A 288,358-nucleotide genomic window follows, 5' to 3' on the forward strand; every position below is an offset into this window, starting at 1 on the left:
CTCTTACTTACGGATTCATTCATTGATGGGAGTGGAGTGTATCTTGAGCAGAAAAAGATTTAGGCTGGATGAAATTGAACCTATCTATAATTCCCTTTCGAACTGTTTGATACTTCAAGAAAGTGGCATTTTAGAGGGGTTTCTTGATGCAAGAGCTTCAATTTCGCCAAACGTGTTGCAACTAAACCTCATATATTTCTTTTATTGATATTCCATATCTTGTATAAGCTAATTTTATCACTATTTAGAGCCTCGAATCTCCAAGTATAGAAATATACACCTAGTGTAATCTTGTAGTTGCATTCTATATGTCACAGCCACATCAACAGTCGCTTCAGATTCACATGCCTCTCCCAGTAACGTAAAAGAATTAGAAAGTATCAGTGCCTGTGACTGATGCTTCCGAAGTCTTCATTGTGGAGGGCTCCTCTGGTACTGCTGTTGTGGTCGCTACGCGAAAAGAAAAAAAAATGATCGCATTAGTATACGTAACAGCATGCACTCCAAGTATATTATGTCCCAGCAGGCGTGCCATGTACCGTCTCAATAGTTAAAAGTACACAATACATTTAAAGCGTTGCTGTAGAACTGGCTTCCCTTTCTCTTAGTTTATTCCAGCTTAGCCTTCTTTTCTCTCGTCCCCTCCCCCAGGCTTTTGCGCTTCTTCATCTTCTATCTGAGAGCTCATACGGCTTCAAATAATGAAATTTAATGAAGAACTGAGTGAACTGATGTGAAACCGTCTTCGCGCGTGAATCGCTGTATTTCTGCTATATGTCTATATGTCACTATATGTCTGAAAGTTCATATTTTCTTATTATAGTGTACTTCCGCCAAGCAAATTATATTTTACGTATAACGCAATTATGGGCCGTTTCCAAATTATATATTTGTTTGCTCTTTACCTATCGAATAATTTATTCGTGTCACTACGATATTTCTTTACCAGAAAAAGTTTAAGCTTGATAAGTTTGAACGTACTATAAGTGCCTTTCGAAATGTCTAACAAAGAGACTATGTTTAGTGATTCCTTGATGCCAGAGCTTGCATTTTTTGAAGAGTGCTGCAATAACAGCTGACAAACTTATTTTATTGGTGTTGCATGTTATATATAAGTTGTATTTATCACAATGCGTATCATTAAACCTCAAATAAATGCGAAAGTTATGCTGTACTTCCATGCTATATCTCACAGCTACATCAACAGAAGCTTCAGATTCGCATGCCTCTGAGAGTAAACAAAAAGAAAAATGAAAGTATCCTTGCCTGGTGCGGGCGCTTCTGTATTCCTCATGGTGGAGGGCTCCTGAGGTACTGCTGTCGTAGTCGCTGTGAAAAGAAAAAGATTGCAGTAGTATATGTCACAGTGTGCATGCCAAATACATTATGTCACAGCAAGCGTGTTCAGTAAATTATGCCACAGCAGGCATGCCAAGCTCTGCAAATGGCTGCCACCATAGCCAATGCATTCAAGCACCAAATTTCGTTTTGTGCAAGTCAATAGCTTCGACAGTTTTCAGTATAAATATCGAAAGAAAACCAAGGTCTACAGGAAAATGGAAGCTTCCAGTGATCAACAGGCGTCCAATAATTAATGCAGGCGTCTGGAGTCAACGTTTCGACAAGACGTGCAGTCATCGTCAGAACAACTACGTTCCAGCAGTTGTACCAGTAGCTATTGCAGTTGCCACCCTGACGAAGAGAACTCCATTATTGAGACGTCGGAGCCAGATAAACCTCTAAATTTGTCGACCGCTGTTGAGAAAGTCAGTGTGGTCAGTGAGACATATTCTACCACAAGCCCTTTCAATATACTACATAAATAGAATTTGCAGCTGTTTTAAGATAGAACTATATAACGGCTGTTCTATAATAACTAAAGGCAGAGTTATCTTTCATTATTTCACACATAATCTATCCCAAATTACGAAAAATACTTTCGTACACTCCCTTTACTCAGAACTAGGAAGTGCACTGGTTAATTTTCTGTGTTGCTACATGCTTAAGAGGTGCCATTAGTTCCTTTAAACTCCCAAGTTTGCACATTGAAAAAAAATTGAAACAAAGGTGACTTACGTTTATTTTACTACCAGATTTATTTTGATAATAACGAGGTCCATGCCCCATATAATAAGCTCATAATGGCTTGAAGTTCGTTTAGATCATCGAATAAACTTTTGTTCATTCCTTACAAACAGACCTGTACTGTGGCAGGAAATGACGGCCCTCCTCAATGTATACAAAAATTATTCTTTCACAACTAACCCTGTCCAACAGCTTGGCTGGAATAAACTATATGCTCAATGCAATGACGACTGGTAGCACAACTGCCAAGAACACAAGCCTCGTAGTGCTGGATGCTGAATAGTAGAAATGAGCATGTTTCAAAACAAAATAACTGCAGACAAATGAGGTGCCTGCTCATAACATATGACCGAGATGGAGGTAGTGGGCATGTATGTGGTGTAGAAAAAAAAAAGACATTTATTATTTATTAAAAAAGCCGTGCACGAGAAAAAAGGAGCAATTTGTTCGGTCTCATTACACCAAAAAAGAACACATTAGATTGCATAATAGGTCCTGCAGGACGTGCATCCGCGCGCAGCGGGCGTCTCCCACGCAGGGACAGACGGGAAGTGCCTGGCGGCCGCTGCGCGGACCTGCTGGGCAGGCCCTTGCTGGTCTAGTAGGAGCGGACCCCGTAAGGTATTCTAAAAAACGATCTTTTTTGTTTATTTGTCACTGTGGTGAGTTCTCAACGATGAATTTTTTGCAGATCTAAAATATTCATAGCGCAATCCCTACTAAGCAATCTACTAAGACACCGGTAACAAAAGAGAAAAGTCTGACATAGCAATCCTTGTTAGGGCAGACCACTCACTTGATTGGGAAGCAGTTGTTGTGTCTGGTGCACGTTCGCACTTGCCCGGGCGCATGTCGATGTCATCAATAGCAACGTCACCAGCAAACTTTCCTGCAGTGGCTGTGATCACAACCTGAAGAGAGGTCAAGGAAACTGCGCTGGACTGTCAATCTCAAACAAAATTGACTGCTGCCTCATTCCTTGGAAAGAAACCAGATGACGTAAGTCACATCACCATAAAGGCTGCAAGAAGTCTAGGTGACAGCTACTCAAAGAGATGCAAAAGCACGTAACAATTAGTTATGCTAGCAAAATAATAGTCTACCAGAACCAATCTCACCATGAACTTGGCCTTTTTTGCGCTTAGCATTGAAGCACTTTGCCGACGCACCGTATCGCGATTGCGGAAGGGCGTCATGCCTCAAGCATGTGCGTAGGCGGACTCCTATGAACACGCTGCTCAACCTAGCTGAGCTGCCGTTAAGTCGCGCAAAGGACGTGATCTTTTGAAGCCACATTGTAATTACATATCAGAAATCGGTTTGATTCCGTTCAGTACCTGATAAATTTCAAGTGATTTCTTTCGTCACTGAAGAGGTCTGCGATGCCCACGTGCAGCAGGCAGAGCTTAATTTATTAGTTTAGTTATTTTATTTTATTTTATTTCAATTGCTGCACCCAATTCCTTACGTGATTGAAGAGCGACAGATACCCAAGTTGGTGTAAGCGAGGTTCATTGAATGGCGGCCCACTGTCAGTGTCACATGCCCAGTGACATAATTTACTCCAACGGTTTGTTTCAGAGTTTTTCAGCACTGCAATCCGATGTTCTACCCATTAGATCATGGAACACCGAGTGATCCCAGCTGGCGGTAAAATAGACACATAAAGAGATAGGTAGCCAGACACCGAAAAGTTGTTAGGTAGTACAATAATGCTCAGCCCAATAAAGGCCTGCCTCTTACCATCTTAGAATGTATATCGATGTTAATGTGATTAGCACTGAAACAATGTAGTGACGCAGAGCATTGTCACCACCGAAACGGCTCACGCACGAGGCTTGTACTGCGGCCAGGCTCCTCTCTCGCGATTCCGCTTAGTAAAGGTGTCGTATAAAAGGCCAGATAGGGAGATACAGACCACCAGACATAGAGTAAGCTGAGTGAAGTTTCGAAATAATGCTCATCGCATTGAAAGCAGACGCCATGCTGGGGCCGACGCCACAACATGGACATTGTTTCAAAAACACTGTCTCAATGTTTCAATAACAGCAAATACATAGCTTTAATAAATGTCACCGCCCAAGCACTCCTTACAGATGGTTAACGAGCGACGCTGAAACGTGAGGCTCCGGTGTTCATCACTGGCTAAATCCCGATGGTTAATTAAACGACGGCTTGGTAGGGGACCGGATCCTTGGTACGCCGTTACTACTTGCACTCGGCTGCATGAGCGTGTTCTTGTGCTCTTGCTGCAGTATCGGCACGGCGTAGGCAAGCTCGCACCCGGCTCTGCTCCCGGTGTGGCTGATCGAAAGCTACCTGCTCCTCAGGAGTACGTATGCCACTTGGCCGACTCATTTCGGAGCCGGAGAGAAGCTGATGCGCGCGCGCTCGGCTGCGACGCAGAACAACGACGTCAATACTGGCGCAGCCAATCGCGCGCCTCTCTTTCTCTGTTTTATTTTTTTGTTCGCATGTGGATGGGGTTGCGCCACAGAGGTTTTCGACGTACAGCGGACAAACGGATGGGCGGACTGACGAATCGGTTTGCAATATACAGATTCGCTACAAAAAGGTGACTTCACGCTCCGCTTGCAAGCACCACACGCCACGCTCGAGTGGAAAATCTGGCTGAGATGTTTACAGCAGCGTGTGCTATCTGCGGAATGGTTTTTTTTTTCACCGAGTTCGACGGGCGGTTCAAAGCCTCTTTAAATTTACTTGCCTAGATAACATATTTAGTTGTTACATGTCGCTCTTAAACGTAGAGTCAAAAATATGAAATTGATATTTTAATTAAAATCAAATCTGAAAGTTTTGTGGCATGAGGACTTCTGCTACAGCATCAAACAGGATGCAGAAAGGCATTAGCCAACTTCATGGCTTCAGGTGTTTACAACACCGCTACATTTGTTGCCTTGATGACCGCCTTCAAAGATCGTGTACATGAAGTGTGGGTAAACTGTAGGCCTCCGCAAAAGCTTAAGTACCGCCACAAATATCCGTGGCCATCCCAAACACTCCTGTATCTTTCAATGTTTGGGTTGACATGCTTGGAGGAGTTGTTCTTTACTGATGCATATGAAGGCCAAACATTTTTATAAATGTTACCTATAACGCGAACTGCATTGAATAGTGGCTGCAATTTAAGAACCATCTTGAGCATTGAGCATGCAAACGTTTGCTGGGTTCTATAATTGTGCTTTCTAAGTCAGATGAAAGAGGGAGGGGGGATTAAAGCAAACTGGAGTTATTTGGCGCAGTCAGAGACTCGGACTCCGAACAGGCGGAAAACAAGACAACGAAACAGTTCAACAAGTCAGTTGCCTAAAGGTGTGTTTTACCGCCCTTCTGGATACAAGATAAGGAGCCACAACCCACAAGAGTCTGGTTTGGAATGCGCAAACTTGGCTTGCGCTCTAGGCATGAATAGCGCCACGAATGATTCTTCCAGTATCTAAGCCTTTCGCAAACCTATTTCCCAAGTTTCTGCGTCGGAAGGCGTTAAGTGAAAGGACGCAACAATTATAGTACGCACGAAGCTCACAATTCTGCAGTTTATGTTACCCCATTATTTTCAGTAAGCTGATCTACATTCTCACGATTTGATTGCATTGTTACCCACCGAAAACACACGAGGCAAGTTGTCGCGTTCCACGGAGAGCAAAGTCCACTCTGCGGGGCCCGTGGCATAGACAGTGGTCCGCTGGTCATATGGCGCGCCATATGCATCATTGAAGGTGACGTTCAGTAATGCATTCGCTGCAAGAAAGGAAACCATAAGAATAAAAATTTCCCATTTTACCATCTTTTAATTAATGTGCATTATTAACATAATCGCCATCGCTGCTGTTCATGTCATCTATCAGATGAGGCCCATTTTAAAACAGCTAATGCTCTTTCTGCGCTCGCTTTCTTCTTTCTGACATCGCATTCGTGTTGATGTAGCACTCGCAAATTCCGTAATATCATCAAGCCTTTTGACTGCCACAATGATTGCATTTCTTTTATTATATGCCAGCATATAGTATGTGCTTCTCTGGCGACCATCATTTGGCCGGACCAGCTCAACCTCCTCTTTCGTCTCTTCTTGCATATTGTCACGTAGTAGTGACGGTGAAGAAGGTAGGAAAACTGTGATTGACAAAATTAGCGTATTATTGGGCGAACCTGTACTCTCAAAAGCAGTTTACACTCAAAGGACAACGATAACAGCGAACACAGTCGGCATTCGTCAAAAATTTGATCTGCCGGTGATGCGCGTCGGCTTTTATACATGGGTCATCAAAGGTTACAGAGTAATCGCTGGTGCCCGCGTGTCCTCCAGAAAATTCTACACAATTAGCGTCGCACACGCAGTCAGATTGCGCAAGCTTCGGTGGCAAACAAACAGCAGAGAAACTTCCGACACATTCAGGGGCGTCCAGCGCTAATAACTTTTGCTAGACGGTGAAAACCGATCCCCCAAAAAAGATGAGTACACGTGTCAATACCGAGTATTACATACCAGTTTGTTTGTTTCTTGTCTTACGTGTACTACTCTTTTTACCTCCGTAATACTGCACCACGCAAATAACTAGCAGGCCATTTGAGAACATGACAACAAAAGGGCTTCGGGGTAAATATGAAGCAAAATAATCAAAGCAAGGAAATGCTAGCTAAAACACGAGCTAAATACTCAAGAGCTAACCTATCCTCTACTGACGATAATTGCATAAGAGGATTATCGCACTCACTTCCGTTCTTCATGTGATAGTAGAGCTGGAAGCACACAACAGGTCCTAAGGTAAGGGCCTCACTCTGCAAACTTCCTATCAATATGTCAGACTGGTCTTGAGAGTCTAGGAGTAGGTAGTATCCTGGGAAAGAAATACAGTGTGAAAACAACGCTCAAGGCATATAACTACTGTAATTTTTATAACATAAATAAAAAACAAAAGAAATATTGCGGAATTCATTATGTGATGACGATAATGATTAGCAGAATTTATGATATTCGACTACACATCCCACAATACACAAAATATTCCATTTGTTTAGCGATACACTGAATCTACTTCTCGCCATCAGGAAATAGGTAGCCGAGAGAGTACTTTTGAAGGCTTCGTCGTATTGACCTTCCCTGAAACAGTTTTCGTCATATGCCTTGACAAAGAAGGTTTTTCTAAGAGAATGGTTTCTTCCTAAAGTTGTATGTCAGCCCTTATACTAAAGCAGGGTACGAGTAGCCACTCGTACATTGCGCTCCTCTCAAGCCACGGCGTTTCCCCTTACCTTTTAGACCTGGCGGCTATCGCAATGTACCGTCTCCTTGGCCGTAATAACATGAGGCAATTGTTGGACACTTTCAATTGATTTGAACAGGGGATGTTCCCATGTCTCTTTACTGCGGCTCTTTCTCGTTAGACGGGCTTGCGTTACATCAAGCGAAAAAGAGGCGAACTCAGCCAGGCATTCACTGCACTGCTGTGAGTGTACATGCAATACTAAAACTACAAAGTAGCTGTTAGCTGTAATATGTCGATTTGATAATGGCTCGATATCATGCCAATATGTAATGCGTAATTTACAATTGCGTCTTTAGTATGCTCGTAGGATTTCTATGTACTTGTCAGTGGAAAGCCAAAGCGTTCCACAGCTATGCTAGAGCTGCCGAGAACTTCTGAGTGAGGTGAAATTGGCTATATAAAGAGTTTGCTTTACTCTAGAGTAATTAACGAAACGATTAGAAAAACATAACACATGTTCACAAGGAAATTAAACCCTCATTTTCTGTGCGTAATGCAGAGACCGTACATGTGGTATTCTTTTTTATTTTCATTTATACGCATAACATGAACTACGACAAATCCAGAACCGGTGGTTGCCGCTAAAAGTGTCTTAGGTATACTTTACTGTGGCGCTAAATACATTTCGTGAAAATGGGCAGGAATAAAGAAGACAGTGAAGCACTCTTTTTATGTCCCTTTTCACGAAATGTATTTCGCGGCACAATCAAGTCTATCGGAGAAATCTAAGCACCAACTTGCCCAAGAAGTCCCTTTGGCTAAAAGTGTCCTTCCTTTCAAAAGTTTGGCTGATTGCTATCTTCACCAAGGAGACTGGCATTGAGATTGGCGGGCAGCGATCACGTCTTCTACAGTGCAATTTTAATGCACTTTAGTTCCGGCAAACACACCGGCAGTGCAAGGCGAGTCTAATATAGCTCTGGTACTATTCATGTGGCTGCCGCCAGCAAAGGCATCGCTGCACCTATTTCATGTGAGAACAGCTTCGCGTCCTGTCGGCGGCCGTGGCCAGAGCTGCATCAGACGAATCGCATTGTCCGGTGCAAGTGGGCCACTGGTTTGAAGAAATGCCCCCATTTATTACATTTGTGTATTTATTTTAAGGGTAGGTAAGTTGCAATACATACGTATGCTAATAAAAATAAGCTGATTGAAGCGACATGTTTGTAACACTACCAATGACGTGACGTGTAGCACGGCGGATCGTTCGCCCGGGTTACGTCATTCGCCCACTCTATGCAGAGTGGGCAGAGGAAGCTGCAAACATGGAACGGGGCATCGCCGTGATCCCTAACGATGCATATTTTAGAACCTTCTTAACAAAACACGCACTTTACGCCCAGCGCGTAATTTCCTCTCCTAATGATGAGAAGAATACGGACTAATTGCATTTGAACACAACTGACAAAATCATTGTAGGTTCCCTTTAACTATAGCAGTCGAACATTCAGTGACTGGTTAGAAATATCAGCATTGTTATTTGCCATAGAGTTCTCTCTACACGACATGATGTAAGGCAGCCTCCCCAGGAAGTGTAATTTTTCTGTGTTTGTTGCTCCTCTTCTACATTTCTTACAGCACTCTTGTTATTTAACCATACTCCTCTTTTATTATTGTGTCCTTGTGCGCATTTTCCTTATTCTGCTTTGATGCCTCAATAGTAACCATTTTTACTGGGGAATAGGCTGCGTCACCGCACCTCCATTATATTGCACATGGACCCGATGAAAATTTCAGATATGCACAACAGAAGTGGCTTGAGCGTGAAGTGTTTGAAAACTATGACGGACGAGTTTGAATCCTCGGAGGCACACAAAGAGCTTCGTTTCTTTTTTTGCTCCCTCACTGGCATGCACCCACCTGCTCTTTGACCACACCTACAAGACCTGTAGAAGGCGCAGCTTAGTGTTCAGCCAGCTAATGTTCACCCTGTAATGTTGCCCTCCAATTCTTTTTAAAGTAGGTACAAAACTTTCATTGTTTCTAGAAATGGTTTTGAATATCTGCGCTAAATAAAATATCACCATCCGTCTAGATGTTTGTGCTGAGTAGGAACAGAAACCACTGTGTAAAGCGACAAGGACATGCATTGCCAGCGCTTCGTTGCCGGTAACTACGTTAATACAAGGTCGTCAGAACACTTTGTTGATTACAGCTGTAAACGGATGTCCACTTATGTGAGACTCACTGTATGCCTTCGAAAAAGAATTCGAGAAATGGAAGCTTTTTGAAGTCCTGGATACATGATTTAAACCGCATTCACTGCACTGCAAAGTATACTTCAGAAGCTCACTCAACACACGTTCTGCCTCTTTTAGGAGCGAAACGCAACTGACATTGCTCCGGAGCAGACCACTGTTAATAAGCGAAGGAAAACGGAGCTGCTCGATTCTGTTAATCAAGACTTTATAAAACCAATATATATATATATATATATATATATATATATATATATATATATATATATATATATATATATATATATATATATATATATATATACAACTCAAAGTAGGGAAACGACAAACAACGGAGACGTACAAAAGCCCAGTTCTCAGTAGGGCGTCAGAAAATTTGGTTGTGGGAGTTCATCACATTTTTTTCTATAGTTTAACCTAGGCAGGACATTAGGCAGTATAATAGCAAGAGCTTGGTGGCGCAACCCACTGCCCCGATCCATAGGGGATGCTCATAACATCCATCCATCTATGCCAGTTTCAGCAGGCCGGCGGGGTGCTTCTTTACATTGCGGAGAAAACTGAAATCGCCGTCTGGCATTGTTAAAATATAGATTGATTCATGAGTCACTGAAATTCGCCAAGTGTCTTAGGGGTACCGTAAGATTTTTATGATAGCCAGGAGACATATAGCCATCTTTCTATTTACTTTGCCCACTTCGTTACACATTTTACACATCGTTCAGCGCTATTCTTAACTGATGACCACCTTCTAATGACACGACCATTCGTAACGCAGCCAAAACTCACTGTGTTGCTCGTCTGAGCATCTTAACTGAAAAAAACAGTAATGTATAGATTAGAAACATTACGGATAATATTTCGTCTACAAAATCACCATTATCTGATAGATATGGCCACGTCTACAGCAACGCAGCTTATGCAAGAAAATTGTGCATCACGATGTTTGCTTACACTATTTTCATAAGGTCATCAGTGGGCTTGACTACTAAATGGTTCTTCTCCTCAGCCAGAATGAATTACGATGTGTGAAACCTGTGATACCAAAGCCTTTCGATATCCCCCTAAACGATAGACTTGCAAGGAGAACATCAGCATGCAAAGATAAAGTGTCATGTACTTCAACAACAGAGGACAAAGAGACAACAGTTGCAGAGGTCCAAGAAATGCAACAATTGTCCCAGTTTGTGGCTCTAAACATCTCGCTGGCCGCAACCGTCTGATATATTTTGCGTGCCATCTTAAATAAACCGTCTGTTGCTGGTAAGCGAACTGGTAACGGCGCGAAACAAGATACTTTGTGTAGGATTGTTGTACGTAAATAAAAACAGAGATTAAGGACCGCTGTCTTATTTAATGCTATGAACTTCTACATTCTTATAGGTACAAACAGCTAAAAATTCTATTTGGCTACCTTGTGGTCGACAAATGCGTTTAACTACTCAACCCGCAAACAGGCCCACTTCGTGAGTGAAGCACAGCGTTGCTATCAGTTCAAAAAATTTTTCGTACATGTTGTTCCCAATGGATCAAGAAATCCACCAATTACTGATTATAACAGTCTTCATTGACCCTGCCATGAAGTCGAGCTGTGACTGAGCTTTCATCCTTGAAGCAATTGAGTGAAAGCACCATCATGTCCACATGTATAATGCACAGACTCTTACCATCGCTGGTGTCCTTAGTGTGATCTTTCTCAGGCCCACCGAGAGACAAGATTGTGCGACCCCTGTGACGATACCACTGCGCGTGGCTAAAGCCTTTGTTATTGTGCCAGTTGCACATGTCCTCTTCAAAGGAACAGCTGCCTGGTTTAGGGCATGCCTCGTTTCCAACGCTAATGTCGTCTACTGCCACAGCAGTGCCCGGATTTCCAGAGGTCATTCCTTCGAACACCGTCTGGGGGAAAACGAAAACAAGGCTGCATTTCTTTTTCTCTTCCAAACTGGTGTCGCTTGCAGGCTTCCAGAAGTGTTGCCACCACCAATACGTTATTTAAAATTAATGCATAAGGCACACCTCCCTGAAACATATTTATGCAAGTCTGTCACTCACAAAGGATACTGAAAGCAGACAACAGATAAAGATACATCTCTACAACTCAACTATACTGCCACGCCGTACTTTCTTAACCGGTTAAGTAACATGTTTTGTTCTCGACCCCAATTAATACACGTTCTCAGGCACTGTAACGTCAATAATGTGCTGCCACGTTTCGCTACTGTAATAGACATCCGTGAATTCCACGCTCAGAGGACAAGTGGAACATTTCGCTGAGTGAAGATTTTAGTTAATTTTGTTCCAACCGAAAGTCCCATCGGTGTCAATACATCTCTATCGGCCAAAGTTACCGTTGTATTGATCCCAAAATTCACTTCGTCCGATAATTTCAACATCGTGGTCAACATACATGCGCTTGACACACGAATAGAAACCAGCATGGCTCAAGCGGATGTCTTGACAGTGCCATGGCAAAACAATGATGCGTCGAAGACACATTATCCCTTGAAGAAAACACTGAATTTCGTACTTCCGTCGAAATATATTGAAATGGGAAAGGCAATTCAGATTGGATATTTAGCCAATGTTAACTTGAACCATTATTTCATTGCCATTATGCCAAATTCATATTTGCCCGCGTTCACGGCTTCGCAGTAACAGCAATAGAGATCATAGCGCTGGATGACATGCACAAGAGCGACAGAACAGGACGTTGTGTCGCTCTTGTCTGTGCCTTCCAGCGTGTTGACCCCCATTGCTGTATCTAACCAAGTAACGCATAGAACCATACATCTGAACTTCACAGTAACAGCCTGTGTCAGCCTGTAAGAGTCAGTGTCATTTCCATTATCATGAGAGCCCCGCGATAGCAAACGTCCCCGCCTATGACGGCTACGAGAACAGAACAACTTCAGGCTTTAGATGCAAAAATTTCATTCAGAAGATATGTTATCTTACACCCTCATTTACTGTTATTAAAGTGACATGCTTCGCAGGATCGCCTGGCCAAGTGGTTATTCTAAAAGTGGGTCCTATCTTATTTGCGATTGTATCTGACACGTTCTAGAAATGCAAAATAACAAATGCTGTCAATTGAATGGTGCACGACATGCGGTGGTTCATAAACGGCGACAAAAAGCTGTCTGAGGGTGACAACCAGTGGCCTTTAACTGTAAATAGACTTCCCTACTGTGCATAACACTACATGTTTCATCTTATCCCTGATAGCTCAAAAGGCGTGGTGTTATTTCTTTTTTTATGGGGGTTGGGTGGAAGATTAGTGTGTGCATTTGTTGTTTTCTGCTCTTAACACAGAAATTTAGGGTATGCATTATAATCAGAAAAATATTGCGGAAAGAAGCAACGGCGGAAAGAAGCAACTCAATAATTCAATTAGACTGTTGTAGCTAGACAGGTCAAAATAGCGCATTTGTTAAGACGACAGAGATGTTGACTAGCTAGCACACTGGTAATAGCAGCAGAAAAAAGACCTACACAGTAAAACCTGGCTATAACAAAGTTTAAGGAGGCGCCTCATTTACTAGCGGTTGTGTGCTTTCACTGCCGGCACTGGCCACCAGCTAGGAACAAGGAGCAGAGGGGTATTGTTATTAATGTCGGCGTATATGAACGAAAAAAAGAACAGCTATGCACTGCCGAAGGATAATAAAAGATTGTGTGCCGTCCCTCAAATAGTGACATCACACGCGCAATGCGAAGACGGGGGTCCGCGTCCCATCTGCGGCGAGTTGTTTTCACATCCCCAATCATTTTCTATTATTGAGCATATCCATTAGAAACTAAACATCAATTCGCGTATGCTGTCACTGGTGCCATTGCTTGCTGACTATATATATATATATATATATATATATATATATATATATATATATATATATATATATATATATATATATATTCCGCTAGCTGTGTTCTGACGGTGGCTTAACACACATACTCAGAAGTCAGGCTTCTTCCGTCGTAAGGCAGGCACAGCACTTACGATGGCGTTTCCTTGGGAGACGGTCAAGTTCACAGCAGCAGATTGCCAGCTCTTTGCCGCTGTATAATCCGCCCTGTGGAACCACAGGGACTCTTGCTGTAGCTGGTCAATCACTCGAGTGATATTAAGCGTCTCAGTTGCAGAACCGGCAGCAAGGAACCAGAATCGGAGGCACCGTTGCTGCGTCGCATCGTACCAGTCTTGAGGGCTGACCATGCGGCCACTGGGGGGCATGACCAGGGCAAAAGCACCTGTCGATTTGCATGCGAGGAGGCAGACAAGCGACAATAAGTTGTAAATATGTTATAGTAACTATACTTTTAGCCTCGGCTTTGCTTGCAGTCTGATGTGAGCTGCAATGGCTGACAGCCATGGCATGACCATTTCGAGTAAATACGTTATTCGCGTTTTGTGTACTCTAAAATAAATGGCGTATCATTAAAGCTTCCCAGCTAGAAACGTTAAGTAGAAATGTTTGATGTAATTAGTAGAGTTTCTTTTCATGCCATATAAACGCATGTGCCCATCTTTTTTATGAGTTCTGGTGCTTTCTGCCATACGGCATACAGCAATCCCCTCTCTTTGCATCCTTAAAATAACTAAGGTATAACCATAAGATGGGCACATCCACGAAAATTAGACAGTACATCTTTATAAGTCATTTCTACGCTTGGGAAGAAGTGAATACATGACGGGGTAAGGCAAAATCACAAGAACAACAGCAACTTCACGGAAAATATGCATAAATTTTAAAGACAGAAGAGCATGCGAATGTGCTATTACTGCCTTAGTGTCCGTACGCCACCACTGCTGAACTCAGGTCAATGATTAAAATGTGTTCATGCTTTAGCCCTGATAACATTCGCGGAACACATTTCAAGGAGAATAAACATTCATTCAATAAAGCAGAGCCATGACGGACAGAATCCGTGTACCACAAGTGATAACTAACCTGGCGGTGCCCATGTGGTGTGGTCTGCTGCAGGCAGGATGGCGCGGCTTCCCTTCGTGATCTCCCAGTTGTGAAGCTGCCAGCCACATGAGCCCGACTCAAATGTGCACACTGTTCAGGAAAATGAAGAATACAATGCACGCATGGAAATAATATTGGCAACAAAGGAGTATGCAACACTATAGTGTCCTTTTGACCTGAAATATAACACGACTCTTGAAAAAATTCATTTGAATAGATCAGGCTACTAAAATCATTTGGATGCAACTTTGATCATAATAAAAAACTGGAACACTTACCATTTCCAAGATCACACGGACCATCCTTGAGCGTGAATTGATCAATGGCTATTACGCCAGGTGCGTAAGGTTTCAGCACAGCCTCGAAAACAAGCTATACAAGCATGGGAAAGAAGAAAACAAAAATTACGTTAACTTCATGGTAATCCCCAATCATCTCTAACCGTAACCAGAAATGTATGCTTAATGACACCTTGCGTCCTGTCAGGCAGCTTAGCTTGTCCAAAGGAATTCATGTTGCGGGACAACGCGCAGTCAGTGTATGATTGGAAACCACAGTACACATAGTGTGCTCAAGAGCACACACTATAATCATATTGGCCTCTGCATTGGTTACTGATGGAAGTGCGAGAAGTGTTTTACAATGACACTGAGCAGGCATTTGCAATTAGCGTTTGGCAAGAGAATATTTTACTGAAGACTGTCGTTCGTCAGTCTCATCTATTACATAGATTTCGCCGTGTTTCTGCATCCAGGCTTCCTTGACGTGTTCACACAGAGTAATCTTCCGAGCAGTCAGGGATGCAGCTACCGCTTCTGGCATATAAATAATACTGCCACGTACACAAACATAAATGACGGTGATGCCTGAATAAAAAAGTGAGGAACACTGTACTCATGATGTCAATGTGAGCTCGTTACGTGCCTACGGCAGGATACAAGCAACTGTACATCTCAAAAAATTAATTTTTCAGAAAACACCGGTGGAAAGTATTGCTTTAGCATTGCTGTAAGGGAAATTTCTGGTTCGGCTTACTTCTGATTTGTTAATAACAACAATATGGTAAACAGGAACTAACATCAAATATCTTGAAATACCTCAACGAATTTCAGGATAAACTGCACTATTACAATTATTTCGCACTTTTAATTACCAGTAACATAAGCTCACAAAATTTTTAAGCCCAAATAATTTTCACCTAAACTCCATGAGACCACAAGATCGCAATATCTATCAACCAAGAGTTTAAGCTAACTCCACAAGTGAAAATATGTTGTGACCCTTAGCTTTAACTAAATGAGATATTACTTTACAGTTCATAGGGAAATTTAAAAGGTTAAGCCGCTGTCCATTAATAGGTTATACTAACACACCAAGCATTATATTTAGGATGTCAAACTTTATCGATCATGCTACATTGACCGTAAACACTTCTCGAAATGTTTACTAATGTGATTACCTGTTGCGGCTCATCACAGTGGAACTGCACTTGCCCCTGTTGCCATGCCATGCCTTGTGGCCCGGAACGTGTCCACAAAAGGCTGGTGGAAATGTTGTCAACACGCTGGAGGAGGTTCAGCTCACCACTATTTGGGTGCCACATGTTGTACCTGACAGATATGCACACTCGATTATAAGCAATATCAGAACTATTTGTGTCACTCTTGATCGCATTACGCCAACAAACTAATTCACAAATTTTGACACTTAGCTGGTATATTAACCACGCGAAGGTGCACAGACAAACAAAAAAACGTCCAAAGCCTCAGGCGAAACATGGCAACAAACAGATAAAATTATAAATGAGAATGGTGGGCAATATTGTTGTCACGAGATTTGAAAATTTAACAAATCTTTGTATATTGCTTTTGCAGAAGTGCATTAGAAGTTTAATACAGGAGAAATGCTATGAAGCATTCAATTGTTCTCTAGCAGTTTTTCTGGTTCAGCAACTTGATAGACGCGTCTACTGCTCATTTTTCTCTGACTAGTCCTAATTAGACTTCGAAATTTATTATTGTGTCAGATGTTTTATACTTATTTATTCCTTATTACTACTCCTGAGCTTCAGCCCTTACAAGATAGATGTCATTGTACACGCCTATATATATTTAAAAAAGATTACCTTTGAACCTAAACGTACATGTAAATTCAGCAAAACAAATTGCATATACAAGGCTCAAGTAAATCAAACGGCTCGAGAAAATACTACATTGTTCACAGACAATACTAAGCCCAAATACGTAATGCAAAGCACAGGGCAAGCAATCCACAAGAACATGTAGGCTGTTTTCGTAGTCTCATGTTCATCAAATCAATATTACCAGGTCAGAGAAGACGTTGAGGCCAATGACTGCGATTTTTGCTTGTTTTGGGAAAGAATGAGCACGTGTTTCGAACATTTCAGCTTCCCAAACACAATATGCATACTAGCCCTCTCTCGTTAGTTTTATCGTTAATGTTCAAAGTGTGTCTCTAGACAAAACACAAGAAAGAAACTTGGCCAAAACTGTCGTTTAACACACCTCAACTGTTCTGTCAGAGGTTGAATCTACCCAAGTTGCTACAAATAAATGCGTGACCGGTGGTTGGATGAAATCAAATTCTTTGTCTTACAGTAGAGAAGCGTATACTCTAACTACGCGGCCACTATCGTACGCATTCTTTTCTCATGCCAAAGTCACTTTTTGAAAGACATAGAACGTGCATCAAGTTACCGTTTCACGCACTAGTCCCTCGTGGCAGCGCTTTGGGACGCTGTGTTAGACTGAGCTGTCTTCGTGATCGACTGACAATTTTTGTCAGAGGGATACGTACAAAGCTTGTAAAGTCCGTGTATAATGCTATTGCATTAAAATTTCAACCAGAGATTCTGCTTCCCAGTCGACAAGAGCATGCAAATTATTAGGGCAAAGTATTTTGCTACAAATCCCAAAGCAAATGCCAAGATAAGATCAATGCTGCTGCCTGTCGCTGAATTTTGATTCCTCATTTATCAAGCTCCTATACAATGCTGACGCGGTCCAGTTACAGCTTTACGAATGTCAGGTTTATAGCCAAGCTACAAGATTGCGCCGTTGGTTTTATTACTTCTGACAAAAAAAACCATCATGTCTTTTGTGCAGCCTGACACATAGCACTGACGTGAATTTTCTATGGGCATTTTGTAAGTGTTTTTTCTAAATATTTACAGTGACATGTAGAGCCAGTTGCTTGTGTGCAATGTGTGATGGTACTCACAATTCTGTGACCTTTCTTGGCAGGCATCATTAAGTACGTTTTGTTTTTTCGGCGTCGATAGTTATTTTGCATTTGTCAGAGAATTCTGACACATCATTTTTTTTTTCATTTGTCACAGCGCTGACAACAAAAACAATTGCATTCTAGCAATATGGTTTACAGTGTATTTATGCATGTTGAAATTTATAGGGACCCGCCGCATTGGCCTAGCGCCTATCGTGTTGCGCTGCTAAGTACGAAGTCGCGATATCAAATTTTCGCCACGGCGGCCGAATTTCGAAGGGGACGAAATGCAAGAACGTCCATGTCCTTTGGATTGCGACCACTTTAAGATCCCCTGGAGGTCAAACTTAATTCGGAGTCCCACACTACGGCGTGCCTCTTAATCAAATTGGGGTTTGTAGCGCGCAACACCCCAGAATTCAATTCAAATTTATATGAAGAGATCTGGGTATGTCTTATGCTGTTGGCACATTTCATTGAAAATTTCGGTATATGCTACAAAACACCAAATGCACTTAGGCATAGCATAGTGCAAAAGAATTCCAATAGGTCACCGAATTTCTCTTGTATCAAAATGGCAGCATATTTCAATCACTTAAAGAACGCACGAGCTGATACTAAGCCTGAAACTCGTGACACGATCCAAGCGACATATTAGCACTGCTGCTGTTTGCTTCTATTATACGCCTCCTGTGGACTCAGAGCACGGCAGAGGAACCTACATAGAGTTAACGGGCAATAAAGTATATGTATCGAGGTTCACATGCAAGGTTAGCGCGCGAATGTGCTTAAAAGCACTTCTTGTTGGGCTTGTTGGTAGCTATCCATTATAAAATAAGAAGACGCCAAATAAACAGACACACATGAGAGAAGGAAACGGGACAGGGCGCCCTGTCCCGTTTTCTTCTCTTCTTTGTGTCTGTTCATTTGGCGTCTTCATATTTTATAGCGCGAAGATGCCTTCGAACAAGACTTAGGTATGAATAAATGTATGGTTGTTCTGTAAATTAAGATGCACAAAACCACTTCAAAATAATTTTCATAGTAACAATAGCGAATGTCAACTGCTGCTGCCTATGTGATAAGATGCGACTTGCCTATGGAAGCCCGTATGCAATGCGGCTTTGATATTGTAATTGCAGTTTCTGTGAAGGTCATGAATAATAGCGTTTTAACGAGAAGGGTTAGTCACAACACACACTTTGTTGCAAAATACATTAAGCGTGCACCACAAGATGAGTTGGTCGTTTGAGTGTGGACTTGCCAGAAAGTGAAGCATCGACCAACATCCGGTGTGGGGCTCATCCGCATTGACACAAGGTGGGCCCTCTTCACTGCAGGGAGCGTGTTCCCGGCGTACATGTAAGCGCCTGCATGAAATCGTGCCATTAAGTGTTACCACTGTTAAGAGCACCGACAGCTGGGTGGAATGCTTCAAGCAATTTTTTCAACGTTATTCTCTGTTTATATAATGCATGACATCATTAGTGCCCTTGATTCAGAAACTAATTGGTGATTTACTAATTAAACCAAAAAATTAAGAGCATTCACACTCACTGTGAAAGAGGGGTCTCCATTTATTGAAACAGGCAACATATGCCCACAAACTACTACTGATGTCTTCCTTGCGTCCAGTGATTTACCTTTGTGTTATCAGTTCATTTTTACAATTTTCATACACTCATAAGATTTCCAATTCACTTTGTCCGCTTGGCTACCCGTGTCCAAAGGAAGGCGCCATACCTCGGCTGAGGTGGCCGTTAAAAAAAAGAAAATGGCTTCAGGCACCATGACAAGATATTTTCAAAGCTTGTGTTCGCATCTGTGAACACTGCTTTTTTGGCTTCAAACGCTTTTTATCACAGCCATTCTTCTTATGTGATTTCCTGAAAAAGTGTGAAATGAATTCGAGGAGAGTGTGTTGGGAGGCTAGTTGGTAAGAAATTTTTTTGCGAACTTAAACTGCGCTAGAGACGAGACAACGCGGACGAAGAAGACGGATGAATGCACACTAACAATTGGTTTATTGAAATCACAAAATGCTGAAGATGCTGAGGCCTGGGGAGGGAGTGTTCCATGGTCACGCGGTTATGGTCTGGCTTGCGCATGCGCCTGGTTCGAAGAGGCAGCATTAAGTGTGATTTCAATAAACCAGTAGTTAATCTGTGTATGTCCTGTCTTCTACCTCCGTGTCTCGTCCCTAGCACAGCTTAAGCTCACAAAAAAAGTGTGAAATAAAGTTTTAAGAACAGTTACTCATTTCGTTGCTTACATTTTTTCGGTGGTGAAGTGGTTATTATAGGCAACTTTTATTGAAGTATAATGGTGATGCAATTGTGGGCATTGCCTCACGTAATTCAGTCCTCAGTACTTCAGTTGTGCAGAAATATGTACGACCGCAGCCTCATTACTGCAGGTAGGTTTACAGCACGCTCCTTGGAGAAAAGCAGGAGATACGCAAAATTAAAGGGACACTAAAGTGAGAGACGATTTCTTCTGCATCAGTAAATTACCATTCTACAACACCAAAAACACCACTCTTGCAACGATAAGACGTTTGATAAGCCAGAAAAAGCGCAAGAAGGAAATACGGGTGGCGACGCCTACTTAAGTTCTCGCACCTGGGGGCTGTGACGTCTTGGATTTTGATGGCATCTTCTAGGGCCTACTAATTATATATAGCGGTACAGATTGACTACATTGTGTTGTAAAGGAACCAAATATTAAACATGGCAAGTTTCGGGAACCTTTACTCAGCCAACGCGGCCCAAATGCGAAAACATACTCTGGAATCCCTGACGTCACGCTGACGTACCGGCGCAGGCGTTTCGGCGCGAAATTCAAACACTGATAGTTGGAACTTCACTTTCTCATCTAATAATCAAACTATCTTTTTGAAATGACTGCCTGCAGGGTTCTCAAACAATGCTGCATTAGTCTAAACTGATTTATTGTTTCGCTTTAGTGTCCCTTTAAGCTGCTAATTATCGCATGTCGCTATCTCGTTCCTTGGCGTCAAAGGTCTTGGTTCAATTTACAAGATTTTCGTCACTGCTACCTTCCTTGAGTTCCGCGTCCTTTGCACCCTAGATGGCTTTAAACAGGTCGTCGGTGGTAAGTCACGATTACCTCATCACGTCATCTACTGCGACGTAATCGTCAGCAATTGCCTCTGTTGATGCGTTACAACAAGTAACATATACGAGTTGAGCTATTTTCGGAATAGTGAAATAGCGCTACTTCTGAAATCGGCATGCTCATCAGGCGGCTCGCCAGCGCTGCCTGATGAGCATGCCGATGAGCATGCCGCTCAGCGCTACTGCTGAGGGCTTCGCAATGACGTCTGCGGATGCAGTGGTGCCACCGCTACATGGTAGTTCGTTGTAAAATAAATAAGCTATCAAAAACACCTACATTTCTTCGTCGTAAATACAAATTCGCTGTAAAAGCAAATTTGTTGCAGCGGTCTTCCTTGTAGAGGCTTTCACAAAACATACAAATGATAGGAATTAACCCGGGACATAATAAATATTTCGTTATACAGGTCATTTCGCTGTACAGGTGTTCGACTGCACATAGGCACCTGTTGCACAGTTCGTACCTTTAATACTCATATATAAAAAACCCCAGTAACGTTACCATTTGCAAATAAATACGCCAGGAACAAATCTGCCACGACTATGCAAGTATGCGAATAGCTGGAACGCAGCATGTATGAGGCATGTACAGCGGCTGGGCTCCTCCTTCGCACTTCCCTCTGACACGCTGTGCCTTTCTGCGGTGCCTCCTTGAATTACTCAGTGACTCTAATTGGCGTTGAAAAAGTTCATTGCAAAGTACCATAGCCATGTGGCACATACAGCCATGAATGAACCTCATTTAATCTACGCTACGTTTGAATCGACCCCCATCTTTAGATGTCACTATAAGCGACCCTTACTTCGATGGGATCGATAGATAGCCGTGAAAACACAGTTTTGGCAATACTAAGGATGCTATTCGTGTTAAAACATGTTTTCATTTTAAAGAGCAGAGCTTAAGAGTGAAAACGGAAAAGCTTGCAATAGACTTAAAGGGGAAGGCGAGTGCTTGAGTATTGATGAATACAGGCGCGTTAAATGAATGTAAGCACTCTCTCTCCCCCCAAAGTGTGTACAGCTATAAACAAAACTGGAATGCTTCCTGCACTCAACATTATTCAGACTATGGTTGAAATTAGTAGAGGAGAAACGAACATAGTACGGCGCGATAACTACCGAAACAAATTAACGACCAATTTCAGACATGCGTCTCATCTTCAATAGCTTTGAAACACACCAGTGCCTGAGGCACTCTTTGAAGGCTGCCAGGTATGCGAAGGAAGCGCAGCGCCATCAGCTTGGATAACCCAGTCGATGTCAGACGCCAGGCGCTCTGGGAACCAGCCGCAGTCTTGAGGCCGGGAAAAATTGCAGCTGACCAGCTGATTGGCTTTCGCTGAAAAGCAGTGGTGAAAAAGTCATGTAATCCTGATTCATTTTTAATAGCCACATCGTTTGTCGTTTTCGTCATATGTAAAATGCCATCTCATTGTGCGGTATGCAGGTATAAAATGAAATGTTTTTTCAACGTATACTCTTTTGTGCATGGGCAACAGAACCATCCATCCACAAACTTCTTTTCAATCACCAATAAAGTGCAAAATGTACTCTGTTGGTGTGCATGCAAAATGATTCCAATGCTCATTCAGTGATAATCTCAAGACAACAACTGTGGATGTTATACTTCAGGCTTGTACTCACATCCATTGATATGAGAGTCTGGATGGCAGTTGATGTACTGAGGGCGATCTACACTGACGCCCACTGCCTCTGCGAGGTAGAAAAACTGTAAAAATAATCACACCATCAACTTGAAAACGCTGCCTCGTTGCCTTGTAACCTTATTCGCACATATCCCATTTCTATATTTACAATTTATAGGGAGTTAAGTTTCTTGTGTTTTCTGTGCTAGAAATCACGTTCCGAAATTCTAGAGCCGTAAACTGCTTCGCTGAGCTGAAGTTTACAACGCGCTCATATAAACTCTCCCATCGAGTGTGGTGAAATCTTGCATCTCATGAAGACAGTTACGAAACAGGGGTGCCTGCCAGCTGATTGTGCGGGTCGCGACACCTGTCCAAAGTGTTCTTCAAGGCAGATTTTAGTATTGTAAAGAGTCTGCAAATGTATACTTCCTACCACAAACGTTATTAGTTAAAATTTCTGGTATTTCTGCCTCACAGTATCAAACATATATAAAGAGAATGAATGAGCTTGCCTTTTGCCTTTCGGCAGCACTGCCCATACGAACAAAACTCACCCTAGCTCCCGCTGCCCAGTTCCCTGTCTTTGTAGACACATAGGTCCATTTGTCTTGAGATCTGCTTGCGTACACAGTTGCTAAGATGACGGCGTCACGGGAAGAAGGGTCATCTACCGATGGGGGCAACACTCCAAATATCACGAAGGAAGTTGCTGAAAGATAACAAAGATAACAGCGCAAGCAATTTTTTAGGTTGTTAAATTTCTCAGAAGCTTACTCATAGGGATATTAAACTATGGTTTCTACACTTCTGTCCCTGTCAGCAGCTATCACATGGGAGGTTTCAATCTAGACATTCATTTTATACAGACTGAAAGTGCACAGGATTGATCTCTATACAGTAATGCCGGCGGTTAGAAGAGAAAATATCTTTCTGAAGACGTATGCCACAGGTATTGCTCCAACTGTAGCCGACCGCGTCACCCTTAGTCTGACCTTCTTCCGTAAACCTATGTCTAGAAATGTTCACGAGTGTCGGAGTAGAGATATCGTCTTCATAAGGAGGTGATTACGAAAGAAACCTGCAATGTTACCGTCCTTGATGTCGATCACCTACTAGTGGTCACCATACTTCTAAATGGAGAAAGGCTTAGGCGCTTCAAGATAGGTGGACACATTAGTAGTGGCTTTAGAACCTCGAATCATCACTTGCACAATGGCGCATTTACTACTGTGCAAAAGAACCTTGACAGGTAAAGGACACTACCATCATTTTTGCGGACGGGCGTCACCTAGGCGAGGTGTAGGCCCTGCGATATGCTAGCGCCATGGGCGAAACCATTGCTGGCATGGCCACATCTTTCTCGTTGGTGGATTAGCGTGCGACGAGCGAATAAATATGGCGAATAAATATTTATTGTAACGGGCAATATAGCAACACAGCCTTTGTGGACATATAAATAATTTCGCAAAAATATTCATCCCTGAAATGACACACGTGCTTAAACTGCCGCCAGCTCGAAATATGCCATAAATGTCCCCTCCCCATAGTCGCCTGTAACTAGCTAACTTGCTGATGGTCAATCACTTCTGATTGTGGCGGCACTCTGCCTTGTGCAACCAGCCGTGGTTGCTTAGTGGCCATGGTGTTGCGCTACTGAGCACGAGGTCACGTGATCAAACCTACGGTCAAGGAGGCCGCATATCGATGGGGTCGAAATGTGAAAACATCCGTGTGCTTAAATTTAGGTGCATATCAAAGAACTCTAGGTGGTCCAAATTATTCCGCAGTCCCTCACTACGGCGTGCCTCATAATTATAGTGTTTTGGCACCTGAAATGCCCTAATTTAATTTTTATGCGTTATGCTAAACCATCAAAAATAAAAAAAATCAGGATTCAAGTGGCAGCCTCGTGAAAATCACATGAACGCACCAGCTACAAGAAAACTGAAAGTGAGCAAGAGAACAAAATAAATTCAGCGTAACGGAACTCAATATGACGTGAGAGCAAAAGTAGAGGCACCCTGCGAATGTATGCTAAACTGCCTCCCCCGCCGCCAACTGCTGCGACACCTACCTTAGATAGCGGCGTTAGGTCAGAAGTCTTATTTAATTTTCCTGCAGAGCACGAGCTTTTCCCACTACCTTGTTCTCGCGCAGTGAGCTCCGCCTAGCAGCGCGTACTTATATTAGCCCAGGAGTACGCGGCTGGTATCAGTTGCAGTGATGCTGCTGTCAAGACAGAAGCGCCTTTTCATGGCATCTAACGAGTACTTTGTCTTTGTGAAAAACAACAGGATGCTTCATGTCACGTGCCGGCGAAAAAAAAAAGCAGGACACATCTCACGCGCAGCGTTTTCCGCGACGGAAGTGTCAGGCAAACAGTATTTATCACGCGATCGTGTGGTCGTGTGCTTTTGGTATCCACTGTACAAACACGTAGGTCTACAGAAGTCAGATTCCCTAGACGAAAGCTCGCGTTTCACATTATTGATACAGTGGTCGAATGATTACCGCGTGAGTTTTCCGATGTACCTCAGTGAGACACTAAAGTACTAGTGCTACTCCCCAGAGGAGCGATGTTGGTGAAGAATCACTATTTATGGAAAACAACTTGCCATTAGAAGTACGCACAAACGCGAAATTGCAAAGCCTTGCGAGAGGAATAAAAAGTGCGGCTGCTTGTCACGTGCGATGTACAGTGATTGCAAGCGCCCAAAAAAGGCAGGATTGCTTCGTCAGATCTGTCCAGGCTGCTGATTGGAGGCGAATCGGAGAGGTCCCACGAAAGGAGGCGTTATATCGCTCTCTCATATTGAACAGTTTTAATGATCTATGCAATGGGCTCCAATTTTTGGGGTGTGAGCAGAAAGTTAACGTTATGAAATATGTATGACAAAAAAAATGCCGCAATGATTCTTCGAAACGTTGTTCAACGAATAAAGTTGAACTTAGTCGTTCGATGTCAGGTGTCTTGGTGCGGAACCAAGCTAAATCTCTTTCCGGGATATGAAGGGAGTAGCAAATTGCTTTCCTTAAACTTGGAATATCAACTTGGGTCCTGAAAATCGTACTTAACAATTTTTTACAGAAAAATGCGGTAAGCTACTCGATCACTCTAGTTCGTCCGAAAATCAAGATTCGCATCTTAACGAAGCTGTAATCTTTTATTGCCTTATCTGCCGCCGGCAGTGCTGAAAATTTTGTAAATTTGTTCAAAGTTGAAAACCTGTCTGCTTTCTAGAATATTTTTTGTACCTCTCTACTATGCTCAGCACACCCAATGCAAACAAGGTTTATGCACTTGCAGCAATATTGTCTCTATTGAAAATCACCTACAAATCTATGAGTGGCAGCGTTCTAAGATGGAGGTGTTGAATGTAATATGAAAGCCTTCAGTATAAATATTTATAAGGGTGGTCCATTTGAATCGTGCCAGCATCTGAGATACATCTATAAGTATATTAAAAGTATAGGAATAGAATTCCAAAAAAACTTACAGAGAATTTGCAGTTACATTGAAGAAACTTACATTGAAGTTATTGTTCGCTTTAGCCGAAGCGGTCCACATGAGCAGAACTTAGCCTCTGAACCAGCACACGTTACGTGTTCAACATAGTTTTTGGACCCGCTAAAGCATGCACAGTTATGTTTGATTGGCTTTCCACATTTCCAACATAGAACACTATATAGAAAACCACGCGTTAACAGAAGCTCCATAAGAATCGCAATATGAAATATCTTGCTGCCTGTAATCTATAAAACCTCTTCGTTCACGTGCAAAAAGAAATATGTACTTACTGTTGCCAGTACCAACGTAGAAACTGACGACACAGGAGTGAGCAATTGGGCCCAGCTTTGGCGTGATCATTGAGTTCCTACCGCTTCCAGCAGGCACATCTGTAATTTCATTCGATAAGGTTGTTTCGTGTCCAAAACAATCCCATGTAAAGGCTGACAAAATTTGAACCCGTTCGTGACTGCCCTAGTTAGATGGTAAATTCAATAAGTAAAGTGAATTTCTTTCAATTCACGCCCACGCTTCATTTTGAAAAAGATATGCAGATGCAATGCACATGTTGGAATCCACGGGAAGCGAAGCTTTCGTGCAGTGGTTAATGAAGTGCTACAAGTTGCCCGTTTCCTCCCAGCGTTTAAGGCACAAAGAAAACTGGTGTGCGCATGTGCTTTCGCGAATCTCATATTCTCATGTTCTTATTCATTTCTCCTTATTAATTTTGCGTATACCAGCTGCTTCTTGCCAGATGCCCCGTGGATGGAATTTGCCATAGTATGAAAACTATAACAATCATGAACATGATGTGCTCATCTCAAAAATATATTTGGCGCTGGCGCTATTGTACCGCACGCTTCTTGGGGGCATGTTCCTGTGAATCGATATCATCATCATAATAAACACACGGAAACGCTTCTTGGCCGATCTCCCGTGTCTGTATGTGTTATCGTATGGAAATTATGATAGTTATCAACGCGGGTCGATCATCTCAATGCGCTAGTTGGTGTCGGCACGAGGCACCTTTACGTCCCACGGTGGCCTAATGGTTAGAGCATCAAGCTGCTGCGCTGGGGAGCCGTGGTTTGCGTCCCACCGCCGGACGCGCTTCTTATTATTTTACAGCGAGGCTGTACTATATACCACTACAACCCCCCCCCAATGGATCTGTCGAGTCCCTGGGCAAAAATACAACCAATCACAGTGCGAGGTGCGCGCCGCATGCGCCATAGGGTTGCTTGCAGCAACAACAGGTGGCGCTCGCCTCCGCACATCCGCAGAAGCGCTGTCTCGAGCCATGCGGGGAAAGAAAAAGGAAGAGCCAGAAAGCTTGCCTTCGCACATAGCATTCGCCACAAGCGTTTCCTGGTAAAGATGACGGTTGCATAAGCTGCAGTTGCCTGGAAGTGGCAACTGTAGGGTTGAAATCTACGAAGTGTCGTTGAGAAGAGGCGCTCAGGGCTCGGACTTGCACAACAATTATCCCGCTGCGCTAGCACAGCGGCTATGGCGTTGTGATGCAGAGCTCGAGGGAGACATCTTGGTCATGGAGGCCCACACTTTGATAACGGATAACTTGGGAAGCCATTATGCACCTATATGTGCACGCTAAAGAGCCTCAGGCAGGAACAAATATTCTAGGGTAACCCCCTACGTCGCGCGTTATAATCAGACCTTGCTTTGGCACATAAGAGCCCCAAACGTAATCTTGAACATGGCATTTTATGAAATTCACCAGGTTCTCGAAGTTTCCATTTGCTCTTTTATCTAAAACAGTCAAGTATACATCCGCTTTCTTGGTGGTCGGCATGAGCTTACATTCTATTAAGCTGAGAGAAAGCTGGTTTTCGATTATTCAGGAAAAGAAACGATGGGATAAAATAATGTCTTTCGTGGCTTATATTGGAGTGGCTTGCTTGAGAAGTAGATACTACAGCAACGTTTCCAGCAGAAAAATGGCGCTAGTTTGAGGTTATCCAATAAGTGGACATGACTTGAGCACTCATCTACTTCAAACGCTCCTAGAACATTACTCCCAAGCAACATACACGTTACTTAGTATGCTTTACTTTATTACAATATATGTAAGTAGTTATTTATTTTCTTCAGTTATAATGTTCTGACGAAATAAACCGTACATTCACTTCACTCTTTCACATAATTACCCTAGTTTTTTATTCATAGAAATGAAGTCCTAAATGTGCTTCTACCAAACCGACAAATAAGCGATAGCATGAATAAAAGGATTTTAAATTAGTATAAATTTCACGCGCTCCCTCGTATGCCTTTCTTTTACCACCATTTCTTTAGTATCATTCAATGCTTCCACGCCCCTCTTTTCCTCTTTTTATTCCCTTTCAATTTGCCCAATGTTGTAAGGTTGAAACGAGCAGCTCCTCTTGTTCATGTCGCAGCCTCTTACTCTGCTTGCTTTCTGTGGCTCCACGCCACACAGGTGCACTTGCTTTGCTCCAACAATGCTGCATATCGTGCATGGTGCATCTTTATCAGCTAGGGTGCAAATGGAGAATTCTCGCAAAGTATTCCGGCCAATGGCGCTTGCTACAACACACTTCTGGCAACAAATTAGTGAAGCAAGTTGGCATTAAGTTGCAGAACAACAGAAATTATAGATAAGTCCTTAGTTTTCAATTTATTAATGCGAAGTTTCGCATTTTAGTGAGACATATAATTTGCCATATATGCTAGACCAAGACGAATCTGATGGCATAAATGCTTTCTAATAGGGTAACATAAGCATTTCTTACCAGAATTGAGCAGCGAATATGTAGCATAGGATCCGTGTTCGTTGTCACGACTGTCAGTGACGGGGAAATCATGGTTGTGAATGGCATCTTGTGCTGCTTTCCAGGTCCACCCAAAGCGCGCATTGGGATTTTCGTTCTCTAGGCCGCACAGGTCCCTTGTAAATTCGCATGCACCTGAGTGGTACAGAGGAGTGTTTAATAAGAAATTGTTACTAGAGCAAGGAAAAAAATTGTTATGAAAACAAGTAGTCCAATTTATTAATAACGAACAGACTACCTTTTATCTTTAGATGAGTTTTCGACAGAACTGTAGAATATTTCTGTTGCTAGCACGAGTCCGTCTCATAGTTGCACATGTAGATAATATATAGCACACGTAGGTTATACTTTTCGCTGCAACTGTGTAATAATATCTGTTTCCTAACATACATATTGCTCATACAAACCCAAATGGCTTAATGTTTTGCTTCTTATTGCATCATGCTCGGCCTAAGATATTTGAAGCTCCTGTATCCAAAGTAGGATTATAAATTTAGTCACTTGCAGAACCATCTTCATTATTAACACAACTATGGTGCGTCCACATATTTTTATCTACGTTAGGCTTCACTCCTAAGTTAAGCTGAGAAGCTGCGTCTGGGTCGGACTCATTTTCTTGGTGTATATATGCCAGAACTGTGCATGTTGAGGTATTTAGACAATATTGCTACACGCTTCGGCATTATGGAAATACCCCCCCCCCCCCCAAGGCAAAACCTTTTCGCTAAATATTTATGTGGTGCAGAATCTCTTATGACTGCCATGTTTAACTGCTATTTCAGATGAAGATTTACATGTTTGAACTTATGAGTTTCATTTTATTTTGCTTTTATGAATACTCTCTGACTGGTGATTGTTCCGCCCCTTCTTTCTCACACGTTGGTGCAGCAGCTTAGCTATTTTTTATGTGATGCTCTCCTAAGTGCCGCAAAAGCGTCCAGCCAAATGATAGCAATCGTTTCGTTGCGCTCTACGTGGAAGTACTTCTCTGGAGCAGCGTTTCAACGTATTTTGCCGTCCCAAGCGATGTCGGATTATTGTGCCCCGTACAGTTTGTCGAAGAATGTAGGCGTGTCAGAATAAAGGTGCATTTACGCCGGCGACGGAGATTGGGCACCTGACCTACGGCGACTGGCAACCAAGGAGCAGCTCGCATCAACCGATTTTCACGTCAGCAAGCTCGACCTGCAGGCACTACACTGAAATGTGCCGCTGTTGATGCGGGTCATCTCTTGTCGCATAGCCACCCGGCGTATACAGACGAGCTGCTCTTGCGCCGCTGATTGGTTCAGTAGGTTTGTGAATGCAGAAAGTTGCGCATCGACCAAGTGGCCCAGAACATTCACTTTTTATTTAAAGTGACTAATTGCGACCAACTTCGTTGTGCGACTTCTGTAAGTAAATGTAAAAAATGTAACGCCACTTTGTGCGGCATTTTTAATGGCAATAAGAAATACAGTCAAGTATGGACGGCCTGGCGATTATGTCAATAGCATTTTAAGATATTTTGCTGCCCTAAACAAAGTAAAATAATTGTACCGCCCTCTAGTGAAGCACACATCCTTGGTTTATCGCACTGAAAAGCTTTAGCGTCAGTTTTTGGGGCAATACAATTGTATAGATTAGGGTTACCAAATAGGGAGAATGTGGCGACTCAGTTGGCAATGTTTTGAATATATTTTACTACTACAAGTGAAATAGAATTCTTGTGCTGATCTTCATGCAGGAATCAAATTCCGGTGTTTTCTATAGAGCATGTTTAATGTGGACTACTTATGCAGGCATTAGTAACTGTGATCAAAAAGTTCAAATTATTCTACTGTGTGGGGTTTTATTCAGAAATACGTTGAAGACAATGTCAGATATTTGTCTTCTATCCAAGTGGGGCACAAAACTGAAGTACATTAAGTTAAAAATTTTGGCGTCACGTTGTCGGCATTAATATATGTAACAAAAGAAGTATGTAGACACGTTTCTGTATATCAGCTATGTGTTTCGTGCTCAATCAGCCACATAACAGAAGTGAGTAAAAATGGAGATACAGAATCCGAATAGCAGCCAGTTTAATCCAATGTTGTCTAAGGCCCGTCAGAGAAACGTGCTGGTGAAGCGGGTGAGGAGCTGTGAAAGGCGCTGCGCCTTTTCCAGGAAGCCGCCCTGCGCGTCCGCCTGTGTCACTTACACGATGATACGCCTCTTCTCCTGTGTGCAGAATTACTGTGTTCCGTAATCCACATCTGTATATACAGAACATTTTCAATGTAATTGCAAATTTATTAATCCAAGTTCTTCTACTTCACCGTCAAATAATTTTTTCTCTTCTGCTTGGCGTAGTGCTGTTACATAACCGCTCGTGGGCACTACAGCGCCAGGATTTGGGATTGGAAGTTGTCATAATAGCCAGCGGCTTATCTGTAGAAAACTAAGAAAATCTAACCACTTCGATTAGAAGACTTCTTTGACGTTAGCACCACTCAGACTGAGTGAAGAAAATGCAGGGAAAAAGAAGAAGAAAACAGGGACAGGGGGGCATCAAATTTACAGCAGTTCATATGTTGCTCTCGGGAATTGCTTTTAGACGATGCAATAAATACACAGTCCAACAAACGCCAATTTGTTGCATGATGAAGATAGAGAGGGATTCATCTCACACACACCTCTTTAAATCTTCCTATGCCTTCAGCATCTGTAATATCATGTGTAAGATGATTGGGACTACAACAGACAATATTCCGTTTGTCGAAGCCAGGAGCGCATCCACATTTCTTGCTGTGTAAAGCGAGAGAATCACGAGATAAGACACTGCTGTTACGCTCACACAATCGGCCATTCAGACAGATCGTCAAGCTTTCATTGTGACAAATACACTGCGAAAATTGCATTTGTGCCCTTGTCTTCGACAAACGGCCTGTTGTCGTTCCTTGTCACAATCAACCTAAACGTAGCATTAAAGAAGCCAAAGGCGCAGGAAGTTTTGGAGAGATGTTTGAGAGTTTGCCATCTGTATCTTTAGCATGCAAAAATGTTTGTTTTATAGTCTGCCGTGCGTGTGAAATGCGCTGTGTTTTTTGTGCGTGCTTTGCTCACTACGTTTAAAAGCAAATTACAGGTGTGACGTCATAAATACCTCAAAGTTTAGTGCTCCCTGTCTCCTCTTTCTTCTTGCTTTTCCTTTGTTCATTTGCTCAATCTGTGCAGTTATAAAGTCGATGAAATGTCATGAATTGTGAACGTGCCTAAACCCCAACTCTTTTGATCAGACGGCGAAGCTTTGCTACTCAGCTGTTTCTTTTTTTGTCAGGTGCTTGTTGACAAAAAAGTAGCAAATGATTTAAAGTGAGCGCATAATTACCAGAGCACCCCACTGCAGGCATTGAACAGTTGTTAGACAATAATAACTATCAAGAACATCCAGAGGGTACGCCATCAAACCGAGTGACCTAATGCTGGCCGTGCAATGACGACAGCTAACACTCACCACAATTAGCTTCATCAGCACTGTTGGAGCAGTCATCTTTGAAGTCGCAAACTTTAGTGAGTGAAATGCACTGCTCGCTGTTGCCACACTGGAATTCATTGTCACCGCAAGCAAATGGTGGTGGTGGGGGTGGCATAGGGGACATTGTTGGTGGAGGCGAAGGTTGCATCGGGGACTCTGTCTGTGGTGGTTGTGATGGTGAAACTCCTGGCAATTCTGCAAAGAAAAAATTGGATAAAGTGGGATAACAATGATTCGTCTCAAAAATACCATGAAACACTCTGAGTGAACGCCTGTTTTGTGGGTGAGAAGTTCGCACATATTTTCCTTGAACGGATGTGGATGGCATACCCGCTTCTTTGGCAGTTCCTTAGTAGTTGTAGCAAAGTTTACTCGCAGTATTTTTATATTATATTATATTTTATATTATATTATATTTTTATATAAAATATAACCTCAACTGTAATGAAGTAATTCGCAGTTCATCAGGGAAGGGGTGATGACTATGCTAAGAGGGTCGAGGCGCCAAAGCGCTGCAATTAGCTCACACTATTCTGTCCTGGACTTATTCTAAAAACTTCCTCGCAAGAACAGCACTCATGACCGAGAAGTAGGGTGCCCATCCCGGCTACGACAAATGTGTAGTGCAATTCCTACTGCCGGACACGCACCGGCATGTGTGGCCATGTTGCAAAGCTTATAGAGCGCGCTCACCCTTTCGAAGCTAGGGCACACCACAAGCACTGCCCCTTACAGATGCAAAACGACTACAAGGCGACTTTGACTTACCACGCGACACCTTCAGTTATGCCTTCAGCGAGTACAAAATTCAGAGAAAGACTGCAGTATCCGTACTAATGTAATTTTGTTACTATGGTACATTTTATTTTGACCATTGAGTGGCAGGCCATTTGTATTGTTTCTCTATAGTACAGTGGGGCGCGTACACTTCGTACACTCAGATTAAGAGTACATAGGGTCTGTAAATTTCAGTCCTTCAGCCTAAAATTTCTTGCATTCATATAAGGATGACGTTTGGTACTGCTCCTAGTGTATCCGAAGTATATTGTCATCATCAGCCCATATTTATGTCCACTGCAAGACGAAGGCCTCTCCAAGCGACCTCCAATTACCCCTGCCTTGTGTTAGTTGATGCCAAGCTGTGCCTGCAGATTTTATAATTTCATCGCGACCTCCAATCGACTCTCTCTTGCGTTAGCTGATGCCAAACTCTGCCTGCAGATTTTCTAGTGTCATCAACCCAGTTAATTTTCTGTCCTCCTCGGCGGCGCTTCCCTTCCCTTGGCACCACTTCTGTAACTATAATTGACCCTTGCTCGTCAGCCATGTGCATGAAATGGTCTGCCCCAATCCAATTTTCCTCTCAATGTCAACTAGAATATCGGCTACACCTGTCTACTTTTTGACGCACGCCACTCTCTTCCTGTATCTTGAAGTGACGTCTAATACTTTTCGTCCAATCGCTCGTTGCGCGATCCCCTTAGCTTGGTCTCATTTCTTTAATAACTTCCAAGTTTCTGCCCGATGTGTTAGTATCGACAGAATACAATGATTGTATCCTTTTCCTTCGAGCCCACCAGCAAGCCCCCAGTCGTGATTAAGTTATTCTATGGAACTTGTGTATGGTCCAACAAATTTTTTTTTTGCTGTGTATTTCCTTGTCATGGTCAGAGTTGATGGGGATAACTGACCTTGACAAACGTACTCCTGCACAGACGCTGGGGGCTGGCTACCCATCACAGATTCTTCTCTTGACAGGTTATTAAAAAAGTTCACTAGAAATTTCAGCTGCAGTGCAGAGCCAGCATCTTCGAGGCCTTATAAGAAGTTGCAATGTGCACTTTATTCAGGAAATGGCTTTACGACTTAGTTGACTTACTACAATGTCGACGCGTATTTGTTCAACTGAAAGATTGGTTCAATAGTGTACTGTAGTTCTGCTAAATATTACTCGTGCACTTTATTTTCAATAATAGTTATAAAGAGACAGCCTACAGCTTGGAATGTAGGTAAAGAGAAGCTTTTGCAAAGCAGTTAATGAAACGCTACAAAATTTCCCATGGCATTCCTACGTCTTCGGTGTAAAAGAAACTGGCACGCACGCATGTTCTCTCACAAGCCAGTGCTACGCAATCTCACACACATGACGAATATCTCAAAGAGCAAATTAGCGTTGGCACAATAGAAGTATGCATGTGTTAGTGATTTAATGCTTGGAATATTGGGCTGCTGTGCTCGAGGACTGAGGTTCGATGCCACCATCGAGCCCGTAATTCAATTTTTTTGAAAGTGCGAGCTATTCGGCAAGTCAACAGCAACACCAAGCAGCCCGGGTCCGAAAATTATGAGAAGGTTCGCAAATAAACAGCTTCACTCCATTTTATGCAAAAGTTATGACTGTGTCGACCTCTTCAGGTTCCCAAAGGTAGGCTTCCATAAATGTGCCACGGCGCGGAGTAGAAAGCAATGAGCAGAGAAGGTGTAGGCAAACATGAAAGTACGCCCGATGATCTAATGAATGCACTACAGACTGAACCTGAAAAACTAAATCTTTGGACAATCTGGGCCAATATAACCTTAAAAGTTGGGAAAGGCTTAGTTGAGTTCCCACTACTAAAGCTGGGACGGGCGTTCCCTGCTTCTGACCGCCATAAATCTGATATCAAGGTGACCACGTTTTTTTACCACGTCCTATTTTGCAGAGTCACTCATCACACCTTACCTCCTTGGTAGGGCGTGCAGGTTGACGAGAAGGTGACGTCGTCGATGGCAATGTAACCTCCTGCGTTTCCATGTTTTCTGTATTTACCAATGAAGGCAACCTTGGGAAAAAGAAAGTAGTGCAAGAATGTTTCATCAAACTTCTGGACACGTGAACCCTTGCGAATGAGGTATAGTTTTCATGTTGCAGTCACGATGAACGACCAGACTCCCCAAAATGTGATCTACGACTCAAACTCTTCCTTTGGCATTATTCTGCCAAAAAAAGATGGCAATCCAAATAAAACGATAGCGGCGAGCCGGCGAGCTCACTCGTAAATAATCAAATCTTAATTAACAGGTTTTCTTGCTCTTTGCGCATGTGTCGCAATGAATTCCAGAGTAACCAATAGTGTTCGCGCAAACTCGAAATTTTATAGCAGCATTCGCGTCTTCCGGACAATCTGCTTAGACAATATTGTTTCGCTATACAATCGGCGACAACATTCACAATATTGCGGACGCACTAGGCGCGCCTTGTGTCAAGAAATACCATGATGACCGTGACAGTCAGGTGAAACACAGTCGCCGAAGAAATAAAAAACAAAGATACGTGTTACAACGTGGCAAAAACATTCTTGTGTAATAGGATTGAGCATGCGACGTAAATAGTGCAACAAACATTCTCGAATGCGCTCGAGCAACAGCGGTTACTCTTCTATATAATATAGTACATCTATAACTATCAGACGAACATGACCCATAAGTTCAGATTCGACGACCTACTACTGTTATCGTCGCCGTCTTTCTTAATTAAATTACATTAGGTAAAGCCCTTCAACATAGTTGAAAGGCTTTACATGCCAATAGTCACAATATGATTATGAGGCGCGCCGTAGTGGGGCACTGTGGCTTAATCTTGACAACGTGAAATTATTTACCGTACAAGCAAATCTAAGCACACGAGATTTTTTTTTATTTTGCCGTGATTGAAATGCGTCTTGAACTCGAGCGCTCCTCCTCCTGCATAGCAGAGCCCCGCCGTTGTCAACAAGACACCAGATCCGATTTAAGTACTTTGGATCTCATCAGCCGATTTTGTTTCTCATGGCTGTCAGTTAAAATCTTTAACCACCATCCATAAGAACCGCCATCATTATTTTCCAGCCATCAGGCCGTGCTGATATATTGAAGACATATTTCGGCACAGAAAATAACCGAACGAAATAAGCAAATTTGCGTGGAGGGCAACCGGTGCTTCCAATGTCGGGCTCATCAGAAATACTGCACAGTTATAAATGTGCAGTACCACGTACACAAAGAAAAATCACCTAAGATTAAGCACGCTTCATTTTTAGCAAAATGTGCTTCGCATCATCTACACTTCAGTGCATTCGCGAATTTCATTGCCGCACAATATTTTCATTGAGCGGCTGAGCCTGGTATTTTGTGAAAATACCTTGACATCTCCACACAAACTGGAGCTCTAGGAGAAAACGTATTTACGGCAAAAAGGTAAACAAACAGGACCACTGTCAGAAGCTGTGTAGTGGGTTTATGCTTCTTATTTTTGCGTTCGATATCACTAGTTTGTTTTATTTCTTTTTCTTTACCACGAACTATGTCAGTCGGAAATCGTCTGCCCATCTCACTACCTCAAACACAATACCTCAAAAACTTCTCTATCCACTTAAATCTAGTTATCGCCACTGACGATTGTACCCAATGCATTTTGTTGTCGTTAGAATACTATTATCTGCTTGAATAGAGGCGCCTTTGCACCATTTGTGCGCTCATTGCTGCACTCTAAAAACTAGGAAGGGTATCGCAGGAGTGAAGCTGCCGGTTCACTCTTCAAAGCGTCGTTTTACTCTCGCAAAATGTCGAGGAGAGTGAAATGCATTGTTCACTCTGTCACCAAGGAGAGAGTGAAATGTGCTTTTCACTCTCCCCTTCAAAGCTAGAGAGTGAAAAGACTCTTGCGACAATAGAAAAGAGAGACTCTTGCGGCAATAGAAAACAAAACGTAGCGTAATCTTCTGCTTCAACTGTAGGTGGCTGGGCCCGAACATGGCAATGTATCATTCATGCACGCTGACCAAAGAACACATCGTTTTGCTTCTAAGAGAACAGGCCGCCGCAGTTCAAAGGAACGCGTAGCGAGCGCTCTACTTTTTCACTCGGAGTGGCTCCACCGCGCGCGCGCGCGCTCAAGATCGCGGAACAACACAGCACCGGAGAAAGGTGACCCGTCCAGCGAGCAAAGGCCAGCCGAGGGGGATCGTGTGTTAGCCATCTCGCGTCGCCACGAAAACACGACAGTCGTTCGTCATGCCTTGGATATAACAACAAATCCTCCACGGTAAGTGAATTCTAACTTAGGTGCACATTCTCCGTATATGTCATGCTATCGCCAGGAAGTCGTCGCTGCGCTTAGCCGACGCGATTGACAAAGGACTAGGCGTACGCGCTGTCTCTCGATGTCAATCTAAAAAGCCAGTCGCGATAACTGCATGTGATTTTATCACTTTGCCGTTGTCCATAAGAGCTTTAAAAATCGCAAACGCTGCCAGAACTATGGTATGTTCAATAAGACGCCAGGCGAGAGGACGCTTAAAATGGTTGGTTCACCAGCCCGTGATTCCGAGCCTATGCGGAGCGTGATTAGCGTGCGTTTTGTGTGTTTGAATTTATTCAGTTTGGCAGTCTACTGTGTACGGAACGCTGTTGAACTAAGGAATCACATAACAGAAGGCGTCATTTTGCTGGCAGCATGCTTTTCTTTTTTATGAATAAACCGCGCGCTTGACGGTGTCTCGCGCAGGGGGAATCTGCGACCACTGAAGTTACGTGCAGCACCAGTGCTAGTTAGAAACTTTGCCGCAGGCATTCAGCTGCATGCTGCAAGAGGTCAGTTGGGCGCGTTATCTTGAACTTACTGAAAACGCATGAGGAATCCATGTTTTATGCTGAAAAATTGTAAACCCCATATAAGCGATCTTGCGCGCGGCAGCTACAAGCGACGCGACGGAGATGGCTGTCGCGTTCGCTCGTCGCCTACAAGTCGTACTCCGTGCGAGCGACGATTTTGAGCGACGCCTCCCCGGCGTTGCCAGCATGAGGGCTGCAGTCACGCGTGCTTTAGTAATTTACGTTGATGTATTTTACTATAAAAAGTAGCATAAAATATTTCCGGAGGTCTTGCAGTACGTTCTTATCCTTGCACGTATAAAAATTGAATCATTTGCTCGTTCCGCGCGACAATCGGTAGTATTTGAGCGATGTATGTACATCCAGTTCCGGCTTCGCGCTATTGGCTAGTCGCTCATAGCACTTCTGGGCGACGAGCGACGATTTCTAGATTTCCAGAACCGAGCCATCTGTTCAAGCGACGGCCCGTTTTGTCGCTCGAAGCCGTCGCTCGTCGCCGTCGCGCACTAAATCGCTCTCACAGTGTTTATCCCTAAGACTGAACTGTTTTTGCTCATGTTGAAATGGTGTGATTATAGGTCTGGTTTTGTCTCCTGTTGCGGTTTTCGTGCACGGTGCGAAACTGAAAGGATGCTTATGTCTACGAACTCGGTGAATTGTCAAGCAGCTAGTTACGCATCGGCATCGAATATAACGGCTGCTGTGTGGAATTACAATTGCAGGGGCGCTTTGCATACGCTTATTGTTTTGGACATGCCTGTGCATTTGCTAATATGAGTTGGCGTGTCAGAGTTATGTCGTATGAACAGCTAAATCAGCCTTCCTCTGGGGGTTACAAGCGTAATGTGTGCATTTTGCTATAGCATGGCAGATCAAGATGTGTTTATCGCTTGAATATTTTTAGTAGAGAAATAAAATATCAAAATAAAATGTTGCTTTAATTCCGTGTTACCAGTCTGTCGTACACAGAACAATAGGTTGGTGTAATAAACTAATAACTGCGGTTTAACTGCAACTTTTACATGCCTACAAGAATCTAAAATGCTAGATTTCAAACTGCAGCAGTAGTCGGGTCTGTCAAAAATGAACTCCACTGCGCACCTCATGCATGAAAATAAGTTCATGCCTTTTAGTAAGCTTAGATGCAGGCCGCAGTGAACTTGTTAGTATTGAAATGTGCGTAAGCTTGCCATAACAAGCCTTGTTGCCCTTTTTTATAGGCACATCCATATATCCATTGAGCTGAAGGACAATATTTTCATCCCTACTGAGCATCATGTTTGCAGCTATAATCCTCAAATTATGGCTTCAGCAGTGGCACAACCAGGGATGGTGCGGGGGAGGGGGGGCACACTGGGCACTTGCTTAGGATGTGTCACAAGTGGTGTTTGCGATACACCAGACTCATGACAGACCTATGACGTCTGAAAATGACCAATATTCTATTCATTAGCAGGAGTATTCTAACATTCATGAAAAACAAGGATGAACTGTGGTTTATTTGTTTTTTTGCTTAAATCTAAAAATTGAAGTTAGTTTAGCAGTTGACTGTTGCAGTCATTTGGATGTTTTGCATGCATTTCACTAGGAAGACTAAGAGCTAAGACTTTTTATTGCCATGGCCTTGACTGTCTTGATGTTGTTTTCCTTGTGTTGACTTTTGCATACAATATTTTTCAGGCACCCACTTTATATAACGCAAGAAGGCAGCTGCAAGGACACGAGGATGTGAAAGAGCCAGTGCAGCGCGACTTCATGTAGTGCAGAGGAGCCAATGCCAAAAAATCAAAATACATTGGCATGTTATTTGGACAAGAAAACTAGTATGTGGGTATATTGGGTGTACCATTTGACCAAATGTCAACAAAATCAAGATACAGTATGTTACACGAAGATGAAAATTCTCACGTGCTCCAGGCAGTCATCTTAACATGGTATATTTATGTAATGTCTCTGATTGGAAAGTCAAATCAAGTATGCTCTCTGGAGACAAACACATAGCAGCAAGTGTCATTGAAAAGTTAAAAATGTGTTTTAAGAAAGCTGATTAGTTCTGAGAAGTGACTGCTTTTTGTCTTGCCTCTCAACAAATATATCCAAGTGATAAAAAAATAGTGATACAATGAAATTGCATATTTGCTTAGCGACATGATACATACTTGCAATGAGCACGATGCCTGTGTTTACTATAAAAAGCAACAGCCCATGCTTGGTTAGGTTAGGCCCACTACAACATGCAGGCATGGGTGATTGGTGCTTTTTTTATTTCTGTGTCGTGAGGTTTATTGAGGTGCGTATAGGTGCAGTGGCACGCAGTATGGCTAGTACAAAAAGGGGGGGGGGGCAGATATATGTAGCTCACTGTACACGACACAGGGCAAAGGAAATCCGTGTTCAGCAACTATGTTAAATGCCATGTACGTAAATTTTACAACGCTACTCGTTTGAAGCGCGCACAGGTGCATATTGAAGAAAAGTTTCCAGGGTAAATAATTTAGTTCGTAATTTACACTAATTTTGCTCTAACCACGAGACTAATAATTTGAATATACTGCACGGAAAAACCTAGAGCGAATTAAATTGTGTAGGCTTCGTGTGTATACATATAGTCTTTCCTATGCATTAGGTTTTTTGCGTAATGCATTAACACTTGACAGCCTATCTTATGATGTGTACTCTGTTTACATTACAGTTCTTTATTAGTTTACTCATTTGTTTTGCGACTGATGAAATGCCGGCATATATATATTTTCAACATTTGACATAACCCTGTATGTTTTGCAGGGACAACCCAGGATGTGCATTTCTCAGCACCCAGTCAACTGCCAAAAGTGACTCAAACACAGGCCACCAGTAAGTGGACATCAGTTGCAATTTCACATTATGCAGTTGGCGGCTGCCTTGTACGGAGGCTTTTTTTCTTTAATGAGATGGTGATGTCGTTCTAATGTACATTTTGACCACAAAGGTGCGATCATGTCTCACAGAGGCATATATGGTTGCTATTCTCTGCGAGAAACGTGTTCTCGTGTTTGTGAAGCATTTGTGTTTGGCAGTATTGTCGCCCAATGAGTCGGATATAAACACTAACTCGCCACTGCCGGCAAGTAGTTGCGAGAAACGCATTATGACGCTGTAAAGTTATTTCATTAATTCGAAGGAAAGTTTTGCAGCAGGAAAAAAGGTTGCTATTCCAGGTAAACATGTCTTTTTCTCTCAGGTTATTTAGCCAAACTGTGGATGCATGAAATTCGTGACTTATGAATAGATTTTAATTTATTCTTTAGTAATGCTTCTAAAAGAGACTAGAAATAGCATGTGACTACCTCTGCAATCAGCAGACCATACATTTACAGTCATAAGTGGCAGTTCCATGCAGTCTCGCATTTTATATAACCTTTCCTTTCAGCAACATTGGAACTGGTGGCTGCGTTTTCAGAAGGAGAAGTGTACTTGACACTGTATGTGTATGTGTGAATTCGGTTTTCTTTGTATGTGTCGGCTCACTGACAAACGGTGCAAAAATCTGTTGTACCACGAGCCTGACGACGCCTTCTGCTGGTAGAAATGCGGCACTTCGTATTTTATAGTACTGCATGACATTTAAATCAAAGCTACCACATAAAATGATCAAGAAAACTAACCGCTGTTATAGCTGTTTTCCTCAAAGTACGCTTGTCCTTTATGGGCTGTGTTAATCTGAGCTCTCCACCGATGTTTCAGTAGTATTCACCCTTAGTGAGTGAGAGATTTGGGGCAATTAATCGTGTTAGTGTTTAAGTGGTGTCCTAATTATGTGCATTTGTTCCAACAAAGTTGTCTAGATTACTTTATTGTGTAGTGTAAAGCTTATGAAACCATCAGCAACTACTGAGTTGCTAACACGCATATGGATTTGTCACTATACAGGTGAAACTCGGCTGTACCACTGCAGTGCTGCGGAAATTGCCTTCACCAGCGGCTTTGCAACAGCTGTTTCGCAGCATGTCGGTATGTGTTAATTTATAATTATGTTGGGATGGGCTAGTATTATGGACCACTGCTACTCTGTATTGTGACAGATCCATATGATAAGGGATGTAATGGGCACAGCGAAAGCCTTTGAATTTTTTACTATGGTACATAAACAGGCTCTCCTTTTCGTCACTGGAGCAGGAGAGAAGGGCATGCAGGCACTCCTGAATGTACATATATTTCAAAACATGAGAGAGACATATATGCACACACACACACACACACACACAATTAAACTAAAGGCAGGGACGTTCCATCTTTCATCTTGAATTGAATTGTGCAGCGCAAAAATACAACACAGACCACAGAGAAGCACACATGTTAACAGGTTTGATACACACGTTAGTTCAACAGATTTGATACTTCAAGTGTGCTATTTTACACAAGGGGGAAGGGAAAGGGGAGATAATCTGAAAAAAAAAAGTGGAGTGGAAAAAAAGGAATCGTGCCAAAAAGCATGAGAAGCATCGCGCAGCCAGGATCACCAGCAGGACATCTAAAAAGCACTCTGATAAAATTACATACAGGACAACCTTACGTATAGTTTGTTTCAATCAACTCAGATCACATGCAGCCATTACTGCAATCATGTTGTTTCCTTATGTCATATGGGGGAATGATGTGGGCCCAAAAAACTGTTTAGAGCTGAAGGATTATGTTCCATTCTAGCCTCATTGCCTGCTTTTTTATCATATTGTTATCAGCTGCTTATGTTAGGGACAAAAAGTAAGAGTACGAACTGTTTCCCGATTCGCCATTCCACAGAACATGTCTTTGTGACTATATGTACATGCAGATGATCCATAGTTGAAAAATATTCAGTACAGAAGAATCTCATTACAAGATGCACTTGGTTGTAAGAGACATCTGAAAATGGTTTGGTTGGTTTTCCGATGTTTGCCACGTTAACAATACTGTATACAAGAGACACCTTTGTTACTAAGGATGACTTTTTAAGTATTCACTACTTCGAAGGGACACAACCCAGACACATTCACTTTGTGCACCTTGTGTGCTCCGAAGGGCGTAAAGATCCCGCAATCCTTACACAAGTCAATCGCGCATGTCTCTTTTAGCATGAACCAGAAAAGGAGGGCAACGAGGACAGTGCAGGGCAGAAAGTGTCGGCAGTTGAAGCTGACGAGCGTCAAAGAGCACCTCAAAGGTACTGCGAGCAACAAGGCTTGCAAAGTGAAGCGTTTAAATTCCAGAAGTTGGGAAGGAAGCTAACACAATCTACAGTCACTAAAAAGCTGTGAATGTCTTCTTTAAAGGGCCCCTAAACCACCGAGGTTGAAATTTAGTTGCGGTGTTGCTGTTCTACACAATAAGGCAATGAACAGGTAGCCACGAGAATTTTTCTAAACGGTGCAGTAATAGTGGAGCTACGTGTGTTTGATTATCGAAAAGTAGTCCCCACTCATTTTACTCTTTCATCTGGTACACGCCATATGGACAGTATCGTCTTTTCCTTGCCTAGTACACCTCCAAATGTTACGGGACAGGCCAACACCAACGAGCTCTGTTGCTGCAGCGCTGGCCCATCGTCCTGCGAGGGGTGGCGCTAATACAACGGAACTGTATGGTGACTCGTGTTGAAGAGCCTCATAGGGAGACCCTTCTGTTGGCGTTTCTGTTCTTTGCCCCCACTGGCTGCCCACAATAGCATCGCGCGCAACGCGACGAGGAAGAAGGAGTGTGTGTATTTGCTTGCAGGCCTTGCCGGCAGTCGTACACTTTCGTTCGACCAATCGACAGCACCGGAAACTGGTGGCGTCATCAGAGACAGCCTGGTGACGTCAGGACAAACTGGGGGGTGCAGGATAGGTCCAGAGAGGCGCACGGGGTCATTTTCTTCATATTGTGGTGCTCCGGCAGTGCTACGCACTCTGGCATTTGGCTTCGTCGATCGTGACGGCATTCTGATTTCGATACGCGTGTCTACTTGAAATGTTCAAAAAATGTCGAGAAGTGGTTTAGGGGCCCTTTAAGCCACCCTGAGCATTTATTCCTTCAAATATATCAAAACTTACTTTAGTGATGATGCATAATAAAGTGATCTAGTCTGGCTCCTCAGTGTCTCAAAATTTTTGGTTTCGAGAGACATGTTTCCCGTGCCTCTTGAATATCTTCTGATGAGGCTTTACTGTAATATGCACAAACAATTGTGTAACTCCTCCTGCAAGTATTATTCATTAAGCCCGGTCACTTATGTGCAAAGCTTGTGGTTAAGTCTTGATGTCCGTACTTTTTAGAGCTATGTTTATTAATTCATGCTGTTCTTATTGGTTCTTCGATGCAGGAGACAATGCCTACGAAATTATTGGCTGATCATGAGAGCCCTCAAGGGGCAAACAACATCTCTGTTGCAGAAGTGAGCCCGATACCACTTGGAAGTTACCATGACAGATGACACGGCAGCAATAGATACAGAGACTGCCATGTCTACTGCAGCTGCAACAGTGTACGAGGCAAGCAGCAGCGCGTCAGCATCAGCAGCAGTGTCAGAAGGAACCACACCAGGCCTGGTAGAGCAACATGTGTGCTATCACTGACTTTTTTTGTAGTGGATACAACTCATTTGCTCAACATACAAAAGCTTTTCACCACGACTGTGAGCCAGTGTTATTATGGAGCAAGTACAAGACTAAGTTAGGTGTTATAACACAGTACAAGCATCACTTTAATATATGCAAATGCAAACATATTACAGTTGTTGCCTCCCCAGCCAGCCCACATAGTGACAACAATGTGGAACAAATGGTGGGACACACCTCTCCCCCATTACAAGATAGTAGAGACTGTCAGTGTTGTTGCTAGATTGACTGGTCTTTGTAGGCAACTAGAAGGACAACACAGGTGTCATAAGATTGTTGTTGATGTTGTTGTTGAAGAGGTAAAAAAGAAGTTTGATGGGAGCTGAAGTGCCAACTGATATTGAGCAAATCAAAAGCAACCACCTGAGAAAGCAACACTATCGAAATTTGGGTATCTATGTGCCGCCAACTCTGGTAAGAATGGCATAGGACAGAAGTGTGATGAAAATCACACAGACACTGCTGTTGCATCACTGGCCACAGTGAGCAGCGACTTGTAGGGCAAGAGAGTCAACTGAAACTAACATTATGATAGAGTGTCATGATCCCATGTGACCACTTGTCAAGTTATTTTGCAAGATACAGCTCAACCTCCAGAAACGAGACTGCAACTTTTCTGTAAAAAAGCTTTCACAAAAAATTATTCATAACACTATTAACATAGCAGTATCTTTTTTTTTGTGTCGGTTCGAGGTTCCCGGCTGTCCATTAATGCAAAAATTGAGGAAAAAAAGAACATGTCGTACTTACACCTTTTTAACAAGTACGAGGGGGACAGAACTTTTCTAGTCATGCATCTTCATCATACTATCAAGTTTTTAAATGCCTTTTATAATTATTATTACCAGTTATATCTGAGTGCATTCTATGCATGTAGCAGGTGTAAAATCAGGTCAGTTGGATCAGATGCCTTATCTGCAAGCGAGCCCTATATTCAAGAAATTTGAATTAAAATAGTTACGTTAGAGACGCAGTCTTTCAGCACTTTATTGCCTGTGGTTTAAGCATTGCTCAATACTTTTGTGGGTGGCAATTTCAACCGGCACAGCACTGCGCTTTGCCACAGTCACATTTGTCTTCAAAGCGGTTTTTACCATTTGTGTTGATCTGTTTGTGTATGCATAGAGCAAGTTTTTAATTTATATTTTTCTGCATTCCTGTGCTTGCACTAAGCTTGTATAAGGCAGTTACAAAATGTGCGTCACTATAACGAACTGTTCTGTTGAGCTTACACTTGCAAATAATCGTGTTCAGATGGCCGCACTTCTATGCGGGTGCACCGCTAGCTTTGTGTATGTTCTCATGTTTGTATAAAGCTTATATAAGCTAGTTAGAAAATGTATGTCACTAAGCATTGTGATATTCTTTAAAGAACTGCTTGGTTGGTTTTACACTTGTGAATTAGTATTGAGGCGGTGGTATTCCCATGTATGCCCACTGCTAGCTTTCTGTGTCCTCACGTGTTTGTATTAAGTTTCTACAAGGGTGTTACAGCATGTACGTCACTAAGCGCTGTGATATTTTTTAAAGAACTGCTTTGTTGGTTTTACACCTGTGAGTAATAGCACTCGGGTGGCACTAGTCATGTGTAGGTACACAGGGACCATTTGTATACATTATGCTCATGTAAAGCAGTTACAAAGTGTATGTCGCTAATTACTGTGATATTTGTTGAATTGATGTGATGGTTTTACACATGTGAATAATAGTGGTCAGGACACAGTACTTGCGGTGTATAGTTGAATTTATACACTGCCAAGATATGGGCTGTATACGTACCAAAAGAAATGTATGTCATTATATTGTTGTGATTATTACTGTTTGGATTTTATTAAACTGTAATAAAATTGTTTCTTGTATCTATTGAGGTATGGCAATTTGTCATGCAACGAAACTGAGGACCTGAACTTGTGCATACAAATAAACAGCTAATTTAAGAGTATACTGCTCATATTCTGCTAAACCAGTTTAACAAATCTTGTACTACAATGCTGGAAAAATGACAGAGCTGACTCGGATGTACAGAAAAAGTTCTGCACTGGCTGAAGGACTGCCCCACACTGGAGTTCGTAATGTTGCGTTTATTGGAGTAGAACAGAAAGTGCACTTCTATTAAAAATGCGACAGTCGGTGCAGAAACATAAGGCAGACGAGCGGATGTGGCACATTTTTTTCAGGGCCCTCCATGCCTACTACTGCATTTCTAGTCTTCCTGTGCTCTGCGTATAAGCCCCTGTTCAGCCAAGGTTTTTACTCCATGACAGTTGTTCTACTGGGTTCGTAGCAATATTGAAGAAAAAAATTCAATGGTTTTCAAGGACTTTCGAGGCCCCGACACAGTAACTTCAAGGACCTCGTGCAATGTGTGTAGTAGTTTGGACAGGCAATAACTTGTTCAAGGACACCGTTAACTTTAATGCAAACAAAAGAAAACAAAACAAATCGCATTTCAGTGATTTCAAACATTTGAAAGACTGCTAATTTGCCTTTCACCGCCCACCACTAAACGCACACAAGGAAGCATTTCAAGAAAGCGCTCAAAGTTTTTCTGCAATAGCACAATTAACTACTTGGACCTGCAACATTTGCAGTTTTTGAATACTGTTTGGTTTGACAGTGTATGTGATGTCATCTGTTGCCTCAGCTTTTGTTACCATCAAATAAGCAATAGTCATTTCTAATTTCTTTTTATTGTGTCTGTCGCTCTCAATTTACTCTTCATGGCTTCTCTTCGAATGCCTCAACTGTTGAGCTTCCTGCTTCTGCTCCTCTAAGCACATTTGTCGCCGGTTGCATGTGCTTAAAACTGGTATCTGCAGCTCCTTTGTAATTTCAACTTTAAGGATGTCGCTTTCCTTCTATTACCTCCAGAGACAATTTTCTGTGACATGCGAAAGAGTGTCACAGAAGGGAAAAAAAGCGCTTGGCAAGGTCTGCTAAGTCTAGCCAAGTGTACAAGTTTAAGGACTTTCCAATACTTCTAAAAATTCAAGGGTTTTCAATGCCTTGAAAAATGGCATTTTAGAAATAAAGGATTTTCAAGGATCGCTACAAACCCTGGATTCTAGCACCTAAATAATTTTACAAGCTTATTTTGGCATGGAGTTAGGAAATTCATGCTTTCTAGCTAACGCTGCACTATCTCTGTACAGTGAAGCAACGAGAGCGCAACTATATTGGAGTAAAGAAAAATACTGAAAGCTTTTAATACCACTCTTCTTTTTTTCTATGGAGCTTCGTAATGCCTAGTTAAGTTTACGAATGTGCCTGGTTTTGGCGGGCGTTTCTTCGACATTTTCTGGAAGAAGCAGATGTCTAGCCCCCGTATTCAGAAATGTATCTTAATACAAAGCTCATGCTTGACTTGATATAAACGACGCCTGGTGCGAACGTCCCCCAAGACGCTCACTGCCTTTCTTTTGGTGCGTTCACGACTTGCGTCGTTTAGATCAAGTCAAGCATGGGCTTCAAGTTATGATGCATTTCTGCATATGGGGGTAAGCGTGCACAATTCCGGGCAACGCACTGTGCCATTGACACTGAGAGAAAACGGGGAAAACAGAGTTAACCACTTATGCTCCTAAACTTTCGCGTACCTGTGGTGTGCGTGTATCGTGGAAGAAGAAACAGCGCAAACACAAGGACGAAAAAAAGCATCAACCACACCAGCGCTTCGTGGTGTGGCATGTTTTTGCGTCGTCCTTGTGTTGCGCTGTTTCTTCTAAAATGCTCAACCAACTAGCCGGCAAGTCCATCCTGTGCATATATAAATTGAACACACGCATGAGTGTAGATGGTCTTCGAAGCTTTTAGAACGAGCACTGCCACAGGATACGAGCAGTGCACGCGTAACAAGTGGACACATTAGTCATTTAAACATGCGTGCCAATGAATTTGACGCGGCTATCGGCATAAGCAGTCTCCAAATGCTGGAATGCATGCGCTTCAAAACGCTAACGATCCGCTGCTAATGCAGGGCAACAGCTCACAGCGGACTGAACCAAACTCCAAACTAATGCACTTGAAAAGAACGCCTACACGGCAGCGTGAGGCACGTCGAAATGCCTGGTACTGGCGTCGCAGTTGCTCACCAGTATACGCGCGAATTAAATTCACATACGTGGATTGTTGGCGCAATACTTTGTATCCGCGTATTTTGGAGAACATGGACTGGAGAAGCACTCGATCATGAGCTGAACGGCACATTTGTTATTTTCCTGCGGTGACGACAAGCCGTGAATAGTTCTCACGTTGTCGTCTACGTTGTCTTCCTTCGTTAGTCGTAGCAAGGAATGGAAATGATGCAAACGCACACGTATTCCAGTACACAACAGCACAGCACACTGCAGAGAAACCCCACCCACCGCAGCCGATTCATCAAATACGTTTGGTATATATATAACCTCTAAAGGAACACGACTGGGCGTGGCGGCGCTGTGGTGTAATGGTTATGATGTGTGTTTTGAATTGTACAAATGCGAGTGTACGCGTGTTCGAATTCACATGATGTATAGAGCATTGTGATTCTTGATAAGTTTGTGATTCCCTTGACAATTGTATTCTAATTAGATTGTGTGACTTCTGATTGTGAAATTTGCGAAGATATTTGCAGATTAAGGGTTAATTCGCTTTTTTTTTTCTCCTCAGTGGCGTTCGTGACGCATACGCATAGGCCGCTTCAGAGCAGTCACGCCTCACGGTAGGCAGCAAATAGCCAGGAAAAAATGACTTTAAAATCCTGCATAACTTTGCTCACGCCTATTCTGAAGGCCGCTTGGAATCGGGCCAGTGTCTCTGAGGAGCCGCCTATGGAACAGTATATCAGCGGCCCTAATTTGATCTGATTTCCTGCCTGCATGCGTGACCAGGACTTGGCTAAGAGGGTATTGGGAAGAGTACTAGCACTCTGTTCTGAAGGAGTACAAGCACTCTGTTTGGGGGAGTAGAAGTACTCGGTCTGGCGGTGTACTATCAACACTGCGGGGAGAGTATTAGCACTCTGCGGAAGAGTACTAGCACTCCCTGTGGGAAGAGTATTATCACTCTGCGGAAGAGTACTAGCAATCCCTTGCGGTGGAGTAACAAAACTCTGTCAGGAGGAGTTGACCTACTCTCTCTCAAAGAGGGTCGATCTACTCTCGAAAAGAGAGTGAAATATGGGACAAGGAGCTACTCCCTCAAAGAGAGTGCCCGGCACTCCCTTAGTTTTTAGAGTGTGGCCTCACTAAATTTCACAAAGCGAAAAGAAATTTATCTCTAACCCTTTGAAACATTGCGCTTGCAAACGTGCACGATAAGCTAACCGATAATAATCGAAAGCGTGTGCCAAAACAGTCACATTTAAAATGTGTTGCGCAGCTCTTAGGGCCGTACTAATGTGAGTATGGATTATGCGCCAGGTGTGTTAAAAAAATGGGATGAAAGATGGTTCCGAGGGCTTCCATCTGCTTCCTGTGCAGAGTGTGGGTTGACAGCACTAGTTTCTTTGGAATATATCTTTTAATCAGCAGACAACTAGCACAAGTTATTTCATTTGGTAATCAAAGGTTTGGCTGTGAAATCAGTAACCCGACTCTTCCCCGTGTTCCCTATAGAGTGAAGGGCTAGACGCATTACGCTCCTCAGAATGAATGCCTAGAAATGTTTACCAGTAGCTTACGTTTGAAGCAAATAATCGACAGCAGTGTGGAAAGTCTGTGAAGCAACGTATGGATTAACTGACTACAACCCATCAAAATTACCAGCTTTTTCTTTGTTATTTTTTGACGAGGTAGTGCAACGAGTCTTGCTGTGCCACACTGTTTGAAAGAAGGAAGGATTTTTGTGAGCACAAGGCTAAAAATGTATGACTTCTCATTTAGAAATGTACCACAGAAAGGCTCATTGCTTTGTGTGTTGGACAATGGAGAATTACTTATGGAAGGCCAACATAGCTGTCACACACTATTTCCTAAGCATAGCACGCCACTGCGATGCAGCGTAGCCCCTGGATATTATTTCGTCGCGGTCACGTGCGCTGTCCAAGTCATTTTTCTTTCATATGCGCCGATGATTCCACCTTGAACTCAATAACGCACTCAGTTACTTACACCAATTTCATAAAAAAAATTTTCAATAATACATCAGGTTTCAGTGATTTGGATACACCTGCACCAGAAGCTTTAAGTAAAAATTTCGTTTCCTTACTCTGCCATGCTGTTTTTTATTGCCCCCCCCCTTTTAACGTCATCGCAGCAGGCCCCAAAATGGTATTTAAATTTCTTGTTTTTTTCTCCAATTTAGTCTTATCGCTATTCTTCAGTATTTCATTTTATTTGAACTTTTAATTTGGTACATCGCAATTTATTCACTCTTTTCACATACTATATGCTGAAGTCCAGTAAATATGAAGTTCACAATTTGGGGCGACCACCTCTTTTACACCATGTTCCTGTTCTTCTGCACTATATTCTGTAATGTACATTCTTTATGGCTTTTATTCCGATAGAAAGTTTAGTTTTCTTAAGGTCTCACAATTATCTTGTGTTTAAAACGTCTCCATGAATATTATCGCAATTTCCAAGATTTTCACCGTCCTTTTGACTCCTGCACTTAGCCAACGCATATAATACTTACCCTGCCAGTGATGGGCAGTGTCCCTCGTATTTCTGGCGAGCTTAATTAACGTGTATCAAAATTTATTTATTTTCAACCAGGGCGATTGAAATCCTCACGTTATTTTTAGTCCTCTATGTTTTGTTTGAAAAAAATTCGTGTTGCTTATAGCATCAGCGACAATATAGTAAACGTATGTAAATCTTCTACTGCTGTCTGCGAAGATACAATAGCCAAGCTTATCGTCCCAGGCAGGTTCTTTATGAGTCTGTAGGCTAGACAGTTACGTCATAGCTATCTATGATCCTTGAAACTATAGTCGGATACAACTTAAGTCTGCAGTGAAGCCATGCCCACGCCCTACTAACCGCCAGCCACTGTTCCTCATCAAGACTTCAAATAGTTCGTATTTCAATCTTTCCCTGTTACCTAAATAAGGCGGTAACGAGACAAAGCAGAATTATTAGTGCGCAATTTTATACGTTTTCACTTGTATAATATAGTGGAATGGTGAAAGCCTAATTCTTTATTTAACTGGAATAAAACACTTGCTTGGCTGCAACTGCAACTATTTATTGACAAGTTTCAAATCAGTTGGCAGTGAAGTTTCATGTGTAAAACAGGCTCAGCAGTGATATGAACTATACCGCGAGCTTTTTCAGAGTGAAATGTTCTCACCCCATAGACTTTGTTCATGACTGCTGCACACTTTAATGCTTCCGACCCCGAAAAGAGTCTTCAAGAACAGCAGACGCTTCGGAGGTATCAGGTACGACGCCATTTTAAAAATCTCGCCTGACAATTTTGTTTTCTTCTCTGATTGGCTGGCGGAGTGACAAAACCACGCGCGGTTTATGTGATTTGGTTGTCAACTGCTGCTTTTTTTAAAAAGTTGTATCCTACTATAGGCATTTCACAACGCATAACGACATAAAAGAAACCAATGACTTACCTGGAAGGGCTCCGACTTCATTAACTTCACATGGGCAGGAACAAAATGGTGGAACTGAGACGGCATTACCAACTCCCACATGCTTTTCCAAGGCCCATCTTTAGAGGTACGCACGCTAACGGAAAGCTCAGGCATGCTTTCGCCTTGCGCAGTGTAGAAGAATGTCATCTGTGAAACGCGCAAGAGGGAATTAGAAGCTGTTGATCTTCTTGGATTTTTTGCTATTTTAAGCAATGCGCTTATCGTTGAGTGCTCTTACTATATCTGTTTCGTTCACTCCTACTGCGATTTTCTTGCGTGGTGTCTATTCCTTTTTTCTCGAAATAGTGCCCAGCAAGATTTCTTATCAATATTTGCGTATACATATATTATCTGCTTACCAGTGTTTTCAATAAGACCCTCTTGCCATTTTGAGTAACTGTCTCGCTTGGCATTTTCTTCAATCCATTGTATGTGCTGCTGTCTTCGGTAAGTCAAAGGAAACGCTCCTGTACATTTTAAGAACCGTGCGGACATCCGTGAAGAGGAATCACTTAAGGGCATAAGGCAACTTTGAGCTCTTGAATGTGTTACGTAAACGCATCTATTTAACAGTACAGAAGGAACATACTGCCACAGGAATTTTGCCAACATTTTGCGGCAACGTCGAAGTTGAGTTCTTTTGATGAACGACTAAGCGGCCACTTCGTTTTCTCGGCCGTCTTCGCTAACTTCTTCGCGCATGTTGTGTCCTCTTGGCCTCGTACTACTATAACTTTTGGCGAAGCAAGATAAGCTACGAATCCTGTAAACCAATAGCAGTATGGAAGAAGAAAAATGTCTCCTCCACTGTGCGCCTCTGATTGGCCTCCACGCGACGCGAGTAAATGGAAGTTTCACGGAAAGACCAATTGCGCGTAGTGGCTGGAACCCCTTTCTCCTCTCACAACACGCAGCTGGCTCTCACCGCGTTGGTGCTATTGTCCCTCCTTGGTCCGCCAATTGGAATTTCAAACCCTAGTGACGTAATGAACATGACCCCGCTGGCTTCATAACGTGCAAAGGAGAGACAGTAGAAAGCTGGGAGATTGGTACGGGATCGCATTTTGAATTTCTCGCTTTCAGTACTGCGCAACGGTGTTTTGCTCCCAAAGGCTGACCGCCAGACCCTTTGTTGCAATCAAGGGGAGTTAATTTAAAATGCTTTCAAAGTATAGTTTAAGAGCAGCCGAAAGCTTCTAGTTTAGGCCGACATAAAGAGTATTTCTAGTCGGTGAGGAGAATTTGAACTCAAGTGCAATAATACGAACAACAGTGTTGCAACGTTCTGACATCTTCATGGGCTATAGGCTTTACATATGAAAGCCAGTTCGCCAACCAAGCCCCATGATAGTCATGAAAGTATCATGAAACTGAACAAGATTGTACACGCAGTGTAATGGTGCGCCTATAGACGCTGTGAACCTCTTCGATATGCGTCGTTTCAACCGTTACCTTTAATCACTGAGCAAAAGCGGTTGCTCGGGCTAGTCGCTGAGGCGTCTTCGAAGTTGTAGAGTGCAATGCTGACACCAGGGACGAAAATGAGACACTGACAAGCTTCAATTGCAGCTCCACCTAAAGTTCAGTCCAACCCCAGATAGCACCCTATCTCTGAGGCTTCTGAATAACGAATAAATATATCTGCGCATAAAATATATTTTGATTTAGTGAGTAAATCTGTGAATGAATATAGTAATTCATCTAAACAAACCACAATAGTATTATACAGAATACTGAAACATTTTTTAGTTTTCAATTTCCAAAGCACGTGAAACAATTAGGCAGATCCTAACAATACACTTCAGCCGTTATTTGAACTACGGGTGAGTTCTTACGTATGCGCAAGAGTTTGCTTGTGATCGTCAAAGTAGTATATTCGCCCTTTCAGCATTTCCGCCTCTGGTGTAGCAAAACAACCTTGCCTATTGCTAAGCAAGAACCAAGTGAGATATTTTGAGAACAATAGTGCAATACAGCTGTTGAGAACTGAGTAGAAGGCACTAACGTCCTGCCAGCAGGATCATCATCATCATCTGTGCGCTCAAATAAAGGGCCATGGAGCGGGGTCTTCACTATGGGTCTTCACTATGGGCAAAGTGACTCGTGGTTTTCCACATTCTGGCGCGGTGAAACCAAGGACTTTTCCAGCGATGAATTGACGCAGCTGCAGGCATCGCCTCGAGGTTCGCGAGGCGGTAGCACCTTATGTTAACTTTGGCTCCGTTCTCAGCTTGCCCTTCAAGACGACAGGCCGAGGTTCGCAAGGACGGGATTTCTCTGAAGACCGGCACGCCCTGTCATTCCAGCCATTGGAGCAGAAATGGTATTTTTGCCCATCCACCAGATCCAGTGGGACAACTTAAAATCTAGCAAAGGCAGGCCAAGGAATGTCTACGGTGACACCCATCCTCAGGCCTGCAGCTGGACGTGACTAGGTTATCAAAATGGGACTTGTTGCCTCATAGTAATAAAGACAAAAATTCAAGGATTGAAACTCCAGAACAAAGAGGTCGCGATCAAGAAGTCCTGACCATAGAGGGTATCGGCGCTATGCCTACGGATGCTAGATGGCATTCACTTCAAGATAGCATTGATCACTACAAAGGACTGTACACAGCGCTTGATTTCGATTGTACTCTCGACATCGCAACTGAAGGAACTGCTGCAAAACACACATAAAAAATTACATACGCTCATTCAAAGGTTGATTACAGAAATGCATCAGTTGTTCTTACCATCACCTCCCATTATTGTGCACTCAAGCACATTCAGTCACTTTTGCAATAAAGATAGGAGAATCTTACCAATATAGACCGACGTATTTAGTATAAATGTATAACGACTAACTAGAGGAAGATGTAGAAAAATCTATTAATTCCAAGCTGGTGATTTCTTATGGATTACTTGGTTTGGAAATATGGGTGAATGAAATACCACGCAATCTAGCACCTTTTTCTTGGAGTCCCTGGCAGTGCTTGAATAGTGACGAAACGCCGGCGAACGTTACTGAAGTTAAAGGATCCAGCAATCCAACAGAATTTACGACGGGTCTTTCAGATGAGGCCACGGCAGTGCGTGGAATTACGAAGGCCAGGGTTGAACTACCATAAGGACACGGCGATGAAGCGAGAGCAATTCGAAGGAGTTCGCGAGAAATAACTTAATTGAGCAATTCTTCACCTCCGACTGCATTAAATCCTTAGATGATTTCCACGGTGGTCCTGCGACGGTCATGGAGCAGCTAGAGTAGTCCTGCAAATTTACCGAATACTCCACGTCATGAAGAAAAAAGAATAGGGGGGAATCCAAAACATTCAAAGAAAAAAGTGGGATACCTCTAGAAAAAGAAGCAGACAAGGTTAAACATGTCCCTGCTACCGCTTGCGAAGAAGCGTCAAAGAGTATTCAAGCTTATGCCCGCGAACACAATAGAGACAATACCCCAACGAAGATTCCAGATCATTTGTTTCGGATCATCTAGGCATAAAAGCCATGTTCAAGGCGTCGAGAGCATTTTCACCGAGAAATGAAGCAAACCCTCCCTCACGCGACAAAAAAGCATGCAATCACGCGGGAAAAGAACGCAAGAATTGAATGGACACAAGTAAACACTTATAACACAGAGCAATAACCAACAACCGAAAGAATGCAAGATCGCGCAAGAAATTTCAGAGCTGTGACATTAGACCGAGACTCGATAGGGCAGCAGCAAGCAGCAGCGCCTAAAGGGACCATGGGGGTTTCATTACAAAAATCACCTCACGATAATGCCACAAGCAGTGCAAACATTGCTGGAAGAGAAAGCGCTTTTATCAATATCCGGACAGCTTCAGAATGACAATTTGGCTGTACTAGGACTCTCTCCAATGTTAAGGAGGGCATTGGATTAAGGAGAACTGTTTGGAGCGGTGGCGGATGAGGGGGGCATGGCAAGAGCGTATTGAAGTCGACGACTACTTGGGCGTCTCTGATTCCTCAGACCAGAGTGGTGGGTCAGCAGTGCTTAATGATAAGCGCCTCAAGGACTTATAGACCTGTAGCTGGCATGCTAGACAACACCCTCGCTCAGATACTTCTACAAGACGACCTAAAACAGTAGAGCAACGGGAACGCATCCAGTAACAGGGAAACATATCTGAGTGAACAAGAGAGACGGGCACCGACCGTCATGAAGGTTACACACTGCAACAAACACTCGCTGAATTACCCAGCGCGGCTCACTTCCTGAAGCGCCGAGTACTCGGCGGCAACCAGCTGACAATGCTTAGAAGTGCAGACCTTGGGAAAGTTGGGACTTCAGTGCATATCCCTTGGTTCGAGCGAGACTACGTTAGTAATAGGAGAATGTGTTAGGGGTAATTGGAGATCGCTGGGAGCGGCCTTCGTCGTGCAGTGGACATAAAAGTAGGTTGTTGACGATGATGATGTTAGGAACGTCTGACATACGTATCATCATCTTTAAGGCCAGTGTTCGAATAAAAGGGAAGATGCGGGAACCCATAGCATAGCTAGTATAGTAACTCTATAAACCATGGAGTCCACCTGGGTTCGCTAGAATATTCACTTACCGAGCAGGGCGTTCTGTGATCCAAAGTTGGACCAACAATTGTGGCAGCGTTTGTTCCAAAAAATGTAGGCCGGACTACAATAAATTGTCCTGCAACAGAATACGCATCGCATGAACACAGTAAAATAATAATCTCATTGGTTTACACATACATCAAGTACGCAATAAAACACGTATGTATTTTATTTTTCACTACATGACGCATGCAAGCAGTGGCTAGAAGACACTTCGTTCAAAAGCGTAGCAGTTTGGTCGAGTTGGTATGTCATGACTTTTTCGGGGCTTGTAGCGCAGCTCAGAACGAGCAAAAAGGAAGGTGGAAGGGGTAATGAAAAGGAACGGAGAACAGGGTGAGGGCTAACCTTCTAACTGATGGTTTATTTAGTGACTCAGAAGGCTACTTATACGCTCAGCGAACCATGTGACATGAAAAGACAACAGCACAAAACCAAGCTTCAAACCCAAAAGTAACCATGTCAAAGAACATATTCAGATAGCCTGTGGCGGCAGTCCGAGATAAGCCAATTCATCGCTTGATAATGAAGGTGAGCTTACACATGCATGGCCAAGACCTATGATAGCTTTTGCTTCAATGATATCCCTTGTAAGCTGATTATGATTACAACCTAGAATGGCGCATTCTTTTAAAGAAAGTTTCGCAACCATATGTTTTGCAGTGCTCCGCAAGCAACTTCCCGGCTGTAACGCGATTCTTAGCATTGTAACAATGTTCGCGCAGCCTATCGTTCAGACATCGGCCAGTTTGATCGACGTAACATTTTCGGCACTTGAGTTGGAAAGAATAAACAACACCATCTGTGCAATTAACGAACTTTTTTTATGATCCTTATCACAGCTAGGATGAGCCTCCTTATTAAGATTAGTGAGCTTGCAAATCCTCCCAAGCTTGGTAGGGGCAGAAAACACCACACGAATGTTCGCTTGGCGATCTTTTTTAAGATTATTAAAATTAAATTATGGGGTTTTACGTGCCAAAACCACTTTCTGATTATGAGGCACGCCGTAGTGGAGGACTCCGGAAATTTCGATCACCTGGGATTCTTTAACGTGCCCCTAAATCTAAGTACACGGGTGTTTTCGCATTTCGCCCCCATCGAAATGCGGCCGCCGTAGCCGGGATTCGATCCCGCGACCTCGCGCTCAGCAGCCGAACACCATAGCCACTCAGCAACCACGGCGGGTTTTTTTTAAAGGTTATGTGAGACGCTATGGACATAAGTAATAACGCCTTTGCTACCCCAAGTAGTTGTAGGATTATCTCCGTGCTGGTTGTTTTTTCTAAACTCCTTAGAATATATTCTGCTACTAACACTTGTAAAGAAACGGGATAACCAGCCTGTGAAAGCCGTTTCGCACTGAGAAGCCGAGATAGACTAAACGGTATGGTGGCAGGATCTTTTCAAAGTAATATTTAGGCAAATCTTAGCAATGCCTCTCTTGACCAACTTAGAATGAGCAGAATTATACGGAAGAAGTGGTTTGTTGCCACGAGGTTCATAGTACCAAGACGTGTGAATACCGGAACAAGCTAAGCACAGATCCAAAAACCTGATCGTGTCATTCAGCGGGAGGTTGTGGGTAACGTGAAGGGGGGCCAGTTGTTCTTTGACTATTGGCACCACCATGGCAAACTCAGCCGCAAGGTCAGTCGGATAAAAATGAATACAAAACAAAAAATCGTCCTTACAACTACATATTTTCAAAACAATTTTGTACACCCTAGAAGCACCGATTGGGACACAATATAGTGCACAAGATGTCACCTCATTAACGCAGAAGTAATATTTATTCTTTGATGACACATATTGTTGACTGTATAATATGCTATTTGTAAACATGAAGGCTTACAAAAAAGCTTCCGAATGTAAATTGAGAAACAGTCAACAAACAACAATTAAATCACGACAGGGAGAGTAATAAATTCACTGAAGCAGATATAATCAGCAAAGGTAGTATAATTATGAAAGAGAAACTCAGCACTGATTATGTGCTAAAATATTAGACTTATGACGAGGTGCACTTGAAGTAACACAGCTTCCTTCTAACCATTTGAAAGTTCGAATGCAGAAACCGATCCGAATAGACTCCACAGTTCCAGTGCTGACTTTTCTCACTTGGTTTACGTTGGCGGCACATCCTCAAGATCTTTCGGCATCCCACGTCATTTTTTTCTTATATTCAATAGATCTTGCTGTCCTATGAATTACGCTTACTTAAGATGGTTTTTCTAAGGATTGCATCAGTGTGCTTGAATGGGGAAGAAAAATAACAGGACATAATACGGCATATAATACAGGGCGCCTCGTTGGTCCTGCTCTAGTTCTTCCTTCTGCACTTACAGAGCGCAATAAAAGTCAAACTGCAATTGATTTTAACAAAAACTCTGTGTTAGTAACGTGATGCTCTTAGTGCAGATGGTTTGAGTGCAAGGGCCGACAAAATGTTCGTGGAATAGTTCATTTGATAAATGCACAACAATACTTTCATTCCATTTTCTAGTTTTATAATTGCGGTAGAAGTTTAAATTAGGTGCTTGAAAACAAATGCGTTGAAACAGCACTCTATTTTTTATACTTCAAGAGAGCTTGTGTTCCGATATATTCATAATCATACTTGGCTCTCAGTCGGCTACATTGATCTTCAGAGGTTGGAATTTCCACACAAAGATCAACTCCCATATTGCGTACCTGATTCCACATAGCACATCAGTCTAGAAGCTGGGTGTAGCTTATAACTGCTGCTCTCTTACTTTCGGCTAGCAAAAGCGAGAATGGAGTCCCCATTTCCTCTACAGTCAACTGCGTCACATGCGAGTTCGTCTTTGTGTCGCCGCTCCCCACCTCTTAGCGCCAAGTAAGCGTACTTTATATTGGACGTTAAGCATCTATGATGATGAACACCTCGGAAGGCAAAAAGATTTTGAAGGACTAGACAAAATTATTTGTCTTGGAGTGCGATTAGTTTGTCTTCCAGTATATACATGAACACTTCCCTTACTTACGAAATTACGATAACTCAATAACAAACAATTATTACTTACACATTTAATCAGTCTACTCCATGAGAATTTTTTTTCATAATCCACCTGTGCAAGCAACATAAGCATTTGGCGAGCGTAGCCCTTTTAATAAAATTGCTGGTATTGTAACCTTAAAGGCTATTTTGTCGCGCCTCACCACGGATCAGTACGAAATCACCGAGGGGGTATGCGCCGGTTCGCCTCGCTTCGAAATTAATGTAGATGTTTGTGTTCCCATCTGTGTGTGAATCTGCGCGTGTACACTCTACACGGCGCACATTTTAAACTCTCGTCACTTTGCCAAGTGACCTATTTGCAGCGAACTGTCGCATGTATTACGCCCACCCCTTTATTTTCATATTTCGCTGCCTTATCGTGGGTGTTTTCTTTTTCCTTTACCAGCTTAGCCTAACTTGGTTTTTTCGTCAAGCTCCTAGCCGGAACGCTGGTGTTCAAATTAGGCGGCTATAACTTCAGCCACCTTGCACTAGTAGATACAAATAAAGTTCTACGTATTTGAATACCCGCTGGTCAAAGGTATGAAAACGATCTTCACATCCTTCTTCAAATCTTCAAAATCATATGCTAGTTTTACTCTCAAAAGAATATTCAGCGAGTATAGCACCTAACAGACCACAACTGAAAAAAAATGAAACATGCAGCTAACACTGGACGCATGAACAGCCTTTGTTTTCTTCTGAAACATAAATGCCAGGAAAGCAATCATAACTTGAAAAGTGAAGCTCAGCTGGTCTACGCCGCATCGGATTCCTGCAGGCTTCACACACATAAGTAATATTGCTAATAATGTGACTTCATCCTATTATGTCACCGTTTGTGTCTTAGCGACTAAAGATTGGAAAGCACTGCTCATAGCAGATCTCGGACAACATGGGTATTTCCTTGATACATCCACCTTCTCTCTATTTCGACATCGTCCTTTCGTCATTGTTAGATGGCATGCTGAGGTCTAGTAGAGAAACATGCAATGACTGCGATGTTCAGCGATGCATACGAACCCAAACCGCGTGTGTTCATATTTATTTGTTATTTTAATTATGCGCTTAACACACTTTGCTGTACTCCACCATAAGGATTGTTTATAGTGTTGTTTATATTTTGTGATGAGTTGCCTTGATTCATCAAAACAGACACACTCTCCCCTCAGGACAGGAGATTGAAAAAAAAAAAACGCTACAAGACTGCAGCACGGGAAAACATGAACAGATATGCAATGCAAAAAATTTTAGTAAGCGATAATTATGTCATAATATGTCATAACTTTTTTCACCAGAGCCAACTTAGTTTGCGATGGAGTAAAAAGGAAGGAAACGGTGTAATTTGCTTTAGAAAATGACACGGCGAAATCATACATTTGTTGGAAAATGTAACAGACATGCTGAGGTTCTGGAACATACTACACATGAGGTACAGATACAGAGACAACTTTGGTATTGTTGATTCATACTCCAGTTCATGCTGCTCCGCTTTGCTACATCTTAAAGTACGCCTACATTAGGCACTGCTATTAATGATTTTAATTGTTTCGAGCAGGGCTCAGGACACAAAAGAACGCGATAATGCTTAGCAGTGATGCCTACTTTGTCTTGCAAATTTCAAATGCAATCAAAGAAAAAAAGCTATATAGACGACATACACATCTTTGGGCCCACAACCTCTAGCACTCTGAGGGTCAACGCTTTCCCAACCTCGGGCCAAAATTGCAAAGCTAATAATGTGAAAAATTCGGCATGGTTATTTATAATCTAGTGGGAACAACGTTAAAGACGCGGACGAAACTGCAGGCATATACAACGACACTGCGCAACCTGTCATTTTCTATGTGCCTTCACCTTGCTACTGTCTTAAGCGCACGCCTCGCCCGTAATACAAAGCTTTTCATTCTTAAGGGATGTTTCCGATTTCTCATTCTTTTTCGCTAGTTATATGTCCGACATCGCAATTGGCAAGCAATTGGACTTACGAAGAATTCTAGCGTTAGAACTGTTGTGAATACGGGCCCTGAATGCGTAAAGTGAGAAATCGTGCAGACAGATATAACAAGAATGTATTTTTCAAGACGTCGTCAATAATATCTCACATGAGCATAGCCGTTTAATCGAACAAGGAATCTCGCTTGAGCCAACATTTCGACAAGGGGACTTTCATTGTCTATCCTGGGTCCGAATTCACAAAGCTATTCGTTGATAAGTGTCTTTTGCCATTAGGTGGCCGCCTTCGCTAATGATATGTCAAGTAACAAGGTTGGCTGGAGCATGTCTTACGAACAATTTTATCGTAAGAGATGTCTTGTGAATACGAGCCCTGATTTTCTTTCTTCATCAATTATTTTTTGCCATGTCAAAGAACTTTCTAGATGGAAATTTTTATAAAAGACACTTACTTTTTATGACCAATTTAATATAAACGGATCACCGAGCAACATAAGCCATACTGGCAAGGCAATCTTCTAAAATATGATATAGGCCACCCGATTTCAGTTGACGAAAATCAGTAGACGTATATGAGCTAATAAGGAAACATGCACGAAAGTACCTCAAGTTACGGATGTTGTGCTCGCAAGAGGACCTTCGATCCGCAAAACAAATCCGCAAGAACTTTAGCCATTAGCTTTAACTGTTGTCCTTATTCCAAGAGAGCTCTAGAACACAGAAAGGCAATGCTAGGTCACCACGAAAGTGTTTTTCCAGCAATTCAGTCTATTCTTTACCAAACACACACTCACTGAAACCAAGAAGTGCGCACTGCACAAGTTCTTTGCCTTTCTCGCCATTAAGTATTCGTTCAGCCCGCTCGACTTAGCTCGTGAAAAGTCATCTATTGTAAGTTTCGTACCGTTTGGCGTGCCTGTAGTGTGATCGCGAGTTGGTCCCGTCAAGAGAGATGACGAAGGACGGCTTAATTCCCACGGACTAGCAAGGCTGCCCGGTGGTGCCAGGGGCGTCCAGTCACAGAAGGAAGACTCGAAGTTGCAGCCAAGCCGATAATCCCCTGAAAATGGAAGCCGTTAGTTGGCGTTTCATGGAAGACCACGTAAACGCCAAGAACTTCAACAAACATTGTAAAACCAAAAGGACGACGCATAGCCAAGGTGTCTACATGACATATACATTCGATAGCTTTCACTAGAAGCATATGCAGAAAAGTGTTCATAACAACGTTGCTGAAAAGACTGCTAATTGGCTTGGACAAGATAACCAGTTGAAATTCGTTATTTTCCCTAAAATCGTTTAATAAAGCTCCGCGCTATGCCGTATCTTATATTTTTCTGACAATTCTTGCTTGGTTCATCACATTTTTTCTTAATACCTGGTTGAATCATGAGGTCACCTGTTTACGCTCCAGTCAAAGATTTATGCCCACTCCCGAATGTTGTGGGACAAAATCTAGTAGAGCACATTGAAAGAGATTGTGTGCTCCAGTAACGCAAAGCATTGTCGTAATTGTTTTCTGTCGCCTTCGTGTTGAAACACGTCAGATAAGAAGCACCTAGAAAGGCCCGCATATCTGGGAAGTGAATGCGAACGGCAGCTTAATTGTGTGTTCATCACACGTGCCCTTCAACCACAGTGCTGACAATAAAAACAACACACAACTCTGCTTCTCCCACTGTATGGTGCTATTGGTTGCCAAAGGACGCCTAAACTACGCTTCTACTTCCACTCAAGCGCTCCCTATATCACACAGCACGCGACAACGGTGTATTTAAGTACGCTAGGTGGCGGAAAAGGTGTTCCTTAATATAAAGGTTATACTGCTCCGCTAAAAACATGTTATCAATTCAGTTCGTGCAAATGCACAAACATCGAAATCATAACGCTGATCCCGTGTAAAGGTGAGCAAAGACTAAGATAAGAACACAATCTATAGTGCCTGTCAGCCATGATTTTGGAATCATATAGCTTATACTACTTGCCACACAGAAAATTACTTCTTTGGAGCAATTCCGCATGATTTGGCAAGTGTGTGGACAATGTCTATTTATTCTTCCTTGCAGATGGCTCCTGGTGCGGCCGCTACAGATATTCCTTGGAGCAATGCGAAAGAAAGCCCCTACGCGACTGTTGCGGTATCTATTCGTTTAAGCACCGCTGGCCGCTTACCAGCACACCTTTGTGCTGTTTGTTAGCGAATGAAAACTCAAGAAGTTATCCTGAGCTTACGAGTACACAGAAGACAAGCAGATAACCTGAAGAAAAGTAGAGCAGCTCACCACAGCCTTCCTCGTCACTGTTGTCACCGCAGTCGTCAGCATAGTTGCAGCGATTGTCAAGTCCCACGCAGACACCGTTGGCGCAGCGAAACTGGGAGGTGGTGCACTCAGGTCCCTTGGCTGCATGTGGCATAGCGAGGGTTATACCATGTTTTAGCCGATGCGAAACGTGGAGTTCAGAAGAACGCCCCCAACGTCTAGAAGTTAGTGCCATGTGCCCCAAAACAGTACGTTTCCGCACTTGAGCTATAGCCTGGTAATAATGACGTTTACACATCTCTTTTGCTTTAAACTGCAGCGTTTTTATCATAATGCATTGCTGGTAAATTATATAATCATTCGTTGAATATATATTGGCGTAGAAAATCAGCGTTTTATGTAAAGCGGAAGAAAGCATCCCAACCCAAAAATAATGATGTTGGTGAAAAACCGCTTACGTAGCGGTCAGAAATGCAAATTGTCCTTCCGCCATCAAAAAAGGGGTCAACATTGTAATACTAGAAATAAAAACAATTAAAAATACGCAGACCCCACGTAATCTGCATGTAAGTTACGCAAAGAATTTTGCAAGTGGCTGGCTAAGGCGTCAGCCCTGTGGCATCACGCCTCGACCGGCTGTTTGGCTCTCTCGCTGACTTCGAACAGGCGTTCAATCTGGAGCTTGGACTTGTTGAGACTCAGAAAAAACATGGGCTTGCCCAGCTGCTCGATCATTTCGAGCCCGCAGTCCTTCATCTATGTCCACGAGCACCCCACTAGCACGCCATCCTCGAGCTGCTCATTCAAACCTCTGAGGAACGCAATGCCCGAGTTGACGCACTTCACGATGGAGCTGCGGTCTTCCAGGAGCTCCTTTCTGAGCGTCAGGAGCCGGCTGGCGTGCATGAGGTGGGATAGTTGCTTTCCAATCACTGTTCGTGTGGAGGAAAGCACATACAGGGGTTTCGCAGGTGTTCCGGAAGAACTGTAGATGTTCTGGATCTCCTTAAGCGCGCCACCTGGCTCGGCCCAGGTAGTACCCGAGAATCTTAGGCGAGAGTCGGACGTTGGCGCTCGAATGATGACGATGCCGCGACCATGCCGGCAACGCGAACATGAGCATATACCCAGTGGCTCAAGATGCTAAGCACCACGAGCTCCGCGGTGTAGGAGATTCCTACATAGATTCACTCAAAGTGCTTGAAGTTCGCGAAGAATGATTCTCAAGAATAAGTGCAGGATAGGCTGTGGTATTGATGACTTACAGAAATTCGGTCATTTTCGTTGTTTTCTACTTCGCTGTCACATACATATTGTTATTCTTTACCATAATTGCGCTAAATATTGTTGAGTTTTGAAAGTATACTGGACGTGTTTTATAAACTGCTTACGTATTCCTTCTGGTTAATTTAGGCTTCTTACCTATGCGTTTTAAAACATCGTTCCTCCTACATTTTCGCAGCCTGACACTTTTCAGGACTGCTTAGGCTGATTTCATGACTGCTTATAGCTGATTAAAAAGTCCCTCACAAAGCCCTATCGGCCAATTTGTTTATTCATAAGAATTTGGAAAACGCTATCGGAGGCGTCACTACTTCGAGAACTTTAGAAAGGATTTCGTGGTTGAAGAGGTGGAAGCAAATGAGAAGCCTGTCGACGAGGCAAGCCTCCCTTTCAGCGAAAACTCTCGCAAGCGACATTACTCTCCGTTCTCCCTTACCATAACCAATGACCCACCTTCTACCCTTTATCCGCTTCCTCCCTACCCACTCCCTCATTTTATTTTCTCTACTGCCTTTTCCTGATTCACGGTGCACTTACAGTGACTGTTCTGCAGGTTCGAGGTTTCATGGAAATGCCTGTGCCATTGATGCCCCTCTATGGTCTTTGATCCGCTGTACGTGACAGACGCGTCACGAGGTAGCCCATTCCCGTCATGCTCGTCACTCACGAACGAAATTCCTCCTTCCAGGAAAACGGCACTCCGGCGTTTGTTGGAATTCCAAGCTGATTTTGCAGCGTTCTTAGCTGTAACACTCTGTACACACGATCGTCACTTTTCTCGGCTATTGTCCATTTGCAACGCCCAAATGTAGTAACGGCTGGCCTTTCAATTATTATCCCTATGAAAGCGGTAAAAGCTCAACATATTACAAGACCAAAGGCATTATTTTCCACATGGGTCATTTTTCAATCACTTTTTCTCTTGTGTATTGTTGAAAGTCACATACACCCCGGATGATGCGATTCGCTTGATAAAGCCCAATGTAGTAGACCACGAGGCGGAGACGTTGTGCGTGTCTACAATGAAATGGTCAATGGAACGAAATGGTTTGCTTATGATGCTGCGCGCATCTGGAACGTTCATAAAGGCGGTAAGTGTGCACTGGGACTCGGAGTGGTATCGGAACTTTCTCTCCAACCAACGGGTGCACTTAGTGGCCAGTTCTAAGAACGCCGAACGAGCGCTTTCCTTTTGTGCCGAGCCGCTCCTTAATGGCAGCTAACCTGCGTCGCACTTTTCTTTTTCGCAGAACAAATAATTTGAAAGCACTTCGGGGCGCGAACGACTTCGTAATTTCACCGTACTGCGCCACCGAGGGAAAACAATGTCGACAGGTCACTGGAATAGCATAGCACTACTGCCCACGCAGGCGTCGTTTTAGTGTCGGAGCACGCGGAAATCGCGTCGCCGCCGGTTCATCTCGCAATAGTAAAAAACGCCTCGCATCACGATGCCACCTGTGCTTCCGCCGATGAGAGCGCACAGGTCGGTGGCAATCGATACCACCGACTTCCATCGACTGCGTCGGGCAGTCGATGGCAATGAGTATTGTCGTATTGTGGACATGTCCCGAAAACACGTGTTGTCACTTTGCCCGTGCACACACGTGCTTCGTCATTCACGTCGTGCGGACGCACCCGCCGTGGTTGCTCAGTGGCTATGGTGTTGGGCTGCTGAGCACGAGGTCGCGGGATCGAATCCCGGCCACGGCGGCCGCATTTCGATGGGGGCGAAATGCGAAAACACCCGTGTGCTTAGATTTAGGTGCACGTTAAAGAACCCCAGGTGGTCAAAATTTCCGGAGTCCTCCACTACGGCGTGCCTCATAATCAGAAAGTGGTTTTGGCACGTAAAACCCCAAATATTATTAAATTATTCGTGCGGACGCCCTGGTTTCGGCAACGGCGCGGGCGTCTCCCGCAGCGTCGCGCTTTCGCTTCGTGAAAAACGCATCGGGAGGTTCCAGCTTGAATGTGGACGATGGTTAAAAAAATGATGGAGATAAAAAAGAAAGTGTGTGTCGCGATTACCTCCCTCTATTTTGGTTTTCGTACGGTAACAAATCTTAGCTTGACTTTTTCTATCGCTTTCGATGTGTAAACGTGAGCCTATGTTTACCAAAGGAAAGTTCGCTCTGACTTGTTCCCTGGCATCAATGCAGCACAATGGGAACTACCACAGAGTTGCCTGGCAAAGGGACGTCGATACATCCTGGATTATCCCAATGTTTCCCGGTCTAAGACAGTTTGCTACGAAACAATTCAAGAAGACTTCAATTCACTTCGTCCACCTATTTGTGGTTTCTGTAGACTGTAGTAGATTGAAATCTAAGCAAAAATCATGTTGCAGGTCGACAGCAAGATTGTGGGCCATGGTGAACTACATGGGAAGTATTCTCAATCGTCCACATTTCAACTCACTTGGCAAAGCACATCCACTGTATTCTATGGCACCCACAGCAAACATGGCTTTTCCCTGCGAAAACTGGTTTGCGGAGAAGTGAAACTGCAAGAAAAAGAAAGAAAGGCCGCTTGTCTGCCTAGAAGTAGACTACAACGATAGTCAAAATTTAAGCACAACACTTTGTGCCAGGTGGTAGTGTTGATTTATTTTGCAAGAGTTGTGCGCGCTGAAAGCACCTAATTGTGAAATAATTAAACCCAAGAAAGGACTGCGATCGGATTCAGTAAAACTGCATTGCCTTTCTCTTGAGATCAAGAGGCGCGTCACTTTTAAACGCGTAAATGAGGTACTTGCTTTCATATCTTTTTCAGGTTTCAGCTTCGGTGTCTGATGGTAAATCTACACTGGTATTTAAGCAACTGCCTACTGTATGATCGGGCAGATATACTACTTAAAATAAAACTTGGAGCAGCGCGAAGAAGACGAAGACAGATTGGAATAAAAACGGCAATCGAAACCGCACATAACAGGACGAGTGCTGTACTGCCATAGTTGTTTAATGACGCACGCTGCCAACTGTGTCCCCCAACTGCTCGGTGAAAGTGGGTCTTAAACCTGTCTCCGAATTACGAAAACTATATTTTTTTTTTCGTTCGCTCCTGCCTCATACTTTGACGCAGAGGTGTTGACATGCGCGCACTTGATGACCGCTCATCGTTCCATGAAAATGCAAGTTCCTGAAAAACTCACTACTAAAAGACGTGGCTGCCGAGAAAACAAACCGTGAGCGGGTTTTCCGCGACTTACGCTGATTTCTGTAGCATAGCGCCCAACTTGGACGACTGCTTCGTTCCAGACGCCCTCCTCTGGCATTCGTCCAAACGAACGCAGAGCCCACACAGGCACAGCGTAACCGCCTACCGTCATGTTCAGGTCAACGTAAATACTGTCTCCTGCAGACGGGGTCAAGAAAACAATACATAAACACATAGAAATAGAAAAAAACCTTAGATGAAGTAAAAAGCGATAGTTCACAACATCATATTTCAGCCCCAAGTTTTCTATCAGCATTAAGCAAAATAATCAGCCGCCGCTCTTGAGACATAAAATGGAAACTAAGTTTCGGGCCTTCGTCCTAAAAATACTGATAGACAGTACAATTCACTGCAGTAAAATTTCGCAAAGTTCTTTTTTTTTCTTTCGAGCAGACGAAAAGGAAGCAATATCCAACTCTACCTCTGCCTCCTCGTGCAAGTGACACGCGGCAATAAAGAAGACGTCGTAGCATAGGGTGAAGCTCTAATTAAACAAGGCCAGCTTTACTATAACTACTTCCAACAAAAGTACGCTGCGTAACTTGCCGCTCAAGAAAATGTCCGGATCTGGGGCGCTATAATGTAAAGCTATTCCAAAGTTTCCTATTCCAATTCTTCAATCAGCCCCTCACGATTGGTCAAAAAATTTTAGGGCCAGCCGAACTTCGCCTGTGTGTCACGCGACGTCACGCAAAATCGCGACAGCTCCCCATCTCATATGACGTGTACACACTGGCTATGCAAGATTAGACCAAAATAAGAAAAATAATTTCTTCTGATTCGACGCTTTTTTGCCAATAGCCCTCTGCTATTGGTTAAAAGTTTTCGGTCTGCGCCCACTTAGCCTGTCTGTCACGCGACGTCACAAAACCACAAAAATTCATCGTGTCAGGATGTCGTGTGCGCTCTAAAGGTGCATTATTATGCCGAACTGAATTGTTTTCTCTATAGCCGGAGACGGCCCCGTTCAATGGAAGATGGCTGGCCGACGATCGCTCAGGCACTGGCTACTTGTACCTGCAGGAGAGCGTGGACTTACCTGCGTATAATAAAATTTTTTACGCGGCAGTGTAATGTTGTCGAGCCCTTTCGGCACCTATACGAAATCGCTCTGCCAGCTCTTCTTTGCTGAGGATCTGTTTTAGAGGCATTTCTAACCTTCCGTTGTACACCGCCGCAATTTTTGACCAGCCGCCGCAAGCTAAATAGAGAGAAACGGATCAATCGCAGACACCGGCACCACTTTCTTCATCCGGTTATCTATTTTATGACTAGGTTTCTGACTAGACTATTTTCTGACTATTCACTGACTAGGCTCCATTGAAATCCGCGCCACTTGAGCGGGCTACTCACCCCTTATCAGCGAATTAGATAAGAAAAACCACTCAATGTAGGCAATGTTATTCGTTTTTAAAGGAAATAGAAGTGACCTCCTGTAAACGAGGAGAGAGCGCTTGATTGGGCGGTTCAGACAACGCTGTGGGCCACCACCCGATGCTTGCGTCGGCATTTGCGTATTTTTCACGTCAGGAGATTGGAATAGTTCTACGTTATAGAGGGACCATGGTCCCCTTCTAACGCAAAGCACGATGATAAATACATTAGCATAACATGTTCTTAGGCCAGTTCGTTGATACTTAACTAAAAAAAGAAGAAAGCGTGTTCGTTTAGTTCGTTTTTCGTTACGTAAAAATAGCTTCACAAATTACAAAGACACTTAGCCAAGCCACTTGCATCATACCTGACAGTTGGGCCAGTTCGTGTAATTTCAGTTTATTGAACACAGCGCAAATAGAGATGCGGGCTATAAAGAAAGAAGCACTGTGAGAGACACTTTAGAATGCCATAATGAACGGTGCATTACATGGTGCGATGCGTCTTTTCGGCATCCAGGCATGGGAGCGAACGCGAATAGAGCTATTCTGCACTGGTTCAATCAACGAAAGCTCTGTTTTGTTTAACTAAAACGCTCAATTTCCTGCAGTATGAGGAACGCACCTCTGAGCGCGATTAGTATTTAAGTCTGTGGTTGCAATATACCGGTCATTTGAGCAAATCTGCATATATAGCCTGTTTTATAAGCCCGACTCTTTTTTGCCCGCGATGCAAGACTATTAAGGACAAATCATTTAAACGCTGGGAAGTTTTTACGCGTTTAGGACGCAATGTCTTGTGCTAACCTGCGAATGCATTTTCACACCGTTGATGGGCTTCTTGTATTGTGTAACAGCTTACCACGTCATCTAGTGACGAAGTGTGTGCACTTACCATTTCCGGCGTAGTTGAACCAGAACTTCAAGGTGCACAGTTTGTTCGTGTTTCTGATTTTCGGTGATTGAATAAGGGCACGACTTGATTTCATCGAGCTTGTTCTGTTTGCGTAGAATAGCAAATAATTCCCTGAAATTGGAAAAAAGGGACAAGTTAAAGCTGATTGTGTCTTATAGGTCTTAAGAAACATTGTAACCTATATTACCTGGCAAATAAAAAAAAACAGAGAGAGAAAGAATCGCCCGTAGATGGTACGTAAGAGGATTGTTCTGTAAACGGGCCCTGATTCGCTGACTTTCGAGAGTAGTTAAGAAAATCAATAAATATTGTTTATTACTACCACTTATTTGAAATATCCCTTACAAAAATGACTTTAGACTGTCTATAGAAAGTCTATAGACTTTTTATAGACGACCTTGCCTTTCTATAGATTTGGACATTTGTTGATACAAAGTCTATAGACTGTCTATCGACTAAAGTCGATAAAGTTTCTATTTCTTTTTGTCTATTCGCACTCTATACACAGTCTATAGAAAAAGTAGATATGGTGTTCGTTTCTTTTTTGTCTACTTTCCCACTGCAGACACCTATAGACAAAACTCGATACTGTCTGTATTTATTTTTCTCTATAATTTGTCTATAGATTTTCTATAGACAAAAGTCGATAAGATTTATTTTTCCTTTTGTCTATTTGCAGTCTATAGACAGCCTATAGAAAAAGTTGATGCGGTGTTTGTTTCTTTTTTGTCTACTTCCTCTCTATACACTACATATAGACGAAAGTCTATACAGCCTCTATTTATTTCTCTCTGTTATTTGTCTATACACTTTCTATAGACGAAAGTCGACAAGAATTCTATTTCTATTTGTCTATACGCAGTCTATAGAAAAAAAGTCGATAAGGTGTTTGTTTCTTTTTTGTCTACTTCCCCTCTGTAACTACCTATCGACCAAAGTCGATACAGGCTCTATTAATTTTTCTATGTTATTTATCTATAGACTTTCTATAGACGAAAGTCGACAAGATTTCTATTTCTTTTTGTCTATTCGCAGTCTATAGCCAGTCTATAGAAAAAAAGTCGATAAGGTGTATATTTCTTCTTGTCTTTTCCCTCTCTACATAGTTCTTCAAACACGCACATGCATACATTCACACACACACACACACACACATGCATATATATATATATATATATATATATATATATATATATATATATATATATATATATATATATATATATATATATATATATATTTCTGCGCGACCGGTCGCTCGAGTCACATTGCGTGTAATCGCGGGTTTCTTCGCGCTCGGAAAAACACTTCTATGGAGCACGCGTTGAACAGAAAACTGTATCGGGAGTTTCTAATGTTGCTTTGCACTTTTAACATTGAGAATTCTGATATAAATAAAATAATTGAGAAATTATTTAACACTATTTACGTAATCAGGGGAATGCAAAAAATAATCTGAGTGTCCCCAAGCGATGGCAAACAACATTACCTTGGTTCTCTCCAGCTACGTAGCATTTGCATATGTTAAAACCTGGCTTAAATTAAGTGAAACACCCCGTATACTTCTTTGCAATTCGAATTATTTTCCACGGTTTCCTATACCACCGCCGGTGAAGGCCATAGGGTTGGACGTCACTAAAGGTCATGTTAACTTGCGCGAACTGCCCGTATACCGATTGTGGTAAGACGTAACATGAAGTATAAAACAACCGATACTGTAAAATTCATACTGTAATATAATGAAACATCATAGTGGTACTGATTCATATTGCCATGTAATCTTTAGACACAGGTAAACAAAGTTGACTAGAGGCATAAGTGATGAGAGCAAATGATATAGAAAACTACTATTCAACCGTAAATATAACTCATTGAATAGTTTTCCCTCACATTGTTGCATTTGCTTTACGTGTGCGTCTCTTTGTCCTTGTCTCCCGTGCTGTACTCGTGTGGCCATCTAGTACTGCATGTCAAGTGACTGACGTGTTATTAGTTTGATCTAAATATTATGGACTGGCAGTACTTGGCAAGCTTTAAACCACAATATTTTTTTATTGCACATAAGCTGCGGGCGTCATAGATTGCCAGGAAATTTTCATGAAAACAGCCAGGGAAGGCTTGGAAAAAGATCGGGAAGTCTTAAAATGGCCACATAGGTATGCTGTCTTATATGTCATACAAAGTTTCCACAGAATCTCTCTGTTAAATATATTTTTAAAACGTTTCACCTCATAAAAAGTTGAGGGAAATTGGTTCCATTTATTGAAAAAAAAAAAGAAAGTCACGCATACTGACAAAACATTTCTTACTCAATTTGTTTTTTTTTTTGTTAACTAAAAGTCCTGAACCTCGAAACCCTAGAAAAATTTTCATCTTTGAAAGCACCTTCAATAATTTACTGTGATAGAATTCATTCGAACTATACTATCAGTTCTGTTTCCTAGAAGGTGAAAATCTGTCATGCCATGACACAAAGTGCTCGTGTGGTATTAGGGTGCTCATGTGGTATACCTAAATTGGAAACCTATTAGCATGCCCAAAAGGCATCATTACCTGTAAGAAATCAAGTGACCCCATATCAATAGAATCAATTTATCTGCCTTCTGTTGAATTTATGGCCAACGACCCATTCATTTAAGAGTATGAGACAGACATTTAAATGTGTATTAAGCAAAATAAATAACAATCTTAGGCATGATAGTGTGAATATTGCAGTCACGTCTTCTGAAAATATCCCTCTGCACGGGCATACTTAAATAACAGCCAAAAAATGTAGAGACAGCCCAACTGGGTAACGTTTCAGCAATAAATAGAGACCATTTGGGATAAGTACATTAATGCATCATATATGAACTTGTCATAAAAAGGAACATACGGTTTCTGGCACGAGCAGCAGTTGTGACTGTTTAATTGTTCACCATACCATGCAATAAAACATTGTATAAAGCTACTGATTTGTATTAACAAGCAGCCATTAGTCATAGTTAAACCGCATTAAGTATTGACTTAGATGGTTTGAGCAAATATATTAAGCTGCTTAATGAACATACAAAGAATACACACTTGTTATTTTTGCCTCATATTTCTGCATCTACTTATTTGCAGCATACACTTGCAGCACCTTGGGACTAATGACACAAAGGTCAAGGCCAGCCTGGCGACCATGCTTGCCAAGGAGTAGTGTAAATATTTAATCTGTTTCCATAATAGCACCAGACATGAATTTAAGGAATTCATCTATTATATCGAGCAATAAAAACGGTTAATGCATTGCCGGTGCATTTGTTTTATTTTTTGCACTGCATGATTCAGCACTATATAAGTTCTTTCTGTTTATGCAACATATATGAAAGTACAGCTGGTTCAGGAGCATTATTAATCTACTAACGGTAATGCATAAGTGCAGATGAAAAGGAACATGTGCACATGTATAAATACATTTAATACTTTTTGCTACCGCATGTAAAGAAAAATGTGAACTTGTAGATAGCCGCTATGGAGTTATGGCCTTATACACTCTTTGTAGACTTGTCTATAAAATGTCTGTGTCTATAGAGTGTCTATAGATTAATGAAAATTCATGTTTTTGACAAATGTCTGCAGAATATCATAGAAAAAAGTGTATTGGATTATAAAGTTCAGTTTTTGTAGACTGAAGTCTATAGAATGTCTATAGACTATCTATATACATTTGTCTATAGACATTCCATAGAATTCAGTCTACAAAAGTAGAACTGTATGTATATATATATATATATATATATATATATATATATATATATATATATATATATATATATATACTTTTGTATACTGAAGTGTATAAAATGTCTACAGACAATTGTCATCTATAGACATTCTATAGACTTCAGTCTACAAAAGTAGAACTGTAAGCCTATACACTCGTCCATAGACATTCTGCAGACAACTGTCTTCAAACATGACTTTTAATTAATCCATAGACACTCTATAGACTCAGACTTTTTATATACTAGTCCATAAAAAGTGTATGGCCATAACTCTATAGACTGTCTATAGACTCAGACTTCTTATAAACTAGTCTATAAAAAGTGCATGGCCATAACTCTATAGACAGTCTATAGACTCAGATGTTTTATAGACTAGTCTATAAAAAGTATGGCCATAAGTCTATAGACTGTCTATAGGCAGTGTATAGACAGTCTATAGACTCAGACTTTTTATAGACTAGTCTATAAACAGTGTATGGCCATACGTCTACAGACTAGTCTAAAGAAATGTAGACAGTCTATAGACTTCATAGACAAATGTCTATAGGCTGTCTATGGACTTTCTATAAAAATTTTTGTAAGGGATACCACCTGCGCTCTTTCATGCATCTCTATATGCCAACTAGACTCCACCGAAGAGAGGCGACTCTACTTTATCGCTTATGGCTAGGGGTGGTTTTCACGAAATCTTACTCCTTCCGTATTGGAATGGTCGACAACGCTGTCTGCAATGCCTCTCTTTGCGAGGAGACGCTGGAACACATTCTGTGCGACTGTCCTGAATATAACGTTAAGCGACAGTCCCTGGCATCTGTTCTAGCGTACCTTTACACTAGACCCCTCGACACGATTTTCACATGCCGCCGACAGAAGACATCGGAGGTGAAGGCGACGAAGGGACTACTTCGGTTTTCGAAAGAGACGGGATTGGAGAAGCGGTTGTGACAGTGATATCACGTACCATGCCAGATTGATGGACTCCAACGGACGATGTGTGGGTGCTGTGCTATGTGCTCTCTCTCCCTCTCTCCCTTCCCCATCTTTCATCTCCCCCATCCCTCTCCCACGTGTAGGGTAGCAAACCGGTTAAGCTAAACTGGTTAACCTCCCTGCCTTTCCTTCTCCACTTCTTCCTTCCTTCCTTATGATAGCGTGCATATTCAGGCAGTGTTTATTCGCGCATGACTGATTCGTTCTTTCGAGTCTTGGCTCCTCGTTTCTATAGCTAATTCAGATTGCACTGTGTGATTGTTATTTGGCTCATTGGAGGATTAGTTCACAGCAAGTAATCCCAGTGGAAGACACAATAAGCAGTTCAGGGTTATTGGCTTTTTTAATTCCAAGAGCCAATGCTGGAGGCGCGTTGGCGTCGTCGTGCTGTCGTGGTACTGACGGCGCATGCGCGGTCCACGCATGTAGACTCAGAAAATCGCCAGAGCCGCGCATCATGTTCGACAGAAAAAAAAAGGGGGGGGGGGGAACCAAATGGACGCACCATCCCGCTATGCCCTACCGCATCAGCTGGAGCCGTGCAGGTAAGCGATCAGCATTTTGCTGCTGGCATGAACGCTGCCTGCACACACACTATAGCGTCCCTGCTGAGCAACTTTGCGCATACCAACCGTGTTGCACTTATGCGGCTCTTAACAGGCCGGATAATAATCTCGTGCAGCATGTAGTTGCGAGGCCGGTATAGCGCCACTGCCGGCTTTCACGGTCGAGCCAATGCTACGACAACCGTGGCACTGTATACCTGCTGCACACAAGCAGTTGTGCCGTGTCACGTGTTGCATCGTGCCATGTCCTTCGCACTATCCGCATATTGGTACGGATAATCAACTCAGGACATCCGGCACAGCACTAAGCCTTGCTGTTGCATTGATTGTTTCGGCGAAACTGCGAATTTTTTTTTAAAGAATAGCTCTTCTTAGCTGACTTCAGACGGGATCGGCGTATGTCGGATATGGCTACCTTGTAATCACTTACAGGGAAAAAAAAAGAAATGGCCTTGTCTTCGTTAGCGTTCGACCCATGGCTGATCCTTAATTTCTTAATCGTGCTCCAAAACCACAGTATATGAAGATCTTTCACAATTAGCCCCAAACTAGAATGTGGTCACTGGTCCCGCAACATGACAACCAAAACCTTGTTTTCAGCGCCCAAATATGTAGGACTAACTATCACAAGCTACTTAAAATGGGACAAACATTTGAAGAACGTTTGTGCAACAACGTTTAATAAACTATGCTTTTTGCGCAGGAAACTAAAAGACTCGCCGTCAAGTTTAAACTCCAGGCATGCTGCACTTTGGTTCGACCAGTCCTTGAGTACGCTTCCGCTGTATGGGACCCATACTACGTTAAAGATATCGCACAAGTAGAACGAATTCAACGCCTTGCTGCCCGATTTATTGTATCTGACTATCGGTCTTCTTCATCAGTTACTGACATATTGCAGCGACTGAATCTGGAAGCCCTCCGTGTCCGCCGAAAGATTGCGAGACTAAAATGCTTTATTTGATATATCAGAACAAACTCAGTCTCCCGCTCGAAACCTATCTTTCCCGCGCACAACACAGGTCTTCTAGAATTACTCACTCGAATGTTATCCGCCCGTACTTTGCGAGGATGAAAATGTTTCAGAAGTCATTTTTCCGCTCACAATTGAAGAGTGGAATTGTCTGCCAGCGTCTGTTGTTGACTGTGCAAACTTTGACTGTGAAAACTTTGTCATTGCACTTGATGTAACCCTCCCCTGCTAGGGCAGCATTGCTGCCTGCAGTATTTTGAAATAAATAAATAAATATCGCTGGCTTTGCCGTCCGCCTCTCCTTGAGCTCGCGATTCAAATCGTAGTGACTTACCGTCACGTTCGCCCTTGATTCCAATGGGCGGCGCCCGTGGGACCAGTGCTATGGGGACTAACTGCCACGAAGCCGAGCCTCGGTTGTGCACGCCGTCCAGGTTCCAGCCACACGCATCTTTTCTGAAGTCGCAATGGCCGCATTTCTCCTCGTCCGCCTTGTCCTTGCAGTCGGGCACGAAGTCACACACGCGGTCCACCGGCACTGTCTTCCCGTCGTGGCATTTGAAGTGCGGCAAGTTGACTGCACAACAGACGTTGAGTACGGTATGGCGGCGAAATGAATGCATAAAACGATAAAGGCAGAAGAAAAGGGAACAGACACCACGAAGCACCGACTAAACAACTTGGAGGGCTCATTGCGAAGACAGCAATAATAAATAGCAAGAAATTCCCGATACATTATTGCATGAAGCATACGTCGCGTGATAAAACTTAAGCGGAGTCTTTTATGCCCTCTGAAGAAAACTAAGTCCTTTTTTTTTTCTTGCTGGAGCAAACGATGGGGTGCTCCCACACGCGTGATCGCTTTTGTTTATGGTCTACACCTGGGCGATCAGGCGAGCATATGTGCTTAGAAAGTTCAGAGTTGAGAATGGGCTGATTAGTTGAGTTTAGAACAGATGAATAGTTGAGAATGCGCTCGTGCATTCTCAACTAATCGGTGAATAGTGAGCATAATCGGCCAGGCTTATTTGAATCGCCACCATGATGCCGGCACAGAAAATAAGGGAAGAGAAAGAACTACAGCCAGCATTGAAAGCTTTTTCAAGCACAAAATGTATATGTCCTGGTGACTATTCCGCTTAAAGGCTATAACAAAAGTGGCTGACGCGGATGTGGAACGGAGAAGCATCCAGTGTATATTTTTCTTCGAGTACCTTACATTGTGCGCAACGATCCCTGTTTTTTTTTTCTTTTGATGTAGTGTACAGTGACTTACACTGTCCTACACTTAAACAACAATCTAGCATACATATCATGAGAAGCCAACAAACACTGACACAAAGGGCAACACAGGCGAAATTACTTGTGCTTAATAAATGAAATAAAGAAACTATAACTTCATGGAAATGGAAGCGGAGGAAAAAACAAGTTGCCGCATGTCGGGAACGATCTCACAATCTTCGCATTTCGCATGCCATGCTCTACCAACTGAGCTGCCACGGTGCATTTCCCCATCCACTTTCTTGGGTATTTGTTTCCTAGTAGAACCCTGGGAGTGTTAGCCGGCGCCACCACTCACAAACTTTGGCGGCGGATGTAGAACATTCTTTCTGCCGCAGGCGTCACGAGATCGTGATCACTTTGGGTGAAGGCAACCGGTCAAGTGGATGTGGAAACGGCACCGAGGTAGCTGAGTTGGTAGAGCATCGCGCGCGTAATGCGAAGGTTGTGGGATCGTTCTCAACCTGCGGCAAGTTGTTTTTTCATCCAGTTCCATTTCCTTTAATTAATCGTTTCTTTATTTCATTTATTAAGCACAAGTAGCTTTCCCCATTTTGTCCTTCATGTGAATGTTTGTTGGCTTCTTATGATATGGCTAATAAAAATCGGTCTCATCGGTTAACCCCCCTTTTCTCGTTTAATCTAGTATACAGTAGTCTAAGTGCTTCGAATTTACGGTATCTTCTCGCCTTTGAGCTCATGTGTTACGCATATAAATTTTCTAAGCTATAAACAATTTCTCACAACTACAAAACGTTTACCTTATACCGCATATTTTTTTTTCTTATTTTTTGCGCAACAGAATTTTAAAAGTCGCCTGTGGCGGATACTATAATTCTAGTCCTTGATCTAGATTGCCCAAACAGACTGGCATTACTCGGAGGAGAAGCTGAAATGCAAAGTTGATTAAAAAGATCACTGATTAGAATTTTAATTACTTTACGGCACATATTTACGAATTGCAGCCGATGAGTTCAAAATTTTAGCTTATTCACTTAGAACTAATTTTGAGGATGACACCAGTTTGGAGATATTCATTGCCAGTGTGTGCGAATAATCACACTGGCATTTCAGTTAGTTTTATTGTTCATTGTTTAAGAGGACGGTTTGGTAAAAAAAGTAGGTGGCACAATAGTTTATTACGTGAATTTTACGTACAGTTCTTACGTCAGTTTCGCGTCACATGTTTCGAAACCCGTGCGTTCCTCAGAATTTGTTCCAAGCTGACGTGACTTGCAAACTCACCGGTTACAATTCGTAAATTGCGATATGTACGTGTCGTAAAGTAATTATCAACGTAATTAGCGGATTATGCATATTGAGTTATGGTGCGCGCAATGTCCGCCTCGTGAAATCATCTACTTCAAGTGCAAAAATTACATCATATGTTGGCCGTGATCGATACATCCCGGAAAGTAATTCATAAATAAAAACAACTTCCAAGATGGGCTGGGTGGGAATCGAACAAGGGTCTCCGGAGTGTGAGACGGATACGCTACCACTCAACCATGAGTTCGATGGTTCAAAGCGACACAAAGGCGCCTCTGGGGAATTCAGTGTTGCTTTAGAAACTTGCCGTAGAAAGTTGTGCTGCGGCCTATATCGGTAATTATGAGCATGTAAATTACAGAAGTCGCAGTTAAACGAGTAGCTTACATTTCTTCTGTGCTTGGCGCACACGCAGAGCCATCTTGCGGCAAACACAGAAGACCCCCTCCTCGCAATGTACGGCGCTGCCCCGACAGGTGGTGCGCCACTCGCCCGCTTCTCCCCTTCGTCTCGTTTGAGCGCACTTGGGCAGTGCGGAGACCGGTGCGAGGATGCCGCAATACCCTTGCGTTTAATAAGCGAACGGGGTGCGATAACGCTGTCGCGTTCCACTCTTGAAGGCGAAGCTTAAGCGTCCTCCCATTTTTTTTTTTGCTCACGGCCACTATCCGTATCTTTTTTACACTTTTGTTTCTAATTTGTGGGAATCGGCTGCGGGAACTAAGCGCGCTCAGCAATGGCGTCCAAGATATACGCGCCACCGACGCAGCACATGAACATCACGGACGTCGTGAGCCCGGTCGATGCTCTCGGTTCGATATCCACCGCACGCACTGGCGCTCATAACCACTCTATTATGGCCCGACCTTCTTGCGATTTGTTTAAAAGCGCTCACTAACGAGATAGTATCCACCCGGAATGCACTGGAAATGCGTGAAGTTCTTTTCAATGCTGGAAGTTTAAAACCACAAATTAACGAAATTCGCAAATCGCAATTTAACGTAGTTTTTCGCCGCAAGTAAAACTTGGTTATATAGAGGTTCGACTATAATAAAAAGGCAAACAAATTCATGTGTGTCTTGGCCATATGCGGTAAAATCTATGAGTATACTAATACACGCAGCGCCGTGTTATATAGAACGGTACACAACGGCCAACTGATGCGCAGTTGTGTCTGGCACGATCACGCGCAATCGTGGTTTACTTGCACAAGCTTCACGTGGGCTGGTAAAGTGACACCTCCACTATTTTTTGGTGCATGCAATGCACAGATATTCTGGTTCATGTCGCCTTTGGCATGCACTAGCGAGTTTGTTCTATTTATTTTTTTTTTTTTTGCAAATTTGATCGGCCCATGCCACAAGCCGACAGTGTGGCTGATAAGCAGCTTTAAGGAAGCCGACATCGACATTGCCACCGATTAGCCACATGACGAGTAATGGGGTTCTTACTTTTCCTCTACCGCAAATGTAGGCCCTCTACAAGATGGCCTGGAACGTTTCGCGCTTAAATAAATGGTCAAAATGTGCAAGCATGCAATAATATATGCCACTAGTATCATGACCACAGATTCATGTTTCAGCTTACCACATCTGTTATAGACCACTTGTTTCTTTTCCATGGGATGAAAGTTTATACGCAGGGCGAAGTGCCTCAGACTGGCTTGCCAACGTTACGATAGGTGTGCCGATGTTTAACGGGTTATCAAAGTGGAGTTACGTGGTGTCCCTGTCGGCGGCCTACTTATTGTAACACCGGACACCTGAGGTACTTTACCCCTGTGTAAGCAACTTTTCTCCCAGAGCTTGTTTCTATCGGTTGGCCCACATATTAACATTGAGTTGCTACTTTAATTGTTGTCTGGTTCACTCTGGCGTAAAACACGTAAATATATCTGAAGAATAATGAACAGGACAGGAAAGAGCACTCTTCCTTTATGTATCCGAAAGTTTGAACGCAGGAAGAACTCACCTGTGCCTGGGCACTCGTCTTCACTGACGAGAATGTCATCGATAGCAACGAAACCTTGCTGATTACTTCCGGAAATTGCTTCGATCGGAGCTCCCTATAAGAAAAGATAGAGAGAGAAGAAAAAAGCACACGGTTTGATATAAAAGAGCTAGAACTGTTTTGTTGAATCAGCGAGCCTGTCGTACTGTTTCAGCACGCATGCTGAGGCAAAGGCCAGCCTTGGTGGGCACTTAGCGCTGCCCTTTGCGGCCACTCTGAATTACTCATGACGCCACTGAGAGGTTGAAATCAGAGGAAAAATAGGCTAATGACGATTAATTATCAAACACACAAAAGAGCAGCTGTAGGCTAGAAAACTGATTTGCTATTGGCAATGGGTACAACCCTGGCATATTTATTGCGGCAGCACTTAAATGGTCACTCCAGGGGCAAAAATGCACCTAGAATGATAATGTTGTGCGAGGGAAAGCATGCGAAGTGGATCCGAGAGAGATGGTGCCGGCGCACGCGCTGTTCGTCCTAGTATAGGAGAGGTCGATCGATTGAGCTGGCTAAGCGAACGGCAGTATACGAAACGTGCTCTATCGAGCTTTCGCTTTGGCGCTCCTCATCTAGCCAGCGTTGTGACAGGCAATGCTCACGGTCATCATATGAGATCTGTTCATACTTGTCTATGCGCATGCTTGTGACGTGGCATCGTACTTCCATTGTTAGTGAGCCAATGTTTAATGCAATTTATACAGTCTAAAAACGACAACTCTTACTCCGTATAATTGTTTAATGCTTTACATCAGATATCAGTGTTTTGCTTTCGCGCTAAACAGCGACATTTTTAAGCGCAATGATGCAGTGGCCCCCCTTTTCCCAGTGCGGAAAACACTGCTATTGCGTCTGTTGGTGTATTTCAAGTGGCTTACCAACGAGCTTGCAGAATTTCCGATGGGGTTGAACCTGGTCAACTTCCCTGTATTCTTTTAGCCCTTCTTCAGTTACCTTTCTCTGTCTCTCTCTCTACAGACGCAAACGACCAGCCCGCCCTACACTTTAAAAAAATTGCACCTTTTGGAGCTTATCTTGTCCCACAACAATATTCGTTATTTGTCTTTCCCGCGTTTCCTTTACTTTACGCTGCGAGTCCGGCGCTTCCAGTCATGAACGGCTTGCACGTTATCAGCGTGACACAGCATTCTCGACAGGAAAGTAGCCAGCACTGAATTTTCAAGAAAAGAAACGCAAGCAAGAAGATGATGATCATTGTTGTGGGACAAATAAACACCCGAAAGGATGCAACCGTTTTAAGAGTGTACGTGCTGACTGCGGGTCCTGAAGGAAGTGCTTATACGTCCGGCGACCCAAGTTCAAAATACGTCGGACATACTTTCCTTGCAGTTACCGCTTTTTCAAGCAAAGCTTCTATTCGATCACAAGTTTGGTGACGATACGTTCATGCCGAAACCCGGTTGCCCTCAGAACAGAGCAGCTGCGCGAAAGGGTGGTTTGATGAGTTAACTACGCCGGCACCGGGGCGTGAGCCATTAGCAAGGATTCAAGCTGCATATGCTCGCTCACGCCACGCGCGCAGCCAATCAGAGCCGTTTCGCTTCAGCCGGGGAGGGAAAGGGCAGGAAATGCTTTTGTTTCCGTTCAGTTCAGTATCGAGAAACAGACGGAACAGTCACGCGTTGTGTGTTCCCGCGAGGAACGGGCAACGTTCGACGAGCGGCGGCGAGAACACGCCCGTGAAACGGCTCGCCGTCGGCGCGCCGATCCAGCCGTTAGAGCCGCCCGAGCCCAGGCAATCCGACAGCAACAAGATGAAGATCCAGAGCTGAGGGAGCGGGACGCCGCAGTAATCCGGCACTGTTACGCGTGGGTTACTTAATTGTGACGAAGGTCAGGTGGACGCCGAACAAGCTTCGCTTAACCCCATATTCCGATAGAGGAAGGGCTGATCCTTTTACTGTCAAACAGCTCTCGACTTTAGCCGAGGTCAGGCACTTGCTGCGTTCAGTACGGGACTACAACGAGACTGCCAATGAGATAAATTGTCCCACTGGCGCTTGGTTTGTTAAGGCGAACAGGCACGCCCGTGTATTTATCAAGACGCAGGAACCACGTTGCCGCTGCGTGCCGCAAGAATGCCAGAGACGCCAAGCTCATTCAGTGTTACTGCGCGATACAGGTGCTTAACCAATCGGCGTCAAGACGTAGGCACTCAGAAACAAGAGACTGGGGTCACAGAACAACAGTGGGAAAGCATTCCCAACTTTTTGCGCATACTCAAAAATGTATGTAGCTAGTTAACTCGTATCCAAAAAGGGACGGAGATCCGGGTTTGTTTCAAGCCACAATTACTCCATCTTTATCTGTGAATTCGAACCTGCCATACTTATATTGTCGCGATGTTCAGTTCCCTACCGAATCCTGCGACAGCCTTTGGATGTGGCGTACGAGATTGCTCCCGAAGAGCCCGGCCCATTGTCCGCACAGCCAAGAACGTATGTTGTTCATGTCTCCCGTTTAAAGCCTTACGCGCGTGCCTTTGCCGGGCCATAATCCCTTGCGCCGGGTCGGCGCTCCAACCCCGGCGGCGTAGTGTGCAGACTAGAGACGATGACGAAGAAGTGTTGTTGCTGGGGCGCTTCGGCCGCCAATTTCTAGTTTCAGCTGGTGCATTCAGCATTCGCCTTGCATAAGCAGGTTCGTGCTTGCGTCCGCCTCGCAACAATATTGCCAAGCGCACATTGTTTTCCTTTTGACCCGCGGCCGATAGTTACCGAATCGTCGCCGTTAACAATTTATCGCTCGGTGCTATAGACACGCCTTCAGTATCCGAAAATGTTCGACGGCTTTCGCCAATTCTGCAGCTGAGGAAGTGTGTAAGATGAAATTGTGCGCATGCGCAGTGATTACACGCGTGCTCTGAACAGTATGAAAAGTCACACCTAAATAGGGGACGCAGTTGAGCAGTGAGTTCAGATTACGGCGACCGCCGACTGAGCACGTCGCTGTCCTTGTGATTTCAGGATTGCTCTTTTGTTTTTCCACAAGTTCGCGTCCGATGAAGTTAGTCTCTAAAAATCAAGTTTCAGGAAATGTTTGGTTCCTCATCATTGCTACCAGTGTTATTAGAATCACGGTATCCAACATGAATGCAACTGAACGCCGGAACGAGCTGTTATTTTTGCTCGAACCTGAACTCAACCTAGAACGTTAAGTACATAATCATATTCTAGAACGTTCTCGTAATGTTGGTCACTGCGCAGGTGATAAAGGCTCTTGGGTGGACGGGCATCTGCTGTGCGTGCTCGCTTTGCTCGTGGCTCTCGCGCTGCGTATGCTATCTCGTTGCTCTTTCCCTCGCGCTGCCTTTGTTCCTCTCTCGTACGCGGCGCTCAATCGCGTTGCGTGTGTTTTCTTTCTTCGTGGAAATCGCACTGCGCATGCTCTGTCTCTCTCTCTCTCTCACTTGTTTGTCGTAGCTGTCGCGCAGCGTGTGCCCCTCTCTCGTTGCACACGAAGCGCTCAGTTGCGTTGCACGTGCTCTCTTTGTTCGTGGCGCCCGAACTGCATATGCTCTCTCCGTCTCGTCGCTCGTGGCGCTCACGATGCGCTTCCTGCGCTCTAGAACGCGATAGAGTGTACTAAACAATTGCCGCATTATAGTACACTCTATACTCCGTTCCACAGATAGCAGTCAAGGCTGTGGAAGCTAGGCAAGAAGTACCTTCGCTAGGCGTTCCGCCCATGCTTCGTCGGACGCTTCTACGACTCGCCACCAGGTGGCCGAGCTGAACGGACGTGTGCCTTTTCGTCTCCGACAGTCACTGTTTTCCTTCTGTTACTTTGGGCCCTAGGGCCCAAAAGACGCATCGACCGTGGCCATGGATGACCCAGAGGTAGCTTTGAACGTTCCATTACCCGAGGACATGGAGTTACAGAAGTTTGAAGACGCCCTCACGCCAGAGGATACGCCAACCCTAACGAGCACCTCGACCGACGCCATGGTAGACGCCACCGCTTCGAGGAAGGCGCCGCTGCGTCCAGACGTGAATCCGTTCGCTCCACTTGCTGAACCTGAGCCACCAAGGGGAAGCAAAGGCAAGTGCGATGATTTACTCGTCTCAAACCTACTCATGGTACCCACCGCCAAGCATGGGCAGAAACGCGCACGCGGAACCCTGTCCGCGATAGCTGCAGCAGCTATACCCAAGGCTGCGTTTCGTTATGGCGTCTCTCGCTACAACGGCAACGCAACGCCAGAGTTTAACGCGTATGACTCGGACTCGGCGTCTACTCACGAAGATGACAGGGAACAAGGAGCATGGAAGACCGTCACATATAAACGCCGCAATCCAGGGAAGAAACAAGCGAACGCGCTCGCTCAACGCCATTCATACGCTCACACTGTGATCCTAAAACCTCAAGAGCCATGCAGAATCATGGATGAAAATTTCATCGTTATTGATGAGGCAATCTGGAATCACATTCACAACGCTCCCCCAACACATGAAAGGGAAGCTGACCCAATCGTTCAGATCAGATATTTGGACAGGAGTAATCAAATAGCGGTTGACACCGATGATCGCGACACGCGAGATGCCCTTCTGACTTTAATACAACTTCCAATAAATGGCAAGCCAACTGCATTTCAAGCATACGAGGCCATAAAAAAGGATCAAATGCGGGGCATTATCCGCAACGCAGGAGAAATGACTGCCGAGCAGCTTATGATCAACCTGCACTGCCGGAAGTGCGACATTATCAGCGCTCGTCCCATTGGGGAGAAAGGAACAGCTGTAGTCACTTTTAAAGGGACTAGCCTTCCATACATAATCGGGCTCAAGTCTTTCACAATACGAGTCTACCCATTCAAGTCGCAGGTTTACGCTTGTGAGACGTGCCGCGAACTAGGACACGGAAAACAGCATTGTCCGAACTTTAACAGCCCGCGTTGTGCCACATGTGGTGGAAAGCAGCATAGCAGTGACGAGGTCTCTCCCAAACAGGGGCCGAAATGCTGCGATTGTGGGGGTAAACACCTTGCAACGGCTCTAGACTGCCCCCAGCGCATAAAGATCAACAAACAGCTGCGCGTGAAGTCAAAAAGACCTCAGAAGCAAAGCCAGAACTCCATGGGGTCACAACCGCAAGCTCATGAGCGCCCTCAAAAGACAGTGACCATGAGACACAACTTTTACGCTGGGCCTCCCCGCGCTCCATCAACATCAACTCCTGCGATACCGCTGGAAAATAAACCGCTTTCCGACCACGGCAAACATACCTTTGCTAACGTCGTCAAGATGGCTAACAGCGAAGCGTTAAAACACGCGAAAGCGAGTCACGCCAGAATTACAGGTCAGTCTGTCCCCGCCTCACTCTCAGCAAATGAAGGTGCACGTGTTCACGGACAAGTCCATGAAACTACCTCTCGAGCCCTCACTGTCGGGGCACCAGAGCAGAGCCAGCATAAGCTGCTAGAAACGCAGCCAAAACCACAAATTCAGCCTGTCTACGACGCCATCTTCTCTGCACGCCTGGCACAAATGGTACACAACATCATGTCAAGGGTACAAACGATGATAGAACGAGCTATCGAAACATGCGTTCGCACCGTCATGGAGCGCCTAATGCTCAATGGAACGCTCTCCTTCGGAGGTCTTACCACGGCTGCATCAGTTAATACGGCGCCTTTGCTGCCTGTACAAACAGCTCCGACGCAGATGGCTCACGCACAACATGGCTCAGCTAATCTCTCAAGTTAATGTTCGCGGTCACGGTCGGGATGTGGGGGGAGCCATCCCGACCGTGATTCAGTAGAACTGCCGTTCCCTCAAAAAGAAAAAAAGCAGACATGATTCTACGCTGGGGCCTGTCTGATAACAGTCTCAGACCCGCCGTTCTGGCATTGCAGGAGGTGAACTGCTTCATGCCACGCTTACCATACTACGAGGGCTATGACTTCCCCGAAGGCACCGTCACACCTGTGTGCACAGCTGTGTATGTGGATCGAAAACTCACCCACACAAAGCTCGACACTGAGCCTTGGTGTTCGAATATTGCTAATGTTACCGGATGCCGGATTCAACTCACGCCCGAAAGAATAATCATTGTTTTTTCCGTGTACATACGTCCAGAAAATGCACGAAGGAAGACTAAGCGCGCCTCGGTAGACTTTAGCTACCTACAACATTTTCGGAAAATCTATTCCAAGGATACAATTCTAATCTGTGGAGACTTCAATGCTCAACACGTAGCCTGGAATTATAATAAGTGCAGCCCACGCGGTCGTCGTATCATGGAAGAGTTTGACCATTATGGACTATCGCTCCTTAATCTGCCGCAATCCCATACGAGGCTCGGACAGGACACAAGGCAAGCAGACACGACGCCAGACTTAACATGGTCCTCGAGACCCAGAACCTGCCAATGGAAACTTCTAGAGGACCCTCATGGCAGTGACCATCTTCCAATTGCCATCACAGTGAGAACAAATGGTTCCTGGTGCCGCCCGTCGTCTTACAAACGAGATTGTACGATTACGCACTGGGACAAATATCGGATGCTGCTGGAAGAAAACGGCCCAGTTAACAATCTTGACTCCGTAACGCAAGCTATGACACGTGCCAAGCGCACAACAACTAAGACGCTGCGGGTTTCTCCGGACCAACCTGATCCGGATAGGCACCTCCTGCATCTATGGAACCGCAGGCTCAGACTTCTGTCTTCTTATCGCGCGAAGGGGCACCCCCGGACATTACGAACTAAACTACGCTCTTTACAAGAAGAAATCGAGAAGTATACGGGAGAGCTAGCTTCCCAGCATTGGACGCAGGTGTGCGAGCAACTCAACGGGTCGACTAATTCAAGCAGGGCGTGGGCTATATTGAGATCTCTTCTTGGGCAACCTAAAACCTCGGACGCCGCAGCCCGTGTAGCCTTGAAAGAAGGCGTCACCAATGCCGAACTCGCGGAGAAAGCGGCAGATATATCTTTTCCCCAGTCAAATAGTACCATAAATAGAACCTATGCGAGGGACGATGACCAAGACGGACACGATGATCTAAACCAGCCCTTCACTGCCAGCGAGCTCGAAGACTCCATACGCAGAATGAACACCCGTGGCGCACCAGGGGTTGATGGAATCATGGCAGCGCACATCCAATACCTTACCGAAGGATGCAAAATTACTCTTCTGGCGGAGTTTAACCGTATATGGAAAGAAGGAACTCTCCCAGGAGAATGGCGCCACTCTATCGTCAAGCCTATTCCGAAACCGAGCAAACCACCGAACTGCCTGTGAAACTTATGACCAGTTTCTGTGCAAACTTTTTGAGAGCATGGTGAACGCAAGGTTAATATGGTGGTTGGAGGTAAATTGTCTTCTGCCTCACACTCAGTACGGTTTCCGGCCTGGTCTTTCTACTCAGGATATTATGATCCGCCTAAAAGAGGACGTGCTCGATGTCTCGTCCTCGTGTCCTCGCATAGTTGTTGGGGTGGACATCAAGAAAGCTTTCGATAGCCTTCCCCATGTCTCTATCATGCAGGCGATACAAGAAATGGGCATCAAAGGCAACATGCACAACTTTATTGCTGCGTTTCTGCAAGACAGAACGGGGTTGGAGTCCCACAGGGAGCCGTAATCTCTCCAACATTATTCAACATCGTCTTAGCAGCTCTTCCTGCAAAACTAGAGACAATCACAAGCATTGAGCACGCTATCTACGCAGATGATGTGACGCTGTGGACTACGCGAGGTTCCCTAGGAGAACAAGAGGAGGCCCTGCAGACGGCGTTGAATACCATCGAGAGCTTCACGAGGAAGATAGGGCTTACACTAGCATCGGAGAAGACCGAGTTTGTCGTTATCCATTGTGGGAAAAGGTCAAAGTCAAAGGACGAGGAGAAAGCAAGCGTCCATCTCTTGATCTGACAGACACCCATTCTAAGGAAGCGGGTCATCCTCGTACTCGGAATGTTTTTAGGCGAGCGGTGTATATCTATAACGTGGTACACTCAAACAGTAAAGGTCACCAAGCAGGTCACTGAAGCCCTCCCCGGGGTTTCCAAGCGTACAAGGGGCGTTAAAGAAAAAGAAATGAGACACTTTGTGCAGGCTTTCCTCCATTCTCGCATCCTGTATGGCGCCCCTTTTCACCCCATCACTCGAACGCAGCTACATTCTCTGAAACGCCTCAACAACGAGGCAAGGAGAGTAATGACAGGATTGCCAAAGTACACGCCACTCTTTGCACTCAAGAGCTGCAGCGCTTTGGGTGACATCGCTGATGTTATTTCAATGCACGAGCATACTCGTGTGACACGCCTCAAGTCCACAAACGCAGGAAGGGCCACATTGTTTAAAATTGGGCATGACATCTCTAATTTCCCGGCGCTTCCACGGATATCTCCCCCTTGGGAGCACGTACCAATTGCGGATCCAAAGCCACGGCCGAAGAACATGGGACAAGATCAATCGGCAAGAAGACAGGCCCACGCCAAACGTCATAAGAAATATACGCAACAACTACGTGAGTGGGGCAACGACAACTCTCGCAGGTGCCATATAGTCTATGTGGATGCTTCTATCGGAGGACCATAGGAGGAGCCAATGTTAACTACGGCGTGGAAAAATATGGAAGCAACCGAACGGGGCAGTAAACTCCACCTCACAAGACATGACATTCAGAGCTCTACGGCAGAACTGTATGCCATCCTAGATTTTGCCAAGCATGCTGAACACACTGCCAACAAATTTTCAAGAGATGAAGCACCACTACAAAGTGTTTACGGACTCTCAAGATGCCTTTAGAGCTTGCCAGGACACTCGCACAACCACTGCTGTGGTCCAACAACTCCGCCTCCACGTGCGTCGTCTGCGTGACCAAGGTCATGATCTTCAGTTACACTGGATCCCGGGGCACACGGGTATACCAGAAAATGAACGGGCCCATCGACTAGCGCGCGCCACGCTACTATCCGCGCTGTCGAAACCGCCCGAACAATTACTGTATAACGTACCTGAAGACACGGAAATACACAGTCAGTGGTACGATCCGATGGAAGCAATAGCCGAAGCCAAGCGCCACCGACGCAACTATCTCTTCAATACGTCCAATCCCATGGACATTCCTCCCCTTCCCTCCCAGGCTGTTACTCGTCGGCAGCAGGTTCTGCTCCGGCAGGTACAGACTGGCACCCCCCTTACTTCCTTCCGCGTCCAACGTTTTCGCAGAAAGGAGGACCCTCGTGGCCTGGAATGTTCGCGTGCGGGTACCTGCAGCCGCTGCAACACCAGGGTGGACCTCGAACACTTAATATGGGACTGCCCGCTGTATTCTGGCCCCAAGCAAAGGGCCCTTGCTTCGCTCCCAACGGAATAGCGACCAACCTCCCTACAGACCTGGGCGCTAGCGAGACACTGCAGTGCTGCGACCGCCAACGAGCTCTGGCGGTCACTGTACGAATTCCTGGATGATCCTGAGGCTCCAGCCACTGGGACCAGGCTTCTTCATCTCGAGCGTACCAGCGAAATCATCAGACCCCATGATGCAGATAATTAGGTCTCCAATTATTCCCTTACCTCCTCCCTCCCGCCACTCCCCAAACCAATTCACCGCAGCCCTTTAAGGGCAAAAATGTGAATAAAGACGTGTAAACAACAACAACATGCTTCGTTGCGCGCCAACAGCGTTCGCTCGAGCGAGCATGCACGTCAGGCTCCTCGCGTCAGGTTGGAAATAAAAAAACCCGAAAAGAACAGCAAAAATAAAAATTGTCCAAAAAAACGCATTAGCAGCCGAATACCACCGTGTGTTTGTTTCTTTGGATTAAGGCTTGATTCATTCAATACTGAGCCTATATAAATAAACAGTTTCGCATGATTGCGGTAAAAAAGACATTGAACTATCCAAGTGCGAACGCACCACTTGCAAGAAGCCTCTCTAGCCTCCACAGCGTTGACTGCAATGTATGGAACAGAGTATATACTCGCCGACAACTTTCTGTGGCATTGAAGGGAAAGGTACGGGCGCGTAGCTGCTGCACATGTGTTGCGGGGCCAAGTAGTCGGCCAGCGTTTGACAGTACTCGGAACAGACGCTGAATAGACGCAGCTTCACATTCGATAATTGCGCGTTTGCTCACACTCGGAAGGGAAAGGCTGCAATACAAGTAACCTTTTACATTCAGTGCTGTGTTTTATCTTATTTAACTGTTGCTAAAAATGTGTTTATGTTTTCTCTTCCCCAGCTTAAGCTAAAGTGGATAAAAACACGCGACTCTTTTCAGAAGCGTTCTAACTTGTGCAGCGCTTTGCTTCCGTATACATATAGCTTTCCCTTCATTGCCACAGAAGGTTGTCCGCGACTATAGTACGCAACGCGCTCAATCGTGCTGTGCGTGCTCTTTTGCTCGCAATGCTCGCACTGCGCATGCTCTTTCTCTCGTTGCTCGTGGCGTTCCAGCAGGGTTCGCTCCTCTCTGATATGCAGCATCAGTTGCTCTCCGCGTGTTTTCTTTGTTGTACTCCGTTTCCCACATCAGCGCACATCATGTGCAATGCTGTGGAAGCTATGCAAGAAGTATACGATCACCCAAATTTATCCTTTCGTTCGTTCCGTCTATTCTTTGCTGTGCGCCAGGAGGAGTTTGCTCGCGCGAGCTGCATTTGAGGCTGCCGTGGCGGACTAAAAAAAATTTTGTGGATCTGTTATGGCAAACACCAGAGACCAGGGAGCGGGGAGAAGGCCAGTAAAGTAGTGCCTAACCGCACACAAGACACACGAGCGCCGGCAACGCGTCCCTACGGCGTCCGTCAAAGGCGTCTACTACGGCGATTCGCATGGCCAACGCCGTAGTATAGACGCCGCGATTGTCTCTGTACAAAGCAGCGGACGAGGAGTGCGCAGCCGCCGCAGAAGAACGCCCCTCCGCCCTCGCCTGCCCCCCTGCCTCGCGCGCTGCATGAGAGGGCACGCATCCAGGCCGCGGTCCTAGCCCGCGTGCGCGCCGCTCCTTGTTCCCCGCTAGGCTCCACCCATCCTCGCCGCGTCGCTGTTATGCACGATGCTATTTGACAGTTTGACACGACGAGCTTCCTCTGTAATCCAGCAGGATGTGTTCATGTTTACCGGTGCGCGCGTGACACCGTGCTGGTTAATTTACTTAAAACACGCTGACGGGCTAGTTGGTTTGAATCCATGAGAGAACGTGTAAGTGCGACCGAACACGGACATAGAAAAGAGCAGGCACAAAGACAGCGCTGTCACTGTGTGTCTGTTCCTTTCTACATCCTCGTTGAGTCACGCTTACACATTCCATCATTGTTAAGTTAGTAAGCGAATGTTTACAAGTTTATACGACTGATAAAACTACTAACCTTATTTCGTACAGCTATCTACGAATTTGCTATCGCAATCGCTGCTTGGACTTCCGGGTGGAACTGCGATTTTTTTTTCATTCAGTACTGCGCTTATATAAAGAACATTTTTCAAAAAAAAAATCGCTCAAGACAGACCGAACTATTTCCAAGTGCTAGCGCAGCCACTGAAAAAAGTATCTCCAGCCTCCACAGCGTTGCGCTTGATTTATGTACGAAACGGAGCTCATGCTCCTCTCTCTCTCTCTCTCTCTCTCTTTCTCTCGTTGCTCGTGGCGCTCGCTCTGCTTTTGCTCTTCTCTTGGTACGCGACGTTCAGTGGCGCGGCGCGCACTCTGTTGCGGCACTCGCGCATCGCGTGACCTGGTTGCCTGAAAGCTTCTCTAACAACCGCAGCTCGTCCCTTGAAAGGTGTCATGCCATTACATATTTTTTCTAACAACGCAGCAGGTCTTTCCTTGCCTGTCGGTGAATACCAGCAGAGGCTTCTGACAACGTGTTCTATGCCAAATAATCCCTGTTACAAACATAATGTGGAACATGTATGTGCGCTTCATTTAGCTTTCTTGGACCTCAGCTAGTGTTCGCAATTTGTACCAGTCTTTTTTTTCTATGTCCTTGTTCACTTTGCGCAGTTAATTTGATGATTCTAAATTTTAATTTGATCCTTATTCTCTTTCAGGTAGGCACGGTATCACAATTATGATCATTGCCTACCGAAGTACCATGTTTTTCAACAACTAGCCAGTATGATTAGCCAGTGCCCTAATATTTTGAAACCTGTTGGCTGGCAGCGCAACGACGGCCGCACGTTGGGAACCTCATCGATAGCTGTGTTCAGAAGAACGCAATAAACTCGGGGCAAGTCGATTTGTCGCGCCGAAATGTGGTTGTCGTGCTCGTGTGAACATTAGCCAGTTGAATAAAGCGAGCGTCGAAGCAAGTTCTGCCAACCCACATGCGAGGCGTGGATTGACCAGTCCAACTCGCTTGGAAAGATTCATGTAAACGCGGCCCCATGAGTGCGGGCAGCAAGTTTCTGACTTGACCCGCTTACGTCCAGTTAACGTTAAAAAAGGAGTAAATGATGCCTCAGTGCTCTGGCCTTGAAATAACTAAAGGAAAACTCCACCCGACGAGCCTAACCGCTTGCTCGGTGCTCATTTTATATTTTATTGCTGGCTTCATTATTCGAAATATAAGACTTGGTTTCCGATGAGCTGCTTCTTTGAACGCTCTTTTCGTGAAGCTCTTCATGCAGCCGATCAAACGACACTGTCTCTGGGTGACTTACCTTGGCTTCAAATGAGAGGTGAAACTGTTTCTCCTTCCAGGCATCTTTTCCAGGGGGGACACTTTCGGACTGCAGCAACAATGAGACTCCGTCGGACAGCGAAGGCAGGAAGTACCACAGGGACACGCAAGCAAAGCGGGACGGCTCGCGCAACACCAAAGACGTCCGATTGCCCTTTACGCCGCTGTTCCTGTAGAGGAGGTAGAAGCCTGCCGGTGTCAAAAAGGAAAGAATGAGTCAGTGGGTGAAAAGCGATGCTGCTACTAAGCTCTATGTGAACGGATGAAAAGCGATCTGTGGGCGAGGCGCATGAAACCGGATGGATTGCAACCAGTGGTCGTATTTCTGTAAAAATTCTTTTCATTCTTTCTGCCTTCTTTTGTTATATCTTTGCGTTTGCTCAATCACTTTGACAGCAAGGAATGTGCCAGAAGCTGCGTTTGGTTTATCCCTCCGTCCATTCATTTTATGACGTTGACGATGGTCTCTACCGCCATGCAAGTTATTTTGCCGTCTTCATGGTACCTCGTCGTCCCCAGGGCTCACTATTACCGTAGCGTGAAAAAAAGAAATTTCGTCTTGAACCAGACACTGCGGTGCTTAGAACTCGTGTCACTGCAGCAAAGCGGCTGCCACATGGTGAAGGCATCGCTCCTGTCCCAGCGCCAGCTACGCACGGGCTCGAGTGGCCTGCGGCTAGCGTGGGTGTTCGCCAGTGCTCTTGGCACCTGCCCGACCCAGCCAGAATTAATCTGACTACTTTCGTTTTGACCTTGCACCTCTTGTCTACGCTGAGCTCCGCCCAAGTCCCCGCACGCCCATAGAAGCGGAGCGCACTAACAAATGCGCTATGGCGCCACAACATCGCCGAACAATTGCCAGAAGTTTCGAGCTCCACGTGCACGTCAGTGAGATGAGTAGCGCCGGCTATCGTATTTCGGCGGCCAGAAGAAGCGTTACGCGAGTGAACGAGGATGACAATCTGTGCGTTGCGTCGAACTTGTTCAGGACAACATGGCGGTGTGTTGGCATGCGGTTGTTCGTCGCCTCGCTCGGGAAAACACTGCCCGATGGCACAAAATATGAGTACATGACAATGATGATCACGAGCATCAAAATATGGCACAAACCCTGGAAGGAGGATGCGCCAAGAATCAGGCGGTTGATGTAAAACAACGTCTAAAACAACGTCGAATGCATCAGGGTAGCATTCAAACAAGGTCACAACATCCACGCCTCATTTTTTTTTCTTCGGTATTATTTTACAAAATTCACAGCTGCCAAGTACCCTCTATAGCAGCACTACAAATCTAGAGGGAGAAGAGCTTTCGACCAAATCCCGTTGTGGCATAACTTCACTTTGCTCGTCACATCAGTCGTGGATATACTTTCTGCCTCAGAGGTTTGTTAACCCAAGCCAAGACGTTCAAAACAATTCTGCGAGCCTGAGCAGAAAAAGTCTTTAATAAAGCTACTTACTTACCACTTCTGGCCTAAGCATTAATTTACCGATACATTGAATTTTGAAGATGGCGTGAGAAAACTTTATAATTAAATGCCACTACCAACATCATTCGACTTCCTACTGACACTTTAAATCGCTTAGTTAAGCACTGTATCAAGTTTTATTGCTGTTGTAAGCAAGTGTCTCAACATTCCTGCTTGAAATTTTAAGCGCATATTTGTTAGACGTTTTACACATAAGATCATCCGTTAGTACTATATGTTTAAGTTTATAAGTGGTAATATGAGAGCGTTAATTATATTTGTGGGCGCGTTCAAGGCTGCCAGCGCTAGCGCTTGACCTGTGTTTTGGCGCTGCTTTCTGAGCCGCCGAGTACCTGCCGTGGTTGCTTAGTGACTATGGTGTTGGGCTCCTAAACACGAAGTCGCGGGATCGAATCCCGGCCACGGCGGCCGCATATTGATGGGGGCGAAAGCACCCGTGCACTTATATTTAGTTGCATATTAAAGAATCCAAGATGGTCTAAATTTCCGAAGTCCCCCACTAGGGCGTGCCTCGTAATCAGAAATTGGTTTTGGCACGTAAGAACCTTAATTTTTTGTTTTTTTTGAGCCGCCGAGGAGGGTTCCTCGGTGGGTCAAACTATTCACACGAAGCGTAATCACCCATTTGTCACGAAACCTCTCTGAAGCTTCATCGCATAGAGCTCACCGGGCGCTTCGGTAATGTTTGTGTTGGGATTCTACAAGGTCAGACTCATTCTTAAAATGGATAACCCTAGATGCGGCTGCGCTCTAGATATTGTATGCTAAACATGAATGCAAATACGAAATAACTTATATATTGTATAACCAGGATCCAGTGCAGTGGTTGACCTACTCACCATCACTGGTCGCTGTTGAATGATCTTTAAGAAGTTTCTGGAAGGATCCAGCCCGCTGAACACGGAACTTTGTTCCACGATCTCCTAGGCAATCGCCAACAAACAGCATCAAAATAAAATGAGTTCAAAAGCTCCCTCTGGCCCGTCATCGTCAAAAAACAAAAACAAAAGGAAATATTCACTACACGTAGGCCAATGGCCGAAATTCAGGCATAACAGCGAACTCCTTTACCAGTTTCCACCAATCGTCAAACGCGAACACAAGAGACATGCCAAAGCATATATATACTGTGTTACATCAAAAGGCAGTGCTTTAACTTTTAGGAGGATTTACTTAGAGCAAGACTAATAACTTTTTTTAGCTTAAGGTATGAGTGCACTAAACACTACAGTCCTGCAGAGCGCGCATGTAAACATAAATATTGTCAGGTACAATCGGTGAATTATTCAGTACGCCATAATATAGCTGCAAGTGAATTTCTATTCACTCGCTATACGTTAAATTAATCACGAGCATTGGGAGCTTGATTTACTGATGCACATTAGCTTCTACTTTTTTTTGTAACTCGGCTTGTACCGCCAGGTTGATTGTATCCTTCAAGGTGTACGGGGACTTTCCCTACATACACATGTCATAAGTATCTTCTATCGCGTTTATGCATTTCGTTTCTGGATGCGCCATGAACCAACTACTCATCGGTTGGCTAGTGCTTAATAGTGCCTGGTAGCGCCTACATGCGATTATGGTCAATGTCCAGTATTGCTACCCTTGAGCAATGATTTATTCGTGCAGCGATGGCTGTGTAAACTATGGCTTTGTTTCCGATACACCACCTTAAGCAGTTACAGTGAACTGCATTTCACCTTGGGAGGTTTCCAGCAGCATCCTTAAGGCTGCTTCATTGCGCTCACAGCGCACCGTACTAATGTATATATAGACGATGGTATAACGCGAACATCAACGGGTGAAAACACTAACCCGTATTTGCAATTTAACGTAACTTGGTCAGATCTGGTAACTTTATTCAAGTACTCAGTTCGGGAAATCTGCAGAGCAGCTCGCTTCACGGGCGACCTTGCAAACTATGCTTTTCAAAGTGGCATTTCAAGGGCCACCTGTATTGCTATAAAGGAATTCGTGACCGATGTTGGAGCCGAACCTCTGCCGTCCCGCGCGGAAGCCCAATGCTTTAATTAATTGGCCATTACCACACACATGCGCCTCTCGTACGGAAGTCACGCTTTGAAACGTATGGCACGTGTGTCGCGTGTATTTCCTCGCATTCTTTCCTCGTAACAGCTAGCGTTTCCGGACGTTGTGTTAGACAGCACTGCCTTTGTGAACGGCCCACATTTTATTTGAGTCTGGTATCCATAAAGTCGGTGAAAACTGCCTGTAAAGATATTGAATCAGAGAATGCTAAGTGTATTGCTACACAGTAACCGTACATCAGGGACTCATAGGTCATGTATATTTTCCTAACATCCCAAACACATGTCCTAATTTATAAAGCTTATTGCGAACAAGTAAGCCTCGTTTTTAAGGCCTGAGCACGTCATGGTCTAAAAGCACTGAGCCACCTTCAGTTGACCGGATAAATACCAGCGCCAGTAAGGGAATACGTTGCGTTTTGCTACACACGTAACTATATTTACAATTTATGAATCAGAATATTTCTTCAACGAAGTTTTCACCTCAGCATAAATGAAGTTGTGATTTATTATAATAATGAAACTGTTCCTAATATAAATACGTAGTCAAATACATCAGAAACATCGGTTGAAATCTGCGGTAAATTCTATACTTACCGTACCTATAGCTTCCCTATATTGTATCGTTCTGTAGCGTGCAAATAATTACTCTCGTTTGTATACCAGCTTCATGTATTTTTCTTGCGTTTTTATCCTCTGTGTACGACACATATAACAGCAGTTTACTGTTAATATTAGCGGAAGGTCTTACAGACCCAGTTCGAGGCCTCCCAATTCGTTCACAAATGTCATGAATACTATCAATATTTTGTGGACAATAACTCATAATGACAATGAAACATCAGATATAATACTGATATATTCTAGGCATGTGACAAACTATATAGAAGTGACGTGATGACATAAAAAACGATGAGTTTTGTTACCGTACCGGCCGCACAATTACTAGAAGAAGCTTTCGTACTTGCGGAAAGCGCCACACAAGGCGCAAGAGAAACAAAGATAAATTCAAGACACTGCTGCTTAGTATATGTACTTACCTCTAATCAGAACTTGCCATGGTAAACACTCGTTTTCGAAGGTACACAGATCTGAAGAAAATAAAAAAAGAAGACACGGACAAAGAAGACTCTTGCTAAATTACATGGACTGCAGTAAATTCAATAGGGTCACAGGAAAGTGCACTCGTGGCTTTAAACTCCTTTTTTTAACGATGAAAATCTTATGCCCATGGTAAATGTTCATGCCTGAGTCCACCATAACACTTCTTTGACTACCCCCGGTTGTTCATATCTGGTGCTAACGTTGGATGCTTTTATAGTTGCGTCGTAATGTGTTTCGTTAACTAAAAATGCATACACCCTTAGGTGAACCATCTTGTCTGGGAAACTTGATACTTATTTGTGTCAGTTCAGACTGCATTGAGTGGTTTCAGTTGTTTATGAATCTGTGTGTGTTGCTTAGTGTACTTTAACTCTTGTGTGCACGTATACCTTTACTCCATTGTGGAAATTCATGAATACTCGTAATATATGCCTGTATTCAATTTTCGCAATGTTTCTCGTTCTTTTACATTTGTTTACCTTGCAGAGATTATCCTTCACTGCCACTATAGAAAGGCGCCAACCTCTCCTTTACACTGAGATCAATACAAAAAGTAACATATGCTATTTTTAATGTAAGCTAGAAATTCTTTTTTTATATACTAAAGCAACAGGTGACAGTGCACACACACGCACACGCACGCACGCACACACACACACGCACGCACGCACACAAACGCACGCACACACATGCGCACGCACACGCGCACACGCACACACACACACGCGCGCGCACGCACGCGCACACGCCCGCCCGCACGCACGCACACGCGCGCACAAGGACAATGTTGCAGGTTTTCTTACTGTAGGGCGGGCATTGACCATCGGTGAACTCCACATCGTCAACCATGACACCAGACTGTCGCTTTTCACCTGCCGGTGCTACAACTTCAAAGACGAGCTGTACGAGAGTATCAAATGGTAACAGGACATCAAAATTAGGCCCAATATATAATAAATCACGTCTGAAACATAAACTAGCTTCCCTGCGTTGCCAAGGCGACTTACAGGATGATTATGTTGCGCTTTCTGAAAACGTGCGCTTGTTTTCCACTTGCGCTTAGCCTAAATTTATCAGATGTATCGCCTTCGTATCTCTACACAACTGCCCATGAGTAAGAACTGTATATTATTATCACAAATTGGCCAATATGGTAACAATCCATCTTCCACCGCACCTCATGAAACCGAGAAAAGCTAAATAATTGCACATGTTCCCTATTTCTTTGTTTGTCCCTTCCTTAAATGATGCTGTTGACGATGGAAGAATGGATTAACCTGGTACACAAACAGGTCAAAAAAGAATTGACAATGTGCCCTTTATAAGCAGCAGTGAAACAACCCTCGAAAATGCATCCGTTTATTTTACTTTATGCCTGCTATAACCGTCGCAGTCGCGTTCGATCGCCCTTTGTTCAACTCGTGGGATTCCCACAACACTGAGCCTTGCAGCCGGAATGCCACTCTTCGTTTGGTCTTGTTGTTCGCTTACTGGCCAGCTAACGTGAACTTTTAAAAAGAAGAATCTTACAAACAACTCGGGCGCTGCTGGCTTTTTTTATATTAAGAGACTGGTTCCTGCGTATACCCCGATGCCATATTTAGAAAAATAATATGTCAAGAAGGCCTCTATTGCAGGAAAGGGTTTGACCGCTTGACGAGCGCTGACAAGCCTTAACGTCATGGACGCAGAACGCGTAAGCTGCTTGTGCACGATCGCGTGTCGTCTGCCCAAATTGACGTGTCAGCCTGATGTAGCTACGAATGCCACGCAATGAGGGGTTTTAGACCGAAATTAGAAGCTGAAAATAAACAATTGCGCCAGTTTTACGGGCCAAAACCAGAACTCTTTTTATGATGCATAGTTTTTAGCGCTACAATTTGAATTTCAAAATCAGACAGAATAAAAAGAACGATTGAGTTCTCTGTCGCTTTTGTCGGTCTTTGTTGTCTTTCCTTTCAGTTGTTATTCCTTTCAACAGATAAAGCACTATTCCGCGCGATTGAAACGAACCATCCGAACACTAGAAGCTCTTTTAGTCTCATTATGATGCATGCCGCGACGAGGAAGTGTGCACCTAAGTACACGAACATATATATATATATATATATATATATATATATATATATATATATATATATATATATATATATATATATATATATATATATATATATATATATATGTGTTCGCTCCCGGGCCAATACGGCAACGTCGAAACCGCAACATTGAGCAGCCCAGCAGCGCCAAGCCATAGCCAATAAGCCACCACGGTGGTCATTAGACAAGCATCGCAGACGCAATTACAAGGGTACAATTCTTATATATGCTCAAGATACATTTGTTGACTTCGCTTCCCAAAGCAGCGATAACCACTCACGTTCCACTCGGTTGCGGACGTAACGGTAATCGTGCGAGCGTTCCACCACTCTCCTCCGCTGTTCGTGCGCAGTGGCACGAGGGGGTCTCGAAGAGCAGTCTCCTTCGTAAACCTACGAGATAACGACGAGAAGGAACGCAATAGGGGGGGCTGAACTCACAAAGCTTCGTAAGGCTTACTTGCCACTGACCGGCAACCTTCTCTAAATATATACGAAGTATTACGATTGGCTGGAATTTTTTTCCTACGAACAGTTCTAGCATTAGAGGTTTTTCTGAGTACGGCCGCTGAACTTCAGCGATGGAGCAACTCGCAACCATGTGTGCCAACTAGAGAATTTTTGGAGAGAAGGAAACGTAAATTGCATTGCCCCTAGACTTCCCTTTTGTGTCTGTTGACGGTCATTAACAATCATACTTTTCTTCTAGTCACACAAATCTTGAATGGTACAATACTCTTCAAATGTGCTGCACTTTGATTTATAGAAATACAATATTTAGCGTGGCTTAAGGAGAGCACTTACATTGATATATATTAGATGTGATCGAAGGGATTGATAAATGCTCCCGCCAACAGCATAGCTTCATTGTAAAGAAAAATGTAAAGTACAGATGCACATGTGTCACGTTAAGTGACCATATCCGTGTTTCCCACAAAATCTGTGAATGAACCATCCTACACGTTTGCGCGATCACACGACATGTTAAAATTCTATGTTTCTGTCATATGGTGCCACGCGGGAGGCAATAGAGAACCGGAAAACATGTCAACTTACCACATCACGAGATCCCCCTATACAGCTTTCTCTGTGAACATAAAGGCACCCACTTACCTTCTACTACGACGCTTGAACCGGAGGGCCTGACAGCGCGGTGTGTTTGAGCACAACGCTATGGCCCATTTCCTCTCAAGCAATATAAGAGGACGACTATTTATGGACAGTCCCAGTGTCGTTTCGTTTTCTTTAGTGAATTTTCTAGGATCCTACGACTTATACAAGAAACAGCAAAACAACTCACTTTTGTTTAAGATTTACTTATAACAAAAGAAATCTTGATAGCGCCAATAGCTACTCTTTATATGCTCATCGCAGTCTACATCACGGCCACCTGTGTGTGTTTGTGACTTTGTTTACAAGCTCATTGTGGCGCAACTTGCATTTCACTTTTATACTGATATGTTCATGCGTGTATACGTCTATGTGCTGTGGATTTCTGACCCTATGACGTAGTTCTTTTTTCATTTTTATACATAGATTTTTATATTGTTATTTCCGCTATGCGAAAAGGAGTAGCCGTCACCATTACAAGGTGCCTAGGTCTCCTTCTTTCATTTTCATTTCAACAACTAAAAAATAGCTACTGTCAATTTCCATTTGCAAATATACAAAAACTGAAATTTGAAACTGGTGCCATTGTTGATGTGTTAGCATATGCACTGTTAAGAGAGCCAAAACACTCAAGAGACTGAATATCGGTTAAATACACGTCTGTCTGCCTAAGAGTTCAATGATCACCAGTGCTTGAGCCAAGAGTGAAACTAGAGCCGACGTTTCTACTAAGAGACTCGTCTGTGTCATGTAATCGACTGCCTGAGAGTTTCTGCCCTGAGGAAAACAAATCATCTCGTCGAAACGTTCGCGTTATTAATATTCTTGTTCCACGAGTGTTAACTGCTTCCAGCCTCCACGTTCCTCTATACTAAGTGTTTAATCGAATCAGGTGTAGCTCTTTGTATTAGCACCTTGTTTTCAAATGAAGGATAATATCAACATGCCTCCTTCACATAGTCACTACGGCAATGGCTTCTGCACCCACACCTGAACACACATTTATTATCTAAACTTGTGGTCTTATCCTGGTTTTTATTATTGCAATTATCAGTTACGCTCTCACAGAGATTAAAGTTGCCTCATACAGGAACTGCCGCCGATGAAAAATGACCAGTAACTGTGCGCCGTGCCGTACAAAAGAAGGGAAGAACGGCGTTCGTGCCAAATACGCGTTCCTACGCTCTTTATATTCGAAGTGGCCTGCCATCTCTGATCCGTGACATCACGCTAGTGGATTGGCAGCTTGGGTGTACAATTTAAAGCATGGAAGAGACAATAAACATGCGTATATTGTCAGACTATTTGCACAAAATGGGTAGGTGCCACTGCGTTAAATGTTGTCACCATTATGATGCTTTTCTGGGCATGTACTTTCCAAAGGAAAAGAAGGTCTACCGCCATGAAAATACGCAACTTCCGAGTGTTCTGAATAATTACTGTCCTTCCATCACTAATCCAACCTATAGCCCGTCATGCCCCATATAAGGTCTGCGCCCCACCTGTACACGTTCAGCTGACTGGGAGCGCCATGAGCTCTCCACCAGAAAGTGACGCAGGCGGCTTCCGTTGGATCTCTCCTTGGCAGGAACGCCCTAGCCATTGGGTGGTGCGAATTGAGTGCCGTCGTGTTAACGTAGAGGAAGGAACCTGCGATGTCCGGAGGTGATAAACAGTGGAACGCCATTATCGCTCACCCCGTTCACTCATTTTCCCAGTTACAATGTTACCGGACCTTCGTGTGGACAACATCTCTTATAGCGTGTTTCGCACATAGTAATAATTAGGTTACACCGCGACATTCACGCCAACATGATGCTACATCAATTCAGCAAGAACACATACTTAAAAACAGGTGAGAACATCAAAAGTTTATTCAAATATGGCTAAGGATGTCACTTACTCTAAGAAAGTTAGATTGCGTGACGTGACACCACTAGAAGTTAGATATAAAGATAGCTAAAAGGGGCGAAGGTTTGAACAGATAGAGCAAGTATCTTTGTTTATCTGAAATGTCCTTTGACATAATTTCCCTCTAATAGTCTACACCCAAATATGGCACAACTGTGACCGATGCTTGCGTAGTCCGTCTTTTATCAGATTGGTTTTCGTTGTTTCAATTCTGGGCCTGCGACAGTTGATTTATAGATTTTGCTGTAAACTATAGTTGCTCGTGTCTGCCACAACAACCCTGTGAATCAACACTGGCGAGTAGTGAAAGCGAGCAAAGTGACGACAATGACGCCGACCCGTCAGGAAATATTATGATCGTTTTCTCTTGATTGACGAAGTATGACTGCAGCGTTCCAACTTAGGAGGACCAAATGCAAAGCGTTGCTGTCGACATGGGGTCTAGCTTCAATCCACCTTCATCTTCATTGTCCCTTCGCATGCTGTTGCGCTTCCTCATTTCCTGTCAAAATGCTCATACTACTTTAGAGAAATCATCAAGCCCTTTCAGAATCGCTTAGAGTAAAAGAGGTTTACGCTATATACTAAGGACTAAATGCTTCCTTTTTTTCTTATTGGTTTTAGATGCGATGGTGGAAAGCGGGCCTCTTTGGTAGCTAATGTATCCATACTGGCGCTATTTATGAACATCAAAGTTTTCATTTAACGATCAAAGAATTAGCAAAACCTGCAAAAGGATTTTCCAGTACTCCCATTTTTAATAGCGTGTAAGAATAAGTGCCAATGACCTTGAAAGTTGTCGTGCGTGTGGTCCGGTATGCCAACCTTGGTGCCTTCAGAACGGGTCCAGGGGACGACGTTGCCAGGGTCCTGGTTAACCGCGCACGGAGAATCCGGCTCCCACGAGCAAAAATCTGAGTTTGCGGAGAAGAAAATGTGATGTGTATTATTAAAGGTAATGCGAAATTTAACGGCAGCTAAACGAAACATTAGTTAGCGGGAATACCTCTCATTTTGAGCAGTATAGATGCAGAGCTGTCTTTTAAAACAAAGTATTTGCAAATCGATAAAAACAGCAGAAATGAAGGTCTAAACGAACGACGTACACTGACATGGAATTCCAGCTCCGTCGTTTATTCTTTCTTCGTTGCAGCGCATCCTTCGCGCTGAATAAACTCGGTATAGAAAAAAAAATTGCCAACTATGATGTGAAAGAATTCGTTCGGGTGGAGCTGTCTCCGCTCGAACTCGACAGTTTATAATGCTAGAGGTCGCGCCACAAGAAGTATTGTAAGAAATGCTGCTTTATATAGGGGAGAATCCTGCTTCACAGTAAAGCTATCAAAATGGCAAAAGATGCCCTGAGAGCACACATCGGACACTTGACTCGGACTCCCTCCAACCATCTTGCTTGCTTGCCAGCGAAGTGGCCACATTCAACATTTGCCAAAAGCATTGTGAGACATCAGTCCTACTTGCAACACAAACCTTCACGTCTGATAAACGATTGTCAGTTCTATTGGGATATCTGAACCGGCCGGAACTACAATTGACAATTCGTGGCATCGAAATGAAAGCAGGTGTGTCGTTGCAAGCTTTGGAACAAGCAACTTTGGAAAAAATTTACAACGTGCACAGATTCCGGCAACATGTTTACACACATGATTTGGTGAAACTCAGCAGCTCTGCTGCTGCAGCCACCATGCCGGATAAATATGAAGAAATCAACTTAAAAACTTCATAAGTGAAGGCATCGATGAGTGCAGAGCTTTCGACAGTCCGTGCTGCCCTTTATTTCGTTAATCACGAGCCACCGCAACAATGGACAGTTTTTAGTGACTCCAAAACACTCCTTCATGCAGTGAATAAAAAGGCATATGCGCCACGCACATAAACAACTAGTCTCAAAGGTTTGACAGAAATATTGCAGCCATGACAAGGGACGCGACGTAATATTTCAAAGGCATCAATCACATTTCAACAACCGCGGGAATGACTGCGCCAACCAAGCCGCTCGATCTTCACACGAAAGTGGTGAATGTGTCTTGATTCTGCTTTTGCGAGGAAATGCTGAGGCTGGGCAGGGATTGGTGCCCCGTGAATGTAGCACTTTGCCCCTGCGGGAGTCGACCGTTTCACCTTGTGTCGTTTGCTTTTGTTACTTTCATCATCTCAAGATACATGTAGGCATCTCCCACCTGAGTTACCACGACGTGAACAGACCATCCGGTACCGTCTATGGCTAGGCGTAGCATTTAGAAGCTCTTATGCCTTCCTTATGGAATGGTCAACAGCCTCACGTCTGACACATGCAGCAGCGATAAAATGCTCGCACACATCATCTGTGCCTGCCCGCGCTTTAGTGCCGACAGGCATCGACGAGCAGAGTGTAGATGTGCAACGATGTGCAGAGTGCTGGGCCAATTGGACATAGTCCACTATCGGAACTAAAACCTTTTAGCTAGTGCTCCCAAAGAACGTCTGCGCGGAAGGTCATTCGCGCTAGCATTATTGCTGCGGTCTACGGACCTTCACAATTGACTTTAAAAACGCCGCCCGCTATGACTGTATAGTCCGAGTGGTTTGTTTGTGCGCGTCTGTCTGTCTGTCTGTCTGTCTGTCTGTCTGTCTGTCTGTCTGTCTGTCTGTCTGTCTGTCTGTCTGTCTGTCTGTCTGTCTGTCTGTCTGTCTGTCTGTCTGTCTGTCTGTCTGTCTGTCTGTCTGTCTGTCTGTCTGTCTGTCTGTCTGTCTGTCTGTCTGTCTGTCTGTCTGTCTGTCTGTCTGTCTGTCTGTCTGTCTGTCTGTCTGTCTGTCTGTCTGTCTGTCTGTCTGTCTGTCTGTCTGTCTGTCTGTCTGTCTGTCTGTCTGTCTGTCTGTCTGTCTGTCTGTCTGTCTGTCTGTCTGTCTGTCTGTCTGTCTGTCTGTCTGTCTGTCTGTCTGTCTGTCTGTCTGTCTGTCTGTCTGTCTGTCTGTCTGTCTGTCTGTCTGTCTGTCTGTCTGTCTGTCTGTCTGTCTGTCTGTCTGTCTGTCTGTCTGTCTGTCTGTCTGTCTGTCTGTCTGTCTGTCTGTCTGTCTGTCTGTCTGTCTGTCTGTCTGTCTGTCTGTCTGTCTGTCTGTCTGTCTGTCTGTCTGTCTGTCTGTCTGTCTGTCTGTCTGTCTGTCTGTCTGTCTGTCTGTCTGTCTGTCTGTCTGTCTGTCTGTCTGTCTGTCTGTCTGTCTGTCTGTCTGTCTGTCTGTCTGTCTGTCTGTCTGTCTGTCTGTCTGTCTGTCTGTCTGTCTGTCTGTCTGTCTGTCTGTCTGTCTGTCTGTCTGTCTGTCTGTCTGTCTGTCTGTCTGTCTGTCTGTCTGTCTGTCTGTCTGTCTGTCTGTCTGTCTGTCTGTCTGTCTGTCTGTCTGTCTGTCTGTCTGTCTGTCTGTCTGTCTGTCTGTCTGTCTGTCTGTCTGTCTGTCTGTCTGTCTGTCTGTCTGTCTGTCTGTCTGTCTGTCTGTCTGTCTGTCTGTCTGTCTGTCTGTCTGTCTGTCTGTCTGTCTGTCTGTCTGTCTGTCTGTCTGTCTGTCTGTCTGTCTGTCTGTCTGTCTGTCTGTCTGTCTGTCTGTCTGTCTGTCTGTCTGTCTGTCTGTCTGTCTGTCTGTCTGTCTCTCTGTCTGTCTGTCTGTCTGTCTGTCTGTCTGTCTGTCTGTCTGTCTCTTTTCCTTCCACTATCTTTAACTTTCAATCCCCCTACTCATTTATTCCGTGCAGGGTAGCCAACCGGAACTACCTTTGTTTAACTTCCCTATCGTTCTATGTATCCTTTCTCTCTACATAATCACAAAGAAAAAAAGACGCCACAAAACCAAGAACGACAAGTTTACCAGCCAAGCACTACACCTGTAACGACTGGCCAGACCATCGAGTTTGCGTGATTTTTGTAGTATTCGCTTACAACCAGATGTCTCCTTCGTCGGCTAATTTGCTATGTAATGACTGTTTACTAATAATACGTCATTAGAGGTCAAGGTTTATTAGACTTTGTTAGGATTACATTGATAGCATAGACTTCACCATTAAAAAGAAAGTAAAACGTAGTGCAATTTAAATGAGCGCGAACTATGTGCCACTGTTTATACCCTTTGGATGACGCTGTCGCATCTGCGCTTATGTTACAACCAGCCTTGTAGTTGGCCTTTCTTTCATGCAGCTTTCTTTTCAAGAATTATTCAAGAATGGTAAATACTACCGACTCATGTTTCACCACAGGTTAACAGCGATTGCTGTTGATCATTGCAAACTTCACACAACCGAATGTGTCACTTGTTTTTTTCTCCACTAGCCTTTGAACAGCAACGGCGCTCCCTTGCTCCCGTTGCCTTTCATTCTGAAACACTGGTTGTTTAGTACTGCTCGTGTAAAATTGATGCGGTGAGTACTGACAGTGGGTCGGTGGTTGGGGGCTTGGGACATTTCGTGTGCGGGGTGGGTGGGGGGGGGGGTGGGTGCGTGCGTGCGTGAGTGAGTGAATATGTGTGCGCGGAGGTGGGGGGGGGGAGGTGTTGTGGTTTGCTTACCGCCTCCAGTGTCTCAAAATAAATTTTAACTAGTCTTCTGCGTACTGTTTCCTAATTACGGGGGGGGGGGGGCAACACGAGGTCTGGCGTCTCCTGGGTCTGTATCTTGTAACGAGTCGCTTCATGACGAAGGGCAATATTAATAAGAATTCAGGCCGCATTTCCTCATACGCTTACACGACGCCGGGCCCCCGCGATCGCCGGGGCCATCAACTCAGTGGCACGATTAATAAACAGATAAAAATTATCGGAGAAAAGGCTTCACACAAAATGCGGCCTTCATAGCACTCCTCATTTCTTTTTCGTAGATATCACTTGTCAAAACATTCGCAATGATTAACTAAACTTTGCCCAATACTAGATAATACTTTTATATTTAAAAGCCAGCTGTGGCGATACTTCATCACGTTTTTCTAGCGAATGTCCAAAGCCCGCTTTACAACTTACCTGTTTGAGGGCACGGGCCAGCTGTGATGTGTAGGTCGTCTAGTGCCAAAAGCCCACGTCCGATTGATACTTGGATCTCGAGCTGCGTCATCGCGACAGGTGGATATGCATGTAATGAACTGAATAAGGACGATGAGTGCATGCCAGGGTGAACGTTTGAACTTCAATGGAAGGAAAAGAATATCATAAAATTAAGAAAGGCATGCCGGGGTAGTACGGGGTAGTAATATTTCCGTCTTTCTTCTGCTTTTTTTTTATTTGATACAGAAGCATATAAAAACAAACAAATAAGTAATCATCAAGAACGCTTCTATTTGTAGTTTTTCGCCTGTCAGCAAATCTTCTATAGTGAAGTTCGCCACATCGCTTGCAATACACGTTCCGAACTTTCATTATACGTTCTTTTCAGTGATTTCACTTGTTTAATTAAAACGCTTGGGTTCAAAAGAATGTTAGCCAGAGAGTTGAGCTAGTTGAAATTTCTACAAAGGCCCAGCACTGCACCTTCTCTGTAGTTCTTATGCCTCTTTACCACTTTTTATTTCTCGAACGCGCAAGGGCATGTCCTTGTTTCAAAAGACACCATTGCCGGCGTTAGTAATTTGTGAATATATTACCAAATAAATTCTGAACTTTGGGCTGCCACAAAACGAAATCCGCATGTCTCTGTCTAAAGATAACGCGGAAATTTTACTCACTCCCCCCGGGGCCCTTTAACCTTACACTAAAGAAAAGAAACATAAAACAAAAGAACGAAGGACTCAATATGAAACATTTTACAGTATCATTGTTAAAATAAAACATAACGCATATCAAGCTATTATAGGTAAATTATGTACATAGCCAGCTTCAAGTGTCGTCGCAACTTGACACTTTCGCACTCTAAAAGGCTTTCTAATAAAACTTTAGTCGGCTGTACTCTTATGTATGCTTCCGCAAAGTTGCAGCTCAAAGCACTGGTGGCGTTACGTTACCTCCTGGGGAGCTGTAATGTAAAGCTTTTCCAAACTTTTCTATTCCTGTTCTGCAATCAGCCCTCCGCCATTGGTTAAAAACTTTTTTGAACCACCCCCACTTTGACTGTCTGTCACGCGACGTCAGAAAAACCGCGACAGCTCCCCATCTGATATGACGTGAGCACACTGATTATGCATGACTGGAAAGAACAGAAGAAAAATGGATGTTTATGATTCGACGCCTTTTCGCCATTAGCGCTCCGCTGTTGGTCAAAAGTTCTCGGGCGACACCCACTTCACCTGCCTGGCACGCGACGTCTCAAAACAGCGAGAACTCACCACGTCAAAGTGACGTGCACGCGCTAAAGATGCATTAATATTCCGAACAAAGCTGAGTTTTTTTTTCTGAATAGGCACAGGCTTCCCCGTTCCAAAATGAATAAAATGTGGCTGCCGCCGATGGCTCAGGCACTGGCTACTCGTACCAGCCGGAAAACATAGGTTTATTTCCATACAATACAGCTTTTTGTCTCGCCGTGTAACGTTTTCGAGCAGTTTCGGCATGTTTACAGCCTCGTCCTGCCAACTATTCTTCGTTGAGGATCTGTTTTAGCGGCGTTCTTAACCTTCCGCTGCATGCCGTCGCGATTTTCGACCAGCCACCGCAAGATAGGGGAAAGTGGACCAATCACAGACGCCGGTACCACCCACTTCATCCGGTTGTCGATCTTCAGTGCACTGGCTCGGCCCCATCGAATCCCTCTCTACTTGAGCGTGCTCCTCACCTCTTGTCAGTCAATCAGATAAGGCAAGCCTCGTAATGTAGGCAATGTCATTCGTTTTTAAAGCCAACAAAAGGGACCTCCTATATATGATAAGAGCTTTTTATTGGTCTACTCAGACAACTCTGCGGGTCACCGCCCGATGCTTGCGTGTGCGGTTAGGCAGATTTGACGTCAGGAGATTGGAATAAAAACATATTGGAATAGTTTTATTATATAGGGCCCCAACTGTCTGCCTATCTCTCTTGGAGGGGTCTGTTTATCGCAGCCAAATGTCTTTTATGAAGGCCAGCAATCTTTCGCTTAGATAACTGGAACAATTTCAACAATCCGAACTATCAAACGTAATGCAGCAGCGTTAACATTACGTTAACGAACGTTAACGCGACGGCGGAAAAATATTTGAACTTCGTTTTCACTTAATTTATAAATAGGCCGATTTAGTTTAGCGTTTCCAACCAAACGCAAACAGAGTACGTACGTAAAGAAATAGCGTCGTCCTTAATGTGCATGCTGCGAGCACTATTTGGTTTTCATAGTTTACGTGCGCTATGATAACGCAGGTTATTCTCCAAGCTTAACGTTCATTTACGGACTGTTGCGACTCGGGGTCCGAAGACGTGGGAACCTCTTTCCTCGTGGAGGGGTAAGTAAACGTGAGACTGGGTCCGAGATTCGGCACGTTCGACAAACACGTATATGTTTACATAGGTAGAAGAAAATGCAAAGAAATACAAAGAAATGCAAAAAATATAGGAAAGTTGTTGATAAAGTGGTAGTCGCTCCGTTTCCTCCCGCTGTCGGTAGCTCCTTTTATGCCGTGTGGGATCTTTGTTTAGTCACTTCCCCCAATACCGTGCCAGGGGTTCGAGAACATCAGGTCCCACCAATCCGTTATCAAGAGGCCGCAGACATCAGGCCCCACCAATCCGGAGGCAGGTCGCCCTTTTCGCCGACGCTGATCGTACTCTGAGGGGTGGTGGCCGGGTCATACTGAGCGCATCTCTGGCTTCGACATGCCAATTTGTGCTGCTCACAGGTGACAGCCGTATCAATGCTAAATGCTGAAACCTCTCATGAACAAGGTATTTCCGCACTGACAATAATTCATCCGTGTCGAAAACCATCCCGACGAGGCCGTCAGCCCGTTCCCCACAATCGAGCGAACCGTGACCGAAGGCTGTCGGGGGTTGAACGGCCGATCACAACAACGCTAAGAAATAGCGCTGTCGAGCATGGTGGGCCCCATGAGCACCGCACAACCGTGGATTATCGTGATTGCTACGCTCTCAATTTACTTCATCGCAGGAAACTCACCTGAAGCACTAGTTCGAGTGCATAGCGCGCCCAATTTCTTAGATCCTTTGGCGATGCCGGTGTCCATAGGCCTGACGAGATGCGTCCGCATAGCGACAACCATAAGAGTTTCGTACAAGGATCACTATAGGGAACGCTGGCGCTAGTGTCTATGGGAGCTGCAATCGGGGCGACCCAGCCCATAGAGTTTCATGCAATACATGGTTCAGCCAGCATGGGAATCATAGAAGAAGGAAAGGTTTCCTTCCTCTATGATAGGAATTAAGGTAAGTACACGGATTCACCGAAACTTCATCCTTCTGGCTTGAAACGGCTTAGTCACTCTGTAAACTAGTCAGTTTGAACAAAGTACTGTGTACTAAATAGACGTTATTAAAACTGCTCGACGGCTGGATTCGAACACAGGACCTCTTGTGCAGAATTCAGCTATTGGAACCATTACGCCACGGAGGCATGCATTGACCAGTGGCGGCATTATGAATTTCTCGTGGGCAAGTCAGCGCATTTAGACGCTCGACGCGTTTCGATTTGTTCACCTCGACAGGCTGAACGGCTGCAATTGGTACCAATTGCGTGTTTTCGCAGAGAATTCTGCACTTAGAAAAGTACGCATTGATCTGAAACTTTCGACAATGAATGCAACTAAAACGCATAATGAACAAAGCCACACGATCATCTCAATCCACAATCAGGACGATCAGACAAGTCTACGTACTTCCCATCATTCCCATGGTGGCTGAGCAATTGCCGCGCCAGTGTTCCCTCTTGTAATAAATTTATGAAACTACATGACAACAACAGAATGGCTGCTAACGGATTGTCTTAGCTTGGATATGTTTCTCCCGTAGCACCTGACGGCGCCCTGTCTTTCAACGTTTTCCTTGCGTTTGCATTTGCGTTTGCGTACGTTAAACTAAAGGACTTGAAGGGACACGCGCCATAACCTCCCGCTTAGGTGCTTGCTCCAAACGCTATGCTAGAACTGTCGAATAAGCTATACCACAAAGTGCCCAAAAAATTTATGTAGCCCGATTTCGAAAAGCCTGTTCATATAATGAGTCAGTAATGTTCTCTATGGTTTCTACGTAAGCGTGCACACATGTTGGTTTTATGAGGACGCGTGTATCGGTTTGTTAGACTCCAGTGAGGGCCTACCATTGTGTTTTATACCGCTCCAATTAAATTAATCAACTGATCCAACAAATTGAGTTGATTTTATTTTATGTAATCAATGAGTTCTTATTTTAGGTGTTCAAGCTTACCGTTAGTGAATGAGAATAGGGTGCACCGTATTGCATGCGCGCAGGTGAAATTCAGCATGCCTGAAAATTGTTCGTTTGTTAAATAGTCACTCAGCGCCTGTGCGTGTTTGCATGCATTTCTGTACAAAAAATATGCCGTATCTGCATGAGTGCAAAAATATGGATAGCGGCATGACGTTAAACAATAAATAAATAAATTATAAAACATAATACTGCAATAAACAGCATCGGGAAACCTCCTCGCCGAGCCAGCGGGCAATATGCGATCATGAACACTGCTCTTTTCTGCAGAATTTTCAGCCTTTTCAGCGAAGACGACCTGCCACCTCTCCACTGACTTGTCGATAAGTAGTTCACGGTTACAAGATTACATATCCCAAATATTAATTGACATTATCTGCGACAGACTCCTTAGAACTTTTGAGGATGTGATAGTGAAGAAAGTAAATGTGTATTTTTAACCTAGTTACTGCGTACAGAAATCTACGCTTGAGTGAAACCAGAGTCACTTTATTACCGTATACTTTGTATCCTGATATATATTTCCGTCAGTTGATTTTGGGACATTTTTCAAACGATCTGTGTAGCGCACCTTGTATATTCTTAGTCAGAGTCATGTACACGTTACATTAAGTACTTCATGCTTCTGTCTAATGCACGACCAATAAATTCCTTCGCTTCAGCAAGAATATTCCCTCATAGCGACCGCCCGGCAAAGTACTGATCTTAAGCAACATGTCTATGCGGCTGCATCCGTCTTTCTGCCCAGCAATGACGTGACCCATATCCTGGCGCGCTTGAGTTAGCAACGTACTAAGCGCAAGGCTCAATTTAATAGTCGACTTTGACATGCTGTTGTCAGAATACAAAATACATCTATATGCACATCATAGTTCAGCAGTGATTAACTGAGAGCAATTCACAAAACCTTATTGTTCACAGGAGCTCTTCGCCATTGGCAGGCCACTTTGTCTAATAATATGTAGATAATCAGAACTGGCTTAAATTTTATCTCACAGGCAATTCTAGTGTAAGAGGTTTTTGTGTATACGGGCCCTGATAGACCAATTGGCAATGAGTGTTCATTCTTTTTGTAAGCTTAGCACGTGTACCCGACGCTCTTTCCCATACAGTGTTTGGTATGACCGGCTTCCACTGCTACAATGGCAGGTTTTTGTGCGTGTGTGATTGCATAGCCAACTGTGCGCATGCGCGGCAGGTCGACGTCTATCTCCGCCTCGTAGGCATATTGATATATCAAGCTCCCGACAGGTGCCCTGTTGCTTCGAAGAATATCCGAACTTCCCTTGGCTACTTATTGAAAAGGCCAGTGACATGTTCTCGTGCTTTTCGGCAAATGTATGTGGATAATATAAGTACACATATGTAATACCATAAATACAATTATCAAAATAGAAAAATAAGATTTGGGGATGCATACCCGTATATTGTCGCTGACGACTTGGAACTCGGCTAGGGCATGTTTCCATCGACGGCTGGTAAGGGTGATCATGGAGAACAAAAGTCTTTGGCGGGAGTGCACAGTGATGCTGCGTGAGGGTGTAAGAGCAGCTACGCGTAAGTTGGACACCTCACACGAGATTGATACACATGCGACAAGCCTCACAACAAAAGGCATTGTTAGATGTACTAGCAGATATACACGGGGTATTTCCAGAGGCCGCAAAATAGGAAGAAAGCCAGGAATATGCCAGTTTCAAGAGATTTTCTACCTCTTATACCCAATATTACTCGATTACACATTAATGTATGATTACACAACGCACTGAACGAAGTTATGGAAGTACGGAGAGCATCACACTATGAACGCCTAACACACACGAAGAGAGAACGGACAAACGGACAATACTAAACAAGCTGGCAATAATAATAATACTTTATTGATGACTTGAGAATCATACAGTGGAAGAATCGGGCCTGCCAAAGCCACAGTGAGCTTGAAATACAATACCAGACGGGAATTGAAGAAAATGCAGCTATTTCACCGGACATCAGCAACATGCTTTATAATCCCCCCCTCCAAATAACATGAACCCAAAACATAACACAGAGCGACGGAAAGCAAAAACTAAGACTAAACTAAGTGCTCAAAGACGCTGAATGTGTGACCTATGTTGATGCTGCAATGTATCCGTCACAGCCAGCCATGACACAGGCAGTTGTGGCGGGTACAAAAATCGACATCACGACTACCTCCATACGTGCCCAACATCCAGAAGAAGGGGAAGAAGCTGCAGTATCTTTGGCATGCGCATCAACTACTGCATCATGCAGCGTCACCGACTTGAAAGCATCCATAATTAATTCCCCTGACGGACTTCCATCTACTAAAGTACACCGAATTCTCATTGGAACACATTCTACTCGCAGAAAAATGTTGCACTCATCTGAACGCGTGGCCATGCAGTGGTGATTGGCCACAACGCTGTGCATGACGCTGCCCGAGCAAGTATCAACCGGGAGAGTCACTCACGATTTTGCTCCGGACAACAAATCCCAGAAGAGACCCAAACATAACTACGCTTCCCAGAACCAGATCAAGAAAGAACAGTTTCCCAATAAGAACACATTGGAGATCGAATGGCTCCTTACAGAGAAATCCTCGAGTACTGTCAAAATGCTCGCTACAAACACCCTCGTCCTCACAAATCATTAAACCAACATCAAGCAACTACATGGAGACCCTACATCCCTACTCAGGCACCGAATACCCCCAGAAGCTTACTCATCACAATGTAAGACATGCAATACACCAAGTGCAGACCTCCGTCAAATTAAGCGCATGCCCATCAGCTCCAAACAATATCAGACATAGCATAAACTTCAATGCTAAAATAAAAAAACCCGGAGCAGAGGGACGTTATACCGCCCAGTGAATGCCCAGAAGGCCAGCTCTGGGCTGTCTGGCGGGCGGAGGACACCGCTACGGTTCAAGGCTTGGCCTGGGTCTGACGGAAACGGTAGCTATATATATATATATATATATATATATATATATATATATATATATATATATATATATATATATATATATATATATATATATATATATATATATATATATATGTATATATATATGCGCCTTACTTTCAAGACGGTGCCAATATATGTTGTTTAACAAATTTGCTTGCAATGTTTTCTTGTATTCTATCCTTTCTTTCCATTGGTTACATTCATATAAACGTCCTTTTAGGCATTGCTAAGATAAGTAAATAAGCAAAAATATAAGCTGAAGGCAGGGCATAGTTTGCTCACGATGTATGTAGCAAGCATTATGGGCTCCATTTAGGTCACTTTACCGTTTCTCCAAAACTTGTCCCTCACCTGCCGCTGGAGCTGTGTTGAGCAAAGTGCCAGAAACTCAAGCAGGCACTATCTGTTGAATTGAGGTCCAATATAGGACTCCTGAGCATCGCAGTTTTCTCTGGAAGCTGTTTGTTCTCCACGAAAATAAAACGACCTGGCAAAGGAAAATAAAATAAATTTGAGCAATACACGCGCAATCAGAAATAACCATGCACCATTGAACCAGAAGAAAGGTCATCTTTCATATAAGGGTAGCCAAAGGTGCTGGCGAAGGACGCGGGGAGGACATAGAAAAACATTACTAATGAGGTAATCCACAAAAAAAGAACAACTCTTACAGCTGTACTCCCTTTTGCTATAACAGGAAATTATACTTTGGTTTTGGGGTGTCTGGAGAATAGTCCCAGTGAGCCCAAGTAGAAAAAGAATTCGAGCATGTGTGTCATGATAGACGATAATGGGGCAAGCAACGTGTGATAGATCAGGGCCGTCCTTCGGACGTTAACGTCCCGTTTACGACTGTGTATACGTCGTTATGAATGGATCATAGTACACCATCCAAGAACACAGGAGGTAGACGAAAGAGACGCTTTGCATAACGCGGTTCGCTGCCACAAGACTACAGAAGGTAAAGTGCTTGCTTGCCGCCAGTGTTCTTCGATACGTGGGCTACGTATCGTGATAGGTATCCGAAAATGAAGTACTACCCACAATGCAACATTTCTTTTTTCATAAATTGCGATTGGCAGGAGATAAAATACTAAATTTTTCATTTGTAACACCAAGATTCAGCCAACTTTCCGCGTCACTTGGTTTCAATGCTGAAAGCAATTTTTGTGGCACCGAACGTGGAAACATGCAAAAACATACAGCACTTGGATCACAATACCAGGTAGCACGATGCATTGTTTCGTCATGCATGATCGTGCGTTCATAGGCATGTGTTGAACAATCCTGTCATCTGGCCTACGTATGCTAAGTGTACCGCGCGACATTCAAATCAGATGCACACGTTGCAGTTTTTCCCTGCACCTATTTCTTCCAGTAAACACCTGCATCGTTTGTCTTTGTGTTTTACTTCGGATATAATTTCACGGAGTTTTATTCAGTACTTGGAATATTCCATCACCCTTTGCGCACTCAGTTATTATTCTAAGCGATCCATAAAAAAATTAACCAATTCATCTTGCAAGAATTACCTTTATAGGTCCTCTGAGTGTGGTCAAAGCGTGGGTAGCCGGGGGCTTTCTTTGCCGGATCGTTGAGCGTCCAAGCCATCAAATCACTGTCAGATTTCCAATCACACATAGTTCCTTCGTCGAACGTGCAATGTGCTGCAATTCAAAGATCGGCAGCACAACATGTGAAAAAACAAAAAAACACGTGAACAGTGAGGCTGAGCTACCTGTACGCTCGGCTACATAACACGACGGAAAGAAGGATCCCACTACTAGTTCACTCCTCTTCCATGCCATTCTAACAGTAACACTACTTTCTGACTGCCAACTCACTTCACGACACATTTCAAACTTACCCAAGGATATATCAATTCACTTCACAGAACGCTGTGAATATGGCGTCCCAAGGACGCGTACTAGCTATGGTTTGAAGTAATAGATCTGCGGAAAGCCGCAAGCTGGAGAGAATTAATTAAGGGAAAATGAGGCATCCAACCAATCGTAGCAATTGCTACAAAGGAAACCCATTCGGGTTCCTCAAAAGAAAAACCTCGCAGTTGAAGAAAAATTTGTCCTGGTCCGGGATTCGAACCCGGGACCACCGCCTTTGCGGGCTGCCGCTCTACCACCTGCACTAACCAGGCGGCTAGCATATGGCAGATATGCATTGGGTGGATGCCTCATTTTCCTTTACTTAACTAGCTATGGCTGCCAGTGCATACAACCATTCTTGCTACTCACGCTCAATAAATACAATTTTAGCATACGATTGCCTCAGTGTTATATTAAAGAAAGATTAATACTTCTATAAATTACAATCGCTGTCTATGCGTTTTTTTTATTGTCTGTTTTGTCCTGCTCATGCGTTCCTTGCTCATGTGCTTTCCGCTGCTGCTTTTTAGCTATGTTACATGTCACGCATGTTGGTAAAACATGTTTAATTGAGCTGCTTTGTTAATTGCTGACCAGCGGTCAAGAAAGTGGGGCCATTCAAGCTATACATTCTGCAGGTTTTCCCTCACCTTCCTCTTCCCAAATTGCACACTGTAAGTTTGCGAGAGATGAAATCAATGTCAAGATGGTAATGCCTCATGATATTACGAGCAGGCGTAAAAAAAGTCAGTGCCCTTGCACCCTGTGAAGAAGGATGACCAGTGAGGGCTGTATGTGTGGACCTCTTAATTGCAAACTACACCTCCGCCACATGTCGGCCCGGCATTGCGCCATCTTCGGGATCTGGTCACGTATGGGGAGCCTGATTCCACTCCGCCGCGGGTCGGCCCGATATTGCCCCATCTTTGCGATCGGCTCACGTATGTGGAGGGCCTAACGCCTGTTTCACCTACGCCGTGGGCCGGCCCGGCATTGCACTATCTTCGGTCGTCTCTGTCTACACACGGACACTATCCTAGGGGAACTAGCCCTCGACAGCTTCACTGTAAAAATACGGACAGAAGACCAATAAAAAAAAACGCTTCGCTGTAAACAAAGCACGACAAAAAATCAAGTGCAATTAAGTCAGCACAACCCGCGATTTCGGACAGCCTGAATCTTTGCCTTATTTTAGCTGTTATGCAGACGAATTAACAGAATAAACATTAAGAAAAACAAGTTTTTGAATTAATTTGGTGACCCAAAACTCGTAAATAAGTGGTTAAAGTATGTTTAAATGAAAATAAATGCTGGCGTCTGATATGCCACTACTATCGATGCTTATTTGGTGTTCTCCGTGTGTTGTGAAATAAGTAAAAGGTGGCCTCGTACTCGGGCTGCAGCAGCGATGGTATAAGCTTGTGAATTTCCTTGCGCCCTTTCGTCGCAGGGCATCCAACTAAGTCCTAGTGAGCCGTACTCCACTCGCCTCATCACTAACATGTCCACTGACGCCGTTAGTACGTACAGGGTGGTCAGTTTGAAGGCTTACGGTGTTTAAAAAAAAGCGTGTTGCAGAAAGCATAATTCTAATCCTTGAGCCGAATTACTCAGAGAGGTGGACATTAACAGCTTGAGAATTCGGAACACCTGTTCAACTAATCAACGATAATTCACTAATTAACTTCGGAATTTGAATTATTTTACAGCTCCCATTCCAATTTATGAATTGTAGCCGACGAGCTTGCAAGGCGTATCCACTTGTAATTAATTTCCTGAATGATGCCAGTTTGGAGATATCTGCCATCAAACTCGCTGGAAAAACTCATTGTTGTTCCACCTCCTTCTTTAACAAAACGCTGTTTTGTACACTGAAGCCCAAGAGTAACTGGAATGCCCAAAAATATCGTCTAACACTTTGGGAAACATTATCTAGAAATTGGTGTTATCCTGAAAATTCATTTCAAGTGCATACGTCCTGCAAGCTGAACGGCTACAAATCGTAAATTGCAATATGGGTCGTGAAGTAAATAATTAGGAAGTTAAACATTCAATTTTCGTTCGTTGATTATGTGCTCCGATATCTCGTGTTAGCAATGTCAGCCTATTCGAATAATCCAGCTCAACGGCAAGCATTATGCTATGTGCCATAGGCACTTCCTAAAGATTCAGTAATACTTAAAATTATCACCCTGTATAATAGTGACGCGGGCAAAACATCACCTGAAATAAATGTCTTCTTCCCCTTCTTAGTTATTCTCAAAATAAAACCAGAAGTTGTCTTTTTTTATCCCATACATATATATATGCAGACGCCAACACAGCTGCTGAATTACGTCACAGCTTTCGTCTTGTTGCCTTTGATGGAAATTGCTTTCTGCTGGCCAAGTCCAAAAAGGTTGCCGTGTTGAGCTGTCATTTTCTCGCCAATGTTACTTATTACGTTAAATAACTGGCACATAGACCTGACGTACCGCTGACGCAATATCCTAAGCCACAAGAGGCGCCACGAAGTTTGCACTCTTTGTGCAATGAGACTAGCGTTGTCAAGAAAACGTGGCCGTGGCCTACGACATCACACCCAAGCATTATAAAGCGGCTGTAGTACAACCTTATTATACAGTGGAGCGCGTTATCAAATTTATTCAGCTATAATGTAATGATGATTGAGACTTGCGGCGCGGAAACGCTGTACTACCTTATTCCTTTTTTATCATTCCTTTTTTAAAGTTTTACCAGCGGCAGACAGCACTGTGCGGCTATAGGGGGCATTTCTTCAACAGCCCGAATTTACGTTCACGAGATATGGGGATAATATAGTCGGTAATCGAAAGTGCCAAACATTTATTTCATTTATTCACTTTTCTCCACTTGCTGCAATTGTGAAATCAAAGCCGCGCAGTTGTGATGCCGTGTTTTCTCAGCATGTTGTCGTAAAACTAGGGACTCTTTCCAGAAATTCGGCCTTGCAATGACTCTCAAATTACGTTGGATTTCCAGTTAACTGAACCCGCCATGGTTGCTCAATGGCTATGGTGTTGGGCTACTGAGCAGACGGGCGGGGGATCGAACTCCGGCCACGGCGGCCGCATTTCGATGGGGGCCGAAATGTGAAAACACCCGTGTGTTTAGATTCAGGTGCACGTTAAAGAACCTCAGGTGGTCGAAATTTCCGGAGTCCTCCACTACGGCGTGCCTCATAATCATAAAGTGGTTTTGGCACGTAAAATCCCATAATCTGATCTATAGAGTTAACAGTCTCCCAAAAGTGCGTGTTAGACCATTGTGAACAACTTAAACTGGAACGCCAACGCACTTCACTTTTTGTTAGATTATCGGTAAGAATATCGCAGTTAGTGCTGCCAGTACTAAGATTTTCGCTAGGCTAGCGATTTCGCAGTTGAAACCTGAGTTCTAAAGAGAATGACTAGGCGGGCTAATTGACGAATGTTCTATAATTAACCACATTGGACATTGTCATTTAAAGTGCAAGTGGCGTTCGCCTCTGCATGTAATGCATTTGGAGAGAAGGCATTGCTATACAGAAACTTATATTTTAATAATTTGTTTAAGCCAAAAAAAGAAAAAAAGCTTCTGCAACTGCTCGTTAAAGTTGTCAGGTTACAGTGTAAACCCATCCGCTATTTCAGGCACTATTTGTAACTTTTGTAAGCGGGCACGTAGACATCCATATGAGCCCTGAGGGCGAAACCACATACTCACTCGCTGTATCTTTATTCGACTTCGGAGTGGCATCTGAAAGAGAACACGAAAAAAGATGGAAACAAGTTTAACGAGTTGCGCATAAAGTGAAAAATTATTCATGCAAGTCGTCTTTAAGTGACTACTTGATTACACGCTTCGCGTCTCTTGCAATGCAAATGCGAACCACCTAAATACAAATTTTGTTTTTTCTCTGCCATACTGCTTTCGACGGCACTACAGATTCAAACGTTACGGCACCTGTTGTTCAGTTTCCGTCAATGGCAAGCGATACTCTTACCTCACTTAGTCCAGAATTCGCCGTGGCGGAGGGTAAAGGAGGAGATCGACGTGTAACTTGACCCGTTAATACAAGTGCTAAGTGGACAACGTTCGACACTGCCGTATGCTTTAAGCGCCCAGTACACGCGATTGCGCTGATTTTGCCGATACTATATAGTCCGCCTCGCATGCTCGCTAGGGGAGCCCTTTCGTTGTAGCATATCTTCTAGCCAATAAGAAACCCTGCTGTAGTTTCAGCATGTTTATTCAACCAGCTTAGCATAAGCCCAGGTGTTGGAGCATTAAACAATGCGAAATAAAGTTGCCGCCTGCCACATGTTGCACTCCTACAGATGAAAAGGTCACGTGAAGTCGAGAAGACCATTGCCGCTATTTCTGTCGGTTTCTCGTAGTACGAAACACAAGAAATTTATAAAATAAGAACAGCTATCTATTACCTATTATCCGACCATGTAGGTCTGGCAGTGTCGAAACGCTTACAGATTTCCAAGTAGTCATTGTACTGCGAACGTACTTCATCGACGAGGGCCATCTGTTGAGGCATTTTTTTACGCAATTCGCACAAACCATGCTCGTTCACATTCGTAAGGACAAGCTAAAGCGTCAAGAAGAAAAGCAAAATGCCGTTCACTGAATACACTGTACATGTTCTACTTTCCACGCCATACATAATCGCAGCTCCCAAAAAGTCAGTTTTGTAGTTTTATTCAGGTTATACGTAGTATTTTCGACGACTTATTACGCGGGACAAACACGTCCGAGTATAGTTTACAGGTGTGTCTCCTTGTATTCCAGTAACATTCAACTCTATTTGACGCACATTGCGTGATGCAAGATGAATGCTGCGACGTAGGACTTACTTCACCCGTAAGTTCAGTGTCCTTGATCCCTGAGAAACAGCGCGTGCGCTAAAACATTCATTGATACTCTTACCGAATGTCATCAAGCCACAAACATCTGAATATCTGTGTCGAACATAAAAAAACGTCCCGACATATCATCAGTTCAGCAGCATGAGCTGGATCGTTGAAATTTGCATAACTGAAGCTTGCGAATCCGCAAGTCAGAAGTTATCTTTGCGTTCAAGCAAACTCAGCGTCGCTTTTTCGCGTCCGTCGCATCTGTAGAACGTGCACAGCGTATCGCCAATGTATTGGTATACCAACCACGCCTTCTTGTCCTTGAGTAACAACACAGATAGATGGGAAATGGCAGACCGTAAGTTAAAGACGCCCAAGCGCCGCAAGTGAACTACGAATACCTTGCTGCTGCACTTTGACAGAATGAATAGCGATCGCCCCGTTCGTGCCATCTCCTCTGATGACCCACACCGCAAGTTGACAGTTGGAACCTTGCTTGAGTGCCACATTCAGCTCAGTCCACTCGGTGACTTCTTTCAGCTCTGCTGAGTACTGCGTCTCGATCCCGTTTGGTGTGCCATTGGAGTAGCAGGAAACCGACAGGTTTGCCTTGGCGATATCTGCCCAGGTTCAGAGAAAAAAAATCTTATCTCTGATGCAGACTTCGCACGCGCTTTTATGCACAGGGACATTTCTCGCGCTTTACCTTCACGTGATATCAGATATTAGGAAAAAGTCTCGCACTTGGAATGATAGTTAGGAGTAACACATTACAGAGAGAGAGAGAGAGAGAGAGAGAGAGAGAGAGATGAGAGTCAATTAAAGCCAGGGAGGTTGGACTGCATATAATATACTACAGTATGCTGAAATAGCAAATTAGAAGAAAAAAACAATGAGTATTTCAAATGTATAAATGGTAACTATAAGATATCGACCATTTAAACTCAACAGGCAGCGAAGCCAAGGAAAGCATAGGGCTAAATTGGTGCGGTTGAAATTGAAATGTAGAAAATTACGAACCGGGGGGGGGGGGAGGAGGGGTGAACTAGGGTGGTTGCTTGGGCTAGTTGGTAATTCATGATCAAAAATAACGTACAGCGCAAAGGACAAAGACAGCGATAGACGACATACACAGCGCACAGGTGGGGGGGGGGGGGACGAAATGAAAGCGCACGAAAAGATAACCTGTCTTTGGTCAGGACCAAACCCGCAACCTTCGCATTACGCGTGCGATGCACTACCAGTTGTGCTAAGCAACGGCCATCAATTTGTACAATCAGTTGGGTATTTGTATGGATGAGATATAGCACTCGGAGTGTTAGCCAGCTCCATTACGATCCCTGGTGGGCGGATGTGCAGCACCCTTTTTGCCCTATGGCATCACGTAACACGTCCCTTAGCACTAACCGCTTGAATCTTGTCGCATCGTCCTTTGTGCTTGTGCCATGTTTGAGGCTGATCAACATTATTGCCATTTACGTGTCTTTTGTGCCGTCAACGTTGCCTTCACAAGAATGACAACGAATAATTGCACACCTGCATGCAGCCATTTTATCAAGGAGAACTTCGATGCGATACAATTAATGACGTAGTCGTCTGATACAGTAGTGTTTGTCGTCACCTCCGAAATACACGTACAGAGCTCATCGCGCTAAGATTTTGTGTTGCGTACAAAACATTGCAGCAACTGTCAAACGCTGTTGTTGAGCAGCTGAGTGTTTAGTGCCCCGGGCTGACAAGCGCAACTTGTTGGAGGGACATTGAGCTCAAATCGCAATGGAGCGCTGCGGTCAAAGGTTTGCTGTCCTTCGCGCTACGGTGACAGTGAAGTTTCGGATGGGAAGGCGTTTTGACGACGACAAAAATATATCGATGACGCAACGGTTGTCATCACCGTAACGGAATGAAAGTACGGACAAGAATAACCCTGTTTCAAGTGCTTTCCTTTTCCATTTCGCTTACGTACCCGAAAGGCCTACATAGGCATTGCATATGAGGGCGAGGGGGAAGGCACATTTCATGGACAAAAAGCTTGACGTGGAAAACATGCAAATATGTACAAGGCAGTAAGCATAGCAAACAATTTATACACTTGTTTTGTAATGGCAATGAAAATACAAGCACTAAATCTTAACACATAAAAGAAATGCATTACGGATATTATGTACATTCAACGTAGCACGCCATCATATGCATTCAAAGCCTGAAATTCAACAATGAAGGTGGGTACCTATTTAACACTGACCCGTTTAATTCAACATTGTTTATTTCTTGAATAAACGGCCCAGTGTTAATAATACAGATGATTCTGCCTATAAGACTGTTCCACTCTTTATTAGCCAAGTATAAGATAGAAAATCGCATGAGGTCAGTGCGTGCGAATGGAGGCTTAACACCAAAATCGCGTTTAATACGTGGAAGCATATGTAGCACGGGTTTCACTATTGTTGATGTTTGGTTCTTAGGATGAAGATAAAGTTCTGCAGAAAGTAAGCTGGGCTATCATGCGTCTGCTTTGTCAGCAATCCAGGTCACGAGATTTTTTTATTCTCTTAAACGCTTGTATACGTGTAGTAATGCCTTGAAACATTAGGAGCTGCTTTATTTTGCAACACTTCCAGTTGGATGACAAGATATAATTGATGAGGGCTCGATATTAATGAAGCATATTCCATTTTTGAGCTTTTAATATTAAGAAGTGTGCACAAGAAGTTTAGCGCACTTCTTCATTCAAGAAAATGAACGATGAATGCGGTCGTATTAAAAGCAAGGATAGAACATCACGTGCGATAAGGAAAGCATTTTAAGACTAAAGGCTCAAACTGCACCAGTGAAACTTTCATTGCAATTATAAATATTTCAAGGTGCGAAAGAACAACACACAGCACACAAGAAAAGACAACAGGGCAGAGCTCCATCGCGTTGTCCTCTCTTGCGTGTTGTGGGCAGCTTTTTTGGCGCCTTGAAATAGTTATAATTAATCGCTGCCAACTTGCCCACCAAGAAGTTCTCTTACTTCATTACAATGTATGTTTCATATTCGTCATCTTCAACTGACTGTTACAATTATTTATGCCTTGCGCATATTGTGTAACTTCCAGGTTACATTCTGGGGGGAACGAGAGAGAGAATAAGCATGTTTATTGTATAAATGAAGCTTTGGAGAGGCATCCTCATTCCAGAATGCCTTGAGTTCGGGCCGCGTGTTGGGACCGCGCCATCAGCCATTGCTGAATCCCGAGGTCGGAGCTGGTCAGGGTTCTCTCTCAAAGCCCGTTTGTTTGATAAAGGCTCGGAGGGTGTAATGGTACCTGTCTGAAACCCTCTACTAGGTGCCTGAGGGACCCGGGTTCTGCGCAGAAACGGCATTGCGGAGAATTGTGCAGGCGCTATGAGGTGATTTGTGGTTGGGTCGGGGAATGTATTAATTTGTAGAGCTCGGAGGAATCGCTCCTGCTTTATAGGTAGTGACTTGTGTGGGGGTGCGCGTGCTGGTTAGCTTGTAACGTTGTGTGATGACTTGGTACGAGACTAGAGGATGCATGCGCTCGGGTTCAGATTCTTTGGCGTCGCCTGAAAATATATGCTTGCGTTATCGTACTTAAGAACCTAACACAAAGTTAGCTGTCATGTCGTTGGTTTGGTTCCTGTCTACATTCCGTCTTAACAGGACCTTTAGCGAGCACGAACTACATCAGGAACAAGCTCTTCAAAACTTCACGATTTGCTACCATGTGCTCTTACACGCTGTTCCCGCATAAGTGTGTGCATGTGTGTGTGTGTCTGTGTGTGTGTGTGTGTGTGTGTGCGTGTGTGTGCGTGCGTGCGTGCGTGCGTGCGTGCGTGTGTGTGTGTGTGTGTGTGTGTGTGTGTGTGTGTGTGTGTGTGTGTGTGTGTGTGTGTGTGTGTGTGTGTGTGTGTGTGTGTGCGTGCGTGGCGTGCGTGCGTGCGTGCGTGCGTGCGTGCGTGTGTGTGTGTGTGTGTGCGTGCGTGCGTGCGTGCGTGCGTGCATGCGTGCGAATACGGCGTTAGATGCTCAATGCAATCGCACGGTTTCCGTCAGTAAAATTCTACTGCAAGTTCACGATTGCACTTGTCAATGTCCCTGTGTATTTTGATTGTAGTTGCACTTTGCCCACAGAGAACGGACGGCAAAGTTGAAGCAGGTTTGGCCTTACCTGGCCCATTTCTGAAGTACTGGAAAACAATCGCCGTTTGGTCGTCACCTATGTCAAAAAATGGGCTGAGCAGGCCAACTGTCTTCTCTCGCTGCGACTCCCTGACGGCTTTAGAAGTCAAGTCCAAGTAAGCGAACGACGAGAAAACGCCTGCCCAAAGAAAAAAAGAAGGAAAATTTACCACTGAAAAGAGAATATATGGCGGAATTCCATCATGAACTAGCTTGTATACGCGACTCCGATTGCCAACCATAGGGATACCTAGCAGTTTAGTTACGTCTGCGTCATTGTTACCACTTCTGATTTCTCACAACAGGTTTTGCGGTAGCGTAACATACGTGCCTTGAGGAATGGGCACACTTGGCTGTAGTCTAGGCTTTTCAAGGCGGCCGTGGCCAATGAGCCAGCGGAAGTCTCGTCTGAAGCTGTTCAAGTATCCACAGAGGCCCTCGTCGAAAACGCAGTTGGCAGGGTGGATGCATCGCTCCGGTCGGAGAGCCACGTTGTCCAGGCTGAGCGTCCGCCAAGCTGGTGCCGGGAAGGTGGCTCGGAACACCACCTGCCCTCACGATGGGAAAGCGAAGTAAGTAACAAGTATTGCGAAAGAAAAATGCAACTCCAGACTTTCCATCTGAACACCGATGAAATGACCGGTAGAGAGCTCCCTTCCATGCACTTGAGTAGGGTGCCTCGATAACAAGTCCGACTGCTAGCGCTGCTAACTAGGCACTTCAACCTCGGTCCAGCTGTGGGCCGTATTCGCACAAGACGTTTAATGTACTGACGCTACTACGTCATTACAAAGGAAGAACAGGACATGCACACACAACGCAGTGTATAAGCCCGCTAATAGTGCGTGTGTGGGATGTTGTTCTTCTGCGCCCTGTGCACTAGTCGAACTGCATTGAAGGCTTTCGTGATGACCCACCAACAAACCAAGTGAAAACCATGGCAATGTTTGCGATTTTGGCCATAATTTCATTATCACGTGGCATTCTTTCCCGTGCGACGTCATGCTTGAGCGACGAGTGCCCCGTGAATGCACACAGCACTATGCTATACATCAATCAACGCTCTCAGAGGATGCCATTGAATTAGGGATACAAATATAAGGTAGTAACGCGGAGTCATAATACCCCAGTGGCAATACAAAGTGACGAAATATGGCAGAGTTGTCTTCCACTACAATGCCTAGGGAGCGCTGTGCCGGAATTGATTTCTCGGAGGTAAACGGTTATCTGATATAGGTGATTACCGTAATATAACCACCAAATGACTTACGACAGGGTGTAACTACGACATGGTCACTCTTTAGAATTACGGTTATCAAAGCTTCGTTGAAAAGACCTTCACGAGCAGTAGCGCACTACCCTTACCCATCTGTGCATGTGGGGATGATGGTGTTAACTTAAACATTAAAAGTTGTCAAAGGGCTCGCAACTAGTCGCAAAAATGCTGAGACAACGCATAAAGTGTTCGTCCCCTGTTCGGTAGCTCTGTTCTTACTCAGTGCTACGTACCTGAAAGGTCTCCTTCTGCACGATCGGCACTCGCGCTAGCATCCAGTCCAAGGTGGGGGGCCTTTTCCAAACTACTTGACTCTTGCTGCTCACCACCACTTCAGCCTGGGTGCATGAAACATCCCGTTGCAGGTGATTGTTCAGGGTTGATCATGATAGTAATTTTTTTAATAAAATTACCTCGTTTATATCAATAACGGGGGCCGAAGATACAATTTTAACCGCGTGTACAAGTTAGTACCCATTTATGTACAAGTAGAATATTGTTATTGATAAAGTTACAATTAGAATCATAACAGCCGGATAGAGCATTTTCGTCAACCAAGTAATGGCTTGGCCGGCTTCAGCAACTTGTCTGAATAACCTTGTTCGAAGCAAGTAACCCGCTGGCATATGGCAACTTGCACTGTCAAAGATGATAGCGCTATACGATAACGATTTGATTTTTTTTTCTTTTGCACGCATTTTTCGCAATCTTGCGGTGTCCCCTCTTCCAACATCTTTCAATCTATATTCATGGACAAAATTTTCTGTTGCAAAACTTGACGCAACATTCGTACAATCGTAGAAGGAGTCCAAATTACGAATCATTCGGGAGAATAGTATGGATATATTACACTGACCTGTAGATCGGCGCCTTCTGGTCCCGTACGTGTGTACCAAAACTCAAGACACTGGGGCTCACTTTGGCCTGGCCACGCTGGACTGATCACTGTAGTGACTCTCCCGGATTTTGAGGTGTCATTGGCCTTTATAACGTAGGCTGCGATGAAAATGCGCCAAGATAGAGTTAATTAAAAATACACTTCGGAGTTTTACGAGGAAGAACCACAATCTAGTTATGAGGCGCACTGTAGTGCCTGCGGATCCTCAATGTGCCACCTGGCTTAAAGATTGAAAACCAATCACAACCTTCATTTGTATCGCCGGTCCTGCTTTCAGCACAGCAAGACTGGAAATCTCGCAGTTGCGCAAATGTTCGCAGGGCACTGTATATCTGTCTCTTTCCTGCGCTACCACGAGACCTCCGCTTAGGCTCTTTTTTTCACATGTCAGCAGAAACTTCCGGAGACGTTTCCGACTCCAGCATTTAGCAGAGGTAAAGCGCACGTATTCACGATGAATAAGAAAACCCGGAAAGATAGAAGAACATAACTAAGGAGGTAGAAAAAATTAAAAGCACCAAAGGCGCAGGAAGGGAGGTTGGGGTGCAGAACTTATAAGCAGCAGTCAAGCACCAGTCAAGCTCCAAATGCTTAGTTTAACCATAATTTGTTGCTGTTGCTGCCGCTTTACGGCACTGCAGGCATTGTCTCCTTGTTGTGTTGATTTCCGCCTCTGCCGTTGTCTTGTGTCTTAGTTCCTCTTGCAATTGCCGGCAAACGTGCCACCCAGTGGTCATTCAATCCACACCAACGTTCTTCAGGAGTTGCTTCGGGCATTTGTCGCTTAATTATCTTTGTAGCATGCAAATGCGGCATAATATGGGATCAACGGCAAGGCGGCCTAAGTGCCATTTTCAACTCCACGTGCTGTGTATACTGGTATATTACGCAGCGAATTTATAGACAGAAAGCCAATTGTTGTGGCGTACGTGTAGAGAGGGAAGAAGGGGAAGGGATACGCCAAGTACAAGTCCTCAACGGGAAAATAGCGGGCGTTATGTTCCGAAATTCCATGGACAGAGCTCGAAAACAAAGTGGTTGAGGTCGAGAACTTCAGTGTACCAGTACTGTACCACAATGCCCCGTCCCATCGAAGTGTCTCTAGAAGGCTTCTCATTTTTGTTTATTGTTCCGATATATGTAATAAGCGAAGGCTAGTGCCTACTTGGAGCTCCTTTGGGGCCTACTGTGCCACAACAGGTATCCAAACAGATTGAAGTGAGGGGATACAAAAAATACTAAACTACTAAAAATCTATTGATTGATATTTATTTACAGCCGCGTTCAGGTCTTCTGTTTCGTGACTGAATGGTGCATTTTAGGGCGCAGAGCGGTAAATCCTACGAAACTGGGACTGACACAACATCACACTCAGTGCTCACTTTAAGTAGCGCAAGTAGGAACGTCTAAGAAAAATACTCATGTAATATATCAGGTAGATAGAGAAAGAAGAAACGTTTAACAGTTAAAGATCGGGCGACAATCATCGCAATCAAAATTACTGTCCTTAATTCTTTTATTATAACGTTTTACCTTAGAGCGCTCATGCGTAACGCTCAAAAAGCACATGCAATTTTTTTTCTTGGGCAAATCACAAGACGCACGATGAATGTTATCGCATAGAGCAAGGCTTTCTATGGGATATGAGGTCTGAAAAATTCACATAGCCATAATTATTCGCCAAGAAAGAACCATACATGAACACCTTTGGCGGTGCGAACGCGGTCGTTTGCAGCGTAGCTTGCAGTTCAGCACTTACTCTCAGTGTCCCTCTCACGAAGACACCTCTTCGATGTCTTGAACGTCAGTTAATGAAGCGTCGCCGTCAATCCATTGGCATCGTCATGTCGCTGCCATCATGATACTGTAATCATGATGCTGTAATCATCATTGATGTTGTCCCATTCTCAACATGTCGTGGTGTTCGTCGTGTCGTGTTTGCCATGTGACCGTTGTCACTGTGACGCCTTCTTCTATGTCAAGGGCGACATGCGTGTCAGCATATTGTCTATTTTCTTGATTTCCTTCTTTTTCGCGCGCGCGCACAACCAAGAAATGATAGTAAAGAGGCTGTCTACACTTCTTTAGTCGTTCAAATTATTGACATATAAATTTGAATCCTAAAGTCCGAAAGTACAAGAAAAACTAAAAACAATCTTGCGTACCAGAGTTGACAGGTCCAGAACGTATGTGATGATGGGGATCGTCAAGTTCAGATGGCCTTTCGTCTCGCATCCAGCCATCGCTAGACATCCAGCCACATTGGTTAAACTCGAAATCGCAGTAACCTGAGTCAAAGTGAACAAAGTATTAGTAGCTGTAAAAGCCTCCCAAGCTAAACCACATTTCATTCATCATCATCATCATCTTCTTATTCTTATTCATCATCATCATCATCATCATCCTGGTTACGCCCACTGCAGGGCAAAGGCCTCTCCCATACTTCTCCAACTACCCCGGTCATGTACTAATTGTGGCCATGTTGTCCCTGCAAACTTCTTAATTTCATCCGCTCACCTAACTTTCCGCTGCCCCTCGCTACGCTTCCCTTCCCTTGCAGTCCGTAACCCTTAATGACCATCGGTTATCGTCCCTCCTCATTACATGTCCTACCCATGCCCCCCATTTCTTTTTCTTGATTACAACTCAGATGCCATTAACCCGTGTTTGTTCCCTCACCCAATCTGCTCTTTTCTTATCCGTTAACGTTCCACTCATCATTCTTCTTTCCATAACTCATTGCGTCGTCCTCCATTTAAGCAGAACCCTTTTCGTAAGCCTCCAGGTTTCTGCCCCATACGTGAGTACTGGTAAGACACAGCTGTTCTACACTTTTCTCTTGAGGGATAGTGGCAACCTGCTGTTCATGAATTGAAAATGCCTGCCAAACGCACCCCATCCCATTTTTATTATTCTGGTTATTTCAGTCTCATGATGCGGATCCGTGGTCCCTACCTGCCCTAAGTAGATGTATTCCCTTACCACTTCCAGTGCCTCGCTACCTATCGTAAACTGCTGTTCTCTTCCGAGACTGTTAAACATTACTTTAGTTGTCTGGATAATAATTTTCAGACCCACCCTTCTGCTTTGCCTCTCCAGGTCAGTGAGCATGCATTGCAATTGGTCTCCTGAGTTACTAAGCAAGGCAATATCATCAGCCAATGGCATGTTGCTAAGGTATTCTCCATCAACTTTTGTCCCCAATTCTTCCCACAACAGGTCTCTGAATACCTCCTGTAAACACGCTGTGAAAAGCATTGGAGAGATCGTATCTCCCTGTCTGACGCCTTTATTTATTGGGATTTTGTTGCTTTCCTTATGGAGGACTATACGGTGGCTGTGGAACCGCTATAGATATCTTTCAGTATTTTTACATATGGCTCATCTACACCCTGATTCCGTAGTGCCTCCATAAATGCCGAGGTTTTGACTGAATCAAACGCTTTTTCGTAATCAATGAAAGCTATATATAAGGGTTGGTTATATTCCGCACATTTCTCTATCACCTGATTGATAGTGTGAACATGGTCTATGGTTGAGTAGCCTTTAACACAGTATATGCTTCTTTTGTCCTCCTAACCTCACTGAGCCCTATTATATCTCATTTACTACCCTCTAATTCCTCCAATAACACTGCTAGACTCGCCTCACTAGATAACGTTCTAACGTTAAACGTTGCCAGGTTCAGATTCCAATGGCGGCCTGTCCGGCCACATTTCATTACAAGTTATGAAAGAGAATACTAAACACCGTAAAGCATTTATTTATAGTAGAGATACCATTGTCTCTTTCCTCCGAATATGCCTTCGCGCATCACCAAAATACATTAATTCAGTTAATCAGTTAGAATCGATATGTGCTTACACTGTGGTGGACATGGTCGTGCAATGTGACTCGCATTTCTGTTACATTATTGCGTCCAACAATGGTTTGTTATTTTCTTTGTGCTTTTGCCGTCACATAATGTGTTATTGTTTCGATGTACTGAAGTGCTTTCAAACATGCTTTATAATTCATACTCCTTTTTTGTTTTATTTTTTTTTTTCCGGAATCCTGCCTGGTCCTTTGCTTGACAGAAGTCTAAGGTGTTCCTGATTCTATTTGCGATTACTTTAGTAAATATTTTGTAGGCAACGGACAGTAAGCTGATCGCTCTATAATTATTCAAGTCTTTGGCGTCCTTTTTCTTATGGATTAGGATTATGTTAGCGTTCTTCCAAGATTCCTGTACGCTCGAGGTCATGAGGCACTGTGTATATAGGGTGGCCAGTCTTTCTAGAACAATGTTCCCCCCATCCTTCATCAAATCTGCTGTTACCTAATTCTCTCCAGCTGCCTTTCCCCTTTGCATAGCTCCCAAGGCGTTCTTTACTTCTTAGAGCGTTACTTGTGGGACTTCAAATTCCTTTAGACTATTCTCTCTCACATTATCGGCGTGGATTCTACTGGTACTGTATAAATCTCTATAGAACTCCTCAGCCACTTGAACTATCTCATCCATAATAGTAACGATATTGCCGTCTTTGTCTCTTAACGCATACATCTGATTCTTGCCTATTCCTAGTTTCTTCTTCACTGCTTTTATTCTTCCTCCGTTCCTGATAGTATGTTCAATTCTATCCATATTATAGTTGCTTATGTCAGCTGTCTTACGCTTGTTGATTAACTTGGAAAGTTCTGCCAGTTCTATTCTAGCTGTTGGGTTAGAAGCTTTCATACATTGGCGTTTGTTGATCAGATCTTTCGTCTCCTGCGATAGCTTACTGGTATCCTGTCTAACGGAGTTACCACCGACTTCTACTGCACACTCCTTAATGATGCCCATAAGAATGTCGTTCATTGCTTCAACACTAAGGTCCTCTTCTTGAGTTAAAGCCGAATACCTGTTCGGTAGCTTGATCCGGAATTCCTCTAGTTTCCCTCTTACCGCTAACTCATTGATTGGCTTCTTATGTACGAGTTTCTCCCGTTCCCTCCTCAAGTCTAGGCTAATTCGAGTTCTTATCATCCTATGGTCACTGCAGCGCACATTGCCGAGCACGTCCACGTCTTGTATGATGCCAGGGTTAGCGCAGAGTATGAAGTCTATTTCATTTCTAGTCTTGCCATTTGGGCACCTCCACGTCCACTTTCGGCTAACCCGCTTGCGGAAGAAGGTATTCATTATCCGCATATTATTCTGTTTTGCAAATTCTACTAATAACTCTCCCCTGCTATTCCTAGAGCCTATGCCGTATTCCCCCACTGACTTGTCTCCAGCCTGCTTCTTGCCCACCTTGACATTGAAGTCGCCCATCAGTATAGTGTATTTTGTTTTGACTTTACCCATCGCCGATTCCACGTCTTCATAAAAGCTTTCGACTTCCTGGTCATCATGACTGTATGTAGGGGCGTAGGCGTCTACTACCTTCAATTTGTAACGCTTAAGACCTGTCACCCTCTCGTTAATGCTATAGAATTCCTGTATGTTACCAGCTATATCCTTATTAATCAGGAATCTGGCTCCTAGTTCTCGTCTCTCCGCTAAACCCCGCTAGCACAGTACGTGCCCGCTCTTTAACACAGTATATGCTTCTTTTGTCCTCCTAACCTCACTGAGCCCTATTATATCTCATTTACTACCCTCTAATTCCTCCAATAACACTGCTAGACTCGCCTCACTAGATAACGTTCTAACGTTAAACGTTGCCAGGTTCAGATTCCAATGGCGGCCTGTCCGGCCACATTTCATTACAAGTTATGAAAGAGAATACTAAACACCGTAAAGCATTTATTTATAGTAGAGATACCATTGTCTCTTTCCTCCGAATATGCCTTCGCGCATCACCAAAAGACATTAATTCAGTTAATCAGTTAGAATCGATATGTGCTTACACTGTGGTGGACATGGTCGTGCAATGTGACTCGCATTTCTGTTACATTATTGCGTCCAACAATGGTTTGTTATTTTCTTTGTGCTTTTGCCGTCACATAATGTGTTATTGTTTCGATGTACTGAAGTGCTTTCAAACATGCTTTATAATTCATACTCCTTTTTTGTTTTATGTTTTGAAATTTCCTGTAAGTGAAATGCACTAGATGGAAACATGTTTCTTAGAGTCTCTCCATTTTGATCAATACTAACTTAACGAAAAAAGAAAACATTCCTCAAATAATATGTGTGCTTTGCTTCTGGAAAACTGAAACTGAGGTATACGGGAACGCAAACAGGTGGAAGTCAATAAAGAAAATCTGACCTCTGTTTTTTGATACAGCTCTTCGATTTGGCAACATTGTATTTAAATTTCATGATGATCCACAGTCATGAAGTCGATGGTTTACTGATCGTCTCAAATATATTGCAACCCTCCCAATTTTATTTCGTCACCCGCTTTCATATGACTATATTAGAATGAATGTGATCCTAAATAGACGTAGTTGCAGTCATTATTTATTTAATCCGGAGTGGCCTGGTTATTATTCGAGTAGCATACCAAATAAAGATAAACGTAAATACAGATTAGGCTCACCCTTTGCGTCTGTACCAACGTCACATGCACCTGGCGTGTAATCGAGCGGCCCTAAAGCGATTACAGCTGTATTCGCCTTCCTATCGGCAAGTGCTGAGAAGAAAGCAAACTGCACCAGAAAAGAAAAAAAGAAAAAACGGTTCGTCTGTTAGATACCTAGGCTGTTCAAAGTGTTATCGATTGTCTGTAAAATAATTGTACAACAAAGTCACCCTTCTTGCACCACTGCAGTTTTTCATACAATGCTGTCGGGTGACAAATATCCGTCGTTTCGCACTTATTGTCTGTGCCAACACCGTCAGCCGATGGGGACATTTTAAGAATAACAATTCAGGAGTACATTTGCAACTGTAACCGCTCTCTTACACCTGTTTTACTCCTTTAAAACAAAGGGTTTTTTTTTCGCACCGTCCGTTTTTGGTTCGGGTGCTGTCCACTGCTGGGTCGGGTGGTATTTCCGCGGAGATATTTATGGAAATATATAGGAAGCTTGTATGTGCGCCAAGTGAAAGTACCAGCAAACGGGTTTATTATCCCCTGTCTGCTCACCGAAGAAGTATTATCAGTAAGCGCGCCTGTGTGCTACGTAATAAAAAAAAATTCTGCATAAAGCCTGAACTTCAAGTGTCGGCTCACGAGAGTCTATAAAGCACATCAACCCATTAGTTAAACAGTACATTACATTCGGCCAATTCTTTTTCCTTATTTGATTATCAATCAATCAGCTTATTTATGTATGTGTCAATGTACATGGAGGGGTGAAAAGCAAAAGCTGCCTATGAGGCCGATTGATGGGTTCTCGCCCTCGTACCTTTAAGTGACAACTTTTTACAGTAAGCAAAAGAGTAATAACAAAGAATACCACCATGCACAAGCATTGCATTCAACTGTTACAAGTATATAGATACGCGATAGAGATATAGTTAGATACCTGTCTTATTTTCTGCATTTCGATGGGGGCGAAAGGCGAAAGCACCCGTGTACTTATTTAGGTGCAGGTTAAAGAACCCCAGGTGGTCGAAATTTCCGGAGTCCCCCACTACGGCGTGCCTCATAATCAGAAAGTGGTTTTGGCACGTAAAACCCCATAATTTAAATTTTTTTTTCTGCATACACCTGTCAATGTCTTCTTTTTTAACCAAATCGAATAAGGATCCAATAGTACCAGGAGCAAATCCAATTAGGCACACATCAAATAGTGCTAGAAGTGATTAGATTACAATATAGAATGTTTTTCGAATAGCTCGTTAGCAATGTCCATCCTTTCCACCAATAATACAAAACAATGTCGACATCCTAGTACTTTCAACAGTAGACAACGCATCAAAAGTTTTAAGCGTGCTTTATTAAAAACCCAAGAAAGCATTAGGAACAACTAATCCGCACGGCCAAGGAACGCGCGGATAACACGGCCTTCCGAGAGCGAGAGCGAAGGTAACGGGGCGTCGCGGCGATGCCCTCTCCCTGCACGCAACATCTGGCGTGCCAGCGGGGCAGCAGGTGTTCCTTTTCGCCCGCGCCACGTCCAAGAGCGCACGTGACTTGTCGTCGCAGCCAATGGGAATTTTTTGTGTGATTCACCGCTACTGGCGCTGGCTTTTTCGCTCAATGGGCCATTTTATGCTTTCCCATCAATAGGCCAATATTTGACCCGTGAACCGGTGATAACTTAGAACATTTCCACACCCATATTTGACAAGCAGCTTACATCGGCTTCGTTTTCGTCGCGTCGCTGCGTAGTCTCATGGTGTGCCTGCACCTTATTTGGGTTTTGGCGTAGTTTGAGAGCAGCGTAGTGCATGAACATTAAAAGCTACGTTTGATCTACGTTCGATCTTAGTTGGGACTGTTGTGACATAGGTAAGCATTGCATGAGATTGCACGCTGCAAAGGACGAAAGTGAGCACAATTGTACGCAGCGATGTTGTATGTGTAGTATTTAATTATCTGCTTTATTTGCACAGTGGAAATGCATGTCTTTTCTTTGTTTGTGATTTGTTTTGTTTTCATAAACACGTCTCAATAATTAACTATAATAATTAACTATTACGTTACGAAGACTGCAAATAACGGCTGCGAGGCATGGCCTTCGTGCGCATTTACATGAGAAATTTGGAATGCTTTTTACTATTACCTTAACTATATGAAAGCTCACTTGTGTCTACCATCGTTGCCAACGGATAAGTGCTCGGGAAGGGTTCCGCGAGAAGCTATCAAAAATGCTGAAAGAAGCATGCCTCTGGAAGCTTAATGTATTTTTTCGCACCGTTTTGAATGCGGCAATCGTAAGATTAGATGAGAAGCCACGTAACCATTACCTGATGCGAAAAGAAGCGCGCAGCTTTGAAGAGAAGGTGAATGTAAGACTGACTGGCATTCTATGAGGTTGCAATGATGTAAGCTTGAACAGGTAACAACAGGGCGACATGAGACAGATATGAGCACTAGCTTGAGCACCTTCTTGAAGACGCTAACATTGTGCGCATCAAAAGATATATTTTGTTGGAATACAGTGTCATACGTGTAATTGTACACCTGTGTGCATGACGTACACTTTCTAATGTATAACCACAAGGAATACTGTAGTCGCGTTATCATTGAGGCCGCACATATGAAAACGGCAGTGCCTGTTTGCGTGAATAAGTCATCCATGTCTCTGTCGTAAAAATTTTTCTTTTTGAAGGTCCTCGCGGGGTGGGTTCGGAGATGGTGACAATTTTGTACATTCCTTTCAATGCTGTTATCTGCTATTTATATTTTAACACTGTCTCAAATATCATTGCATAAATTTTTATGTTACAAGTGGTAGTGTTTTACTTGGCTATCTTCCTGTACCTCCTCTGGTAGCCTGTATAAGCTACTGCACGTTGAAGATAAACCTCAGTTCGAAGTTAGTGCTCGTGCTCATCCGTCTTATTTGTCGTCCTCTCGTTACCACTTCGTGCTTACACTCTTGTAAAATAAAGAGAAGATAAAATAGAGAGAGTAAGAAAGTGTGCAAACATGAGACAATGAGAAGAGGGTTTACAGCGTACGGTAAAGGTTACCACTCGCACATATACTCAAGCCGCTGAAAAGCAATGCCTTCCACATTTACAAAAGCTGAAGCGTGCCGTGATGTCAGTACGCGTAAAGGAACAACGGCCCGTGTTGTCATGGTCCCTGCACCACATGCCTGGTTTATCTTTGCGCCGAGAAGCACCGTGAGACGCACGTTGTACCACCGGTCTGCCGTCGTACGGTCAGGGTGCTTGAACAACAGCAACTCCCTGCCGACTTCATCGGATTTCTTTCCTCCTATCTGGTACAGCGCCAGCTCAGCGTCTCGGCCAGCGAACATGTGGTACCAGAAGGAAAAGCAGGCTGCTTCTTGTTGAGGCCCCGTGACGATGGGTGACGTGAGGTCCACAGGCTTCTTGTTGGCGAACAGGGCCGGTCCATTGAGGTAGATCATGCCACCTGCGCAGGAGAGACATGCGCAAGAGGCCACACGGGATTCGAAGTACTACGCGTTTATTTACATCAAATGTCCCTTTTGCACGGCGAACAGCGTCAATCAATTATACATTCATTCAATCAGTTATTCGATCAATCAGAGATTAATAAATTTTTACGCGCAGAGGTGTGTAGAAGCCTAAAAGTCTGCATATATATGCTTTCAGGTCAGCTGAGCACTGTCCGCTTTCACTTTCGGTTCAATTTTCACATCTGTCTTTCAGTCTACAATGTTTACGTGGTGAAATCAACGCGGCATCTTTGTTGTGTTGAAGCTCGTGCGCACGGCTTTCTATATAAATTAAGTGACAGCCACCTAATTACGATAGGATGGCCACTGAGATGCCGCTGCGATGAACACATCCCCACAGCGTCATCGCTGGCTCACCAAAAGTGCCACATAATGCCCATGCGAAATGTATTTGAGATTCAGCAGATTGTAAGGAGAATGCTAAGATATTCACCCAATCTCAACTGCAGGTAACGAGCATCTTCCAGAAACGATGTGGTTCCCATCTCCTAGGAGATCTGAAGACAGGTCATTTTGCGGGATAAAGCAAATAGGAAGAATGCTAGAATACGACATGGTAGGGCCCAAATAGCTTAGAAAGACTAGGTGAATATTTGTCGCCAAGCTGATTTAAAATGTGCGTCAGTACAAATAATCATCAACATGATTTCTAAATTACATTATCCTCATGACAAAATACTGCGGACAAGCGCAATGTCACGTAAAACGCCAAGAAGGGCACTTTGTGTTTTGTGGCGCACGAAAGCATAATTTAGCGGGTGTTATGTTAAAGCTGCACAATAATCGCCTCGCGGCGTCATCGCACTGGAGGGCAAGGGAGAATAAGCGCCGCTGTCTTCAAGCAAATGTGAAAGTGAACGAAAGAAGAATGTGCAGATTTGACGCAGTGTGGGAATCAAGGATTGGAGAACCATTTTGAGGTATTTAACTAAGCGGCATAACTTCTCAACTACCTCAGGGCTAGTTCGCCGTGCGGCTACATATGCGCTGCATAACTTCTTATTTATTTATTTATTTATTTATTTATTTATTTATTTATTTATTTATTTATTTATTTATTTATTTATTTATTTATTTATTGCCATTCGCTCTCAGCGCATTATAGCAGAGGGGTTGTTTACACGAATAAACTTTGAAATCTCGCACGAATGCACAGACATTCATAATCAGGACTGTAATACGCAAAAGAAATTGCCAAACGCGCAGAATTGTGAAACAATAAACTAGAAATTAGGCAAAATTGACAAATCCGGCAAGAATGCTAGCGAAAAAGCAGTAGCATGAATACAAAACGAAATAATGCAAAAGACAATTAAACGCTGAGTAACATCTAAAAGTACGTTCAGAGTCCTTGTGACTTGATTGGGCTCATAAGGTTGCTTTACTTCCAACAAACCTCTTATCTGCGTGTTTAGTGCATGTCCATTTGCTTATTTCGTTTTTGTTCGTGTTTGGTTCCCGCTTTACTTAAGATTAAGCTACACCAACTCGCCCAATTGTCAGTTCTGCTACAAGTACGAAGCGTAGCATACCCACGGCGTAAGGTCATCATTGAGGCGATTACCATCTTACATGACGAGAGTTCTGCGAAGCCTTTCCAGATAGAGCAAGGTGTTTGAGACGAGACATCCATTGCGTGACACGAGCGTCATGACAGCAGCAATGCAACGAGGACGGTGTACGGTGACGACAGTATCACAGCGGTGAAGATGGCATAAACACTGTTTCATTGTGTTCCGGAAAGAAATGTTGCAACATGTTTCGTTACCCAATCCCAAAAGCAATGCACTGTGTGAACTGCGGCAATCCGAAATACCGTGCAGTGAGCTACTTCTCGATAGTGCGACAATAAACCACTGTAGCGCTAGTGCAACGCGCTAGCGGTCAAACGGAAAGGACGGCGAAACACAATCTCCAAAGAAAGAAGTAAATTTTTGGTCCGCGGTGACACGATGCACACGTTAGCTGTCCGAAAGCGTTGGCTCTTATGAAGGAAAGAGATTTGAAAAATGGGCAACAATGCAATTTATCTGTCTTATTCACCCGTGCAATGTATCTGGCTGTGTTGTAATTTGATGAAGCATTGGACAACAGCTCATTTGACAACCCACATTTTCTTTCTCTCTCTATTTCTTTGTTTTTTTTTTAAGAAGGGCCCGAGCAAGGTTAAGCAGGCACCAACTGGCTGGCCGCAAAGCGTCCGGTAAGAGGTTATGAATCCTTCGCGTTAAAATAAAAAAAAATATCAACATCTGTTGAAATTCACTAACCTTCACCAGTTTTGGGCGCCAGGACAGGACCTAGTGTTGAGCCCGCAGGTGGCCCGAATACCCATTTTGCTGCCTCGTTCTGAACCTCGGAAGACCACTGGCACAGGTCCCCTCCGTTGAAGTCACAGCTCAGAAGAGAGCCTGTTCAGAGTAAGAGAAAGATAAAAATTTCAAAGTGTCCGGAAGAATATGAGCGGTCCCATGCAAACTTCTATGGAAAGGTGCGTGGTTAATATTTTTTTTTTCGGAGACTGAATTTCAGGAGTCTAATTTTGCTTTACCGCAATAAGCGTATCGGTTCCTGTGTTTCCTTCGTTTGTTTCAAGCCGTTTCTATGAAGCCAATTAAGTCGGTTCAATTCGGAACCTACTTTATCTTTTTACATAGTGTGCATAGTTGGAGGCATGACACCTAAAAGTGCACAGATCCGAACACCTGCGCGACAAAATAATTTATATTATAGATGTATTATAACTTCTCTTCATATACATTTGACTTTCTGAGTGACAGCCACATTGCGCGGTGTTACGCTGCAAGGCTAAAAGCCTCTATTTTTAAGCTATAGACCAGACTTTGTACCACTTGTAGGTAGCAGTCATTTTTTACCGGGGATCCCGAAAAGTTGGTTGAAAGAGCGACTGGCAAAACGAGTTCTGCCTCTTTTAATGACGTGCTTGCCGCGTGCACTCGAACTCTGGCTTTCTCGTCAGCTTTCTCGCCACCAAACTCATGCCTAGGCCGCACCGCTAGGTCGCCATAAGAGTCCAAGATAAATGTGCTTTCCCTAAATACGTGGTAAGAACAAAATATTGTTATCTTTGTTGCTGCACTAGATATCCTGGTAAAAGAAAGAAAAAGTGTTATAATGCGTGCTGTAATGGAGGATTTCGCCTTAATTTTGGCCACCGAGGATTCTTTAAAGTGCGCTGTGCTGGTCCAATCGAACCGCAAGGTGCGCAAGACTGAGCACGGCGTTTGTGTTGGGGGCAGTTTGCAGCCCTAACGCGGATGCCGCTTTACAGACCTTAGCGGGAATGCTGTCTATTATGACGCGGTTACAAAAACTCACCGTGCACGATTGAATAGATAGCTTAGGATAAGATACATTGTTCAGCTATAGCTGAAATTTTATTGTTATAAATCAAGAGCGCCGGACCAAGGAGACACGAAGATTTACGTGATGTTTGTTTGTTTTATATTCTCTGTGGCGCGTTGTTCACGCACACTTTCTCCGATAAAGACTTCTACATGTCACGTAACACAGGCACATGCGGATAACCAGCCACATGCAGGGCGCCTATAATGCCAGCACGGCCAAAATGCCTAGACTGTGGCGAAGGGTCTGCTCCAAATGTTAAGCGCCTGCTGTGGAAGTTTTCTGCACACCAGGCGCTGTGGCAGAAACACCTGCAGCTTTGCAGGTGCGACCAGTTACGGGGAGAGGATCCGGCCAATGGGGTGAGCTGAGGTCGAGAAGTGCACATTACGTGCGGTGTTGGCCCTTGTCCGTCATTCACTTCCAGATCCGAGAACCTCTTTTGGCAGGAGATCTACTCGGATCTAGATCGCGCCGTTACACTTCCCTATTACTTCTACCACACACCTCCCTTCCCCATAGGGCCACAGGGAAACCCTGGTCAGAATAAACGCTTTACTTCTCCTCTTCCAGCAGAGATAGACAAGCGCACTGCGGCCACGTTAACTCTCGTTCCAGTTCTGAAGAAGCCGGCGACAAAGACAGCTTCGCGAATAGAACATCCAAGTCAAAAACCATGCAGCTATTTGTCTCAAGAGGATGGTCGCCTGCAGTCCCCTTCAGACGAGGACACGGGGTCACTCTTATGAGCCTAATGTAAGTTACTGGCTGTGCTTTTCGGTTGTTCGCACTCGTCAAGAGTTCAAATAAACGTATAGCACGTGCTTTTCTTAGCTTTATCTCGTATACGCGAAGTGGCGTGAAGTCACAGAGACGAACTGCAGATACGTTCTATTACTTACGCTCCTTAACAAAGTCGACTCTCTTTCATGTTGACTGTAATTGAAATGTACATTATAATTCGCTTGCACAAAAGAAGCCTTACAGTCAAAAATAATTCTTACCAACGGGCACTTGATCGGCGCCTTTCGGCAGCGTTTTGCAACGGTCGTTCTCATTGACGCTGATGTCGTCAAGCGCAATGTAACCTGGCTTCGATGCTGGTCCAACCGTTCCCCGGAAAACGAGCTTGTGTGGGACAGAAAAAGAAAATGGTGAGTGTAAAAACTGTGCCATGTTTAATATGTGCATGTGCCCTAGATTTAAAAGTGATAAATAAACATGATTTAACTTTGTTGTTTTCCACTGAAAACGAGCCTCTTGCGGAATTCTGGCGCTATCTCACTTTGGAGTACGTCATAATGATGTTTGTATCAGCATAACTTACGGCTTCAGCAACAACAGAAAAAAATAATTGATACGGCAGTTTTATCTCGAGCTGGTCATGTGTTGTAGACAAGACATTCCCAGCGTCTTCATTAAAGCATCACTGTAGCGCGTGTTTTTCATGGAAGAACTTCCAGAATGGTCTCGCCCTGAATTTCACCACACAGATTCTTCCCATGCGCATTTTGAGGAAGTTAAATAACTACAATTCAGACAACTCGCATGGGAAGGTGGAATCATTCATTTTGTTATTTATTTATTTATTATTATGCCACCAATGTTGTCAACACATGCGTCGTTGTCCTCTAAACGGCGTTGCATGGGTGTATGATTGAAAAAAATAAGTGTCAGGCATTAGGTGCATGTGGGGGTGAATCTGTCATAACAGAAGAACACCCGTCCATCTTCACTTGCAAAATTTTGCTTAATGCAGTGTTCACTATGCGCATTGACTATCGGCATCATAAACAAATGGGGGCTTTTGACAAGGACAATAAATTGTATGTGTGCCTTTCCGTATGACCTTCGGTTACACAATCTTCTGGGCAGAATCATATTGCATGCCGATATTTAGGTATATTGTAATGTATTTCGCGCGGCATATGCAGAACTGTTGGCCCATGGCAATGTATCCTGGCTTGCGACGCATGAAACAGAGAAGGAACCAAATGTTGTGCAATGGGCTTTATGTGCTCTCGTCAATGTGACTAATGCCGGTTGGAATAATTTCAGTAAATCATTGACTAAGCATATCGCAGGTAATCTTGTCATGCGATTGAAAAATTCCTGCAAGAATTTTGTTGTTAAATCGGGTAATATAGCTAGTCGGTGACAAAGTACGATGGGATCGTCATTAAAAATATGATCCGTAACTTTAGCGCCGGAACACGGTTAGCTAGGAACCCTGACGGGGTCCCACATCGGCCCTGTGGTTGGCCCGCTTTAGGCCGTGCTGAGCGTCGAGGAACGTGTCTCGCCATAGATGTGAGGGGCATACTTTTCTTGCGATAGAAAGCTGGTGTTTTCAATGGTGCGCATACCTTCCCGTGTGAAGCCTCTTGACTGTCATACGTATATCCACGACGTCTAATTACCCAACATGTCACTCGAAATAGCAGCTTATGTTTATCGTTTCCACTGGTTTGCGGGATCTCGTGTGAAGAATTTTGCTGACGTTTCTTATGGCGAAATCAATAAAAACAAACAAAGACGATAAAAAAATCCCAAGGATGTGCTCCAAATTCTCAATTTCCATTTCAGTTTTTGTTTTTGTCAACCACAGTAAAGGTGCCTGGGACTAAAAGCAACATTACAATGCGTTGGCGGGCTAGTTGTTGCTTATGCATAATTATTTAGCGCAAAACAATGGACACAAGGAAGACGCGTCCGTTGTTTTGCGCTAAACAATGTAATTATGTAAAAGCAACATATCTACGTTCTCGCGCACCTGTCAACGTTCACGTGATAGAGAACACGAAAGGCTCAAACTGACATATATATCAGCAGTACCATACACTAAAATAATTTAGCTACAAAAGAAAACAACACGATTTCTCTAGGTAGCGCGAGAATAAAGAGGAAAACGCTGCGGTAATGAAACTAAAAGGAATAAATGCCAAATAAGAGCGCAAGAACACGTAAGTTTGCATACAAGTCAGTAAATGCATTTTAACAATTTGTTTATACAACTTGGTTGGCTTTACATCGCGGGCTGGCTGAAAAAAAGCGGTAACTTCTTCAGACATACAGCGATGGCATACTGTTTCAACTGTGCTTCATACTGCATTCTAATGTGAGGAGCATCAAAATGGTATGTTCCAAAGTTGTAAACGTCTTGTTTCACAAACCAGTAGTTAAAGCTACAGGTCAGAATTAATTTATTGATAAGCTATAACGAGGCAATGCAAGTTTAAGTTCTTTATAATTGCCGAAGGACACTCTTTTAGTTCCAATAATATAAGACCAAGTGTGATTAGTTCACTGTAGCATATAAATACTTCGAACTCCACGCTGCTGTCGCTTTATATTGTACATGGTGTTTTTATTTCTAATTATACAGAATTAAAAATAAAATCTACTGTGGGCAGTTAACCTTATTGCCGTTCTTTATCATGATTACTAAAAGCAGCCAACATTACTCGCACGAGGAATCAAAGTCCATAATTGCCTAATTATCAAGAATTCACTAATGAATTTTATAAATTACGTCTTCCTATGTCTGTAAACAGCGCACTGGAATGCGGATAGGAGTTGTGGGTATACGATAAATAAATAGTTTTCGAGGAGCTAAGCTCGTCGACGGCAGTAATTTCATTTTCAAAGCGATTTGGACAAACTCATCGAGTGCATGTAGGTCTAATAGAGAGACAGCTCCAGTGCTTGCGTTCGAAATGAAAGATCATTTCCCTCTCTCTCTCTCTCTCTCTCTTTTACTGTTAACACTTTCTCAACGCTTCGAAGGCCGCTACCGATTCAGACTTTGTGTTCTGCAAAACATCTCGCGGCCGTTTTCTTTTTTTTTTTTTTGTGCTGGTGGGGCTCATTTATTGTGGTCGTTTTTTTTCTGCTACACAGATGGCACCATTTTGTCCGCACCCAAAACCGCGTTTTTGGAGCCGCGTCCGTTTTGCACCCTTTGGAATACTTCGAACGCTAGAAGCCGCTGACAATTTGTCCGTGAGTCACGCCTGCAAAAGATAGCCACTGCTCAACTCTTTTTGTCATTAAAGAAATTTGCTTCGCCGAATAGCCGATTTGCAAACAAGGTAAAATGAAGCACCTTTTCTCGTTTCGAACTATACCAGTTGTAGTAATGACAACTGCATTGCATAGTGAAGAGGTAAAATGAGGTTTTCCGACGTAAAACAAGAAGGAAAATGGTTGAAAGCGCTTCAAAGAGGCTTTAGATGAAGTGAGGTTTGAGAATAACACACCGAAAAAATAGCTTCAGTTAAGTTAAATATATTTAAACACTTAAGGGATCAATTACTTTATGGCAGATATTGCAATCCACAAAATTGTAGTCAGCGAGTTCGTAATGCGTGTCCACTGAGAACGAATTCGAATGATCGCATTGATATTGATTTAGGCACCATGAAACTTGCGATAAAAATGAACTGTTGTTGCACTATCCTTTTTACCAAACTGCCGATTTGTGCATTGAAGCACGAAAGTAACTGGAACTGCCAAGTATGTTGTCGCGTACCTTAGGATGAACATCTCTAAACTTGAGTTTCCAGATATCCTTAAAATTTATTCCAAGTGGATACGCCTTGTGAACTCATCGGCTACAATTCGTAAATTGCACTATGTACCTTAAAGTAGATCATAAAAAAGTTAATCAGCAATTTTTTTTAGTGCTGCGTGCCTCGTTGAGTAATCCAATCCAGTTAGTATAATTATGCTGTCTGCTACATACGATATTTAAAATATTCTGTATGGTCTAAAAACAGCATCCAGTACGCAGGTTATGCTGTGGTGGGAAATCTGGGAATCAACATGCATCGCACAACGGCTGCGTGCTGAACGGTGCCGCACTATACCCCGCCGCCGGAAGCATATATTTTATAGGCTAGCAACATTCGCGTTTTTCTAGAGCAAAATTGTTCACGTGCACTTAAAACTGCGATTGATCAGCAAGAAAACAGGGGTGAGCGGCGTCCTTCGTTAACTTGTCTTTTTTTTTTTTATTATTGCTCGTGTGGAGCTGATCACCGGGCAAATTGCCAATCCAAAGCATGCTGCAAACTTTGCTGCCTCACCTTGCTGCCACGTGGCGCAGCGACTCGCGCCATATTCCAGGAGCCACCTTTTCCGGCACCGCGCTGAGTCCACAGGTGCTCCTCTCTGCGCGCTTTCCCGGCGACATTGGTTGCCAGCAGCTGAAAATTATATTTAAAAAAGTGTATCGGTCTGCAGGTGCAAGGTAAATAGATGCGCACTCCTATTTGCTGGTACGTACTTTACCGTGGAAACTGTCGTTGATGGTTCAAGTATTGACAAGTATGACAAAGCCACATGTCCCCGTACAATCAATGCAGCACAACGGGAATCTAACAGTGTTCGTCTTTGTTCCATATATTACCATGAGACAGCGAAGGGGCTGCTTTTGTCGGATCTGGGATCCCGCATCCACACGATCCCTGAATCGTACATTTCTTAGATGCAGGACGCGCTGGATCTTCGTCGACAAGCTGGCACAAAAATGACCGAATCTGACAAGATTTTGCACATTTTCGAAGGAAAATAACATCTCATCAAGGAATCTGCGACAGTTGACGCCGTAGTTCAGGGATGTCGACGCTATCAACAATCGAAGAGTCCATCAATCGTGCAACAATCGAAGGCAATCTAAGAGGGCAACCAACAATCGAAGAGTGCAACAATCGAAGACCGCATAACGCGCCAGATCTTTCGGCTGCCTAACACCGCCATCACATAATCATGCAGGGACCCACTAATGTCTGCGCAGTCTGCAGCGTTGCAAAATGTAACTCACATTGTCCGCCGGAAAGTAGAAAAAATAGCCCCTACAGCGGTTCTTCCAGGCATTCAGTCAGCCAACCTGCCCACCGTATCGCTCACAAATGCAGTCGTCCGCTGGGTCTATCATCCGCCGTCTTTCCTATACGTGCACCCAAACATTCTCCTGCCAATGCAACCCAGAACCTGGTCTACCTGCCCGCTAAAGAAGCCCGACTGACTGGACGTTGGGAGACATCCGCCCCACATGTTTGAAGTGCTTTCGCGTTCAACACTTTGCCCCTCCTTGCTGCAGACGCTGGTCGTCGCCTTCAAACTGGCGCATTGGATCGTCATCTCGTCCTCAAGGCCACATTCCACAGGCTTAGTTTAGCTGTTCATCGTCGCCACAAAGCCGTCGATCTCTATTGCCGTAACCACGCCGGTCCTCATGGCCTGCACAGACTGGCACCTACGCTCCGGAAAGCTAAGTCGTGTAGCTTCCAGAGATGACGCTGAATAAATGGCCCGGTATAAAAATCATCTGTTGACTGCACTTACGCGCCGAACTCTTCTGGGCGTTAAGGTGAACGATGCTGCCGTTGCGGCCCTCACAGACACCGGAGCGCAGATTTCTCTTGTGAGCACTGCTCTCCGTACACTGCTCCGGGAAGTTATTACGCCTGCTATTCAGCGCACACTAAGAGTTGATGATGGCAGCAGGCCTGGTGTTCTTGGAGTGTTCACTGCCCGAGTATGAATTGCTGGCCGTCAGGCCAATGTTTTGTTTGCCGTCCTGCCGCAGTGTCCTCATGAAGTGATCATCGGCTTAGACTTTCTCTCGACGCATTCAGCCGTTATTGACTGCTCGACAGGTTTCTTCAATTGAAATTCCCTTTTGAGGCCCACGTAATACCCGACATTGCCGTCGACATCCCTCGGAGTGATTCAGGTCATTTCACAGCCATCGCGTCCACATGTGTAAATTTCCGGAAAAAATATATCTGCAGACCTCCTGCTTACGCAACCAGATCGTTGTCATGTCTTGCTGTCCTATGCCGATACGTTTGGCATCGGAAGTCGCCCATTGGTCTACCACAGTTAAGCAGGAGATCCACACCGGCAATGCATAACGGATTCACCGGCGTCCGTATTGCGTTTCTGTCGCGCAATGCGGCATAAGCCACAACAAGTCGAGAAAATGCTGGCCAAGGATGTCGACTAACCGTTCTCTAATTCATGGAGATCTCCGGTTGTGCTGATCAAGAAAAATACCAACACCTGGCGATCTTCTGTCAAGTATTAACGCATCAACAAGATAACGAAGAAAGGCGTTTATCTCTTGCTCCGTATATACGACGCACTTGACTGTCTTCACTGCGCCCAATTATTTCTCGTTGATTGACCTTCGCTCAGGTTATTGGCAGATTTCTGTTGATCCAATTAACCGCGAAAAAAGGGCATTTGTAAATCCGTATGGCCTCTGTCATTATAAAGGGATGCCTTTCGGTATTTGCAATGTGCCGGCTACATTCGAGCCCATGATGGATTCGCTTCTTCGTGGCTTCAAATGGTTAGCCTTCTTGTGCGGACTTGCCGATGTCATAACTTTTTTCACCAACACTTGTCAGCCATCTTCAGGGCCTCTTCGTCCTTCTCGAGGTAATCCCTAAAACTGCCCTCCAGCTCTACTCCTCAAAATACCATTTCGCACGCCGTGAGCTAACCGTACTCGGCCAAGCCGTCAACGCGGCGGGTGTCCAGCCCGATCCTGAAAATGCTCGCACCACGAGGAATTTTTCCGTACCTTGTTCGCCTTAAGATGTACGAAGCTTCATTGGCCTGCGCTCCTATTTCCACTGTTTCATCCATAATTTTGCCGACATTGCGCATTCCCTTACTGCGCTCGTCAAAAAAGACGTTGCTTTTAGAAGGAGCTCGCCCAGTGCTGCTGCCTTTTCGGCGCTTATCGATGCCCTCAGGACTTCTCCTATTGTAGTGTATTTTGATCCAATTGCACCGACAGAAGTTCCCACAGGTGCCATCGGCCATGGAATCGGTGCCGTCCTCGCACAGTGTCAGTGCGGACACGACTGCGTTATCGCGTACGCTCGCCGCCTCCTGTCCGCAAAGGAAAAGAATTACTGAACCACACAACGAGGGTGCCTTGCTCTTCTTTATGCTGTCGCCAAATTTCATCCCTACCCGTTTGGCCACACCTTTAGCGTCGTAACTGAACACCGTAACCTCTGTTTTGGTTTCTTCGCTCAAAAAATCTACAAACTGCTTTAGTCGTTAGGGTCACCACCTCCAAGAACACTCTTTTTCGGTATTCCGGTGCTAACTGCTCATCTCGGCATCCCGTGGGTTCCCCTTACGTCACCGAACAAGGCACTGACGCTTGCGTCTTGTCTATATCGGGCCACCTAATAAGTGTAGGTGACGAACAACGCCGCGACTCGACTTTACGTTGTATCATCGACAGTCTTAGCTCTGCTACACCCGACCCTTCTCTCCACTTGTTCTGCTTTGCCGATGGCATCTTGCACAGCCGTACTATGTATCCCTACGGCCCTGATCGCCTTCTCGTCATGCCTGCCCGTCTGCGGTCAGCTGTCGTCCTCCAGCTTCATGATGAGCGCACCGCTGGTCACCTTGGTGTCACCCACACTTATGATCGCGTCAAGCGTCGTTTCTTCTGGCCTGGTCTCTACCGCTCCGTGTAACGATATGTCGCTAGCTGCGACCAGTGCCAACGTCGTGAGCGCCAGCTGTGCTTCCAGCCGATCTTATTCACCCTATAGAGATCCCCACTGAACCATTCTTTTGTGCTGGGCCCGACATTCTTGGTCCCCTTTCTAACCTCGACATCAGGCAACAAGTGGGTCGCCGTTGCGACCGACTATGCGACGCGAGACACCATTACCCGCGTCCTCCAGATCGCCATGCACTTGGCCCATCAGGCATGGAAACTTAATGGCCACTCGGACCCCGACATCGAAACACGTTGTAATCACTAAACTGATAAATCAGTAAGACTCCGTACGATGCAACGCTAGTCTGGGCCGTAACAGGTTGGGGTTCGAACAGAGGGAGTCAGTTGGTCGTATGTAAAGACAGTGGTCCTAGGCTCCAACTTAGGAACTGTAGAATGGTAAGCCGCTGTTTACTTCCCCGTTTACCATCAGCTTTACTCTGCAAACTCTGCATTTGAGTGCGCAAAAGTTTCCAGGGCACTGTAACTACTGCTTGTCACCTCCAACCTGCCGCTTGCTTCATCAAGGCCAATTATCACCTCGAGAAGACTTGATCAACTTCAAGGAGAAAGAACAAGCCTTACTAATACCATAGTCAAAACGTTAACTCTTCGGCGACTTCGGCCAGCAAAACACGCAACGCTGAAAGCATATTGATAGCGGTGAGCCTATTCATCGGTCATTGAAACCTCTCGCCACTGGTTAGGTCCATCTGCCATATAGAATTATGCATACATGTACTGAGTATGTAAACATAGTACATGCTCTGTAAATAATTGCAGCAACTTTTACAAGACAGGCACATGTAAATAAGTGCATCCACTTGCAAAAAATTCTTATGTATACGACATCGAAATAGATTTCATCATCCTTAAAAACACCTGCTGCTCTCCTGCTTGAGATAAGTCCGACTATACATTGGCTGCATTCAAGTGGAGAAAACACCGCTTCGTTGTGTTAACTGTAGCTATTCAGGGACTGCAATAATTCACTGTTAAGGCTATTAGTGTGACGATGTAGATCACAAACCCGAAGCTTCCAATTTTGTCTTCAAACAGATTAAATTTGATAATTTATGGAACCATACTTCCTAACTTATTTCTAGGAATTTTGGTTTTACTCCCTAAAAGAAAGTCTGAGAGATTTTTTTTAAGGTTGAAAGCACGAGCGCTAGGCCGCTTCCACTGTACAGCAGTAGTGACTGAGGCCGCATTGCAGGTCGGGAACTTCCGGTGAGTCTTTCGATTTAGCATTAGCATGATGTTCATCGCCACCATCACTGTGGCCAGTTATTCGCTTAGTTCTTTTTTTTTTCACTTCACAAGACAAATTTGGCCCGTTCTATTTCAAACATTTGTGCATTTTCTGGGTGGTTACCATTTCACGATATCCACGCCTTACTCAGGTTCAGGGCACAAGCTACACTGTGTTGCAGGATGCGAATTCAGTGGCTGGTTAACGTCAGAATTCACGTCTGGTTAACCTCCCTGCTTTTCCTATTTTCCTTCTATCTTCTCAGTGGCCACGCAAAAATAAAAGCATCGTACCATCGTATGGTCAAGAAGGAGGGCGTTGAGTGATCTTTAACGGTGTGTTTTGAAAGTAACATTGGATAGTATTGATGATGTCGTTAAAACTTCAGTTGCTTTATTTTACATGCGACGCAAGAAGAAAAAAAAATCTGGTTGCGCGAAAGACAGTGCAGCGCAAACAAATCTGTGATTTGACTTGAAAATTAACGTGCTTTTGCTTTGATTGTAAAGTTGAAATTAAATTGCAGGATTTAATGTCTCACCACACCAGAGAGGATTATTATGGAGTGCTAGTGGAGAGATCTACAACATTTTCTTTTTAGTTGCATTTCCTTAGCTGCACCCAAAGCACAGAACAGGAGCGTGCTTTTTTTTGCATTCCGTCCCTATGCGAATCAGGTTACCACGTCGAAAGTGGAACCCGGGACCTCGAACGCAGCAGCAAAACGCCATAGACACTGAGCCACAGCGGTTGGTGTCGCCATCAAGTATACAAAAAACAATAAAAAAGTCAGCTTTCTTATTTATGAATACTTAGAAAATCAGGTGACAAAAAGCAGTAATCAGCTGACTTCCTTGCGTGGGTTGCTGATCTTATAATTTACGCAGCACTCTCAAATACGCTGTTAAATTAGTCGTTATCTTTCGTTTAGTTATTCAGGTAGAGAGGCCCAGTATAAAAATAATGCATCATGTGACACTATGATACGGCAGAATGTTTTCTTTTTGATCAAAGTTTCCTTATCTCATTGTTCACTTTCTATTTATACGAGCACGGACAGACGTGTTCGTACCTAGTCAGGCATACATGAAAATGACAGGAAATTATAACATTAAGGGGTTCGTTTTACCGTGAGAATTGTGTCGTTGTCTGCAGAGATGTCGTACCAAAACTCGACGCACGGCGTTAAGCCACTGCCGGAAGGAAGTACATCACCAATAAGATCAGCTCTCTCACCGGTGTTCCTCTCGAAGTTGCTCAACAACAGATACGATCCTGAAAAAAAAGAACTATGTTTCTCTACGGCGCATGATGATTTCAAGGCTGCATGCAAACGTGTGTGGAGAAAATACGGCATGCGCTGCCACACATTCTTGTGGCAGTTAGAACAAGGTTAGAATGCAGAATAAGCTATCGTGAAACCAGGAACCACGCTGGAAGTAAGGAATGGATCCGCGAAGCGCGTCACATATTTTAAATATCAAAGCAGCCTTGAATATTTTTTTAGCTATGAGCGTACGTCAGTACCGGCGAATCTGTCGTTGATATGCAGCATTGCTACCGCTTAGAATTGCCAAGAGAAGCGGTTGCATTGATAATGTCCGCAAAAGCACTGAGCAGCCCCTTACAAGTTTCCTTTGGAGGGGGCGTTGTTCTTAATTTAATGCTCATTATATATAAGGTGGGGGGGGGGGCGAATGTTGGGAATTTTCTACCTCGATCGGCGTGTGGTGCAGCTAGTGCCATTTGCGAAATACGTTGACTGTAAGCGTCAGGGAGAGTACTGAAGCCGACACCATCCGTTTTTTGTCGCGCCCGCTCAGCAATAAGTTTAGCAGAATCAACAAGGAATCTCTCTCTGTATTTCTGGAAGCGATAGTACGTACCGAAATCAGTAACTTGAATATGAACTCCCTAAAAAGATGTCCTGGCTATTCACCTTACACATGAAACCGCGCTGGGCCATTTGAAGAAGGGTTACGGACCTTGAACACTTATATATTACTTTTCTGACTTGGAGATCCTGAAGCCGCTAAGCCTGTCGTCATCAATCTGGCCTATTGCCTCGCCAGGCCCTTTGTGTCAGAATAATGGTAAAGGCCTAGTTTTTCCTTTGACACGCTGATTTCTGCCGCTGTGCCAAAAAGAAAGCCGCGTGTTATATATATATATATATATATATATATATATATATATATATATATATATATATATATATATATATATATATATATATATATATATATATATATATATATATATATATGTGTGTGTGTGTGTGTGTGTATATATAATTCTGAGGTCACAACAATGCCGCAAGTGCAGTGAAACTAGGTCACGTGGGAGTGGTGTGCGAGAAAATAACAGTTAGCTCTCACTGCCGTGAGCCCTGTGCTGCAGACACCTGCAGCCATGGCCTTCAAAGGTACGAACTGTCTTGCGTCTTTTGGCGCTTCGTGAAAGGACTCCTCCATGATAAAGAAAATCGAAGGAGGGCAGTCTTAAATTGACTGGAGAGAGAACGCTCGTCTCGTCGGCAAGCTGTCCGTGATGTATAAAGCGACGTTCCCGGCATCGGAAGACTGCAAGGCCCACTTCAAATTTCGCACGCCAACATCTGTTTTTTCTTCCTGTACCCTTTATGTCGAGTGTAGCAGAGTTGAACTATCAAGAACACTCTACAATATAACAATACTGAACCTTAGCCCACACTGCTAAAGCTACAGTGAAAGCTACAGGTGCCTCAAGTACTGCGGAGTATTTCGGTACAGTCGGACTAAGCGTCCACACCCGATACACTGTTCGGAAACGAAGACCGCCAAGTAGTTTTAATATCTCGGTACCTTGGCCCACCGCTAGTCTACTTTATGCGAAGGTCACAGATTTCCACTTTGTGAAGCGCTTTATAAGTGCTAGACCATCATAAGAATTGCTCGAAAGCCTTGAGTGAGCACCATGGTTCGTCCACTGCTTTTCCACGCGGAAGCAAGAAAGGTAGCAATGTTTCTGTAGAATGCAAAAGGTATAAGCTCCTCTGCGTCAGAGATCCATCTATCGTTTTCTTTTTTTTCCAACTCGCTTTGATATATTGGGGTTTAGTGAACTTATTCATTTCGATCAGGCCGCCAGAATACAAATTTTTCATATCTTGCAGGAGGGTTTCACACCGCTATGTCGTAAGTTACCCTCTCGTAGACGCTATGGCATGTTTCTTGTGTAATACAGCCTCACGACATTCAGCATATCTGCATCCATGTGAACTAGAAAAGCAGTTCCTCCACACTTATTGGTATCTATCTACAGCATGACGATTTGAATGCAAGAGGCTTAAAGGCAACTGCTAGAGAGGGCGAGGGTCCTTGAGCGCGATTCATCATGTATGGGGAAGCACCGAATTTGACTTCACAAGCATGGATGGTGTCTGCATACAACAGTATAGTTGCTGTCCTGTGTATTTTCTTTGCCTCACTGTTTGATAAAAATTGTCATGCGGTCATAATTCCTGCGGCAGCTCTATGCCTACCATATTGCGGCTGCACGCCGTTCTGCTCTCCGCAGCTCTGGCTGTTAACGTTATTTCAAACTTGTTTTCGTTTTACTTTCTTATGAGGAGAAATAAAGCTGCTGTATATAACGCAATACTGTGCCAACGTGTTACATTATAAACTACATTACCGTCAAAAAAAGTAGTGTGCGGTTCACCAGTACATAAAAAAAGTGGTCAGCTTGCTTTCATATATTTGCCATGGGGTGAAGTGCCGCAGTTACCTTTTGCGCTTCCGCGGGTGTGATCTTTACTTGGCCTTAGAAGCGTCGGTTCGAGATTTTCGCTTCCTAACAGCCATGCTAGGTCACCGTTGGACGATTTCTTGTTTTTCCATGTGCACCAGCCGTCCTCGAAGTCGCATTTTCTCTTGCCTGGTGCTGCAAAATAGCGGATGAGAATGAACCTAGGAGCTGCTACTCCTAACACAAATTTATTTCGCCATTTGGCATAGGATATGGATTACACAGACTGCCCATGATCTCTCCAGAGGCACGGTACAACATATAGGGGATGTGCGAGATACTTCAAGTAGCCTTTTTGACATTATTGAGTTACGCTGCACAATATGGCTTACCTACCGCTCACAGGACCATTCCGCAGAGGATAGGCCCGTAAACAGCTAGACTGTAGTAAAGAAGACATGGTGGCAAAAATAGCTGCACCAGCTCGTGCACTCCTTTCTTATATACACTTGTAGGCCGACGCCTGGCATCAGGCGTGGGTCAAGCGACATTCGTGCGGAAGCACACTTGCAAAATTTCGCATATCCCTTATTGCGGTGCTGCAACTGAAGTCAAGGAAAGTACTGCGGTCGAGCAAACAGCTAGAGTAGGTTCCTGCAAAAAGTCTGTTTACTCGTTAAGCAAAACTGATTAACTAAATCTATGACCAATGGACGTATATCGCCTTAAATTTCACACAAGCGGCATGGCGTTGCGTTTTATATTTATTTATTTATTTATTTATGCATGTATGTATTTATTTATTTATATATTTATTTATTTATATATTTATTTACGTATTTGAATACCTTCAGGGCCCGTAGGGCGCTAAAGAAGGGAGTGGGAACAATAAATACGAAAAAAAAGCACAAAGGAAATGTTAGGTAACATATTCAAGCGTATTTTTAATGTTACTGGGGTCTGTAATAGATACAATGCAGCTGGGCAAGTTGTTCCAATAATTACAAGTTTGAGGGATGAAAGAATGAAAGTGTTGGTTAGTGTGACAACGAGGAACAAGCACTTCATAACGATGGTCAATACGAGGTGATATGAATGAAGGGTGAGAAAGTTATTCCTGCTTAAGACGAGGGTTGTGGTAGTAAATCCTATGAAATAAGGAGAGATGTGCTATTTTCCTGCGTAAGGAAAGCGATGGAAGCTGTAACGATGCTTTCATACCTTCTAAAAACTAGGGAGGGTATCGCAGGAACGAAGCGGCCGATCTACTCTTCAAAGCGTCGTTTTACTCTCGCGAAATGTCGAGTGGAGTAAAATGCATTGCTCACTCCGTCACCAAGAAGAAAGTGAAATGTGCTTTTCACTCTGCCCTTCAGAGAGAGAATACAATGCTCGTTCTACTCTTGCGGCAATAGAGAACAAAACGTAGCGTACTCTTCTGCTTCATCTGTAAAAGGCTGGCCCCGAGCATGGCGATGTATCACTCACGCACGCTGAGCAAAGAACACACCGTTTTGCTTCTAAGAGAGCAAGCAGCCACAGTTCAAAGGAACGCGTAGCAAGCGCTCTACTTTTTCACTCCGGATTTGCTCCACCGCGCGCGCGCTCAACATCGCGGAACAGCACAGCACCGCAGAAATGTGATCCGTCCAGCGAGCTGCAACGAAGGCCATCCAAGGGAGATCGTGTGTCAGCCATCTCGCGTCGCCGCGAAAATACATTCGTTCGTCATTCGTTGCATATAACAAGAAATACTCCACGGTAAGTGAATTCTAACTTAGGTGCACATTCTTCGTATATGACATGCAATCGCCAGGAAGTTCTCGCGGCGCTTAGCCGACGCGATTGACAACGGACAAGGCAAGCGCGCTGTGTCTCGATGTCAGTCAATAAAGCCTGTCGTCGCGATAACTATACGTGATTTTATCACTTGCCACTATCCGTAAGAGCTTTTTAAATCGCAAATGCTGCCAGACACATGGTATGTTGAGGCGAGAGGACGCTTAAAATGGTTTGTTCACCAGCCCGTGATTCCGAGCCTATGCGGAGCGTGCTTAGCGTGGCTTTTGTGTGTTTGAATTTATTCAGTTTGGCAGTCTACTGGGTACGGAACGCTGTTGAAGTAAGGAGTCACATAACAGAACGCGTCATTTTGCTGGCGGCACGCTTTCGTTATAAATAAGCCGCGCGCTTGACGGTGTCTCGCTCATGGCTAAACAGCGACCACTGAAGTTACGTGCAGCACCAGTGTTAGGTAGAAACTTTGCCGCAGGCATTCAGCTGCATGCTGCAAGAGGTGATTTGGGTGCGTTATCTTGAGCTTGCTGAAAACGCATGAGGAATCCATTTTTTATGCTTAATAAAGTATAAAACCTATATTAGCGATCTTGCGCGCGACAGCTACAAGCGATGCGATGGAGATGGCTGTCGCGTTCGCTCGTCGCCTACAGGTCGTACTCCGTGCGAGCGACGATATTGAACGACGCCTCCCCGGTGTTGCCGATATGAGGGCTGCAAATACGCGTCGAAACTAGCGTGACGCATGCTTTAGTAATTTAAAATGATGTACTTTACTGTAAAAAGTATCATAAAGCATTTCCGAAGGTCTTGCAGTAGGTTCTTATCCTTGCCCGTATAAATATTTTAATGCCAATGCTCCTTGCAGTTTTATACTCATTTGCTACGCACTAAATAATATTGTAAATTTAATTTTATTTATTTGTGAAATTGTAACGGATGAATTCCAACAGCACCAGTAAACTACTTTTGTGAGGAGGCCAACCAAATAAGAGATATAATACGCCTCTGTACCGATTTGAGACCGCGCAGGATATTGCTGCAGAACAACGACAACGCACACTTAGAAACAATGAGGTGCAGCCCATACATAAATAACTTCATGTGAAACATAAGCAAAGCTAGCTAGACCTGCAGCCTCACATGAAAATATACAACACATTTTAAAATGCACTGTACTCTCAGTCAGGAAGGTCCATACGCTGTACAGGATATTATCAAATGAGCTGCTGTCTTAGAACATGGCACACAAAAACAGTTTTTGCACAATTCATCTACATTAGCAGCCCCATGCTTAGCAGCGCATCTGGTAAGCTCAGCCACATAAGTGCACGCGCTTTGTGCCAGAAATGCGTCTGCTGGCCCGTAATGTGGCGCATATTTCTCTTCGATCATAGTGTCAATACTTTGTTACTTTACACATGTTTCTTACATGTTTAACTTTCCATTTTACATTATTTTTGAAAAGAAGGAGCCAATTGAAATTAAAGGATATTTGTACACTGTAATACTGATGAAGTTTTAGAGAATATACTTATGTTTTATTACAATATGTGTTCTAAACTTCATGGGCATCATTGTAATCTGATTTTATGTGTTTGTCAGTACGTTTCTCAAATTATTACTCAGATTGTCTTGTGACTGATCAATAAAGATTTTGACCTTTTAAGAGAGAAAATATTTCATTTGAACAACTCGGCGACTACAGGTAACATCCCATTCACCAAGCTTAATGCAGAAGCTGCTCATGAAGGAATCAAATATTCCCCACTAGTAAGTATTGAGAATCCCTTCAAACGTGACCATTGATCTACATCGTGCTTTCACACTATCAGGAAGAGTACTAGCCCTCTGTTCTGAAGGAGTACGAGCACTCTGTTTGGCGGGGGGGGGGGGGGCAGAAACACTCGGTTTGGAGGAGTAGAAGCACTCGGCCTGGGGGAGCACTATTACCCTTGTGGGGAGAGTATTAGCACTCTGCAGAAGAGTACTAGCACTCCCTGTGGAGAGAGTATTAGCACTCTGCAGAAGAGTACTAGCACTCCCTTGCGGTGGAGTAAGAAAACTGGGTCAGTAGGAGTTGACCTACTCTCTCTCAAAGAGGGTCGATCTACTCTCGAAAAAGAGAGTGAAATATGGGACAAGCAGATACTCCCCTCAGAGAGAGTGCCCGGAACTGTCTTTGCCGTTAGAGTGTAGATGAAACACTGGAAAGACAGGAGTAGTTGGAAAAAAATGAAGCGTGCGCTACAATTCAGCACAGCATCAAGCTGACTAGTAAGACTCCGTAAATGGATCCCACGCAGCTGATGTATTTACTAGCTTGGAACGAACAAAGTTTTTATAAAGAAGAAGTTCAAGAGAAGAATGGGCTAGTGAAAAATTATGGCGCAGGTACCCAAGCATGTGGTTGAGCATTACTGACTATATATATATATATATATATATATATATATATATATATATATATATATATATATATATATATATATATATATATATATATATATTCTATATATATATATTATAGTGCACGACTATAACGTGCACGAGAGCGAGCGTACTGTGCTCCGTTGCCCGGAACAGTTCATTCGTGGGTAAATGACGCCTGACTTTCCAACACGCGAGCACACTCACCGCAAAATTTGCCACCACGCTCTGTGATACAGCACTGACCGACTCGGCGGTCGACGTCCGGGAGTCTCTACTTGAAGGTAAAATTGCTATGATGTAAACTGTTATTTTTTGTTCCTTGTCTCTTTCCACGCTGCTGCTAAAGTTTTGCGGAAGCTCTGGACCAACCACCCAGCACCTCGACCAATGCCAATGGTGTGTATTTATACCGACGATATAGTTACCGAGCTTCGGCTAACGGATTGTCCCCACTATCTACAAAAGAAACTTGCAGCTATATAAATTGCCAAACTCAAAAAGAAAGCACGAAATACATATTTGGTGAGAACACGTGACTAAACTTCAAGCCTAATACTTGTTCGATGTTTTTATAATTGTATGAAGTGCAGTGCAGATTGCCCAATGGGCCGGTTCATCCATACAGGTTCAAACAATAACAGATTTAGAGCAATCATGGATGACGCACGATGCCGAAGTGGGAGTTCAAGGAAAACTTTTCGCAAGGATGCAAAACAGTGGCAACAGGGAAGGAAGTTGTCAATGCTTTCTCTTCCATTCCTAAGAAAGCAAACGTCAGAAATCGGGAGACCAGACCGACGACCGAGAAGGTTTAGAGACAGAACCGTGCATCGGAAGCTGGTCGACGTTATTGCGCATTGATTCGAGAGGCATTGATTGCGTGCCATGGGTCGTAAATGCTTGAAGTCGACCAACTTGTAGTTTTGAATAAAGGGAAAATAAGACATCCACCCGTTCGTAGCGATTGCTACAAAGGAAACCCATACGGGTTCCTCGAAAGAAAAGCCTCATAGTTGAATGAAAATTCGTCCTGGTCCGGGACCAGGACGAATTCGTCCCGGACCAGGGCGAATTTTTCTTCAACTATGAGGCTTTTCTTTCGAGGAACCCGTATGGGTTTCCTTTGTAGCAATCGCTACGAACGGGTGGATGTCTTATTTTCCCTTTATTTATTACTTCTCTCCACCTTGCGGGTTTCCGCAGAACTACTACGACCAACTTATGCGCATGCTTATATGCTGCGGGTTCTTTCGACTCGTGTGTAGAACATTGTGTTTATGCTACCTGACTATATTCCGTGTTTTAATTCATACTGTTAAACAATTTTGTTTGCCAGGCGACGAGGCGTAGCCGGTGCCAGCAAAAGGCGCCAATCCATGTTATTACGTGACGTGAATAAAAAGAACGATGGTACGCTAGACGATCTATTGCGCTTTTGCAATACCAGATGCCTCAAGCAGGCACTTTTGCACAGACATATAGGCGATAGGACAAAGAATCGATTCAAGCAAGGATGACGACGTCACAGAACCGGCGCGCTCGTTCATGTAGATTCCTGCATATCCAAGTATCCGCAGGAGGTCAGCTAGGCAACAGTGTACAAAACAGGTAGAATAGAGTAGACCTCCCAACATGTACAAACTGAGAGGAAGTTGACCACAACGAATGCGTTATCATGCCATGCTGCTGTTGTGAGTGTTCTTCATCCCAGATGAAACTAGAACATAAAATCGTGCACCAAGACACAAAATACCTTAATCGCAGCACGTTATCGGGTATTAGGGTTGTTTGCTGATATCAGGCACTCGGCACGCAAAGAAAAAAAATGATAAGGCAGACAATAAGTGAAGCCGCCGATAACATCACAGTTGCAGGAGACCGCTTCTGAGATACACAAAGAGAAATAAAGAGGGCCACAACGGTAGTCACTCTCGTTTGCTGCAAATGCGCGCAATAGAGATGCACTTATCTCTGTTTGTCATTGCGTGTGGAAGCACGCACGCAGCTCGGGCTATCACGACTATCAAGGTCTTTTGCACCGTAAGCATCTACTTGAAAGATACATCTGACTCTTTTATTTTATCAGTTAATAGAACTGCACACTCAATATCCAGGCAGGCAAGAGGTCGCACCATGCTTACTTAGTAGGAAGCTCATGCTAAGCGGAGGTCCACTGGGATCCGTTGTGACAGCCAGAAGCGACGATAAGCAAGGCCGCTTTTTCCCATGTGTCTATCCCAAGCACCATCGTCTTACCCTACCCAACGACTTGTCTTTACGTAATATAAGTGGTTACGTCTGACGTTCCTATAACAATACATACGCAGTCTTTCCAACCTACATCCTCAAAGGTTAATGAGCATTTTCAAAGTATCTTTAACACTTTGTTCCGCTTAACGTCAAAATAGAAACAGAATTTGACAATTAGGAGCCGTGTTATATTCTTCTCTTAAGTGCACCTGAAACATTTCATTGAGCAAAACAAAAACCGGTACAGAAAAAAGCTTTCCCTTCGATATATTTTCAAGACCAGGTCGACAATCACCGGTTGTTTCTGCAATGAAAAGCCTTATAAAAGTAAATATCTGACTCACATCACAGTTTCCGACGAGCAGTTCTCTCAATTTGAGGATGGACCATAAAATTTTTATTCGATTAACGATTAATCGCTTCCATCATTGATCGATGCTTTCGATGCAGTAGTTTTCATCGATTAATTTGTTAATCGAAATTTTTACCGGGCACATTAAAATAGCTTGAAACACAGTTATCTACTTTTGTAGGGTCTATAACGTTTGAGATGTCGAAGTAAGTTTGAAACACAAATATATAAGCGTTCGATAAAGGGTTATGTTCAGTTCTTAAAGACTAAATATACTTGGCACTAGTGGCTTTGGAAAAGATAAACAACATGTGTTATTAAATGGCACTTGTGCATATTTAAGTAAGATTGATGACACTAGTGAATCCCTCTACAATACGGTTAAACGAGAAATAAAAAATGGCAAAAGCAAACTGTGAAATTTAACTGACATATGCAAGTAATTATAATAGGCACAGGGGAAAAGAAAATTACTGGTTAAGGATTTTAAGCCACATGTGCATTTCTACAGAGTGAAGGATTGTCAATTGGCTGGAAGGAGGAAATAACTTTATTGAGTCCTGAGGAACCCCTCCCCACCCACTCTTGGTTTAGTGGAAAGATTTGCTAGAATCTACATGGACTAATTTGCTATATATGTCAAATACACGCTCCAAACCGGCGCGCCTACTGTGCCACGTCTTTAGCGGACTGGGAGTGGCACGACGATGAAGGACCGGGCCGCTATAGTATGTCTTGACTCTCGAGGACATTTCGTGCCTCCGGTTTCGGGTGGCGTGACGGCGTGTGCGGTGTGGGGAAAGAGTGGGAAAGCGCTCGGCGCGCCATCGCTCGGAACTCGGAAAAACAGTCGACAGTCGCTCTACCACAGCCGCGCAGTCACCACGCCTGCCCTCCCATTCCAGTACGCTTTCAAAATTTTCGCGCCACTGCTGTAAAACTCTCGAAAACGATCAATCGAACAGGCCTATTTGATTAAGTCGATTAAATGAAAGGCGACCATCAAAGAAGATTATCCGTGTTGCGAAATACATTTTTTTTCGATTGATCGAATAATCATTCATCGTTATTACCCACCCTATCTCAATTTACACTACGGAATTTCTCCGCTATTACGCAATACCATACAATAACGCGCCCGACAGAGAATTGGGAATTAAAGATAACTCCGGCGGGCATTGCGATCTCACGTATTCCTTAGTGTTCAAGGGAAAATTATGCATCAAAGGGTTTCGGAAAGGTGTAAATAAATGCGTTGTGTCTATACCATGCAATTGGAAAATGGCAATTCCGTACATCAAAACGCTACAAGCAAATTTTATACTGCGCATAGTTTGAGTGACTGGTGAAAAAACTGCAATGATCTGCTTTTCCTGTTTCAAGTGCTAAAGTTTAAGCAAAACTTAATTCCGGGAGTTTGCGGGCCAAAAGCCACACTCTGATTGTGACGCGCGCCGTAGTGGCGAACTGCACATTAATTTTGCCCACCTGGTGTTCTTTGACACGCATTCAATTCAGGGTACACGGCGTTCTTCCATTTAGTCCCCATCCAAATGCGTCGCCGTGACAGTTGAACCCGCGACCCCTACTAAGCAGCCCAAGCAAGATATTTGTCTATGTAAATAATTAACATTTAGCATATTCGCCTTGTTTATGTCCCGCGCTGGGTAAAGACCTCTCCCACGTACATATTCAGTTGCCTAAGTGCCACATCAGCCAGTCCTATTTCTACCAGCAAATTTCCTGTCCTTACCACTCGATCAAATTCTCTCACGCAGCAGACTGAGTTTCTCATCCCTTTGCAGCCATTTCTATTGCTCTAACCGACTATCAGTTACTTCTTCTACGCGCCCTACTGCCGGCCCAACTATACACTTGTTTCTATTAACTTTATCTAGAGTATCAGCTACATCCATTTGCTTTGTAGAGCTTGTTGCTTGCTTCTTTGACTTCCTTGCTTCTTGATCTTCTTTGCTCTTGACGTTACATCGATCATTTCCGCTACACCACTCGTTTCGCGGTGCTTATTTCCTTAAGCTTTATTGCCAGCCATAAAACTTCAACCGCATAGGTTAATACTTGTAGGAGGCACTAATGTCGTCTCCTAATTTTCAATGATTTTTCGTGAGCTGCCTTTTATGAACCGTAAATGCCGACCGCGTGCGCTTCATTCAATCTGCTTGCATTCGTACTTATAGGTCGAACACGAACATAAGTAAACTCTTATAGGTTGAACTGCGAGAAAACTAAAAAGAATAATAATAATTTCATATGGGTCGGCCCATATTCTTTCATAAAACAAAGAGCTTTGAACATGACACACCTTTATTTACCCTAATATCGACTAGTAAAAGTCGCTATTCGGTAAGTTGCATCTTCGTCGGAATCTTCAATGAACCCCTCCGCGTCGGATACTTCGCTGGTTTTCCCCGAACCCCAAACGACGTGGTCCTCGGTGCCGTTGAGTGCATTTGATGTGCATCGTTTTTGAAAGCCAGTCTGGATAATATCCAGACAGCGTTACGGAGGGCGAAACGGGGCACTCTAGTAGTCTTGGTCCTTTTGCTAGCATTGTAGCTTTGCTCACGAGCATCACCGATAGCTCACTTTGGGCGTCATTGCCGGAAAGTAATGCCGGCGTGGTTATAATAAGTATGGTCTATTGCCTTCTCATGATCCGAGTACCTTGCATTTACTGGGCCTAGATAAACGCACTCCTTCCCAGCTTCGATAGGCTGACTACCAATCATGAACTCTTCGTCCCTTTCCAGGTCATTGAACATAAACTTTTTGCAATTTGTTCAATTATTTAAATAACTTTTAAGATCTAACATTTAACAGTTGTCACATATGTAACGTTGAGGAACTGCACAATGTAGTCTGCACACCGAAAGCTGCAAAGGCATTAAGCGTTCATACTCGTTCTGAAATAATTAAGCTTAAGGGCCATATCTATTTAATACATACAGCCGACTCAAGGTCCCGACAGGGCAGGCATCGCAATCTAACTGATATTACACAGTAGGCAAACAAACAATGAACATTAAATTTAAAAAATGTTATTGGTCAGGAATTCCAGTCAATAATTGTACGTGGGAAAAAATAAAACTTAAATGTGTCTTTTTGTAGAAAATAAGGTGTTAGTGCGTTGTAAGAGTGGTGTAGGGCCCGCAGTGGTTGCTTAGTGGTTTTGGTGTTGGGCTACTAAGCATGAAGTCGCGGGATTGAATCCCGGCCACTGTGGCCGTATTTCAATGGTGGCAAAAACACCCGTGAGCTTAGATTTAAGCATGCGTTAAAGAGGGCCACACGGGGTGGTGCCAATTACTCCGGAATCTCACCCTAGGCGTGTCTCATAATGAAACCATGATTTTGGCAAATAAAGCCCCATAATTTAACTTTTTGAGCAGTTGTGTCGGGTATATCTTATCGTTATGGGTTATAAGAATGGGTAGGGGTCAATTGCTAGTTCATTATTAATAACCATAGAAAGGAATAGTAACCTCAATTCTTTCCTTTGTACTTCGAGTGGCTGTAACTTATTGCACAGCTATATTTCACTGGGAGAGTCAAATAGGGAAAAATTGTTAAATATGAACCTCACAGCCTTTTATTAGATTCTTTCTGAGTTGTTAATATTTAATTCAGTGTAATGGCCACGTACGATACATGTGTTTAAGAACTCAAGGTATTTACGTTGATTTTGTACCTTCTATGCATGGCAAAGACACAAAACAGAAAACAAGAAGGGGCAGGCTGGCGACTGCCACCCGAAGAAGCGCAATGGCTTCCTCCAGATTACGGAGTGGATATATGCATAAAAATTGAAGGTGGGATAAATGGAAGGAAATGAACGAGAAGACAATAATTTAAGAACAAGAAGATTAACAAAAACCAAAAAGCAAGGAAAATGTGCAGAATCATGTCACTCATTTCATGAACCGCACTAGAGCTAAAAGAATCCCCTGAAGTCACCTTGAATCTACCCACGAGCGTTTAAGTAATGAAATCGAAAATATGCGTTTCTCCTTGCCTCATGCTCTTCATAGCTAAGCTGATTTTTCTCTTTCCTTGTGTCTAAAGTGGGAAAATTGACTGCTTTTAACTTAGCTCCGTTTGTTAATATCGAAAACAAGAGGGCCGAGTTTTTTTTCTTGTTTGTATTCCACGCTGTGGTAATAAATAACAGCACATATAGCTATGCGCAGGGAAAGCTCTCCTGCGTACTTTGTTGAGTGAAATATATGAACACTTGCCTGCCGCAGACGCTTGCACGCACAGCAAGAGCAAAGCGCTGATCGCACACCGAAGATGAGACGCCAACATCCTAGAACGGAGCATGATTCTGCCCCTGTACTCTCATTGGCACCAGCCTAAGCACACTATGAAACGTGGCGATTGAAGCGTCCGGCCAAATATGCGACAGGTAAACCCCCCCGTCAACGTTTACATCCCACAGATAAGAATCACATACAGACGTATCTTTCTAATGTCACAGTCATAAAGGCGGGACCACCGGAAGAAACCTCTCCATTTCCTAAGCCGCGTTGCAATTAATGAAACAATAGTGAATGCGTCCGCCCTATCGCATTTCAGACATATAATACTGAAATCATCAAGTAATTCCCCATCTCGGCAAAAGGTTGACCGAGCAACGAATCAAAGGCGCTCTTCAGCTATGCTTAAAGGGGGAGGGCAGCGAGGGAGAAATTATTTATATGTGGAATGCCGTTACGTGATGCTTTGTCGCAGGTATCGTATCACTGGTGTTCTATTAGACAACTAGAAGTGTGATGAGAAACGAAAACGATTACATGTTACGCAGTCACTAGCTGATAGGTCTAGCATTTGGAAAGAAGGTGTTGGAGCAAGCACTTAGGTCATCCTTTGCCTTTGCGAACGATTGTCGCATGAAAAGTAATTACCTGCATTTTTCATAACTTCCATCGTCGTATAATTGGATGCTAATCTGTCGCACAATATTCAGAAGCTTTTTGATTAATTTTACCTGGGGCTGGTTGCAGGTAATGCAAAACTTCATCTTCTGTAGATATTGTTCTGGCTTGCCTGATTCTCGTCTAAATCACTTCTATTGTCTCCAAGCTCTGAATTCTCATTTGGCTAAAGTTCCAAACACATGAATGTACCCTGGCAACCAATCCGGATTTTGTGCGGATGCGCAAGGACTGCCCTCCTCACAAGGACTTGTTCTTTGGTAAGAAAGTTGTCGCATGCTAAGGGAACACCCTTGAATATATTTTCTAGTGTCTATAGCTCACCCCCTTTCACCCATGAAAAACGAGTGTTTGAGCGAACTTGTAAACCTATTTGAAGGAGTGATACCTGGGGGGCGGGGGGGGTGAGGAAGGAATGGCACCCTCCTGCCCAGAGGATGCTTTGCCGAAATGCAGATTACGTTTTCTTTTTGAGTGATCTCTTTTTATTATGTCACTTCCCCAGGCTTTCGGATGTTCGCCGAGGTGCTCCCAAAGTGCTTTCTGCAAGGTTTATCAAATATAAAGCGAAAAAAAAGCTTAGCACATCTCCTGGATTCGAACTGTGGACCTACAGATAGCGAGTTGGAAGCGGTAACTCCGTCCAACCAACGTTTTCTTTTTGTCCTTCTTTATTTTTAGCATTTCAAGTTTCTAATCTTTCGCAGTATATATAAGACGTGAATGCAAGTGAATGATGCCGATATTCACATAATAATCGTACGAAAAATTGTAATTGAAAGTGCGGCGTGATAAGGGTGATGTACACGGGGCACAGCCCAAACCTCCGGGATTGGTGAAGTTGCTAGATGGCCTGGCTTGCCTGAAGATGTCTTAGAGCGATCAAATTAGAATTGATCTAATGATCATTTGTATTCGTATTCTTACAGAACCCCTCTGACTTACAAACTTCTATGTGTATTCAAATTAATTTTCTTAACGCAACCGCGCAAGCAAAGTACAAAGAGAATGCGTGCCGCTACTAGTTTTAGGTGCCTTTTGTTGACCGCAAGATGTAAGGCGACATTTCGCTGCTAGCTAGTTTATTGTAGGGAAAAGAGCTTCGGCCACAGTACGCGGGCTAGTTCTTCACGTTACGGCGTTTCCAACAAATTGATTGCTGCCATAAATTTAACAACTGCCATCTCGAAAAGAGTAGTTACCTCGAAATTTTTGGTACGTGAACCCGACTGCGTTAGTACCTGGGTTTTATTCAGCAATCGCATAGTGTAAATATTAAGGGCAACTAGCGAGAAAATGTTCTTAGTCATCTATCTATTTATCACCACGCCATAAAAGCAAGGTCTGCACTTTTAAGTTACTTAAATGATCACTTGTAATCATGCCATCTGCCGAATGCGACTTCTAAGCATTATTTAGAAAATGCAAAAGAAAGGAGAGAGAGAGAGAGAAATATCGGACCTGCTTACATCTTTCAAACATTGTCTCGAGAGTATTTCAAGGTCGATATTGTACACACCCGCCGTGGTTGCTCAGTGGCTATGGTGTTGGGCTGCTGAGCACGAGGTCGCGGGATCGAATCCCGGCCATGGCGGCGGCATTTCGATGGCGGCGAAGTGTGAAAACACCCGTGCACTTAGATTTAGGTGCACGTTAAAGATCCTCAGGTGGTCGAAATTTCCGGCGTTCTCCACTACGGCGTGCCTGATAATCAGAAAATGGTTTTGGCACGTAAAACCCCATGATTTAAATATTGTACACATTTTCTACATTATTTCTCATATACCTTACAACCTCACGGCCCAATCATATACGCAGTGTTTGGCAGTAAAAGGGCTGGGTGAGCATTCGTAGGAGAACAACCACACGACAAACCTGGATGCTGGCATAATAAGTTTCCCCCGGTCATCTCTCCAAGAGAATGTGTTAATTGGTCGATTTCCAGTGCAGAGTTGAAAATGACACAATAATGTGGCACCCCCCGTGGTTGCTTGATGGATTTGTTGTTGGGCTGCTAAGCCCAACACCATATCCTATTTCGATCGGGGCGAAATCCGAAAACGCCCGTGTGCTTAGGTTTGAGTACAATGCAAAGAACCCCAGGTGGACCAAAATTCCTCGGAATCCCCCACTACGGCGTGCCTCATAATCAAATCGTGGTTTTGGCACGTAAAGCCACACAATTTAATTAATTCAGCAATAATGTGCCAGACGTTGTAGTGCGCCATGTAGATTGCTCACCAGGGTTAGAAAATAAGATAACGGTGATAGGACAGCGCCGGCATCTGTCGCAAAAGATGCATGCTATCTGAACCATGGCGGTAGCCGAGTGCAAGAGATAGCATTCTTGCGTTAATGGCACACCACGCAGAGGTCAATGAGCAGCATACGTGGCCGCGTCTGCTCGCACCTAATCGCCTGCGCAATGGCGATGCACGGTATCGTTCATGCTTCTGGGCCGGATGTGGGTGGAAAAGAAATCCCGCGAACGTTATTGCTGAGGCGAAAATCCACGGGACCGGAAGCGTGCGCAGGTAATTTGGCTTTTACGGGAAATATTAAAAGCAAATCATAGGTTCGTGACGTGGGCCTCGCATGTGATAATGTGACAAAAATTATTACAGCAATTGTAGCGTTCTTGTTGTCGCATTGCGAGCTTTCACTGCGTCTGTGATGCAGGGTCAAAGTAAAACGTTGCGATGGGCGCATTTGACTTCCTTCAGTGTTTCGACCTATCTGCACTGCGAAAAATCTGCCCTGATTGGTTACAAAGCTCTGCATTGCGTTAAACGACGGCATTTTTCCGAAAGGGGCCCCGACCATCCGGAAAGCCAACTACGACTGCCTGCTGATTTGCCTGCACAGGGTCAAAACAGCCAACGTAATCTAGGTGCCTCGCTCAAAGTACCACGCCGATTGCCTTTTTTTTACTTAACATTAATAATATATATAATATATGGCGTTTTACGTGCCAAAACCACTTTCTGATTATGAGGCACGCCGTAGTGGAGGACTCCGGAAATTTTGACCACCTGGGGTTCTTTAACGTGCACCTAAATCTAAGCACACGGGTGTTTTCGCATTTCGCCCCCATCGAAATGCGGCCGCCATGGCCGGGATTCGATCCCGCGACCTCGTGCTCAGCAGCCCAACACCATAGCCACTGAGCAACCACGGCGGGTTTAACATTAATAAACGTTCATCTCTCTGTACTCCTGTTTACGGGCCTATGAAGGTTATCAGGACGATATTATAATTCACATTCGTTACTTTTATTACCCTGATCGTGCGAAAATTTAGCATAGATGAATTACAAATAGTGGTACAATCAAATACCTTTTCCCCTAAAAAAAATGGAATCTCTTCATGGCAGTAATGATTGTGTTCGTTTTCTCGCATTGCGCACTTTATATGTATCAGTGACGGAGAAACAAAGTAAATGGCGGTGTGGAAAGGCTCGTTTCACCTGCCTGTGAGTCGTGCTTCAAGGTATTCTGAGTAATGCATTTTCAAAAGAACTTCTCCCTTGGCCAGTTAGCGCGACTTTTCCATTTCACGTATGTGTGTTTATAACCTCCTTTTGATGCTGCTAACATTCTTTGGGAAGTTAAGCAAGTTTGGGGCATGCCTGTATGCATCTACGCAGTGATGCATGTCCGCTCCTAACCTCTTTCTCGCCAATTTGGGTCACTAGACCATGGGCAGAGCACCGCGCTTCTCTGCTGGGGAAATCGGGCTCAAAACCAACCACGGGACCACCTAAGGTCACTGGGCACGTAACCCTGGCTATGTGGTGCTCTTCAATGAAAGTCTTTGACGCCAAAGGTAGTCACTCGATATGTGCCTCTCGGTATGTATCGCTGGTCAGTGACCCTGGAACTTGGGTCACTGGTAATATGCCACTGTTATATGCGTTCAACAATAAAACTCTTTGACGCCAACTTGCGCTCCAGGGTATTTGCCACTGGATATGTGTCGCTCTTCAATTAAGCTCCTTGACGTCAACTTGGGTCGCAAAAGACGCAAGTTCTTAGTATGCGCGGCTTATGATATTAATATTTATGTAAAGCATATCATCAGCGATTGCCCATCCACCATAACAGAGATAGCTAATGGCATTAAAGATACCGATGATCTTTAACAAATATACGCATCACCATTTTTTTTCTTCAGTTGAAAAATAATCATGTGTTTTGTCTGCTATAATTGTGTTCGTATGTGTACTGGTTCTCTTGGTTCATATTCTTTCTGCTTTTCCTCGAGTCCTTTAAGCTCCTATGCATACATGTAAACCTATGCTATAGCGCTTTGTGCACAATATGATGGCGTTCCAAAAAACTAAGCTCTTGCGTGATCATTGACCGCGATAGAAGATTACTGCGCGCTATATAACATTATCGTGAAAGGTATGTTGTATATTTTCTGCCGTGTGTGAAAGGCGCACGTAAGTACACGTGCGTTTGTTATCTTTTTCCTATTTTACTGATCCTGCACCGGCTCGCGAAAGTGGAACTTTAGAAGAGAGTAAATCGATAAACAAATGAATAAATAAGTATTCTGTTCTGAAATCTTTAGAGGATGGGAGTACAAAACTTATACAACAGCAAGGTATCGGCGTCCTTATTATAGTGGTGCGTACTTGCATGTCACGACATTTTTGCTCAAGGATGTGAATATAGTGTTACCTACTGCTTGGTACGAACAATAAAAAGCAGCATTCTAGTCTGTTGAATAAATGTACAATTCTAATGGCAACTGCTTCTTCCGAAAGCACGTAAGTGCTGTAGGACAGCGTTTTAGTGATAACGAAAACTTCATATATAGCATCTTCAAATGTACGAAAGTTCGTGGTTGAATAATGTTAGCTCACAACTGCGCATTTATATGACCTGTCAGTTGCGACAACACGCAGATCATTATGTTTCTAAGTAGAGCATAGTATAGTAGTACCAATAGGCATAGGTCGGCAATATAAACGGAACTCGCGGAAGCTCACTGGAGTGGAAAATTTTATTAAGGTCCTGCAGGAAGCGCTTAGCGCGTAGCGGGCGTCTCCCACGTAGGGACCGACAGGGCGTACCTGGCGGCCATTTCGTGTGCCTGCTGGACGGCCCATTACTGGTCGGCGAGTAGTGTGCTTATGAGGGGCTTCTCCCACATGTCCGAGGCAGAGTGAGGAAGAGCGTTTCTACACTCCCAGAGCATGTGTGCGAGTTTCGCCGTGTCTCCGCCCGAGGGGTACGTGTCGCCGGGGTACGCGTCGGGATTTAAAACGTGCAATTTGGCAGGGTTTGCCGTACATGTGTGTCTGTAGTAAGAGCGGTGTTAGCGCCTGCGGCCTGTTAAGTTTGGGGTGTGGTGGCGGAAAGATGTGCACAAAATCTATTTCTTGCTTAAAGTTCCCTCGGGCGCAGACACCCTAGAATATTTCTTAGCCGCACCCCCATCTTCATTCGCACTCACCAAACTTCTACTCAGGAGTTGGGCACAGGCCGACTGAAACTCACAGGTTGGTCTGAGTCTGAGTAAGGCGACTCGTGAAATTGGTGAGTTATGCCTATCCCTGATCCTATCCCTGACGATTATCTGTGTCTAAGGATTTTTCAGAAGTATAAATGACGCAACTGTGGGGGCAAATCTTTTGTTAACATAATTCGCAGTCTTTTCCTTTTTTGGTGTTTTCAGCCTATCTATCTAACTGTCCACCCATCTATCTATCTATATATCCATCTCTCTATCCATCTATTTATCTGTCTGTCTGTCTGTCTGTCTGTCTGTCTGTCTGTCTGTCTGTCTGTCTGTCTGTCTGTCTGTCTTTTTACTCCGAAACAGTGGCCCAAGCTGTCTATAACCTTCGCCCACTAGGTATGTGGTCGTGGTTATGACGTCGTCGTGGTCGTTCCATCGTCGTCATCCCAGCTTCGTGATCTGAGTCTCGTCGTACCGTCGTAGTCAGGCCTTCCACGCCGACCCACTAGCCGCGTTTACATGAATGCGGCAGGGTCGCATCGCATTCATGTAAACAGCGGTAATGCGCTAGGAAGGCGCATCGCATTAATGCGCCGGGTGAGGGTAGATTTACGGGCGCGAGTCGACTCTCGTGGAGCATGTAAACGCAGGATCGCCGCATCAGGAATTAAGGGAAGGAATTAGCTGCGGGACTGCTGCGCTGGAGAAGCTGCGAGAAGGAAAATGGCGTCCCCCATGGCAACTTCGCTTGCCGCAGCGTGCTCCTACGCGAACCTATTTCTCTGCAGTGGAAACCACTGCTTTCCTTGCCATCATATCTGAATAAAATATTAGTGAGCTGTTAATCGTTGACGGCAGAGCACGTCGCGAACCCTCTTGCGCGCAAAAGTGCTTTAATATAGGCCGATCGCATCCGACGACGTCGCTGCTGATGCTGCATGCATCAGCGTACAAGATGACATGAAAGTTAACCTCTGCCGACAAACGTAGCATAAGGTGGAGACGGAACGCTGCATTCCCAAGCATTTTGCGTAAGCGTCAGGCTCTCGGTTGTCGGTACAGTCGGCACTCAGCCACCAACGTGCACTCCGCCCACTACCGGAAACCACTTACACCGGAAGTCGGCTGCACTTCCCTTATACGACACCATGTGGCGCTACGTTCTCGCGAGAGTAAATGCACTACATGTAAACGGCGCCGCATCGCCTTTCCCAAATTCCCTTGGAAATACGATGCGCCACTGTCGCATTCACGTAAACGGGGCTACTGACTCAGTTTATCGAATGAGTTCAGCCACTAGGTATGGGCGCACTCTAAAAACAGTTGCACCATTTGGGGTGTATATTTGCCACACAGCTATAATAGTCGCCTGCCTTGCTTGCGTTTTCTTCCTTGAAAACGCTGCGCTCGTTACTTTCCTGTCGAGAATATTCTGTCATGCTGATAACGCGCATGCCGTTCGTGACTTGAAAGTACAGCGCTCCCAGCGTTAAAGAAAGGTAACGCGGGCAAGACAGATGACGATTGTCGTTATAGCAAATACACACCCCAAAGGGTGCAACTGTTGTAAGAGAGCACTTGCTCGTGATCCCGTGAATGTCGTTTCATCGTCGCTATTTCACTTTTGTCATGCGACTGTCGTCATAGTGTCATGGCAAGTAGAGTAGTAATCTTTGGCGATACCGTAGTATGTCGCATATGCCGGAGAAACGGAAGTCTCAGAGTGACCACTAGATATGTTAGGTCAGCGTGACTCCAGAAATACCGTGTCCCTAACAAGCTCGAATGTTGTTGGCATTACCGCCGGCAGCCCACAGTAAGATGAGTTCTCCGTAAATTATTCTAAGTTCATTGCCTATCTGTCCGATAGTGCTGTAACCTTTTGTTTTCGCTACATACTTCAGTAAATCACTTTATTACTTCTGTGTTGCTACTTGTGTTCAAGTTTGCTTCATTCGGCGCTGACACCAAGGCTTTATATATTTCATTATTTTTTTTATCGTGAATGCTGTTTGCCGACTATGGCTATGCACTGTATGGGTTGACGGACTCGTCAAGCTGCTGATGCATATTTTTCCTAGGCTCTACCAAAGATAGATTGCTAACTAAAATTCAATTCATTTCAGTTCAATTTCAAGAAAGATAAGTACCTCAATGAATTTGTGAAACGTTATTTACCGTTGTATTAGAGAGCTTTAGTATAGCGTTTGTCACCTCACGTACGTTAAACGCAGGCACCCTTGCGGGATGTTACGGTGCGGGTTCCTAAAATACTTTTAGTTCACCGTATAGGAACATAAACCGAAGGAACACGTTAGAAGACATGACAGCGTCTGGTGTCTCATTCCAAACATATTTAAGCAAGGCATTCGTTAGCAACCATCCTGTTGTTTTGCTTTCTATGGTGTACCCAAGCATTCCCTACACTAAAATCGTCAAGCAACGCACGTGAACACAACGTCCGTAGAACGCAGAAATTTTGAATAACGTACGGTGCACGCGCAGTGACGGCAACGCTATCTATTTCGGTGCAGTCGAGTGCAAAAGTCTAGAGATCCCGATATCCGCAAAAAAAGAAAATTATTTTCATCTAGTACAACCGTACAACGCAGAATTTTACTAACGCATGGCGCTGGTCTAGAAGGCGCACGTAGGCAGTACCGCTTGATCTCTACCTTTATGCCTAAGCCGCGAAGAAAAAAAAAATATTTTAACGGAAACACTGGCCTAGGTTAGTGAACCATTTTTTATTCCAGTCAAGAAAGACGTCTGAAGTTAAAATGGACTATTTCCGAAATACTTTGCCAGAAAATATGCTTCAACGCATTCAGCAGGATCGGAGTTATGGGCAGTTTGGAAGCACCGCCCGCTCGCGGTGCTCCCGCTCGTTCTTCAATGACTCGCACTGCGAAGGTAACGGCGGAGCGGGGCGTGCCCACAACGCGCCGCCTACTGAGCGCCACCGTGGGGCGAAATTGAAATTTAATTTTGGATATTTGCGTAGACGCCACTACTCCCGATTTTGGCGCTTACGACGCGTTAAACGTAAAATACTTTGATAATTGGAAAGTACCGCCACTCTGCGAACCATGCCGCCACCGCGCGACAGCCGCCTCACCTCCTCCTCACCCCGTGCGCGTCCTCCCCCCCCCCCCCCCCCCCCAATTTGCTTACGCATATTTGACAACTCCAGTGGAGTTTCTGCATTATTTTTCAGTTCTTGAATTTGTTTGAATGGCGTTGTGCACCTTCCGGTGGCAGTTGCCAGCCTGCTCCTCGCTTTCCCTTTCCTGTTAACTGTGTATATGTGTATATGTGTTCAAAACAATTAATTTTTAATTTTTGCTTGAATTGAGCTGACACGCGCGCATGAGTGGGTGACGATTATTATTTGGTATTCTCACGGATACAGGCAGTGAGCAAGAGGTGTTCACGTGATCGCGCACGCTTGGTCGCACTCAAATTGCGCAACCATGCGGTTCAGTTTAGAGACCACAGCGCAAAAACTACTTTCACATTGAAAGGATGAACACATGGACGGATGATGCACTCGCGACTATTTCTGTATAAGAAGGCACGCTAAATATACTCATAATACCTGCGGTGCGCATGCGCGCCCAGGTATGAAAAAAATACAAACACATAGGGACGTGCCACAAGCCACAGTCGAACAGATGCACAAAGTAAAGCACCTCATCATGTGGCAGAAAAAATGTCTGGAGTGCAGAAATAGCCTCAAAGCTCCTTTTACATCAGTGTACCTCATTCATACGGCTTCAAGAGGAAACCGACCTCTTCATAAACATTACCTTCAGCATTACTGATGTAGTTATCACCATGTTTTATTTTCTACGCCACTGGAGTCATGCGCCTCGATCGAATACTGTGGCCCGTCCGCGGCAGCCAAGGCGAAAAGCGTGCCGTGCGCAGCGCGCGCAGTCAGGCGCGCCAGAATAATCGAGGAGAAAATCCGTGCGAGCAGCAGAGTGTCGCTACTGTCAAATTATGAAGGGCTTTTAGCCAAACATAGGCAAACGGCGGTTCTCCTCAGGGAGCCCCAGTGCGCTCAGCCAGCGGACTTGTGGCGGCACCCCTCGGTGGCCGCAAGGTATACGCTACGTAGCAGACCGCAGCCACATGCAACTCACAGTCCGACACACCCATTTCGGATGATTGTCGAACAACGGGAACACACGCAGTTTTACCGACTAAGTAAATAAATCAAGGAAGCCAAGAAACAAACACGTCAAGGGCAAGATAGGGGAAGTTACTTGTACTTACTAATTGAGGTGAAGAAATCATAAATTGACGGAAATTAAAGCGGACAAAAAAAGAACTGGCCGGAGGTGGGATACACTCCCAGGGTCAGTTCTTTCAGAAAAACATAAATACTCCAAAAGGCGGAAGGGAAAATGGCACCACGGTAGCTCAATTGGTAAGAGCATCGCACGCGTAATGCCAAGACGTGGGTTCGTATCCCAGCTGCGGTCAGTTGTTTTTCCACCCACTTCAATTTCCATTAATTTATCATTTCTTTAATTCAGTTAGTAAGCACAACTTACCTTGTGTTGTCCTTGGGGCCTTTGTTTGTTGGCTTTTATGATATGACTAATAAAGATCTGTCCCCTCGGTTCCCTTTCTTTTCGGGAATGATATGGTACGCTTCAACTGAATAAAGCAAAGGAAGAACTTCTGCATTGTAGAGGAAAAACAGGAAAAAAAGATCATTACGGCAGCTTGACCAGCCCCAGTAATCGCAAAATAACAAGGTAAATCAAATAATTTGTTAAATATATTTCACTCTTTCACTAACTGTGCGTTAAATATGACTTCACTATTTCAGTAACTGTACGTTAATTATGCCCCTAAGCCGACATCTCGTGTTCATGGCTTGCATAGGGAGTTATCTTTTTATTATGCAGCACATAAACGCCGGTGCTTAATTGGTCAACAGACAAGGATTGTATAAGTGACTCCGCCGGCACTTACTTTATCTTTTGTTTATAGCGACACATTTATCGGGTCAGATAGGGACTGACCCAACAGCCAGACAGTCATGTCAAACTCGAGAAAGCAGGTAAAGAAAACTTCCTTTAAAATTATCCCTGTTGCCATCACAAACACAAGTCGTCTTACATATGGGAACTTGATCGCTGGGCTAAGTCATGCTAGTAAATGTTCCCAACTTTCGAGCACCACTATAATCTCATGCTATTGCGAAATAATTGAAACTATCACCACTCGTATATGTGGTTTCGTATTTTTTTCTAATAAAATGATATTACAGCACAGGAATGACATTAGGACAACTCTGAAGTGATGACACACGAGCGCTATACCTCCCATTTGCATATAATATGTTTAGCGCTCGAGTGTCTTCATTTCGTTGCCCTAGCCTTGTTTCCGCTCCGATATGTTCTTGATATACAGATTACAACCACGCCAAGCGATACAACTTGTCGCATTCCTTTCTTTCCTCGATTACAGTTTGTTTCCGCCGGGATATCGGCGCTATCATACAACTGCTCAGCGAGCAGGATGTGGTTGGGATATGAGATAGTGGTTCTACTGCGTCACGTTGTTTGAGCAATTTCCTGCGATGTGGGCCTTTCTATCTCACACAACTATGCATGCGTTACTGTAGCACCTTGTGCAGTTGTTTACTTCTCGGTGAAAATACGACTTTGCGACAATGTATCGGCATATAATAGGGCTAGAGTGCAAGTCACATTACTCGGCTCGTTGGATGCAGTCCATGCTTGCTTTCATCAGGGGCGCAGATTTTCCACGATTCGATTATGCGGCACGCCGTAGTGGGGGACTCCGAAATAACTTTGACAACCTGGGGATCTTTAACGTGCCTCCAATGCACAGGACCCAGAGCTTTTGCATTTCTCTCCCACCGAAGTGTGGCCGCCACGGCCGGGATTTGATCCCGCTACCTCGTGATTGGCACCGCAACGTCACAACCGCTAAGCCACCACGGCGGGTAAATACATTAGTACCAAAGAATAACTAAAGTTTACAGTGTTTATTTAACCACTACACCTTCAATGGACTAGATTACTGTGCTCAGCTTTATTCAACTCATTCGTTTCGTGATTACAGCCGTCGTTGTAGAGCGGAAGCACCCGAGATTTGAAAAAAGTACCACGTCATTAGGTACTGTCACCCGGCGAAGTTTCTGCCCTATACGAGTTTCAAATGAATACGTGCTCCATGCAGGCCGAATGTATCTATAGACCGCAAGCGAAAACAGTGACGCTAAGCTGACTACCTTGAATATCGTCTCGCGTGCATCGTCATTATCCTATGCAGTCTCCTCACCCTTTACGCTGTACTTTTTTAACAAAAGCGCTGAAGGCCTGAAGAATGGAAATGTGCTCTTTATTGCAATCTTCCAAGACCACATTACAGCGCTAGGCAGACTGGCTTCACCAAATTGGAGACCATGACCCATGACCTTCACTTACGCCGTATTCATATACCTTGTCTGCACGCTGCAACGACAATTCCTTGGAAGCATGTTTCAGGGCACCAAAATCACTGCTCTAAATCGCCTAGTGACGTTGCCCGTTTTCATATACATCTACCGCTTTTTCTGGAGCTCCAAGATATGAAGTCAGCAGGTAATACATTCGTGGAAATAAATCGCTCACATGCCTGCCCTCAGCTCTCCAGCTTTTACACTGACGTTTTAAATACCTAAAGAATCGTAGCTACATAGTAAATGAGAGCCTTCTCGTGTGTTGTCCCCCTCCTGACCGGAGAGAGGGTCAACTGCGCAATGAGACGGTGGCATAAGCAGTCAAAAATTATTTCTTTATCCATGCTATGTGGATATTAGCTTTTCAGAAGTGGTACAGACAAAGCAAAAATATGAGTCTCGTTTCAATCCATCATACATCGCGCTTAAATTTATTATTGTCGCGCGACAATCCTTCGAAGTTTTTCTACTTACATCACTAAGGCTGCGTGAGTTTCAGCGTAGTTGGAGCTACTGCAGCCCAAAACAAGGTCTCAGAGACCACTGGGTAAATGCATGTCAATGAGGATTTAGGCGGTCGCAATGCCTGCTGCTATTTCGGCAGAGTGTCCAGCAGGACCAGTAGCGTTTGACACGTCCGTCTTGCAACCGTCCTCGTGAACGAGTAGAGGCTCCGCACTGCCTGTGTCCTCAGCAGTCGCCACGCAAACAAGAACAGGAGTACCTGAAAAAACAAGCGCAGGACGTAGAGCCTGCGAAGGAAAAAGGATATTGTAATATCGGGATTTTGTTTTTAAGCTTTGCCTCTCCTTTATGAGCCGTATCATCAAGCAAGCTTACTTTACTAGAAGCGCGAAGGCAGTCAAAACTCGGCGCGCATGTGTATGGCTAATTGTTGCATATACAACAGAATATTTTCTTGGATATAATCTATAAGTCCCAAATTGGTTTAAAGCTAGAAGAATTAAGCTTATGCAAATTCATGTAGTGTCTATTATTCCAACGGCGGCTGAACCATCATGTTTGTAGTTCCCATAGACACTATCAATGGATTTCCCTTCAGTATTTTTGAAAAACGCACTGTTAACTGGAGCGAGAACAGCGTTCCAGCATTGCGATTCCGCAATGAGAGCCGGGCGGACGCTCACTAGGGATAACCACATGCTATTGTAGCTCAAAAAAAAACGGAAAAGAAAAACTTTTAGTGACAGACAGAAAGTTTAGCATACATCAACTTGCCCAAGAAAAATGTATCATACACTAAATTTCTTATGCAGTGGGCCCTTCTCTTCCTTGGCAGGCTACAAATTTTTTCCACAATTTTCTTTTTATTTCATCAGTCGTCATTAGTACAGGAGGAGATCCCGGAGTTACACTTTCGATGCGCAAACACTTTCGAGCTACTTAGTGACGGCGACATCTCGGGCAAGGGTTATCGGGTTTTGCGTCCGGAAAAACCTGGTACATCAAGAGTTTCTCACTCTGTTTGGACCTGTTCAACCATCACCCGCCGCGGTCGCTCAATGGTTATGGTGTCGGGCTGCTGAGCACGAGGTTACGGGATCGAATCCAGGCCACAGCGGCCGCATTTCGATGGGGGCGAAATGCGAAAATACCCGTGTGCTTAGATTTAGGTGCACGTTAAAGAATCCCAGGTGGTAAAAATTTCTGGAGTCATCCACTACGGCGTGACTCATAATCAGAAGGTGTGTTTTCACACGCAAAACCCCACAATTTCATTTTTTTTTTGTTCAACCGTCATGGCAAAACATCATCCGGGTGAGCAAGATGCTTCGTTCCGAACTCTGGTCACAGATTCGACTTTACTATGATTGGCTAGGCATACTTTGCTTCTGTCAATACACAGAGTTGCTTGCTTCAAAAAAGCTGAAAAAAACTTCAGACGCGTCATCCACCAATTGACTGAATCTTCGTGGAAAACTACTGTAGTTCAACTACTGAGTCTCCATGAATATACCAAGCAAAAGAAACAGCTGAGCAACAGGCTTCATGTCTTCGGCAACGCCCACGTCGCGGAAGATATCGTCACTGGTCTACAAAAAGAACCCAAATATGAATTTGAGCCAGCAAGTTCAGTGCATGACTTGGCAGCAACGAACAGTCTCATGCCAGGGAAAGCAGTTGCAGAACAGCATGAATGCTTGAAGGTGCTGATTACCTGCATAAGTTTGCTGTGAATCGTAGGTGCAGTGATAAGATATTCCCCATGCAACGTATTTCCAGCAATCTTAAAGCAAAAAATTTGTGTCGTTCGCAAGCCGACAAGGAAGATGGTTTCATCGTTCTGACGAGATGCCTATCAAGCAAAAGCACGTCAAGTGGTAAACAAAAATTTCGCATCCCAAAAAGCCCGGGTATCGCGCGTTAAATAATTGTTTTGCGGTTTTGTCGAGATAACAACATACCTTATGAAGGTTTAGAGAAAAAAGAAAGACAGATTCTTTCACAGTTTCCTTCAGTGCAAAAACGACTAGAACGGATGTTCCTTTCAATGCAATTGTCAGTGAACGTGACAAATGGCAACTCCAGTTCAACAAACTCCTGATAATGTGCCTTAAGAACCTAGAATTGAAAGATCCTCACCTTGCCGCTAACTCGGATGCTATCCCCTCTTTCTTTTTCGTGACAATAACAATATTCGCTTCGTGTTTTCCATTGATATAGAGGACCTGTTCTATTCTATACCGCACCGCGAATTGTTTGCTACTACGTATTGATGATACGTAGATATCGTAGACATCGTAGACATAGACACGTATTGATGACAGAGGTCAACCTGAGATTCAGAATGTTGTTGGTCTGAGTGCTGCTAATTTTTTAGCTTACTGGATGCCTATCCGAGTCGCACTTTTATCATTTTTCACAACCAACTATTCTTGCAAAAGAAGGGATTTTGTATCGGTTCGTATGTAGCACCTTTACTATTGTGAACTATTTCTTTCTGAAATGGGCAGAAGCCTTGACGGCTGTCTCAAGGGCACACATGCGTTAAAAGTTTTCAGATACGTTAATTACTTTATAATTATGATGGACCAACAGTATTCTTTAACCTGTCATAAAGAAATTAACAAAGTTTTGAATCTTTTTAAACTCCATGATAATGGCCTATCTTTTAAGCATGAGCTTCCAACTCACAATGAGCGGCAGTGTTTAGATTTAAACATCAGGTTTTTAAATGAACACGTTAGCTGGCGCTATTCTCCGCGAGCGCAAAAACAGCTCTTGCCTGACGATTCTGCCTACTCGAAAATTGTTAAAAGAGGTATAGCGACGCTCTGCCTAGGGTGCGCGGACGTGTGTTCACCAGCTCCAGTCTAGTTTCAAGCGTCCGGTCCAGCGGCTTTTAAATGCTGAATTTCCTTGTTCGGTCATCATCTCGGTGGCAGAAACGTTGCTGCAGAAGCTCAAGCGTAGCCATAATCCCAAGGGGAGTGAGGGAGGTGAGCAGGATCTCCGAAGAAAGGTTCAGGTGGTACCTTATTACTACACGGTGAGTCACAACTTCAAGAAGCTGGCGAACAGTCAAGAAGGTGGCGAACAGGCATGGAGTGCCTGTTGTGTTATCCGCCCCTAACAAACTGGCTCGCCTATGTAACCTAATCACGAGATTTGCTGTGCAAACCTGAAAACTCAAGCACGCAAAACGCTATGAGGAAAAGTGTTCCACTGCTGTGATTTACCAGATACCGCGAAGTTGGGGGAAAGTCGACTTCGGGCACATCGGCTGTTGTGTGGACGACCGAATGAGGGAACACGCCGACAACTTAAAGGAGGACATACGTGCCCATCTTTATGCGCATTGCGGATCGTGCTGCTGTAAGTCACGTTTTTCTGTGGTGAGAATCCAAGGTAGGAGTAGTGCACCGTGGATGTCGAGAGAGTGAGTGGTATATATGTAGCAAGCTTTGTGCGTAATAAACAGTTGCGAGTGTAGCGCCACCTTTTTCTTCTGTCTATCACTTAGAATCTTTCTTTTGCGGTTTTATCTCCCTACAGTCCCATGTAGCTCCGCAAACACCAACTCGCCCAAGAAAAGTTATTGTACTATGGATAACGCTGAGCGGCTGCGTGCGCTTTGTTAAGATGAGCGCGGCTAAGCGCAGTAAAGAGTAAATTCTCAGCTAAAGCTGACGAATGTGCCGCTGGCACTTTGTTGCAACACCAACTGAAGCACTGTCGATGCACTGAAGCACGAGGGTGTGAAAAGGTGTCAGCGTCACCGGCCAACAAATCATCTGACCAGTTTTATGTTTACACACCTTCAAAATGGAATAATTCAGTCCTGTTCGTTTAAGCAGTTGAGTCGATTATACACCTTCAAGAAAATCTGGGGGCGGAATTCAGAAAGAACACTTTTCGGAATAATTCTTTTTTACTTGAAGACAACGATCACTTATTATTCTGATTATTCTAGTCTCATGATCCGAACCCGAGGTCACTACCTGCCCTAAGTAGACGTATCCCCTTATCACTTCCAGTGGCTCGCTACCTATCGTAAACTGCTGTTCTCTTCTGAGAATAAACATTAGTTTGTTGCAGATTAAATTTTAGACCCACTCTTCGAAAATCATCGAAAAGCAAGTTAGTAAGGTATTCTCCATTAACTCTTATCCCCATTCCTTCCCAATCCAGGTCTCTGGATACCTCCTGTAAACACGCTGCGAATAGCACTGTAGAGATCGTATCTCCCTGCCTGACGCCTTTCTTTATTGGGATTTTGTTGTATTCTTTATTAGGACTACGGTGGCTGTGGAGTTGGTATAGATATCTATCTGTATATTTACATACGGCTCGTATACACCGTTATTACGTAATGCCTCCATGACTGCTGAGGTTTCGACTGAATCAAACGCTTTCTCGTAATCAATGAAAGCTATATATAAGGGTTGGTTATATTCCGCACATTTCTCTATCACCCGATTGATAGTGTGAACATGGTCTATGGTTGAGTAGCCTTTACGGAATCCTGTCTGGTCCTTTGGTTGACAGAAGTCTGTGTTCCTGATTTTATTTGCGATTACTTTTGTAAATACTTTATAAGAAGGAGAGTAAGCTGATCGGTCTAAAATTTTTCATGTCTTTGGCGTCCCCTTTCTTGTGGATTAGGATTATGTAAGCGTTCTTCCATGATTCCGGTACGCTCGAGGTCATGAGGCACTGTGCATATAGGGTGGCCAGTCTTTCTAGAACAATGTTCCCACCATCCTTCAACAAATCTGCTGTTACCTGATCCTCTTCAGCTGCCTTTCCCCTTTGCATAGCTCCCAAGGCGTTTTTACTCCTTCTGGCGTTACTTGAGGGATTTCAAATTCCTCTAGACTATTCTCTCTCACATTATCATAGTGGGTGCTACTGGCACTGTATAAATTTCTATAGAACTCTTCAGCCACTTGGACTATCTCATCCATATTAGTAACGATATTGCCAGATTTGTCTCTTAACGCATACATCTGATTCTTGCCTATTCCTAGTTTCTTCTTCACTGCTTTTAGGCTTCCTCCGTTCCTGATAGCATGTTCAATTCTATCCCTGTTATAGTTCCATATGTCAGCTGTCTTACTCTTGTTGATTAACTTAGAAAGTTCTGCCAATTCTATTCTAGCTGTAGGAGTTAGAGGCTTTCATACATTGGCGTTTCTTGATTAGATCTTTGGTCTCCTGCGATAGCTTACTGCCATCCTGTCTAACGGAGTTACCACCGACTTCTACTGCACAATCCTTAATGATGCCCATAAGAATGTCGTTCATTGCTTCAACACTAAGGTCCTCTTCCTGAGTTAAACCCGAATACCTGTTCTGTAGCTTGATCCGGAATTCCTCTTGTTTCCCTCTTACCGCTAACTCATTGATCGGCTTCTTATGTAGCAGTTTATTCCGTTTCATCCTCAAGTCTAGGCTAATTCGAGTTCTTACCATCCTATGGTCACTGCAGCGCACCTTGGCGAACACGTCCACATCTTGTATGATGCCAGGGTTAGCCAAGAGTATAGGGTCTGTTTCATTTCTAGTCTCGCCATTCGGCCTCCTCCATGTCCACTTTCGGCTATCCCGCTTGCGGAAGAAGGTACTCATTATCCGCACAATATTCTGTTCTGCAAACTCTACTATTAACTCTCCCCTTCTATTCCTATAGCGTATGCCATATTCCCCCACTGACTTATCTCCAGCCTGCTTCTTGCCTACCCTGGCATTGAACTCGCCCATCAGTACAGTGCATTTTGTTTTGAATTTACCCATCGCCGATTCCACGTCTTCATAAAAGCTTTCGACTTCCTGGTCATCATGACTGGATGTAGAGTCGTAGACCTGTACGACCTTCAATTTGTACCTCTCATTAAGTTTCACAACAAGACCTGCCACCCTCTCGTTAATGCTATTGAATTCCTGTATGTTACCAGGTATAATCTTATTATTCAGGAATCCAACTGCTAGTTCTCGTCTCTGCGCTAAGCCCCGGTAGCACAGGACGTGCCCCCTTTTTAGCACTGTATATGCTTCTTTTGTCCTCCTGACTTCACTGAGCCCTATTATATCCCATTTACTGCCCTCTAATTCCTCCAATAGCACTGCTAGACTCGCCCCACTGGATAACGTTCTAGCGTTAAATGTTTCCAGGTTCAAATTACAATGGCGGCCTGTTCGAACCCAGGTATTCTTAGCACCCTGTGCTGCCTCACAGGTCTGACCGCCGCGGTTGTCAGTTGCTTAGCCGCTGGGGACTGAGGGCCGGGGTTTGATTGTTGTATTCATATAGGAGGTTGTGGCCAAGTACTACACGAAGTTGACCAATCCTGCTCTGGTGAGGGAGTGCGTTACCGGTTCTGGTCACTGGGGTCCGGCCTCACTCCGAGCCTGTTTATGCAATTTTTTGAACACGGTGATTTTTTTTTTATCCGGTGGAAAATTGCGTGGCACCGGGCTACGAACCACGGTCCTCTTGCACGCGAGGCGGATGATCTACCTCTACGCCACTGCTGCATCTCTCGTTCTCTCGTGCTGACTATAACGATAGGCTGGCGTCCGCTCTTTCAAAGAAACATAGAGCGCAATTTTACATAGGAATAAGTTGCGCTGCACAGATTACTCGCAAACAACGCGAATGAAGGATGGGGCTAAGCACGAGGCGAAATCGACTCTAGAACCAACTAGAGTTTTCTTCAAGCATGAATGTATGTTTAAACGTAAAAAGAACGAAGATGGGGCCGCAAGAAAGCGCCAGGAGTGGAAACGCGAAAGAAAAATATACAAAAATGTAAACACATCAAACGACGTTCCTTCTTGTTTCAAAAGAAGGGAAAGCTGGGTGAGATGGTGTGGTAGCATGTTAGCAAAGACTTCTTCTTTGCCAACCCCTTCTGTAACCAGTAACCACTGGGCTATGTAAAACCACGTTCCCCCTCCAAAAGCATTATTAACTAGTGACAGCCTGCTTCTTGAGTGTGGGCCTTATTGAGGAAACATTTCTCACGGTAGAATTGTTCGTAAAAGCATGATATAACGTCCAGTCGCGCATGACGTTGAAAGAGAGGGGAAGGCAAGCAGAAAGGCAGTGCAGTTAACCACAGCGATTTGCCATCTACACTATCTACGACGTACTTGAACAAAGTGCACCGAGTGCTTCTGAGGTCCATTTTCCAAGCCTGCAGGTAGGCCACCACTGCTCCTGTCTTTGGATATTCATTACATTGGGGAATTCCAGTGTTGCTACCGTCGTGCATCGAAATCAAACTTTTGTCTCATTGTTGCGTCTGAGCTGTGCATCAGCACCCCTGCCGTCATGGTTTCAGGTGAATATAGTAAGACTAGGTGGCTTGGGAAGCGCGTGCTAAGAAAAAAGAAGAAAGCCACTCTCACTCTAAAGGCATCTCACGTAGAAGGCGCAAACACGCACTGTTGTGCCTCACTGCATTCCTATCCTCGAGGGAACAGGCGCTCTCCATCCCCCCCCCCCCTCGTTCTTCTGAAGTGGTCACCCTTGTGACTGCCTGCGAAGTTCCCCCGAAACTGCCAGCCGCTTTCCGCGGGTCAAACCGAGGAGCTTGGGGGCACATAGCACCTCGACGAATCCACTGAAAGCCTTCAGAATTCCATAGAACTGCTGACGCCTTGCCGCGGAGACCGGTGTTATGTAGCTTGGACTTCTGCCACAGCGACAGAGGAAAGCGACGGGGTTGACGTCAGCACCGATGCTACCTCGTTTCTGTTAAAGGGATATAAGAAAGAATGGGCCCATTGTTACGATAGAGAGTGGCCACCAGCCACCCCGTCCGTCTGGTGCGCTCTTAGATACCGCTACATGTATGCTATTACCTGTTATATGTACATATTGTATAAAGCTTTTCGTCTCCTCTTCGTCTGCTCCAAGTGTCCGTTTCTTGTCTTCGACCCTAAGTTGTAATAACACCGAAGACCGTTGTTTCTCGTTCAGACACCTTCTTTGTTTAAATTTTTCTTGCCTTCTTAGGCAAGTTTTGAGGCATCTCTTTTTCAGACAAATTTAGGTAGATGTATACGAAATCTCTAGAGTTCATTTTTTTAGACAGTGTTTTGAAAGGTTACTAAAGAAGCGCCTCCATCCTCAACAGTTGCCTGAGTCCTGCTTTAGATATCACTGAATGTTCAGCTGAAATTGCGCTTGCTGGTGTGGGTCGCCGCTTCTGCGAATCAACCGTTTGATATTTCCACATTGTTTCCTTATTTTTATTTCATTTCTATGCTTACCCAACGAGAAAACTGTTCCTCGGTCAGTCCGGTAAGACGATCGCTTTCAATATAACGCCCGCAGCGGCGACCGAATTCACGTTCCTGCTGCCTCTCGCATCAGCGCCAACGAAGCGGCGAGAACACAGCGCTCACGGAGCCCTCAGCACATGCCTCCCGCTGCCACTTTCGCAGATCGCTTTCAAGATACGGGCCTACACGTTTCTCTTTAACGCCGCGTAAGCGGGCAGGAACCAGCGCGCCAAGCTATGAGCAGTCCGCAACGTTTGTCGGCATCGCAGATCGCTTTCACGGTACGGTCCGCGCAGTGGTGCCATACGAAGCCACCGCCTGAGTACGTTTGGTCACGGTTCATAACGGTTCAACGTGGACGGATAAGGTACTAGAAAGCCATAACGGGTAATGATAATCTGAGCGTCCCCAGTGCACCTGGCCAACACCACCTAGAGAGCACAAGGCCTTTTCACTCCGATTCATGACGTCATGCTACCAGCCCGACTGCCATCGAACACTCTAAGAACAGTTTACACCCTTTGGCGTGCCCCTTCTGCCACACAACGATAATCGGCATCTGCCTTGATGCGTTTCCTTTCTTTAACGCAGCGAGCCCGGAACTTTCCAGTAACGAACGGCACGCGCGTTATCAGCATAGAACAGTTTACACCCTTTGGAGTACCCCTTCTGATAACGCGCGTGCCGTTCGTTACTGGAAAGTTCCGGGCTCGCAACGTTAAAGAAAGGAAACGCATCAAGGCAGATGAAGATTATCGTCGTGTGGCAGAAGGGGCACGCCAAAGGGTCTAAACCGTTCTTAGAGCGAATCTAATAGGGACGCTCCCGACTAGGCAACAGTGATTTTGACGTCACCGGTCTCATCACGCTAGTCTTGACAATGGAAATTTGGGGCCAGGTAGTATGACGCCATGGATCGCAGTAAACAGGCCTTGTGCTATTTAGGTGGTGTTGACCTGGCGCAGCCACCTGCAGTACTTTGCTTGCGTCATCAATGTACCTTGCGCCGCCGCATGCACCAGTTCGTCTCGCCGCAGCGCTGTTCTTTGTACTGGCCGGATCAAGTGTCATAACATTGAAAAGGACCCTGGGTTGCATGGAGATAGGCAAGTGGCACAATGCCTACACATACTTAGAAGACTCCCAGAGGCGTTCCGGCGCGAATTTTTGTTATTTTCCAATTTGTAGTTATATAGTATTCTCTCATATCTTCTGCCGAAAAGAGGGGGGGGGGGGGGGGCAAACGTTTAAAGGAAACGCAGGCAGGCCTGCTGAGGTAACAGAATCTAGCCTACTGCTTTGCTACTACATGTCACTGTTACACCGCACATACATAGTAGTGTAGTAAGTTTATGTATTCGCAATAGGACGCCGCACTGAAGGTGACGTAGCCACATATTTCCAAGGAAGACACTCTTAGGTCCATAAATCTGCGTGGGAGCAAGAAAATCCATAACCTTGTCGGAGTGGAACCTCAACTGCTCGTGAACAGAAAGCGTGACTCTTCATTCCGCCAAATGCAGCAGCCGAGCAAAAGCTATTCTTTACTTTCCGCGCAGAGTAGTCCATGACGGCCAGCGCCCGTCTGTTAACCAAACTGAACTGCCTGAATGACGTTTCACCAGTGGCAGCGTTGGATTCTTGCTTTGTGCCAAATCTCGCTTAGCCCAGTCACCTACGATCTTACCTACCTAGAACTCAGTAATACCAAGGTCGAACAAGCCGATACCCTTCTCCGTACTACCTACAAGGATGCCGTCGGTCTATACCAAAAGGAACACCGACGGGTCGGCTTCTAGCCTTCGGGATCTACAACACTTCCAACGCTCTGAAAGCCACGGTCCTCAATTCCCATCGAGAAAGTCGCCTGTCCGTGGGTTGGCGTGGCCAACCATAAATTGGGGGTGGGCCAACTGAAAATTTGGTGATGGGCTAACTTGAAATTTGGGGGTGGCCAACTTGAAATTTGGTTGTGGACTAACATGGGATTTCGGGTTGGCCCAATGCCCACTTGAACACTGCTGAGCGTACTTCGAGTTATGAACACCTCGCGGGCAGGCGAGTGCGTTGAACGCTTGGCGCTTTTTCACTGGGCCTTACCGAGGTGCATTCAGAACTCAGACGAGAGCTTGCGTGGTCAAAGAACGCGCGCATAATACAGGGGAGGTATTCTGTAAGAGTGCACCTAATGGGCATGTCCATTTCGTCTGGGAGCTTAAGTGCTGTGGCGCTTGGCTGCTGTGGACGCCCAGCCCAGCCCAGCCAATCAGAACTACAACAGCAGCCAAAAGGAACATGTACACTAAGTGTACTCTTACAGAATACCTACCCAGGCTTGCAAGAGCGACAGCGAGGGTAAGATGAAATGGCGGCGAAGCCTCCTCCCCTCGCGCAACGCCTCACACGCTTGTGCGGCAGCTGCTGTTTCCTTTCTGCCGCCCTGCTCCGTAAAGGCGTGCTCGTGCCCGGCGTTCTGGCTAAATTGGTACTACTGCACTGAAGGGGCCGGATGCGGCGAGAAAATCTCACAATTGTCTACTAACGCCTAAGCATTCTTTGCCAGCGGAAAGGCCATAGATATGCGCCATAGGAAAGCCGCATGAGCAAGAAAAAACAAGTAAGCAAAACTGAGAAAAATGAAGTCATGGCCGTGCCAAATAAAATTTCTAAGAATTTCTGTAGCTTTTCTGTTCCGCCATGAAAGGATGTGGAAGCTACGCTGCTGGTTTCACAGTGAAGGCCAACGGCACTGGTAATGCAGACAGCAGTGACGCATTAGCATTAAGCCAGCGATCAACGACGGTAATGTTCATACCGTCACCGAATGGGTCGGCGAGAGTCACTTTATTTACGACTCTATGTTCAGCTAGTAGCTGCTCATGAAGGGCCTTTGCAGTTCCCGTTTTTGTATAACCTGTGACCTTAATACAAAGGTAAGTACTATATTCGAAAGGAATACTTTATTTCAGTTTACAGTGGCTCGTGTGAGAAACCATGTCGACAGCGACTTCGTTTATTAATTTTGTCTCATTAACATGCGCTAATGTTCCCTCATAAAAATTAACAGCGTAATTATGGAACTCGTCTCCCCCTGTCCGCCGTCCTCCAATGTCTCAAGAAAGCTGTACAAGCATTATGCGAGTAAATATGGTAGATACGTCACAGAGGGGCTGAATGAAACAAAATTCCGAGGCCAGTCATACACACTGAGCATAATAATGGCTGCGCCATTCTGTATCTTGGCTTTAGAATACCAGGTGCATCACGTAGATCGCCATGACCAGAAGAGTAGGGGAGCCGTTAAGGGTCTTAACAAGCATTTAAAAGGGGCCTTCACTATCATTTTAATTGTTTCTAAACAGTTTGAACAAACTGCAAAATTACTTTCCATTTGCTTGCAAATGATTCACTTGTTTTCACAGCGGCACCTGTGAAATATCATTCCAGTAGCTTAGGCACGCTCAGCATCAACAGCTTGAGTTTTTGAACATGAACTTACCGCCTCAGGCGTTTCCGTGCTTCATCTTGTTTGAAATCTTCAGCCTTGAATAGGTATTTCCGAATACCTATTATGTAATTTTTCCAGTACTGGCCCCACGCGAGACTTCGAACGTCGAAATCAAACAGCTGAAAAGTAAATATTCCTACTTTAAGGCATCTTCAAGGCATCACTGCATACAATCTGTCATACTTGATAAAATATGAAAGTGGCTTTTTCTCGCCGTTATCTTACGCTGTTATATCGTAGCGTTCTCTACTAACAAATGAAACGACCTATCTTTTTCTGCGATGTTCAACATTGCCCTCCCGAAGAAGCAGCAGCAGCTGTAGTCGTTGGCTTAAACGAAATAATACTTTGCGGACGAAAATTTTAACAACTACAAGCGCGCGCATAACGGAACAGTAAGAGCACTCGGCAAGCACTCCCTCCCGTTACAGTAGCTACCGAGTGCTCGCCAATCAACCTTGGCCCCGGCAAAGCGCACGCCTCGCGAACGAGCACTTCCTGCAATGGCCTGGAGCAGCCTCCCAGATATTGAGCTCCGTCGACTTATAAAATCTTCGCGACGCATGCGCCAAGATGCGCAGAGCACCAAGTGGCTACTTTGCCACCATCTCAGCTGCAGTGTCATGCAGCGGTGGATGTTTATCGATCGTTGTGGGGAAGAATCGATAACATGTCGACAATGTGTGTGTGTGTGATAACTTTATTTGGAATCCGGCGATTAGGAGGCCCGAGCCTGGGGCCGCCTAGATGGCCACTGGGAGCTGCTGCTCCCGTGCGGCTTCCTTGGCTCTCTGGACGGCCCGAAGTTGGTCTTGGAGTTCTGAGCTGAGCAGCACGGCCGACCACCGCACCCGTAGATTTTCTGGGGAGACTGCCGTCTTATTTTGGCATATTTCACATCCCCACAAGATGTGTTGAAGGGTGGCTCTAACAGACTTGCATAGCTTGCACATATGGCTCTCGTATATGTCGGGATAGAAAGTTTTTAGTTGCGCGGGACTCGTATAACATGTCGACAATCCCCGCGAATATTTCTAAAGCCAATGCCGTTTGCTGGAACAAAATGTAGTTCTGGTAATAATGAGCACAAGGACAGCTTTAATACCAGAATCTGTTCATGTATATTAGTTTACGGCACGACCAGCGTATAAGGGCCACAACCAAGGTAATTGCAACAGCTCTTACGGGACGCACAAATAAGGATGAATTTATATGAACGCATGAATTTATATTGACTCCGGCAAAACGTTTATTATATCCTTGACATTCATTAAGGAAGCTTTGCTTCCAGATGGAGCCTCTATTTAGTTCTCAAACAGTGGCTTACAGTGGAAAATGCATAGTGCAACTTATGACAGTAGTGAATGAACTTTGAAAGCAGTACGCTTGGTTTGTTGAACGATTGAATGGTTGATATACGATGTGTTAACACACGGGACACTATAGTGAAACGGTTATTCATACACCGCTTCGCACATTGACACTGTTACGGTTGACGTGTAGCACCCCGTGCAACAAGGACGATCGACCACTATGCCTCATTGAAATGAAGGGGGAATTCCCAATCTGTTATGACTGTCTCGAGTGGAGTGCCGGTCGGGCGGACGCCCCAAATTGTTCACAGCCCCTTTGTGTGTGTGCGGGAGAACCATTTTCACAAACGGTGCGACTCAAAGAGGGACCCCTTCCTCGAACTGTCAAGCTCTACAGGAGAACTTCCGAGAACAAACGTCACCTGCTGAATGCCACCTGCGGAGGCGAGCCCGTCTAGGCTCACCGTAGAAAGTGGGACCAGCCGCAAAACAACGTCACCTGAGAAACTGCAACAGCCCCCCTTCCACAACGAGACGCAGTGCTGGTCACGTGACGTTGATGTGTGCAAGATCCCGCCTACATTTTAGGGGGCCTATTTAAGGGGCCCCGCAATGTACTTTCATTTTCATTTCCTTCTTCTCATCTTTCACCAACCATTGAATAAACCGTGCAAGTTTCGCACTAGAAGTCGTCTCGTCCATGCCTGGTCGCCATGATCTACCGAATGCCTGCAGCCCGACGACAACGCCACGCTACCCAATAGAAATGTCGGTCGAGCTTCGATAAACAGGCGTCACAAGAACTGATCGGCAGCGGTGAGGTACGCTACCCTGGAGAACGCAATAGCACTCAACGTGTTGCGCGTGGACTTGCCTTCGCATCCGTGGGAGAGAGTAGACGTGCGAGCTCCAAGACATTGTCTGTCCTGAACATCCAGCCGCGAGTGGTGAAAAACTGCACAGTATCTATGGCTTTACGAACCTTCAGGTATTGGCGTACAAACCTGCAAAAGATTATATAGAAGATCAGGGAACGTTTATTGCCGTACCGAGGCAACTTTTCTTAGCAATGTTGCGAAAGTTGCACAGTCTGAGTAGTATCGTTTGCCTGCGTAGTTGAAGGTTGTACGTACCGACGTACGTATCTCTGTGTTAGGGCTGCAACTCAATATAGAACAACAATTTCGGTCAATTGACTGATTTCAATATGTTTATGGAGTTTATGTATTGCCTTTTGTACGTAGCTCAACCTTACTTCTTGAGCTAGGTTATCGAAACGACGTAAATTATTTTCAAGATAAACTTAAATTGACAAAGTTCCAGTAATGAACTTTCTAACCCAGTACCTTACCGTATATATTCGATTTACTAATTGTAGCCATCGAGGTTGTAAGCCATATCGTCGTTGAACGAATTTTCTGGATGACAGCAATCTCGTGGAGCGCTTTTGTTGAGACTTGCAAAACAAACGTGCGTTTTTGCTCATGTCGGACAGTCAATACCTCGAAACTACTATTCGCCATTAATCGTAGTTGTCTTAAAGTAAATGGCCATAGTTAACTAGGGAAATTTTGGTATTTAGTCAATTATGGATTTTCATATCTTCTGCAAGCATTGTTCCCGTTTTCTAGCAGTCTACTATATAGCTCAATGATTAGGATTGTGCGTTCGTTACAGGCGTCTTTCTAGTAACAGTGCAAAAAGGAAACACCAGGTACCTATTTCTACACGGTGTGCCACATAACTTGAGCCAAGAATTTAAAAGTGAAAGGCGCGTCGGAAGCGAATTGAACCGAACGTACATTATTTGCAATAGCCTATAATAACAGAGACATTTCTTTTCGTTTTCCCCATAACTCACTAATTAATTAGGTTTAATTACCGAACTTTTTAATTATAGGCTGAGGACCCCAAGTATGATACCCAGATTTGTAGAGCCCCTCCAGAAACCATCGAACGATTTGTTTTCTTTACGATACGTCTCACGTAGTCCTTTTTCCGGGTTGCATGAGAGCCCACGAAATATGAAAAAAGCCACGTGACGGAGCGCTTGCGTAGTGGTATCGTGCTGCTCTCACGCGTGCGTTCAGGGAACAAGGTCGACTCACGTCGGATGACGGCGAATATGCATGCTGCTGGCCGAGCGTTACGGATCAGATAAAGAACGCCCTGCCGCTTCCTCGGCACCAGTCACAATAGTGCCGACCTTGTTCACCGAACGCACGCTTGAGAGCAGCAAAATACCACTGCGCAATTGCACGACCACGTGGCTCTTTTCATATTTCGCGGGCTTCTTTTGCAACCCAGAAAAAACGACTACCTGAGACGTATCTTAAAAGAAACAACTCAATCGGTAGTTTCTGAAGGTGCTCTACAAGTCTGCGTATTATGCCTGGCGTCCTAAGCGAATAATTGAAAAGTTAGGTAATTAAACTGAATTAATTAGCGAGTTATGGGGAACACAAAAAATATCTATGTTACTATAGGCTATTGCGATTTGACACTTAACAACTACTGCGCGTTTGTTTTGGAGCAATACTAGCTAAACAACTATCTAAACTAACTTACAACAGCTGGAATAAGTTCACGCGTTCTTGTGCTGTTGACGCTTTATTGTGTGTTTTTGTAGACGCCGGTGCTGGTTCTTATTTTTCTTTTTAATTTTGCATTTACGTCTTAGTTCGTTTAACAGAAATTCGCGAGACAGACAGGAAATGCAGACGATCCAATTCAGCGGCCGGGTTGCTTGTCACATTCCCTTCGCGGTTGTGACAATCCTTAACGCAGCAGTATCTGCGCTTGTTCTTTTTGTTCACACTTCTCACGGAGGAGCGGCCAAGAGGCCAAGGTGAATCCATTGGAAAATTGGAAAAGCAGGATTTCAGGCGCGCCTTAGCGCACCACGGACAATAGTGAAATGAAGGTGAGGTCCTACTCGCGGGTGCTCACCGCCACTGATAGGTGGCGCGACATGTACAGACAAATTTCATTGCAGGGTGCCCATAATAAAAATTTGTGTGTGGATAGTGTAACCCTATCGAGCCCTTTCGTAGGAATACCACATCGTTCTGCCAACTCTTCTTTGCTGAGGATCTATTTTACAGGCATATTTCAGCTTTCTTTGCACGCCGCCATTATTTTTGGCCAGTCACCACGAGCCAAGCAAGGGAAAGCGGACCAACTGCAGACGCCGGCACCGCCTTCCTCATCCAGTTATCTGCTTTCACTGAGCTAGATCGGCCCTATCGAATCCCTCAGCCTGATTCTCGCCTCTTCTCAGCCAATTAGATTAGAAATATCGCACAATGTAAGCAATGTCATTAGCCTTGAAAGAAAACAAAAGTAAACTTCTATAAACAAGGAAAGGGTTTCATTGGGCCCTTCAAACAAAGCTGCAGCTTACCGGCTAATGTCTTTCTTGGTGTTTACTTAAATTTAACGTCAGAAGAGTGAAATAAAAACCGATTGGAAATGTTTTTGTTATAGGGCCTCGTGCTTGTAGACCTCCTGATTTTTTTAATAACACCTTTCGTTTTGCTCACATCAACTCGTTCAAATGCAGTTTAAATTTTGTTCGTTTTAGAATTCAGTCTTAGTTTATTCCATGCAATTCAAATAATTGAATATGCTTCGCCGCCATATGTCAGCACTTTTCAAATGTGTGAGTTGCATTGCCTGTATGATTGTTTTCTTTTTGCTAGTGCTTGTCCTGTCATTTGTTTATTTCACTGATATTTCTATTTTACTTCTCTTTCTGTGGACTTATGCAAGGAGTTTTTCTATGCGTGTTTTTATCTGTGTCTAAAGAAATCACTAAATGAAACTAATGTATGTAAAAACAGATAACTCGAATTTCACCTCAGGAACGACATGAGCTGCCCTGCCTTTTGCTGTGGTTTCTGCTGTAGTGCAAACGCAATACTACTACCCGACCTGTTGCTACCTCATTGCACACTTCTGCAGAGCATGCTCGTAATGCCATATCGCTACTAGACATGGCACACCAAATAGGTCTTGGCAAACCATGTCACTCCACCTCGCAGGGCACGCATAACTGGCGTCCCCCCTCTCCACTTCATTACATTCCTTGCTTTCTCGCGTTACTTCACTTATCATGTTGTCATTTCAGTCTATCCGAAAGTTGTTGTCACCCTACCAGTCTCTGTAGTGCGAAGCTACAGGAAAACCCGTACGAGTATCTAAGAAAGATGGGCTTCTCGTCAAAAAAAGCCATTTCCGATTAACTGGGGATAAAAGCAGGGAACAACGCCTTTCCAAGGTGGCCGCTCTGCCATCTGGACTAAAGAGGAGGCTGGTAGATCAAAGGCGACGCCTAATTATTCAATGCCTAGAAGCACAGACACCGAATATGGCAAATAAGTTCTACGTATATGCGCAAGGTGGTAGAAGAAGGGTCGTACTACTGCCACCTACGTGATATTTCTTTTTTTTTGCCAATCGTGTGTTGTCACCACCAATTCCAAATTATCGATTAAAAAGACACACAGCGTCTACACTGTGCGGCATCTGCACACTGTTTGGCTAATCTACGCTTTCTTTCTTCTGAAAAAGAACTAGAACCTCTAACATTGGCAGCTTCCCGTGCTTTCTGCAAGCGCCTTCTTCCGTTCAGCAAGATGCGCGAAGGGCAGCCACAGGTGGCTTACAAAATTGCTTATGTTTATGTAAGATAAAATTAAGCACTCACGTGAATCAAATTTTCCTATGAACCAATGTCTGCCATTATTTAAGCTTGATGGCGAAGGTGATCGCAGAACAGCGTGAGTCACACAAGAGCAGGCGAAGTGCAGACATTATGCGAACATCTATATTCCTGAGCCTACAGTTCCTTCACTTAGAAACGGCACAATTGAGTGGCGAACGCATTCCATATAAACATTGCTGGTACGGTGGAATATGTAGCACAAGAGATTCGTTGAGATAGAGCGAAGTTTCTAAATGCAAGTTTGGCAGTGAGCGAAACTATAGTGTTGATAGTAAAAAAAAAAAAGACTGTGTAGTGCTCGACTATATGGCCAATAAAATTAAACGAATGTGAAGAGATAGGCACCGTTATTCCTTGTAAGAATGCTTGAACCGAAGTTATGCCCCAACAAACATGTAGGAAAGGCGTGTTCTTTGCTGCAGGCGCACGAATAGGCAATCCTTTGGCATGTTCTCCATTTACATTTGTCATATCAGCTGTGCTCGGGTTCTTTTTGATTTCGACGAAAAATAGAACATAAAGCACTAAGACATCGATAAGTTTAAGTATGAATATATAAACCTAATATGCTAGGCATAAGCGGTCCTGTGAACTTTCATTGCCACTGAATTAGAATCACTGAATATGCAGCTTTGTTTAAAGCACAGATTGTTCTCAAGAGGTTTTTTTCAAACAAAGGAAGTTGAAAAGACAGTGGCGCATGTGTGTTGTAATACCCCACGCTCTAAAAACCATATCCCTTCGATTGACATAATTGTACTGTGACAACTGGCCTACTTAGTGTTTAGTGGAGGGTAAAATTTCTGCTAGAAAAGCAAAAGACAAAGGAATAAAAATGACAACCCAGTATAGTATGTGTCAAGTTATGTTCATGGTACTAACCTCGGCTTCTGTCCGTATAGCTGCAGGGCCAGATCTATGACGCATGCGGGCAGATAATACATACACCAGAGGTTCACTTCGTGCCACAGCTGAGAGTTTGTCATAGTAAATTTGGGGAAGCGAATGGCATCAGGAAGTGGGTGCCGCAGAATGTTCCTCTGCGTCGCAGCGGCCAAATCGGCCCATGTGCGATTCTTCAGGGCGCCGCTGGTGCAATGGTAAACCTTCATGTTCCTGGGTCTGCAAAAAGGGCAGCTACCTTATCAAATTGAAGCAGAGAAATGAGAACACTTTTAAAAGTGCAGCAAAATGACTGACGCCGACCACAGACGTACACGAGTATCAGTAATAGGTACCGTATATTAAGCTCGCTATAGTTGGAATGCAACTATCTTGCTTTATGACAAGGGTTTAGGTGAAGAACGTTGCGTTGTGTGTGCTGGTAAGTAGAACTGCATGGACTCGTCGTTAGAGGAATATCGCTTTGGCAATTCTACGAGTCGCCTGCTTCACTCCGCTAATGTTAAACTAAAAAACCATGGAATTTACTTGACAAAATCACGATATGATTATGAGGCATGCAGTAGTGCTGAACTGCGGATTGATTTTGACCAGATGGAGTTCTTTAACGTGGACGCGATGCATGAAACACGGATATGCTTGCATTTCACCCCCATCGAAGTGCGGCCGCCGCGGCTGGGATGGATCCCGTACCCTCATGCGTAGCAGCGCAACATCACAGCCACTAAGCCACAGCGGAAACCACAGCTCAACCAGCCGCAATATAGACTCTTCGGGCACACTTATCCTGAGTTACTACTTGCTGCAGGAAGTTTGAAAAAATGAGCCTTTACGAATTCGTTTCTCTTTCAGTTTAGAATGGCGTACGAAATTGTCTTTGTGAGCGCACCCTTGCACGGGTTCTGTGTGACTGTTTTCGATACAACGCATAGAGACGATCGCTCGCAACTTGTTGAGACCACTGCCAGAAAATTATTTTCGAATGCCGACCTCGTAAGTTACTGCAGGAGAGGGCGACAAAGGCCTTATTATAATTCATAGAAACTACCAACCAGCGCAATCGGCTTTAGCACTGGGTGTTCTTAACCGTCGTCCTGTATACTGAACGTGTGCAACGTCATTTCTTTGCTGACTTTTTTAGTATAGCCACTCTCCTTTGTTCCTTGTTTTTCTGTTGTGAACTACCAATAGCACCAATGAATTTGTATGTTGCATAGAATGAAAATTGTGTATCCTCTGTCCTTGACAAATCAACTTCCCTGCAAGTCTGTGTGTGTGTGTGTGTGTGTGTGTGTGCGTGTGCGTGTGCGTGGCACGTTGAAGGAGACGGCGAAGACCCAGGCCATGATTTCGTGTTGCTGGCTGACACTCACGCTCACAAACCCAAAATTAAAGCTTTAGAGCCCAAGCACTACTCTCGAAACACAGCTTGTCTAGCGAATTAACGTGTTTTGACAAATACCCGTGCTGAAATATCTTATCTCACATTTCGGAGGACGCGAGCAGCAGCGAGCGCAGTAGCGAGAGCTTCATGGGCGCACTTGCTATGGCAACGTGGATGTTTGGCACGCCAGTCCCCATGCTCCTTTGCGAAACACACCAGGTGATTTCCGCCACACTTTCTTCAATTCATCCAGGCTGGCCGGGCCCTTTCCTACGCTGTCCTTCCACCGTGGCAGCCATCCAGTTTAGGACAGCAAATGGGATGTTCTGTTCAAGTCAATCTCCCCGCGTACCGCCTTTGCTTTCTTCGATCACTTTCTCTCTCTCAGCAACAAAGGCTCATCGCCCAGAAGATGCAATGTCAATACTCGCCCTCCTCCTCACGCACTCCATTGGCTGCTACTTTGGTCGTGGGGAGTGCGTTCGCGGCAAGTGCATTTTCCTGTGCACAAAAAGTATCATAGGAACTCTCTGGGGGAAAGTGAACTGAATTTAATTCAACGTTTGAACAGAACTTCTTGTGTACAACATTCAACTGCATCTAGCAAGTCGCCCAAGTAGCTGTTGTTCGTTTATAGTAATTTACTGCCATACAATATTCTCTTCTGGACGATCCATATAGAGTTGGCGTTCTTGATGGTACCCAACACGTTATAAGTTTACATTTGCCTGAAAAATCACGGCGGGAAGATTTTTGTTCAGTACCTCTGGAGGACCAAAATTTTACACAACATCGAAGACCTTGTCACCTTTTAGCATTATCACGCTGTACCAAAATTGAAATGCTCTAGGCTGCTGCTCTTTGTTGCGATGCCCGTTTACGCTGAGCACTCAGTCATCCACTGTAACGACCACGCAATGGGCTAGCCGTTCCAGTTGCATCAAAACCATTACGTCTTGAAAAGTGACCGAATTAATTTTCGTTGGACCAGTAAGTTCTGTGAAATGTTTTCAGTTCACCTGAATTGAAAAGTTGCTTTCGCGTCTTGTTTGAACGCTAGCCTTAAAAGTCGAGTCACTGAATATACACGAATTCATGTACGGTAACGTACACCAATTTCCGCCTGCTTTATATTAGCTTCGCTTTACTAGCGGTCGCATAAATGGCAATATCTTTAGAGTACACGCTGACAATAGCATGGGAGCAGATTGAAAGCGATTGCACGCTGGGTTTTAAAGGGACGACAAAAAAGGCACTGGCCACCTCTTGGATTTGGAATGTTCACTTAAGGACACAGATAAGAGAGAGAAGAACAAGAAAAAGTAAGGTTTGCAGTGTCTCCCCAACAAAGCATCGAAGATAAGCAAGGTTACTATAAAGTTACCCAATAGTGAAGCAAATGTTCTGGCCGAATGTTAAACAATGACGTTTGTAATCGACTGGTAGAAATATTTTACATTTAAAGCAATATCAATGACAGCCTGCCATCCAAATTTTGTGTAAGAAACAAAGCTGTTGGCAAAATCACTCGACGTCTCCGAATCATTTCAGAGTGCCTATGACTGCCCATATTTTAACGAAGCGATGGTAGTCCAAGTACAGTACAAGCTGTATTACTATGCACCGTGGCACAGCGAAGAGCTCGCTAGTGGTGAACACTTGCAAGTTGACTGTGCGTGCAGCAAGTCATAGTGCTCACCTTGTGACGGCAACGTGCCAACCAGCGCATATTAGCATGTTGGCCACGAGATCGACAGGAATGACGTCAGCTACGCACTTCTTTTCTGCCAGTAGTGAGGGTAGCAGCCCAAGACCGAGCTGGAAGTGTTTGTAAAACAACAGGTTCAATGGCTTTGATCCTGACTATATTCAAAATCTAGACATATCTCATGCCGTTTCACTCAAATGCAGCAGAATAATGCCCAGTCGTGATATCAGGAACTGCCGGAGCATTCCTTTATGACTTACCGTGACAATAATTCCGGTGCAGCCATTATAATTGTCTATCCAACCCTTTAAAAAAACACACAGTGTTAGATGAGTTCTCATAGGGATGATATTTGTGGACACAAGTGCTCAAAACGTTTTGGTTAACGTCATCGGCAAAAGTGCAGTGCCGACACATGCTTCTTGCTTACCGCGCTATAGCTATTACCTACATCGCTAGTTATTTAATAAATGCTAATAAACCTAATGGACCACTAAGCTAATATATTCTTCTTGCGAAAGTGCGGAAGGCTTAGTACGCTCAGGCGTGTACAGCATCGGTGGGGCATTTGAGAGCGCAGTTTTGGATCGCCACAGACATGAACATCCTGATTATCTCTCTAGGCGCCAGAATTCATCGTTATCAACCCTTCTGACATCCATTCATTGAATTTATTTCAGTGTAGGCGCTTGGATTCTGGCACAGGAGATAAAAACGTACGTATTCTGTTCTTGTCGCCTTACACACCAGCCACCGTGATTTGCAGATGGCCACCGTTAAGAAAGCGGCGAAATCCTGTTTTTTGGGCGCAAGAAGTTCTCGTTGCTAATCGTCCTCTGTGACAGCCAAAAGTTGCGGTGCACGTGGTCAGACACAAATATGTCCGAAGAACTGCTAGATTGTCATCGCAGCGGTTACAGGTAGTGCACAAAGTCATCGCGGGCATCACAATCGGCTATACTGTCACGGTGAAAGGCTGCGTCTGTGAAGTTACGAGGAAATTAAGTATGTGAATAAGGGTGGCACTCGCACCGGAACCGGCTCCCTCGTCGATGCAGTGACAATGGAAGGCCGCACAATCGCGACGGGCATATCTCCTCGTTCTTCCAGCAACAGGGATTCAGCCAAACTCTTCGTCAAAGTGTACGTGTTGGGCTGCCCAAACAAGTGCTTTTCCAAATCATCCATGAGGCCTTTATCTGTGGACCTGTCGGGAATAATAATCCCCATGAATCCAGTCATCCCATATTTTCTGTCAGGTTTAGCAGTTAATGTCATTTATTACGCGGGATCGAATCCAGGCTACGTTGGCTGCATTTCGATGGGAGCGAAATGCGAAACCGCCCGTGTCCTATGCACCGAGGGGCATGTTAAGGATCTCCTGAAGTTAAAATTAATCCAGAGTCCCCCACTACGGCGTGCCTCATGATCAAAACGTAGTTTTGTCACGAAAAACACCAGAATTCGATTCAATTCATCCTCAATAATACTATTATAGTGATTAGCATTTTTGAAACTTCACTCAGTTTGTGACATGCATGCAACCTCCTTCACGCCAACGTGGTGTCACTGAGTATGTGCCATTGGGTATGGTGTCGGTCTTGAATTAACGTCTTTCATACCAATTTGGCTCACTGGCTATCTGTCACTCATCAAAGAAAAAAAACGAAATCTCCCTGAGATGGCGGTGTCGATGATATGCGTGGTATTCTGTGGGGGTCAGCGTTGTGTGAAATGTCTTATGCGTGACAATGATGTGTGAGTGTGTAGAGAGGGGGATGGGAGGGGGTGTGCTGATGCAGTATGCGTTATCTACATATGCGTGAGGAGTACGAGAACAGAATTCCACATATTTACATTGCCGAACACACATACTCCGCGCCACGCCTACGGCCATATAATGCTACACATATCATCGGTAGTTCCCGTTCAGAGAGGTTCCATTTAATTTTATGAGGTTTATCGCCGTATTTAAGGAGAGTAGCCTGAGCTTGTTCCAGAGGGAGGGTGGTACCTTTCCCCAATATTTTATTGTTTTATTGTTCTGAAATTAGCATGCTCTAACATGCGAACCATTCTCCTTTTAAGGCATGCAGTCACTGACGTTAATCTAATTTATGCGAATTATGTATGAATTAGTTGTATGAATTGTTTGTATGAATTGTTTGTATGAATTAGTTTATGTATTCAATTTTACCAACAAAACTTTGAGCGGCACCTATGGTCGTGCAATTGCACAGCCAGAATATTTGCTCGATGTGGAGAAATTGAGACTGAACTTTGTTTATTGGCTTTATAAACATAGATTCATCAGCAGCAATTTAATTAGCGACGACTCTTTGGTGGATGTTGCCTTGAGCTACGCAAGGCCTCAGCTTCATTATTATTATTATTATTATTATTATTATTATTATTATTATTATTATTATTATTATTATTATTATTATTATCCCCTTGCGGCTTGGTTGAGCATTATTAAAATTAAATGAGTCATTTCTACAAAGAAATGTAATCAGGATAGTTCTGTGCTGTGCTTGGCAGCCAATTTACGGCACGCTGATACCTGCAGTACGCATGCTGCTTACAAACTTTGAATGCGTGCACATAGTGCTAAACATGCGTCAGCTTGCTTTCGACAGCAGAAATGAAGTTGTACAGTGACTCTGACATCTACAGACAGAAGACCTTTAAGATCCTGTTCCATGAATATGTCAATCGGCACTTCCACTGCAGCAGTGTCTGTCCCTTGGAATATTGCAGGCATTCCTCTATAATTCAGTTTCTTGGGTTAACCCGTCCTTTTTTCACTTTGCCTGCAATGCAGTACAGAAGGCGAGCATCGCTTCGTTGCTCTGTGTAGACACAATATGTCTCACTGTCGCTTCCGCCGTCTTCGAGGGAACTGTGACATCATTGTATCTTCCCCTTAGGCCTCATTTTGCTGTAGAACCTCCACAACAGTCTACAGACAGGGAAAATGTCCTTTAGACATTTGTCAGCCCTTACGATAATTCGCTCTCATCTCACAAATTGCTGTTTGCATGCCGGCGCACAGAAGAGGGACACATTTTCAGGCGCTAATTTGTACCCCGATTTGCAATGAGGCACAAAATACCATCGCTGAGCTTTTTGTTTCTTTTCTTTCTTTTCTTCTTGACAATATCCTTAATAATTAAAGCATGTTAACACGAAGCAGTTTCGCAAAAGTGCGTGGCACAGTAACCTGTGATTGTAAAGACTCCGGTTTTAACAATCTATTCCTTGTATTTTTTTAATAGAATACTCAGACGCCTGTTGCTTATCCTCAGACGCCTGTGGATAAGTACTCATAAGATCAGTACTAATAGTCACATGCCTGTTGCTTACCAGTCCCCGGCACTCCCGACAACAGGGCCCAATCTCGATCTAGAGGGCGTATCGCGCAAGGCGACCTTTCCTGGCAAGAAAAATGTTCCGCGCTCTTCACAGCTCTCAATTCTAACCACCCTACCAGGTGCTTTCAGAGCCGCGCCGTCAGTGAACCACTTCTGAATAGGGAGAAAGCGTGCATGAGGCGCTCCCGGCTTCCCTAGTAGCTCTAGTGGTCACGCGGGATCCTCAAGCAAGGCGATCCAGCGTGTGCAGAGGAGAATCGCGACAGAGAATCCCGTTGAAGTGCACGACTCAAAGGCCGCGACACGCCATGGGTCAGATCTCGGAGGCAATGCAAAAACTCCACGCGAACTTCGCAATGGCGCCGCCAGATTGCGCAGCATGTCCAGAGGGAACGGGCGAAAGTGGAGCCCCATGTGTGACGCGCTTCGTCGGTAGCAGATTTTGGGAAGTCGCACATAGGGGCTGCCGTTGTGATGTAGCTATACATTGATTTGTGTATCTCTTGTTTTCTGCTTTGATCATTTTATTGACACCAACTCGTCCGATTTTGTTGCTTCTGTCTGGAGTAAACGTTTTTTTTTTCGGGTAGCTATTTCGCTCCTTTTGATAAGTTAAGCGCATTGATAATAAATCTCCATTTGGTAGTCAGTGCCTGTCCTTGTCTACATCCACGTTATGCCTTCGCGCTGTATGCTCACGATAGCGGATGACCAACTAGCCCAATCAGTAACCCTTCCAGGCACCGCGGTGTGTAAGTACATTGCTTGAATGCTAATCGCATTAACGTCGGCAGTCATCTTGAGATGGCTTCTTCCCGAACTGTCTTTCCCGATGGTTTTGAGTTAGGTCAATAAATATATATATATGTCTGCCATCTGAAATGGACAGAAAAAAGTATTTCATCTTTTGTATTGCTGGTCTGGAGTGACGATCGTCCGCTCAAGGTTGCGCTTTCTCTCCCATTGCACGCGGTGTGTCAATCGCGAAGTGTTCGGTGGTTGCGGCAATCGCCGATTATTCGTGCGCGTGCAGCATTGCCTTGGTGTGTCCACTCCAAGCGTGGCCGAAGCAATGTTTGCTACACGAAAACTGAGCTGCCCTACAGTTTTGCTTTGTGCGTTTCACTTTCTTTCATGTGCTTTGCGTTGACCCAAGCTCTTGTTGAAATGTTGGCTGTTGTCGAGAAGTCTTGGAAGCAACGTTATTTGTGGAGTGTTGTCGGGTGGTAGCACAAGTACATTCCAATTGAGCGCATCAAGGTGCCGAACCACAGCAATCTTGACACCTGGGCACCCAGCTGACGGTGCTGATTTGGAGGCGTTGTTCTTCCGCGACGTGTTGCGAAAAAACTCCTCTCGGCCGCCATCAGATCTACACGCGCGCACACGGGTGGTGGTGGTGGGGGGCTCCATGGGTGGTCGAGTGTTGACAACGTGGCAAACGGTCCCACAGGGGTCAAGCGAGCACAGCTGTCCTAACGTGGAGCGTCCGTTCTTTCCAAGAGTCACGCACAGCGGGTCACCTTCGCCCAAAAGAAACACGCTTTGGCTCGGACGAGTACAGCTTACCGCGCACTCGCGTCGAATGAACGCCGTTCATGTGTGTACTGGATGTACTGGCCAACGCGTTCTAAATAAAAAAAGAGCAAGTGCCGGAGGCCTTGACGCATGTGCGACATAAGATTTGGACGGGGCAACGGGGCTGTTGCCGCCTGCAATCCCCCTGTGTAGCTTCCAGCGCACTAGTGTAGACGACAGGAGAGAGAAAGCCGCGTGACGGTATGGATACAACTTTAACTACTTCTACCTCCGCTTGTACTTCAAGCACTCGAAAAATTTTGTGACAGGATATTCATCAGGCGACGCCCTCCAAAACTGATTCCAATCCATGATTACCTGAAACGCGTTTAAAGATCCGTTAGGGTAAGAGTTGTTATGTATATATGACTGCGGCTGTTTAGGACGCGCTGTTTTTTGTTTCTTGTTGTGCTTTGGCGTATGAGACAGCACCTGCTTACCGCAAAAATAAAAAATTAAGAACTCCCATATCTACTGTAGAGCTTTATCTATTTTTATTTTCCGAAAATTCAGCCAACTTTTTTCGGTTTGTATTACCACCGGGAAATACAGTTTCTTTCAGTAAATGTATTTTTTCGAGTTGAACTTGCGCCCACATTTCTTCGTGGATAACTTTTAGCGTCCCATCTGCCGGTTTTCTTTCACGAATATCTGGTGCCCTAATAATGATGAACTTGAAATATCCTACTTAACTGCAGATTCTGTTCTTGAAAACTGCAGTTGTAGCTAGTGCACAGAACAACAAAGCTCTTTTTCTGAAATAAAGGCCATGTGACCACGCAGGAATGAAACTAAGTGCACTTAATTTACCATTTGAACGCAAATAGGGTGAAATTGGGTTTATAACAGCATGCATGTAAATAATGCAGAGAGCAATAATAGAAAAATTACTAGGTACGTGGGACTCGGCGTTACAGCCCCGAAAAAAACTGCAAGGAGTCGAGCCAAGCACCTTCGACCTCCGCGTATTGCCGCCTTCCCTACCAGATCCTCATTTTCGTCACCGAAGCAGACAAAACAAACTTAAAAAGATGTAACGCCTGTTTGAGGTGCATATTCAGTGTCACGCAACTTTTACCTCGCCAGGCTGCACGCATCGGAGCCCATGTAATGTAGCACCTGCGCGCCTCTCCCCGTCTATGCTAGGCTAAATTAGCTTTCACTGACCCTTTTTCATTTAACGGAAATGGTCAGTGAAAGCAAGTTTACCAAATTCCTGGAGAAAATTGGTCTGCTCTTTCTGTTTACACACTGCAAGCCTTTCACCCATACCCTAAATGTATGGCTTAAAATAGTTTGAATTTGACGGCAAGAGTTCAGTCATGCGTACTTACTCGATAGCTTCAACAAGTTTCTCGGCACCCAATGGTGGGGGGTATATCACCTCAAGCACGTCTGGTTTATCGCAGTTGCAATACGCTGTTGATACATGAACAAGAGCCTGAAAGAGAATTTGCGAAGCTGCGTAAGATACATGGCGATAACACAAATAATTATGTAACATGAGCGTAAAACTGCACTGAATAACCGTCTATAGTTATAAGCACTTTCATGAAAAATTGATAAATAGCCGTTCAAATAGGCAGCATAGCAGCGTCCATGAACTAACAAAAGCGCAGAGCGCGGTGGAACTTACTGTAAATTTTGACATCCGCTTGCACAGGTTCAGAACACGTCTTGTCCCGAGAACGTTGAGCTCAACGGCTTTCCTGAAATGCAACCATTTCGCAAGACTAAGTTTTATACTCCTGCCACCCGGTCATTCGAACGCATAACACTTTTTTTTTTCAAACTGATGTCGTGTTCCCCGTGCTGTCTTCCCCTAAAGAAGGCTAATGTAATGTGTGAACGGTTCCAGTAGCTATGGAGTAGTAATGCAAAAATAAAATCATCGTGTTCTTCCAATTAGATGCACGTCTTTAGCTACCTGACCATGTGGATAGCGGCAAGGTGCGGTATTCGTAAAGTCAGAGAAACCGGTAAAGGGAGAAGGTATTGAAGTCGAAATAAAAGTCCTTGTTGTGAGCCCACGCTGCAATTGAGAGGTATGCGAACAAATGTAGGAAAGGAGGAAAGGAGTGACACACTGGGCGCTCAAAAAAGGATTCACAGCCGGATTACACAAAGTTTGTCAAAAAAGAATACCTCGAACAATTCAGCAACGTTCACACTTCTTTTTAAGCCGGAGAGGAAAGCGGTCATGGTCCATCAACTGTCATCTTTGAAAGCGTTCCGGGGTCAAGTATAGGTTTTGCAAGCTAGGGGAAGAGACAGAGGTGCTGGACGTCATGTCGATAGGTATTCACAGCACTCGAACTTTGGTCCTACGGGGTTTCTGATCCGTAAAGGATATACGTTTCTAAAAACCCCTCATACTGATATGCGATAAGCAACGTTGCATCATAAAAAGAGATGCTCAACAGCACTTAATTGCAGCCGTAATGAGGGTTCCGATTGCGCAGCTGGCTGTTTGAGATGGCTTCAGAACTCCAGAAAGCTGTGCAAGCATGTTAATGTTGTTGTCTTGGTGCGTCCATCGTAGACAAATAAGTTTTACCCATCTGGTAGCATTCGTGTGTGGACCCAGCAGCCTTGTCTATCTTTGCGATGCCGCAGTGACTCAAGCCACTTAAAAAATCATGATTCATTACACTCTGTGAAGGTAGTTGACCAGCGAAGCTGTTTAGCACATGAACAAAGAGACGAACTCATTTATTCTCATGAGTGGTCAGTGCGACAAAAGGTACACACTCATTTATTGTCTTGATCGGTGGTCATTATTTAACTAGCACCTACAATCACATTCTTTGATAATGTCAAATGGATGCACGTACGCTAAAGGGTGGCCGGTTGGGCCGGATCGGTATGGCATCGTAGAGATATGTCTGCATCCACATTGAAAACACCGACGAGAACGGGGTAGTGTCATCGCAACCAATTCACGTTAAGTCAGTAGCCATAAACCTTACGGCCCTATAGTCATGGTATTTTTCGCTTGCCTACGGGGTTATCAACCATTGCTCACGGAGGCATGAGCCATTGATGATGACAGTTTTCGACATCCTGTTCTGTATGTTATATGCGCGATTAGAAAGAATTCCAGCACTGTTCGCTTCACTTTGCTGAGTGCTTGTAGCCTCTCCTCTACGGGGCTATGAGCCATTGCATTTTTTCCTTGCTTACGCGAGAATGAATGCTTACAGGGGCATGAGCCATTGATGACGCTATAGTTTTTGTTCACGGAGAACAAAACGCAACGAAACGCTAGCCATATACAGCTTCGCTGTAAAGTGATAACGTGTCAGTTTTGCAGAGCAGGATGAGGAATACTTTATTTTCGGACAACAACTTGCCGCGCGTCTTCTGGCGTAAACCACATGAGAGGAATTTACCAACTGCTCCCGGGCCACACAACACTAACCCTTACCGAGCCAGCTTATCAATGACATAGCAGACAGCAGTAGGCAGGGCTGCGAGCTCCGTGCGAGCGTCGTCGATGTCCTTATATGTGACAGTTTGACGTTAATTTTGACCTACTTCGCCGGGATTAGATTTCAGCTGCAGGAAGCTTGGCCAAGCAGAACTATCCATATCTGTATGCATGCCGCCTCCATATAGAGGAATATGGCAATACAATAGAAGCGTTATCTACCTCAGGGTGAACGAAGGTCAGCCTTCGTAATGTTTAATATATGTGTCCCTCGTAATGTCCATATAGGTTTTTTTTTCCTTTCTTCTAGGCGACGTTGGTTCGCGGAAAGGGCGTCCCGCCACTGTAGATACCAAGCCTGCAGCAAGGAATGTGCGTCCCACCTCCGGATATACCAAGACGCAGGTCTGGGAATGTAGACGCTGATCGCTTCTCTTTCGCGCATTGCTGGTTCGCGGAAGTTCTCCACTAGAGCTTGACAGTTCGAGGAAAGGGTCCCTCTAAAGTCACACTCACACAAAAGGGGCCTGTAAACACTGCGGGGTGTCCGCCAGACCGGCATACACTCGAGATAACCATGGCGAATTAGGAAGTCACACTTAGTCTTGATGAGGCATGGCGGGCGAGAATCCTTTCTTTCGCGGCGTGCTAGACGCCAACCGTAACAAGGCGAACGCCATCTGGAAGTGTTCCAAGGAAATGGGCGCTCCGCTCCGTGGCCACCAAGATATTCGCTTGCCGGCGCGCGCAAATGGGGAACGCCGCGGCCAATGTGCGAATGGTAAAACGCTGGAAATGGGGTTTTTCTAGTTTTCGCGTAACAGAATTATGTTTTCTGGTATATTCAATTTACAATCCGCCGCTATCAAGTGTGTAGGTTGTGTGGAAGTCGTATTTACGATTTTCCTACGTATTTAAGCTTGAGAAATTCAATTACTTCAGTAACTTCCTTGCGCGACTTGCAGAGCCTGGGCATTTGTGGTTCGCGAATCTTTTTTGCCCAATCGACGTCCGAAGTTGGACGCCGGGCGGTGATGCGGGACGCTGACGCCGGGCTTTCTGTGACACAAGGCCCTTAAGGCTAAAGCGTTAAAAGAATGTGTTCACTTCATTGGTAGATGTTTGCGACTCCATCCGAGCCTCAAGCGGTTCTGCCTAACATGGGGCCCAGGGCGACCTTAAATATCCGCTCGCGGTCTTGTAGCAGGCGATGTCTCCTCGGGAAGCTTGGGGAACTTTTGCAAGTGTGAGTGCCTGTGTCAGGTTGCGAAGTCGACGAACTCTTGCACTTCATGTCTTCACCTTTGGGCCCTCCACTTTCTGTCTTCTCAGGGCGTAGATGGGTGACACTTTTCCGGGAAGAGAGCAATCGTCTCGACATGCGGAAGCACGCTGGGAAGTTACCACGCTTGAGAGGTCGAAGTTCAGGCTGACCATATGAGCCTTCACGGCGATTAGGGAAATCATGTTTACGTGGGAAAGCACGCTTGATTGTTTCCCATACACGAGAGGACGATCATAACAACACTCACTAGAGCGCTAATGTCGGTCTCATTTATATTTCATTACAATGACAATGTAATGCAAGAATCTCGGGACCATCAGGGCGCTGCTGCAGTATGGATTGCAAAGGTTTATCCCATGTTTTCTTCCGGAGTAACCTCAACGCCTCAGCAATGTGGCAACCCGTTGCTTGAAATGAACTCCGTGGGCGCTGCGCGAGAAGTCGCACTGAATGACTGCGTCCTGAAAACAATCAGCTTTAGCACAAGAAACAGGTTTGCCTTTGACGGAAATGGAGTGTAATGACGACGTATACGTGCTTGAAAGGGCAAGCAACTATTTCTTTACAGTTTATACGCTGAGGCTTTCTATTCCTGAGTAGGATGCCGCCAAGGTTACCCCCAATTGGACCCTTGCGCGTGCCTGAAGGCGTCACCGCCAGGCCCAAATGCATATGCCATTGGTACATATTGATAGATACGAAAAATTTCCCGTATCCAAGCAACATGCTCTACGTAATTTCCACGAGAAGGGATCTTCAAAATTTACTGTAAAAGTACAGCAGTAACAAAGGAAGAAGAAAAAAGAAAGAAAGAATGCGATATTTGGTGAGACGCATCTAATAATCGAACCATTATTGCTGTATCACTGTGGCATTCTATCTTCGCGGCTAAGCAGATCTGGTATGCTGGGTTCCGTCAATGTTGGCACCATGAGCATGCCGAATGGCCTCTTCAATGTAAGCGCATAGATTGAAACGTACCGCATACAGCTGGCCAAGAAGCAAGCGTTTTTTTCTATAACCTGTTCATCACCTTTCTTCGTCACTGCGCTGTAATAAATTTTATTATATTTAATAACATTTAGAATTCCGTATTCTTGTTTCTGATATACATGTCAAGTAATGCATGAGAAGCTGTCGCACTGTCTTTGTTCTTTGGTGAAATGGCTTTAATCTGTTTCTTTACTGCACGATCATGTCTCCAGTACCACGGCTCTATAGCCAACTAAAGCTGCACTGGGAGCAACTTCTTGCCCTGGGAATTTTTAGATGTGACTTATGGGCTTCAGAATTGGCGATTTCTTGTTAAGGGTCTAAGAGAAACTTTGCAATATAATTTTGATGATACAACTGCATTGCATGTTTCTGCATTGGATGGTTATAGCTGGTATGCCTTCACTCCCGTTGTCGTTCTGGTGTTCGCAGTTGCCCGCCGCCGCCACCGGTTTCTGTCACTGGAGTGCCAGAGTGTCTTGCCAGAACGAAAAAGTACATGGTGCCCCGTGATTATCCCAACTCCCGAATCCCCGATTTCCAGTCGCAGGTACTACATTTCACGGCCACTCTTTCTTTTTTTTTGCATACGTTTGCAAAACATTTCATAAGTAAATAATCATTCGATGCAGCAGCAAAGTACATTCCAAACGGTTAGTACTGTGCCTGGCCTCCAGAGTGCTCGTTAAATAGGCCCTGAACCACATTTTATCGATGTGTAGAAATTCATTAGATGTTGTACTGTTTCAGAAATATATTGCCGCAAAAATTTCTTCATTGCGTTCAGCAGAAGCACAGTCATTGGCAGTCAAACACCGCGCTCGCATTGATTCCGCTCTTTTTTCGAGGATTTGCACTGCAAAGGCTATGGTCTAGCGGAAATGTGCTGTGCCCACAACACTCCGCGTACTGAACGTCATCGTGGCGCGCAGTTCAAATTTGATTTTGGATGTTCACGTAGACACCACTATTACCAATTCTGGCGGCTACGACGCGCCAAACGCCGTTGTCCTCAGCGAGCTGCACTGCGCTCCACCAGCGGACTCGTCGGGGTTTCCCCCGATGGCCGTGGTATCTACGCTACGTAGCAGATACCACAGCTAGATGCAACCACAGCGTTTGCTTTGGGCATGACAGCACCACCTCACGCGCTCGCGCTCGTTTCGTCCCATCTAGCAGTGCATGCTACGTGGAGCGGACCGGCTTCGTCCTGCACCAGCATTACCGACGGATAGCAGCTACATCAAGCTTCTGCATTTTGGAGCGCCATCAATGGCTCATTATGAAGCAAAATCTGCCAAGGCGTCTAACCGGAAGCGGCCAGGAGTGAGCCCGCTCTGGGAAGCGTGCGTGTGCTCTGACCTTAAGTTTCGCGTAGTTCGACGCTAGTTGATTGTTCAAATCTAGCCGCAATTTGCGAGACCCGACGGCTACGACAAGCAGGGTGGCCATAGTATAATTGCTATGCGGGCGACCGTGGCCCAGCATGAGTTGATGATAGTCGACTTTTTTAGGAAGTACGTAATTCTTATCGAAATTTTAAAGCAGATTTTCGCTTAATTCAGTCTCTTTATTAAATTGCCTCAATAAATATACACAGTAACAGTAGGAAGAAGCCAACTGCTCTAGACACCCTTCTTGATTGATGTCAAATATTGGCCAATAGCAACCGCGTATGGGAATCTGCTATGTTACGAAATAAACCGTCTAGAAGAGAGTAAGGAGAAGGCATCTGTTTAGAAGAGGGCGTTTGAGAGAAAGGTGACTTTGCGCTCTACTTCGAGATCTACGCGCCACGCACCACTACAGAATTTGGCTGAGGTGTTCCCAGCAGCGTTTTCTATCCGCAGACTGTTCTTTCACCAAGCCCGAGCAGTGGTTCAGGGCTCCTTGAAAAAGATTGCCTGACGAAGTGCTTTCCAGCTTATTCGTAAACCAGCGCCGATATCAAAATATATAAGCAAATCTAGGGCCATGAAGTGAAAGGCAGGATTTGAAAGATGAGGAAGAAAGAGATGTGTCCCTCAACCACTTAAAAGAACAAAACCTACTCGGCCTAGAGTAGTACGCTTCTTTGAAAAGATCACTCTCGCGCATGTGCGAATGTTCGCTTCAACCGACAAGGCACGAAACACTGCAAGACTTACTGCGCTTAATACAGAGCCCGCAATCGCGTCCACTTTGCATTATGAATAAAACTGGAACATATGAAAACTCAAGGCAGAGGAGGAACATTCAAGAACTTTCTTACATTATCGGAAGTGCACAATCAAACGCAGTGACAAAACTAATTAATTTAGTGAAGAGCATCAATGACAACTTCGGCCAATAAATAGTGCAGGACTGATCTTACTGCTGATAACCACTTTGTTTAACATCTACTTAAAGATAGTGATCACTCAACACCTCTTTCTAAATATTGTTCCCTGCCCCAAACGTTCTCGGTTTAGTTTGGCCACGGAAGCTTGATTATTTTCAAGAACCTTTAGGCGCGGTTTAAACATTGCACCCCACAAGAAAATTCAGCGGATTGTTAACACGCATATGTGGAAATTGATGTTAAGCGAAGCTATCTTTGTTCTTTACGTAAATATTATGCAAACGTAACGCTGTTGGCGCGAATTCAGTGTTCGTGCAAATGTAACCTGGTGCAGCAAATGTAACACAATGGTGCATACGAGATTGTTCTGATGTAGCTGCGGCATTCGCTTGAACGCGACATAAATGCACAACAAATTTATTAGATGCAGCGCATGCGTCTTTTGGTCTTCTCCACTACCATATCACTACTTTCACCCACTGGACAATTTCTTCAGGGTACTCAAGGTCAGCAATTTCAGTGATAGTAACCGCCGATGCAACTACATCCAGCAAGATTTCACGTGGTTGCACAGACGTTGTTTTAAGACTGGACGAGATGCACCGATGGAACACGCTGTTCGCATGTGCTCTATTCTCTTCTTCTTTGCGTTGTTGCTGACTGGGCACAATGGTGAAAAGCAGCACGTGCGTCGAGATATACAAGACGTAACGAGAAACTTTCAACGTCTCGAGTTCCCTCTGTTTAACACCCAGTCAATCGCACTACAATTTCTCTTCGCGGGCAGTGCTGACTGGTTCGGGTGACAGCTGATGAGACGCATACCCAAATCGTGTTACGCGGAGGTAGAGAAACCCCGCCTTTTCTGTTCCACGCCAAAACAACGTCGTTTCCTCTTGGTTGTTGCTGCTCCAAGGAGTCACTGGACAGGGCGCGTACTGAACGAAGGGTGCTCGTTTACTTCCCGTGCAACCACGTGTTATTGTTTTGCATCGTGGTTTTGGATGTAATGTTCACCACGCTCTTCGTAACTCATGGCCTCCAACCGCCGACAATCTTCTTCGCGTTTACGAGCCAGCATTCGCTTGCGCTCTGCAGCACGTCTTACAGTGAACGAAGTGGTCTCGTTCCGCTCGATGCTTAAAAATATTGTAGGTTTCTATCTTTCGAAATTCCACAGTGGGCGATGACTCACGAGGAACGCCATGGTGGAGGGTTTGGGATTTATTAGGGCAGCTGGAGTTCTATAACCTGCACCGAATGTTCCATCCCGCTCACAACGGAATGCGGTCGTCGCGGCTGGCATCGAACCCACGACCTCGTGCTCAGAAGATCCACGTCACAGCCACCCGGCCACGCCGTCGGACACACTGTACGGTTTTGTCGAGGGCTCCTTCTTGTCCACACTCACTGCACGCTTCGCTCAAATTTTGTTCTCGTACTTTTGGCGCCTAATGCAACTGACCTCCACACTCGACATATTCTGTCGCCCACTTTATCATTTCCCCGTATTGGCACCACGCCACAACGAACCGACATCCGCTACAGCATTGCAGAGCCATCTATGGAGCCTTTAGGGTCGTCTAAGGTCAAGGTTAGTAGGCTGTGACTCATTTAGTACTGCAGTACTGGGCGGTGTTGTAGTGTGGTAGCGAGTGATGCGCGTGGGCCTACTTTACAAGACTGCAGCCAGCGCCCAAATTTTGAGAGCAAGATACAAAGAAAGCTTCACTTCAAAAAAGCCGTAGATTTATTTTTCACTTGCCTGAGAGGTTCATCAAACCTGACTGTGGCACCTGAGTGAAAAACAACGGACACGTTGTCAATCAAGGCAGCCTGATCAGGCGCACTGAGTCCCAGGTTTGGTTCAGTCAAATCTCCTGGCAATGCTGTAACTTTTCCAAGAGCATTTGGCTGTTGTTGCTTCAGGCGTTCGAACATCTGCGAAACGAAGTAAATTGGGTTGAAAGAGAGAAACGTATATCACTGATGACTTTATCCAAACTGACTGTCGCTGAGACTCACTCGAAGCTTTCCTTCCTTAGTTCATTCCATTAAAATGCTTCCCGATGAAGCCCGAGAAAATCGACTCTATACGACACTGCCACCGCAATGCAACATTAGCATCGTTAACCGTCAATATCGAACAAAATATTCTCCTCAAACTGACTAATAACAATAATTATTGGAACTATGAGTTAAGAACAGTCACTCGGCACACGTGGTATTTTGCTTCGAAATATAATAAAATTGTTGTCCTAGGGATTACGGTGTCATCTATTTTGATCAAAACACAATAAAGGCATCACGTGGCATATATCGCAATTTCCTCACAATAGGTGGATTGCCTGAAAAGGCAGACGCTACTTTTAAGAAATATCCCAAAGTGATGTTAGCAAATTACAAAATCTCATTAATTAGGTTTATATATTATTACTTTAGTTCATATGTACTAATTACGGTTCCTCTAAGCAGTAGTATCATTCTCCACTTAGTAAACATCTTGTGCTCAGCATCTGTTTCGACAAATGCCTTCGTCAGTACCTATGGAGAAACGCATTAGTGTTCGAGTTAACACTTACACTGACGGTGAGAAATGGAGCTCTGCTATTAATTTAGGCAAGCGCTACTGTTGGTTTTCTTTTTCGTGAGTTAATTCTTCGTGCTACTATCAACCACTATTATGATAGCCACACAATCCAAACTAAAATAGTTCCTCTAGTTTAGACCTCCTTCGTAAGATGGTGTTAGATTTGCCTTTAGTCGCTTTTAATTACAGGTTTTTTGTCGAGACGGCTCCGGATTCTTTTTACTATTATTAGGCTTTTGTATTTATGATGCCTGGTATTTATCACTTCTCTTGCTTTCTATCGCTTGCTATGGCATCATGTCTCCCCTAAAGTCAGCGTGACGACGGCGGGGGATATTTTGATGGGAGAGCCATCGTGCATCCGTTGATATAACGCGCCATTCTTGCTTATAAACCATATTTCAGGAGAGATTAAAAATTATTTATTGCTGCGGCTAAAAAAAAGACGAATGACCCAAACAACTATTAGAAACAACTACGGTGAGAAACGGTGATCTTATCCCTTCAGTCCCAGCATCGCAGCCACCGGAGCGGGACGGCGAGCATCGCAACGAATTCTGCTTCGCTGTAGTCTTTTCTCTTGGTGCCGGCTTGTGAGCACATTAGCTTTCTGGCTGTCTCGTTAGCCACGACCCTGAGCACCTAGTGTAGGGAAGGTGAGGTACGTTGCGGTGTGAGCAAGTAAACGATGGCGCATCGCTATGCACAGCCGCTAACGACAAATGTACGAACATTGTACGAGCAATCTTACCCTTTCACGTTTGGCTAGACGGGAGCGGATTTCACGAAAGCGCGCTACATGCTCATAGAAAATACCTATCAACGCGATGTGCGCCTCTTCAAAATATGAGGAAACAATTAACATCTCTTAAGTTCTTACATGCGTTGCTATATCGGGGTGTGCTAAATCAGCGCAGCTCAAGACCACTTTCTGAAGCAAAGAGGTTTGGGATTTGGACTCGAGCTTCGGGGACTCCGAAATCAACGCGGTCGTTTCTACACTATTTATTACCAATGCTCGTGGTTACCGCTTGTAGAGTTAAATTTACGCCCCACGTGTTGAAACACCTATAGTAATGCGCTGTGAACGTTAGCGCAAGATCTACATCGAGCAAAAAAAAAAGAGGGACAAGTATCGGGAGACCGTCTGTCATTCGCGCTCGGCAAGAGAGTAGCACGCTCCGCGGCGCCCGTTCTGGTAAGACTGGCCGATTTTCTGACTGGCCGATTTATGAGTACTTTTGCTGCGAGTTCGTTATCCATGAATAATCTGATATGCTGTTACATATACCTTAAATAAACGGGCAATAGTGTCACGTATTTACCGGTGAGTTGAACATCTTTTCGAGCCTCGCCTGTGGTTCTTCCCCACGCTTGTTGCGCACGAGGAGGTAGGCCCGCTTCAGGCCAGGGCATGATCGTAGCAGTTTTTCCAGAAGAACCTAAAACATGAGTATTTAAAGAAAAGATGCAGGGACGACATTCGTGAAGTGACGGTCCTCTTTAAAAAAGAGTACTAAAAAGTTTGGGACTACTACTTGTAACGTACCATTACAAACACGTCACTGCTGAAATCTAATAACAGAAGAGATTCAAAGATGCATGAAGGCTGTATTGTAGCAGTCTGGTGCACACGTTTGTGTTCCATGTCGTGGTGCGCGCAAGTGTTAACAGTTCGTTATAAAAATCTACATTCATAGCTTTCATTATTACACCAAACACAAATAACAAGGGCTCACAGGTACTACTCGTGCAAACCAAAGTAAGGCTGCAATAACTCTTGTAATTGCTCTTAAAACAGATGCTGCGTAGTAACTTTTTCTGTGGTGAGCACACGTTGTTCTTGTTTATCGTTCGTTCAGGGCTTTCTGTACGGCAGACTCTCCAAGTCATGGTACCAAACTGTGTGTGGTTCTCTAGTTCTGCTGTGAAATATAGAGTCGCGATCACTTACCTTGATTCTGAACGCTTCATCTTTACTTTGCGATAAATTCGCGTCGAAAATTATTCTATATAGCGGTGATATCAGATTTTAAGTATGCAGTCCCTGCATCGGCCAAAGCTTGCTTTCGGTCTGGAATCTACACAGCAGTATATTGAAGGTGGCGCAGTGTGGGCTAAATCCAGTGCTAGAAGGTCTCTGAGGTTTAAGCGGGTGCCCAGGTCGTGAAAAACTCCAACCGTCTTTTCAATGGAGGCCACAGGCTGTTTTATCTGTTTGACTTTCCCCTCTTACATACAAGCGGGGATATTTAAGAGCAAGCTTTAGCTCACAACAAATTCTTATTATAATATCCAAATACATGAAAAACAAGGAAATGTTCGTACAGACAATCATCACACCAACGTGAATGAAGTTTGTTTTATTCGGAAATTAGGACTTCAGATGAGTGCAGGAAGCATAATCCTCATTTATGACCTCCTAATTCTCACAAAACTTCAGAATTTAATACGTTAAGCTAAATGAAGCACGAGGTTCACTAATCTGTAATTCTGCACATAGAACAGACATCATCAGTAGCAGCAGCAGCAACAGCAGCAGCAGCATCAGCATCATCCTATTTCATGTCCACTGCAGGACGAAGGCCTCCCCCTGTGATCTCCAATTACCCCTGTCCTGCGCCAACCGATTACAACTAGCGCCCGCGAATTTCCTAATTTCATCGTCCCACCTAGTCTTCTGCCGTCCTCGACTGCGTTTCCTTTCTCTTGGTACCCACTCTGTAACCCTAATGGTCCAACCGTTATCTGAGCTGCGCATTACATGACCTGCCCAGGGCTACTTTTTTATCTTAATGTCAATTAGAATATCGGCTGCACCCGCTTGCTCTCTGATCCAAACCGTTATCTTTCTGTGTCTTGAAGTTATGGCCAGCGATCTTCGTTCCATCGCCCTCTGCGCGGTCCTTGACTTGTTCTCAAGCTTCATTGTCAGTCTCCAAGTATCTGGCCCATATGTTAGCACCGGTAAAATGCACTGATTGTACATCTTTGTTTTCAATGATAATGGTAAGCTTCCAGTCAAGAGCTGACGATGCCTGCCGTCTGCGATCCAACTCATTTTTCTTTCTTCTATGAATTTCCTTCTCATGATCAGGGTTCCCTGTTATTAACTGGCCTAGGTAAACGTACTTGTTCACAAAATATAGAGGCTGACTGGCAATCCTGAACTCTTGTTCCCTTGCCCAGCTATTCATCATGATCTTTGCCTCCTGCATATTAACCTTCCACCCCACTCTTGCACTCCCTTTGTTAAGATTGTAATCATTTGTTGTAACTCGTCTGTAGTATTATTGCATAGAACAATGTCATCGGCAAACCGAAGGTGGCTGAGATATTCGCTGTCGATTCTTACTCCTAAGCCTTGCCAGTTTTATAGCTTGAATACTTCTTCCAAGCATGCTGTGAATAGCATTGGAGAGATTGTGTCTCCTTGTCTGACCCCTTTCTTTATAAGTATCTTCTTGCGTTTCTTGTGCAGAATTAAAGTAGCTGTGCAATCTCTGTAGATATTTTCCAAGATTTTGTAACAGTATAAAATTCATATGTTTAGCGCATTCTCAGTCGATGTGATATGTTTGTCCACTTGATAAAAAATAATAAGAATTTGCAGCTTAAATCAAAATGTTACAATGCTTGCGAAGATATCGCAAGATTCCTGCTCACAAGTTAGAGGTAGATATTTCAGAGTGGTGTGTAACATATTATTTTATTTTTCTTTAAATGTCATAACAGAGACATTTTACAGGAATGTGATCTCGTTAATATTATTGAACTTACAGAACTGAAAACATGATGCAATTATCTCCTTTTTTTATTCAGCAGTTTGGAACAATATCAGTGAAAACGTTGATAGCCGAAATAAAGAACCATCTTACAACCGCCAGTGGGCATTTTGTTTCTTTTGAACGCAACAAACCTAGTGAAGATCTGTGCAGTGAACAATCATTTCTTCTTTCCACGTGCACTCATATAGTAGCTCCCTCGCAAATTGTTCCTCTTGAGACGGCGCGTGGCGCTTTACCGCTTCGTAAACCGTGCGGCGAGATGAGCGACGGGAATAACTTCGCCTGAGGGAACGCTTAGTTGATGAGGAAAGAAAACTGAAAGAAACGCTTGACAGCCTACAGAGATGAAATTTTCCCCGCGCGACCTTCCAAGAAGTAATGATTTCTGAACGCCCTGAATGAATACACGCGAGTTCAACGCCTGCTAGTTATACCTTCTTCCCAGGCACGGAGTTGATGAAAGCTCGGTAAAACCCCATGCTAACGTCAGAGATGCTCGCGAAAATATTGCCGGCAAAGCACTTCAAGATAACCCTGCCAGATGCAGCACACAGACCACCACCTAAGCGCATTTCTCTCGTATATAGGCAGACCACCAATTGTTGTACGAGCGTCAGTGTCCAGGTATAGCTGCCTAATAAATGTCAACGTCCCAACAAGCCCAAAATTCACAAAGTAACCATACAAGCCTCCAAAAATAATTACCTTTCCAATAAAGCCCGTTCCTCCGGTGATGAACACCTCTCGATCTTGATAAAACCGTGCAATCTGGGAGTCGTCGTTCTTTTCGCCCACCTCTCCCTGTATATGGCTTTGCTGCTGATTGGTGAACACGTCCGTCATGGTGGGCACTTGCCAACAGGCTGAACAATAGCAGAAGAAAAGAAAATCAAGGCGTATACAAAAGCGCACACAATCGCGCGAATTTCTGCTGCACAGGGAGTAAAATTCAGGGCCCGTGTTCACAAAACCTTCCTAAGCTAAAAGGGTTCGTGCCTGCCAATAGTGATATAGGAAATATTATTAGCTAAGACGATCAGCCAATAAAAAACAGCACTTACGAATGAAAAGCATTGTAATTTCTGCCCCGGAAGAGAAGATAAGTCTATCGGTTCATTTTACTGTTTTGTTAGCTAAAATATTAACTCAAAATGTACTGTTTTGTTAGCGTATCATGCACTTAGCACTGTACTTTACTTTTCATAACGTAACAATTCATATTGTTTTTCGGAAGACTTGCTTCACAAATGACACCCTTGTACTCCTGGACAGTGTGAGGACCCATGTGAAAAATTAAACGAAATGGAACGACGTGGTGCCTTCGTATCCGCAATAGGTGAAGTGCAGCGAACTTTCAGGTGACAACAGATGCTTTTGCACTGTTTGATGTCGATTACTGAAGCACTTTTATATTTTATTTTTCTTTTGCTACGTAGGGACAGAGTGCAGATCCTGATGGGTTATTGATTAGATTAAAATTCCTCAGTCCCATTGCAGTTCAACGCTTGGTGTAAATATCAGATGCTAATGGTTTTATTTTTATTCTAAAAAAGGCAAATATAGGCGTACGATATCTTTATATTTAGGTGTTTTGCTGGATAGCGTGGCACCGCGATACCTTCGGCTAAAAACATAAGTTGTTTAAATTATCCACTCTGGCCAAAAGTTACAAGCGAATTGTCAGAAGAGGCTACAGGATTGGTAGAGGAGCACAGTAGGTAAATTTCAATGCAATATATAATTGATATATAAGATGTTGATAAATACATATATACCAAATAATAATAACACATTTATTTCTTTCATTTTTTTTTTCATTTATCATACCCCTCAGGGACAAGGGCATTACAGAGGGGGAGTGGTAAATACAAAAGAATGAAGAAGACAAATAGATTTGGTTACATGAGTGTTTAAATGACACCTGTATAAAAAATATTAGCCAACACATATCCGAGTTAAAGAAACTTTTCTTTTTCACTTGTATATTTACGAATTTGAAACGGCCTCGATTTCAAAGTATGGTTAAGTGCAATGACGTGCTCGCACCACAAAGCGCTCGCACATTCGAATCCACCATGTTTTTTTTTCAGCATAGAACGCGCAATGGTACATTCGGCAGAAACTCGTGCGGCGAAAGAAGCAATGGCTGGTGTCCAAACTGACAATGTGTCTCGACGCCAGTACCGCCATGCGCTGGAACAACCCGTTGGCTAGTTTCACTTAAATTCATTGCCATTCTGACTCAAGTGAAAACTTTACCCAAGTCCCGTTGCCTGGCGGTAATTGAGCCGAGAAACATCTTCCACATACAGGCTTCTCAGTAAACATTGAAATGAGCTGCATTTGGAACTATAACAACTTTAATCTTTTCCGCGAAGGGAACCTTTCTTCGTCGCACTTAACTATGTATACATCTGCAGTGGGCATACAAGTGGTGCTTCACTGTATTGGTGCCAATGTTCTACAAGACTTCTTTCCACAAGAGCAATCATTGCTTTCTGTGGCAGGGTTTGGCATATATAGCGGGCTCGACTACCAAAGGTAAGCAGCACGAACAGGTATGGCAGAATAAGCTATGGGTTAGGGAATTAAGTAGAAAATTTTTTAGGAAGATCCGAAAATAACCAAAAATATCAAGCTACAGTACAAAGAGTTCGAAGAAAAGGTATTCATATCTGTAAGAGGGCAGGGAAAAAATTCTAAAACATTCATTCACACTGGACGAAAAAAACTAGGAAGCTTACAAGCAAGTATGCGGCCTGTAGGGTGACCAACACAGTAACAAACAATATCTAGCGGGAAGTCAGAGATGCTCAAATTATCTCGTGGGTGGCGGCAATAGAAAAGGAACCTGCAATGAGTAACTATTTAAGATGAAAATACTAAATCAGGAAAAAAAGCCCTTAATGATAACTCTAAGGGAAACTCATTACGAAGGGAGATCAGGAAGCCTTAGAACACGCACCTATAAAGCGAGATATAAGAAAAAAGAAGCATATGCTTGCTGCGGTAAAGCTAGGGTAACGATGGGGCATGTTTTATCCGACTACCCAGTGGTCGATTTAGGCACCACTGGCCTCCTTGAAGCGCTTGGGTTCAGCGAGAGCAGGGGGAAAGTAAACATATCCGCAATACAGATTAGTAAGAGGCGATTGGAAGATTGGTGGAAGAAAACTGGGGAAACGACAAAAAAGGGAGACGTACACAGAGTTTACAATAGCGGTTCAGAAAATTTGGTTATAGGAATTCATCGTCTTTTTTTTCCCGCTTCTTTTTTAACCTAGGTGGGACATTACGCAGTATAACAGTAAGAGCTTGGCGGCGCAACCCACCGCTTTGTTCCAACAAGGACGCTCGCAACAACATCCATCCAATCGATAACGCCGATATAAAATATACATCTACCATGAAAAAGAAACAGGCAGAACAAAAACATGATATAAGTAGAACACAAATTATGTTAAGGTTACGAAGACAGCCGCTATTTTTTTTTAATTTAATTTGTTTTTGTGTTACTGAAAGTATTATTTCTACTGTTTGCTTGGTAATCGCTGGTTTTGGTATTCATTTAGACATTTCATTTATTTAGTTTTTTGCTTGAGGCCACATGCGTGTTTCTGTGGGTACTGTAGGTTTCTGTTGCCTGTCGTTCTTGTTAGTTTTCATGTTTTTTTTTTTGTTTCCAGGTGATGAGACCGGTCCCAATAGCGTATCCCAGGTTTTTTTTTTTTTTTTGCCATCAAGCTCGACCACTTATGTACATTAAGCTCGTGTACAACGTCGTTAAGTAAAATCAAACTGAAATAAACTCACATTTGCGTAATCTCAGCACGATGAAGTTTATGAACAGATTTCACCGATTTGGGTTGAATATTCAAGTGCACTTGATCGCTGAGAACTGACCTTATATAAGAGCGAAGGTGCTAGCGTATATTGCTGCTATGCGATTGTTTCGTTGAAGAAACCGACATACTGCTGGATGGTTGATCCCAACCGGGCAGGGAACTTGTTCGACTGACAAAAATATGGAATTGGATTCTCTTGTTTTACGTCTCACAAGCAGAATGTAATTTCAAGGCATGTCATAGTAGTGGACTCCGGATTAATTTTCACTCCCTGAGGTTCTTTAACATACACGTAAATCTCAGTACCCGGACGTTTTCATTCGTCAGCATTCTTTGGGTACTTGAAGCACTTTCTGGAGACTATGCATGCGTCTACCTAACCGTTTTCCCACCTATCTGGATCGCTGAGTAGTCCGCGGGCGAGTGGGTAGCGCATCGGGCTGCTGTGTTGAGAAAACATGGGCGCTATAATGTAAAGCTATTCCAAAAGTTTCTATTCCAATTGTGAAATCAGCCCTCCACGATTGGTCAAAACACTTTCGCGCCACCTCCACTTCGGCTGTCACGCGACATCACGAAAACCACGATAGCTCCCCCATCTGATATGTCGTGTCTATACTGAGTATATATATGAATGATTAGACCCAAGAAAAGAAAAAAAATTACTTATGATTCAATGCCTTTTCGCCTACAGCCATTTGCTATTGGTCAAATGTTTCTGAGCGGCGCCCACTTCACTTGTCTGTCACGTTACGTCACAATAGTGCGAGACCATAACCTGTCAAAGTGACGTCTACGCACTAAAGACGTAATAATATGCTGAACAAAACTAAATTCGTTTCTGAACAGCCGGAGACTGCCCAGTTAAGAAGGGAATACAAGATGGCTGCCCGCCGATCGCTCAGGCACTCGCTACTCGCGCATGCCGAAAAGCATGCAGGGACCTATTTGCATATAATAAAATGTTTTACGGGGCAGTATAACGTTATCGAGCTCTTTCGGCAAGTACACGACATCGCTCTGCCAGATGTAGTTTGCTGAGGACCTTTCTTAGAGGTATTCCTAACCTTCTGTTGTACGCTGCCGCGATCTTCGATCAGCCACCGCAAGCTAAGGGGAAGTGGACCAATCGCAGACACGAGCACCACCCTCCTCATCCGTTTATCTATTTTCACTGCATTTGCTCGGTTCCATCGAAACTCTCTCCACTTGAGCGGGCTCTTCGCCTCTTGACAGCCAATTGGATAAGAAAAATCGCTGTATGTAGGCAATGTTATTCGTTTTCGAAAGCAAATAAAAGTGATATCCTGTGAACGAGAAAATCGTTTATTGGGCTGTTCAGACAACGCTGCGGATCATCGCCAGGTGCTTGCATCATTGTTTATGTAAATTTGACGTCAGGAGATCGGAATAGTATTACGTTATAGGGCCCCAGGGTTCTAAACCAACCATAGGGCCTACTTGGGTCATTCAGTATGTGGCAATGTGCTTTACCGTGCCGCTTTTCTAGGAACCTCTTTCACGCCGACGTGGGTCACTGTAGATGCGGGACCGGGCATTTGCGAGAAGGTGTGTGCCGTTCTTCAATGAACGTCTGTAACGCCAGCTTCGGTAACTAGGTGTGTGCCACAAGGAATCTGCCGCTTACAGTGACGAGCGAGATCCGTTAAATTTCCCCGATGCTGAGCGGTATGAGACCCACGTCACACTGGTTCCTTCAGGACACCAACCCGCTTCATTAGCAGTCAGCGTCACAAATGCGATGGGTACGCGGCACATTTAAGTGAATGCCTTTGACGCTAGCGCTTCCAGTGAGCTCAGCCATGAATTCACTGGGTATGTGCCGCTCTTGAATGCGAATGTTGCTAACTTGTGTCACTGAGTATATATGTGCCATTGAGTGTGCGGCAACTGAGGGAAAATTCTCAGCATTCGCAGGCACTGGAACGCCACGCTTCTCGTCTCAGACGCCACGCCCAGTCTTCTCGGTCGTGTCACTAGATGGCGCAGCGTGTTCAGAAAGATGCTCGAGAGAGGAGCCTGGCCGCAGCAAGACGCGTGTATCAGGATCTGCACGTATTGTCGCACTAAGCATTTCGGAAGCCACGCACAGACTTCGCGGCTGTGGCACTAGATGGTGCGTAGTGCTTTTAGAAAAGTGCGAAAGAGGAATCTCGCTGCAGTTGAAGCATCATACATAACTATTTTTGGCTGTGGCAATAGGTTGTGTCGCTATATTCATTCAACGCTAAGTGCATTCTCTTCAACAGTCATCGTGAGATGGGTTCTGTCAACATAGTGAATTTAGCTCCCATCGAAATAAGCCCACCGCCATCGGAATCGATCCCGCGACCTTGAGTTCAGCTGCATGACGTCATAGCCACTGAGCTACCACGGCGGATATACTAAACTGAGCTCACACGCCATATATATGTTACTTTTTACTTTTATGCGAAAGACAGCATTTCCCACTCACACATACCCAACGTATGAGGCAGAAGTACAAACTGACGAGTAAATCAATGAAAACAAACCCTACGCAAAAAAAACACGGACTGTGTTTATGGCAATAAAAGAAATACATACGTTATAGATCTTTTCCAGGAATTAACACACACTCTGTACTCGGTTGAGGACCCTATCCTTAAAAGAAGTAGTAAACAATGACAGGAAAGCAAGTTCGCTGCCTCATAGGTTTTCAGTAAACCACGGTTCAGTTCTGGTAGGAATATCATGGGCACAATTGTACAATGACCACCCCTTTTGGGTAGTACATGCCGCGAATGCACGTCGAAAGATCGCAAACAATATTCTATGAGTGCCTTTATTAGTTTTACTCTTTTCTGCAATCAAACAGCAAGTAGTCTCACTTTGCAGGAACCTAAGCAGCTTTGTCTGAGACTGAGTCATGGCGAAGGCCGTTGACATAAATGTGCTCCTCCAGCCGCCCGTGAGGTCCAACAGCGTCTTTTAACTTCGCTATATTGCTCAATGGCTAAATTTGAGCTTTCATGTTCACATATTGGAAAATGATGGACTACCAATATATGGGCCACCATTGGCTATTGCGGTGGACAGGTTCAATAATCGGAACATTTCGGTCAGCTAGTTAAGAAATTCTCGACAATTCGGCATGCTGTTGATGAACTTCCCGAAATCGCTCTAATGAAGTTACTCCTTGTCATAAGGTTGTTCATATTTTCCACATCTAACTGAGATTTATTGCGATAACTATTACATGGACACCCCAGGCGCATTTATGCCGTCGCCATCGCCGTGAGCTATAAAGTCCCAGGGCGATAAAATCGTTTCCGCCCGCCGTAAGGTGTATGTGCCAGTGAAAGCCTGCAAGGGTTAACCGGCGATTACGGCTCAATCTCGCGCATGCACGCAAGGGAGGGAAGCGGGGAGCAAGTGCACCGTGTTCCGTTGCGCGGAAGGCTCTGGGTGAAGAATAGTCAAGTCTGGGTAGAGAATAGGAATAGGAATAGGAAAGGAATATGGGGGGCGGGGGCGGGGGCGTTCTGCTTTGGGCGGGCCGGGAGGCTGCGCACGCCCGCCTGGGCCGCTGTATCTTGAAAGCTATCTGCGGCGGCGACAGAGTCCGCCGGTCCGTTGTGTTTTCGCGGCTTAGTTCGCGTTGGGGGGGAGGGGGAGGGGGGGGATGCGAGACGCAACACGAATGTCAATTAGCTCGATACCGCTGCCGCGCTTGCTCACTCCAGCGTATGGACGAGTTTCCGCGGTCATCGAATGAGTAGCTTGGTAATTTAGTTAGTATGCCTATGTTTACAAGCTAATGTGGCCGATAAAACTACCATCCCTACTTCCGGTAGTTGTCCACTAATTTGCTATCGAAATCGAAGCTTCTGCTTTCGGGCGAAACTGCGACCGGTTTCAAAGCTTACTTTCCCTTTCGACACATCGCTAATGCTAGTATCAATCACCGCTACAAGGCAGTTATGCTATTCACGTTGTGAGGGGCTTATTAAGAAGGAATGAAGTTTGCTCGTGCCACTGGCTTACAAACTAGAGAACTTCCTTAATCATCGGTCCTGGGTTCACTTCCTGTGCCTGTCAAAAGCAGTGAAAGAAAGATTGACAGCTGCAAAAATGGTGGTCTCAAGATAAGAGCACGCATAAAACTCGACGCTGCTGCAAAGAGATCTGAGCATGAGCATTTTCACTACCGACACACTAAAAACATACCGGTGTATGCCTTTCGTTTCTTGAATTTAAAAAAAAGCTGTTGTATAGTGAATTATTAGTTTAACATACACACCGACCTTCTCTCTGCAAGACAGTTGCACATACCAGGAGTGCATATGCGTAGAAATTAACCGCAATGTTTGGGGCTGCCAACTGACACAGGCATCTCTCGATTGTGTGCCAGCTTTGCAGGATTGTGCGGTGCACTTTCGCGAGACCTCGTTGCTGGCAGGAACGTAAAATATTTCGCGAAATGGCGCGCGCTATGAGTTAACGATGCGAGTGGTTGTGCGTGGCGGCATCTTTCAGTCACGTTATCGGCGTGGCTTCATAGACCTACAAAGTAGTGACTTACCCGCCGTGGTTGCTCAGCGGCTAGGGTGTTGGGCTGCTGAGCACGAGGTCGCGGGATCGAATCCCGGTCACGGCGGCCGCATTTCGATGGGGGTGAAAGGGGAAATACCCGTGTGCTTAGATTTGGGTGCACGTTAAACAACCCCAGGTGGTCGAAATTTCTGGAGTCCCCCACTACTGCGTGCCTCATAATCAGAAATTGATTTTGGCACGTAAAACCCCATAATTTAATTTGAATTTAGAGTGGGGACTTTATTCCACGTTGTTCCTGGTCCAAATATCTTCCAAGAATGTTCTGTGTTCATATGTTCTATGACTTGGACAGGGCGAAACACGGTAGACAACAAAATACTACGACATGGCTTGAACCAAAATTACTCCGTATTTTGTGAAGGTTCTTGGAGGAGGAGCCAGGAAACACGCTCAATCAAGGCAAAACTTTCTTGAGTTGTCGATATCGCTGCAAACATGGACAACGCTACTAAAACAGGTCTGATGAAAAATTTATTTGCTTATGCATGCAGTTCCCTCGCATATTGCCCACGCAGCCGCTGTGGACGCCTACTAAAGCTGTCTAATAACACGCGAGTTTTCTCCGCAGGGCATCTAAGGGCAATACAGGAAAGCCTATGAAAGTAAGTTAAAATAGGCATTGCACGGATACAGTCAAGAAGCTCTCCAAAGCAGACACTGAACAATTCATCCATCTGGGTCACCATTTCTGAGAACATAGATTTAAATTCTATAATAAACTTTTGTTCTTCCAGAAACAGTATATGGATAGAGTCATGTCTCGTACACAAGTTCTACGCACCGCGACCAGCATCTATGCATCACTGTTTGAATTGGAAACTCTGGAATCAGTTACTCAAAGCGGCAAGAGCGTACGGATCAGCCCTTTACTTTTTGATGTCTTGCACATAGTCAGAACAATGATAATCATATGCCAGGATAATAAGACTTACTGCGAACAACGTTTGTACGTTTCGATCGGTCATTATTTAAATTTAATATTAGTATCCATTTCACCAGGTAGAGCTTCATTATATTTAGTGTATTTCTCTCGCTTTCTTTCGCCAAAATTTGGCAAGGCCGGTACACTTGTGCTCCAATTTCTTTGCTTATAATTAAATGGCGACATCTTAGTTGAAATCAAGAAAAAGAAATTGGGGCATGGGCAGGACATGTAATGAGGAGGGAAGATAACCGATGGTCATTAAGGGTTACGGACTGTATTCCAAGGGAAGGGAAGCGCAGCAGGGGGCGGCAGAAAGTTAGGTGGGCGGATGAGATTAAGAAGTTTGCAGGCAAGGCATGGCCACAATTAGTACATGACCGGGGTTGTTGGAGAAGTATGGGAGAGGCCTTTTCCCTGCAGTGGGCGTAACCAGGCTGATGATGATGATGATAATAATAATAATGATGATGATGATGATGAAGTGGTGCACTTAGTGCTTCTTCATAGAACTTTTATAGTTTTCTGTCTTTTTTCTTTTACTACGTGTGTCGCCGCTGGTACATCTCTATCTAAATAACTCTCGAACTAGTCCCTTGTGTTCGACATGAGGTCCCTCACTTACATCTTACTCTTTAGTGCATGCTTTTGGTCTTCGCCTGTGGTGTAGGGGCCAAGGGCTAGGCGGGAGCTGCACATTAGCAGTTTATTAAGGCGAAAGCCTTAATTAACCCTGTAATGCGCAAAATATCATATATGCTACACAGAGTTTGTCGCCTCAAAAATGGGGATTTAAGCACCGGAAACTTAAAGCAAAACATAATTTCGTTATGGATATGCTGGAGTGAAGTTTCAGTTGTTAATAGTTTAACAAGCTAATTGTTAAATTATTATTTAGTGCAGTAATTAGGTCATACTGAAAAAAAACGCTTCTTTCATTTTATTCTACAAATGTACTCTCCATGGCCAGAAGTAAATGTCCACTATTCGTTCCAATTTTCGTTGATGTGGAACTGTGTTTAGGCATTACAGAGTTAAAGTGCCCCTAAACCGCCCAGAGGACGAAATTAGTTGTGGTGTTGCGTTGGTGCAGGAGTCTGCAACGAACAGGTAGCCACGAGAATATCTTTATACGATGTCGTAATAGCGGAGTTAAACGCGTTTGCTGTGCGAAACGCGGCCATCGCTCGTTTCACTCTTTACAACGCTACGCTCCGTTCGTCGACTGGCCTCCCGTCCTCGCCGAGTGCTCCTCCGCATGTCACGTGACGCGTGTCACCGTCGTCGCGCTTTTCAGAACAGTGTCCACTTGCGGTTACCGCGACTCCGCGTTTATCGGCTACCCGCTGTTGCTGCTGTGCCGGTCGGTGCTCCTGCGAAGCGTGCCGCTAAGATCCCGGTGTTGCGCGCACGCGTGTTGCGCGCCAGGCATTGCGCAAGGCGTCATCGTGAGGCAGCCGGTGTCGCGTCGTTTCGTTTTTTTTTTTTTTCCAGTCCACAGTCAGCGCTTTTGCAACCAAGCACCGCACGTGGATGCCTTTTGGCCAATGCAAAACACTGTCGGACTCTGTTGGCGCAGCCAGTCAGACCGCTAAGCACGGCTGTGTTAGAACGTGAGTGATTTGGCACTTGCGTTGGAGGCTCCCTTCCCCAAGCGTAGGGTAGCCAACGAGACCCTTGACTGGTTCACACCCCTGCCTTCCTGTATTCATCTCTCTCTCTCTCTCTCTCTCTCTCTCTCTCTCTCTCTCTCTCTCTCTCTCTCTCTATCGCGTTGCGGGCGGTATAGTTAGCAATCCGCAAGCGCGCACAAGCGCGCAACTCAACGAAGAGCAGGGAGCGCACGCACCTGCTTGCAGGCTATAGAAGATGTAGGTCGTTCTACCAGTCGACAGTGTCTGGCCCTGGTGGCATCACCAGATGCGTCCTGGTGACGTCATAATGAGCTCTGGGGATACCGGAATGACCCGTAGAGGACCACGGGATTGCATTTCTTTTTTTGCTTTTTTTGTCGCGCGCCGGCGGCGCGTAGCGTGGGCGTCCGCGTTGGCCATCGTTGACCGTGAGTGCATTTTGCACTCTATGCGCGTGTCTACTTCAAATGTTTAAAACACATCGGAGTTTGTTTAGGGACCATTTGAATGGCTCATTACAATGGCTCACACCACAAAAAAAAAAACCCGTCGTCCGGTCCAGCGGTACCATACACAAAAAACTTATACACAAAAACGTGTCTTCCCCTCCAGTGGTGAAAAAACTATCGTCATTGCCAATGGCTGGTACCCCTTCGAAACAATCGAAAAATTCAATGGCTCATCTCTCTGGTAATGCAGAGGCTACAATAACTCAGCAAAGTGAAGTGTACACTGCAAACATTCATTGAAATCATGCATACAGCGCATAAAAACGTGGAGTACGTGTAGTCTAGTTGTAAAGAAAAAAAGAACGTCACCTTCTTAATGGCTCATAACTCCGTAAGCAAGCAAACAGTGCAATGGCTCATACCTTCGTAAGGCTGAGGCTACAAGCGCTCAGCAAAGTGAAGCGAACAGTTCACATATTCATTGCAATAACCCATACAACAGGGAGAACACGACCCATTTCATTCGCCTGCTGAGAGGATACAAAGTAAAGTCGAAGAGAAACGTCGTTGGTGCGAGTATGACCCCGCTATAAGGGCGCGCCCAGGTGCAGCTAAGCGTCGAAAACGAGCCGAAGAATCCGAACTGGGAAAGCGGCAACGTGACGATGCGAGACGGCCGATTACAAAGCATGGAGCAGGCTTTATTTAGCCTTCACGCATTACAGGAGGGTAATATGGTGTCGAATTTTTATTTATTTATTTGCAAGAATACTGGAAATCAGAAAATGGCACTTGTAGGAGCGGCATGGAGTAGGACAAACACAAAAAAATTGACAGTCGCTTTGGCATACGCCAAAGAGGGTGAAGGCGAAAGCCTGCGTCCTGAAGAGACCTTCATTAAATTACTTCGCATTCTCATTCTAATGAGTTGTTACTTCTTACTACTTGCTTTCTCCCACCAAAGGTCGTGGGTTCGAGTGGCTTAATTAACACGGTATTAATTCATCTTGCCTTAACACCAAAGGACGTGGGTTCGACTTCCGCATAAACTCTAGGCTACGACTTCTACCGAAGGTCGTGGGTTCGAGTGGCTGAATTAACGCTGTCTTAGTTAACCTGGCTTTTTTGTGCATGATGGAGCGGTATAGAGCCAGCTGTGGAATAACACGACGACGAACGCGCCAGCAGTGGCACGAACGCGTGCCTGTGTGAGGCGAGCTCACATGACTTTCTGTACCAAACGCCGCGTTTTGAAGGCCATCAGGGGTATATGACCCACTTAATACTTTCGCCTTAGTAACTATAAAAATAGACCGTCAAAATGGAATAGTTGTACAAAGGTAAATATGCAAACAAGCCTGCTGTGAAAATGCACGCAAGTACTGAATATTTAGTGACGCTCTTTCTAATGAGATTGCAAATAAACTTCGTGTCTCGAAACAAAAGAATATTTTAGCAGTGACAAGTTGAGGCTTAATTTTGGCAATAGAGTGTGTAGCGTTGTCAGAGGTAAGCTGCTAGCTACAGAGAGGGTAGGAGGCAAGAATCAATATATAAAGAAGCAGGTTTTGAGGCTGATGGGAGTTAGTGATTCTACAAGACAATGTCTTGTTAGTCGCGATCTCAATAGCGTTATATAGGGGCGAAGGGACCATTTTTCATATTTGATAAAAAAAAATACAGTTAGCTGAATTTTTCATCGCCTTTTAATGTAGTGCTATCGAATGCTTTCATTAGATGAGTCATAGATTCAGTTCTACGATACCTGGAAAACATGAAGCGAACCACCTTGCGTTGAATTTTTCCAGTGCATCTGTGTTACTCCCAGTGTATGCGTCCCAGATAGTGCACGCGTACGCAAGTCCTGGTTTTATATTCGATGTGTAAGTTAGTAACTGAGCTTCTACAGGAACTTATTTTAGTTTGTGGCTAAGAAAACCAAGTTTACAGAATTACCATGCGCAGATTTGATCACTCCGCGCGTTCCAACCGAGAGTGCTAGTTATCGTTACGCCTAGGAGTTTGTAATCAATAACTTCAGAAAGTTGTTGCACTGAAAACTGTAAAAAAGAACGGACTGCCTCTTTTTCTTGCTACTCTCAAAGAAACTTATTTATGAGGGTGAGGTTTCATAGCCCATTGAGCGCTTCATGATAAAATGTTAATGAGATTACAGTCAAGGATACATTTACGCTCACAGCTGTTGATTTCATTAAATTAAACATAATCGTCAGCAAACGATATGATCTGAAGCGGCCCATCTGTGACTTCAACATTGTCGTTAATATATTTATTCATTTATTTATTTCACGTACTTTCAAGGCCCGAAGGCGTTACAGAAAGGGAGTCAAAAGAAGAAGTAATGCAGTAAAAATAAAAACAAAGGTATTAACAAAAATATTAACAAAAGTCATTCTGAACAGCGGTCTTGAAGTTGCTGGAGTCGGTGATGAGTGCGATTGATGCGGGAAGGCGATTCCAGTCCGTGCTCGTCCTAGGGATGAATGAGTCACTGTACCGGTTCGTACGGCACAATGGCACCCCAATTTAGGGCTGCGTATATTTTAAGGCTGTGCATAGGCGATTTAGTATATTACGAATACTGCAGTGGACCCAGTAAATCACTGAAGTACTATAGCGCCAAACAGACGACACAAGAAGAAGAGACACGGACGAGCGCTTAAGCGCTCGTCCGTGTCTCTTCTTCTTGTGTCGTCTGTTTGGCGCTATAGTACTTCAGTAATATGCACCAACTAGCCCAACAAAAAGTTCTCCAGTAAATCACCTTGAGGTACCCCGAACTAATAGGTGTAGCTCCTGGGAGTAAACACCATCGACGCGGACAAACTGAAGGCGATTTAAGTAAGAAGCAATCCGATTAATTCTAAAAGCACGCGGACAAACGTTGCGCAGTCTATGAATTAGTTTCGAAGGAGGAACTAAGTCAAGCGCTTTCTTAAAATCTAAAAAGATGGCGGAAGTTGTCGCCTTGACGAAGACAAGCTATTTATTGAAACACGGGCTCTAGTTCGAAGCTTCCATTTATCACTACGTGCACAGTTGATCACTTCCAAGGGAACCGTTGTCTTACTTAACGCTGTATGTTACAATAACAGAATGCACGTCATTTGGGCACACTGAGTTAATACGGTGATCCTATATCAATATTTTTGAAAGTGTGAGCTTGTCCTCTGGTGGGGGCTGACGCAGCTATGCGTAGAGTGCAAGCGCATGCACCACCGCCGTGAATAGTAACTGCAAACTATATAGCAATTGTTGACGTCGGGCACTTTACACCGGGGAACAGCTCACTTTCGTATATCCTGCCTTCACTACCCGCCGTGGTGGCTGAGTGGCTATGGCGCTTCGCTTATAAGCCTGTGATAACGGGGTCAAGACCCGGGAGCGGAGGCCGCATTTCTTTGGAGGCGAAATGCAAAAACGCCCGTGTATCATGCATTGGGTGCACGTTAAGAGCCCTCCAGGTGGCTCAAATTAATCTGTACTCTGCCACTACAGCGTGCCTCATAACCATATCGTGGTTTTCACAAGTAAAGCTGACAATTAATCAATTAATCTTGTTTTCCTTGCCACGATCCACACAGCCTCGCTAGTTCTTTTTTTTCAGTCTAGATCATTTGATTTTCCTGGACGGCTCTGCTATCACGCTTTCATGTTAAACTAACTTACATATATTGTACCACGAAGACTGTCTTGCTTTCCGTCGATGAGCATTTTTCATCTGATTATTACAGTTATCTTGCGCATGCGACGCCAATAGATTTGTACATTTCCTGGTGTACGGGAGCCGCAGCAGTAGCTCTGGAATGCACGTTAATAAACGTAGGAACAGTAGATTGACTCGACCCTGTAGTAGGGTTCGACGCCTGTGTTCACCAGTAGCATTGTGTAATACTGTGGCGTAATTTGTATTCCAGGGCAGTGGTTCGTCCTATAAAAAAAAATATAGACTCTTAACTCACACTTCAGGCAGAGTTTCTTGCCGTTCACCGTCGCTAAAACAGGAAAATACCTTTAGAACAGTCCTACAAGAGAAACAGTTCGCCGGGTGAAGGTGCGCAAAAAAAAACAAAGCAGAATAGCCGCCGGTCGTTTAAAACGCAAGGCTGAGCAGGTTCCTTATACAAGAGGTAACAAGTTGCACCGTAACTCGTTTGCGCGTCCCATCCCCGCGCTTCGTCAAGTGAAAGCGCCTGTCGCTAATACTTAGTCTCCGTTCTCTGTCCGTTCTATTTCCCTCCACCTCGTTTTCTTCTTTTTCTCTCGTTCGATTAGGCATTCCCGTGCCGTCGCGACTTGCCCAAGACCGCGGGACTGCCAGGACAGGGAGAGAAATCGAGCAACGCGCTCAACGCAAGTGCGTCATTAAGGCACGTGCAACGCGAGGCTTGTCGCATGATTGTCAAGGCTGCGCGCTCAATGGAATAAGAAATTGGCAAACTAGCACTGCGTCATGCGTGCCTTCACGACGGCTGTAGCAGAGTATCACGTAATCTTACTTCTCCTTAGCGAAATGATGCTTCAGAGCATCTACATTCCGCTCAAGGTTGCCGTATAGCCCCTAAGAATAAATAATATGTTATGTTCATTTTAGCGCGCTAAGCCGATTTCGATTTGGCCAGGAACCAGGTTAAGCTAGGCATTGAGAGTTCGGTTTCACTTCTGACACTTAAAAATATGGTTCTACCTCCTATAATTGCTTAGAAGTTCGTTCACAATTTTTCACACAACTGACCGCGCGCAATTTGTTCTGTTTGCCTGTTTTCACTGCTACTACTTCATTGTTCACGTTGTGCAATGCCCTTCCCCTCGATTGCATTTCTAGATCTTTTTTTTTTAATGCAATCATCGCTGCGCTACATTTCTTGTGTTGCATTCATTCCACTTCTGCATGGAATGCACCGCAAGAGGCAACCTCCTCGGGGTCCTGTAAGGTATCTTAACATGCTCCACTAATCTCTCGATAACCCGCCGTGGTTGCTCAGTGGCTATGGTGTTGGGCTGCTGAGCACGAGGTCGCGGGATCGAATCCCGGCCACGGCGGCCGCATTTCGATGGGGGCGAAATGCGAAAACACCCGTGTGCTTAGATTTAGGTGCACGTTAAAGAACCCCAGGTGGTCAAAATTTCCGGAGTCCTCCACTACGGCGTGCCTCATAATCAGAAAGTGGTTTTGGCACGTAAAACCCCAAATATTATTATAATCTCTCGATAGCATCACGTTTCAAAGCCTCGGGGACACAAGTGAAGAAAGAGAAAGTTTTACTTGTAAGATGAGAGCACGCACAACTTTTATGGCTCACAATAAACAAAGGAAGGGCAGAAACTCCCAACAGGTAAAATTTCATAAAGCGCTTAGCATATTTATTGTCTTTTTTTGTTTTTTGTAATCAGTACTTGTGAAGCATGTACTTTACCCTCTAAACCAAGACTGCCGTATTTCGAAAGATAAGCAACTCCAAAAAGCACCACGAACACGATGACGATCTCCCCATTAATTTCGTTCGTGCTACGAATCTTGTGTTTGGTGAACGAAAGAAATGTTGCAGTAGCGCTTTTTGCCCGGCGTAATTTGCCCGCCAGCGTGCTTGCCTGCGTTCCAACGCGTCCTGTTCGGAAGCTTCCCGCAGTTTTGAGCCCTCAAGCTATCGCCTTCGTTCTAACTGCGCCTCGCTAAAGCGAAATCGAAACATGCCAAGCGTCTCAACGCATTCACCTGCCCACGATGCACTCATTACGGTGTTCTGTGCCACTTGCCAATGCATGCGCCCTTGGCGTAATGGTTTCAATATAGGGTTTTTCTGCTAGATGTCGCGTGTTCTAACCGTGCCGTCGGTCAGTTTTAACGACGTTTGTTGAGCTATTTGTAAAATAATAGTTCGTTTAAAGCGATGAGTTGACAAAGTCACGACGCGGTTTGACGCCAGAAGGACGAAATTTGGGCAAATATACGGCGGTTGCTTAGTGTCTTTAGTGTTGCGCTGCAAAGCATGAGGTCGCCGGATCAAATGCCGGCCACGGCGGCCGAGTTTCAATGGGGGCGGAATGTAAAAACACCCGTGTACTTTGATTGAGACGCACGTTAAAGAACTCCAGGTGATCAAAATTAATCAGGAGTCCCCCACTACGGCGCGCCTCATAATCAGATCGTGGTTTTGGCGCGCAAAACCCCATAATTTAATTTTTTAATCCCTCCTATGCTAACTGGACCATATAATCTCATACAGTTATTACGACAGCCAGCTCTGGCACTGAAATCGTTCAGCCACCATGGGGAACGATGGGTATTATCGGTATATATAGTACACGGATTTGTCCGATCTTGGTGCTCCTGGATTCAGGCGTTCTTGTGACTTTGTTTACTATGCTTTATCTGCCTACATTGCCCGATATTGCAGAGCAATGTATACTTTTTGACGTGCAGAAGATTCTGCGAACTCGCCCAATCGCTACTAATTGCAGCTGAACCTGTCGACGGGGCCAAAGGGAAACGCGCTTAATTGATTGCCAGTGAGAAATTTATAAGGGCGTTCTATGCCGCGTGTCCATACATGCGCCTTTGGCGTAATGGTTTTGATGGTGGGCTTCTGTGCTAGAGATCCTGGGCTCAAATCCTGCAATCATACAAGCTTAATAATGTGCATTTAGCTATTTATTATACCGTACATTGGTTCAAAATGAGCATACAAAGTCACAAACTCGTTTGAAGCGAGAAGGACAAAATTTGGGCCAACCCATGTACTCACCCATCATTCCCATGCTATCTGAACCACCCCGCTCGCAGCTCCCGTAGACACTAGCGCCCCACTTCCCTCTAGTAATTATTGCATGAAAATCCGGGGCTTGGTCTTTGGGCGGGTGCAAGGAGGTACAGAGAAAAATGCTACGGTGGAGATGATTTCATAAAGCTGAAGGCAGCCAAAGCCATCTTGCAAGGGGAATTGATTAACGTAAGCATTTCGCGGAGAGCACGAAGCGTGTTTTTTTTTTCTCACCTTCAATTTATTTCGCAAGGACAATTTTACTGTACAGCTGCTTCTCGATGTATTTGTCTGTGTCGCTGGTTTTAGGATGATGCCTGAAGGTCTTGGCAACTTGTATGAGAGGTTATGATATCACTACTGAGCCAATTGGCTATATTTTAGCCCGAAACAAGAATCTATTAAAGCGGAGCTCCCTTTCCCCCTTCTCCCGACTTTCCGGGCGCTGCTGCTGTGGCCTTGCTTGCGCGCGCCGCTGGGTTTCTTGCAACACCACCAGATGTTGCTCACCTCCGCGCATTGCTTGCATAGCAAGAGCGCCCCGTTCCAAAGGGGACGCTCATAACATCCATCCATCCATCTATGTTTTTTTAGACATTACAGAAGCGTATGGCAAAGTAGACCGCAACATTTTATGGAATTTTCGGGAGGGGGAGGCTTGGGCGACGATTGTATGCAGCTTTTTAGAGAGATTTACCTAGAAAATACCGCTTGCATTGAATGGGAAGGGATGAGGAGCGAGGAGAAAATTGACATCAACAAGAGACTGAGGCAGGGCTGGCGTTTATCCCCACGGCTGTTTATGATGTACAGTCGCGTGCAATATGACCTGCAACACCGGTGCCCGTGGTCGAAGGGCCTTCAAGACTGTACGGCTGCGCAGACACAGGGTAAGTTCCAGACCTAAAGACAGCTTCAATTAGTGTTATTCATTGAACCCCTATTTCGCATGTCCGAGACGCCGCTCAGTCTTGGAGCCTTTTCAACCACGAACAAAGGTGTTGCCCTTTCGATCACGAACAAAGGTGTTGCAAGTCATATTGCACGCGACTGTACATGGTGAAGATGGAAAGGGCGCTAGAGGAAAGTAATATCGGGTTGAACCTCTCATACAAAGAAGCAGGTACAGTACAGCTAAATTCAGAGCGCGAACTGCTGGGACACAAGGTAAGGAACAAGAAAATGTAGGTTGTGACAGATATGACCTAACACGTGGAAATTTTTTGGTGACCTAACATCAAGAAACCGTCCTTTTTTTTTATGCCGTTTAATGACGCGTGATGACATAGGACATGCTGACTTTATATAATATCTAACCTTCCCAATAAACTTTCATTTAAGCTCCGCGTCCTGTCTTTTCTTGTTCCTTAGCTTGTGTCCCAGTAGTTAGCGCTCTGAATTTATCCATGCTTCCGTACCAACTCGCCCATTCTTTTTTTTTTTTGATCGGGTACAGTAGTAGCGCAGCAGCTTTCAGGTTTGTTTTATGCGGACGACAATGTGTACCTACCTAACAAGCAAAGTGATCTGCAACATCTGGTCGATATTTGTGGACAGGAATGCGAGAATTTCAGGTCTGAAATTTTGCATTAAAAATTAGCTGTTATGACATTAAAGGAAAACAATGAACAGACAGTGTCAATTCAGGGCCAGGAAATACCTCAGCTAAAAGAATATAAATACCTTGGTATATGGTTAAACGAAGGCGATAGATATGTGGAAACATGGGAAGAAATAATAACGGCAATTGGGATGAGAAATGCGGCCATAATAAAACACAGAGCGCAATCGGGATACAATAGGCACGAGGTGTTTCGGGGTATGTGGAAATGTGTAATGCTTTCAGGACTTACTTTTGGAAATGCGGTTGTCTGCTTGTAATCAGAGGTACAATGAGGACTCGATGACAACCAAAGGTCACTGGGACGCCTCGCATTGGGCGCTCACGACAAGACTACAAATGAAGCTGTGCAGGGTGACACGGGCTTTGAATTGAGAGCTCACAGTGAAATTTATTATGAAGAGCGACTGAGTAATATGGAAGAAAGTAAATGGTCTGGGAAAATTTTGAGGTATTTTTGCAGGAAGAACATTGATTCACAGTGGAGGAAAAGAACTAGAAAGCTTACCAGCAAGTATGCGAGATGCATGGCGGGTAACATGGCAACAAAAAACATCAAGTGGTGGGTCAGAGAGACTGAGACAATCTTATGGGTGGCGACAATGGAAAAGAAACCTGCTATAAGTAACTACTTTAGTGGGAAAAATGAAATCAGGAAAGAAACAATTTATGACTACTCAACGGGAAGCTCAATACTTTTCGAAGCGAGGTCAGGATGCCTTAGAACGCCCACTGATGAAGCGAGATATAAGAAGGAAGAAGAAGCATGTGCATGCTGCGGTAAAGCTAGGGAAACAATGGAGCACGTTTTATTAAAACGTGAAGATATCTGCCCAGCGGTCGATTTAGGCATCTCCGGCCTCCTTGAAGCCCTTGGTTTAAGCGAGAGCAGGGGGAAAGTAAACATGTCCGCAGTAGAGATTAGGAAGAGGCAATTGGGAGATTGGTGGAAGAAAAGTATGGAAACGACAAACAAGGGATGTGTGCAAAAACGAAGTTCACAATGGGGGTTTAGAAAGTTTGGTTATGGGAATTCATCACGGTTTTCATTCCTTTCCTTTTTTTTTAACATAGGTAGGAAATTATGCAGTATAATAGTAAGAGCTTGGTGGCTCAACCCACCGCCCCGTTCCAAAGGGGAAGCTCATTGCATCCATCCTTCCATCTATCCCGAACGGTGAGGCCACGATAGCGTCTCACAATTTGTGCGTATGACACGCTTTGTGCTTGCTTTCCTATGCTACAAAAGTACAGATGCTGGGCAGTGGAGGTCGCGTGCTGTGGTGTAATAGCGTAAACAGTACAATCGTCCATAGCCTGAAGAGAGCGCTTGACGCGGGCGTCTCAACAGCGTGCTGACCACGTATGCAAAATGAGCACGTAAACACGTGCCAGCTAAATGGCTACAAACCGTGCACTCAGCGTCGAGGACACCCCGACCCGAAAGACGCGTATACAATGTATAGATACACTTATAATAATTATTGAATTACGTACAGCCTCCTTATTCAATTAAAGTTTGACGCTTCTGCCACAATGCGATGTGTCATGTCAAGGAATGATAATGCTCAGTTGACCCTGTCAGACATTGCGAACAACACACACGCCTTAGGCAAATAGGTCTCCCTTTGTGATCTGTGTGCTACGCGGGCAAGCAGCAGTGCTGCACGCAAGGTAACGTTTAACGTCAACTAGCCACTCTCGTATACTCTAAACTACTCTAAACACTTAAGAAATCATACATCCGCCGCCAACATCACCGCTAATTAGCGTCAGTCAAAGCAAACAACATACAAAGCTTCGCTTACATCAATTGCCAGACTGCGTGGGATCTGCAGATATTTTTATCTTCCAATTAGCCTAAAATATATATTAAAAGATCAAAACTAGTGAAACTGTGACTGCACTCAACTTAGTTCAGCACGTTTTCAGGGGTGAAGTCACGGAAAGCGGTGGCTTTACCTCCGCTGGTAAGAATGGGCGAGTGCTGCCACTCTAGAATTTTTTCACAACCTCCTTGGGCGGATGCCTGTCGCAAGGAGGTTCTAAACAAATTCTGGAGTGGCAGCCTTCGCCCATTCTTACCAGCGGAGGTGAAGCCAGCGCTTGCCTCTGACTTCACGACTGAAAACGTACTGAACTAGGTTGGGACCAGCCACAGTTCAACTAGCATTGATCTTTTAATATAAATTTTAGGCTTATTGGAGAACAATAGATTCTTGTTTCGGGCGAAAATATAGCAATTGGTTGAGTAGTGACATCCTAATCTCTCGCAGAAGTCCTCAAGACCTTCAAGCTTCATCCTAAAACTAGCGACACAGACACACTCTTCGAGAAGCATCTCTACGGCAAAATTGGCCTTGTGAAATACATTAGACGTGAGAAAAAACGCTTCCTGTTCTAAGCCAAAGGCTAGCCTTAATCGATTCCTCTAGTAAAATGACGGCGACCGGCTTCAAGTTTAGTACATCCCCTGCACTCCAGAATATTTGTTTAAAACTTCCTTGATGTGTCGGTGGCTTTGTTACCAAATATCCCGTCAGACATTCGGGCTCAGAAGTGGCGGTAGGCGTACGGAAGTTTTTGTATTCAAGAAAATTCACCAACGCAAGTCCAGATCTCACTACGGCTTCTTTTGACACGAAGCAGACGGACTAACAAAACGAAGCAGAATATCACCTCAGACTACCTAGCCAAAATATGCTACGCATTATAAAGAAAGCCACAGCTTCGCTGCATTTCGAGGTGTTTCGCGGGACTCCGGTATCGCAATCAATGCTTCGTTGAAAGGTGAAGCATTGATTGTGATGTCAAATTATTATACCGCTATACGAAGTTAGGTTAGTAGTTTTAATAATAATAATAATAATATTTGGGGTTTTACGTGCCAAAACCACTTTCTGATTATGAGGCACGCCGTAGTGGAGGTCTCCGGAAATTTTGACCACCTGGGGTTCTTTAACGTGCACCTAAATCTAAGCACACGGGTGTTTTCGCATTTCGCCCCCATCGAAATGCGGCCGCCGTGGCCGGGATTCGATCCCGCGACCTCGTGCTCAGCAGCCCAACACCATAGCCACTGAGCAACCACGGCGGGTGTTAGTAGTTTTACGAGGTACATTGCTGCAAACATTTTCTTACAGGCTAACTTAACAAACATGCTGTCACGCACGCACAGGCAAACACGAACACATCTCACTCGATACCACGGATACTCGCTGTCAGAAAGCTGGCGTAATGAATGAAGAGAGGCAGCAGCAGCGAGCGACGTTCATGCTGCCTCTCACTTAACGCGAACTAAGCAATGACAACACAGCGCACACGAAACCATCAGCCCTCATCGCGCCTGGACCTTGAACCGACCGCTAATCGCTTTAAAGACAAGGCCCATGCGGCTACTATTAGCCGCGTTCACGGTGTGGAATATACAAGTAGTTCCAGCGAACACTTTCGAAATTCCTAAGGGTTGACTGTGGCAGATAACACAATTCTAGTTCATGAGGTGGTCTACACGAAGCGGAAGACAGTACCTGCACAAACAAATTGTAATGCATAATCAACTAATTAACAAAAGCTCACTAATTAGTTTTAACTAATTATCTTATGACCCATATTGCAATTTACAATTTCCAGCCGTGCAGTTCGCAAGGCAGATCCACTTTGAACGAATCCTCAGTATGACGCCAGTAACGAAATATTATTTGCGCAGAAATGCATTGACATTCAAGTTACTTTCGTGCTTGATTGCATAAAACGACGTTTCGTAAACAAAACATCTCGTTCGGATAAACTGCTTCAATCTGACCGCCCCGTTTCAGTGCGAGACGGTGAAACAGAGACTGATACAGTAGGCGGGGTTTCCGATCTAACAATGTTCGTCTGGCAGTGGTTGTCTCAGTCGCAAAGCGTATGTTCGCCAAAATACGTTTACAAGGACGAATGTTTTGTACTATGCTTGTCGATGGAGAAATGGGGAATACAGGTGCATGCACGGAGAAGTTAGACGCCTATGTTTTTAGATTAAAAGGTTCTCTATATTTTGGATCACAGAGGCCCATACGCTCCCTGGAGGATTAGCCAAGAACGAACCCACATCCAGTGCATACCACACACCAAATAGCTATTGAAACAGAGATCAAGAAAATCAAGTATTTATTGAGTTTATTGGACTATACTATTAAGAGGTCGGTGCGCTTTAGAGATACCTATGAGGCGACCTTAGGTATTCAAGTTTTATGTAGGAAATTATTTTTTATTGCACAGAACCGCTGGGCGCTTAATTGCACAACAATGTCAGTTAGCATTCAGAGGACATATATGCTCATTCGCTGCTACCTGCATTCGGTGCACATATAACCTTTTGTATATACTTGTGTATCCGCAAACATGTACACTGAGGTACCGAACGACCCAACAACGGCAGCCACGCGAAAAGGCAACGTATGGAACGCATCGCTTGTTTATGAAAAGACCTCTCTAACGCAACTGTAATCGCAGCTCTATTGGATCTATAGATCGAATAAAATTTCGCGATCTGAACGCAGGGTAAAGCTTTCTAACCGACACTCATGTCGCTTAACGTGTTTATCTAAGATTACCCTTTATGCAGCCCTGTTACGTTGTTTCTTGAACGTTCGTTCAGACTAAACTCGATGCTTCCCCAATTTAGATTCCTCGTAGAATTTGTCTAATTATTATCTACGTAGAATCGTGCTACGCTATCAATGACGCGGACGTAATATTACTTCTTAGCGTATTTTTTTTTAAATTCGCTGAAACAATGAGCGACACTGACACTCTCTTTCGTGTAAACTATACACTTCCTTCACTTACATAACACTGTCTCGCTTTCCCCTCACCGCGCGTGCACCGGTCTGTGCAGCCGCTTAAGTGTGCAGTGTTTAGGTGAACCAACGCCTGCATTTATTATTGTATAGCTCTAAGCCGTCTTCGTAAAGAAATGCAACGAGCCTGCAGAGTCAGTAGTAAGGGAGAATGATATTTCCAATGTTAAACGCTTACTAACTGTTCAATACAAAAATCATTCACTTGCATCAGACCATCGGCGAACCTTACCGTTTGACAGTCTTCAAAAAGCACTCATGGAAGAACTGCGGCCAGCACGCAGAACTTGGCAACCATCAAATCGTAATAGGCTTCGAAGAGGCTAGCGATGCCCGAAGGGAGCGGGATACTCCGAGTTTTCGAAGGCAGCTTTGCTTTCGTCTGGGTCAAGCCTACGTCAACCTAGAGCAACGCTAATCGATAAAAGGAAAAGAACGCTTCTGGATACGCTCATGAGAGAGGCGCTGTCGCCTTCACTGGAACTTGCTCGTCGCCTGTGGCGAAACGGCTTGCGTCACACGCATTGTAATGAGGCAACACGTGGCGCTTTCGGCGCGTTCAACGACGCGCTCCGTGATCGAGGTGGTCAAAGCGGCGCGACTGTTGCCGGGATCTTTCCATAAAAACCTGGAGTCACACGACGCAAAGGTAATTACAAAGCGTTTCGAGTACAGACGAAGTTACGCGCGCTGAATCAGACCTTGACAATGTCACAGGCACGCGCGGGACTTTTCGGTGGACAGTTGTACACCCTTGACCCTTCAGTGCGCCTTCGGAAACTGCCTAGCTGATCTGGGTGCGACAAAACTTCCCTGCGTTGCTTCAGGCTGGGAATGACTTATAGAAACACCTGCTATTTTTAATGCGAAAGCATTATATGCTTTCTGTCATCAAGCGGAAAATGCGGCGTCCGGCGTAAGCATGCGATGGTACAAAAGCCCACGTGACCAAGTGATGGCGTCATTTTCCCGGTGCTGGAGCTGCTGCGGCCCGCAGTGCGAAATCCGGACGTCATGTCCCGGACCCAATAAATTGGCTTTGCCAAATTCTAAAATGGAGTTGACCCACCTTCAAAACCGTCGTGGCCCACTCCCAAAATTGACTTGGCCCGATTCGAAAAATGAGTTCCCCCACTTTCAAAACCGACCTGGCCCACTCCCAAATTGACTTGGTCCACCACCAAAATTTGGGAGGCCCACCCCCAAAAGTGATTTTGCCCAATTCAGAAAATTCAGTTGAACCACTTTCGAAACTGACCTTGCCCAGAACCCAAATTGGCTTGGCCCACCCTCAAAATTCGTTTGGCCCACCCACAAAATTGTATTTACCCAATCGAAAAATTCAGTTGGCCCACGTTGAAAACCGATCGAGCCGACTCGCAATATTGGCTAGACCCACCCTTGAAATTGACTTTCCCCAATTCGAGCACATGACCAAGTGAAAAGTATAGCGCGGAAGTCTCCTTACGGTGCATGCTGCTTTCGCATTCAATGCACGTAAGGAGACTGAAGTGCATCTGTAACTTTTGTATCGGTGTAATGGACAATGCTTCGTGCAAGTTTTGTTATTGCGACGAGTCCCATAGAACGCATCCTCATCAACCACCCTTCTTTCCATGATGAAAGACGTGGCGAGCCGTTTCCAACCGGCTGGAAGACAACATTTTCATAGAAGAGGAGAAGACAATACACTTACGCGAATTTGCAAATTCGCAGCCTAATTTGCAGGAAGGTGGTTTCTTTTGGCGCCGTGGCCTAACAATTTCAGATGCCTGCAACTAAACCACATACTTTATACCGACCCGTTTAAAGAGTAAATACGAGATTCTCTAAGAACATTGCTCGCCTTATGCATAAAACACCGCTTATGCACTAACTTATGCCGGATCATTCATACCGCGCACCATAACCGAGTGGAATAGCTTGCCATCACACATCGCAACCGTCACCGACATAAATGAATTCCAGAAACTTCTAATCCTTAATGAAAGTGCGTAAACCTTTCTTGTGTCATGTCCCCCCCCCCCATTTTTTTTCCGCTAAGAATGATGTTAAATGATGTTCTTGTCCTCTATGTAACATGCATATTTTTTGGTTATTGTTCCTATTTTTATTGCGGTGTTTTGCCTTTTTTTCTTTTAAGCTTACGTGTTGTATTGTTTACTGATTTTTTATACATTAATGGTCTGAGTGCTATCAATGACCCAGTTTACCCTCCATTTTTCGTGTTTGTGATACATATTCTTCTTGTACACTTCTGATTATTATTACTACCACAATAATCTTATTGGTCTTGTATTATTATCTTTTGTGATTATTATTTATCAGTTCCCAATTTTTGTTTTCAACTTATTACTCACTTATTACATCTGTATGTGTTACTGCACCCCCCCCCCCTATGTAATACCCTCCTGCGAGAGTGCCTTTAGGGGTATTCTGAATAAAATAACATAAAAAATAATAAAATGCGAAGCTTATGGCAGGTTAAGTTCTCTCAGAACATTGTGCAAACTTTCTACTTGATTCATGCGAGTACCTGTAAGATACGCTTCTTATGCTTGGTAACGCTTCCACAAGTATTTTTCGGTAACGGCTGTAAATAAAGCACACACTTCAAGCTCTGATTGCACATCATCCACATTATGCCCCCTACTTCAATCAAATAGAAAGAACGGGCCTCGTTTAGTTCACAGAAGAGGCCAGAAAAAGCAAGCACATGACTCTTATAACGCATGAATATTGGGGGAAACGGAGTAAACAATAGTTATTTGCAAAGCGCTTAATTAAGTTATCAGCTTCAAGCTTTCGGTTCACATCGGCAGTGGCATGATCGCATCCTCTCTGATTATAAACTTGTTCCCTATTCTCCTATTCCCGAGCCAGTCGGCGAACTTTGTAAGCGATTTAAGTTACTCCTCTCAACAGGCAAGAACACAATGGCTCAGCAATGTTTATTTAGCACCTAATAATTCAAATACTTCCAAATCTGCCTGCACGTAACTCACATTGTGTCCCCTATTTTCTGTAAATATCGGCGCCTACGACATAAGATGCTGTGGCCAACGACACTTGAAGAACGATAGATACAGGACAATAAAACAAACGTCGAAATCCTATGGACAACGCGGCACACCTGCATGTACTGGGGAAACGCAGCCGCTCGCGCAGTTGCCACGCAAATAGATGGGCTTGATTACACGCGCAGCAGCCTGCACCCAAGTTCATAGTCACATACCGCGGCCCGAAATCCCTGCCAAGATGTGGGCAGAAGGCTCTTCTGGCAGAGCACTGATAATCGCTCTGTCTATTTGGTTGAAGTAGGGGGCATATCTTGGATGATGTGCAATCAGAGTTTGAAGTTTGTACCTTATTTACAGCCGTTACCGAAAAATACTTGTGGAAGCGTTACCAAGCATGAGAAGATTATCTTACAGGTAGGAATCAAGTAGAAAGTTTGATGTCCTGAGAGAACTTAACCTGCCATAAGCTTCGCATTTCAAATGCAGAAGCGGCACTCGCAGCAACGTTATAGCATACAATAAACAGAGACCTTTATAAGCTGCACCAGTGCACGTGCTTGACGACAAGGGTGGGCCAGTTAACTCGCACGCAAGCCGTTTTATTTACATACATTTTTAACAAGGTTATGGCCAACGCACCATACACACCGCACATACTTGAAGAATGCTATCAAGACTAACAAACTACGAAAGAGAACAGTTATACCCGACACATACATTGTCAGGAGTCATGCAGAGGCGGCTTGCGAAACCTCATTTGGAGCTGGGCAGCGTTTTCACAAGGAAGTTGCAACATCCTACATTTGTTGTACGGAGACATTCGAACCCTACGAAATCCAACACTAACCTAAACTGTTAAAAGTAGCAGATAAGTGGCTTGTTTCAGAGTTGTAGGAAAAGTTGATCAACCTTTGCGAAAGCGAAGGAACTGAACATCCAACTATAAGTACATGGCTCTACGTAAACCGGAAGGCCAAAAACTCAGATGAAGATGCACATCAGCATACAATCCGGTAAACTAGGTTCTTTTCCCACTTGACCCGTAACAGTGGCCGAAAGCCGTCCCCTTCCGTTAAAAATAGTTTAATTCACTGATTTACATATTTAATAGTCTAAATATGAACTGAGTGAATGGGCTACCTCTCTTAGAGAACCCGCAAACAACGTTTCCGAACACTTCTTAATCGCACTAATAGCTTAGCTGTAATATATTGAGACAATCGACTCCAGCGTGATCCGCAGACAAATATACGTTCATGATTGGTAGCGCAAAAAGACACAAACAGAAAAGGAAGACCACATATGCTCTACACATGGGTGAAACCTGCCTTCTCTGTCTGTGTCTCTTTTGTGCGCTACCAATTATAAACGCCCACAAACTTGACCAGTATTCTAGCTTGAGGAAAAGAAATCTACAGCATCACTATTATCCTAAAATATTGGAGTGTGCTCCATCGTCTTCGTGAACTGGGCTTGGCCCAGGGTTGCCAGCTGTCCAGAATTTAGTGGGCCAGTGTCCCGTGTTCCCGTGTTCCGTGTTCCGAGCTGCGTGTTCCGCAGCTCGGAACACGGAACCCCGTGAACACGAATGCCCCGTGTTCCGAGCTGACCCAGTCGGTACAGGAAAATCTCCACACTCTTGTATCTTTTCTTTATTTTTTTTTCTACAGCTAGGCTAGCACAAATAGATCTCATTTGCTTTCTGTAATGTCTAACAGCTCGCGTGTACATTATCTTTTCCTTTTAGTCCTGCTGCAGCTTCAGAAACAAGAAGACGGTTTTGTTCTTGTCATGGTTTTAGTTCTGTTGCACCTACTAACCGTTTCTAACTAACCCCTATCCGTATTGGTAACCGTGTTAATCTCGCAACTACACTCCACCTTTCTTACTGTAAACCGCGGCACGTTAGGACAATTAAAAGAAGTTACAGGTCTCTTAAGGTCCCTCTTAAGACGTGAACAACGAAAGCCTACTCTTCCTCCTCTTATCATTCGCCTCATTTGTAAGCATTTTCAGTCATTGGTAATCAGTTGTAGTCGTTAAAATTCGTCGTTAGACATATTGGTCATTAGTAATCATTACTTGTCATTAGAAGTTATTTCAGTCATTATTAGTAATTACTGTCATTACTAAGCAACTTTAGTCATTTGTAATCAATTGTAGTCGCTACAATTCGTCGTTAGACATATTTGTCATTTCGTATTCATTAGTAGTCATCACAAGTCATTTCAGCCATTATTAGTCATTACTGGTCTTTACTAAGAATGTTTAGTCATTTCTAATCAAATGCAGTCCTTAGAAGTAGTTAGACACATTGGTCATTTCATAGTCATTACTAGTCATTACACGTCCATTTCAGTCATTACTGCACATTGGTAAGCATTTTTAGTCATTTGTAATCAATTAGGGTCATTACAAACAGTCGTTAGATACATTGGTCATTTCGTAATCATTAGTAGTCATTACAAGTAAGTGTAGTCATTTTAGTCATTATTACTCATCACTAGACATTTCTAGTCATTTCTAAACAATTGCGGTCATTACAAGCCGTCCTTATACATATTGATTATTTCGGAGTCATTAGTAGTCATTACCAGTCATTACTAGTCATTATTAACCTCTGCCAATCTATATTATAAGGTTATCATTCACTAACAGTCACTATGAATCATTTTCATCTTAGTCTGTCCCTAATCTGCCTTCATATGGAGTGATGAGGCTTCGGCGGACACTCCGGCTGTCAGGTCTGCTGACACAAACTTCAGCATGAGCCTAGAAAGGCTTTCGACTTAAAATTGTTCAAGCTTCGTTGCACCCACAGAGTGGAACCTCGGGGCACTGACTCGGCCGATCATCGCCAGCCTCTCGAGGCCACTTTCAATTTCCTTATTTAAGTAGTTGTGCAAAGCGAAATTCCCTTTCTCAGGAAACCACTGAAATTATATAAATTAAGTTACTTGCATTTAAGCAAAGAAAACAAAATTACGGGACATGATGCTTGAGAGGACGTTTTTTGCTGACGCACTCAACCCTTTCTTTCTATTATCTAGTTGAGCGAATGGAACCGCAATTACAATATAAACCATCAGTTGTACGGCTGTGTAACGACTGAAAAATAAACTTAACACCGCAATTTTTCGTAGACAGCACGTTATAGATCTTAGGCAGTCAGATCTACTGAATAAGTAGAGCATCTCTGGGCTTTACGCAGATACGCGAACACCGAAGGCATGATTTAAAGCAGATCACCTGAACAATTTGCTGACTATCTAGCATACGAAAAAGAAATATTCACTAGGATCATCATAAGACTCGGCCCATTCCAACCACGTCGATACAATAAGATAAATATAGGTCCTGGGGATTTGCAGTAATGTGGAGAGAATGGACTTTATTTTAGGCAGATGTCTACTGCTGTCGTTGTCGTCATCCTCGTTGTTGTTGTTATTGAGGGTGGTGGTTGTGTTGTTGAATACACACCCGATGAAACAAGGCACGTATCACATGCGCAGGAAAGTCTGTTTGGTCGTCTTCTGTCGAAGTGTTCATAACGAACGGGGCCAGTTGGCGAGACAGACGCACTCCCGCGGGCCTTTGTCAGCCTGCCAATAACAATTTAAACGATCTTTTTTGTGAAGCAGTTTGCCGCTGACTGCCGCTAACGCTAGTGAATAGACATGAATATGCACCAATATCGCACCCTCCTTCACGCGCTTTGGTTAAATGCTTTCCGCTTCGTCGTCCGGGTGGATAGTGCCTTGCATTCCGATTACTTATTCATTAGTGCTTCTTCACCGTGACTATCGGGTGTCTTTCACACAGAGGTAACACCACGGCCAGATCCAAAGGAAGGTTCGGTCACTGGTTTCTTCGAGGAAGCTAAAGGCAAGGGATTGACGCCGAAGCATCGATTACAAGTCGTCAAATGATTGTAGGCACTCTTAATGTTGGTCATTCTCGCCCACCAGCTGACTGCAGGGTAAACGGGCAGTTTTAAAGCGTAGCAGCTAGCGCGACCAAGCAGAAGCATTCTAAAACGTTATAAGTCTGTTTTCAGGATCTCATGAGAGAACTAGATTATGCAAAGATTCTTTATTTGCTCTCTTATAGCCAGAACTTTTTCCCTGAAGAACATGTGAATTGCACTTGTATGCGAGGATAGAACATTCAAAATTAGTCTCACACAATTGGCTACACCTCTGGGAGATTCGTAAACTCTTTAAACAAACTGATACGGACATCTGCCACAAAACACTGCAATTAATTTCACATGGTTTCGCACTGAACGAACTCTGACTTGGCAGGTGAACCAGGGTGCGCAAACTCCCCCATACATCTCTTGGGACTCTCGGTCCCATGCCGATACGTGGCGGCAGCGCCTCTTTCACCACTGGCGGTTGCCAGATATCCAACTAGAAATAATTCACAAATAAAGCAATGCCTCCATGACGTCACTGATGGGGTCCGAAGGTAGAGGGAGAGGGCGCGCCGTAGGGAGGAGGATGCTTGCCGCGAAGCTCTATTTCCCACTTCGTATGCAAGCGGGCGGTGTTCGTGGTCTCTTGTAGGTCCGCTGGCCGTGCGGCGACATTGGCCAAATCACGCAGCAGAATCCGCTGAAGTGTGCCGTGTTTACGAAGCGCTTTTTTTCTGCCGCGTTTTCCTTGAAAGCTTCTATTAATTTTTTAAAGCACTGGGTCAGCGCCCGCACACACCATTGCCAAGCAACTATAATGAAATATATTTATATAGCAAACCGTCGTTATCTACTAATACTCGCAGGTAATATACTACATTTCGTTTCGTTTTTTTTTCTTCATTATACTACATATCGCTTTGAAATTCCTAACTTGAGGTTAGTTATGCGAAAAAGAAGTGAGGCGTGCAGACAGGACGCAAGAGTAGAGAAGTGGACAACACGAACGCCGTTTTCAGAAAAAGCGATTTCAGCCATAGAAAATAATTTACAGCCAGTAAAGCTCAAGCCTTCGGTAGTTAAGCAACGTGCGGTTGACATCTAGTCAAGACATAATCTTCATAGGCTTGTCTGTAATATCAAGAAAGCTAAATCCCTCACCTTAGAACTGTTTTTCTCGGCCAAGACCCATAAACAAGAAATTCCTTTTCGTGCTATAGTGTCAGAAAAAGGGACGTGGCAGGTCTGTGTCGCCAGTTACCTACAGAACTGCTTAGCTTCACTGGTTTTTTCAGACCCCTTTTGCTTACGTAATTTTTAGGCACTAGTTCAGTATTAGAGAGAGGAAAATCCTGGTGATTGTACAGCTTTTAGTATGGATATCGAAGACCTGTATTATTCCTTGCCGCATGACGGGTTACTAAATTCCGTAAATGAGTGCATTAAAAAACAAGTGCAAGAATCGGCTTTTATTGACAGATGCGGTATTTCCACGGCAGCTTTTCTAGAAATTCTTTCAATGCACTTGAAGTCGACATTGATTGGATGGAGAGGTGGCGTTTTTCTGCAGAAATCAGGCATTTGTATTGGCTCAAAGGTTGCCCCTATTCTCAGCAACATTTACCTGAGTAAGGTTGACAACTGCTTAGAGAAAGGCTTAGGTGATAGCGCTATCGAGATATTTCGGTACGTTGATGATTACCTGATTGTCTGCAATAGGGAAGAATTCGATTCCGCTGCTACCTCAGTAAGTGATCAATTTAAACTTTATGGGGGAGGATTAAAGTTTACCAAGGAATTTCCTCAGCGACGCGTAATTCAGTTTCTTGACATTTCCTTGATCTTCGAACAAAACCATGTTTGTTGGCAGTACTCCCCAAGATCTTCGAAGCCGTTGCTAAACTTTCAATCCAAGCATTCTAAATTAGTAAAAAACGGAATTGCCATGCCGTGCCTTAAGTCTTCCCTTACCAGATCCTGCATGCACAAAATGAGCGCCAGTTTTAATGCGCAGTTCCGGCGCCTATTAGAAGCAGGTTATCCTAGTGTAGCGCTGGCCACTGTGGCTGAGCGCCTAAAGAAGTCGGTTTCGAGAGGGACGGACGTGATTACAGAAAGCAGTAGTAGCTAAAAAAGAGTAGTGGCAATTCCGTATATACATTCAGTGCCGCACAGGCTTAAAAAAGTTGCAAGTAGATATGATGTTAATGTTGCTTTCACTGCTCCCAATAAGCTAGGTAAGATATGTGCTGCCGTACAGAATAAAAAGGAGCGGGTAAAAGGCAAAAAAAAAACAAAAGATAGTTGTCCAGTGAAGCACAATAAGAACAACAGTTTTACTGACTGTCGTATGGGTGTGGTGTATAAAATTCCCCTTAGCTGTGGCCAGTTCTACGTAGGGCAAACGGGACGGTGTATCAATAAGAGGCTAATGGAACATATAAGGTCGTTAACCGGTGGGTCACCTTCTAATCTTTCGCTACATTGCCGAGATTGTAACTGCACGCCAGAGTTAGATGAATGCGCGATATTGTACAGGCATAAGAATGAAGATACGCGTCTTATGGTAGAGGCATGGCATATCTTTAATGGTGGAAGTGCTGCGTGAGTCAGCCTTCGATTACTTTAAATAAGGAAGAGATTAAGTGTCTTAACAGTTATCTCTCACGTAGACCGGCACGTGTACCCGACTGACACGTGGGGTTACCATTCCTGAGCGGCCTTCGTGTTGTCCACTTCTCTACTCTTGTGTCCTGTCTTCACACCTTACTTCTTTTTTGCATAATGAATACTTACCAACTAGCTCAGCTTTCTGTCGTTCTAAGCTTGTGGTTAAGTTGAGGGCTACAGTTCTACTATTCTGTAGATATAGTGGGGGGTAGAATAAAGAAAATAACTTTCTGGCACCATCAATCGTTAATTTTGTTCATGTGTTGTGAAGTGGATCAACTAAAGCTGGCCGATTTCTCAGTCATCCAAAACTCAACACAAGTAAAAGTAGAACGTTTTTTTTTTTATTCACGTAATCCGTACTGGAAAGCGACTCACCTCCACGCTCTATGAAAGTGTCAATCTGCAGAAGCAATTTTCATTCCCAAGTAAAATTTCTACATAGGTTCCAGAAGATCCAAACCAAAGAGAAAATTAATGATCACGGGTTGGTCACACGGAACTTGACTATCACGTATGTCATTATGGCGACACATTTTGTGGCTTACAGAAAGAAAGTAGAGTATAATACAGGTATTTCGCTGACAGTATGAGAAGCAAGCACCCACAGAATTTTAGGCAGGCTACATGCATCTGCATGAACAGGAAGTAGCCTATCATCATCATCATCATCAGCCTAGTTACGCCCACTGCAGGGCAAAGGCCTCTCCCATACTTCTCCAACAACCCCGGTCATGTACTAATTGTGGCCATGCCGTCCCTGCAAACTTCTTAATCTCATCCGCCCACCTAACTTTCTGCCGCCCCCTGCTACGCTTCCCTTCCCTTGGGATCCAGTCCGTAACCCTTAATGACCATCGGTTATCTTCCCTCCTCATTACATGTTCTGCCCATGCCCATTTCTTTTTCTTGATTTCAACTAAGATGTCATCAACTCGCGTTTGTTCCCTCACCCGATCTGCTCTTTTCTTATCCCTTAACGTTACACCTATCATTCTCCTTTCCATAGCTCGTTGTGTCGTCCTCAATTTGAGTAGAACCCTTTTCGTAAGCCTCCAGGTTTCTGCCCCGTAGGTGAGTACTGGTAAGACACAGCTATTATATACTTTTCTCTTGAGGGATAACGGCAACCTGCTGTTCATGATTTGGGAATGCCTGCCAAACGCACTCCAGCCCATTCTTATAATTGCTCTCATTATTTAAAAAAAATTATGGGGCTTTACGTACCAAAACCACTTTCTGCTTATGAGGCACGCCGTAGTGGAGGACTCCGGAAATTTTGGCCACCTGGGGTTCTTTAACGTGCACCTAAATCTAAGTACTGCTGTCATTATTTGAACTACATACCAAAGAGGGAGGATATTGCTATAGCGCTTGCAAGAGCATATAATCTGCTGGTCGTCGTACTTTGCGTCGTGTTCATATATGCAGGAAAACACGGCGAGTATTGGGACACTATTTTTAGACAACAGCAACGCAAGAAACCAACCACTGATAAAAAAAACTGAATCCTCCTCATCGAATGGGGGATTACCTGTCCTTACTTAATTAGCATTAGCTACTCTATACTTGTATTACTAGTATTATTAAATACATTTTGCCGGCAAGACAAATAACGTTGCGCCTTCTCTATAAAACAGGTGCTCACAAACTTGCACACATCAAAGCTGACCCCAAAGCAAAGTAAGTGAGCATATATCGTCCCGTCAACGCTCCAAAATTCAGATAATATAGAGAGCTTCAACCTTCTTCAGTGTGATCTCTTAGTAATGGTGCTTGAAAACGCAACAAGAAATTATGTGTGTGCATCCTTTTGATAAAACATCACGAATCTGTCCTTCTTTGTTTACTTTAGCCTTGGCTGCATGTGTCGACAAGGCAAAGAGTGCACAAAATGAATAGCTCAACAACCATGCAGTCAAGCACTTCAGTAAAAGTATTTCACCGAGAGCAGTTGAGCTGCCCTCATGACGACAGGGTCTAGAAGCGCACGGTGAGGGGCTAGTTTGTATGACGTTATGCGAACAAACAAAAACTGCGCAAAAAAGAACAAGACAGAGAACGAACCACACGACACAGGCGCAGACTAACAACTGGTTTAATGCTCCAACGCCACTTTCCTACCAACAACAGAACGCATGCGCACCAACCGCAATGACCAATGCCGCTATCATGTAGTCAAGCCTAGAAACGCCAACTCTTTGCGGTACAAATGTATGGAAGCCTCACTAACGCAATTATCCGGCCCTAATCTCGCGATTTCTAAAGCTTCGATTACTTTACGCTCTTTCTTATCATTTGCGCGTCCGACAATCTTAGTCCTGCCGAAAAGTGGAGTAAAAACATTGCCATCATGCCTGCAGGTCTTGCAATGCTTAGGAAGATGCTGTCCTCTAGAATCATCTAGTGAATTGGCATGTTCTAATAATCTAATAATAATGCAGCGGCCTGTTTGTCCAACGTACACGTTGCCACAACTCAGCGGAATCTCATAGATGACATTCGCTCTACAAGGCACAAACTTGTTCCTGTGGTTAGTGCTGCACTCGATTTTCTTTTTCCTATCAGGTCTAGCTAAATTGTACAGACTAGACAGCTTACAAGGTGCCGAAAAGAGAACTTGTATGCCGAATTTACCCGCGACCCTCTTCAGGCCGTGCGAGACCCTGTGGACATAGGGCATAACTTCATACTTCCTCCTCTCCTGTGGATCCGCACCTAAAGGCTTTGAACTTGGTCGGAAGGACTTCAACAGGGACTCGGCAACAGCCCGAAGAAGGGCCAACGGAAAACCGGCCAACCGAAGGCGATCAGCTTGGGCATCAAAACTAGACTGAACCTTGTGTGGACAGGACTTCACTAGCGAAGCCCTGAGGCACGTTGACGCGATCCCCCTCTTGACCAGCTTCGAATGGCTCGAGTTGGAGTAGAAGTGCTTTTTCCGACCTAGGCAAGTACGCCCAGCAGAGGTGTTCAGGATCGTTAAAAAATAATTTTAAGTCTAAGAATTGCAAGCAAGAGTTTTCAGGAAGTTCAATAGTAAAATTAAAACTGGCAAAAGCAGACTTAATGAATGCTAAAACCTCCGATGCCACCTGTGTCAAGTTATCGTTGTAGTCTAAATTTAAACGAATTAAAACATCATCGACGTATCGGAACACACGAACGATGCGGTCGTCAGAAAGTACCCGCGCTAGCGAGCGGTCAAGTTCGGCTAAAAGGATCTCAGACAAAACAGGGGCTACACACGACCCGATGCAGATGCCGCGTTTTTGCACATAAAATTTATCCTGAAAACTCACAATGGTTGAAGAAAGATATGCTTAAGCAACTCTAGAAAACCTTCCACAGAAATACCACACGCATTCTGGAAAGACACAGCACCAGATCGTTCAATACAGTTCCGGACAGCGCAGAACAGGTCTTCGTGGGGAAGGGAATAGAGCAGCTCTTCAATGTCAACCGAGAAGCCCGAGTTAACAGCAGAAAGGTTATCCCCTAGTACTTGCTCCACGTGGTCTGAGCTGCTGACCTTGTACGGATCGTCGGGTGCCAGACTTCCCAGATGGCGCAGAAGGTACTGACTGACCGCGGCTTGCCAGGAACCAGTTTCCGTAACGATGGCTCTGAAAGGGCACTCCATCTTGTGGCTCTTGGCACTGAAGAACACTGAGAGCACAGTGACCTTGTTTTTCACCACTTCACTTTTTAGCCGATCGAGTTTCAGGTCCCTTAATAGTACAACTGTCTTTGCCTTCACTTTAGACGGATTCAAATCTACAATCCTAAAGTTCTTTAAGACAGCGGACATGGCCTTATCACTAAAAAGCTTCTGGGGTAAAACCACAAAGCCTCCTTCCTTATCGGCCGTCATCAAAGCGAGATAAGAGTTCCTAAAAAAGCTTGCCACCGATCTCACCTTGGAATTTCCTTTCTTCGTGCCTTTGAAAGTATTGCGGATCACATCAACGCATTCTAAATGGCAACGTTCTTTCACTTCGCCTTGAACTTTGTCAGCAATCCTATGCGCCGTCGCCAAAGTCTCGTGCTTGCACAGAGGGACTTCCAGGCTGAACTTCGGTCCCCTGCTGAGGACACTCTCAACTTCTTGTGGAACGACCCCCCTCCAAGGTATAGCACCGGAACAGCACCAACCTGCTTTCTGGGGGCCTTGGGTACACTCCGTCGCCGCGTTTTCCATAGGAACTCGGCACATGACTGGGCCAGGGCCTGGTAACCTTTGAGAGCCCGGAAGCCTGCAGGGCCCGGGCTCTCAAGCGCAGTTTTTGCGCAGTTTTTCTTTTTTCTTTGTTCTCATTATGTCATACCAACTAGCCCCTCACCGTACGCTTCTAGACTTCATCTCTTCTACTTGGGGCTCTTTTCTGTGTTCCCTTTCCTACAAGAATCAGAGCGCTTCGTGCACTAGCCTCATCGCTGCAAAAACTTGCGAGGCCAGGTGGTTAGGTTTCTGCTTGCGCAAGAATATGTGCCCGCCGGAGGTGTTGGGCATCTTCGGGATCCTTGGCGCTTCCGAGGGACACTGGAAAAGAATTTCTAAGATTCTGAGAAGTGAATGCTGGAGACGCATCCGCCTGTTGCAAGACTGGCTACGGTGTCTGTGCTTCAGGTTGAAGGGAACGGGCCCTGCAGGCTTTCAAAGGCACGAAGAGAGGAAATTCCATGGTGAGATCGGTGGCAAGCTTTTTTAGGAACTCTGATCTCGCTTTGATCACGGCCGATAAGGAAGGAGGCTTTGTGGTTTTACCCCAGAAGCTTTTTAGTGATAAGGCCATGTCCGCTGTCTTAAAGAACTTTAGGATTGTAGATTTGAATCCGTCTAAAGTGAAGGCAAAGACGGTTGCACTATTAAGGGATCTGAAACTCGATCGGCTAAAAAGTGAAGTGGTGAAAAACAAGGTCACTATGCTCTCAGTGTTCTTCAGTGCCAAGAGCCACAAGATGGAGTGCCCTTTCAGAGCCATCGTTACGGAAACTGGTTCCTGGAAAGCCGCGGTCAGTCAGTACCTTCTGCGCCATCTGGGAAGTCTGGCACCCGACGATCCGTACAAGGTCAGCAGCTCAGACCACGTGGAGCAAGTACTAGGGGATAACCTTTCTGCTGTTAACTCGGGCTTCTCGGTTGACATTGAAGAGCTGCTCTATTCCCTTCCCCACGAAGACCTGTTCTGCGCTGTCCGGAACTGTATTGAACGATCTGGTGCTGTGTCTTTCCAGAATGCGTGTGGTATTTCTGTGGAAGGTTTTCTAGAGTTGCTTAAGGCATATCTTTCTTCAACCATTGTGAGTTTTCAGGATAAATTTTATGTGCAAAAACGCGGCATCTGTATCAGGTCGTGTGTAGCCCCTGTTTTGTCTGAGATCCTTTTAGCCGAACTTGACCGCTCGCTAGCGCGGGTACTTTCTGACGACCGCATCGTTCGTGTGTTCCGATAGGTCGATGATTTTCTAATTCGTTTAAATTTAGACTACAACGATAACTTGACACAGGTGGCATCGGAGGCTTTAGCATCCTTTAAGTCTGCTTTTGCCAGTTTTAATTTTACTATTGAACTTCCTGAAAACTCTTGCTTGCAATTCTTAGACTTAAAATTATTTTTTAACGATCCTGAACACCTCTGCTGGGCGTACTTGCCTAGGTCGAAAAAAGCACTTCTACTCCAACTCGAGCCATTTGAAGCCGGTCAAGAGGGGGATCGCGTCAACGTGCCTCAGGGCTTCGCTAGTGAAGTCCTGTCCACACAAGGTTCAGTCTAGTTTTGATGCCCAAGCTGATCGCCTTCGGTCGGCCGGTTTTCCGTTGGCCCTTCTTCGGGCTGTTGCCGAGTCCCTGTTGAAGTCCTTCCGACCAAGTTCAAAGCCTTTAGGTGCGGATCCACAGGAGAGGAGGAAGTATGAAGTTATGCCCTATGTCCACAGGGTCTCGCACGGCCTGAAGAGGGTCGCGGGTAAATTCGGCATACAGGTTCTCTTTTCGGCACCTTGTAAGCTGTCTAGTCTGTGCAATTTAGCTAGACCTGATAGGAAAAAGAAAATCGAGTGCAGCACTAACCACAGGAACAAGTTTGTGCCTTGTAGAGCGAATGTCATCTATGAGATTCCGCTGAGTTGTGGCAACGTCTACGTTAGACAAACAGGCCGCTGCATTATTATTAGATTATTAGAACATGCCAATTCACTAGATGATTCTAGAGGACAGCATCTTCCTAAGCATTGCAAGACCTGCAGGCATGATGGCAATGTTTGTACTCCACTTTTCGGCAGGACTAAGATTGTCGGACGCGCAAATGATAAGAAAGAGCGTAAAGTAATCGAAGCTTTAGAAATCGCGAGATTAGGGCCGGATAATTGTGTTAGTGAGGCTTCCATACATTTGTACCGCAAAGAGTTGGCGTTTCTAGGCTTGACTACATGATAGCGGCATTGGTCTTTGCGGTTGGTGCGCATGCGTTCTGTTGTTGGTAGGAAATTGGCGTTGGAGGATTAAACGAGTTGTTAGTCTGCGCCTGTGTCGTTTGGTTCTTTCTCTGTCTTGTTCATTTTTGCGCAGTTTTTCTTTGTTTTCATAACGAATGGGTCGATCGACACTGCTCCTATGTCAGTCCACTCAGGCTTGCACAGAACTGGTTTACTCTTGCAAAATGAATATCTGCTCGGAAAATAAAGTGAAATACTTGTGTTTACCTGCTGTCATTAGGAAACCAGAAAACTTCGCAGAAATGGAATTCCCGGTGTTAGAACACCAAAGAGCCGCGCAACACATGTGGTGCCCCGGTTAGCTATCTTCGTCCAATGCTTGGTTGACCTGGTTTCCTGCGTCTTCCGTTTTGTTGCAGGCCTGATCAAGCTTCTCTGTTTCATCTTTCCCATCTTTATACTTGGGACGACAACGGAAGCAGATGACCAAGCGCAATCTGACTTGTGATATCGCTGAGCGAGTGGCAAGGGTGAGCGGAGTTAAGCTCGACGGAGGCACGAAGACAACCACTTCCTGCGCTTCGCCCGATTTAAAATTCACATACAAGAGAAATAAAAAATGTGTTGGGATGTCCGGCAACCTCTTGGGGCACGCATGCTCCTTGAAACGGAAACTAGCATTCGCCTTCCGGTGGTTGGGTTTGCGGTCTCGTATCTTATAACGGTGTGCAAAACACTCGGCATTGCAGAAACGTCGACTTAAATTCGCACGCTTGAATGATTGCAGTCACATGGATTTCTTACAGGCTTCTACGTAACGAATTACATGTAAGTATTTACACTTATTCAATTACAGCTTTTTGTAATTTTCTAATTTAACGATTACTTTCTTGACTCGGTAGCTGTCATTGCAGTTCAATTAATTTTTCTGTAACCAGCTACATGTAGCGAGTAACATTTTTGATGAAACAAGCTAGAGCAGGTGACGCAGCTTCAGGCACTTAAATTTGGCGGCAACTACAGTGTTAATAGGATCGAAACTTGTACATTGAGTTAGTTCCTGCCCAGAATCAGTGTTTTGAAGCTAAACAGATGATTAACTGAACATTGCCGGCTTGCAGATTTACATACTTCTCTGAAAAAACCAACCTCTGAGCTATTCTGTTATAATATATATATATATATATATATATATATATATATATATATATATATATATATATATATCCTGGAAGCGCATTTAGGCGACCTTCATAGGTGGTAGGAGCTGCTGCTCAATTTTTTTGTTAGTGCTGTCTCTGCATGGCTTCTCTGCTGTCGCCAGAAGCCGTTGGCCGTCAAGCGCACATGTTTCTATCGTCTGTTCGACAAACACGTGACTCATACATACCGATTTGCGTGTTGTTGCACACACGCTAATTTTAGCGCTGAATAGTATGCAGCTTTATAATGACTTATATTGCATATTTTAGCGCTTTTTTGAGGAGTGTAAACGTCTGCTGGAGTTCATTACACATGGTCGCTCAAGTCTAAATGGCTAACCAGTGAAGGGCAGGATCACGGTCCACCAGATGTTGGTCAACAAACTGAAACGGCGCTGTTTTGGCTCGATTGTGATGAGCCCTTGGAAAGTTAATGCCAGTGAATTTTACTTATTCACTGACATCGTTATAATCGTTAAATCGTCATAATCGTTCTCGTTTAGTAACGGTTTTTGTTATGTTTCTTTCTACCTGGCACGCAACAACTTTATCGTACAAAGAAATGCTGGCTGGTTTCGTGAAATGCGAAAGTGCTTCCATAATTCCCTTGTCATCTAGATATCCAGGTTTTATAAAATAAATACGTCTTATTGATTAAAGCGATATAAAGCATTTTAAACAATAACGTGCTTTTGAATGTTTGCTTCTATCAAGGCGAATATTTATGAAGATATTACTAAGGAATTGTCTTTGCCTGTGGAGACATGTGATGTAAAAGACAGGCTGGGTATTATCTTTGTGCTGCTTTGAATGCGCCGAACAAAACTTCAGCATTCAGTGGGCGCAATTAAACTACGCCAGAACAGAAAATACACCAACAGCCGCAGGTGTAGTATTCCTACACAGTAATGTAGTTGAAGCTGCGTATTTCAAGGATACCTTTTGCGTCAAATCAAAACAGGTTTTTTCAGACATGGTACTGGTGCAAATAAAGGCTGCCTGGCTTTACTGCATATGTCCTTTCGCTCAGTGAAGAGCTGCACATCGAAACCTCAAAAATTTTATCCTCAGTACGCAGCGCACGAGTCTCTTCATTTGTGCGATTCCCATATGGCTTCATTACATTTAATAAATACTAAAGAACATCCTATCTTTATTGCACGACGAACACAGAGCAGAATAGAAAATTCTGGGAAAAAACACAAGGGCGTCATTATGCAGTCTGTCGTGTATAAAAAAGAGAAAAATCCGGAACGTCACCTTGAAAGAAGGTAATGTGCACTGAACCGGACAAAAGGGAAAAGAACCAGACAACACAAACGCTATCAACTGAAGGGCGCACGATGTCGGAAAGGAAACTGACACAAAACTTATCTGCGCATGCTCAGGTATGTTAGCGCCCCCTGTAAATCAGGCACACGTGCGGGCCTACGCTAGAGAAAACTTTTTAAGCATTTCTTTTCTTCTTTATGCAAGTTAATCGAAGGCTGGTACACGCATGCGCTTCCCCTACTATTCATATGCCAGCAGGCCTCGACCATTACACACTTTTCTTCGTCCTTGTACCTGCTTAAAATAGCGCATTCATCAAAATTTGGCAATCATTTTCAGGCTCGACAGTGCAAATACGGCGGTGCTCTGGTTAACAACCTTTTATTATCCATTAATCTCTCATTAACATAGCCGCATGTCTGCGCTACGCAGAAGCAGCCCCAACTAAACGGAACACTGGCGAAATGCGAAAACACCGTGTCCTTATATTGAGATGCACGCTAAAGAACCCCAGATGATCAAAATTTGCGCGGTCCCCCACTACGGCATGCCTCATAATCACATCTTGGTTTTGGCACGATATGACTGAAGTTGAAGAAAAATTCGTCCTGGTCCGGGACTCGAACCCGGGACCACCGCCTTTCCGGGGCAGCCGCTCTATCATCTGAGCTCACCAGGCGACTAGCATGCAGATGGCAGGGCGAAGTCGATTTCAAATGCGAGGCTTTTCTTTCTAGGAACCCGTAGGGGTTTCCTCGGTAGCAATCGCTACGAATGCGTGGATGTCTCATTTTCCCTTAATTGTTTCTCTCCAACTTGCGGGTTGCCGCAGAACTACTACGGCATAGTCGTAGAGATTAGGCTGCCATGACCGTAAAACACGCTTGTAAAGCTCTAGAATGCTTGCATAAACTCTGGTATGCTTGCTTTTATAATCAGATACTTATCTGTTGGATGATCCTTTTCACTTCCCCATTTGCCTGTGGATATCTAGAGCCTGACTCACTGTCCGGAAACCATAGTCCTGAGCGAACAACTGTAAATATTCAGGCACAAATTGTGTCTCCTTCTCCGACACAACCACCTGCGGTATTCTTTATTTTGCAAACAAACTATTAAGGTGCATAATGACAAAGGTACTTGTTGTCGAAGATAATGAGGCTATCTCTGGCCACCTATATGAATAATCTACGATCACCAAATACAGCTTTCCTATGGCAGAGATCAACGCCTATCAGATAGCAAAGGTCAGAGATATGGCAGAGATCAACGCCTAATTTATGCCGTAGAGTAGGTGATGTGGTTTTACCAATCATTGGTTCCGACAATTGCTCTCTAGGCTCAGCCACGCCCGGTCGGGTGCACTCATCTCGGCCCATAAAGCTGTGAAGGCACCTTTCCCTTTATTGAGGGCGACTGGCCTATGTGAATGTCTTTGGCTCGCTCATGACCTCCGCGTGCGTGCGCGAGCTCACTGCGACTTTCCTTCCCCTCCCTTCCCTCTATCTATGTTATCTTTGTATTCCCTCTATCCCGTGCCACAGAGTAAGGTAGCCAACCAGACACATTTCTAATTAACATCCCTTCCTTCTATCTTTATTTCCTCCTCCTCCTCGCGCTCGTAATATGGCCTCTGAAGTGGTAAGATGATACAGCTTGACGGACGCCGAGTGTGGCTGCTGACGCTGCCGCTCTGTGCGTGGATTACCAAGACATGCGAGGGAACCTACTTGCAAGTAGGCTCCCTGGGGCATGCCAGTGCGTCATTGCTCCCGGTGGTCTGTTGTGTCTAGAGTGCAGTTTTCACAATTTTTTACTACCTGTGTTGTGCGCACATCATGCGACATTTTGGAGCGCAGCTCCAAAATGCGCATCCGTTCCTGCGGCGAACGTCGGCGTCGTCCCTGGGCTGAGAGAACGAGAGAAGTGAGAGAACAAGCACAGCAAAGGATGAAAGAGCGAACGCGGAGCGCAGAAGAAAGATGGCGATAGCGAAGAGAGTGTGAGGAGGAAGGTGGAGGAAGACAATGTAGCGGAACCATGAGGCGGATAGAGGACGAGCAGGGTATGGCGAAAGCGTGAGAAGAAAAGCGCAGTGCCGCACAAGACGGGCTTTCGGCGACGATGGCTACGAGATCGTGCCATTGTGAGCGCGTCGTCTGTTCACCAATGACGTCACCGATATCATCTATAGAATGAAAGCGCTGCATGAGCGGAGGTCTGTCTGCGGCGGCGGCTGCGAATCGCACACAGGCGTCTCGGAGGCTCTCATTTGATTCCTGTTAAGAGGTTAAGTACTTTGATGCTTGGGCCACGCAGAAATCATTGTGGCGGCGTCCCATTTCACGAGCTTTCCGCTGGCCCTGCTAAAATGGTGAGTGGAGCACATATCCCCCAAAATCTTGTTTGTCTACTACGATTTTGTTACATCGGTTGTACGCAGTCACCACTTCAAACGAGATTTCTATAGAAAATACTGCGAGGTCAGTATGCTTGTACCCGGAGCTGTTCCAACGATTTTTCTGGGCCCCCATGATACACAGTAAAATGCGCTGCGGAGCCCCGGAATTAACCAGCGAAAAGAAAACCACTACCAACAGGGACAGGGAAAGGCGACATATAAGTAAGTCGGGTGATATTGTGCCAAGTGATATACAGTGCACAGACATACTAAAAGCCCTAAAGACGACAGCTCACACAAGCCGAAGCAGGTCGCATTGTCAGCGCTTGTTGCGTCACGCTATTTAATGGCCATAGTTCGCGTGTGCCCTGATTTCTTCATGCTTAAAAAAAACAAGAAAACTGCAGGAGTTAATAGCTATCTTTACATAAAAGTACGTAAATCATGTAAACAACTCACAACACAAAGCATGGAGGCGTTGCTAGCGCAGCAAAGCTGCCCTACCAAGTCGACGGCATTTTACTTGAATCAGTTTGAAAACCACAAGAAGCATTTTTGCATCTCATACTTGGCGACTCCCATCCCAGAAAAGGTTGTACGGTACTTGCTTATCACATAACAGAGAGATTAACCTTAACAAGAAAGACCGTCGCTCCGTACCAGAGGCTATAAACGTAGTTGTTTGTCAAGTAATTGTCTTTTTACTATCGTGCTGTCAGTGTGACCAGGAGTCCCACTTTTCTTACAGAATAAAAGCTTTGTTGAAGGTTCTCTCGCTCACGTGTCCAGGCTTCTTTTTTAGTATTCTGCGCGAAGGCGCTGAAATGCCCAAATTGAGGAATATGTATTCAGTGAAAACAAGTGATGCCACAACCAGTTCTAAATACCTGAGAAAGTGTAAGCGCCCAGTCGATGACATATGCCGTATCTATGTAATCCTTGCATTCACTTAAGGAACCCCAAAGGTATTAATGTGCGCGAACGCACATTGAAGGCTGACAGCAGCATGCTGCTTTGAATTTTCACTACCGACAAGCATGTTCTTATTTGTCTTGGCAATCAGCGCTCGCACCGACAAAGGCAAACTGCCCATTTCGCAGGTCGTATTCCAAACCAGCCGTGCGTCAGCGCACAGACGGCATAATGTCACCGAAGCCCTCAGCGACAAGTCAACTCGAGCCACCATACTGACTGTGTGGCTCGAACTCTATGTATTTATAAATGCAGTTGTGACTCCGCGTTAGCACAGCTTTAGTGGGATCACCGGCCATGCACCTTTTGGTACCACACCTTCAGCGACTGTCAGCGTGGCTCTCTGTAGCCAGTATGGCCGCGAGACTCTTAACAGCGATGAGAATTTCGGGCAGCCTTTCAGGCTGAATTTCACAAGAGCTCCACTGAAGGCTGCTTGTTCTCCTACCACTATTACAAGGAGCCTGACCTCAACGGCGTTTGAGAAACACCCAGAAACATACTTACTGACCTCACAAACAGTCGGGGCGTGATCACCAAGTTCTTTTCCACAAATCGCGGGCCTTGGCAACACATCCGCTGGGATGAGTATCTTAGCCGGAGTAAGCAGTCACGTAGCTGAACCGCATGAGCCTTATGCGGAAACGTTGAATGCTGTGTACTAAAACATCTAAAAGAGACTTTCCCGACAGTGTCACAAGTGGCTTATTTATTTATTTATTTATTTATTTATTTATTTATTTATTTATTTATTTATTTATTTACTATACTGCCGCTCTGAGCCGAGAGCCTAGCAGACGGGCATGAACATTTTCTTTTCCGTACATAAATACACGTGCCAGCTACACAAAGAATGAAAAAGCAACAATATTCAACAAAATACAAAAGATAAGGTACATATGGTATACAAATAGAACACTAAAGAACGCAGAATAAAATGAACAACAACCGGGGCCCATCATAGACAAAGCAAAATCGTGAACTATTTCGGAACAAACAAGTGTGTACAATTTTTTTTAGAGCGCAGCTCTTTGGCGTCCGTTCCTGGGTTTCGCGTCGTCGTCGGCGTCGTCGTCGGCGTCGGCCTCGTAAACAGCTCCGCCCCCCTTTCATCCCCCCAGCGCTAGCAGCGACCGACTGATACCGCTGGATGCCGCTGACGCCGCTAGAGAGTCAAGATAACGTGACTGCATAGAACACCGTCGCCGCCATGCAGAAAGAGTATCAGTCAAAGGCATCAGTCAGTCGCTGCTATCTCTTCCCTCCTCCCTTTATCGTGTTGTCCGCTTGCTGCGCGCGCTTCTGCCCCCATCGTTTGCCGCTGGGTGCACACGCCGCCCCCCTCCGCTTCCGCTTACTGCTGGTTGCTCTCGACGGCGGCGATGAGCCTCCGCTTCGGCGGCGCGAACTGCAGGGTCTTCTCGGCGGCGGCGATGAGCTTCTGCTTCAGCCTCGCTTACTGCTGGTTGCTCTCGACGGCGGCAATGAGCCTCCGCTTCGGCGGCGCGAACGGCAGGGTCTTCTCGGCGGCGGCGCTTAGCCTCTGCTTCCCCCACGGCTGTGACAACCTCGCGAGGCACTTGTATAGATCTCGTCTTTGAGAATCAAGCATTGGTGTACCAAGTCGAACATATATCAGTCTATTTCTCCGACCACAAAGCTTCCTTCATGACTGTCAAGAACTGTTAGTGGAGTCTTTGTTAAAGGAATACGTGTGAAAAATAAAAAAAAATTCTGTGATAGCGCATACATGTGTTGCTCGATTTCTTTGCCTCAATCTATCCAAAAGGTGAAACAGCTTATTTGCTGCGCTCAAATTTCGCATTAGGAAGTAACGTAATCGTCGGTAATTTTTCTAAGTACTGTCAGTTTAACATAAAAATAATAGGGAAGAAACATTAGAAGTGGTTAATAATCTCTTGTGATGAGCTCCAGCTGTGAAACGAACAGGGATAAAGAGTTCGTTCCTGTTAATGATGAGTTAGGTTCATTCCATTCTCTGATTACCCGAGGAAAGAATGAGTAGCTGAATGCGCCACTAGAAATGAAATACTCGGTTAGCGTATGCTCGTGTTGATGCCGTGTTATTCTAGATTGCGAGTATGAAATGTACTGGGTGATATCAATTTTATACTGACGATGCAGAATTTGAAACAGGAATTTTAGTCGTCCTTGTTTTGCTCTCGTCGATAATGTGCTGATGCCTGAGGAAGCCAAGAGACGTGAAGATGAGTCAGTAGAACGATATTTGCTATGAATGAACCTTGCGGCTTTTCTTTGTACGGCTTCAAGTTTAGCTATGGTAGTTGCTGTGTAAGGAAACCAAATTGGTGTTAGCGTATTCTAAAATAGGTCTCGCAAATGTTTTGATGGCCAGAAGCTTATAGTTCGTTGGAGCGATCTTTAGGCGTCTTTTAAGATAAAATAGCGTTCGCAGTCCAGTAGTTGCGATATTAGTTATGTGTGTTTCCCAATTGAGGTCTGATGTCAGCGTTATCCCTAAATATTTCTGTTTCTCAACTGCCTTTGAAAGAGGCGTGTCATTAACGATATAGGTGAAATGAGAGAGTTGCTTTTTTCTTGTTATTGTCATTGCCACTGGTTTATTGACGTTAATAGACATTTGCCACTGGGAGCACCACTCGGCTAGCGTATTAAGGGAATCAGAAAGATCAAGATGGTCGTTATGGCTGTTAATTTTTTTTTTATATCACGCAATCATCCGCGAAGAGTTTGATTTCGCACGCTATATTATTGGTTATATCGTTAATAAAGATCAGAAATAATAGCGGCCCGAGGACCGAGCCTTGTGGTACTCCAGATGTGACAGGAACGACATCAGATGGCATATGGTCAAACATAAATTGTGAGCGGTGTGTTAGAAAAGCTGTTATCCAAGCAGAAACTTCTCCCTTCCCGATGGCTTGCTCCACTTTTGCAATTAGCTTAGTGTGACTCACGCAATCAAAAGCTTTAGATAAGTCAAGTAAAATCATGTCAATTTGAGAACGATTACTATTACTAAGAGCAAGGTCATGAACTACCTGTGCTAGTTGGGTGATGGTTGATAAGCCAGATGGAAAACCGTGCTGGTGAGGCGATATGATATTTTCGCGTTCTAGAAACACTGTCATGTGTTTTAGAATGATGTGTTCTAGTATTTTGCATGAAGTGCTTGTGACAGATATGGGCCTGAAATTAGCCACATTATTTTTGTCTCCTTTCTTGTGAATCGGTATTACTTTAGCCTTTTTCCAGTCGTGTGGTATAGTAGTAGTTGCTAGTGACTTACGAAAAATCTGTCCCAGATATCTACTGCACCACTCAGCATATTTTTTTTAGGAATTTGTTTGGAATTTCGTGAGGGCCGTTTGTTTCCTTAGGGTCGATGTTGAGGAGAAGATTGTGGATTGCGGCGTCCGTTATTATTAAAGGATCAAGCACTGAGGTACAGGATGGTGGAAGAGGGGGAAGTGCACCATTGTTTTCCATGAAGACTGACTTGAAGAAATCGTTATAATAGTTTGTCGTTGCACTTTTTTCCTCTTCGGTTAATTTGGTTGTTGTCTGCTCGGTGCTGCGCAGATGTTTCCGGAAACTTTGTGGGCTATTTTTTAGGAAGCTAGCAAGAGTGACACTGTAGTAGTATTGTTTCGAATCTTTCAGTTTCTGCTTGAAATACATAAGTGCCGACAAGACGGGATACACATGGGCTCCGAAAACTTTCCATGATTGTGGCGTAAAAAAGGCTGTTACCACACCTAACACCGGAAGGTCGACGGACTACACAGACATCGGTATTATCCCAGGTGGGCGATTTTTTGAGCCACAAAGGCAGTTTTAATACACTGCCACGCCGGCGGCCTGGCTAACCCTAACTAGCTGGGTCTACGACGCCACTGTTCCCGCCACTTTGGCGGGAACGACGCCTGACTCGGGTGCGGTCGGGCCCCCGCGTCGCCGCGAGATGCGAGGATGGACGTCGTAGAAGTGGAAGGGGAGACAATTTCCCAGGAAGAATATGACGACCAGGGCTGGATTGCGGCTCACGAACGCCGTAGTAATGACAAGAGACGCCCAGACCTCGATGAACAATCCAAGAACATCGGAGACTCACCGGTTTCAATGGCGTGGAAAACCACGAACGCAACGCACGAATTCTACAGCGACCAATGGCCCCGAGGCAACCGCAGCTACCGGAGGATGACTCCAAGGTCGTGATCCGCCCGAGAGGTGGGCTCGACATGGTGCAACAACGCATTGCGTACATAGAGGATGGCGTTCTGCTGGCAGCCGCACTGACACCAGAAAATGCCGCAGAAGATACGCTACGAAACAATACAAGACAAAACACCATGATCATGAGCACGCCGAAACTGGAGAATGCGAAGCGCTACAGCCAGATACGGGAAATCCAACTTGGATCGAACACCTACAGTACGGCCGCTTACATTACTGCGCCGGAGAACACCTCCAAGGGAGTCATACACGGTATACCAGAATACGACACGCCTGAAGACGTTGAAAAAAGTCTGGTGAACTGCAGAAACCCGACTATACTACACGCAAGACGCATGGGACGCACCGATTCGGTTGTGATGGTGTTTGAAGGTAAATACGTACCACACTACGTGTACTACCGCGGAGCTGAATACCGATGCCTACTATATCTTAAGCAGTACGAAACATGTACCACCTGTGGCTGCTTCGGCCACCGAGCGGATGTCTGCCCGACACCGAACAGCAAGAAATGTCGCGGGTGCGGAACTCTCAATCCACCTGAAGATCATCAGTGCGAGCCAAGATGCTTCATGTGTGGGAAGGGACACCTCACAGGAGAGAAAAAGTGCCGCGAACGATTCAAGACCCCATATCTTCTTAGAAAGAGGCAGTGGAAACAACAACAACAACAACAACTGAATGAACATCAACCGCAGAAAGCTACGGCGCACAATCGCCCAAGTCGGTCCCGGGAGCGGTCTGGCAGCACCGAATCGCACAAGGGATCGACATGGACCAACAGCCACGGCAGCAGACGCCGCGACAGGAGCGGCTCTAGCTCCTTCCCAAGCAGCTATCATCCCCGGTGGAGGCGGTGGCGGCCGGTCCAACTCCAAGTCCCGGTCCAGGTCCCGGCCCAGCTCTGAATCGAGATCAAGAGGATCCCCACTACACGGAACCCCGGAGGGCTCTGGCGGGGACGACGGCAACAAAACGCAGGTGAGCAAGGAAAACACGGTCTCCGGCGCTTCCTCTCCGTCTAATATAACACCTAAAATAAAAGGGTCCGCCCTGGAGCAGGAAATGATCCAAATTAGAAAGTTACTAGCGCAAATTACTCGTGAAAATGATAAGCAGAGGGAGGAAACTCAACAATTAAAGCAAGAAAACGCTAGGCTTCATCAGAATAGGACACACGAGCCAAGTCACACGCCTACCGCCAGTACGACACAGACGCCTAGCCGCGAGGCAACGCCCGCTATCGCGCAGACAGGGACGCCGCTCCACAAAAGAAAAGCTGAAGATGCGCCAGACGCGCAAAGCAGCGTCTCAACGCAGTTAGAAAAAGCAAGTAGAGGGAATGTTTGTGGAGTTAAGACGCTGCAACGAATGAATGAAAAACTTTATTTTCACAAAGAAGGTATACCGGCGAAGGTGGAGCCCTCAGTCCAGGGCCCCAGTGGCCTTTGCCATCTTGCTAGCTCTGTCGATCAGCTTGAGCTGTTCTTCAGGCTTCGAGCAGGATAGCGCAGCCTCCCACTGCTCCGGTGTTGGTGTTTTGTGTACTGGCGCTACCTTTGGCTTTTGGCAGGCCCATGTAACGTGGTAAAGCGTTGCGTGTTCACCGCATAGCGGGCATTTATTGTCGTATGTTGACGGATAGATTTTGCTGAGCAGACTCAGATTGGGGTATGTATTAGTCTGCAGTTGTCTCCAGGCAACCGACTGCTCTCTACTAAGGTCTTTGTGGGGAGGGGGGTAGATCCTCCTTAGGGCTCTTTGGTTTTCTAAAATTGCTCCATAGCGTCTGGTGACTGTGTCTGGTTCCCCGTCGTGGTGCGCCCCCCGGTTGGCGTATGCTCGGGCGTTGGCGTCGGCACGCTGGTTCCCTGTCACAGTCTCATGACCTGGTGTCCACGTAATGAAGCATCTCGAAAAGGTTATTTTTCTCGTCTTGAGTATGCGGATGGCCGCAGTGGATATGCGTCCACTGCTGTACCTTCTGCACGCTTCTTGCGAGTCCCTAAGTATTGTTGTAGTGGCCTCTTCGCCCTTGTGGGTGATGGCGAGTGCGATTGCCGCTTCCTCAGCCTCCAGGATGTTGTTGCCTTTGATCGAAGCGCAATTGATTTCTCTAAGCTGGTGATCAACAACGCTGACTACCGCCCCGGAGTGCTCTTTGTATGTGGTCGCGTCGACGTATAACACGTCTTTTCTCGCCGAGAAATATCTGTTGTGTGCTTCTGATCTTGCCTTTCTTCTGGCCTTGTGTAATTTAGGGTGCATGTTTCTCGGTATCGGGCTAACCTCAATGATCTCTCGAATCTCTTTAGGTATGCTTTCCGTGCTGTTAATTTCTCTGCAAGCATCTCTCATACCCAGTATCTTCAGCGTGTTCCTGCCCGTTGGAGTCAGCATGAGTCTCATTTTCTGCGCGAGAAGGTGAGCTTCGATGTGTTCTTGCACTGTGTTGTTTATGCCCAATTGAAGGAATTTCTCCGTCGAGGTGTTGACCGGTAGTCCGAGAGCGCATTTGTAAGCTTTCCTAAGGATTGCCTCTAATTGTTCTTTTTCCTGCTCGAGCGGTGTTTGGTAGGGGACACTGTATACAATCCTACTGATCACGAGGGCCTGTATTAGCCTACATGTGTCCTCTTCTTTCATACCTCGCCGTCTGTTTGAGATTCTTGCGATCATCCTTGTGATCTGAGCTGTAGTGTTTGCCAGCTGTCTGATTGTGTGGTCCACACGACAGTTGCTCTGTATCCACATGCCAAGGATCTTAACTTGGGATACCTCCGGAATCTTCTTCCCCCCTATGAAGATGTCTATGGAGTTTTGCAGATTGTATCCTCTTCTGTAGACTCTGAGCACCTCGGATTTCTCCGTGGAGCAGACAAGCCCGCAGTGTTCAGTGTATGCATGGACTGTATCTGCTGCGCTCTGCAGAAGGTCTTGTTTTTCTCCTAAGGATCCCTTGGTCACCCAGATTGTGACGTCGTCGGCGTATATGGCATGCCTGAGCCCTTCAATTTTTTCGAGCTTCCGTGCTAACCCGATCATAACAATGTTAAAAAGCGTAGGGGATATCACAGAGCCTTGCGGTGTTCCCTTTTTGGGCATGTTGAAGGTGTCAGTCCTGATGCCTCCTATACCAATGGTGGCGGATCTGTCACTGAGGAAAGCTCTGACGTAGTTGTGTATTCTCTGCCCGCAACCAATGTTGCTGAGACCCTCCAGCACAGCCCTATGACTTACATTGTCGAAGGCCGCCTTAAGATCGAGTGCAAGCAAGATATTTTCTCCATATTTCGGGATGGTAGTAAGTACCTCCTCCTTAATCTGCAGGAGGATGTCTTGCGTTGAGAGGCATTTTCTGAATCCAAACATAGTGTGTGGCATGAGCTCGTTATCCTCTAGGTGGGTCTCCAACCTCTGAAGCACAATTCTCTCGTATACTTTTCCCAAGCAGGACGTTAGCGAAATGGGTCGCAGGTTTTCCAGGCAGGGAGTCTTTCCGGACTTCGGAATCATAACTATTTCCGCATGTCTCCAGTCGTCCGGGATAGTCCCCTGTTCCCAGTGTTTATTTACGAATTCTGTAAATCGTTTGATGGAGTTTTCGTCCAGGTTCCTTATCATGGCGTTGGTGATGCCATCCTTGCCTGGCGTGGTGTTCTTTGTGGCAGACATCACAGCGTGTCTTACTTCTTCTATGGTAATGGGTTCATCTAGAGCGGGATTTGCTTCGCCCGTGTATGCCAAGCTGCAGTCGACGTCCGTTGTATCCCCAATGTAGCGCTGCTTGATGTTCTGCAGCATTTCCCGGTCTGTGCCTTGGAATCGGTGCGCGATCCGTTGGGTCGTTTTACGATTTTCGGACTTGGTCATGGTTGGGTCTATAAGACTCCTTAGCAAGGCCCATGTCTTTTTCCAGCCCAGGGTCCCCTGTAGCTCGTTGCATTTTTGGTCCCAGTTGCGCCCTGCGAGTTCTGTCGCATACTCTTCGGCTTGTTTGGTGACCTCAACGATTTTTAGTCTGAGTTTTCTGTTGTGCTTCAGCCGCCTCCATCTTCTTAGTAGCCCCCGTCGGGTGTCCCATAGGTGTAAAAGATGCTTATCCACCTCGGGTGTGTTGGTGGTGAGGGCGACCTCTCGGGTTAGCCTTTTGCAGTCTGCCTTGATTCCTGCGACCCAGCTCGTAATGTCTGTGATCTCAGTGTCTTCGGACTCCGCCCTAGTTTTTCTATAGGCTACCCAGTCGGTGAGCCTAGCCCGGCCAAGTCTTTTCCTGATCGGGAGGGTTTCTATCTTGATGCGCAAAATGAAGTGGTCGCTGCCAAGCGTTTCCCCGTCGTTTTCCCATCGAGCGTCCCTTACCCCTCTGACGAATGCCAAGTCTGGGCACGAATCTCGGTTGATACTGTTCCCCACTCGCGTGGGTTGGGTGTGGTCTGTGATGAGACTAAGCCTTCTGCGATCCGTTTCTCTGGCTAGGTCCCTGCCTTTTTGAGTTTCCTTAACGTAGCCCCAGCTTTTGTGCCAGGCATTAAAATCCCCCAGGATGACGAGACCCTTCTTGCCTGCTGCTTGTTCTGCCTTGCGTAACAGGTAGCCAAAATTGGCGTTCCTCTGGCTGGGCGGGCTGTAAATGTTGAGGAGAAAGATGCTTTCTTGGCTTCTCTTTTGGGTAATAATTTCAATAAAGACGTGGTCGATGTCCGTTGCGTCGATGTCGTGTTTGATTACGGTGACAGCTTTGGCAACCAGCGTCGCGACCTTACTCTGGCTGAGCCCTTCATAGACTGTGTACCCCGCAAGAGTGGGTGAGCAGCCGGTTTCCTGTAGGGCGATTATGTCTGGCGGAGCTGTGCAGTTAGTGATGTATTGTTTAAGGAGACCCTGCTTTCTGCGGATCCCACGGCAGTTCCACTGCCATATATCGAGGGTTTCCAACTTGACCGGGCGTTTAGGGTTGCTCGCCATACTCAGCCGATGGCCTAGTATAGGGTTTAGTTCTGGATTTCATGCCTGTAAATTGTACTAGGCGTTCTCTGTCCTTGCGCGCCTCCTCTTGGATGTTAGAAACGAGGTTGCTAAGATTCGCTAGTGCATCATTCATGGCCACCATGGCAGTTGTGAATTCCTGCCGCCCTATGGTGGCCGACTGGGTTTCGGCTGTTTGCGGCTTTGAGTTTGTCTGCCCTGTTCTCAGTGCCTTAAGTTCATCTATGAGCTCGTTGAGCTTCTGTCTGAGCTCAGCATTTTCTGCCCTGAGAGTCTGAATAGTTTGCCTTAGCTCATTTACTTCGTCATTCTGAGTGTTCGTGTTCTTTGGAGCAGTGGGAGAGGCTGAGAAAAGATGCGCTTTCCAGCTCACCTTACTGTCTTCTTCCTTCTTGTGTATGGTCTTCTTCTGCTGCTTCTTTTTCGTTTCTGGAGCCTGCCTGGTCTTGGACGCGGATCTCGACCTTGATCTAGACTTGGATGTCGAGCTGGAGTCCCTACTGAACCAGCGTTTCCTGGGCCGGCCACGTCCGCCGGCGTCCTTGGCTTCGGCGTCCGGTTCCTCTGTTTTTCTCCCCCGTGGGCTTCTCGGTTTCCAGAGGCGTTCTTTGCACTCCTTTGCCCGTGTCGGGTGCGCTTCCTTGCACAGCGCACACCTGGGCTCGCAGGTGTGTCCGTCTTCGATTACTGGCTCGGCGCAGTTCGAGCAGACAATGGCGTCAGGTGTCGGGCATACATCCGCCCTATGCCCAGGCTTGAATCATATATAGCAAACTTGCCGCGATGACCGATAGAGGTAGCAACGCGTCTCGCCGCCGTAGTAGTAAACGTAGCGGGGGACGATCTTGCCCTCGAAGGTAATTACCGCGGTTTGGGAGTTTCCAAGCATTCTTGCGTAAAGTATTTTGACTCCATGGGTACGTACCCGAAGGTGGGCCAGTAATTCGGTCGGCGTTGTACCGGCGTCCAGTCCGTGAATCACTCCTTTACACGAATTGTCCGGCGCTGCCACGTACGCCGTCACTGCATAGTCTTTCGCACCAAAACGTAGACTTGGAATGCTCTGCACTACATTGGCAGTCTCCATGCTTGGCGTGCTGATTATGGCGATGTTCGATCCGTTGCGCAACCGTATAAGCAAGTTGCCTTCGTTGCACATGTCTGGGTTTCCACATGCTTTGGTTACAGCCCGGGCCATCTGATGCGTGCTCAGTTGACTGATGTTGAGCCCATTCTTCGGTCTAATGATGACCTTGAAATCGGTCTTCGGCAGTGGAGGTAGCTTCTCTTGGCGAATGGGATTCTCCTTTAGTTTGGGCTGGCTCGGTGCTGATTTGCAGACCGCTTCGGTCCCGGTTTCCGGAACGGCGATGAGCCTTGAGTTGTGGTATCTTGCAGTAAACCATCCCCCGTTGTCAAGGGATTTCTTTTGCGATAGGTCGGTAGCGTTGTCGTCGCGTTGGGGGTTCTTTTCGATCGGCGTCGTGGCTCCGATCGTAGCAGACGCGTCGTCGTCAGCCATCCTGGCGCGTCCCGCACGAGCTGCAGGAGCAGCGTTCCGTCGGGCCGTCGGCCCGACGTCCCTTAGGCTTAGAGCAGCGTTCTTCTCCGCGAATCTTCGAGCAGGCAGAGAACGGGAAATATGGACTTACGGTTGAAAACCAGTTATCCACGGGTTTCGCTTGATTAGTAGAGGACGATAGAGCACTGCATTTTCGGCGGCGTCGAGGTCTTCCGGGTGAAATGAGGCGTCGAGGCAGGAGCTCATGCGAAGCGTGACCGCTCCGTTTGGCCACGCTGCAACGAGAATTCGCCGGGTTACAGGTGCAGTTCGTGGAAATTCTACAAAGAATAGAAGGTATTGAAACCCGATTAACCGTTGTTAAAAACGCGCAAAAAGACTTGAGGCCTGCGGCAGTGGGATCGGTAAAAGTGACCATCAAACCATATCATCGACCCGTAGTGACAGAAACCAGTAAAGTCACCGGGGAGAATCAAACAATTAAACATGGCTCCGCGTAATAAATAAATAATATGTCAATGGAACTGTCGCGGGTATCGCCGGAAACAGGGACACCTACAGCAGTTCATAAGTAGCAAGGAGGCCCCAGACGACATCGCCCTGCAAGAAACGGGGGGACTGGCTAAATTATCCGGTTACAAAGCACACGGTGCTTCCGACTAGAAGACGTCCGTTACAACTCTCGTACATAGAAACCTTACGGTCATAGAACACATCACTGGCGTGACCGGTGTAGACCACGTCCTGATTGAAATCAATCCCATGCGCAAGGGAGAAGGAAGCCTTTTCATCTTAAATGTATACAGTAGCCCTCGACACAAGATGAGATTCGGCCCGCTTTCTCGTAAATCCTTAAATTTAGCAGAAAGACATGGAATAATAATTGTAGGGGACTTTAATGCACCCCATGCAGCTTGGGGATACCGTTTGGAGAGCGCCAAGGGTCGCAATCTATGGTTAGACGCCCAGCAGGAGGGTCTTACTCTCGTAACGGATCCACAGGCGCCCACAAGAATGGGTAACAGTCTGAGCAATGACACCACACCGGACCTCACTTTTACAAAGAACACACCTGATGCAACATGGATAAACACACAAAAAAATCTGGGAGTGATTACTTCATTGTAGCAACAACTGTACACGCAGGGCCATCAAGAAAGAAAGGCAGGAAAATAACGATTGTCGAAAGGGATTCCTTCCGCAAAATCCGGGAGGAGGAAGCTGATGAAGTCATACATGACATCGAGATTTGGACTAAAAAACTTCATCAAAGTGTGATACGAGCCACTAAGACTATTCCGGAAAACGCGGCGATAGAGGAGGCGGACAGCAAACTCCTACATATATGGGAGGCAAAAAGCAGCATGCAGAAATGCTGGAAACAGCAAAAACTTAATAGAAACCTGAGAAAAAAAAACCGCCATGCTCAATAAGGAACTAGAGGACTATGCGAATAGATTAAGCCGTCGAAATTGGGAGGCCACGTGCAACGCCATGGAGAGACAGATAGGGCTACCTAAAACCTGGAATCTTCTGCGTTATCTTTTAGACCCGGAAAACAGCAAGTCCACACAACGACACTGCCTGCACAAAATAATTCACAGATACAAAGGCATGGAAGAAGAACTTTTACAGGGACTACAAAGGCTATACGTAGGAAATACAACCAAAGAACAACAACATCAGTATACTGGTAAGGAAAACCCGTGTCTTGAAAGCCCCATAACCGAGGCTGAAGTTCGAGCGGAACTCATCAGGCTCAACACGAAATCCACGCCAGGCCCGGATGGAATCACCAACAAGATCCCTGGAAATCTCGATGATGAAGCTATCTCGGCCCTGACCAAGTACATGAACAACTGCTGGGAACAGGCTAATATTCCATGTCAATGGAAAACCGCCCAGGTCGTAATGATTCCAAAGCCGGGAAAGAAACTTCAACTTGAGAATCTCAGGCCTATGTCGTTAACGTCGTGTGCTGGCAAGCTCATGGAGCACGTCATCCTCACATTTCTAACTAATTACATGGACGATAATGGCCTTTTCCCGCACACCATGATTGGGTTTAGACCAAAACTGTCTACACAAGACATTATGTTGCAAATCAAGCACCAAATAATAGACGCGGGACCTCAAACACTAGATACAAAAGCTATCCTTGGTCTTGATCTTACGAAGGCCTCTGATAATATCACCCACAGGGCTATATTAGAAAACTTACAACACCTAGGAGCGGGCAACGAACCCACGCGTATGTTAAAGACTTTCTTTTTGACCGTATTGCGCAAATCACAATCGCTGAAGTGAAATCCAAAGAGATAAAAGTCGGAAGCCGGGGCACACCACATGGATCAGTTTTATCTCGCTTTTTTTTTTCAATGTAGCTATGATTGGCCTGCCAGCAGAACTAGAAAATATAGAAGGATTACAGCATAGCCTGTACGCCGATAATATCACCCTTTGGGTAACAGGTGGAAGTGATGGGCAGATTGAAGAAATGCTCCAAACAGCCATACATACGGTTGACAAATATGTCGTGGATAAAGGATTGCGATGCTTGCCGCAAAAATCAGAATTACTTCTATACCGACCGACACGCAGGGGCCGTAAGAGTTCTACGGACAAACCAAACATCACGCTTTTTGTAAGTGGCAACCAAATACCTATTGTCGACAGCATTAGAGTCCTCGGACTCCATGTATCAGCGAACGGTCACAGCGGGGAAACAATCAGAATACTAGAAAACAGTGCACAAGAAACATTTAGACTAATTAAGAGAACAGCTAATCGCCATTATGGGATAAAAGAGAACAATCTGGTACGACTAGTCCCCGCTTTTGTCATCAGCCGCATAGTATATGTAACCCCTTGCCTAAATCTCCAAGTAGCAGAAAAAACAAAAATCTAAGGCATCATTAGACAATCATTCAAACAAGCCATAGGTTTGACGATAAACACATCGAATGACAGGTTCCTAGCCTTAGGTGTCCACAACACGCTCGAAAAACTCATAAAAGCCCACACGATAGCGCATTATGAAAGACTCTCACGAACACCTACTGGCAGACATATACTTAAGAAGCTTAGAGTTACCGTGGCTCGAGTTACCGTGGCTCGAGGACTCACAAGCCGAGCCGCCGGGGCGCCGCGGCGGGGGCTGACAGAGGACGGGATGGTTGGCTACAGGGAGATAACTAACCATTACAGATTGGGGAGGGTGCGTTTTCCTCCCGCACACCCATCACTTAATAAGCAGCAGGCGGTGGCATGGCGCCTCGTTCAAACAAATACATATCCAAATCCGGTGACTTATAATCATTATTACCCAGACCAATATTCGGCCAATTGCAAATTTTGTCATGAAAGGGCGGACCTGGTTCACATTATCTGGGCCTGCCCCCGGGCGCCCCGACAGGGCCAAAAAATTCAGGATCGGAAGCAGTGGGAGACCGTGTTCCTCAGCTCGTCCCCGGAGACCAACTTTTGCCTGTCCAGCAGGCCGAGGATGCCGCCAGAGCTCAAGGCCCAGAGCCAGAGCCTCGCCACCTCGCAACCTCGCCAGAGTCCCCCCCCCCCACCCCCCGTACCAATCTACCGGCTATATAAATAAATGGTATTTCTCTCTGTCTCTCAAGGTTGTAGATGGTTTTGGGTTATTCTTTTTTGCCTTACGAAGCCGATTTGCGCGCTGTTTAGCATGGATGAATTCGGGTGTGATCCATGGATTCTTAATGTGCTGTTTTTTTTCTTTTGCATTAGAATGTAATTAGTTATACAGTGCAGGACAATTCTTTTAAAAAGTAGCCACAATGCATCTACATCAGTAGATTCCTGAGATGCTTTTTCCAAAAAGAGATCGAATTCATGCGACTGATAAGTTAGTATGCTGGCGTCATCTGCTTTATGAAACTTTAAAAAACTTTTTACTGCAGTCAGGGTAGTAATACAAAGATCAAGCTGGAATGTGCACATAGGTATACTATGATCAGATATCGCTTCAATACTGTCCATTTGTACTTGACTTGCAGAAAAATGGTTGCTAAGAAATATGAGGTCGAGGATATTTTTCGTTGAGCCTTGAACGCGAGTAGGACGAGTGACAAGTTGACGTAGGTTAAAATTTACCATTAAGTCTATTAGCAGTTCTGCTGCTTATGATGTGTGATGTCAGTCTATGTCAGCAAGGTTAAAGTCGCCCGCAAGAATAATCCTGGATTGATGGACATGACGCTCCATATATTCTTGAATAGCAGAAAAGCATGCACTGTCAGAGGAAGTGCTCCGATAAACGCAACCGGTTACAATTGACGTCCCGTCGCACAAAAGTTTGCAGAAAACGGCTTCAGCGTTGTCCACCTCGGAAAGAATGACAAAGCGGAGAGTTTTTTATCAGTAAGACCACTCCTCCACCTCGTGAATGTCGCTCTTTTCTGATGATTGTGCAGTTTGGCGGAGCAGTTTCGTGGTCGAATATAGCGGGTGATAACCATGTTTCCGTGATGGCTACAATATCGGGCTCGTAGTCGACTAGAAGGCTTTCCAAGGCTTCTGTTTTATTTTGGACACTGCGGGCGTTTACATTTATCAATATTAATATTTTGATTGTGCAGCTTGTGCTGCTCGGCGGGTTATTCGGCGGTTTGTTTCTGTGTCGTTTTTTTTTCTTTTTTTGCGTAGGTACTTTGTCCTTCTTCTCTTCGTCCTAAATATATGCGCGTTTGTTAATGTAAAGCTTGTCAAAATAAAGTGACACTTTTTTCCTTTTTTTCACGGTTTGATCTTGCACTATCCCAAAGTTTCTTCACTTTCGGTTCTGTTTCAAAACTTTGATCTACCCTTCGACTCATTTTGCCACCCAAGTCCTTTCCAAGGCTTTCTTATTTTTAAGTATCTCACACATGCGAGTCAATGTAAATTTAGACGCCGACCTTTCTCATGTTGATACTTGTCGCAGACAACAATAAGCACGTCATCCGTCTTGTTTACCATACCTGCAATTCCTTGTCGTATCTGCGCTGATACCTCCGCCTAGTTGCCTGCGAGAGACTCGTGTCCCGGCGTCCAAAGGATTTGTGCTGCTTCTATCTCGGCGTTGTTCAACACTTGAAGTGCTGCCTTTCCGATCCTTCCGTTCATATACCTTCTGCGTGCTTCTTGCGAGTCCGTCACCACGGTAACCAGGGTCTTCTTGCACGTTGCGATGGCCAGGGCTATGCCCAGCTCTTCCGCTGTGCTCGCGTCCTTGGCACGTATGGATGGGGTTGTAAGTTGTTCGCCCTTATCGTCAACCACGCTGATTGCAAATCAGTCGTTTGTTCTGTAGACAGCTGCGTCTGTGTATATCACATTTTCTTCTTTGCTGTTCGTGCGTTCGAGTATGTCCTTGAGCGCCTGTATTCTAGCCTGTCTTTTTTCCTTGTCGTACTCGGGATGCATGTTTCTGGGAATGGTACTTATGTGTAGCTTGTCTCTGATCTCGTGTGGGATACGCTGAGGTAGGTGCCTGTCATCCTCGACTTGGTAGCGCAGATCTTGGAGCAGGGCTCTTCCCGTCTTCGTCAGATTTAGTTTCTCCAGTTGGTTGACGTTGTGCGCTTCCACGAGCTCTTCCCACGTGTTGTGGACTCCCATCTTGAGTAGTTTCGCTGTGGACTTGGAGGGGGACAAGCCAAAGACAATTTTGTAGGATTTTCTGATGAGGGCGTTTACTTTGTCTCGTTGACTGTTCTTCATGTCAACGTATGGTGTCCCATACGTGACGATGCTCGTGAGCAGCGCTTGTATCATTCTCGTGCAGTCTTCTTCCTTGAGTCCGTGACTTTTGCTCCTCACTCTTTTGATAAGGTGAATTATTTGTTGCCCTGTTGTCTGAATTCTTTCGAACTCTACTCCCCCGGCCCCGTCCTTTTGAATCAGGAGCCCGAGGATGCGCAGCCTCGTAACCTGCAGAATCATGATGCCTCCCACCTTTACTACCGGGTCTGGTATCTGCTGCGGTTGTCGACCTCTTGTGCGCTTTCTTAGCACCAAGTGCTCCCACTTTTCAGGTGCGCACGTCAGTTCACATGCTTCCAGGTACTTTTCCGTTGTGTCAACCGTTTCTTGCAGACCGTCTTGCTGTTTACCTGTTGACCCTCCCGTAGTCCAGATGGTGAAGTCGTCAGCGTATATTGCTTGACCAATCCCTTCTATTTGTTTCTGTTGCTTGGGTAGCGAGCTCATCGCCAGGTTGAACAGAATCGGCGAAATGATGGAGCCTTGTGGCATTCCCTCTCGCGGTATGTCAAATTTCTCAGAGCGTAAGTTGCCTATTCCCATTGTGGTTGTCCGTTCTTTCAGACAAGCTTTGATGTAATTATACATATTTTTGCCGCAGTTATATACGTTGAGGTGTTGCAGTATGGCTACGTGTGACACGTTGTCGAAAGCCCCTTTCTCGTCAAGTGCGAATATGGCTCTTTTGCTGTGCGTGTCCAGTTTGTCGATTACTTTTTTCTTGACCTGCAGTGACGAAAGTTGTACCTTCTTTCCGTCACCGGCCCACCTTTCTTCTACATAGAACTGAAAAATGGCCTGAATAACCACAGTGGCGTCGTGCAGATCTTGCTGGAAACACGGTCCTGGGATGAGCTCCTTGACCGCAATAGGAGCATACGTGGTACTGGTAGGCGTAGTAAGCGCGTCCGTAGAAGCCTGCGCTCTCTTGAGCAAGGTTCCGTGCAGTGGCGAAAAGATAACAAGATTTCTTCTTGCCGATGTTGTACTGATGCCGTCTTGCTTGCTTGCTTGCTTGCTTGCTTGCTTGCTTGCTTGCTTGCTTGCCCATCGTATAAAGCAGAGTCCCGACTTGCCCTTCTTCGCTCATTTAAGCAGGACGCAAAGCGCCAGTGAACGAAAAGTTGGCTCCAAGAAGGCCATTTGGACATCCGTTAGAAGTCATAGCTTCGCGGAGTTTGAACAGCGAACATGGCGTTAAAGAGCTTGAACTCATAGCCTCCTAACATGGCGCCGCTTGACGAAGGTGGTGCAACGCCCCTCGAATATCAAAAGACGGCCACGTCTGACACCATGTCGGTATACGGCCTTTGCCGCATGCCAAGCGGTAGTCACACCAGCCGCAAGAAAGAAGTGAGCGTAAAGTCGGATTTAGGGCGTGATAACAAATTTATCATCATGTCCACAGCATACCTATAGGGGAAAGGATACTGACATGATAAATGAGGTCACACACTGTCAAGGAATATCACACAGAGCTGTCATAGCCATTACACCCCAGCTAAAATAAAGTCCCTCGCAGTAAACCCCTTTCGTTACTCTTAAGGAGCCCTTGCAGAAAGGAGTTGCGTCAATGACACACGACACCAGACTAACTTCTTTAGGTGGGTCCTCAAATGAACGCCGCAAACAAAAAGTAATAGCACTGCTTGTTAAAGCAGCAAGAGACGCAACATTCAAGAAAAAACTGCGAATGTAGATTGCATTTAGCGACTGTAGAACCTAGAAACATTTTTTTTTTTCATTGTTATTGCGCATATTCATTTATTTTACTCCTGATTTTGCGTTATTAGCAGCAATTTAAATTGGTCCAGCAACTATGTACCGTCGGCTTTTTGCTGTGCATGCTGCTTATTATGCTGCTGTCCACGTTTCGGCCATCTTTTTTCACGCTTTTATTGTCCCTTCCTTCGTGTGTGCAGGCGTAACACGTTTTATTCAATGAGTTATTCACGCAATTGTGATAGCGTTACAAAACCGTGCAGTTGCATCACGGCTCAGCGAAGCGCTAGCGATGAACCAAGAGTTGAAGTCGCTCTAACACTTGTTGCTCTTGGATCTATTGAAGATGAGATTCAAGCAGCGAAAGTGGAAACCATCAAACGTCGACTCATCATGACCAGCTTTAAGGTGACTGCTTCGGCACTGTCCCCTCGAGCCGGCAACAGCGAACGGTGGGCTTACGTGCGCAACGAACGATGATGACACATGGCCCTTCCTTAGTGACGGCCACTTTAAGCAAAGTTTTCGAGTGAGAAATAAAAGTTTAGAGAACTAACAAAACACACAAATTGAATGGCTGCGCGTTCTTGTTTTGCTTCGCACCGCACACGAGAGATGTACTTCCGTTTTGTCTACTTGTTGCCACGTCGCGCAGACGCGCGCCAGGATAACGGAAATATGTCATTTTCTACGCTGTTCCAGCGCGGGATCATGCTTTGTGATCCGCTTGTGTCTGTCTCAGTATTCGTGTAGCACTGATTTATACTGCTAGTCAGGTGACCTTGCGCACAGCGCACAAGTTTGTGCGCTGCGCGAAACGAGACAATCGCAACAGCTCGCGTTCGAGGTCGTGGGCGGAAGTGCTCCGCGCAGCAAAAAAACGAGGAGCAAAAAATGAAGGCAGTGCCCGTAACGTATACGTCACCCGATTCTCGAGCTCCGGTATGGGAGAACGCAGGGGAAGGAATTTTTGCTTGCGGAAGCTAGACAGGACAAGTGGAGAGAGGGCCTCGCTTGGCACTAGAGCATGCCTCCTCAAATCATGGGTTTGCGCCACTGAAATATTTCTATCTGAGTTATTAATCAGCCGATTTGAAAAAAATGTTCTGGCAGAACACTCCCTAGAGGGCATGTGACAACTTCCAGCGTATAACCCCAGTTTGCTGTGTGGCCTGGTGATGAGCCCTTCAAAACATTTTCATGTGCGTTGATAAACCCTTCAGAGTAATCAATTAATAACTACAGCATGGGAAAGCGAAAGATGAAAATACTGGGATGTTAGCCATGTGTAGATCAGCCGCCAACCATGTGCTCGGGTAAGGACAGGTGTACTGGGCCACAAACATTTCAATTTCGCTGCCGCCGAGAGCTTTATTACATGACAGAAGGCGCTTTATGCCGTTCTATAGAAAAGGAATGGTCGATGCGGTGCGAAAATCAGTGCATTGCACCAGAAGTGGCGTTTCGCCGCAATGCGGCATTCAATGCGACCGGCTGTTCCGTCATTCTGCATACGTGCAACGTACTCGAGAGCACCATGTCATGTCGCTAGAAGTCTCGCAACCAAAGGTGACACAGACTCCGATTTCAGTGTAGGCACCAAAATTACGCCGACGTGACACGTACTGCAGCCGGTTGTAACGAAAGCATGGGCATTAGTTAGCCCTGAATTGACGCGTTTCATTCCGTGAGCACTGTACAGGTAAAAACAG

General features: G+C 44.7%; 5 protein-coding genes across 5 annotated transcripts; all 5 read right to left on the reverse strand.

Moving 5' to 3' along the window:
- Nucleotides 1–1,195: 1,195 nt before the first annotated feature.
- Nucleotides 1,196–19,232, reverse strand: LOC142578381 (apical endosomal glycoprotein-like). Its single transcript, XM_075687775.1, has 10 exons — nucleotides 19,055–19,232; nucleotides 16,007–16,157; nucleotides 14,826–14,919; nucleotides 14,527–14,637; nucleotides 13,575–13,825; nucleotides 11,239–11,470; nucleotides 6,822–6,944; nucleotides 5,711–5,847; nucleotides 2,882–2,996; nucleotides 1,196–1,329 (listed from the first exon to the last, which is right to left on the reverse strand). The coding sequence occupies exons 1-10, from the start codon at nucleotides 19,177–19,179 to the stop codon at nucleotides 1,196–1,198; spliced, it is 1,473 nt and encodes a 490-aa protein (XP_075543890.1). The 5' UTR covers nucleotides 19,180–19,232.
- A 2,855-nt stretch (nucleotides 19,233–22,087) lies between these two features.
- Nucleotides 22,088–109,160, reverse strand: LOC142578382 (MAM and LDL-receptor class A domain-containing protein 1-like). The gene is made up of 24 exons (XM_075687776.1): nucleotides 109,070–109,160; nucleotides 104,863–104,988; nucleotides 103,666–103,813; nucleotides 101,335–101,446; nucleotides 99,758–99,854; nucleotides 98,891–98,941; nucleotides 96,639–96,722; nucleotides 94,291–94,499; nucleotides 81,614–81,707; nucleotides 77,427–77,669; nucleotides 70,794–70,925; nucleotides 68,518–68,663; nucleotides 67,728–67,812; nucleotides 64,044–64,163; nucleotides 62,666–62,821; nucleotides 56,771–56,859; nucleotides 52,182–52,349; nucleotides 35,116–35,215; nucleotides 32,373–32,588; nucleotides 28,856–29,029; nucleotides 26,375–26,473; nucleotides 23,131–23,285; nucleotides 22,572–22,656; nucleotides 22,088–22,266 (listed from the first exon to the last, which is right to left on the reverse strand). The coding sequence occupies exons 1-24, from the start codon at nucleotides 109,158–109,160 to the stop codon at nucleotides 22,088–22,090; spliced, it is 3,159 nt and encodes a 1,052-aa protein (XP_075543891.1).
- Nucleotides 109,161–111,704: 2,544 nt separating this feature from the next.
- Nucleotides 111,705–136,106, reverse strand: LOC142578383 (MAM and LDL-receptor class A domain-containing protein 1-like). The gene is made up of 12 exons (XM_075687777.1): nucleotides 136,001–136,106; nucleotides 131,657–131,779; nucleotides 129,450–129,589; nucleotides 128,827–128,931; nucleotides 127,649–127,865; nucleotides 127,307–127,456; nucleotides 123,530–123,748; nucleotides 121,987–122,019; nucleotides 117,913–118,047; nucleotides 116,732–116,867; nucleotides 114,828–114,936; nucleotides 111,705–111,836 (listed from the first exon to the last, which is right to left on the reverse strand). The coding sequence occupies exons 2-12, from the start codon at nucleotides 131,742–131,744 to the stop codon at nucleotides 111,705–111,707; spliced, it is 1,464 nt and encodes a 487-aa protein (XP_075543892.1). The 5' UTR covers nucleotides 131,745–131,779; nucleotides 136,001–136,106.
- Nucleotides 136,107–139,043: 2,937 nt separating this feature from the next.
- LOC142578384 (MAM and LDL-receptor class A domain-containing protein 2-like) lies at nucleotides 139,044–167,681 on the reverse strand. The gene is made up of 7 exons (XM_075687778.1): nucleotides 167,507–167,681; nucleotides 156,458–156,613; nucleotides 153,819–153,964; nucleotides 147,980–148,099; nucleotides 143,897–144,020; nucleotides 141,797–141,937; nucleotides 139,044–139,459 (listed from the first exon to the last, which is right to left on the reverse strand). The coding sequence occupies exons 1-7, from the start codon at nucleotides 167,589–167,591 to the stop codon at nucleotides 139,044–139,046; spliced, it is 1,188 nt and encodes a 395-aa protein (XP_075543893.1). The 5' UTR covers nucleotides 167,592–167,681.
- A 12,451-nt stretch (nucleotides 167,682–180,132) lies between these two features.
- LOC142578385 (putative fatty acyl-CoA reductase CG5065) lies at nucleotides 180,133–246,899 on the reverse strand. The gene is made up of 13 exons (XM_075687780.1): nucleotides 246,741–246,899; nucleotides 222,521–222,678; nucleotides 219,353–219,469; nucleotides 217,203–217,378; nucleotides 209,046–209,118; nucleotides 208,744–208,850; nucleotides 203,490–203,664; nucleotides 202,718–202,762; nucleotides 202,449–202,567; nucleotides 199,345–199,584; nucleotides 194,611–194,740; nucleotides 192,415–192,542; nucleotides 180,133–180,913 (listed from the first exon to the last, which is right to left on the reverse strand). Exons 2-13 carry the CDS (start codon nucleotides 222,656–222,658, stop codon nucleotides 180,754–180,756), a joined length of 1,608 nt encoding a protein of 535 aa, XP_075543895.1. The 5' UTR covers nucleotides 222,659–222,678; nucleotides 246,741–246,899; the 3' UTR covers nucleotides 180,133–180,753.
- Nucleotides 246,900–288,358: the final 41,459 nt, after the last annotated feature.

This window comes from Dermacentor variabilis, chromosome 4 (genome assembly GCF_050947875.1).
Source record: "Dermacentor variabilis isolate Ectoservices chromosome 4, ASM5094787v1, whole genome shotgun sequence".
In the NCBI taxonomy this organism is placed as follows: domain Eukaryota; kingdom Metazoa; phylum Arthropoda; class Arachnida; order Ixodida; family Ixodidae; genus Dermacentor; species Dermacentor variabilis.

Coding starts and splice junctions, on each gene's coding strand:
- LOC142578381 (XM_075687775.1), bottom strand. CDS start 19,179: ATGGCACGATTTCATGCAGGCGCTTACATGTACGCCGGGAACACGCTC. Junction 16,158..19,054: donor GGTCGATGCTTCACTTTCTG/GCAAGTCCACAC, acceptor CATATCTGTCAG/GTACAACATGTGGCACCCAA. Junction 11,471..13,574: donor TCTCCCAAGGAAACGCCATC/GTAAGTGCTGTG, acceptor GTTTTCCCCCAG/ACGGTGTTCGAAGGAATGAC.
- LOC142578383 (XM_075687777.1), bottom strand. CDS start 131,744: ATGTCTAGCGATGGCTGGATGCGAGACGAAAGGCCATCTGAACTTGAC. Junction 127,457..127,648: donor AAGTGTGCCCATTCCTCAAG/GCACGTATGTTA, acceptor TTCTTTGGGCAG/GCGTTTTCTCGTCGTTCGCT. Junction 111,837..114,827: donor TCGTCAGCGACAATATACGG/GTATGCATCCCC, acceptor ACCTGTGAGCAG/CACAAATTGGCATGTCGAAG.
- LOC142578382 (XM_075687776.1), bottom strand. CDS start 109,160: ATGACGCAGCTCGAGATCCAAGTATCAATCGGACGTGGGCTTTTGGCA. Junction 94,500..96,638: donor TTCAACAGCGACCAGTGATG/GTGAGTAGGTCA, acceptor TGACACCGGCAG/GCTTCTACCTCCTCTACAGG. Junction 62,822..64,043: donor CAGTGACGAGGAAGGCTGTG/GTGAGCTGCTCT, acceptor TTCCATTTTCAG/GGGATTATCGGCTTGGCTGC.
- LOC142578384 (XM_075687778.1), bottom strand. CDS start 167,591: ATGCTCCGTTCTAGGATGTTGGCGTCTCATCTTCGGTGTGCGATCAGC. Junction 156,614..167,506: donor CGTGCAAGCGTCTGCGGCAG/GCAAGTGTTCAT, acceptor GCTATTTTGCAG/CACCAGGCAAGAGAAAATGC. Junction 139,460..141,796: donor GGCGCCCAAAACTGGTGAAG/GTTAGTGAATTT, acceptor TCTCCTGCGCAG/GTGGCATGATCTACCTCAAT.
- LOC142578385 (XM_075687780.1), bottom strand. CDS start 222,658: ATGACGGACGTGTTCACCAATCAGCAGCAAAGCCATATACAGGGAGAG. Junction 209,119..217,202: donor AGGTTTGATGAACCTCTCAG/GCAAGTGAAAAA, acceptor GTTGCATTTCAG/GAAAGCCGTTGAGCTCAACG. Junction 180,914..192,414: donor GCACGGAAACGCCTGAGGCG/GTAAGTTCATGT, acceptor TTTCCTTCGCAG/GCTCTACGTCCTGCGCTTGT.